At 40.5% G+C, this 287,714-nt stretch overlaps 8 protein-coding genes and 1 non-coding gene across 11 annotated transcripts; 5 read left to right on the forward strand and 4 right to left on the reverse strand.

Annotated features, from left to right (window-relative positions):
- Positions 1–448: 448 nt before the first annotated feature.
- trnat-ggu (transfer RNA threonine (anticodon GGU)) lies at positions 449–521 on the forward strand. Its single transcript has one exon. It is a non-coding gene; the product is annotated as a tRNA-Thr (tRNA).
- A 23,398-nt stretch (positions 522–23,919) lies between these two features.
- Positions 23,920–41,050, forward strand: LOC142378904 (von Willebrand factor A domain-containing protein 7-like). Of its 2 annotated transcripts, none has more exons than XM_075463880.1 (18): positions 23,920–24,069; positions 25,367–25,767; positions 26,008–26,203; positions 26,794–26,879; positions 26,961–27,054; positions 29,379–29,507; positions 29,595–29,781; positions 31,184–31,353; positions 31,438–31,550; positions 31,777–31,893; positions 32,036–32,239; positions 32,319–32,454; positions 32,586–32,738; positions 32,896–32,985; positions 33,222–33,335; positions 34,179–34,339; positions 35,490–35,813; positions 36,625–41,050. In XM_075463880.1, the coding sequence occupies exons 2-18, from the start codon at positions 25,564–25,566 to the stop codon at positions 37,393–37,395; spliced, it is 3,249 nt and encodes a 1,082-aa protein (XP_075319995.1). In that variant the 5' UTR covers positions 23,920–24,069; positions 25,367–25,563; the 3' UTR covers positions 37,396–41,050. The 2 variants fall into 2 exon arrangements, with proteins under 2 accessions (XP_075319995.1, XP_075319996.1); XM_075463881.1 differs by having other exon boundaries at positions 32,036–32,185.
- A 3,688-nt stretch (positions 41,051–44,738) lies between these two features.
- LOC142379403 (von Willebrand factor A domain-containing protein 7-like) lies at positions 44,739–60,205 on the forward strand. The gene is made up of 17 exons (XM_075464556.1): positions 44,739–44,945; positions 45,188–45,392; positions 47,588–47,673; positions 47,787–47,880; positions 49,457–49,585; positions 49,668–49,854; positions 53,935–54,104; positions 54,189–54,301; positions 54,568–54,684; positions 54,817–55,020; positions 55,100–55,235; positions 55,366–55,518; positions 55,659–55,751; positions 56,382–56,491; positions 57,379–57,543; positions 58,611–58,934; positions 59,368–60,205. The coding sequence occupies exons 1-17, from the start codon at positions 44,739–44,741 to the stop codon at positions 59,797–59,799; spliced, it is 2,925 nt and encodes a 974-aa protein (XP_075320671.1). The 3' UTR covers positions 59,800–60,205.
- Positions 60,206–62,468: 2,263 nt separating this feature from the next.
- LOC142378905 (cytoplasmic phosphatidylinositol transfer protein 1-like) lies at positions 62,469–130,447 on the reverse strand. The gene is made up of 9 exons (XM_075463882.1): positions 130,132–130,447; positions 80,899–81,047; positions 76,897–76,985; positions 75,445–75,452; positions 74,271–74,342; positions 71,160–71,255; positions 70,391–70,546; positions 69,384–69,447; positions 62,469–67,353 (listed from the first exon to the last, which is right to left on the reverse strand). The coding sequence occupies exons 1-9, from the start codon at positions 130,177–130,179 to the stop codon at positions 66,998–67,000; spliced, it is 1,038 nt and encodes a 345-aa protein (XP_075319997.1). The 5' UTR covers positions 130,180–130,447; the 3' UTR covers positions 62,469–66,997.
- Positions 130,448–137,294: 6,847 nt separating this feature from the next.
- On the forward strand, positions 137,295–145,879 carry psmd12 (proteasome 26S subunit, non-ATPase 12). Its single transcript, XM_075463883.1, has 11 exons — positions 137,295–137,515; positions 137,939–137,998; positions 138,677–138,805; positions 139,151–139,258; positions 139,558–139,662; positions 139,895–140,044; positions 140,215–140,349; positions 143,514–143,626; positions 144,917–145,091; positions 145,232–145,309; positions 145,440–145,879. The coding sequence occupies exons 1-11, from the start codon at positions 137,408–137,410 to the stop codon at positions 145,647–145,649; spliced, it is 1,371 nt and encodes a 456-aa protein (XP_075319998.1). The 5' UTR covers positions 137,295–137,407; the 3' UTR covers positions 145,650–145,879.
- A 2,465-nt stretch (positions 145,880–148,344) lies between these two features.
- On the forward strand, positions 148,345–210,906 carry helz (helicase with zinc finger). 2 transcript variants are annotated; one of them, XM_075463885.1, is made up of 33 exons: positions 148,345–148,421; positions 155,703–155,929; positions 156,263–156,299; positions 157,018–157,142; positions 161,859–161,915; positions 162,254–162,302; positions 162,480–162,555; positions 163,403–163,601; positions 165,659–165,766; positions 165,911–166,052; positions 166,819–166,974; positions 167,107–167,377; positions 169,511–169,637; positions 169,750–169,962; positions 172,388–172,518; positions 176,403–176,582; positions 178,779–178,880; positions 182,350–182,528; positions 186,521–186,639; positions 187,459–187,604; positions 188,276–188,423; positions 190,430–190,613; positions 191,640–191,868; positions 192,653–192,941; positions 196,499–196,544; positions 196,931–197,118; positions 197,364–197,568; positions 197,707–197,793; positions 197,898–198,401; positions 199,656–199,914; positions 201,387–202,029; positions 205,649–205,937; positions 206,053–210,906. In XM_075463885.1, exons 2-33 carry the CDS (start codon positions 155,705–155,707, stop codon positions 206,406–206,408), a joined length of 6,069 nt encoding a protein of 2,022 aa, XP_075320000.1. In that variant the 5' UTR covers positions 148,345–148,421; positions 155,703–155,704; the 3' UTR covers positions 206,409–210,906. The 2 variants fall into 2 exon arrangements, with proteins under 2 accessions (XP_075320000.1, XP_075319999.1); XM_075463884.1 differs by having other exon boundaries at positions 148,367–148,421; positions 155,687–155,929.
- A 161-nt stretch (positions 210,907–211,067) lies between these two features.
- On the reverse strand, positions 211,068–226,150 carry LOC142379404 (voltage-dependent calcium channel gamma-1 subunit-like). Its single transcript, XM_075464557.1, has 4 exons — positions 225,582–226,150; positions 216,736–216,810; positions 213,609–213,755; positions 211,068–213,507 (listed from the first exon to the last, which is right to left on the reverse strand). Exons 1-4 carry the CDS (start codon positions 225,817–225,819, stop codon positions 213,275–213,277), a joined length of 693 nt encoding a protein of 230 aa, XP_075320672.1. The 5' UTR covers positions 225,820–226,150; the 3' UTR covers positions 211,068–213,274.
- Positions 226,151–237,426: 11,276 nt separating this feature from the next.
- LOC142379405 (voltage-dependent calcium channel gamma-4 subunit-like) lies at positions 237,427–250,226 on the reverse strand. The gene is made up of 4 exons (XM_075464558.1): positions 249,662–250,226; positions 244,878–244,961; positions 241,756–241,896; positions 237,427–241,487 (listed from the first exon to the last, which is right to left on the reverse strand). The coding sequence occupies exons 1-4, from the start codon at positions 249,882–249,884 to the stop codon at positions 240,934–240,936; spliced, it is 1,002 nt and encodes a 333-aa protein (XP_075320673.1). The 5' UTR covers positions 249,885–250,226; the 3' UTR covers positions 237,427–240,933.
- An 11,442-nt stretch (positions 250,227–261,668) lies between these two features.
- LOC142378909 (voltage-dependent calcium channel gamma-5 subunit-like) lies at positions 261,669–286,828 on the reverse strand. The gene is made up of 6 exons (XM_075463886.1): positions 286,667–286,828; positions 274,730–274,974; positions 268,013–268,099; positions 265,419–265,559; positions 265,111–265,256; positions 261,669–264,070 (listed from the first exon to the last, which is right to left on the reverse strand). The coding sequence occupies exons 2-6, from the start codon at positions 274,923–274,925 to the stop codon at positions 263,807–263,809; spliced, it is 834 nt and encodes a 277-aa protein (XP_075320001.1). The 5' UTR covers positions 274,926–274,974; positions 286,667–286,828; the 3' UTR covers positions 261,669–263,806.
- Between the last annotated feature and the right edge of the window lie 886 nt (positions 286,829–287,714).

A 287,714-nucleotide genomic window follows, 5' to 3' on the forward strand; every position in this document is an offset into this window, starting at 1 on the left:
ATTCCGCCCCGGTTGGTTCTCCGCTGGCTTCGACTTCGGCCCCCCCCCTGCTTCCCGATCTGTCTTCAGCTCTGCCTCCCCTGGACGCCCAGCAGCTCACGGCAGCTCTCATCTCCTCCATGGATATATTGCAACAATCCATCGCAGCTCTCTCCACACACCTCCTGCCCGCCGCAGCAGCTATCCGCACAGCCCCCTCCGACTTCTTCGGTGCAGCCGAATCAACAGGCTTCTCAACTTCTCCAGGCTGCGTTTTCCCTCGCCGAAGCTCGCCCCGGCTCATCACAGGGTAAGATGCGGGACTCTGTCTCCGTTGTTTTAACATGCCTCACCTGGTCTCCCTGTTTGCTTCCTCATGCTAGGCCGTCGCCTAGCAGTAGCGCAATGTCCCTCCATTCCGTTAAGCCGGCCCCCTCCGCTCCCCCAGCTGATCACCGTACAGGTAACAGCCCGGCTAGCTCAGTCGGTAGAGCACGAGACTGGTAATCTCAGGGTCGTGGTTTCGAGCCCTACGTTGAGCGTAGCAGTATAATCAACAGATGTTTGCACTAAAGTCAAAGTTCAGCTCTGTTACCACCATCACAGCATCCGCAGTGGTGCCTCTTTGAATGTTCACAAAAAATGATGTCTTGCTAACAAGGACCATTTATTTCTTAGTCTAACGAAATGATGTTGCAGCCCAAAGCCAGCAAGAAATGACCAAACTGTTGGGTAAGGCGTTAACACATGATCAGCATGTAAAGATGTTGGTGACACCATGTTTCATAAAGTGTTGCAGCTCAACTATGATAGATATTAACTTGTAATGATATTGACTAAATCAGACCAGGAAGAGAAAAGATGACCGGAATATCGATAACGATGGAACTGACTATGATGTTGACTCTGATGTGAAACAGTTGTGTGCGTATTAAGTGAGAAATACAGGCGTATTTTCTCTTGCTGTCTGGAAGGCAGAACTTTACAATTGGAGGAAATGTTCTTATTACCTCAAACGGTCTTCACATTGCATTTCCCACAAGGGAAGTCAGGGCTGTGCGTGACACAATACGTTTGGTATGCGGATATGTTGCAGACCACATAAAGAGTCCTTCAGCGTGGCAACATGTACACAGCTACACCACTGCATTCAAATGTATAGAGGAGCTCCTCGAACAGCTAGCTGCGATTGTGAGTGCAGCCTCGAGATGAAATGGCTGTCACTGGGGCCGCTGTTGGCGCTGTTAGGATTATGGCGGCAGCACATTTGTTTTAGTGTTCATGACATGCAACAGCTCGATGCAAAGCGACGGCTGCTGCAATGCAGCATTACAGCTGCCGTGTTCTGGAGCAGCATAAACTGTTACAGCTGGACATAACCACAGCAGTAGTCATCACAGCGAGAGACTGCGCTCACATACCTGCCCTCCTCTGCTGTACCCTGCTCTGCTGTGCTCTGCTCTGGTCTCCAGTGCTCTGCTGTGCCCTGCTCGGCTGTGCTCTGCTGTGCCGGTTCTGCGCTGTGTGCTCTGCTGAGCCCTGCTCTGTCCGGCTCTGCTCTGCTGTGCCCGGCTCTGGTCTGTTCTCCCGTGCTCTGCTGTGCTCGGTCTGCGCTGTGTGCCCAGCTCTGCTCTGCAGTGCCCTGCGGTGCCCTGCTCCGCTGTGCTCTGCAGTGCCCTGCTGTAGCCGGCTCTGCTCTGTTCTCCCGTGCCCTGATCTGCTGTGCCCGGTTCTGCGCTGTGCTGTGCCCGGTTCTGCGCTGTGTGCTCTGCTCTGCAGTGCCCTGCTCTGCAGTGCCCTGCTGTAGCCGGCTCTGCTCTGTTCTCCCGTGCCCTGCTCTGCTGTGCCCGGTTCTGCGCTGTGTGCTCTGCAGTGCTCTGCTCAGCTATGCTCCTTGGCACTGCCTCACGCCCTGCTGCTGCCCCGTTAGACAGGGCTTTAAACTTTACTGCTGGCAGCTGCTCGAATGTTGTGACGCTTCTGCCTCTTGCACAAGGCCACACTGATCTGCGGGACATTTGCAGACTATCGTGCCGCATGATAGATTTTGTTATTAGTTGTTTTTAAAACCGACGCCACCGTATTCTCAATCAGCCGCTCCCAAGGCAGTGTGACAGCAGTCATCTCTCATTGTGTCTGGGCGCACCTCACACAGCTACTTTCGTCCCGGATCAATGAAATATTGTTTTTAAAAGATTTTAGCCACTCGGAGCTACTCCGGACATTAGTTTCGGATTGGGGCAGCTACCTCCGCAGCCGTCCAGGGTGTTCCTGAGGCATCTCTCCAACAGCTCGGTCGCTGGTCTTCGGCAGCCTACTCCTCCTGCATCCGTCCAGACCTTCAATCCGTGCTCGCTGCTCAGCGCTCGCTCAGCTTATAGGTAAGCTCTCGCAACTACTGGTGGTGGAGTCCTTCAGCTCTAATTGTCGCTTCTCTCTGGCAGCACTATCTCTTTGGAAGAAAAAGGGGGCTTTCGATCTCTATGGCAAATCAAGTGAGCTCACTCTCCCCGTTCTCGCACTTCCCCTGCAGCCCAGGCGGGCTCAGTGTTCCTGCCGCAGCCCAGGCGGGCTCAGTGTTCCTGCCGCAGCCCAGGCGGGCTCAGTGTTCCTGCCGCAGCCCAGGCGGGCTCAGTGTTCCTGCCGCAGCCCAGGCGGGCTCAGTGTTCCTGCCGCAGCCCAGGAGGGCTCACTGTTCCTGCCGCAGCCCAGGAGGGCTCACTGTTCCTGCCGCAGCCCAGGCGGGCTCACTGTTCCTGCCGCAGCCCAGGCGGGCTCACTGTTCCTGCCGCAGCCCAGGCGGGCTCACTGTTCCTGCCGCAGCCCAGGCGGGCTCACTGTTCCTGCCGCAGCCCAGGCGGGCTCACTGTTCCTGCCGCAGCCCAGGAGGGCTCACTGTTCCTGCCGCAGCCCAGGAGGGCTCACTGTTCCTGCCGCAGCCCAGGAGGGCTCACTGTTCCTGCCGCAGCCCAGGAGGGCTCACTCTCTCTTTCTCTCTGTCCACAGGCAGCCCAGGTGGGATCTCTCTCTCTCTGCAGGCAGCCCAGACGGGTTCTATCCACGGCAGCCAGGCGGGCTCACTCTCACGTTCTCTCTCCTCAGGCAGCCGAGGCGGGCTCAATCTGCTGCAGCCGAGGCGGGCTCAATCTGCTGCAGCCGAGGCGGGCTCAATCTGCTGCAGCCCAGGCGGGCTCAATCTGCTGCAGCCCAGGCGGGCTCAATCTGCTGCAGCCCAGGCGGGCTCAATCTGCTGCAGCCCAGGCGGGCTCAATCTGCTGCAGCCCAGGCGGGCTCACTCTCACGTTCGCTCTCTCCGCAGGCAGCCCAGGTGGGCTCAATCTCCCTTTCTCTTTCTCCTCAGGCAGCCCAGGCGGGCTCAATCTACTGCAGCCCAGGCGGGCTCAATCTACTGCAGCCAGGCGGGCTCACTCTTACGTTCGCTCTCTCCGCAGGCAGCCCAGGTGGGCTCAATCCACGGCAGCCAGGCGGGCTCACTCCTACGTTCTCCCTCTCCTCAGGCAGCCCAGGCGGGCTCAGTCTGCTGCAGCCCAGGCGGGTTTAATCTCCCTTTCTCTTTCTCCTCAGGCGGGCTCAAATCTACTGCAGCCCTGGCGGGCTCAATCTACTGCAGCCAGGCGGGCTCACTCTTACATTCTCTCTCTCCGCAGGCAGCCCAGGCGGGCTCAATCTGCTGCAGCCCAGGCGGGCTCACTCTCACGTTCTCTCTCCTCAGGCAGCCCAGGCGGACTCACTCTCACGTTCGCTCTCTCCGCAGGCAGCCCAGGTGGGCTCAATCCACGGCAGCCAGGCGGGCTCACTCTTACGTTCTCTCTCTCTCTCCTCAGGCAGCCCAGGCGGGTTTAATCTCCCTTTCTCTTTCTCCTCAGGCGGGCTCAATCTACTGCAGCCCTGGCGGGCTCAATCTACTGCAGCCAGGCGGGCTCACTCTTACATTCTCTCTCTCCGCAGGCAGCCCAGGCGGGCTCAATCTGCTGCAGCCCAGGCGGGCTCAATCTGCTGCAGCCAGGCGGGCTCAATCTCACATTCTCTCTCCTCAGGCAGCCCAGACGGGCTCAGTCTCACATTCTCTCTCCTCAGGCAGCCCAGACGGGCTCACTCTCACGTTCTCTCTCCTCAGGCAGCCCAGGCGGGCTCAGGCGGGCTCAATCTCACATTCTCTCTCCTCAGGCAGCCCAGGCGGGCTCAATCTCACATTCTCTCTCTCCTCAGGCAGCCCAGGCGGGCTCAATCTGCTGCAGCCCAGGCGGGCTCAATCTGCTGCAGCCCAGGCGGGCTCAATCTCACGTTCTCTCTCTCTCCTCAGGCAGCCCAGGCGGGCTCAATCTGCTGCAGCCCAGGCGGGCTCAATCTCACGTTCTCTCTCTCTCCTCAGGCAGCCCAGGCGGGCTCAATCTGCTGCAGCCCAGGCGGGCTCACTCTTACGTTCTCTCTCTCTCCTCAGGCAGCCCAGGCGGGCTCAATCTGCTGCAGCCCAGGCGGGCTCACTCTTACGTTCTCTCTCCTCAGGCAGCCCAGACGGGCTCAGAATACCGCAGCCAGGCGGGCTCACTCTCTCGTTCTTTCTCTCCTCAGGCAGCCCAGGCAGTCTCAGTCTACCGCAGCCTAGGCGGGATCACTCTCCCGTTCTCTCTCCTCAGGCAGCCCAGGCGGGCTCTCTTCTTTTTTGGAGGGTGGGCAACTCTTCTCACAGGCTCCTTCCTCACCTTGCAGCCAGTCCCTCACCAGCTCGGCCCCGGCTCAGTTTTGGGGGGAAGATATTCAGCATCTATCTCCCTATGCCGGACTTGCAAGCTCACAGCGGTTCAGCTTGCATGTCCTCCGCCGGGGCCCGAGCGCCAAAGAAATATTGACAATAAACCTTGCAATTGTCTCCTATCTCTCCGTCTGAGTCTCTCCAGGTTGAAATGAAGGCTAGCCGCAAATTCAACATGGCAGACTCACCAGGTGTTGGCAATCGCTCATCAACCATTCAGATCCACATATAAGGCGCTCCGGCATGGGGCTTTACCGGTTCATCGGCAAGCTGCATCCCACCACCTCCCCATCTCCACCCGCTGTCTCAAGTCTCGAGATCTCCTTCCTTTGTATGACTCCGCCACCAGGTTCGGGTCCCAAGGGGGAAGATATTCAGCATCTATCTCCCTATGCCGGACTTGCAAGCTCACAGCGGTTCAGCTTGCATGTCCTCCGCCGGGGCCCGAGCGCCAAAGAAATATTGACAATAAACCTTGCAATTGTCTCCTATCTCTCCGTCTGAGTCTCTCCAGGTTGAAATGAATGGAAATGCCATTAATCCGTTCCATGAAATAAAAATAGACGGAATAACGGCTCTTAAAAAAACTCATATGTCGGGATACTCTTAACTCAAGGCACCACTTTAAAGTGCTATAGCTTCATGCTAACGAGACATTAGCCTTTCATAACTTTAGCCTACTCGTTTAGCCTAACAATTGGCAACAAATCTTCTCTCTAAATGTGCAGTCTTTAAAAACAATGACTCATTTGGAAATCACATTAAAACTTAACTCAAAATGATGTATTCCAGGAAAGTAGGTTCACTCTGACAGTACAACAGGACACTCTCTATGCCTGCCACTCATTTCAAAGATGCCGCCTTTCTCACTCATCTTTCAGCGAGACTTGCCTGTCAATCAACTGGAGTGACACCTAAGGTGTCCAATCAGGTTCCAGAGGTGGCCGTTCGGGAGCCGGCTCTTCTTTGGGAGCCGAGCTTCCCATCACTAGCTCCGGCTGTTCGCCTCTAGCCTGGGTGCCAGCCAAACTTAGCCCCGCCCATAAAAGTTTTGGTCGGGAAGTTCGGTCTGGCTCTGCTCAGTTGGGAAATCATTATGCCCGACCAAGAATTGGTCGGACCAATCAGATTGCCAGGGCGGGCTTTATACGATGATGGACAGATGATCAACAGGGACATTATCGACTACGTCACTAAAGAACTGAACACGGCTGCCGCTGGAGAGCTAGGGCGTGTAGATTCTGGCATCGAGTCTGTTCTACAGGATCTCCACATTGCATTCATTTTGAAAGACGAACAGAGGAACGCGATAAAGGCTTTTATCGATAGAAAATATGTTTTTGCCGTCCTTCCTATAATAAGTGTGTGTCGCTTAATCTACGTCACATACTACGTTGCTCTGATTGGTTGTAGGTCTATCCAATTGAGCGAAGAGGCATTTTTTCTCCTGGTTCGGTTGAAACACGCCCCATACCCAAATCTCTATTGAGCGGTATCAGACTCACATTCTGACTAGAATCGTGAGTATGACGTAGTCAGGCTAGTTCGCCTCTGACGTAATATCAAATTTCCCGGGCCATGTCGCGGACAACAGTCTGTGATTGGGTGAATGTCCGTTCAGTTTGACCAATGCCTTTTTGTGCAACGTAAGGGAGCAGAGGTGCGCTCCTTTTTATGTATGTTGGTGCACTACGAGGGTGGGCAAACGGGTTTACCTTTGGAACATGTTGGGGGGATGAAATCACCTTGCTGTAAAAGTGGGGGTGTCGAAACACCCCCATCCCCTACGGGTGCGACGCCCCTGGCCTGCCCCTCACCTCATTGGCCCAGGCTTCAATCAATCATGACTAAAGGGCCGATCTACCAGTTTATGCACCAATAGGAGGGTTTGTATACCGTTATCCACATATTGCGTTATGTTTTAAATCTTTATTATATTATATTTCGTAAAAAAAAAAAAAAAGCGCAGGCCAGTAAGTCATCAGGCCAGCGGGCAAATGCCCGATATGCCTTAATATCAGTCCAGCAGTGGTTGGAACATCTTGCACGAGCGGCTCCTGAACTTGCCCAAGGGAGGTTTGCTGGACTTTCAGCTCGTCTGCGTTGGCCGGACTGTGTTTGAATTGTCCCACCATTTTACGACACTTGAACTATCCCCAACCTCCATAAACTGCCTGGCACAGGCTTCTGCAAAGTGGCGTTCTTCTGTTTTTATAACGGCAGACAAAGTACATCGGCCTACACCCGAGCTAAAATATCAAGGTAAAAGTCATCACAGTTTGCTTACCTATTTTGACCCAGTTCCCAACCCAATTTTGAGAATAGATTTAACAGCGATATTTTTTATATCGCCCGATAAGACTCTCAAATTATCGCAGCACGTTAACGCCGAAAACGGCCCACCACTAATATAAATATATTTATATGTGTGTGTAGCCTATATATTAAACCTGAAAAAATAAACATTTTGACCATTTTACAACAATCATGGAATGATGATGAATATAAATAATCATAAATATAAACCCAGTTACCAAAATGTTGACAGTTTTTAAAATGGAAATGAGACAAAGTTTTGCTTTTGATTTAAATGTTTCTAGAGGGTAGCCAGGTCTTGACAGCAGCCTATTTGTATTACAGAGCCTTGTGATCGTAATATATATGAAATATGGTTTGGCATTATCTTGCCAAAATAAGCAAAGCTGTCCAAACCAAACTAAAAGCATCCTATTTCATCAGCATTCAGATACAGCTGAAAGACACAATTCAGGATCAGTTTCCAGACAAGTTCCTAACTTAAAGATATTTCTCTGTACTTTTTGTTGAGGCAGATCCTGCTGCATTTTTTAAATAAGATTTTGTTTCTTATGTATTAGCATTTAGAAGTATCTTTCCTGATCAACCAAGTGTAGAATATTTTCATAATACCTGTGGGTTTTTTTTTTAAATGCAGTGCTTTATTTCACAATGCCAATAAAGTGAGTAACTTACTTCAGAGTGTTATTGAGTACACACTCTCAGTCTTTCAAAATGTTATCAATTTTCTATATTAACATCCTGGAGACTCTGCCTCTCAGGGATGCTTTTTTATATATATCCAATCATGCTGACCAGTTGCCACCTAACTTACTTAAATCTCCAACATTTTAACAGGTGTTTCGAAAACTCAACTTTTCCTGTTTACTATTGCTCTTGTCCCATTCTTTTTTGCTGACATCAGATTCAAAATGAGCAAATCTAACAATATGCTGTTTGTGTACCATGCCTAGTCAAATATAACATTTTTCAATCATGCTATTCTTTTTTTTTATCTGAAATTTCTTTTTTCAGCATCACAGGTTTTTGGAAATTAGCTCTTACAAATGGGATACCTTTCCACACTTCCATACAATGTAAACGCATATAAACATCTGTTAACATAATGACATACTAATATTTATCTGGGATAACCTCCTCTTTCACTTTTACTCTCCCCACTCCCTACTCTGTTTTCTTTGCTTTTCCAGGCCAAAAGCAGTGCTACCAGTATAGAGGCCGACTCCAGCGTCTCTGTCCCTTTCACGGTCGCCATAACCACCAACGGAGTTGTTAACGACGCTGCAGCTGGGACGTTCACTGTTCGAGCCAACAACGACCGCGGCTATGCTTCCACTTCCCCGAACACTGTCACTTTTGAAGGAGGCAGTGGAGGTACAGATAACGGCACTGTGACCTTGACAGTTCCAGCCAACGCTGCATCTGGAACAGATGTGACCCTCACCATTGAGGCACAGGATGCAGCTGCCACTGACATCAACTATACTGTCCTCAGGTTTTCTGTGATTGAAAGGGTAAGAAAAATGGCTTGAGAGGTGGTTTTGTAAAAATTTAAATAATATTTTTTATGCCAAGCATTACTTTGCTTGAAAATATTACAATTGATTTTGTTGTGATAACAATGATCTAATTCACAATGTACACACATACATCCATCCATACATCCATTTTCATCAGCTTATCCAAGGCTGGGTCACGGAGGCAACAGGTCCAGGAGAAAAATAATATACATATAAAAGAAAAATTACACCTTTTCAGTTATACGACTTTACATATCAGAACATGATAAAAAGAAACATCTGGTCCTTACGAGGTCTAATAAGTGCAACCTAAGAACAACAACATTATTTAACAAAAACTAAATCAAAACAGAGAAGTGTCTGAAAAACTTTGCCTGTTTGATGCACCTGCATCTAAAACTGCATCTATAAATAGTAGAGCAATTTCCGCACAATATTCCTTAAAAAAAAATTGCATTGACTTTGAATATTCCGTCATCTGTAGCACATAATATCATAGAAAAAAATTCAAAGACTCTGTAACCAAAAATGAAGAAAGGCACTAAAATAAGGCACAATTCTTATTAATCTATGTTTCCATCCAGATGTCATCTTTTACAGGAAAGGCTTTGCATATTTCAGCAAGGCAATGCTAAGCTGCTTATTGCATTGGTAACAACAACGTGGCATCATAGAAAAAATCAGTGTGCTGGACTGGCCTGTCTGACTTATTACTGTATTTGTACTACGCCCAGCCACCGTTTTCTTGCTTCACATCTACCATAGATCAAACCTGCACATTCCCATTCTTCATTTTTTGTCTCCAGGTGACAGATATAGCCAGTCCAGTGTGCCAGGAAGTCAGCATATCACCAATCTGTCCCTCCTCTTCATCCCTCTGTGCTTCCTCCCAATGGGAATTCATTGCTAATTTCATTGATGGCATCAGTGGAACAGGCATTGAGAGCATCTCCATTAGCCAAGGAAACAGTTCTCTGAATGAAATAAAAATGGTTGGAGCAGGGGGCGAGAGCATTACAAGGGTCACCTAGAGCGCTTCCTGCTGCTTTCTGAATGTGGAGCTTGTTGCTGTGGACAGAGTGGGAAATGTGGGGAGATGTGTGGGACAAGTGAGACAATCTACTACAGCAGCCCCTGTCACCACAACCGTCTCTACAGCAGCCCCTGCCACCACAGCCGTCACTACAGCAGCCTCTGTCACCACAGCCGTCACTACAGCAGCCCCTGCCACCACAACCGTCACTACAGCAGCCCCTGTCACCACAGCCGTCACTACAGCAGCCCCTGCCACCTCAGCCAAAGCTACAGCAGCCCCTGCCACCACAACCGTCTCTACAGCAGCCCCTGTCACCACAGCCGTCACTACAGCAGCCCCTGTCACCACAGCCGTCACTACAGCAGCCCCTGCCACCTCAGCCGAAGCTACAGCAGCCCCTGCCACCACAACCGTCTCTACAGCAGCCCCTGCCACCACAGTCGTAGCTACAGCAGCCCCTGCCACCACAACCGTCTCTACAGCAGCCCCTGTCACCACAGCCGTCACTACAGCAGCCCCTGTCACCACAACCGTCTCTACAGCAGCCCCTGCCACCACAGTCGTAGCTACAGCAGCCCCTGCCACCACAACCGTCTCTACAGCAGCCCCTGTCACCACAGCCGTCACTACAGCAGCCCCTGCCACCTCAGCCGAAGCTACAGCAGCCCCTGTCACCACAACCGTCACTACAGCAGCCCCTGCCACCACAACCGTCACTACAGCAGCCCCTGCCACCTCAGCCGAAGCTACAGCAGCCCCTGTCACCACAACCGTCACTACAGCAGCCCCTGCCACCACAGACGAAGCTACAGCAGCCCCTGCCACCACAACCGTCACTACACCAGCCCCTGCCACCAGCCCCTGCCACCACAGCTGAAGCTACAGCAGCCCCTGCCACCACAGCCGAAGCTACAGCAGCCCCTGCCACCACAGCCGAAGCTACAGCAGCCCCTGCCACCACAGCCGAAGCTACAGCAGCCTCTGTCATTTCAGCCATTACTACCACTATTTTACTTCATTTGGTCTACTTTTAGTGCTTTCTTTCAACAATATACAATCCAGTAACAATGTGGGCTTGATCGATCCACAGCCCTAACTAAATTTCTACAATGATATCATTTATTTTTAAGAATTATAACAATAATACTTTACCGACATGATTCTGCAATATGTATGATTTTTTATTTATAAATCAAAAGATGCATTATACAGACCGTCATGATACATTAGTTGAATTATTAAATCATGTGTTGATTTTGTGTTTACTCACTGTGATATATTTTGTTGTATATATAAGTGGTTCTTAAAAATAATTCTGTCATCAAGCTGTGACATGTGTTTCATGTAATCACATCTATTTTTTACTTAAAATTACCCTGGGACTAAATACAAAATAAAAAATCACCTTGATAGAACTCTGAAACAGTAGTCAATATAGTAGTGGGGAGATGTGTGAGACATAAAAGAATCAGTACCAAGGAAAGTCCTATGGGTTTTTATGAGGTCAAGAAGCCTTTCTGTGTTTATACAACAGTTTTATGGAGTAGAGGAGTAGATACGGCTGATCAAAGAATGAGAACCTATCTCTCTGAGCTTCATTGCTCACATCATCCACTGCAGGGTTACTCCTGGTCCACACAAGCCTTTGAAGTCTGACTGCAGGACATTGTGACATGCCTAGTTGAGGGCTATGCTAAGGAAGGAAAGCCTTCCAAGCAGGGTGGAGAAAAAAGTGTCAAATCTCCAATAAAGCTGCTCTCATTCACATATTCTTTTGTAATTTTGTCAGCATGAGAAGTTGTGACTGAATGTAATACAAAGTGTCAACTTTCTTGAAGCATTTCTAGACTGTCAAGTAAAATCCAGATTTTATGACCACATGATGGCTGCACAGTGGTGTGGTGGTTAGCACCGTCACCTCACAGCAAGAAGGTTCCAGGTTCAACTCCTGGCTGGAGCCTTTCTGTGTGGAGTTTGCATGTTCTCCCCGTGTATGCGTGGGTTCTCTCCAGGTACTCCGTCTTCCTCCCACCGTCCAAAAACATGCATGTTAGGTCAATTGGTGTCTCTAAATTCTCCCTAGGAGTGAGTGTGAGCGTGTATGCTTGTTTGTCTGGTTTGTCTCTGTGTGGCCCTGTGATGAACTGGCAGCCTGTCCAGGGTGTACCCCGCCTCCTGCCCATCGACTGCTGGGATAGGCTCCAGCCCCCCCGCAACCCGACCGATGGATGTATAGAAAATGGATGGATGGATGATTGGTGATTCTGTCATCTGAGAAAGTTCACTATTAAAATAACCGGAGAACTTATGTGCAGTGAATTCAGCACTATTTACATGTATGTTGATCTACCACAAAGAAAGTTGGAGTGGCAGAATGTTGTGAACATTGAGTCCACAGTGTTGTGGTGTTGGACATACTCGATTTCGCTTCCAAATATGTAAACAGATACAATGATGGTGGTCTAATTAAATGGCCCAGTCGAGCTGTAACCATAGCTCTACTCAACTGTGCAAGTAACCATGCTGACTGCATATTAATCAAGACATTGAACACATGTAACTTCAATAATGGGCTGCACCGTGGTGTGGTGGTTAGCACCGTTGCCTCAAAACAGGATTCAATTCCCAGCTAGGACCCCTCTTTGTGGAGTTTGCATGTTCTCCCTATCTATGCGTTATCCTTATCTATGCTTCCTCCCACTGTCCAATATGCATGTTAGGTTAATTGGTGATTCCTAAATTGTCCCTAAGAGTAAATGTGAGCGTGCATGGTTGTGTGTCTTGTTTGTTTCTGTGTCCCTGTGATGGACTGGCAACCTATCCAGTGAGTAGCCTGCCTCTTGCCCTATGATAGATAAACAAGCTCAAGTGCGAATGAACTTAAGGTACAAGAACTAAAAATCAGAACCAAGAGCACTGGATTTCTTAATAACTGACAGAGGACATGAACACACAATGACCTGGCAGAAAACCAGGCAGATTTTTATTAGAACAACAATTGAGAACTAATCTGAAACAGAAACCTGGGGGGTATTCCTAAAAAGTAGCTAAAGAAAGCAGTGGCGGCTCCTGATATGGCGTGAGGAGGTACGGCCAGCATGCATAGCCTCTCCCCAAGCAGGACACCATTGAACTCTCCTGCAGAATAAGAGAAATGTTGGATGGATATATATGTGTTAAGACTTTAGGCAATTTGATGCAATATGTGCCTTATATGGCTAACCTGGGGGGTATTCCTAAAAAGTAGCTAAAGAAAGCAGTGGCGGCTCCTGACATTTTTTTTAGGTAGTGCAATTTCCAGTCTGTGAAAGCTGCATCAGAGTGGGCTGTGCGAAGCTGAACCGATTGCACTGATGCAAACCTGTTATGCTCCCACACAGGAAATAAAATGTCCAATCGTCCAGAAACTCCTTGTCTTCCTTAAATAAACACAACGCAGAGTCGAGGGGTTATTTGGTCTTCCAAATAACCAAAGTGACTGCAATTTCCCCCGTTATGTCCATAAGTACCATAAAAGTCCATAGGAATGAGGTATATTTGTCTAGGTAGCATAATTTATTGTAATAATTTTAAATAATTTTTTGTTATTTTTTGCATAATTTGCCAATCAGTTAATATTACACCTTAATCATTATTTATTTATTTTCCTCATATTGTTCCAGGATTCTATGAAATAAGTAAACACATAAGCTCTTAATGATAAGATTCATTCAATTTTCATTCTAAAGAATGTAATTAAAATGACAACATATAAATCCAAGTCAAGTGTTTTTTGAAGTTTTGGAAAATATGACATAGAAAAGTATAACCAGTTGTCAAACATGGTTAAGTGCAGCTTACTTATGTGAGATTTTTCTCTTTTTTAAATATAATACTGCACCATTAACAATGAATGTGTCATTATACATTCTGCTACCATTGTCAACATTATATAAAAGATTTAAATCATTACAAGTCAATGATTGAGCACAAAAGGGTAAGTTATTTAGCTACATCAAATACTACCTGGAAAAATAGCAGGGTTGGTGGAGCCCTGGGTTTCATCTTTGCCTCGCAAGGTGAGCCCGAAAATCCTGCAAAATTCTTCCAAACTTCCTTCTCCGCATTAGTACGACGACTAAAGGATACTTCTGTCAGAAACACTGCCGTATTGTTGCACTCGACACTCGCCATCTTCTTCATAGAATGTTTTTTTTTTTTTTTTCTTTATTGAAAACCACAATGTTACAACAACAAGTAGAATGTTCATGGTCCCGCGCAACAGACATATGACGAAAGCACGTTGTGCGTCGTTTGTGCGAGCACATAAACCCTCATAGAAAATGCATTGGGAGCAGGATTTTTGAAAAAAACCGAGGTCCCATTCATGTCAATGGGAGCTTCCTGGTGCAAATTCGACCCTGACAGAAATCGCACAAAATGGGCGTAGCAACACCAGGCGCGACCTTAATCTGATTGGACAATGACATATACAACCAGTTTGCCTACAGCAGATTAGTCCCACTTTAGCAACTAGATTAAAAAAAAAACAACAAAAAAAAACTCCGTGTTTGGTAGTGCGTCGCACAAATCGCCCCTATGGAGGAGCCGCCACTGAAAGAAAGCCAGGCTATAGCCGGAAAGCGTCGCTTGAACTAGCGCTATCTCCCATTTAAGCCTCAAGTCGTTCCTCGAAGACATTTTAGCTGCATCTCGGTGAGGCTAATCCAAGCGAGGCTTACATAGCCTAGCTAAGTGCGAGTGCACGAGCAACGTAAGAAGCCCTGACAAGTGGATGGTGGAAAAACGGAGATCTCTGTGAAAAGGAGAGCAAGACAAGCGCTGTTATTTTTTCGGCAGCTGAGCAAATAACGCTTATGGAGCTGTATGAGGATTCCCAGAAATGGTAATACAGCTGCGATCAAAAAAGCAAAGAAAACGGCATGACAGACAACTGCCGACAGACTAAACGCGTAAGTTATGAAAGTTTCATACCATTGTCAATTGTTAGACATTTATTTTACTGTCCTCATGTATTTATACTCTCCTCTTTGTGTTATAATTTGTTATCATAAAGCGTGCTGAATTGTCTCTGTATGAGATGTACAGCACAAATATACTGGCCCTGCTCACTTTATTAATAATCCAATAATTGACACGCATCATCATACTTTTTGACTATAATATCATGAGTGTGTGACCCACATATTATTTTTTCACTGTTACATCTCAACAGGAGCAATCTTAACAGCCAAAAGCGTACCTGGCAGCAGGTGAAGGTAAAGTACAGGAAAATATTTCAGAGTGGTAAGTAGCCTCTGAAAAAATGTGTTTGTCCAATAAAGAGAGCACCAAACTAGATATGGACGAAACTGAAAATAAAAAAGATCAAGCTGGAAGATGGCGGACCACGCTGTGGAGTAGACGTGTTTGTTGGGAGCTCCACCTTGACCTAACTTATATACCTCACCCTTAAGTCCTTTAATAAACATTTAACGGTCAAATAATGTGTAGTCAGAAAATGAAAAAAGGCAAGGGGCTTAGAGCCGAAAAAGGTTCGTGTGAAGGAGACTTTATTGAAAAAGTTGACGACGTGGAGGCTGCCGAACAGGCTGGTGCTAATGCAGCTAGCGCTCCTGTTGGTAGCACTGAGGTCCCGGCTACCAACGAAGACATTTTGACAGCAATACGCAAGATGAACAGAGCCGTGGACAATAGATTCGACGAGCTTAATGGGTCCCTTTCCAGCCTTAAGTCGGCTTTAACATCCGTTTGTGAACGTGTGTCTACAACAGAGGAGGCCGTTGAATCGCACGAAAAACGTCTCGACGAACTGGAGGAGCGGTACGAGAGCCTAGCCTCCCAGTATAAGCTGCAGCAGGCTAAGTTAGATGACCTGGAGTCCCGCTCTCGCAGGCAAAACATCCGTATAATTGGAATAAAAGAGAAAACCGAGAACGGCAGACCGACGGAGTTTGTCGCCAAGTTGTTACCGGAGCTACTGGGAGAGGAGCACTTTGATCGTCCCGTGGATGTGGACCGTGCCCACCGTATCGCTGCGCCTGCGAGAGACGGGAGACCAAGAGCCATCATCGCCAGGCTGCACCGTTTCCAGGTAAAGGAGCTGGTACTGAGGCTCGCGAGGGAGAAGGCACCGCTACAGTACGACGGGCGTCCTGTATTCATCTTTCCAGACCTAACATCAGCAACCATGAAGAAGCGGATGGCCTTTCAGCATATCAAGGAGAAGTGCAGAGCCAAGAAAATCCGGTGCGGCTTCAGGCATCCAGCGACGTTTGTGGTCACCGTCAACGACAACACGGGCACCTTCAGCACCCCGGACGAAGCCGAAAAATTCCTGAGCCGGGAGGCTCATGACTGGGACACAGACAATTGATCGGATTATGATACTGATTGAACTTTGACCGGTAATATTTCAGTTACATTATAATTTGGGTGAGGTGAAATGCTTTATTATTTCATGAACGTTTATAGGTGGTTTGCTCCACGGTATGTAGGGAGATAAGCAGTTATAAGCTTATTGGGCCGTAAGAGGCGCCAATGTTTAGCTTTGACTTTCAGTTTGGGGTATGGAAACACCGCTCGTGGGTTTGGTTTCCTCCTGGGGGGTGTTCGTGTGTTCAGTTTAGGGTTCTCTCTGTTTCAGCACATCCATTTGTTTTTAGTTTCTTGCACAATCCTTTTTGCCATGGTCAGAGATATGTTATTTTTCTTTGTAGACAGTATCTATGTTAAGACAGCCTGGTAAGCACAGTGATGGTGGTGTTACTCTAATTAGTTGGAATGTAAGGGGGATGAATAGCCCATTAAAAAGAGGTAAAGTGTATGCTCATATACGTACACTCAAAGCCGGCATATGTTTTCTACAGGAAACACATATTAAAAAAACTGCAGCTAAGGTATTATGTCCTTCTTGGGCATCTCATGTCTTCCAATCAAACTTCAGCACAAAAGCAAGAGGAGTGGCAATCCTTATTAAGAAAAACACTCCCTTTGTGCATACACAAACCATTTCTGATGATAGAGGTAGATATTTGATCGTTAAAGGGGAGCTAAACTCAGTACCTGTAACTTTGATAAATGTATATGGCCCAAATTTTGATGATCCCATTTTCTTTCAGAATCTTTTTAATGCTATATCCAACGGGTCAAATACAAATATAATCCTAGGTGGAGACTTTAATTGTGTTTTGGATTCGGTCCTCGATCGGCAACATTCTCAAATTAATACATCAAGGAGCAGTATTGCTCTTAATAATCTAATACAGTTTTATAATCTGGTGGACATTTGGAGGCTCCTTAATCCCACAGCAAGAAATTTTTCCTACTTTTCAGCCGTTCATAAATCTTACTCAAGGATTGATTATTTTATATTGGATTCTAAATTATTGTCACAAGTCGTGGATTGTGCCTATCATAATATTCTAATTTCGGACCATGCCCCAGTTTCCTTAAAGCTTAATCTGAATCATAAACGGGGAGAATTTACTTGGCGGTTAAACAATTCTTTACTGAAAGAGAAGGAATTTTGTTCTTATCTTTTAGGCAAAATAGATCTTTACATTGACACAAATGATAATGGTGAAGTTAGCGACTCCACACTTTGGGAGGCCATGAAGTCTGTTCTCAGGGGCCACATCATATCTTATGAAGCGATGGAAAAAAGAAAATCTAAAGTTAGGTTAACTGAAATAGATAGTCAACTATCAGATCTAGAAGCACTATGTAGAGTGGATAATCCGCCTGAATTACTGAAGAAGATCTCAGCATTAAAATACGAGTACAACTCTATAATGTCCAAAAATGTTTCACGTTTATTGGCCCAAGTGAGACAAAAATACTTTGAGTTTGGTGATAAACCTCAAAGGTTGCTTGCCCGCCAGTTAAGACAGTCTCAGGCATCCAGGTCCATTCATTCTATCAAGATGAATGATGGGACTCACGTGACGGATCCTGAAAAAATTAATAAATGTTTTGCAGATTTTTATGAAAAGGTCTATCAGTCACAGGGTGGTTCTGACCCAGAGACTATGGAAACATTTTTCGAAAATTTGGGACTGCCTAAATTATCTAAAGAATCTTCCTCCTCACTAGATGAAGACATCAATTTGAGTGAGATAAAAGAAGTGATTTCCTCTCTCCCCAACAATAAGGCAGCAGGACCAGATGGCTTCTGTATCGAGTTTTTCAAGGTATTTAGCCATAAACTTTCCCCACTCATACTACGAATGCTGAATCACTCACGGATGATCTCTGGGTTGCCTCCCACTCTATATAAGGCCAATATTTCACTTATACCCAAACCAGGGCGTGATCCTAATCTGGTCTCTTCATATCGTCCTATCTCCCTGCTGCCTATCGAAACCAAAATTCTTGGGAAGGTCCTAGCCAATAGATTAAAGGAGCACATCTGTTCTATTATCCATCCTGACCAAACAGGTTTCATGCCGGGTAGGCATATGTATTTTAATTTGCGCCGCTTGTTCCATATTTTGTATGCAGAACATACAGAAGAGACAGTAATAATTTCTTTAGATGCACAGCGTGCTTTTGATCAGGTTGAATGGCCCTATATGTTGTTTACACTTAAAAAATTTGGCTTTGGACCCTCCTTCATGAAGTGGATTGAGCTTATCTATTCTCATCCAACCGCCTCTGTTATAACTAACCAAAATATCTCATGCCCTTTTGCGATCGGACGTGGAACACGTCAGGGGTGTCCCCTCTCCCCTTTTTTGTTCTCAATCATTATTGAACCGCTTGCAGTCAGTATTAGACAAAGTCGCCTAATATCTCCTATCAACATTCAGGGACAAGAGCATCATATTTCATTGTATGCGGATGACATTCTTTTATTCATTTCTCATCCTCAAGCTTCAATACCTCATCTCTTGACTTTAATTAGCAACTTTGGCAGACTTTCCGGATTTTCTGTTAATTGGGACAAAAGTGAGTTGATGCCGATTTCTAACAAAGTTGATATGACATTTATACATTCTACTCCTTTTAAAAAAGCTTTTAATGACTTTTCATATCTTGGTATAACTGTAACTAAAGACCCTGAGGACCTTCTACAGAAGAATTGGTGTAATAAGATTGAGCAACTTAAACAAAGCATACATTTTTGGAAGACTCTTCCTATTTCTCTTGTAGGTAAGATTAATGCAATTAAGATGATTGCACTGCCACGTTTCCTGCATCTCTTTCAGTCTCTTCCATGTTACATTGCCCAGTATTACTTTAAACAATTAGATTCAATTATTGTACCTTTTATCTGGAACTACAAAGCTGTCAGGATCTCCAAAAAACATCTGTGTAAACCGAAAAATGCTGGAGGCTTTGCCCTACCGAATTTTAAAATGTATTATTGGGCGGCTCATCTGTCTGTGCTTGCTTGGTGGAGGAAAGGCCCCCCGTCCTCTTCATATTCCTGCCCTGCCTGGCTATGCATGGAACGATTGCTGTGTAATAAGACCTCCTTGCTAGCCTTGCTTAATAGCCCCACCAAAGTTAGGCAGTCACATTATAGTGACAGCTTTGTAATAAATGGCACTCTACGCACATGGGAGCAAATAAAACTTCACATCAAGGCCCCAAGTGTATATACTGATACTCCAATTTGCGAAAACCACGCTTTCATACCTGGCCTAAATGATATTGCTTTCTCTGCTTGGAAACAGAAAGGCATTAAGAACATAAATGATTTGTATATTGGGGAAAATTTTGCCTCATTTACACAGCTACAAGCCAAATATGGAATATCTGCCTCAAGTTTTTTCAGGTTTTTGCAGATTAGAGATTTTGTTAAAAAAAATTTACCAAACTTTGAAGTTCTAAATAAACATGACACTCTTGAGGTAGTTAGCAGATTTGACCCGGGGTCCCGAGGGGCAATCTCTGGTTTCTATCAAATGCTTGATGGAGCTCCGATGAATACGGAGGTTTACAGGCGGGCATGGGCAGATGAGTTAAATGTGGAAATAAGTAATGAAATTTGGGAAGAATGTCTACGTAGTGTGCAAAAATGTTCAGTTAACACCAGACACAACTTAATACATTTTAAAATACTTCACAGACTCTATTATTCACAAGAAAAGTTACACAAATTTTATCCTGATATCTCACCAGTATGTAATCGGTGTAAATCCATGATAGGTACTCTAGCGCATTCTTTCTGGGCATGTAGCAAACTTGATTTATATTGGCAGTGTATTTTTCAGTGTTTTTCTGAGGCTTTTGGGAAGAATCTAGCACCCTGCCCTCTGGTGGCGGTCCTCGGGGCCACAAGTGTCCTCTCTTCTGTTAATAAATTTGAAAAAAGAGCTGTACAATTTGGGATGGTGATCGCAAAAAAGCTGATTTTGAGGGTGTGGAAAATGGAATCTGTGCCGACCTATAATTTGTGGCTGGGAGAATTGTCAAATACTTTACATCTGGAGAGGCTAAGATTCTATAACAATGATAGGGGAGATATATTTGATAAAACATGGGACCCAGTACTAAATTATCTTAAAAATATGAGCTCGCGAACAACGGATGCTGTATGACACCTAACTGTGCAAGTTAATATATGGTTTTGTATATGTCAGATTAATTTATTTGTCTACTTTTGGATGTTTTTGTTAGATACGACCATGAAATATTGTTATAATCCTAGATGTGCTGCGTTGTGTTACGTGATCGTTTTTTTTTTTGTTTGTTTGTTTGTTTGTTTGTTTTTTCTGTATGTCTACTTTTTCACTTTTCCTTGGAAAAAGCAATAAAAATATTTAAAAAAAAAAAAAAAAAGATCAAGCTAGAGATTATGAAACTGGAGAGGGATGTTAGTATAAATTCAGATAAAGGAGAATTTCGTGTTGTGAACTGCATTTAATTCTGTTTTCTCTCCACAGCTTGAGAAACATGTAATAATAATTAAACAATTCAACACAACTTGAACTCAAACTTTTCATTATTGTACGGTTCATGCAACGTATTAGAAATGTGTTTTTTACATTTATATTCACAGTGGGGTGCCATGACCTAAACGTGTGGAAAGTTATAAATCATCTCTGTCCATTTAGCCTTCTTACACTTGCTCTGACTTAAACTGCTACTGTGTCAATGCTAAATTATGAAAAGAAGTTCTAACTCAAAGGTCACAACAATAAGGATCAAAGGAAATATGTGTCCCTGTATAGGTCCCTCACTGTGTCAGGAGAAACTGAGTCCTTTCAGGCACTGGAACCTGCAGGGACTCAACGAAGAAAAGACTTCAGCCTGAAAAGTTTTCCACAAGACAAAATGTATAAAATATGAAGTATACTATTAATTTAAGATTGCTCTGTCAGAAGTCAGCCATGGTGCCTGAGAACTTTAAGCAATGAACCTGTATTTAATTTGGCCAAAGGTCATTTCTATCCGTGCCGTTGTTTTAGCATGTGCATGTGCATGTGCATGTGCATGTGCATGTGCATGTGCATGTGCATGTGCATGTGCATGTGCATGTGCATGCCCTTGTTCCTGGATCAGGATATGGCGTGAGGAGGTACGGCCAGCATGCATAGCCTCTCCCCAAGCAGGACACCATTGAACTCTCCTGCAGAATAAGAGAAATGTTGGATGGATATACATGTGTTAAGACTTTAGGCAATTTGATGCAATATGTGCCTTATATGGCTATCTATAATAAAGTATGACGAGCACTTTAAATTCCTTAAGATGACCTCTACACCTGACCTCTCATTAGATTACCAAAATTCTGTCTATGCTATATACACCTTACTTCAAAAGTACACTCCTTCGGGTAAGTAAAATTCTTGCGCCTTGTGCAAACCTCTGTGCCAGTGAGGATGCACGGAACATCCTAGAATCATGAACTGATCCCGGCCATTTAGCCTCAATGTTGGAAATGAAATGACCTCCATCACAGATCATCTGTATGCTCGGAGGATAGGAGTCAATGATGAGGTTTCACAGGGCATAACATTGCTCAGCATTACTCAAAGGGGTTGATGTGGTATTTTTCAAAATGAGAAATCCAGTTCAGAGTCTATGGACAATTATCCCCAAGTGTACCTGTACATTTAGGATATGGAAAAATGTTCGGTTTACATTGTCAGCCTTCACGGGTCCAGCAGGGGCCTGGACAATGTGACAATGTTTAAATCCAGGCTGAAAACAGTTCTATTTAGATGTGCATCTGACACCTGAAAGTATTTTATCTGCATTCTTCACTTTTAAATTAATTAATTAATGATTTTTTTGTTTTTTAGAATGATTTTATTGCCTTCTTGTGATTTTATGTAGCTGTAAAGCACTTTGAATTGCCTTGTGTACGAATTGTGCTCTATAAATAAAATTGCCTTGCCTTGGATGCGTACATGGGTACAGTGTAGTGCACCGATAACATTAGGGAAGCTTGAGGGAGATGATGAACTTAATGCTAATACTTCAGCCAGTAGGTTGTTTTACATTATCGGCTACTGTAAATGTGGAGCAGCAGCCTGAAAGGACAGAGGCCCGACATTCGAAATACTGACACTCTCCCTCTGTTCAAGTCTTAACTCAAAACCACTTTACTTACCTGCATTTATTGCATTGTGTATTTTTAATATGGTATGATGTTTTAATTCCTGCGTTTTATCTAATATCTTATTTGTACAGTATCCTTGACTGTTTTGAAAGGAGCTTTCAATAATTTGTATCATTAACATTATTACCTGTCCCCCATTTTTCTGAGTCTGGTCCAACGTGGGTGTAGATCGGATGTTTGTTAGGTATTGATTAGTTTTAATGAATACCATGTTCTCTCTCATTTAATTTCATGTTCAATACGTGTGTATAGTTGCGTTTCTTTAGTTGCCCTGGCACCGGCTGATTGATTTTTCGAGACAGTGAAAGTGGTGATATGATAACCACAGTTTTTGTTTTGTTTTTTAGACAAGACATGAGTTGCGGGAGTGCAGAATTCTAGGTGAACATTTCTTTCGGGAGTCTGTTTCAGCCGGTCGGCTTAGCTAAGCTAAGCTTCAACTTTAGCCTGCCCGGGACCAGGCTAGTTCAGCAGCATAAATTACCATGGTTACTCAGGGGGCGTTCAAATAAGCCACGTTCATGAAACAGAACTCTCGCTAAATTTAGCCAGAAGTAGCGAGATAACAGGCTGCTGCTTTAACAATATGATATTATATTATATTATATTACAAATTATTTTTATAATATTATCATTATTTATGTCTGTGGCATGCGCTCACTTAACATAGGCCTACCCAGTCCTACAATAACAAGATATTTACAGTTGGTTTATTAAAAATGCTTTTCAGTAAAAGTTAACGACAATAACTCTCATAACAAATGCTAATTTTATTCAAAATGTATTTATTCAAAATGCTTAAGTTAACAATTCTAGTGCAGTCCATAGATCTATAACTGTTGTGGTGACCATGACCACTGCATCCTCGTTCCTTCGGCATGTTTGTTGCTCGCCTACTGACAGTCACGCTGTCAACATTTTGATTAAGAAGGCTGCCTGCACAGACGCGGGTCAGGGATTACGTCACACACAGCGCCGTGGGCAGTGCCCTAGTGCCTGTAAATTTAATGGTCCAAAGAAGGTAATTTAAAAACCAGGACATTTCCTCACTTTCTAAAAAAAATCCGGGACGCCCGGGACAGGACGTGAAATACGGAATTTCCCGGGAAATACAGACGTTTGGTCACCCTAGATTCGGTGTGGCATGGCATGGCATGGCACAATCACAGTTTTATTCATGTTTTGTCCCACAGCTTAGTTTTGTCATCCGGCTCAGCCGTGCCTTTTGTTTATCTTGTTTGTGAATAAACCCAGTTTGCTTTGTACCTCTGGAGTCCGCATCCGTGTCCTGCCACCCCGCAATCTGACACATCATCCCTAATTTAGGAGAGGAATATGATGCTTCATGCTTTGTCTTCATGTATACCACTAACAGATAGGTTCAGTGTGTCCATGAAGTCAAAGATAACTACCTGGGCAGATACATTACTTTTTATGCTTGCATAACACCCTTCACAATCAGAAATGATTATTATAAAATCTATGGGTAAATTCAGAACTAACAGGATATACTGATTTACTCCCCATGCTAACTAAACATACGTAAACTTCATATTTGTTTTAATGTGTTATTAATGTTTTAAAAAAGCACACTCATGTTCACACACTGACCTGTACGAAAGCAGTTTGCGTAAGACTTCCTTGATGGAATTTGTGATATGGCTTCTCAAGAAATTCAAAGGATGTGATGAAAACCAAATGAGTCACACAGACTGTGTCTTAAAATACACACTCGAGTGATGCGCTTTTCATTGCATGAGAAATCCCGTTGGACAGAGTTTCAGTCATTTTGCTCGAAGCTATAAACAGTAACACTCGAAAGGTTCCAACAGGTGAATAATACTGGATTGTGAAAGAGCAGAACACACAGGTAAGACATAAGAATAGTGGCGTTACATATTGTAACATTTGTGACCATTTTAGTTGTTTTGCTATATTGATTCCATAAAAAATGTTTAACTGGTATTGTATGTCTGTATATATCTTAAATATGTTTGATAAGTCAGTGTCTTTCATAGCAGGCTAAACATATATTTTCATTAACCTGAATAGCTTAGGAGCTGATGAGATGTTGTTGATCCAGTCAAGTCAAGTCTTTTATTGTCAGATACACAGAACAACAGAGTCGGACTGGGCACTGAAATTCTTAGGACAGGACAAAGTACAGCAGCTACCATAACAAGACATAACATGCCGTAACATGTCATGTCAAGTACTCTACCAAGAATATTTACAAGACAGTAACAATAGATAGATAAGCAATGTGGATACTACAATATACAATACATTTTAACGCTAATTACAAGAGCTATACTGAACATATAATACACATAATAGCCTATGCTAATCTAAGACCTATACTAACCTATAATATAAGGAAAAATAAAAAATACAATGTTGTGCAATATAGCAGGTTGCAGTGCAAACAGCAGTGGAGGTAGGCATGTGTAAAGTATAAAGTGTGTAAAGTATAAGTGTAAGGGTTGAGTGTGTAAGTGATGAGAGTGCAATATAGTCTATTTTGGAGCCTGATAGCCTTAGGATAGAAACTGTTCTCCAAAATCATCCAAAATCATTTTGAGTCAAAAAGAGCCATTGGGAAATTGCTAATTTAGTAATTACACAATTGTACAAGAAGAATCAGATATCAAGATAATTGAATTATTCTAGAATATATGGATGGCATAAGATTGACATTATCAACATAATTCCTGTTTGGAAGCCAAACTGCCCAAAATTTCAGAATTGACCCCAACAGAAATAACTATGTCCGTCCTTGTATGAACCCAACCCACATGTTGTTCAGGGGTCCCTTAGTTAGAATGAACAATTCTGATTACATTATGATATGCTTATTTTTTATTTTTTTAATTTCTCTTTTTCTTTCTTTTGTATGTACAAATAGTTACATACATTTTCTTTTTTATACATGTTCGAAAATAAAAATCTATCAATCAATCAATTAATATTTGACACAAAAATAACTACTGTGTCTATGTTATCCTTAACATATCAACAGCAAGTCAAACAAATTGGAATTTTGGAATTTTCTCAGAATGTCATGTAGCTCCAACACTTTATTTCACTGTTAAATTTAAAATCTAAGCAAACAGCATTTCATCCCTTTCTGCATGTTGTACTGATTTTGCTTTCTTCTATTTCCTCAGGTGTTTTTCCTTTTTTCCCGGTAACACCTACTTTGGATCTAGTTTGTTTTGCTCGACTACATTCAACTGTTTATGGTTGTTTAGTTGAAAACAGAGAGAGAGGGAATGTGAAGAGCAGAACACAGATGGGCAAATAGAGAGTTTAACAAAGGTTTTGACAGGTTTTGTAGCTATATCCAAAATCAACTTCCTCCATCATGACTGCCAGACAGACAGAAAAACTCTTGGTGGTAGTGGTGATCATGTCCTTGCTGAATCTCACCGACAGCTTTCAGTCGCTCAACTCTTTTGCTGTAAATTCCACTTCTCACCTTGACATTACACAAATGGCAGTCCTCCGAAAGACAGCTGAGATCTGCCGAGACATTGCTGCATCTGAGGGCCGAAACTTCAGCCTGAATGTGAGTTGAAAATTCACTCTGAAACAGGGAAGGGCGATGCATTAAGTATTCATTTGTCTGGTTGAAAATACCTTGAATATTTTGAAAGATGGAAAATATAAATAGGTAAATCAATTATACGTAAAAATTAAAAAAAAAATTCCAAGAGCAAGTGAACTGAAGTGAAGTAACGAGAGTGAATCGTGTTTACTTCCAACGTGCACCTGCTTATTTTTTTTTCATATTTTTTTTTTACTCCAGATTGACAACAGTTTGTCAGCTGATGCAGTGCAACGGGCTTGTTCTTCTGGAAATGCTTCCTCATCTCTCCTGTTCCAGAATTCCATTGGTCTGATGCAAAGATTCAATGCAATAGTGGATTTTGATTTTCAACAAAGCGAGGAGCACCATTTTTACAGTGAGACCTTTCTGAAAGGCCGGGAAGTCATCACAGCAGGTAGACATCATGGAGGGAAAAATGAAATAGATAATATATCATTTTATCATATACTGCATGTGTAAAATCTTGCTCCAGAAACGATTAGGACACTGTATAAAGCACAAATAAATGGGATGTGAACAGTCATTCAAATCATTCTAATCATAGCAAATAAAAACAATGTGTCAAATACTGAAGCTATAGAGCTGTAGAAGCCAGGATGTATACAATAGAGAATACAGATCCACAATGTTTAGCTGCTATATAGTATTTGTGCTATAATTTCTTCACATTTTCTGCACATTCTGGCAAATTCTAAGGGTTAGAGTCAAAGTTCAGTGCAAGGTCTCGTTACTTGATTCTAAATGGCATAAAATGACTTTCAACATCACCTGATGTGTTCTAATTTATTCACTATTTCATGACATTGACTGCCAAAAAAATGAGTTGCAAGTTGGAAAGTTGTAATTTTGGTTCTGTTGTTCTTGTATAAAGCATTTTGATCTCCATGATAGGTAGATATTGGTACCATTCATGGTCAAATGTCTTTACCTTTATATACTCTGTTTAATGCAGACTGGGTCTAACTGTTATATTTTGATATTGAGGTGTTGCTGTTGTGAAGTCCTCCATTCGCAGGGGGAATTTGGATAGTGCAAGAAGGGCTTTAGGACAGGTCTTTCACACTCTACAGGTGAGATTGGAGTGGGGTTAGGAAAACATAATTGTTAAGTCAGCTTTTTCGTCTTAAGTTGTTTTTTTCTTATTTACTTAGGACTTTTACAGCCACAGTAACTGGATAGAGCTTGGAAACAATGCTCCATACAATGTGTTAATCAGACCAGACCAACCTCTCAAAAACTTGGCAGGTAGGAAAGTCCCTTCCGTGTGTGACAAAATTCTTGTGATATGTGTAGCGAACTCAAGTGTGGATGTAAAAACATTGTAAACTCAATCTTTGGGTAAGGTTGGTTCAAAGACACAGATGGGGATTTCCACACCAGGAAGAGACAGACACCGCTGTTGGGGGACTCTCTCCCACCAGAGCTGTCCCATAACTTATATGGAAATCCTTAACGCCCTAATGTCAACCAGAGAAGCTTTCCCTGAACAAACAAAGGAACCCTTTATATGACAGTCAGGGGAGAATCAAAACCAAATGTTTCTTCCTCCTTATCTTGACATGTAAATCAAAGGTGACACCCATCTTCTTTTCTCTAGCAAGACAAGAAACAGACCTACCACACCTCCACCAACTATTTTCTTCAAATTCACTTTCAGCTGGATTTTGAAAATATATTAAATGCGTTTTATATCTTTGTACAGGTTCTTTAAGGATTTCAGTGATATCACAAGCTGCATTTTGATACCTTTCTCATGATTGTACTTGATATAATGAGAAAGAAATCATCATTTAGGAAAATTACTATCTTGCTATGGAGCCACATTGCCACATAGGATCTGTAGCACTGAGTAGTTAAACCTTAATTAATTCAGTAACCAGACATTTATATTGTGGCGATCTCAGGTAGAAACTTACAGGAATATATTCGGATAAGTGCCTTCTGAGGAAAGGCACTCCTTTGATGGCAGAAATGATATAAACACCAGTGCATCAAACAGTTTTAGAATGGGGAAGTGATGAAAATGGATACGACTCATGTTGCTATCCTGCATAGCAATCTAACTAAAAGGAACAAGAACAGAACAACAATGATTGCTAAACTGAACTAACACCAAGTTGAAGCATTTTAGAAGACAATTAAAGGCAATTATTGCACAACCTGCAAAGCAACATGGAAACTCCATTCATCCATTCCCCATTCCCCTAAAACATGAAGTAACTGTCGACCGATGTTCCCTGTTGTTTCTTTTTGTGCTCCATTATTAAACGCAGGAAGATAACATTGTTCAGTTTTTCATTCATATCCATCTGAATTTGAGGGGTATTCAAGGTCTACAACCGTAATCCGTATCATTTTAGTCAGAGTATGTTGTTTATTTCATGTCTTTACCTTTATAACTTAACAAGGTGTAGTGTTTTCAGAACCCTCTGAACAAATGTGTGTTAAGACAAAAGAATAGTGAAATTGAGTTTTCTTTATTTTATCAAACTCTTAACACTAGAATTAAAACTTCAACTTTAAATGCCCAGGCAAACACCTAAACGGTTTCAGGCATATTATTGGCTGAAAGTTGAGCCAAAGCCTGCATCATGCTCCGCCTTCGCGAGTCAAACTCGGAAAACCATCCATCCATTCATCCGTGTTCTATACCCGCTTAATCCAATTTAGGGTCGGGGGGGGGGGCTGTAGCCTATCCCAGCTGTCATTGGGCGAGAGGCGGGTTACACCCTGGACAGGTGGCCAGTCCATCACAGAGCCACGTAGAGACGACACACAACCATAAACGCTCACATTCACTCCTAGGGACAATTTAGAGTCACCAATTAACCTGACCTACATCTTTTTGGATGGTGGGAGGAAGCCGGAGTACCCGGAGAGAACCCACACATTCACGGGGAGAACATGCAAAAGTCCACACAGAAAGGCCCCAGCTGGGAAGGGAACCTCCACCCTCTTGCTGTGAGGCGACGGTGCTAACAACTCGGAAAAGCAGAATGAAGTAATAGAAAGATTTGCGTTTTTTTTGGGTTTTTTTCGCATGTCCCTATTTTTTATCTCGTCTCCATGTCTGTTTTTCGTTGGACGTTTTAACCTCCGCCGCTGCACAAGTTACCACATAGTAATAATTTTTCCTGCAAAGAAAGCCAGCATAAGCCTGTCAACTTTTTGTTAATATTTGGTCCTGGTGTGTTCACACCTTAGTGACTGGGCTAAGTGCCAACCAAAGTAAAGTCGGCCATCTTCTTCTCCCTTGTAGACGGTACGGTGGTGTCAAGAGGATTCACTGTTAAAATAATAAATGACTCCAAACTTGTTAATTCTTGACTAATATTAAGACCATTTCTCCATTCTCTTGCCCCTTTTCCAAACTATAAAGTGTTCCCTATACCGCCACACATAGTCCACGCATTTAAGGTTCATGGTTTTGGTTGCATCTTTCAATAAATAGTTAACATATATTTAACAAGTCGTTGAATGCTTCTTTACGTAATTTCGGTCAATTCAAACCAGAACTCATGAATGTATTTGTATGTTTATATTTATTCTATTTGATAAATTTGCTACAGAACCAAATACTTCGACATGTAGAAACTGTACAGGAGAGAACTGTAACGACAACCTCCTGCCTGATCTGCTGCAGCAGGGTCTTCTCACCTCAGGCTACTTCAACAGCACCTCCTCAGCAAAACCTTCAGGTAATTTTAAAAGTTGTTTTGCACTGCACCTTTCATATTTGAGACTATTTGTGGGTCATGAAATAAAAGGGTGCTCTCTGTTTTAAGGTAAATGCAGCCATGGGGGGTCGTTTGATCAGACCAGCAAGCAGGATCCAGTAGGGGGCATCAGTAAGGATGCCGTTGGGTCCAGCCATGGTTTTCTTCATCACAAAGCAGCCGAAATGGCTGTGGATGCCACTTTGGAGCTACTGGAGGACATCAGAATAGTGGCGGGAAACAGAATCTTTCTGAGGTATGAAATGCTTTTTATTTTTGTTGACCTCAGTGAGTTCATAAAAAATACCACAGATTGTACATATTTTGTTACATCGCTTGCAGATAAAAGTTGAAGCAGTTTTACAACAGTCACAAATTTTAATGATACATTTTGTAAAAATATGTGTGCTGTCTAATATTTAGATGAGGTTAGATCAAGCAGTTGGCAAAAGATGAAATACCATGCTTACAGTACTGACCACATTAAACAGTCGATGTCACCATGGACTAATGTCACATATCTTAACACCACATTAGACATTCCATTATTAGTCATCAAATAAGTTTAATTTTAATTGGCAATTGAATTAAAGCTTCCATCTACCCATTTTTTTCTGCTTATCCAATGGGGGTAACAGGAGAGTTAACCAGACATCCCTTTCCCCAACACACTTTCTAGCTCCTGCTGGGGGATCCCAGACACATTCCCAGACAAGAAGAGTTCTGACCCAAGGCCTCCTCACATTTGGGCGTGCCCAAAAAAATCTTTAAAGAGAGGCAACCAGGTGGCACCCTAATCAGATGCCCAAACCTCCGCAACTAACTCCTTTTGGTGCGAAGGAGTAGCAGCTCTAGTCCTAGCCCCCTCTTCTAGAAGAGACTAGAAGTGGATCTCTTGTGAATTTGATTTTTATTTTTTATTTCCACCTCACTGAAAGCTGAGATGCTCCTTGGGGTGCCTTGCCTGGGTATCCTCGGATATTCTGTGACAGGAGTTGAGAGAAAACATTAAGATCTGATTCAAGTAATGATTAATGTTGGACTTTTATACACAAAACATATCCATGCTCTTGATATGAAGATATGTCAATGTATCTAGAAAGCACCAGACTGAGAACAAAAAGCAATTCAAAATATTTCATGGCTGAAATTCTAAAAAAAGATGCACGTTTTTTTATGTAAGTGTACACAATATATATCTATTAAAAGAATAACAACCGCTTGGACTCACTTTATTCTAGTTTGACAGATATTCGGTCATTCAATCCAAATTCAACAGGTCAGGAGAAGTAACGCAGAAATGTGGTGTGTTGTTTTATTGTAGGGAAACAAAGATGGTTGGAGCTTCTCAGAGTGCTTTTACAAACTTCTCGGGATGTTACTTCACATTTCTGGTCTGCACTGATGAATCTGTTACCTTCCATGGCAGATTTTTTATTTTGTACTACAATTACTGAAGAAACAGAACAGTTTGTACAGTATATGTCAGATGTACTGTGGGGGAAAAAATGATTTTGTTTTGTAATTCACAAACACATTTCCTGTGCTGCTGCTGCTTAATTCTGAGCCATACAGCAATGTGATCATGAAAAGTAAACACTAAGGAAAGATGGATTATCTCAAGAAATTACATTTCTCTCTCCCTCTTGTTTCTGCAGATTGATGGGCGTTTTTCAGTCACCTGTGCTGTGTTTTGTCATTGACACCACAGGCACTATGGGAATTGACATTTTTTTTGCGAAAATGGTTGTCAATTCCATCATTGACAGCAAAAGAGGAACCCTACAGGAACCCTCTCTCTACATACTGGTACCTTTCAACGACCCAGGTCGATAATTTACTGGGAGGTATTACTGAGGAATAAATGCCATTTTTGATTGTAATTAATATTAGTTGTCTATTGAATGTACAGCTTTTGGTCCTGCGATTGTGACAACCAATGCAGATGAATTCAAAGACAGCATGAACAAGCTGACTGCAAGCGGAGGAGGAGACATCCCAGAGATGAGCTTGTCTGGACTGCAGGTGTTAAGAAGATATTTATTTATTAAATTCTAATTTGATTTTGGCAACAAAAAAAAAAAAACAAGAACCTACAATATAAAGATATTGTGATGAAACTGTTCCACCTATTGTCCAAAAAAGTCTAATTGAGAAATTACATGACATGTCACTTTTCTTGGGTATATTGTATTACTCGATGCTAATTTTTATAAATACAGTTTTTTCCTGTCTTGTCTATGCTTAACAGCTTGCCCTTACAGCAGCACCCCCATCCTCTGAGATCTTTGTCTTCACCGATGCTCCAGCGAAAGATTCCCAGTTGAAAAATACCATCATTGGTCTTATAGAGAGCACCAAGTCTGTGGTATGAGTTGGTTTTTAACCACCTTTGCTCTTGATCTCTATAAATCCCATGAAGAAATGATACAATTACTTGTGCTGTACACTATATCATGAGTCTATTTCTAAAGTTGTTTTTATTTATTTTTTTGCTGTTACACTTTTAGGTTACTTTCATGTTGACAGATGTTACAGCCAGACGTCGCAGGCGCAGGAGCTCTCATGGTGTGTTTCGGCGTGCATTGACTCAGTCAGATGCACAGCTGTACCAAGATCTAGCTCAAGCCTCTGGAGGTCAGACCATTGAGGTCACCAAGGTAGAACTCCTTTTGGCTACAAGAATTATAGAGGATTCATCAGCCGGTGCTGTGGTACGACCCTAAACTAGAAAAAAGTATCTGGCTAAAGATGGTGCTGTAAATTTAAACTTTGTCCTCCTTCCTCTTTCAGGTGACCGTTTTTCAGGCCGTCCAGAACCCTGGAAGGCCCGATAATTTCACTTTTACGGTTGATGGCTTATTAAAGAATATCATTGTTTACATCACAGGAGCCTCATCTCTTACCTTCAGTCTTAACAGTTCCCAAGGTGGTTGTTGTCACTGTTTATTACTGTTTTTACTTTCTTTATCAGGTGTTGACATCCTGCATCTACACCAGCTAACAATATCTTTAGACTGGTTTGGGCTGGAAGACATGTAACATTTCTCTGTCCTCCAGGCTTAACTCAGAGTTCCAGCCAGTCCAGCGGTCCTTTGTTCTCCCTCATTACAGTAGGAAACCTGCGTCGTTTAAAACTCAACACAGAAAACCAAACAGGATTGTGGCAAATCAGCGTTGGCTCAAATAACCCCTACTCAGTTAAGGTCATAGGTCAGTGGTATGATGAACATTTAGCCACCAAGTTTTCATTTCTGTTTACAGTTTACAGTTATTATCTTTCTAATGCTACACACTACACATCATCAATATCTATGGTTCATGTGTGTGTGTGTGTGTGTGTGTGTGTGTGTGTGTGTGTGTTTGTCAGGTCAAAGTCCTTTGGACTTTATTTTTTACTTTGTGGAAGAGCGTGAAGGAGTCCATGGGAACAATATAAAGGAGGGACGTATACTTGCCGGTTAGACCATTTATAATTATAGAACTTCATCATTTTAGTTCGTACAGTACACTACTTGTCTTTTATTCACAACAATCTCAATGCCAACTTTGTCAACTTGTTATTGTCATCTGTATTTTAGATCTCTGAATAATTATAATAGCTCTAAACACAATGATCTACCTAAACCTAAACTACTTACTGTACTTGATTATGTTGTCATCTAATCTACCTTTTGCTCATGTTACAACTTTCAGGTGGTAATGTCAGCGCCTTGGTCTTTTTGACAGACAGTAACACAGTGAGGGTCACAGAAGTCATTCTTTTTGACAGCTCAGGACCAACAGAGGTCAAAGGATCACTGAAGGCATGTCACATGTTACACTTGGTAATCTGTGAGGTCTTTGCAGCTATTGTCCTTTTAGAGTATACATTTCCACATCAATGTTTTATATTTTACATTCACACATAGAGATTTTCTGTTGGTTGCAGCTGTTACTGTGTTTTGGCAGCTGGTTTTCAATTCTTAAATACTAGAATGCCCATGAATAGAAAGACTAAAACTAGAGATAGCATCTGGGTTTGTGGGAACCACAAGTACTGAGTTCAGTAGGTTGGCATTTTATATGTTTTAACACATACATGCAGTTTCTACATGCCTCCTTTACCTATTCTACACTTCTTTTTCTTTTTTTACTTATGGGACTCATGTACAAAATCCTTTTTTTCCTCTCTTTTCAGATTGTTTCTTTGGTTTTACATATGAACCAAAGCCTCCTGGTTAAAGGGATAGTTCGCCTCTTTTGAAATGAAGCTGTATGACATCCCATATTAGCAATATCATTTATGAACATTTTCTTACCCCCCGCTGCGTCCTGTGAGCCGAGTTCACAGGACTCTGGGATGTCATACAGCTTCATGTCAAAAGAGGCGAACTATCCCTTTAACCTTAGATAATAAAATACCTGGTTAAGGTGAGGAAAAAAATAGCTGGCCAGCTAAATCACCAGAAAATAAGGTAGTGAGACACAGTGTGTGTGCTTTTAAGAAATTTTATCTAATATATTTCTGGTTTCCAAAAACAGAAAATGACAACATACTTTCATAGATGCAGGCATAGAATTTTATTTTGGCAAAATCTTGTAATTGAAATTGGTTGTTGTTGTTTAATGACGTGACAATACAAGAATATCTTTCTTTTCCTATTCAGTCAGTGGGAAGAGGCATTTACCAGGCGGATTTTACTGGAATACCTGGAGGTGTTTTTGTACTTCGACTCAAAGGGGAGGAGAGCAGCTCCACATCCAGGTCCACACCAAACACATTCCAGAGACAGTCCACCCTAAAGATCACGACCTCCACCATCTTTATCACTGTGAGAACTTTCACTATATATATATATATACATATATATTTATATATATGTATATATTTATATGTGTGTGTGTATATATTAAACCTGAAAATAATTAACATTTTGACCATTTTACAACAATCATGGAATGACGATGAATATAAATAAATATAAATAATCATAAATATAAACCCAGTTACCAAAATGTTGACAGTTTTTAAAATGGAAATGAGACAAAGTTTTGCTTTTGATTTAAATGTTTCCAGAGGGTAGCCAGGTCTTGACAGCAGCCTATTTGTATTACAGAGCCTTGTGATCGTAATATATATGAAATATGGTTTGGCATTATCTTGCCAAAATAAGCAAAGCTGTCCAAACCAAACTAAAAGCATCCTATTTCATCAGCATTCAGATACAGCTGAAAGACACAATTCAGGATCAGTTTCCAGACAAGTTCCTAACTTAAAGATATTTCTCTGTACTTTTTGTTGAGGCAGATCCTGCTGCATTTTTTAAATAAGATTTTGTTTCTTATGTATTAGCATTTAGAAGTATCTTTCCTGATCAACCAAGTGTAGAATATTTTCATAATACCTGTGGGTTTTTTTTTTAAATGCAGTGCTTTATTTCACAATGCCAATAAAGTGAGTAACTTACTTCAGAGTGTTATTGAGTACACACTCTCAGTCTTTCAAAATGTTATCAATTTTCTATATTAACATCCTGGAGACTCTGCCTCTCAGGGATGCTTTTTTATATATATCCAATCATGCTGACCAGTTGCCACCTAACTTACTTAAATCTCCAACATTTTAACAGGTGTTTCGAAAACTCAACTTTTCCTGTTTACTATTGCTCTTGTCCCATTCTTTTTTGCTGACATCAGATTCAAAATGAGCAAATCTAACAATATTCTGTTTGTGTACCATGCCTAGTCAAATATAACATTTTCCAATCATGCTATTCTTTTTTTTATCTGAAATTTCTTTTTTCAGCATCACAGGTTTTTGGAAATTAGCTCTTACAAATGGGATACCTTTCCACACTCCCATACAATGTAAACACATATAAACATCTGTTAACATAATGACATACTAATATTTATCTGGGATAACCTCCTCTTTCACTTTTACTCTCCCTACTCCCTACTCTGTTTTCTTTGCTTTTCCAGGCCAAAAGCAGTGCTACCAGTATAGAGGCCAACTCCAGCGTCTCCGTCCCTTTCACGGTCGCCATAACCACCAACGGAGTTGTTAACGACTCTGCAGCTGGGACGTTCACTGTTCGAGCCAACAACGACCGCGGCTATGCTTCCACTTCTCCGAACACTGTCACTATTGAAGCAGGCAGTGGAGGTACAGCTAACGGCACTGTGACCTTGACAGTTCCAGCCAACGCTGCATCTGGAACAGATGTGACCCTCACCATTGAGGCACAGGATGCAGCTGCCACTGACATCAACTATACTGTCCTCAGGTTTTCTGTGATTGAAAGGGTAAGAAAAATGGCTTGAGAGGTGGTTTTGTAAAAATTTAAATAATATTTTTTATGCCAAGCATTACTTTGCTTGAAAATATTACAATTGATTTTGTTGTGATAACAATGATCTAATTCACAATGTACACACATACATCCATCCATACATCCATTTTCATCCGCTTATCCAAGGCTGGGTCACGGAGGCAACAGGTCCAGGAGAAAAATAATATACATATAAAAGAAAAATTACACCTTTTCAGTTATACGACTTTACATATCAGAACATGATAAAAAGAAACATCTGGTCCTTACGAGGTCTAATAAGTGCAACCTAAGAACAACAACATTATTTAACAAAAACTAAATCAAAACGGAGAAGTGTCTGAAAAACTCTGCCTGTTTGATGCACCTGAATCTAAAACTGCATCTATAAATAGTAGAGCAATTTCAGCACAATATTCCTAAAAAAAAATTGCATTGACTTTGAATATTCCGTCATCTGTAGCACATAATATCATAGAAAAAAATTCAAAGACTCTGTAACCAAAAATGAAGAAAGGCACTAAAATAAGGCATGATTCTTATTAATCTATGTTTCCATCCAGATGTCATCTTTTACAGGAAAGGCTTTGCATATTTCAGCAAGGCAATGCTAAGCTGCTTATTGCATTGGTAACAACAACATGGCATCATAGAAAAAATCAGTGTGCTGGACTGGCCTGTCTGACTTATTACTGTATTTGTACTACGCCCAGCCACCGTTTTCTTGCTTCACATCTACCATAGATCAAACCTGCACATTCCCATTCTTCATTTTTTGTCTCCAGGTGACAGATATAGCCAGTCCAGTGTGCCAGGAAGTCAGCATATCACCAATCTGTCCCTCCTCTTCATCCCTCTGTGCTTCCTCCCAATGGGAATTCATTGCTAATTTCACTGATGGCATCAGTGGAACAGGCATTGAGAGCATCTCCATTAGCCAAGGAAACGGTACTCTGAATGAAATAAAAATGGTTGGAGCAGGGGGCGAGAGCATTACAAGGGTCACCTACAGCGCTTCCTGCTGCTTTCTGAATGTGGAGCTTGTTGCTGTGGACAGAGTGGGAAATGTGGGGAGATGTGTGGGACAAGTGAGACAATCTACTACAGCAGCCCCTGTCACCACAACCGTCACTACAGCAGCCCCTGCCACCACAACCGTCACTACAGCAGCCCCTGCCACCACAACCGTCACTACAGCAGCCCCTGCCACCACAGCCGTCACTACAGCAGCCCCTGTCACCACAGCCGTCACTACAGCAGCCCCTGTCACCACAGCCGTCAATACAGCAGCCCCTGCCACCACAGTCGTAGCTACAGCAGCCCCTGCCACCACCGCCAAAGCTACAGCAGCCCCTGCTACCACAGCTGTAGCTACAGCAGCCCCTGCCACCATAGCCATCACTACAATAGCCCCTGTCACCACAACCGTCACAACAGCAGCCTCCGTCACTACAGCTGTTTCTACAGCAGCCCCTGCCAGCACAGCCGTAGCTACAGCAGCCTCTGTCATTTCAGCCATTACTACCACTATTTTACTTCATTTGGTCTACTTTTAGTGCTTTCTTTCAACAATATACAATCCAGTAACAATGTGGGCTTGATCGATCCACAGCCCTAACTAAATTTCTACAATGATATCATTTATTTTTAAGAATTATAACAATAATACTTTACCGACATGATTCTGCAATATGTATGATTTTTAATTTATAAATCAAAAGATGCATTATACAGACCGTCATGATACATTAGTTGAATTATTAAATCATGTGTTGATTTTGTGTTTACTCACTGTCATCAAGCTGTGACATGTGTTTCATGTAATCACATCTATTTTTTACTTAAAATTACCCTGGGACTAAATACAAAATAAAAAATCACCTTGATAGAACTCTGAAACAGTAGTCAATATAGTAGTGGGGAGATGTGTGAGACATAAAAGAATCAGTACCAAGGAAAGTCCTATGGGTTTTTATGAGGTCAAGAAGCCTTTCTGTGTTTATACAACAGTTTTATGGAGTAGAGGAGTAGATACGGCTGATCAAAGAATGAGAACCTATCTCTCTGAGCTTCATTGCTCACATCATCCACTGCAGGGTTACTCCTGGTCCACACAAGCCTTTGAAGTCTGACTGCAGGACATTGTGACATGCCTAGTTGAGGGCTATGCTAAGGAAGGAAAGCCTTCCAAGCAGGGTGGAGAAAAAAGTGTCAAATCTCCAATAAAGCTGCTCTCATTCACATATTCTTTTGTAATTTTGTCAGGTGGCTAAACATGAGAAGTTGTGACTGAATGTAATACAAAGTGTCAACTTTCTTGAAGCATTTCTAGACTGTCAAGTAAAATCCAGATTTTATGACCACATGATGGCTGCACAGTGGTGTGGTGGTTAGCACCGTCGCCTCACAGCAAGAAGGTTCCAGATTCAACTCCTGGCTGGAGCCTTTCTGTGTGGAGTTTGCATGTTCTCCCCGTGTATGCGTGGGTTCTCTCCAGGTACTCCGTCTTCCTCCCACCGTCCAAAAACATAAACGTTAGGATAATTGGTGTCTCTAAATTCTCCCTAGGAGTGAGTGTGAGCATGTATGGTTGTTTGTCTGGTTCGTCTCTGTGTGGCCCTGTGATGGACTGGCAGCCTGTCCAGGGTGTACCCGCCTCCTGCCCATTGACTGCTGGGATAGGCTCCAGCCCCCCCGCAACCCGACCGATGGATTCAGCGGTATAGAAAATGGATGGATGGATGGATGATTGGTGATTCTTTCATCTGAGAAAATTCACTATTAAAATAACCGGAGAACTTATGTGCAGTGAATTCAGCACTATTTACATGTATGTTGATCTACCACAAAGAAAGTTGGAAGTGGCAGAATGTTGTGAACATTGAGTCCACAGTGTTGTGGTGTTGGACATACTCGATTTCGCTTCCAAATATGTAAACAGATACAATGATGGTGGTCTAATTAAATGGCCCAGTCGAGCTGTAACCATAGCTCTACTCAACTGTGCAAGTATCCATGCTGAATGCATATTAACCAAGAAATTGAACACATGTAACTTCAATAATGGGCTGCACCGTAGTGTGGTGGTTAGCACCGTTGCCTCAAAACAGGATTCAATTCCCAGCTATGACCCCTCTGTGTAGAGTTTGCATGTTCTCCCTATCTATGTGTTATCCTTATCTATGCTTCCTCCCACTGTCCAACATGCATGTTAGGTTAATTGGTGATTCTAAATTGTCCCTAAGAGTAAATGTGAGCGTGCATGGTTGTGTGTCTTGTTTGTTTCTGTGTCCCTGTGATGGACTGGCAACCTATCCAGTGAGTAGCCTGCCTCTTGCCCTATGATAGATAAACAAGCTCAAGTGCGAATGAACTTAAGGTACAAGAACTAAAAATCAGAACCAAGAGCACTGGATTTCTTAATAACTGACAGAGGACATGAACACACAATGACCTGACAGAAAACCAGGCAGACTTTTATTAGAACAACAATTGAGAACTAATTGGAAACAGAAACTAGGGGCCCGTTGCACAAAACTAGGATAAGGGATTAAGCCGGGATATGTTGGCTATCCTGGATCAACTTATCCGTGATCCAGTTGCACAAAAGTGGGATAGAGGGAAGTGGGATATGTTCAGACGTAAGTTACCATGGAGATTTATTCTGTGAAGCTAGCCTGCTCCAGACCAGGCTAAGTTCCAGGATCTATTTAATCTCATTCCTTATCTCAGTCAGTGGTCGCCACAATTGGAAACCAATATTTATTCCACTGCCTAGAACATATTGTTAAAACATTTAACTATACCCACTATCATTATTGAAACATTTCTGATCATTAATTACAATCATTTTACATAACTGATGATTTTAGATGAACCACTAGATAATTTAGTTTCCCACAGACTACACATAAAGTACATCACCATATAAATATAACTACACATTAGAGAGTACCATGATGTTCCTTTATTGAACAAGAATGAATCAAATCAAGTAAACCATCAGCTCCTTTCAAAACTGAAGTCACACAGTGCTCTACAAGACAAAAAGCACAGAATCAAAGCATGCAGTTTGAGACAAACTGTTTGTAAAAATGGCCTATACAAATAAAATTGCCTTGCCTATACAGCACAAAAACCTAACAAAAATTCATCTGCCATTGCAGGCCCAACTTAAATCAACATGCATATTAATTAAAATAATTTAACACATATTAGTCTCTGACCAGCCGACCACAGTCGTCATCCAGGAAGATGGCAGGAATGTCCCAGTCTATGAGAGCTGGCACTCTGGGGGCCCTCTCCTTTCTCAGGCAGGCCACATTGTGGAGGACAGCACAGGCCACAATGATATCACATGCCCTGTCTGGGCTGACTCTCAGGTGGTTCAGACACTGAGAGCGTGCCTTCAGTAGGCCAAATGTCATTCTACCCTTGTTCTGGCATGGGCATGGTTGTATGCCAGTTGTGCCTCCAGAGGGTCTGCAAATGGAGTGAGCAGAAAAGGCTGGCAGGCGTACCCTCTGTCACCCAGCAATACACCCAGGAATTCACCTGTGAATACAAAATGTTACCATCACAACCTCATAAGTAGTGACAGTCTTAACACAGCCATGATGTTAAAAGTGGTTATCAATAGAGGTTCTGTGGCTCACCTTGTGATGGGCACCGATAGATCTCTGAGTTCCGAAACACTCGGTAGTCGTGGACCGAGCCGGGCCACTTTGCCACAACATTACTGATCAAATAGTCAGCATTGCAGACCATCTGAAATGATAAGATGTTAAACCAATTAATGCACATCACAGGCAATGTACAGTGTTCATTAATTAACTTTATCAAAAGTCATGTTCACCTGTACATTGATGCTGTGGAAGTTTTTCCTGTTCACAAAATCCCCCTCATGGCCACCTGAGGGGGATCTTATTTTGATGTGTCTGCACCAATGACATTGGGTAAACCTGTAATACGATGCAATGAGTATCTTACTCTGAATGTTAACATTGTAATTGTAACTGTAATTTTTTTTTTTTAATCTTCTTACCTGCAATCCTATAGAACTCCTCCTTGATGTCACAGAGTCTTCTATGCCCAGGGAAGGAGATGAAGATGCTTGCAAGTCCATTAATTGTGTTTTTTTTTCTTCACTGCTAAAACAGTACAGGCAATGTGTGGGCAGGCACATTCTTAATAAAAAGTTGCTGCCATGTCCATTTTGGTTGCTTGCTTGCGCTTGACTCAGAGCGCGGATCTCGAAAACACATGAGAACCACATGTGTACACATGTGTACACCAAACTCACTACACACTTCACTGGTCACCTACAGATTACACTACAACTCTTGCTTTGAAAAAAAAATCATTTTTCATCATTTCTGGGAATTTTCCTTAGAAATATTAATCAATAACTTCATGATGATACAGTACTGTGTCACCAAACTCACTACACATGTCACTTGTCTCCTACAGATTACACTACAACACCTGGTTTGCAAGAAATTCATTTTCCACAGTTTGGGGGAATATAAGGAATTATATTCAATAACTATTACAGTGTAGTATCATAAACCTCAGGTCAACCACTCCCATTACCTCCTTGGTACTACAACAATTAATTTCTTTCAAAGCAAGAGTTGTAGTGTAATCTGTAGCTGACCAGTGAAGTGTGTAGTGAGTTTGGTGACACTACACTGTATCCTAGTGAAGTTATTGAATATTTATTGATTCTTTTTTGTAATGTCTCTCTTGGGTTGCACTTTGTAGACGGTCCCTGCTCGCTGCTCTCACAGCCGGCTGCACAGAAACACTAATGTTATCAGTGTGGCTCCGAGGATGGCTCGTTTTGATGAAAGTTAGGTTGTAGCTCTTTGTCTGTCTTACTACGGTTGAAAATATGCGTGTTTTGTGTTTTAACAACGTCTCACTTCTGAGTTATTGATCCCGGAAGTCCGAATCTGCCAATATCTTTCCAACTTTACCGAACTCATCTTCAGTAGGACCCGAACAGTGTACTGACTAACTACTAAGCCAGCCTGGATGCATTTCAAATGCATGAATCTGTAGCCATGCAACACACCATATTGGTTTAGTTGCTCTTGCACGAAGAGCGCAACTTCCAGCAGGTCAGATTGGGCTTTCCTCCTGTACAACCCCAACGATTTCAGTCGCCTTCGTAGCGTTGACATGCTTATTTTAATCCCATCCATCCTGAGAAATGCTAATATTTCCCAATGCCTCATGCCAAGAAGGAAATAAAAACAAATTCCACGAGAGACGTCCATTATTGTCTTGCAAATCAGTCAGACACTAGTCGAACTAAAGCTGCTGAGTCTATTAGCGGACATATCATCTCATGAGATCTTATCTCGTAATTTTGAGATAATTATCTCATAATTATGAGATACTATCTCGTAATTTTGAGATAATTATCTCGTAATTTTGAGATCTTATCTCGTAATTATGAGATAGCGTGGTGAATTTTTTATTATTAAGTGAATGCAATACTCCATCGTAATTTTCAACAATGGGGAACACTAGATTTAAAGTCTCCCTAATGTTACCACTCCTTAGGCTATACTAAAAGTTAAACATATCCTGATTCCACATTTGTCACACCGCAGTGAGGTCAAGTGGGTTTTTTGCCTCGTCTCCATGTCATGTCTCGTCATTTCCGGTTTTATTTTGAAATATTAACTCTCCCTCTCGTTTCAGGTCACCTGCCCTTCCTTTCGTGCTCCAGTCTGATTGTCGTATGAATGATTCCACCTGTTCCCTGTTATCTCTGTGTGCATAAGAGTCTGCGTCTCCCCCTGTCTTGTGTCAGTGTGTTGTATCTGTTCGTCTCATGTGCATCACTCTCGCCTCTTTCCAAGTCTGACCATAGCCACGTTCCAAGTTTGCCTTTTGTTATTTCCTCGTCAAGAGAGATTTTTTGTTCTTGTTAAAGTTTGATAAAGTAGTCCAGTTAAAGTAAGTTTATTTTCATAGCATTCTTGTTTTGTTTTTTTCCCTCCTAGTTGGAGTGAGTTTTGTTTTATAAATTTTCATAGAGTTGTCCCTCCATTTTTTAGGAGAGGTTATTTGTTTTTCCTCTGTAGAAGGAGTGACATTTAGTTAAAGTTAAAGTTTAATAGACCTTTTGTTTGGGTTAGGATTGGAGGTCACAAGTCAAGTATCAGCGCTGGACTTGGAGAGACAGAGTTCTCGCATGAAATCCGTCCGACCAAGTCCCGAGATCTGGAAACATTTCATATTTATGTTCACCCTTATCTCAGAGGTTGTACCTACACTTGACAACGCATCATTGAATATTTACCCATGATGTGAGCAGGCCATCCACCGTCTTCGTCATGTTCTTTGGATGTGATAAGCTACGTGTGTGTGTGTGTGTGTGTGTGTGTGTGTGTGTGTGTGTGTGTGTGTGTGTGTGTGTGTGTGTGTGTGTGTGTGTGTGTGTGTGTGTGTGTGTGTGTGTCCCAGTTATTTTATCCCGCTACGTCATCTTAAAGTCTTGGACATACATTGCGTTTTTATGAGCAGAGTGTAAACGTACAAACTAGGAACATAGATTATCTAGTGAACTACAGAATATGAATACATAAAGTTTAAGAATAAAGCCAATTTATAACAGTAATATCGAAAGGTAGACCCATGTCCAGCTTCTTACTCAAACACTTACATGCATGAATGCCACAAAAATGTTGTTTGTTTGGGATTTCTTTGCTGGAGTTCTATTCATCAGTCTGATTACTCAAGAACGGCAGTAACAACTAAGTGAGAAGGGAATGAGCTCACACACCAAGCCTCTCAGATAAGCTCTCAAACACACACACCAAATTTCCCAATAACAGGAAAAACACATATGACTGCATACAATGTCATCCACCTGAGAGCAAATCTTGAACCCTGACATTGTAACTCTCAAGAGGTCCCAACAGCTGAGCAAGACTAAAGAGCAGGTAACAAAACATGTTACATGAATTGTCTGTATAGGCGATTGTTTTAATTCTTTTATGTCATTAATATCATCACGTTTTTGTATTTTAGTATTATCAAATCTTTATATACTCAACAAGTAAAACCTCACTTTCTTTGAATGTTTAATTATGTTCAGTTTATAGAGGTAGAGGGCCTGTGTCTGTTTTCTTTTTTCTTTTTTTTTTTTACAAAATAAACGAGTGAGTTATTTTCATGGTTAGAAACATTCTAGTTGTCAGTTTCCAACTGAAAATCTTTTTTTTCTCTTATAGATAATAGAAATGGTAAAAACATTAAGACGATACCGGTTTAAATTTTCCAAAATATATCACCATAAAATATTATTATTTCGGAAGTCCAATTGGGGCAGAATTTCACAATTCACCACTGCATTAAAAAAAAAAATCACACTGTCAAGTGAACCTGAAGATCCCTGAAGGGATCCCTGAAGATTACCAGTGGTGGCACAACAATAACTATTGTGTTTATGTCAACTTTAACACATCAAAAGCAAGTCAAACTAATTCTAATTTTGTTGTATTTTCACAATTTCATGTAGCTCCAACACTTAGTTTCATTGTTTGATTCAAGATTTGAACCGGTAGCTTTTCCTCCCTTTCTACATGGTGTACTGATTAAGCTTTTTTTCCACTTCCTCAGGTGTTTTCACTTGTCACTTGTTGCCCGGTTGCACCTGGTTTGGAGCCAAAAGTAACTTCTCTGTGTTTGACTACGTTTTTTTTCCAACTTTCGGCTGTTTAGTTTAGTTTAGTTTTATTATACATAGGTAGATGATACGGAGATAGATGCAGAAGTAAAGTGAACAACAGAACTTAAACAGGCAGAAAGAGAACTAAGCAAAGGTTTGAACAGATTTTGTGGCAATATCCAAAATTTCTTTTATTTTTCAGCTTTCTACATCATGTCTGCCAGACAGAGGGTAAAGTTCTTGGTGGTGGTAGCGGTGATCACCTCCCTTCTGGATCTCACTAACAGCTTCCAACCACTCTTCTCACTTGCTGGAAATACCAAGACTCACCGGGACATTACACAAATGGCAGTCCTACGAAAGACAGCTGGGGTCTGCCGAGACATTGCTGCGTCTGAGGGACGAGACTTCAGCCTGAAAGTGAGTTGAAAATTCACCCAAACATTTGGCAGAGATGCATTCAAATAGAGAAACTAACTTGTCATTGTTGGATAATATCTAACCAAACATTAAGAGTTGTGGATATCCAAATATTTACATTATTTTTGGTAGGATATAAAAATATACAACTAAATAAAACTGTGCAAAGTACATGAGAGTAAAGTTCTTGTGTTAATTTATTTTCAACATGCACTTGCTTATTTCAATATTTTTGTCTCCAGATTGATAACAGTTTGTCAGCTGATAAGGTGCAAAGGGCTTGTTCTTCTAGAGGTACCTCCTCATTCCTTCTCTCCACAATGTTCCAAACTTCCATTGCCAATATGTACTTCAGTAATGCAGAAGTGGACGTGGTTCTTGCACTAAGTGAGAAGCACCATTTTGACGATGAGACCTTCCAGGGAGGCCGGGATGTCATTACAGCAGGTAAACAACAGCAATGGCAAGATGGCTGTGAATATCAAATCTTCTCATAAATATGTATACATATGCTGCATTGATTAAAATGGCAAACTGTGTAAAGTATAAACAGAATGAATCTAAAAATATGTAAATGAAATTAGATTATATATCATATAGTAAGCAACTTGTCAAATGTTAAACTGTAAACTTTAGAAAAAGTAAGGATACATATGAGTGTAAAAAACTGGGATAGAGGTGCATATTGTTTTTTAAAAAACTTTCTCAACTCTTTCAAGTTTGAAAGACACTATATAAATGACTGGTGACAAGTCAAAAGCATTTGGCCTGTTTCAGCACGACTATTTAAAAAGACTGTTAATATACTACAGCATCATACATTTTTTTAGTCTGTTCAGATTTACATTTTACACTTTTATTTTTACATTTGCTTCAGCATTTCTTTAAAAAGCAGGTTGTCCACCAGACAATACAAATTCAGAGCAATACAGTGCAATTGTTAAAAAACTCAAAGAAATGGTCATCACGGACAAGAGTTGATAGAAACAATAGTTTAAAAGCCAATTTCTGCTTTAACACACTGTTGGTGTGTACAATGACAGGCGGCAGTGTCCACAACAGCCATCTTGCATCATCCCGCACTGAAGATACAAACGTCTGCATCCCATCGCCTCTCCAATGGCTTTCAGTGTCTTATACATACCACCTCTTTAGGCCTATGCATCCACTCGCTGCTGTGCAGACGATACCCCAACAGTGTATTCATCATTCCCACTGAATGACCCCCCAGTTTCAGCATGGTTCTCAGCTTGTCTTTCAGACATATCCACTGAGATAAAAAAATAAAATTCCACCTTCAACTTAATTTCTCTGAGCTTTTGTCATCCCATCTAATCATTCAATCACAATAAGCTTCAGCTACCTCTTAAACAAAGGTTATAAGAGATCTGGATATCATGATGCATGACGAGCTTTCCTTCTCTGACCATGTTCCATCCAATTCTCTGCCATGTTGCTTTGCACTCTACAACATAAGAAAAACAAAGGAAGAATCAGGCCTAATCTAACTCGGCATGCCACCCAGCTCTTGGTACAGGTCATGGTTCTAGCAGGTTTCCCTGCCCGCACAGTGAGACCTTTAAAAATGGTTCTGAATGAGCCGGTACACCTGGTCTTTGATCAACCTGAAATGACATATCACTCCATAGCTCATTGAATTCCATTGGCTGCCCATGGCATCCAGTATGAAATTCAAGTAACTTCAAGTAACTTGCCTGCAGAGTGACTGTGGGCTCTTTACCCAGTTATCCACGCTCAGTCATAGAGGGTTATGCTCCTTCCAGAACATTCTCTTCTTTTCAGGAACGTCATCTAGTGCTGCCATCCCTATTCAATAGGCAGTCTCATTCCAGCCTTTTCTCATTTGTGGTTCCCCGATGGTGAAACGAGCTACCAGGTGCTATCGGAGCAGTGGCAGCCCACTCTACCTACAAGAATCTCTGGGTGTTAGAGGTGTTAGGAGATTTTTTTGTCTGAATCTCTCAAACAGTTCTGATGCATTCTTCCTTGCACTTCTGTTTTTGTTCTACACGGACTCTGTCGTTTAAATATATTTTCATACATTTTTCACTTGATGTATAGACCAACCCTGAATTGGATTAAGTGCAGTGTTCGAACTACGGGGGGGACTCGGGGGATCCGAGACCCCCTGAAACTGACACAAGACCCCCGAAAACATGATTTGGGAAATGTTGGGGGGTCTCTAAAATATTGGCAAAATGTGATTTCCCCTGATGAGTTATGATTGCAGACGCGATGTGTGTGGAGGTGTGGAGCCTGTGTACGTAATTGGCATAAAGCTGTACTGTCCGCCGCGTATGATTCTGTATTGCTTCATGTGTTTTCGAGATCCGCGCTCTGAGTCAAGCACAAGCAAGCAACGCCCCCCCGCCTAGAAAAAAATGGGACAGCCCGAAAATCTCGGCATAGTTCGAACACTGATTAAGTGGGTATAGAATATGGATGAATGGAAATAGTATTTTCGGAAAGGGCTACTTTCAGAGTTTTTGTATGGTGTGTTTTGATCCTAAGCCCCCCCCATATGCTTTTACTATTATATCCTCTGTTTTGTATCAAATGTGAGAGTGGTGATACATCATACCTAAAGACGTTTATGCATAACTGTTGTTCTTATTTATGAGGTGTGTCTGCTGTAAAGGCCAGTGTGAAGCTGGAGAATTTTGTTGCTGGAAGGTCGACTTTAGGACGCGTCTGTCACACTTTACAGGTAAGAAGACTGATGATCATTTTGTCACTAGTTTTACGGAGGGGTTGTTGGATGATGGCAAAGCATAATTAATGCAAAGACTGTGACCTCAGTTTTCACATTTTGCTTTTTAGGACTTTTACAGCCACAGTAACTGGGTGGAGCTTGGAAACACTGCTCCATTCAGTGCACTGATCAAACCAGATAAACCTCTTACCAAACTGGCAGGTATGGAAATATCATCTGTTTTTTTGTTTTTTGTTTTTTGTCACATACAAGAGGAGCTGCGTAGTCAAGCTGATGTCATTAACTTTGTTAGAAAAATACAACGGCCACATTGTTGCCTTCACGTATCTGTCAACAAATCCCCACCCTGGTATTCAAAGCATGACTCTAGATGTACATGGGTTCACACCCTCACTTGAACTATGGGTACATTGTTACGCAATACTCATATTTCAAGCAGCGTACAAGACAGACCATAACTTATCATCCACTTTGATTAATCCAGTTATGAAGGTAGTTTTAGGTATATTGTTTTAATGAGTGATCTAAAGATTGTAGAACAGATTCAATTCAAATTCAATTCAAAAATACTTAATTTATCCCAGAGGGAAATTAAATGTTGATGTAGCTCAATTAAATCAAGGAGTTATTATAGATGCTGATGGCTGTGGGCAGGAATGATTTCCTGTAGCGGTCCGTTTTGCATCCAAACTGAAGAAGCCTTTGACTGAAGAGACTCTGTTTTCTGATAACAGTCTCATGGAGAGGATGTTCAGGGTTGTCCATAATTCTCTTGATTTTATGCAAAATCCTTCTTTGCATTATTGTCTCCAGAGGTTCCACAGTCGTCCCCAGAACAGAACCAGCCTTCTTTATCAGGTTGTTGAGTCTTTTTAGGTCCCTGGTTCTGATGCTGCTGCCCCAACAGATGACGCAAGAGGAAATGACGCTCTCAACAACAGACTTGTAGAAGATCTGCAACATCTTGTTGCAAACCTTGAAGGACCTTAGCTTCCTCAAGAAGTACAGTCTGCTCTGTCCTTTTTTGTAGATGGCTTCACTGTTGTGTCTCCAGTCCACCTCCTTTCCTTTTCCTGCTACTCTTTAAATCTCGATCTGCTCGTACAGTCAGGAAGCCCGGCAGAGAGACGCTGGAGTCGGGGATATGATCCTGCAACCATGTCTCAGTAAAACACATTATGCTACATTCCCGATATTCTTGCTGAGTCCTTGTCAAGGCTAGAAGTTCATCCAACTTGTTAGCTAACGATCTTACATTGCCCATGATGACGGATGGCAGAGATGGTTTGAACTTCTTCTTTCTTTCTCTCCTCTTTGCTCCTGCTCTGCATCCACGACGCCTCCTTTTCAATTCCAGTGGGATTTCTGGCTTCAGTTGTCAAATTATTTCTGCTTTTCCAATGTTAATCAGCTGCTCCCTGTTGTAAACCACCTTGTTGCTATGGTTATGCATCATAACAAAAGAGCAAAATATACAAAAGTATTGGGAAAAATCAATCCAGCTGCACAGCATCCAAGGCAGGAAGGAACAGTTGTCCAAAATGCAATTTCTTCCAAGAAAAAAACAGGAATGAAATTTAGAAAAAAGAATAAATCTCAATGTGAGGTACAGAGCTACTCCACCGTGCTGCCACCCTCAGCAGCGCATTCTAGAACATCAATAGATATCAAGAATTCCAAATCATTGGGTAAATATGTTGTTCCCAGTTTTTGTTGTTTCTTTTTCTCACTTACATTAGATTTTGTTAACTGTTCTTCTTTGCTTAATTTGCAACAGGACCAAATACTCCAACATGTAGAAACTGTGCAGAAGGGAACTGTGCCAACAATCTTCTGCCTGATCTGCTGCAGCAGGGTCTTCTTACCTCAGGCTACTTCAACATCTTCTCCTCAGCAAAACCGTCGGGTAGTTTTTAGAGACTTTTCATTGTTTGAAACTGTATGTTTCGTCTAAGTCTCACAGTAAAGAATATTCTCTCTTTTTTAAGGTAAATGCAGCCATGGGGGATCATTTGATCGGACAAGCAAGCAGGATCCAGTCGGGGGCATCAGTAAGGATGATGTTGAGTCCAGCCATGGTTTTCTTCATCACAAAGCAGCTGACCTGGCTGTGAATGCCACTATGGAGCTACTGGAGGACATCAGAGTAACTATAGGAGACAAGAACTTTCTGCGGTATGGACCAGCTTTATGACCCAATAACTGGCACAGTAGTGCACATGAGGGATAAAAACATGACCAACCACACCTGCAGGATGAAATGTTCTTATCTTTTCATGAGCTCCTTCAAAATTTATCACACGGACAAATTAATACATTCTTTGAAAAAGGATGGAAATAAAGCGGAAAGGGAAGAGGAAAGGAAATACCATGCATGCCGTAATGACTAATCATAGATGATCCATGCAACAGATTACAAAATGTAAACTTCTTTTCACTGATTGAGATTTATGATCAGTCAAGTCTTTAGATCAACCCGAGCAACTTTTGTATAACAAATCGTCCAGAAAAGGTGCAGAAGAAAAGATAAAAGAAATAAGATTTTAGGCCCTCGTGGTTTTTTCTGACAGTGGCTACAGTACGTATGTCCCTATAAATTAGTTTGGCTATGGCTCTGAACCCACACATTATACACTATATGCTTGACACAGTGGCTTGGATTTTAAAATCGCTTCGGGTGGTCAACTAGACAGTGGCGGCTCCTGACTTTTTTTTTTTTTTTTTTTTTAGCTAGTGCAATTTCCCCCCATTATGTTCATAAGTACCATAAAAGTCCATAGGACAGAGGTATATTTGTCTAGGTAGCAAGACCATTTCCCTAACTTGTTTGTGCCTATAAATTCAGATATCAGATATCAATTTTAGGCAATATCTCTTTTGTCACCAGATGGGAACACTGAACTAGTTAAGTGTCAAACTAGGGATGTTACATTGTGAAACCTTCAAAGCAAAACATTTGCCAGTTAATAATTTGCAAATCAGTTAATATTACACCTTAACCTTTATTTATTTATTTTCCTCATATTGTTCAAGGATTCTATGAAATAAGTAAACATAAGCTCTTAATGATAAGATTCATTCAATTTTCATTCTAAAGAATGTAATTAAAATGACAGCATATAAATCCAAGTCAAGTGTTTATTGAAGTTTTGGAAAATATGACTTAGAAAAGCATAACCAATTGTCAAACATGGTTAAGTGCAGCTTGCTTATGTGAGATTTCTCTCTTTTTTAAATATAATACTGCACCATTATCAATGAATGTGTCATTATACATTCTGCTATTATTGTCAACATTATATAAAAGATTTAAATCATTACAAGTCAATGACTGAGCACAAAAGGTTAAGTTATTTAGCTACATCAAATACTACCTCGAAAAATACCAGGGTTGGTGGAGCCCTGGGTTTCATCTTTGCCTCGCAAGGCTAGCTCGAAAATCCCGCAAAATTCTTCCAAACTTCCTTCTCCGCATTAGTACGACGACTAAAGGGTACTTCTTTCAGAAACACTACCGTATTGTTGCACTCGACACTCGCCATCTTCTTCGTAGAGTGTTCATGGTCCCGCGCAACAGACATTTGACGAAAGCACGTCGTTTGTGCGAGCACATAAACCCTAATAGAAAATGTATTGGGAGCATGATTTTTTTTTTTTTTTTTTTTTTTTTTTTTTTTAAAAACTGACGTACCATTCATGTCAATGGGAGATTTCTGGTGCAAATTCGACCCTGACAGAAATCGCCCCAAATGGGCGTGGCAACACCAGGCTCGACCTTAATCTGATTGGACAATGACATATACAACCAGTTTGCCTACAGTAGAGCAGTCCCGCCTAAGCAACTAGATTTTAAAAAAAAAAAAAAAAAAAAACTCCGTGTTTGGTAGTGCGTCGCACAAATCGCCCCTATGAAGGAACCGCCGCTGCAACTAGATAAGAAAAGCACTGTGTGAGAACAGTCTATTTACCCTTTATCTTTAAAGTACTGTTAAAAAATAAACAAGTAAAAAAGTCTTCTTTTTTTCAGACAAATGAAAACCATTTGTCTTGCGATGTACACACTTGTATGCTATCCTGCCACTAATGAATTATGTCCTCAAAAGCTGTGTGATCATGAATCAGAATCGCTTTTTATTGCCAGGTATGTGGACACACACGAGGAATTTGACTCCGGTTACACCTCACTCTCTTTAGTGCAACAATTACAAAAAAAATAGACAAAAAAATAGACATAGAACAAGATTAAATCAGAAGTGCAAATTGGTGCATGGTGCAAGGATGAAACACTGAAGTCCGGTTTTAGCTGTTTAACACAGAGACAGCCTGAGGGAAGAAACTGTTCCTGTGTCTTGTTGTTTTGGCGTAGAGTTCTGTAGCGCCTTGCAGAAGGGAGGAGTTTAAACAGTTTGTGTCCAGGGTGTGATGGGTCTGCAGAGATGTAACCTGCCCGTTTCCTGACTCTGGACAGGTACAGATCCTGGATGGAGGGCAGGCTGACACCAATAATCTTCTCTGCAGACCTTATTGTCCGTTGCAGTCTGTTTTTTTTCCTGTTTGGTGGTTGATCCGAACCAAACGGTGATGGATGAACAGAGAACAGACTGAACAATGGCGGTGTAAAACTGGATCAGCAGCTCCTTAGGTAGGTTGAGCTTCCTGAGCTGCCGCAGGAAGTACAACCTCTGCTGGGCCTTTTTGATGGTAGTGACTGTGTTGGTCTCCCACTTCAGGTCCTGAGAGATTGTGGGGCCCAGAAACCTGAAGGATTCCACAGCAGACACTGCGTTGTTGGTGATGGGTGGCAGAGTGGGGGGGCTTCTCCTAAAGTCCACTGTCATCTCCACTGTTTTTAGCGTGTTCAGCTCCAGATTGTTCTGACCACACCAGCAGACCAGCCGTTCAACCTCCCGTCTGTATGCAGACTCATCACCGTCCCAGATGAGGCCGATGACTGTTGTGTCATCTGCAAACTTCAGGAGTTTAACAGACGGGTCTCTTGAGGTGCAGTCGTTGGTGTAAAAGGAGAAGAGCAGCGGGGAGAGTACACACCCCTGGGGGGCACCTGTGCTGATGGTCCGGGTGCTGGATGTGATGCTCCTGAGCCTCACCTGCTGCTTCCTGTCAGTCAGGAAGTTTGTAATCCACTGACAGGTGGAGGAGGGCACAGTGAGCTGGGTGAGTTTGTTGCGGAGGATGGCTGGGACGATGGTGTTGAACGCCGAACTGAAGTCAACAAACAGGATCCTGGCGTACGTCCCTGCAGAGTCGAGGTGTTGCAGGATGTAGTGCAGTCCCATGTTAACGGCATCATCCGCTGACCTGTTCGCTCGGTAGGCGAACTGCAGGGGGTCTGTAATGTCCTTCAGGTACACCAACACCAGTCTCTCGAAGGACTTCATGACTACAGATGTGAGGGCAACAGGCCTGTAGTCGTTCAGTCCTGTGATGGTGGGTTTCTTGGGGACCGGGATTATTGTGGAGAGTTTGAAGCATGAGGGGACTTCGCACAGCTCCAGGGATCTGTTGAAGATCCGGGTGAAGATGGGGGCCAGTTGGTCAGCGCAGACCTTCAGGCAGGAAGGTGACACACCGTCTGGGCCGGGTACCTTCCTGATCTTTTGTCTGTGAAAGACTGACAGAACATCCTCTTCACAGATCGTGAGTGCTGGTGGGGGGTCAGAGGGGAGAGGTGGCAGAGTGGCAGGTGATGTCAATGGGGGGGGGAGAGGTGTGAATGTGTCAAACCTGCAGTAGAACACATTCAGCTCGTCAGCCAGTTGATGATTCGCTGCAGTGTTTGGGGATGGTCTCCTGTAGTTGGTGATGGACTGCAGGCCTCTCCACACTGACTTTCTGCTTTCACCTCCATTGTCAGCGTGTTTCCGGCCTGGTTGTACAGGACTCTGTCCCCACTTCTGTAGGCCTCCTCCTTGGCCTGACGAAGTTGCCTGAGTTTTGCAGTGAACCAGGGTTTGTTGTTGCTGTATGTGCGGAAGGTTTTGGTGGGCACACACATGTCCTCACAAAAGCTGATGTAAGATGTCACGGTATCAGTCAGTTCATGCAGGTCTGAGGCTGCAGTCTCAAAAACACTCCAATCAGTGCAGTCAAAGCAGGCTTGTAATTCCACTTTGGCGTTGTTGGTCCATCTCCTCACCGTCTTGACCACAGGCTTAGAATTGTTACCATTGAGGGAAATAATATGTTCACAATTAACAAAATAATAAAAACAATTTCTCCCTTTTGTTTTTGCAGCTTGATGGGTCTTACTCAGTCATCCGTGTTGTGTTTCGTCATTGACACCACAGGCAGTATGAGCGATGACATTGTTGAAGCAAAGAGGGTTTCCTTTGGCATCATTGACAGCAAGAGGGGAACCCAACAGGAACCCTCTGCTTACATACTGGTACCTTTCAATGACCCGGGTAGGTAATTCACAGGGAGGTATTATAGAGGAATAAACACAGTTATTGATTGGAATTCATTTTAGTTATCTATTGGATATGCAGGTGTTGGACCTCTGATTATGACAACCAATGCAGATGTCTTCAAAGAGAGCATCAGCAAGCTGACTGCAAGTGGAGGAGGAGACATCCCAGAGTTGAGCTTGTCTGGGTTGCAGGTGTTGAGAACAACTTGTTCATGGTTAAATTTTCAAATCTATTAAATTATTAGTTTTAGATCGAGCAGCAAAGACATTGTCAGGGTGTACTATTAGTTATTGACAAATAACCTGCAACCATTTCCCGATAAAGAGTTGCATGGTAGAATGGGCAGGCATGTCACTTCTCAGATATATTTTCTTAGTTATATTTTGTTGTCACTTTTGATAAACATACTGTATGTATTACTGTATATATTTTTTCCTGTCGTGTCTATGCTTAACAGCTTGCCCTTACAGCAGCACCCCCATCCTCTGAGATCTTTGTCTTCACCGATGCTCCAGCAAAAGATTCCCAGTTGAAAAATACCATCATTGGTCTTATAGAGAGCACCAAGTCTGTGGTATGAGTTGGTTTTAAACCATTCTTGCTCTACATATCCCATGAAAATTATACAATTACTTGTGCTTTACACTATATCATGAGCCTAATTAAAAAAAAAATTAAATTCATTTTTTTGCTGTTACACTTTTAGGTTACTTTCATGTTGACAGATGATACAGCCAGACGTCGCAGGCGCAGGAGCTCTCATGGTGTGTTTCGGCGTGCATTGACTCAGTCAGATGCACAGCTGTACCAAGATCTAGCTCAAGCCTCTGGAGGTCAGACCATTGAGGTCACCAAGGGAGAACTATCTTTGGCTACAAGTATTATAGAGGATTCATCAGCCGGTGCTGTGGTACGACCCTAAACTAGAAAAAAGTATCTGGCTAAAGATGGTGCTGTAAATTTAAACTTTGTCCTCCTTCCTCTTTCAGGTGACCGTTTTTCAGGCCGTCCAGAACCCTGGAAGGCCCGATAATTTCCCTTTTACGGTTGATGGCTTATTAAAGAATATCATTGTTTACATCACAGGAGCCTCGTCTCTTACCTTCAGTCTTAACAGTTCCCAAGGTGGTTGTTGTCACTGTTTATTACTGTTTTTACTTTCTTATCAGGTGTTGACATCCTGCATCTACACCAGCTAACAATATCTTTAGACTGGTTTGGGCTGGAAGACATGTAACATTTCTCTGTCCTCCAGGTGTAACTCAGAGTTCCAGCCAGTCCAGCGGTCCTTTGTTCTCCCTCATTACAGTAGGAAACCTGCGTCGTTTAAAACTCAACACAGAAAACCAAACAGGATTGTGGCAAATCAGCGTTGACTCAAATAACCCCTACTCAGTTAAGGTCATAGGTCAGTGGTATGATGAACATTTAGCCACTGTGTTGATTTATTTGAGCAATTTTTATTTTTCTACTTTCACACATCATCATCGTGTGTGTGTGTGTGTGTGTGTGTGTGTGTATGTCCACGGGCGGGCGTGTTTTTTTCAGGTCAAAGTTCTGTGAACGTCATTTATAACCTTTTGGAAGCGCATGAAGGAGCCCATCGAGACTTCAGTCTAAAGGAGGGACGTCCTCTTTCAGGTTGGACCCCTTCTATAATTCTTGTCTTGATTAATTGTAGATTGTCCATGGCACTCGTGCTTCCTACAGGCGGTATAGGTGGCTGCCAATGGTACTAATCTTGTTCATCTTTGATGATTTTCTTCTGCAGTTTAAAAGGAGGCATTAACATGTAGACAGAATAGTATACAAACATAATTCTTTCATTTGTCTTTTTTATTTGCCTTGGTAGATGTATTCATTAAACACAATGATTTAATCAAAAGACGAAATAGTCAGATGATCTCTAATTGATCACTCGATTGTAAAATATCAGTAATCTAATGTGTTATGTCTATATAGTTTTTTCAGTTATTTAAATGTTATTTGCTTACTGATATACTTCTTATAAAAAACACTTATTGCATTACATTAAATCACTAATATTAATTATATTTATTAATTATCATTATTCTAGTTTTTAATTTCACCGAGTACCATTGGTGACGTTTGTCTCCACATGGACTTTAATAGGCCCTATTTTTCCAGTACAGGACCTCTTTTTAATCCATCACAATCTCCCTTGCTCATGTAAATTATGTTCACATCAAAAGAAGGAGGATATTGTACTCTATATCTAAATCTATACTCTGCTCATGTTACAACTTTTAGGTGGTAATGCCAGCCTCTTGGTGTCTGTGACAGGAAGTGAAACAGTGAGAGTCACAGAAGTCACTCTTTTTGACAGCTCGGGACCAACAGAAGTCAATGCATCATTGCAGGCATGCCGCATGTTACATTTGATCAACTATGGGGATCATTAAAGGATACATTTTTACACTATTGTTGGAAGTTTTCATGCACACAAGATTTCTCTCTCAAAAGACGCAGTCAGTTGTCAGTGTTTTCTGGCGACTGGTTTTGAAAACTTAAATGGTGTAAAACTAGTGATGGCATTGATGATTTTTAATCCTACAGCCATGAAAATACATTGCCATTTTATGTTTCTGTAAATGGCCAAAGCATGCATTATCTGCAATCCCTATATTGTTATTTTACATTTTTTGTTAAACACGTGTGCACAGTTTCAACATGCCTTATGTATTCATTTTTGGTTTCTTTTTTGTCTTTTTTTTTTTTTTTTTTTTTTTAGTTAAACACAAACATTTGCGTTATTCATTTGAAGTTAGGTTAAGCTGTACTTTCAGCAGACAGGCTTGTATTTGACTCCACAAATCCTCCAATCGATACAACCAAATTTTGTCATAAAGTCTTGAGTCCAAGCAATAACTTCACTTGTTTAAGGTTAGGAAATGTGCATGGTTAAAGCTAAATTACACTCTTTTTACAATGCAACCATCCCTGTCAGGAATGCCGTTTTTATAGGTGATACCTGCCTGCATGAAAGTACAACCCTGAGCAAACATATTGTATTATCTTGGTAAGTTATATCCTTTCAGTGTTGACCTGGGATTAAAACTCAGTTTTTAGAAAATAATGCAATGGACACTGCACGTGTTTAAAAATGTTAAATAACTACAAGTGGATCATACATACTGTGCAAATGTTTTGGCTATAAGAAACACAAAATGGCAACATGATAATGTTGTCAAAATCTTGTCATTTTGATATAGTGGCTTGTTGCTGTCTTGCATGTTGTGTTACAAAGTCAATTGGAAATGGGAATTATCTGGTGACATTCAGTGGAGTTCCCCCAGGGGATTTTGTACTTCTCCTGAAAGGCGAGGACATAAGTTCCCCATCCAGGTCCACACCGAGCAGCTTCCAAAGACAGGCCGCCACTCGGATCAAGACCTCCAGCATCTCCGTCACTGTGAGAACAGTTTTCTTTTTCCGTGAAAAGTTATGCGCTTCAGCCTTTCAAATGCAAACATCCAAATTCTTCACAATTTAAGATTTTTGACAATTAAAGCACGGTTATGATCATACATATAAACCTAGTTCCCAAAACATAGAAATTTTGTTTTCTTGTTTAAAATATGTTCAATGGTTGGATAGGTTTGGACTGCAGACAAGCGAGCATGTTATCTTTTAACGACAGAGCCTCCCTGTTTAGGAATTGTCTTGCTAAAAAAAGCAAGTCGAAAAAGTTCATATTGATGCACAGAAGTGCAAGTTACTCACACCACGTGTTGAAATGTGCTCATGCATCTCATGTATTTAACCCAAGCTCCTCCTGAAACCATCTTAACAGTGCTGTCACAGACACTTGGTTGATTCATGGACAAGTACTTGTGTGTTTTCATGGGAAAATAAAGGGAGCACATCAACACCTCTGTAAAAATAGCTGATTTGTGCATTTTGAATAAAAATGGCATCTCCTGTGGCTATATTCACTCTCTCCATTGAGGCCAACAAGCAGATGCCGAGCCCTAAATCAAACAAAGTATAGAGCAAAAAGGCTCGTTATACCCAAACTAGAGATTTGGTGAAAAAGTGAAACAACGAGATTCAAGGATTTCTATAGATGACACAGTCCAGCGGCACAGAGCGTGTGTCTTCATAACCACTTCACTCAATTTACACAGCAAATGAGCCTTTAATGGGAGGAAAGTAAGTCTCCTTCAACAGATATTGACATAAACTACATTTCTCGCCTCAAAGATGTAGAATACCTCAACTGACTCACTAACCATCAAGCCTCAAGCTGATTCAGTGCCAAAGAATAAGCACTGTTTTATCTCCAATGTTTAGAGCAGCCCAGTTATTAAGGAATCTACTTTTGCAACTAGGATACATTCCGTCTGTTCTTTTGTTTGAATATAAACTCATTTGAATATCTATCGGCACAATTAGAAACTTTGTAAAAACTAAGATTTATCTATGATAACCTCATCTTTCACTTGTACTTTCCATGCTCTACTTCCTTTGCTTTTCCAGTCCCAAACCAACATTACCAACATAGAGCCCGGGTTCTCCATCTCCGTCCCTTTCACGGTCGCCATGACCACCAACGGAGTCGTTAACGACTCTGCAGCTGGGACGTTCACTGTTCGAGCCAACAACGACCGCGGCTATGCTTCCACTTCTCCGAACACTGTCACTATTGAAGCAGGCAGTGGAGGTACAGCTAACGGCACTGTGACCTTGACAGTTCCAGCCAACGCTGCATCTGGAACAGATGTGACCCTCACCATTGAGGCACAGGATGCAGCTGCCACTGACATCAACTATACTGTCCTCAGGTTTTCTGTGGTTGAAAGGGTAAGAAAAGATCCAGAAGTGGTTTGGTAAAAATTCAGATCAGACTTTGATGTCAAGCATTACTGTGTACCATGTTCAATATTTGTTGTGATGCATAATTATCTAATTCACTACATACAGTCGTGTAAAATAAAAAGTACATTTCTAAGATTCGAATATAGACTGCAAACAAATGATATGGAAATGAATCCATTACTTTAACACATTTTGTCTTTCTCTTGCTCTGCTTTTTTTAAATTTTTTTTTAAAATCCTGATTTGATTTTCACATTTGCCAGCATCATAACAAGCAATAATGTCAAAAATAAGTGCTTAAATGTTTGCTCTATTCTTTTTCTTAGCCTTTAAGTTGTTATAATTTGTATACCCAGTCCTTGTTTTATTACTTTACATCTTCTCTACTCCAACCTGTATCTTCCCATTTGTGTTGCTAGGTGACAGATGTTACTCGTCCCACGTGCCACGAAGTCAGCACATCAGCTAACTGTCCCTCCTCTTCATCACTCTGCGCTTCCTCCCAATGGGAATTCATTGCTAATCTTACTGATGGCATCAGTGGAACAGGCATTGAGAGCATCTCCATACGCCAAGGAAACGGTACTCTGAATACCAGCACAGTGGTCGGAACAGGGGGCGAGAACGTTACAGTGCTCACCTACAGCGCCTTCTGCTGCTCACCAAATGTGGAGCTTGTTGCTGTTGACCGAGTGGGTAATCTGGGGAGATGTGTGGGACAGGTGAGACAGTCCACCACTGCTGCTCCTGTCACTACAGCTGCAGGTGGCACAACATCCAGTAGAGGGCACACTTTGAGCATAACTCCCACTTTGTGGATCAGTGTTGCCGTGTCTGTCCTCTGGAAATGAAGGAGATGACTTGACCTGCAAATCTGGATCTATGATCATTTGTGAATATATAAGCCTTTTATGATCTATCACATAAATCCTGGAGGGGTCTAGATGTGCACTATATTACAGCAGTGGAGCTAATTCACATGTAAGAGTGTGAAGCTGCCTTTATCAAGATGGCCTTTCAGCCCCTCTCTTACAAAAACAATTACTATTTTTCTACAATAAATTTTAACCTGCTAGTTAAATCTATTCTAAATGTGTGCTGCAGAGAAGGGATAGTTAAATTCAGGCAAAGATGTGTGATTACCTTGTTCTTTACCAAAGCTGAAAATACCTCCGGGCTAGCTGTGGTGCTTTCTATCAGTAATACACTTTTATTAACTCAGTAATGTTGAGATTTTAGTGCACAGCCTATAATAAAGCATCATCGAAGTAAACAAACTTCACAAATGTTGACTTTTACTCAAGTACCAACAATATAGGCAACATATGGATTCCCATTTACTTTCCGCTGGATTCCCTTTTTTTTTTTTTTTTTTTTTTTTTTTTTTTTTTTTTTGGTATCAACATATTTTGAGATAATCCTAAAAAAAGAACAAGCAGGGCATTTCAAACACTGTTTAATCAAAACAAATGGAGGAAATCTTCCCCATCTCTAAGATTCTGCTCATTCAAAACACTATATCATTAAGTGTGGAGAATATTGCCACACCTCCACATGACAAAACAGACTACGCTGAGTCGGACTGAGGCAATCTCTTTTGAGTTCCAGTGCAATGCAGAGCAACAATGATTCCCAAGATGTGACAAATCTTTAAGCTTATTACTATAAAAGCTCTAAGAAAATAGAGAATAAGCTTATGTGTTGTTTTACTTGATTATGAATTCATTTTAAAAAAGTTGTGCTGAGATAACAGGTGCAAAAGAAACGCTTTATTCTAGTTTTTAGTCATGGCAGGGTATTGATGTCTTCGGCAGCATCATTGGTAATTTAAGTCATAAGACCTGTAATTGTCACTAGTTCTAAAACCACACAAGACACCACATCGTGTAGATTCAGATGGTTCTAGCTGAGTGCTGCTGCGTATAGAACCTCATTGAAAGTTTGGTGGGGTGGGTGACATGATAAGTGACCAAATTCAATACTAACGATAAAAAAGTTTAATTTTCTCTGAGGTAGGCTATCAGAAATGAGACCCTGACCTTTGAACGGATTGACATCTAAGAGTGAAAGAAAGTTTTGTTTATTTTGTTGCCAACAATTGCTGTCCAACGATAGTTTAAGACCCACAGGAGTTCCTCTCCAAATCATGTCCTCTTGTCAGTTTGAATGAACTCGACTTTATCTATAAAGCCCAAAGTGCTTAAAAGAGCAAAAGTGTAAGTAAAACAAAAAATGTCATCATCGATACATCGTTATGAAATAATGATAGATTTGTTACAGGTTAGCCTTGCTCTTACTCGCCTTTGAGCTTGAAATCCTCCTCCCTCTTTCAAGTTCACAGATTTGTCTCGTGGTGTGACAAGTAGTCGGTACATCAGGTGTGTGTCTCGTCTCTTCCCTCCTCTGTGCTACTGCCCAGTGGAAACTTTTCACTAATTTCACAGTGACACTGTCATTGTGATCATCACCCTACACCTAAAACACCCTAAAAGATAATCTAAATATCAGCACAGTTGTTACAGAATGGCAACATTTACATACTCTATGGCTCCTGCTGTACAGAGGGTGCAGCTGGCTGCTGTGGACTGAGTGAGAAATGTGGGAAGATTTTTGGAACAACCTTGAGCTCTTCCTTTTTTCTTTAATGGGTGCATCAATGTGCACATTCTTCAATTTCTTGGTAGTAAGGTGGTCAATAATTAATATACTGTAAACGTTTCTTTGACTGCTGCAAGTCGATGGCTTTTAGAAATCTCTTCAATGGTTCAATTCATCTACTACAACTCAGTCGCGTCTCTCATTAATCTATTGGCAGTCCCTTTCCATAAGAGGAAGTGTTGCGTGCCTGGTTACTTTCAAACTGTTTTGACCATTTAAAATAGTGATTGCAGTTTCCAAGACCTTTTTGAACAAGCTGTCGGGCAAAGAAGGTGTTTTATTTGCATTTTAAGAACACCGTAGTTGTATCACAAAGGCAGCAACAGAATGGCAGCTCTTCTCCTGAGAAGGGCATTTGTGATGTACATACTTGTATTTTATGGGGCCTTTGAGACACTTCAGCACGTATAAGAGGGGTCTGAGATGCAAGCAGGTATGGCATACATGGTAAGTGGCAGGAATAGTGTACAGGAACATCTGTATCGAGTCCCAAAGTCAAAGTGGGAAATCGATACCTCTAAAGGTGGTGGAGAATGACGGAGCCAAGATCGTGTGGGACTTCCAGATCCAGACTGATAAACTGGTGATGGCTAACCAGCTGGGCATTGGTGTGGTTGACAAACTACAGAAGAAGGCAGTAGTGAAAGATGTAGCAATTCTCAAAGCTGTCAAGCTCAAAAAGATGCTCATGCTGAAGGAAAAAGTTGAAAAGAAGGGGAAAGTGAAGGCGACTCTGCTGGCAGTAAAGAGAGCAAAGGTCATCAAAGGGTCCCTGCAGCAAAGTCGTTACTGCACCGTATGTTTTCTGCGGGGTTTTGTGAAACATGCACGATATAGTACCAAATGAGGAGAAACACTGTCACAATAGCTAATAAAGTTTATTTATCCATTTCAGAAAAAAGTAAACAATAATTACAACAAAGAACCAAATGATCCCCAAAGGTCAGTAAAAATATAACAAGAACAATAGTTAAAGTGGAAGAACAAAGCGCAGCTTCCAGCAGCTAAACATGAGTGGCACCTCTGAGGTCTGTTTCCCAAAACGGGATTTAGCTGAACCACACCTTCCCCCACAGAGCAGTGAGCTGTGCTTTCACTCGGCGATGTATCCCCGACATCTCTGACTGTGGTTTGTGAGACAGATCCCAGATATCAGGAGGCAGCACACTGCCTCAGGGGGAGGAAAGAAGTGGAATACTTGGTCCTTTTTATACAAAGAAAGATTTCTTAAAGATTTTCCTTCAAACAATACAGCAATCACAAAATCAAAGTACAGCAGGTTTACTACTTCATTAAGATAAAACAGAAAAAGCCAATCACCTCTGAATTAACATGACAAGTGAACATCGAATCAGCCACAACACTAAAATGCAAAGTGTCAGTTCGTTCTACAACTTCGAAAATAATTTTGCCCTGCAGGGTCATCAGAAGCAACTGGAGAGCAAAAAGTGCACCACTACAATAAGGAGTCTTGATACTTTTATGAGAATAAACTTAGCTGAATTCATAGATACCAACATATTAAGCCTGCTTGCAGATTAAACTGGACCTTTCATTCATGAAAATGCCGTCCTTATCACACAAACAAAAGAATTACCCTTCCGAGACTATTCTAAATCTTTGATCACATTCATGTCACATCAGTTATTAAACTTGGAACATGTTCAATGTAAGAAATCTACAATATTAATCATTAACAGCAGTATTTACAATAGCTAATGTGTTACTCTTTTAAACAGAGCATAGAATAATGTACAACATATATTTCGCATTATTTTAATAGCCCGTGGTAGATCAAACATGTCCCTGGATCGCTGTGTTCCTGACAAGAATTGTGGTCAATACCAGACTGGTAAGCATGTATAATCTATACATAATAGATCAATACAGAGGGCCAAAAACTGGCATCTAGCATTTTTACCCTTAAAAGGCAAAGACAAAAGCTACAGTTACAGAGAAATAGCTACAGTTTTTTTTTTTTTTTAACAAATGCAAGTGAGAAACTGTACAAATTATCAACAGCATTATATGGCAAGCCCACTAAAGACCTTCACTGTGAGCTTCTCTCTTCAAAGTTACTTTGCTGTATTATAGGACTTTGGTCCAACAAACCCAACAACACAGTAATGTAACACATTCCGTCATTGTCATCTAAGGTGTCAAAGAGCGGAAAGTGCAAACTGCATTTGCGCCGTAAAGTCAGTTACTGTATGAAGAAGGGGAGAAAAATAACAATTAGCCCTGTTACTAGAAAGTCTGATGGTTTGATATGTTTGTGCTACATCCCTCTGTATCTCCACTGGTCTTACAAAGAGATTCTAGATGCTGCATGAGCTTCTTTGTCACAAATGCAATGAGGTCTATAAGGCTGGTGAGGCCTGCAGGAGGGGTTTGCTCAAGACTTTTAACTAGATTAACCTGTTGTTTTTTTTTGTTACAAAAAAGGCCCTTTTTTCCCCCCACTCATTTGAAGCGTGATGGGCTTAAGGTAAGGCAGCAAGGAGTTCCATGTTTACCAGAGACTACTTTCTGGATAATATATGGAATAGAAATATTTTTTTTTTTTTAGTTTGACCACAAGAGATGGGCAGTTGAAGCTGTAACACCAAAGCACGAGAACAAGCAGTTCAAGCTTGAGCAGAATACGCCAATAGCAAATGAGGCTAAACTAGATGGTAAAAACAACAGAGCATGGCTTCTTTTTCCATCAATGGGAAGAAATAAAACAGTGTTGCATTTCGATGACCAGGGCTTGTTTCTGTTTCCATGCTCCTTCAAGAATGAACTAGGTATGATCAATCATAAACACTCTGGAATGAACATGCATCATGAGAGCCAAAAAAAAAAAGCAAGAAATACCTTTGGTCCTAATTGGGGAGTCTTAGAATTGATCGAATGCTCAAGGATAAAAAGATTTTACAGTTCCCCTGTGACTTATCACCAGGAGAAGATATCAAGCAACTATCTGGTTCGATAGGCAAGAAAACATGTCCATGATTTTAGTCCGACTGTTGTATTTAGTATTAATATGTAAACGGACTTCTTGTTGGTGACCCGATTGTGAATTTGCTGCTTCACTAAAACAAAACAAAAAACAGAAATGATTAGTTTCCACTGGAGTAAATGGACATGAGGAAATATTAGGCCTATAGGAGTTATAAAAATAAGAACTTAAATGTTTGTAATGTAGTCGAAGGGATCAGCTACATGATGATACAGATAATAATGAAGGCTTGCCGTCTCAGACAATGGAAATCTTTGGACTTGGTGATACAATGCAAATCCTACAACTAACATGGGTAGCTCTAGCAGCAAGAGCAGTGCACCAACCTGCGAGCGCCATCAGGTAATCAGGCATGCCTTTCATCTAAAAGGTGAAGCCAATTCAGGCAACCAACACGATGAAATGAATGCACCATCAAAGACTCTTGTAATGCCACAGTGGGAATGCAGAGGTACCTAGCTACTGATGTGATCCGATTATGTTATAACTTAGCTACTCTATGTGGGGTTTAAGACATTTTTATCTAGTTCAACGTCCATATTTGTGATTTAAAAAATTAATAAATAAAAAAATGGGGGGAGAAAAAAAAGTGAATTTCTGTAGCTGAACTGTTGAGAGATTTTGGTTTACATAAGTAGGTAAGTGATGATATAATTGTAGCATGCAGAGGCACTAAGTTCAAAGAGTTTATAGGCCTACAGTATATTCTCCGGACATGCTGACGTTCCACTCGAAATTGTTATTTTCTATTATACAAAATTAGTTCAGACTTCCAATGGAAGCATCATTTTTTCTCTCCATACAGTTATATTACTAAATATACTGTATCAATCCATCCGTTTACAGTATACCATATATACTTCATATAACGCGTATATATGTTGTAACATTCCATGCAGCATATAAAAACCCTTTCTTTGAATAATATTGTATGGAAAATGGGCGAGGGGGGGTTCCAGCAAAGAATAAGCTTCTTATGTTCTGAATTTGTTTTATCCTCTTTAAGGTTTTTGAGAGCAACTAGTAACAAGCCAAAAATGAATAATGATGTTCATGTAACAAAGCTGTTTTCCCCCTCTCATGGAAACAATGGCTTTGTATTACCAGCCAGTGCTGGCAAAGCAGAAGTGTAAGTACTTCTGAAAATGCTTTCCCCACAATGAAGCACATACTCAAGTCAGCTTGACACATGTGCCCTTCTCTTCAAATCTCACACTGACTTTTCATTAGCTCCCCTGTGCACAAAGATCCGTTGGCAACTAAAAACACCCCCAAAAATGGCCATGTTCCTACATGTGACACAAAAGTGATATGCCGATTTGCTCAATGTGGATCACATTTATATCACATGAGATGTCCAGCATACGTTTCAGGCAACATTTGACTTTGTTATTATGAAGTACTTTTGTTGTTCCGACCTCTCAGTCAGCTTCAGTAAGATACATGCAGTAAGAACTTAAATTTTAGTATCATCTAACTGCCCCGTTCGATCTGCAAACGCAGATATACGGACAGCTACAATTGAAAAAGGTGTAAATGATGTGTAAACATTCCCATGGTTAAGTACTCTTACAGAATACATACAAGAGTTACGGTTTTATTTTGTCTGTGGAGGTATAAAATTCGTGTGTTTGGCAATTAGCAGGGAGAGGAAGATACAGTAACATCCCTGCCTTTGGAGTGTGAGCCAGGTAAAGTGTCAGGGAGACCTGAGGTGTATTCTCGCACTGATTGTACTAATCTTGCATCTCTTATAGAACTGGAGTTTGGAATGCAAAGGTGGGTAAAATCTGATCCACAGGCCAGTTTGGTTGGCTGAAGAAATGGTTGGGTGGATCTCTGCGTGTCATTTCTAAGCTATTACTTCTACTGTGCTATCCGATTTGCCTCATTGAGCTAATTTCCAAGTGAATACAAAGAGCCACTTTGCAGACTAGAAATGGACAATATTTTGGCTCTGAGGTGTCAAGGCAACTACATCAAAATTCATTAGTTCATAGCTAGCTCGTCTGACTGAAGAAAACATAACTATGGAAACAATGAGAATCATTTATTCACATAAAGAACTGACACTCAAGGAAAATTATCGTAGCTTCGAATAAACATCATGCACGGCCGATAAAAAAGATGTGACCTGTGCCTGGCTAGACTCGTGGATAGCAACGTGGCTGAGCTTGCAGCTGCCTGGGTGGTAGTAATAAACTGATGAGGACTTCTAAAGTGATTGTTGTGTGGTCAGGATTATGCTAAATAATGGGATATGGCTAAAGAACTTGAATGTTAGGGCACTGGTGTTTGGAGCCTAGATTAGTCTCATTGAGCTCATAAGACAACAGGTAAAGGGGGTAGAAGGTAAAGCAAAGGGCGGGGGAAGACATTCCACTGTCCTACTGCTCGCCAATTTCAGCAAGGTCAGAGTTGGAAGGCGGTGTGGATGATTGAAGGTGGTTTGATACGGGTAATGGGTTCGAGGAATAGCCATCGGAAGCTCCACTTGGCTCAGGGTCAGGAAGGGTCAGGGTTTCTGGAGCAGACTTTTTGCGAGGTCTGTCCTTGGGGACAGAAAGGGACTCGGGTGCGTCAGTGCACATGGGAGTTGAGGGGGCGCTGGCAGGATGGGTGAGTGCACAGGAGGACAGGGGTGTCTCGCTTATGGAGATGGATGGGGGAAATATCCCAATCTTCTGGTTGGTGGCCTCCTGGATGGTGCGCTCAAACTCTCTCACCTCATCCATTGTCATGTCTAGATTGAAAAGAGAGTAAAACCAATGACAAGAAGAAGAGGAAGGGTGGGTAAGAGTCTTTTCGGATCGATTCATGTCAAGTCAACCTGCAGTTCCCACCTCAAACTTTTCTACAATGGAAGTTGAATCTATATGAGGAGGAAAAATATCCATAGATCATAGACTAATTGATAATCTATTGAATAAAGAATTAAAATATATATATATATATATATATATACACACAAAAATGAATAAATATATAATTTGCAGATACTTTCAGAAAAATTAGAGCGTACATAAATATTGCTGTCATTACTTCAGCTAAAGCCATATTCTTCACACTCAATGCACACCCTGCTCAGTGCAGAGCTTTCAATACCAATGAGTTTCTTTTTCTTTTTTGAGCTCACATTATCTCATTCACATGGCCATGATGTTTCCATTGTTGAACAGACCAAGCCTTTTCAAGTGAAAGCAACTTAGAATTATCACATCATCACTTCACCTATTCAATGATTCATGAATTCAGTGTGAAACAGAATGAGACGATGTATGAGGACAGTTATATGCAGCTGCAACAGCCTCAGAGGCAAGTCATCAACTGTAAAACATGGCACAGAGGAGGGGCAATGGGGCAAAACAATGAAAAAGACATACACTTGCTCTGTCATGGATCTCTATGTCATCCAGTGAAGATGGGTTTGTTGCAGAATGCTCTTGCTGCTCATGGCAAACTTTAATGTTGGTTTTCTCATGCATTTGTTTCTCGTAATCCCGCACGTCATCCAAAGTCATATCTGAAAGAAGGGAGGGGGGGGCGAGGGTTGAAATGCTGGTAACTCCTCCATAGCGGCACTCCAATTGAGAGACAGGAAGGGGAGGGTTCAAAGGTAAGCTTTGATGAGGTTAAAGATTCAGAGGTTAAACCTTAAGCTTCCCAGGACTCAAAGAGTGTGCAGGGGACAGCAAGACAAATCCAAGCCACATTAGAAGGAAAAGGCGGATGAGGTCAAGGATGCTTCAAGATTAAAGAAAAGGCGGATGAGGTCAAGGATGCTTCAAGATTAAAGAAAAGGATAAAGAGGTTGGATCATTGAGAGCACATGAAAAAAAAAATGCAGAAAGTTTCACTTATCCCACAGGCAAAAATCATTCCATATGAGAAAAGGTGTGAGGAGCTATCAAGAAACTTCCAGGTTTCAGGGAGCAGGGAGTCTTAAGGTTAGTGGTTATGGAGAGGGGAACAGAGAGGAATGGCATATGTTTCATTGCAAAGATAATGGGCCTATTTATCTATATGCCCTACAGCTGTGGAAAAAGCTAAACAGCTGAGAGGGAGTAAATGTGTTGCAGACACTTCAGGGTGCACACAGGGCTTCCTAATGTGCAGCCAGAGAAACAGAGGCAGCATTCATGTTTCGATGAGTGCAACATTCTTCAGCGATGTAAATTTTCAATAACCCCTTCACTTAACTGCAGCCAACTGGTCTAGAAGGTCTGTAACCAAACACGCAGGCCTGGCCAGCACAGATGATCATTTTGCTTTTTTTAAAATTAGGTTTCAAATACAGTGAACAGTAACAGTGAAACTGCTTTTCACCAATTTTGCAAATATTGTGTCTAATTTTGACTTCACATAGTTTAATATGCATCGATCTCTCTGTCATGGAATGCGAGGGAATGTGGACAATTTTCTCCCACTGTGCAGATTATAGCTGAAGCGAATTCTGAGCATGCCTGGAAAGTGTTTGTTATTAGTGGGTTAGTGGTGAGGGGAAGGTCCATGCTGCTGTAGAAGACCCAGGCTCGATGCAGGTGGAATGATTTTTCATGCACAAATAGTAATGACACAAGTAGCCAATACAATAAAAACAGCTAACAATGCTAACAGTGCAAAGAATAATAGGTTGTGGCAACATTATTGGAGGTCCGTAAAGCATATGAAAACACTTACTGCCTACTGTATTAACTATCCCGCTGTTGGATGCAACATCTAATTTGGTTAGTAAATAACTTGGTGACTTTGAAAATATGCTTGTGGACCTACCTATCCACTCATCCACCCAGGCAAATGCCTGTCTGTGTCCCAGCAGCAGCACATCCCGAACAACCTAAAACACAAGGCAAATTCGGTCATGTCATATATGGAGAGAAACATATTCTCTATCCATTCATCAGTGAACATTATCATGTCTCTACTTGGAGCACTAATCCTGCTACTCTGCCATCGTCTCGGTTACCAGGGAGAACATTTCTGCCCATATAATTCATTTCCTGGAAAGTAGCAACCATGGTGATACCTGCCATGGTGATGCCTTATTGAAAAGCTCAGAGCAGCAACACAAAAAAACCGCAGAGCACTACGAATGAAGATGCTTTTTCTCGAGGCAGTTGCATGCACTCTTCTCATTGGGACGACTGAAAGCGGTCCGAAAATAAAACGCTATGTGGGTACAGGCTAAATGTAGACTTTACAAGTGTGATCATTTTCAGGACTTCAAACTGGAATTCAACAATAATCTGACATAAGCGTCTTGATTAAAGATGGAGTAAAACCGTCCATTCTGACATCTTTGATGAAATATTCAATTGCCAACTAAGAGAAGAACAAAATACTATGAAGCAGAAATGTTGTGTTCATGAACTTTTATCTAACTCTAAAAATGAATCAGTTCTTCATCCTTTTTATGGTTATAATAAGGAACAAAAAGTATCTTTACAATAAAACAAAGATAGATGGCTCGGTATTCTTGAAGAGCAGCACAGGCAAAACAACACATATTTGGGTGAAAAGCTTCTCTTTACCCTAAAAAAATAAAGAGATTTGTACCACAAAGAGGGAAGAGAAATCCAAATTATCATTATATATTATTATTTCAATATAGGAGTAGTGAGGAAATTGTGACAAATAAAAATAACAACCAGCCTGATCCTTTACATGTGTCCCAATAGTTTATATAAAAGCAGAAGAAAAAAAATTGGATTGATATATCCAAAAATGCTTTAAAAGTAAAAAAGCCAAACACTTAGTGTACCCCGTGGCTGACCTCTTACCTTGTGCACAAACTGCTCCACTCGAGTCTGCAGACCCCACACCTCAAACTTGACCGTGACCAGTTTATAGGAGCACATGATGGGGCTCTGCGTGTCCCTCCAGCCTTCCTGCAGCATCCCCCGGGATGTCTTCTCCGACTTGAAATATCGCAAGTCCTGCATTGGTCGGAGAAGAGTTTGATACTATAATATTTTGCTCAAACATTTAGAGAATTTCTTTGGAAACCCCAGTGGAACTAAGGAGTAAACACTGATCTGTGATATTAAAACAATTCTCGTTAGCTCAATTTCTTCTGAAAATGCCAACCCAGGCTCATTAGAGTGAAAGCAATCCGGTATTAAGCAGCTAAGGAAAAGATTAGCAATTTTCTCTGAGCTATGAGGCTTCGAAACTCCACGTGACGGCACATAGAGACGGGATAAGCATTTAAAGTAGCACATGCAGCTGGAAGACATGAGTGTGGAAATGAGGTTTTCAGTGGATATCATTTGTATTATGGTGTGTGTTTGCTGATGGGAATCCAAAGATAAAAATATCAAATGTATTAGTATTTTCCTTGATAAAAATACTAATACTTGATAAACTTGATAAACCATCAAACAGAGAAAGACGAGACAGAAACTGAAATCCAGTGTTTTACGAAACAATCCTGATTTAACAGAATGCTTACGACCCCTCCAGTGGTGTCGACTCCAGGTGGCCACGAGTATGCACATAAACACAAACACACATAAGCACACACACACACATACACCTACACAAGCTCACCTCAGACTCTTTATAGTAGCGCTCGGGGATTTCATCGTAGGCGATGTCAATGAAACACACCTCCCTCTCCTGGTCCTTTAGCTCAGTGTCAAAGATCTGAAAACAGCACAGATTAGTTTTCGAGTGCTCACTATAACGTCTATTTACCACTCAGAGTAACCTTCCAACACAAAAGCCCAACTCAGAAAAGGGCTCACTGGTTAACTCGCACACTGGAAGAAATTCTAGCCGATTCAACAGTCATTCAGCAGAGGCACATTGTTCTCCCTGCCATTAGGGGTTGCTCTTTACCCACATCTTCACATTTTGCGCTGAACGAAACAGCTGCTGACTGCAATTACTGGGTCATAAGTTCAGTCAGCTGATTATACAAAAAAAGTGAGTGCACCCCCCCCCCCACCTCCCTCTTTCCTTCCATTTCTGATTGTTAATCTTTATTGCTTATAATGCTGAACTTTTAATAGCGTAAGTATAATCATTACATACCCTGAATGTATGCTATAGCTTTACTCCTATGGATATATCCTTTTATCCATTTATCAATTCATAAAAGACCATACGCTTGACGTATTGGATTAATAAAATGTGGTAGCATTGATTTCAATATCGGGTATAACAAGGAACAATAAGCTCCTTTGTTTTGTAAGAGTATCAAAGGAAGGGGAAACCAGGCTCTTACGGTGGGAGCAAAGCTTGTCTAACACTTTGGATTTTTTACATGATCTACTGAACAATGTGCAATTTAAATAATTCAAAGTTTACACTCTGAACACATCCTGGGACAGATGTGAAGGGAGGAGAGGAGAGGAGAGGACAGACAGAGAAAAGTGACACAAGAAGAGAAGAAACAGAGGAGAGAAAGAGGAAATATCTGCAGTGAGCGTCTCACACAGAAAAGAATAAATCAACGGGCACATTCAGAAATCAAAAGAATACTTGGTGGTCTGTTGTTGGGGTAATTTTAAACAAAACGTGTCTGAATCTGATGCAGATTATTAAAAGTTTTACAGAAGATGACAGTATCAACAGATCTCTTAAGCAGCCAGTTCAATACCAATACATTTTTTTTAAAAAGATGTTTTAATTAATCCTCCAATTAATTATTCTGCAGATTCAATCATTTGATGAGGGTTGGGTTCCAGGTCGGAAAACTGACGGATGAAGACAAATAACAGTAATCTGGCAGTGGGTGAATGAAGCCAATAATCCAATGCCTTCTTTCACATTAACATTTACCATTGATCTCTTCCTACAACTCCGAACATGAGACTATTTGGTTCATCCTAAGATCGCTAGTTGTTTACAGAGTCTGTTGTTCTATTACATTTTCAAGACAAAGCGGCACACAGCTGCATTCTAAATACTGCACAGCATCATTTGTAGCAAATACAAATCTCATGCTCATGAACTGGTTATACGAAGTCAAAAACGTGCAAAGCCTCTTGTTCGTTTGCCCTAAAGATGTTATGCAAAGTAATGCAGCTGTGTTATTATTATTGAATAGCTGACTGAGTGTGTCTGGATATGTGCAGACGACACACAGTCCTGCATCTCAACTCGCATCCAGAGGCATCTCAATCTGTCTGGCATCTGAGCGTAATCACACACAGACACATATTTATGAGTCGCCTCGGTTTTCATCCATGAAGTGCATTTGCTGAAGGCAGTTTCTGTTCTTAAAATCTAATTTCAACAGGCTTTGATCTATCACCTTGTCTCGTCAAAGCAAAGAAGCATCAGTCTGAAACATCACGGCGTGTTCAATGCGCTCTGACAGCCTGTCAGTTTCTGTCTACCAGCTTTATAAGTAGTCAAACACATCAGAATGACACTTGAGACATTGGGGGGGAGGGGCATTCTCTTTGTAAAAACCACCATTTCACAGGCAGTTATAAATACAGTTTTAAATGAACCCACTGGTTAACCACCATGACACAACATATTTCAAGCTATTTGTTTTTTTCAGGGTGTATACAGGTATAAACAAGTTAAATTTAAGACTTTTTAAGACCTTTTAATACCACTTCTAAATGAAATTTAAGACCAAACGTACGATGGAAATACCAAGTATTTCCAAGTAAACACATTGACAGAATGGTAAAATGACAAATGACGGTTGAGTTTAAGAACATCGACTAAATGTGTGTCATGCGAAAAGATCACAAAAATGTCATCACTGTCCTAAATTAAATTTATTACAATATTTTCAGAACATTTAAGTCCCATGAACAAATGCTTATAAAATCAAGTAAATATATTAAAAAAAATAAAATACTGTTCCTTTAGAGCAAAAAGAAAAATACACAAATATTTAAGACCCATGCAATCTGAATTTAAGACAATTTAATACTTTTTAAGGTCTTATTTTCAGGAAAATTGATTTACGACTTTTTAAGGACCCGCGGCCACCCTGTTGTTGCACGTCAGCATTCCTGTGCAAGCACTGGCAATCTCGCTTTATGACAAATGCCCTTACAAACCGAAGCAAAGTCAATGTGTAGTCTAAAAGTCTGAGATTAAATTAGTAGTCCAACACATGAAGCAGTATTTGGTTAGCGTTGTGATATGATGACCTGTGAAATTTTACACATGTAGCACATGTTTGCCGTGTCATGAAGTGTTTTAAACTGGCTTAATTTGCTTTAAACGTCTGTATGAGAAAAAGATGAGACCGTCAGCAGTGTTATATAAAGGTGAGAGATTGGAGTGGGAGCATGTTTAATTAACTGACTGGATCCTCAGACTAACATTACAAGCACTGAAGTTATAGTCCACAGAGGAACCAAACAGAAAAAGACATGCGTTAAGGTCTAATGAGGAGTTTGCTGGTCAGATCTGACGTCTTTAATGTGGCGCACAGAGGGGTCTCATCAAGTGTAGTACATGTAGTACAGCTGTCGAATGTCAGCAGCAACACGCAAAAATCAAGCACTTTGTGGGCCATTAAAGGAGCACGTTTTAGTCCATAATCCCAAATTTGTGATGCCTTTCAGGCAGCTGGGAGTGGATCACAGGAGGAAACGTTCTTACAGTGCATCCAATAAAAGATGTTATATACTTTATGTATTTATAAACCATCTACCAGACTGAATAAATACACACTGCACTTACATTGTCATTGTTTCCTTTGTTGTCCTCGTATTTTGTCTCTATGTGGATGGAGAACTTGGGCAGGAATGAGCACTGTGGGTAAAAGATGATGTCACAGTATTGATTGAAAAAAAATAAAAATAAAAGTTAAAAATGAAATAAAGTAACCTAACAGAGTATGATAGCCGTATTTGTCATTTCTCTGAGTTTCAAAGCTTTCAAGGTTTAAAAATTGAAGTGAAGGAAAAAAACATCAAGCAGAAATCTAAGACACCGTTTGTCTGATAAAAGACAGGTTTGTCGAGGGTTATGCTTGTCTTGTTTATGTACTGACCGTCAAAGCTGCTGCTGGGGATTTCTGAGTGTTTTCCAACACTGTATAGTTTGAAACAACTAAATTAAGCTGTCAAGTGACAAAAGCCGACACTGTCACTTGTCTAAAAAATATCCTGCATGGGTATATACACTGAACAGTGACTCATATGCAAACATAAAATGCTCCTTCACATAAACGCACACAATATCGAGCATTCTGTTGCCGTCACAACATCGTCCTGTTTCCCCCTAATCTCTGCACTTAAAAGAGACGTGACTCATGCTGTCCATATTTCTCACTGCACCAAAGCCACCCAATGGCAGAGCCTAATCACACGAATGCATGTTTGTGTCAGCTTGTTCTGCTAAAATTTCCTGTGTTCTGAGGGTTAATGACAGGTCATTCAGCAAAGACATGGAGGGTATCTGTATGTGTGCGCGCGTGTGTGTGTGTGTGTGTGTGTGTGTTTGTGTGTGGTTCGATTGTTACAGAAATAGGACATACAGGTTTAGCTGAATTCTTCCACAAATCCTTTTGTGGAAAACTTACTGAGGCTACACTTCAAACAGCAGAGCATAATTCACTGCTATAAAAAGACATTAAGGCCTGTAAAATGAGTGGAACAACACAAATATACTATATTTTCATCTTGTATCATTTGCTATATTTATTACAAGCCTTCAGATCCGTCAGGCATTTCTTTAGATAAACATTCCTTAATAAACACAAATTAAGAGTAGTGAAAGGGTGAATTCAGTTTAGAGTTTACATTTATATGTAGTGTTCTGCCATATCTGGACACAGACCAAACATATTAATAAACCCAGGGCTTCTCATTTTTAAAAAGTGCTTGGGTCATTGAAAATTAGAGATACTTACAGTATATTCTTTAAACCAAAGCGTGAGAAGACATCGGGTCAGAGCAGTCGAAGAACACAAAGACACAGTTAGTTAAACAGCCCTGAATTCAATTTCCACTGTATGAAAAGACATGTGAAGGCCACAATGTGCAAAATATATGGCATACAAGATATATCAAGCACATCTTTTCCTAAGTCATTTGCTCTCATTAAAGACAAATTGTCCTCAAATCGCAGCATATCTCTTTGAGGATCTTTAAAGCGTGACAGAAGCATGATCTGGGTGCTGCAGCTCTGATCGCTGCACTCCTGATTCGTGGTTGCTTGTAATCTCGATGACTCACACGAAGAAGCCAGAGCCGCTGCTGCGCTCACTGCTCGTCGATTGGGACAACGAGCATTTAGATCATGGCTAAACAGGAAACATGTGAATGTGTTGGCTGCATGTCGTGCTCATGCTTTCTCGTGTTGTGTCTCGCGACAGAAAGCTGTGATGGTGTCACTGACTGAGATCAGTTTATCAGAAGTTGTCCTTAGATGTTGTGTGTCAGGACTGAGGACCTTCAAGAATCTAGAGTGTGTGTGTTTCTTTTCTATTTTACCAAAGACCTTGCCTCTTATTTACAGTTTAAGATTATGCTTTATTGATTGATGTTGATCAATATTCAAATCACCCTTTACTTTTATCTACAGAAGTCATTGACCTTTTACCTTTGATTAGCATTTTGCTTTGTGCGCTTAAAAACACTCTTTTTTTTTCCTCCAAAGTCACAGTGTCCAGATCATGATCTAAAGTCAGTGGTTTGTACTTACAACGGAGCCTTTACAAGCTCAGGAGACAACACAAAGTCTTTCATCATTTGTTTCTAAATCAGGCACGTGCACGCCCTGAGCTCTGCCTCTTGTCCCGTGTCACACCTGAATGTGGAGGGTCTGGGGACCAAACCACCGAGCCTGGGATTAGAGGGCAAGTGCGTTCAACCGCCTGAGCTGCCGCGGCCCATGTGTCAACAGCTCACTGTAAAAACCTCCACATGTCCCTCAGAAATATGGAGGAGTTGAGAACAGATTCCTGAATAATACAAACTATGTGGAGAGTTTCACAGGGACTTTGGTGCATAAGCCATCATTTGCATGTAGATTTTTTTTAAATTATTCAGAAAATGTGCTGTGGAGATCAGCAGTCCCTTCTCTTGTCTTTTCACACTACTACAATCATCCAGTAAAGTGTTTGTATCAAGCGGTGAGTGCTGAGTAAAATGTGACTTGGGTAAAAGAAAAAAAAAAAAAAAAAAAAAAAAAAAAACATCTGAAAACTAGTGGAGAAGGTGACCTTTGAAAACAGTGTGACCAAGTGTAAAGCTACTCTGTTTCTACTCCTGGCAAATGTAGGCGAGGTAGAGAGTTACAGCGGGGCTCTCAGTGGAACAGTAAATCCTGCCAAACACATTTGCACTGTATACTCACTCACCTGTTACGGTGTAAGGGTAGTAGTTCCATGCTTTCTCTGTGACATAGAAGATCTTAGGAACCACTGCTCGAGCCCAGGTGGGTAATTTACTGCAGGGACACGTTGACACAGACGGACGGAGAGAGAGAGAGGCTGTGAGTATAAACTATGAAGAGAGGTGTGCTTCTTCCAGCACAGCAAATCAATGAAAAAAAAAAAAAAGAAGAAAAAGTTATGTGCTCACAGATTGTAAGGAATGATGTGAAAAGAAAAGCTCCCCAAAAAGCTTTGATTTAAGGGATAAGGCAGAGTGGTAGTAAGCAGGCTATGATGTGATGCGAGGGACCGCTGGACAGATGCTGGGCTTGCACAGTCTAACATGACCAGAAACTAATTCATCTGAGCACAAGTTTTTTCTTTTTTTCCCCCAGTGTTGAATAAAGTGAGCTCTTTGAAACTACATGTGCCAAAAAAAACAACAATTACAATAATGTTACAATCAAGAAGACGCTGCAAAGCAGTTGTACATGTTGCTATGACAATAAATAAAAAGTTAGCACACTTTCAAATTCCTACAAATATATTTCTGGGTAGGAAACACCCAAGAATCTAAAATGTTGTGCACAAAGGGAGATGGAAGCACCTTAGCAGTTTTTTACTTAATGAACCTTTAAGTCACTTAACTGATTATATTAAAATAAAATCATCTCATAAGATCATCCATTTCTTTCTAGAGAATCAACATGGCCAATACTGTTTAGGATGAAATAATATTCTCTGTTGTTTCTTGGAGGTTTAGTTTCTAGTAAGTCATCTTTACATTATAAGGCTCTTATTGCAGCCTTCTGTCACTACAGCTCATTTGTTTGAAACCAGGAAATGAAAATGTGTCTAATTTTCACTTTCTACATTTCAGATTGTTCCCCGACTTCTTTTTGATCATTTGGAAGCACAGCTACTGTGCTTACGATGGCAAAATATCTGACTAAATAAATGGTTTCGTGTTTCCTGGATAAGCAACTGACTAGTTATGAAAATAATTAAGATTATTTGATTGTATGTTACTTTTGAGCTGCTGGTAGATTTGTTCTACTCCCTCACCATTTTCACCATCTGTGCCATCATGCTGCTGGCTCTACTTTCAGAATTATCTTACAGTCAACAAGAAAACAAGTCTTCTTTATAAAAGGTCTAAATTTTCTAAAGTTGGAGTCTGTAAGATCATTCTGGGACACTGAACCTCTTTGTAAACAGTAACCTTTATAAAAGGACTTTGTATTTATTTCTACCAAAAAAATTCCAACTGTACTTCTTTTCTTACAACGCAGCCTACAAGCATGCAGTGCTTTTTTTTTTACCAACTGAGGAACACATTGGAGCGTGTTTAAGTATCATTGAGCATGCTGGGGATCGAACCACCGACTACTCTAGCTGCTACACCATGGCTGCCCCAGTTATGTAGAGCCATGTGTACACATTTCATATGGTCTCCATAAAAAGGCCAATTTGTGCATGTTAGTGTGCATGCTGGAAATCCTCAAAAGCTTAACTCCAAGACTCCAATGAGAACTTATTTCAGAGACCTGAAGAATAATATCACGCAGCTTCACATGGTCCGTCTTCGTCTCCACCTCCTCGGGCTTGCATTAAAAACCGGATAAAAATGGCACCCACTGCATGGTGACAGCTGTGAATAAAATCAGCCTTCAACAGTGATATTTTGTGAGTGTTGGCATACTCCCTGACACTCTCTCCCAACAAAAGAGACAGACACTCCTCCTACACCTCCATCCCATTCCCTCCTTGTTCTTTTAACGATTTTGGCCGGTGTCTGCTGAGACACACCTAACAGTTGCCAAGCATGCAAGCGCGATGGGTGGTTGCTCTCACACAGAAGCCCCTGTTTGTATGTGGGGATAAAAAATAATGAAATAAAAAGAGAAAAAAAACGAGGAAAGTTATGCTCTCTTTATAATCACATCATCAACCATGTGCTTTTATAGTAGTTATTGACAGAACAAAGGTGGAAAACTGTGCTAAGGTTGGGTGGGATTAAGCCAGTGAAGTGTTGTACAAAGCACATTTTCAGGGCTAATGAGGTGGTTGAAGCGTGACAGAACAAGTCCAGATTGACTTCCCTGCTGCTGTTCAGTTGTTGCAGAACCAAATAAAGGGCCATTATAGGAAGTAACTGTAGAGAATAATGGAAATGTTACACGATTCATTTTATTAAACTATCTTATTTCATTTTAAATTGCCACATGCGTTTCAGTGGTAGGGCAGAAATACTTATTATCTTTACCTGTCTCATCTTTGACTGCAGGTACTGATCTAGCTTTCTTATCGGTCGGTGTATTGTCGGATTTATTGTCGGATTTATAGCGCTCTATCAAATGCTAAAGAATAATTAGTCCTAAAGAAAGTTATTCTACATCTTGGCATTATAGATATTGGCAATATCTCTGGAACACTCTTACTGCGTCTCATATCATTTTCTTTTTTTTTACCTTAACAATACATCAGCTACTCATTAGAGTTTAAATCTTTTACATTTTTCCATGTAAAAGACATATAAGCAGAGAGTTTGAGTGTTTAGGTTGTAGAGTTCATTTTTAGGCCCTTTTCTTTTATCTTTTTCCTCTTCCGTGTCTCGACTCTGATAAAAGTGGTAGTTTGATGTGAGTAACTATCTTTCCTTGGAATTTCACCATATTTCACAAGACAAATGCATTTTAAAATCCCATCCAACAGGTTTAAAATGTTTATATCATCATGGATTGATACTGCTTTTTGGTTAGAACATCTAAAATTAAATTGTTGCACAAATCCTAATTAGTATCATTTTTATATCCCCACGCTCTGAAATCTTTCATTTCTCACGTGGTAAGCAGCTGTTTTGTTATTTATTATTTTGTCATATTCCCGTTGTTCTTAGCCTGTATAAAGCACGTTGAATGAAAAGGCAACCTCTTACCGTGTATAGCCCTGCCTTTGCTTTATTCCTCTCCTCTGCAGAGCAGAGGGGTGCTGACTCAGCATAATTGGTTCCCCAGCAAAGGGAACGCTGACACGGGTATTTGTGCTCTGACAAATGGCCAACAGCATCTTCTACCCTCTTCCATTTTCTCTATTTAGCTCTTATTTGGTGAGTCTGGCATCTTCCCTTCTTTTCTTTTCTTTCACATATTTTCCACCTGTCTACCTGTGATCTGAGTTAAAGTCTCCGTTACTAAGCTGTAACAAAACTGCTTTGTGTGTGGAGCAGATTCCAGGCTACTAAGATGCACTGCATTGCATCAGTAAAGGGTAATAAAGTGAATGGCAAAAGTTTGGACACCCATTGTCTTTGAATAACAAAGCAAGGACAAGATTATCTGATTCCCCACACATAAAGCTTAAACTGATGTATTTTTTCAACATTTTTAAATACGATTACTTCATTTCCAGCACGTATGGTTTCAAAACAACAAAAAATGACTAAAGTTAAAGCTTGGTTATGCTACATAGTCTGCATCAAGTAAATAAAACAAAGCCTTTGGCAAACGTCACAGCTTGTACAAGACAAGTCTTTCAGCTCTCGAAGTGAGTGAGTTTAGAAACTGGACATGAAGTTCCAGGTGGCGAGCAAGCCTTCACAACAATTCGCCAACAAAACATTTGTTTTTTTTTGAAGAGCCAACTTTTGTGGAGCTTTAGATCTGTACTGCTCAGAGATTCTCCGACCATCAGCCAGTCTGGTTAGTGTTTGACACCAATTTACTTTTGATGAGTTTTACAGTTGACACCGTTTCTATGAGGAGCCCTCTCATCTTTAGCTGTTCAACTATTTTGGCTAAGGGTGTTAGTGACATTTGTTTTTTCCTTTATAAAAAAACCATGTCCTGTGGGTAACAACATCTTTTTTTTCTAAAGATAAGTATCAAACAGAAATATTCAAAGCAGCCAAAATGAACTTTTACCGACTTCCAGCAGTCTAAAAATACCACAAACTCCATTCAATAATCACGCCTCTGTCCCACTGACCTGTTGAGGTAGACACGTTTCTCTGTGAACTGTCCTTGGCCATGATTGGGATCTTCGAACGGTTCGTTCTGGACGACTTCCACCCCTTCCCCTCGATCGCTTTGCTCATGGCTGTGTTTACTGATCATGTACAGCTGCCCGATCCGATACTGGAGAAAGAGACACACAGACAAGAAAATGACTCCTTTGTGTGGTATGATGTGTGTTTTCTTCCCTTTTAATAACTTTTCAATCAGTCTTTATATAAACATTTTTATAAGACTTATTGCACTTTGTACATGTGAAATAACAACAAAGATCTCTATGAACTATGAACATCCGACACTGCGACACCAAACAGTCAGTGCAACAGGCAGTTGGCCTGTTGTATTCAAACTCAATCAGATGGCTCGTCAACCACCAAGCTCTGAAGTCAAGTCAGATGTCAGAGGAAGAAAACAACCCCGTCACAAGTTTCTGTTTTTCATCTGCTGAAGGATTAACTTCCCCCTGAGTTTTTAAAGTGGTTCCAGATTAACTACAGACTTCGTCTCCTTGTTTAACATTATGTATCCTGGGTGTAATCTAAATAAGAATGTACTAAAGAAGATACTTTGCAAAAATAACTCTCTCTACACACACACATATATATATATAATATATCTCTCTCCATCTATCTGTCTCTCACTATGTCTAGCCATTTTTTGACACGTGTGTGCGTGTGGTCCACATACACATAGAAAAAAGATACTCCTTATTTTATGCAAGTAACACAAGTAACCACTTGCATGAGAACTACATTTTTACTGACATCTGACTACAACCTTTTAACTGCAATTCTCAGTTTCTATCAGAATTGAGAGAAAGTGAAACTCTTAATCCCTGGCTAGGTAAAATCTGGTTTTTATTTGAGCTTCATCATAAATTGTCTGTCTGCTTGGCCCAAAGTAGCCATGACTACGTACGGTGCTGACCAAAAACTGTGGCTGCGAAATAACAGCCCATCGAGCTGCTCCAGTCATTAAGTCAACAAACTGACTGAAGACCGCACCTCTGCCTGCTTTTGATCTATAATCTTCCTTTTTCTAAATCCACACCAAATGCATTGACAAAAGGCTGAGAGAGACACAAGGAAAGATATGGAAATTAAAGAATGAATCAAAGAGGCAGAAAAGGAGCGAACAGAATGGGAAACTGAGGCGCATCAAAGCAGGGGAAAACGTTAATGAGAAGATTATGAGAGTAAAAATTGAGAAAAATAAGGATTAGTTGGCAAAAAAAAAGAAAAATGGCTGTTGCAGTCTCTAAAGCCAGTTTCTGCTCAGTCATCACTTCCTCTTCAGTTTTTGCTCCCATCTCACAAACAACTGGGCCATCGTAATGAAGGAGAGTTCAATCAACCGTATGTATTCCCCTGAACCGCACATGTCCTCTCTCCCTGACCTTTGCCTGTCATAGCTGTTGACAGAGCTATGAAATGCTGTCAGAGGGAAACGTGCGGCGTTCACCCACAAGAGCTCCCAGGGGGATTCTCAGATGGTGTCAGCACCTATAGCTGCTGTGGTAGACTCTCTGATGGATAAACCTTTTCACCAGTATGTGGCAGAATAAATGACACAATTATGTAAAACCCCCAAAGTCATTAATCCAACTGCTGGAAAGATGCAAAACCAAGCAGTCCCGACAGATCCCATCATGGGGGTCAGTTTGCTCATTTTCATGACAATGTGTAAGGCTTCGTGATATTCACAGGGATCGAATCCAAAATAGAAAAATGTGTTTGGGTTTGGTAGAAGAGTAGTGTCCCACAACTACCTCGTAATAGTGGAAAGTAGAGGAAAATGTTGTGCAATCCTGACCTAAAAAAAGAAAAAAGACAATTTGTCCCTTTGTTTCAGTTTCTTTGAGGACTTTACTCATGAAAAACTAAATTCTTCATCGGTCAGGTTCCAGCTATCTTGTGTACGGTTGACAGATCAGTCAGCTTTGCAGGAAGGAGCCTACTCACCAATTTTGCCAGGGTTTATAACATGCATATTATGTCTAATCCCATGTACCATACGTGTTAATGTGCGCTACGTTGTGTCCTCTTTGTTGATGTGTGAGGACGGTCATTGAGATGAGCTCAACAGAGCTTCAAGCAGCCAATTTTGCCTCAGGGACAAAAGTGTAATCATCTGAAAAATAGACATTTCCATCAGAATAAAGAGGCTTTAGCACACTGGAGGCCACGGATGATGAATTACAATATATTATGATTAATTCTGATTATGTTTATAACAGGACTGGAATAAAAATGAAATCTGTTTGCATTTTACACACTTCACATGTCTAACTCATTGTGGATATATGTGTTGTATAAAACAAGTTAATCATGGCAAACTAAGAATTAATGAATGAATAAATGAATCAATGCTATGGCCAAGGTCAGCAAATATACAAGATGTTCTGATTTTGAAGATGTTCGCCCCACACACAAACAATCCAACCCTTAAAATGTTTCTCTGAGCACAAATTTCCCAGACTTGAGAGGAGGCTACGGTGGCAGGTTAGGATCAAGAACGAACAGTTAGTGCTGAACTGCCCTTGACCAGTGAGAGACCTCTGATGTAAAAATGTTTTCCTTCCTTTTCCATTTTTATTTTTATTGCAGCTCACTCACTCACTCTCAGTCCTAGTGTGTAGGCTGTAGATGTCCATGCTCCAAAAATAATAAACTAGCCTTATCTGAAAGTGTGGTCTAAGCCTGTATACGACAGGGTAAAGCCCTCCCTTTATGCAGTTGTAGCTACAGGCTAATCCTCTGGTAGACAGTTATATACTCAGGGTAAACATGATACTACTGGTAATGGTAAAGGATTTCATCAGTTTGTTTCAGTGGGTTTACCTACATTTAAAAAAAAAAAAAAAAAAACAAAAAAAAAAAACACCTTTAAAACACACATAAGGAGGTAAACTTGGTGTTGGCTTCATACCAGAGCCAAAACTTTTTGTTTCAGTTGATATTGGAGGATTAGTTTGTCAGGAGTAAGTGGTCCACAGTTATTTTGATAATTGACCACTTATGACTTAGTTTACCCTCAGTAAACTGGATTTCTATGGACTCTGGTTCTGTGATTGGTATGAAAATTTAGAAATTTTCACAAACAAAAGCCAAACTTGTCTCATTATTTTGTCTTATTATTTATCTTCATGGGAGAAGAAGTGGAGGTGGTTGAGGAATATAAATACCTTGGTGTTCATGTGGACAACAGACTGGACTGGAGACACAACAGTGAAGCCATCTACAAAAAAGGACAGAGCAGACTGTACTTCTTGAGGAAGCTAAGGTCCTTCAAGGTTTGCAACAAGATGTTGCAGATCTTCTACAAGTCTGTTGTTGAGAGCGTCATTTCCTCTTCCATCATCTGTTGGGGCAGCAGCATCAGAACCAGGGACCTAAAAAGACTCAACAACCTGATAAAGAAGGCTGGTTCTGTTCTGGAGACAATAATGCAAAGAAGGATTTTGCATAAAATCAAGAGAATTATGGACAACCCTGAACATCCTCTCCATGAGACTGTTATCGGAAAACAGAGTCTCTTCAGTCAAAGGCTTCTTCAGTTTGGATGCAAAACGGACCGCTACAGGAAATCTTTCCTGCCCACAGCCATCAGCATCTATAATAACTCTTTGATTTAATTGAGCTACATCAACATTTAATTTCCCTCTGGGATAAATAAAGTATTTTTGAATTTGAATTAAGATTGGAACTAAGGATGCAAACTGAGAACAGTCTCCACTTGAAAGCCGGTCCTGAAATTTCCTAAGAATAAGAATTGCACGTCTCTCTGATTATCAATTCCTCTATCAATGTCGGCAGGTGAAAATGAGCACAGGAACAATGTCATTTACGCAGGGCTCTCAAGTCTGCGTTAAATGTGAGTATCACAAATCACGCTTCTCACACACTGTCGTGCCACAAATTCCTGTTTCTCACAAAGTGAAAAACAAATTCAAAACATGTGATGTTGCGGTATCCCACGAGGAGACAAACATCACCAGCCTTGCCAACTTGGCAATTTATACGACCCATCGGAGCGAGGTCTCTGCCCCCAAAGCAGAAACACCCCTCTCTGCTTCTGCCCAGCTGCTCCACGAACGATAGCTGTGCCCGTGAGCTGCTTCCCCTGCACTGTGCTTGTCATGCGTAATAGGAGGCTGTGAACTGTGTGAGAAAACATTGGAGACATTTTCTTCCAACGTTCTCTCCAGAACATCATCGTACATGTAAATATAGCCGAAGTCATATCACAGATGCTTAAGTTATTTGGATAGTGCGTTTTCCAGATGACGCAGCGATGAAAGTATACGTACATAATCAGAGCTGAATGGCAGTTTACAAATGTTCCCAGAGTGACTGCTAGGTGATAGGAAGCCGCTCAGTAACAATTTCAGATAAGCTACTGAGATAAGAAAAAAAACACGAATGAGAGCAGCTTTATCCAGAACTGGCTGTATCATTGTATTGTACATGTGAACATAGGGAGTCAAAGAGAAGCAGACATGTAGAGGGCTGGACAAAGTGAAGCTCAATGTAAGTGCAGCACAAGAACTAGCGTTTACGCACCGTGACACATTTCTGTTTGACAAAAAGTGAAAACAATATGATCTCATGTTCTCCCCATTAGATGTGGTCTGGGTAACCGAAGCTAACAGTAGCAGCTGACAGCTCGCTTCGTATTTGCTGCAGAGACTGAACAGTAAAGCTCATTCACCCTTTCATCGCTCGTCACTTTGCCCATCACAAAATGAGTTGTGAAAGCCTTGCATCCTTTCTCAAGAGTTAAAGATCCACATTTCAGGTGGATCAGGTTCCATGGACTTTGATAGTGTGGTGTAAAAAAAGTACTTTTCTGCTTAAAGGATTTGAAACAGATTGTGTGAATGAAGACACTAAACCTAAAGTGGATTCAGTTTAACTTTCAGATGGCAAGAAGTTGTCTTGACGTTGAAAACCTGTGTAGTGGGCTCGTTTCCCTGAGAGAAAATAGAGTCAAGAATCAATAAGGGAATTGATATATAGAACCATATCGACATTGGCATCAATAAAATCTGATCAATTCCCATCCCAACTGGCAACTAGCAGTAGGTTTATAAATCCCATAGCATGTTGATGAGTTAGCCTAAGAGACAATGGTAATATTTCTGACTCTTTGTAAGCCGGGGAAAAGCTCAGAACATTAGAATAATATGTTATTCTGTTTAACTTCTGCCTATTGACATGTTCATTAAATTCATCTTTAGTCTCTGTTCACTCATCTATAGATATATTTCTTTAATGCTCTACAAACTGTGGAGAGAAAAAAAAATGGCCCCTGACCTGGCAACTGCTTCAGTGTTGAAACAACTCAGGGATAACGTCTCCATTACGAAAATCTCTGGCTGGACATTTTGTTTCCCAAAGGAAAATACAGAAAACCAATAAGCTGGGAGATGTAGCGTGAGGTAATAATTCTCTGAGCACTCGGTCACCCCATCGTCTCAGTGGTCAAGTCATCCAAACCCATTTATTATTGTCCCTTTAACGGCCACATGAGCCTTAGCTTTCCTACAGCAACTTGGGCAGCAAGTGAAGCAGAAGCAGCCACTAAAAAGTTCAGTGGCCGTACAGTAAGTGCAACACTGCAGAGGGCTGTCAAGTTGCAAGATTACGAAATTCATCAAGCAAAAGGATATTTTCAACAGACTACCCTCCAGACATTTTGAGCGTCTGCAGTCTCAGTCCTGAAATGGCCTGTATACTGTGCCATGCTCTGCACGGCTCAGCCACTGCTGCAGTCCTCAAACGAATGATTGATCTTGGCGGGTTATTTAATATTGATAAAAGGGGAGTCCCATTCAACTAAAAGGCAGTATTTCAAATGCTGTAGGCGAGTTGTGTTTAGCGCGAGGAGTTCAGCCCTTGTAATACAAAAATGCACGGCCCACGTCTGTGTTAATTTATTAATGGAACAAATAGCCAACAGTGAAGGATTTCAGAGTTATTAACGTAAGCCTTTATGTCGCCTCTCTTATCTTTTGCATCACGTGGGCTTTTTGTGTTGAATCATTTCAGTTTTTCACACCTAAACGGCATCATTTCCTTAATTAATCAAAATCCACCTTTTCAATGAAGTCTTGAAAGAGAATAGAGTAATTCTGACAGCTCTGGGATGTAGGGACAATGAGCCTGCCAGGTTGAGAGCAACTGTAAATAATGCAGATGTACTCCATCCCTCTTTTTATGCCACACAAGAAACAAGTTGAGGGAGTTGTGTGGACTGAAAGACGCCGAGGACAAGCTGAGGACGAGTTCATGGGGGAGATTTTGGGAGTCTTTTGTGGGGACAAAGTGACATAAAATGAGTGTGACGTACAGGCTGACAAAATAAAGGCCTCAGAGACCGGGTTACAGAGGCAGTAAAGTATGACATCATCCTTACTCCATATCCATTTAGACAAGAGACGTCCTTATCCATTCATTTTGTTGAGGCGTAGCGGTCATCATCTACTAAAAATATCAAGGACTCGCATGCATTATCTGCGCCTCTTATGAGGGCCTCAGCGATGATTTAAAATGTTGGAGGACAGCATGAAAGTCATCAATCACGACCAGACGAAAACGGACGGCCTCATATTGCACAACAAATAAAATCTAGTGCTCATTGATTGAACGGCCCCCTGTTATTAAGCCATGTTGAAGCAAAACAGGAACTCGGCTGTCTCTTGTCTGGAATCTTCACATTAAGACCAATCCTTCAGCTATATGATGCAGCCAGTGAGGAGAGGTCAGTGGCAGCATTGCCTTTATTTGATTTGTTTGATGACAAGGCACTCTGGTTTTTGGGCTGATCGTTAATCACTGCCGATAAACTGAAGTATGTTGTCATCGTCACCCCCGCTGACTGAGTTCTGGTCAAGGTCATTGAGTTCCAAGACAAAATGAGAGGGTTGCATTTACAGATTTGGATTAGATCTATTATCTTCCATCTTTAAGAAAATTCATAACCCTTGGTACACAGTATACAATGTAAAGAAAAACTAAAAGTGATTAAAGACAGATATCAAAACTGTATATTACGTGAAAATAGTGTAAAGATAGCATCAAATGATGAAACAAACGTTTTTCAAAGAAATATGCTATTTGAATCTAATGTTTAGAAACAGGGTATTGCACCATAGATGATGGGATGAAGGGCTGAATAGTGGTTTAACCGTTAGCGACGCTAATAAAACAATATGCATTTGAGTTATAAGCCTACATATTTTTACCTGAAGAATGCCACCTGCCACCTGAATTCATCCATCCAATCATCTCTAATTTAGTTGATAAGATTTTTGTTCCCATTATGAAAAAAGAAAGACTAACCAAACTGTACATAACTTCTAAAGGTCTTTTCTTGTGATTAACTATCTGGGTACCAAAGATTGATGAATAAAGAAATGCACTTTATTTCAAATACGCCATGTACAGTTAAAAAATTAAACACATCTGAATAAACTGAATCATGTGAAGGCTTAACCTTGGAAAACATGACCCGCTATAATCACTTGAATCTTTCATAAGTTTTGATTGTGTTAAATGTGAACAAAAATGCTTCAATCCAACATCAACCACAAACATTTCTATAGATTTAAGAAAAGAAAGAAAAAAAAGGGAAAAAGATGAGGCTAGCTGTCAGACAGCAAGTGCTGATGATATTAATAAACAAAAGAGCTGCATTAAGCTGTATCGATCAATGTGTCTATTTGAAAGCACTCATTTCTATGGGGTCGATAAGCTTCCAGCATTATCATCCAGAAAGTGGAGCAGGACGGCGTGGGATGAAAGTAGGGTTGGCATCTTATGGTATGTATGGTAGTGTTGTTGAGGGGGATGGGAAAGAAGATGAGATGATGAATGAGAAAGGGGGGAGGGGGTGAGTTTAAAAAAAAAAGAAAAAGGAGGAGGGAAGAGGGGGGTCAGACAGGGGAGAAAAAAAGAAAATAGGAAGGGAGAGGAGAGGAGGATGAGGCACTGTGTGATTAACTGGCTGCACATCACTGCGTTTCCCTTTGCATGGAGAGAAGAGGGAGCTCAGGTGAATGAAAGCATGACAGCCGAGAAAGGATAGAGGAAAGAGAGGTATCATTTTCCCCTCACTGTGAGATGATCTCCCTTCTTATTCTGCACAACAACAGCGCTTTATAAAGAAATGGACGCTTCAGATGGTTTGCCTTCCGCTGGCACCTCCCGGCCAACAAACTGAGGCAAGTTTTTCAATTTGGCTTTTAGCCATTCATGGATTGAGGCAAAAAAATGACGACATCCTTTTAGCAAACAAAAAGAGACTTGTAGCGTTTTGTTTGGGCATGAAATGAATAAAATGGAATCCAAGCTCATTTAGGGAAAACAGCTTTGCTGCAAGGGCATTTTGAATATCTGCCAAACTTTGACAACATAATATTCGTCTGATTATTCGGATCTGGCAAACTGAAGTCAATGACACAAACTCATACTTCTTAAAGTGAAATGTCCAATCTTGACTTGCTAACGCTCAATGTATAGCTGCACATACTAGTAAGAATGTGGCCAAATTTATACAGGTCAGAAGGTTAATATCAAAATGGTACAAAGGACACGTGCATGCAAAACACCTGTGAGCTGTGAATAACCATCCTTCAAAGAAAGTGCAGTGGAAAAACATACGTATACGTACGATGAATAATTGGCTTTATACGCCTTCCCAAACTTATGGGCAGCAGCAATTGCTTCTAGTGCAAGTTACCATATTTGAACCCCCACATGCCACATACCATGGCCATAGAATAAAGTGCCATGTCAGCAAGGGTCAGACCAATGAACAATAAGTGATGTCACGGGCTCTGACCAATCAGGGATGATGCAGAAGCGACCAAAATTTCTCTTTGCCTGGGATTCAAGATTTTGATGAAACAGTAGCGAGTGGCTCTGACAGTCAAAACTAACCACGGTAAGTTGATTAAAGTCACTGTGTCTGTTGCTGAGTGCTCGTGCTCGTAAAACTTTAAATTTCCAAGTTTCTCAGTGAGTGACCTCTAAAGGGGTTAAGATCATGGTAGATGTTTTTCTTCTTTGGTATTGTATCTACCTCCCACAACTGTAATATAACTGGTAACATATTAAACCACATATTATGACAGCTTTAAATAGAATTAGTTTTACAAGCACACTTAGGTGGTTAACAATGTGAAAATTTAATCTGTTTACACAACTGAAAGAGACTGTGATCCATCATTAGCTGATAGCAACAGAAATATGTAGCCTCTCCAGATAAAAGTATTGCATAAGACGGCGAGTCTATATCTAAAGAAACCATCTCTTTCTTAATATAAGGGACACAAGTCTTCATTCATTTCTACTCAGCATGTATTATAATACTCAATTTATCATATATGTTTGAATGTTTTCTTTGGAATAAGCAAAATAAATGTCTTTGTACTCGGAAAAAAAATCTTAGGAACAAAGAAAGTTTCAGGGAGGATGTACTTGACCGACAGTCCATCAAGACTGGCAGCCAGTGCAGCACACGCCTCTATTTAAATGTCAATGTGAGGTAATAATTACCCTAATAGCTCTGATAATCACTGTGTTCCACTTAAAGAGAGCCCCTGGGAGCACCATGGCAGCCAAAACAGAGTCTTTTGTGCTTGGCAGGTACTACAGCACTGTCGACTTGTTAGAGCAAGTTGGGGAAGAAAAAGGAAATCTTTCCCGATTTCAACTGCACAATTTCCACCTGAAACAGTGAGATAGCTACCATCATAGCGGCAAGGCATAAAACTCATCCTTCAAAAGTTTCAAAGTTTGTTGAAATTAACTCAGTGGAGAGTTTAATATTGAAAAAAAAAAAAAAAGGTCAGATAATCTGAATGCGTAAACAGAGGCTTTTAATCATAAAACCAAAGCCTTCATTGTTAACTCCACTGTGTGGCCTTTTGTAATAACGCAGGAAATTCTTTTTGTTGATTTTGTCGCTGGAAGTCTGTTAAAGTGTCACCATATTTGTCAGTCAGCATTTATACTTTTAACTTGTTAAACTTCCTGAGTGATGACAGATGATTTCATCTCAGGTATTTGTTATGTGGGAAGTCACCGAAGCACTTGGACTGAATTCTGCAAAGTCGAGGCAAAAAAAAGGGAGCCGGGCAGGACTATCTTAATGTGCATGTTGTGGGAAGTAAAAGTGTATCGGATAGGATGAGACCAACTGTAATTTGAGAATTTACTTTCGCAGTAACTGACTCGCAGGCTTCCACCTGGACAAAGTCCAGTACTGAAGCTGAAAGAGCCAAAAGGGTAGCTTCCCACTTGGACAAACCATGTTCAAAATGTGTTCTTTTTGAAATTGTGAATCAATTTTGAATTGAACTGAATAAGAAACAATTCTTATGTTTAAAAAAAATAAATAAATAAAAAAAAGTCGGATTTCAGACTTCAGAATTTGTCCAATCCACAGAGTAAATTGAAGAGTCTGTGATAGCAGGCAATAGCTTGTGAAATAAAGAAAAAATGAAATAAAGAAAAAGGGCTTTTATTACTTTCTCTCAGCTAGCCGGGTCACCTCCTCCCCCTCTCACCCTTTATACTAATAGGTGGCTACATTAGCAGGACAATGGCAGCTTGAGTAATGGACAGAGGTCTTAGAAATTTGGAAAGCGCTACCAGCAGAGAGAAGGGAACACAAGAGCAACGAAGCATTCTCTACTAATGGAAGCACACATTTCCAATATTCAAAACTATCTTTTTACCAAACAAACATTGTATGTTTCAGTGATTATACACAGATAATCTCTTCTCTATGTAGCCAGGATTAAAAGGGGTTTATAAACTTCCCTACACCCATCTACAATACACACACAGCCACACACAAAGGCATACAATCTATACTGCTGGCACAGATATGGGTCCATCACTGCAATTTCATTACCTTTCATGACCAATACAAACAAACACAGACATACAAACTGAGCCACAGACCCATACAATCTTCTTGCCCTGTTCTGTGCACAGTTAATCAATTGGGTGGCAGTGCGCGTGGCTGCTCTCTCCAGATAAGATTATCTTTGAGCCGTAGGCCTGGCAGTCAATAGGTGGACCCCAGGTGTAATTAGAGTATGTCTGCATGAAGGCAAGAGAGAAAAGGGGCAAATGACCAAGATAAAGACAGTAAAGACAGTCATTGAGTGAGTGAGCGAGGGAGGGGGGAGAAAGTTATCTGTGCCGCCAAGCCTGTACAATCTGGCCATCTAAACCCACATAATCAACGTGCAGGACAGACAAACATCTGCATGACATCTCTGTACAGCGTGTTTGTTATCGAGAAGGGGGCATTCATTACATCTGTGCTTACTCACAAGAACGAGTCTGTTGATTTAAGCGTTTTGAAATAAAGCTTTCCTGTTTACTGGGGCAGTCAAAACTTTTGTTATTCTAGAACTCATAATATCAGGAAAACATTGAGCGTGTAATATTATTGTGAATTATTGTGATGACGATAGGACTTGTGACATATGAACACTTTAATATAGTGTTGGTGGCAGGCTCAGGTGTACTCGTGCATGCTGGTTAGTTGCAGAACATGCACAAAAGTGCTTGTCCTGATATTGACGATGCACATGTCGATTTTGTGATAACGATCATACTCAAACACTCCATCTGCTAAAATGCAAATGCAGCACATTCCGCTTGCCTGGACTGCTGCACATCGTTAACAAATTACAAAAAGATCCACCGATTGCAAGGGGACTGCAGGTTGTGACTGGTGACCAGTCTGTCGAGCTGAAAACCTGTCAAGCTGTACCAGTCACCTTCAAATATGATCTGCAGGATGCTTTATGACATATGTACAGTCATAAACTCCATGCCGTCAGGGTGCAAGTTGTTGAGCTAAGAGGGCACAAAGCTTAAAGCTCGCTCTTTAGTCTTTCCAAAGCATGAAGTGTGGGACACCTTTTTCAGTAAGGTAGGCAGTGAGGCCCAACCTACTTTTCATCAATTGAATATTCAACAGGAGAGCAAAGATTACTGACCATGACTATCTTACTAATCTAATCTTACTATATTCTAAGGCTGGTAACCACTGAAATATCACATCTAAATGGTAATTATATTTTCAAAAGCTATTTTCGTCTTTGGGTGCCGACTTTAATGGATGCTGCCTTGACCTTTCAGTGAAACAAATTGAACAGAGGTGTCCATCTGCAACCTAATCTTCTACATGTCATCTCAAAGTTGTGGCTAATGTAGGATAAAGCGTTGGCCAGCTGGGGCAAACAACCAGGATGCACGTCTCCCTTCAGACAGATCCCCAACCTATTAGTATGCATCATATCATCACACACACCGACAGGCCTTTGCACGTACAGATGATGCACGGTAACATTTATACCAACAAATCCAGTTACAGCCCGGGGACTGTTTTCCTGGGACCAAGAAAGTCATGAGGATATGTGGTAAAAGATGATCCATGTTAAGTGTTGCATGGAGAAATGTTTATCTTCCTATGTGAGGGAATGAAGGTAAGCGTTTTTCATCAGAGGAAGATCACACTTAGCTCATTTCAACAGAGACAGCCCTTGTAAAACTGCACTTTCATTTTTTATCTTCATTACACACGTGTGTTATCACATCTGTCCCCACAATTGTGACCTGCCTCATTGTCGTGTCTTGTACAGAGATGAAAAAAAACACTATAAATGAAATATCTTAATATCAGATGTTGAACAAGTCATTTAGAGAGTCTGTAGTCGGGTTTCCATTCACTCATGAAGTCAATTTTGAATCTTTTCGAAAGAAATGTGAATAAGACACTTAGATTAACTGGTCTAAAGGAAATAAACTCGGGTGTGCAGGGATGCCAGGGGGTGGCGGTAAAGGCTACATTGCTCGTGGCTGTAATTCAGCAAAAGAAGCCGTTTTCCTTTACTGAAACAAACCTAGAGAGAAAAACGAATAATAAAAACTGCAGTGGACACCTAAGGAAAATGAAGAAAGCCATTTTTTCAGGAAGTTCTTTAATCTGAGGGATTATCTGGGACATATCTGAGAGGTTATTATAACACTGAAATTAAAGGTCATATTACAGAAGAATTACAGGTATATAACCTTTATCCACAGCTTTGATGTTTAGAATTTTGTCCCTTTTTTTTTTACTGAAAAATGCTGCTGATACAGTTTAGTCTTCAAGAGCCCATCAGGTAATACCTTTCTGCATAACAAATAATAATTATTCTAATTCCTCATGAATAGTTATCGCATGCTCAGCTGTATCCACTTACTAAATGCAAGTGATTTCAACTAACTCCACCTGAGACAGACAAATGTTCACTGTAGGAAGGTCAGAATGTATTTGAAATCGTAGCCATTTAATCAATGACAAATTTCAGTGCAGTACCATCCAGGGCAAAGTATTTAGACGAGCCGAATGAAGGGGTTAACAGGTTTGAAAAAGGGTGCTCTGATTAACTGGCTACCAAACACCAAATATTTGTTGTAAATATTTCGTTCATCCAGAAGAAAAAAAAAAAATATATTGATGCCACTGTGCTGATTACAGATGGAGGGTTATCATTAAAGAGGGTGAAATGATGAAGTTAAGCTAAGATAATTAAGCTTGCTTTTGGTTTAAGCTTGGCTGAGTGTGTGGATTATGAAAATGCAGAATAGGCTAAAAACTTTGAGGCAAGTTTCCAGTAAAACCAATCTGTAACGGTGCTTGATTTTTAATATAGTGAAAAATGAAGGGGGGGGGGGGGTGCAGAAGAGGAACCCCTTGACACGTTAAAGTAAAATGGATAGAAGGACAGCAGGAAACCCGAGGTGACGTGATGGAGAAACATGGACACCAACAAACTAACTGTTATATCAATTAAGAGAGAATAATAAAGACTGGTGCTCTGCAATTAGCTGAGAAACAATGTTAGAAAGTAGGATTATGCAGGGAGAGGATGAAAGGGAAATATATGAGACACTGAATGTTAAGCAAAAGAATTGGGAAGTGTGACTGGAGAGAGGACTTGAAGGAGAGAACTAAACCAAGAAAGAGGAACAGGATTCACAGGAAAAGGACTGTTCTTCCTCTCTTGTTCTCTTAGGCCAACACAGGGACTGTAAATCCCCCGAAACTTGAGAGGACGTAAACAGACCTGTTCCACTGGAGGAAAAGCACACACACACACACACAAACTGTAGTACACTGACACACATGTGGAAAAGTGCAGAAATGCTCACCTTGGTAGTACACATACATAAACTACTGTCTGTAAGTATAAAAACACACATGAACAGAGACAACAGAAATGAATATAAACAGACATTTCACCAGGGCCATGTTGACGCAAGCCTGCTGGTATGGTCACTTCTGCACAGCCCAGATTCACACCTTTATTTTGCTTTTCTTGATAAATTGGACAGAGTACATTTGATTTGGGCAGACGGACATTATAAAAACCTTCTCATGTTCAGCAGCTTTTGGAGAAAATGACAACTGGCCCTGGAACACAGTGGGCTGCCAGCCCAGAACACAGAGTAAACCCATCAATCACATACATGCACACATACAAGTCAGAATTCCCTGCTGAAATGAACATTTAACTTGTGTTATTTTCCACCTGGAACGTGTTTTTTTCCCCTTTGTGTTTAACCTCAAGTCACAAGCACATAGAAGCACAACCTTCTTCGATAATATCAGGTTTCCTGGTAGTTGTAGTCTTACTCAGACCAACAAATTCCAAAGACAAAATTGAGAACAAAATGAAAAAAATATATATACAAAAAGGTTTTTCCATGCCGAGTTAACGGTTCAAACTTATCAAACTATGTTCGAAGCTGTAAAAGCATGAGGATACTTCAAGTAAGCCAAGTAGATATTTGCTCTTATGTGCTGTACAAACTAAAATTTTGACAATATGATGAAACCGAAGTAAGGTCACATCATCAACCCCAATTTACTCCAAGGTGGACACGTTTTCTGACAAAGAGTCACATCGCAGTGAATACATTCAATTTAAAACCACAAGTTTCAGCCTTTCTGGTGGGAAGAAAAGGCTGAGAATTCACCTCAATCAATAATCAGACCAAAAGGCACGACTGTGGGTGGGAAGCTCCCTCAAATGCCATTATTGTGGAAAATGATGAGGTCATGAATTCCCTGCAGAGCTGGAAAAAATAATAAAGAGTCTTTTGAAGAAATATATGTGCAAACTTGGGTAGTTGTTACTGTTTCAACAGTATCAAATAAAGCACAAATGGTGATAATATTTCAGCTGATGACAGAGACGCAACGCTGGCTGTTAACCTTGTAGATTTTTAACTTACCAGAACTAAAGACTGGATAAATACATGTAGAAAGGACACAAAATAAAATAAACAACCATAACTGTTCCAAATGGGATGTAATATCCTGTGTCATGGTTGACCCTCTACTGAAAAAACAAAAAGATAAACACAAAGTAAAACTAAAGTAGAATAACACCCACATGGGAAGTGAACATGACTATTTTGTATTAGAAAAGCCTCAAAATGAGCACTTTTCATACATTTGAACAAAGCAAGATGCTGCTGTAGATTGTCATCCTGGAGACTGAAAAAAGATGCTGAATTAAAATGTCCAGCCGATGGTGTGACATACTAAAAAGGAAATTGCCTTCTCCCTATAGATGTCGCTCCAAAAGCTGTGATTTACATCAAGTCAATGGCAGTGGCCATGAAGGCCCACTGAATCGAATTCATGGGTCATAAAATGTAATAAAAAGGACGAGGAATGAAAGAGGTGACACCTCTGGTTCACTCGAGCACTCGGGTCCATGATCCGCCTTCACGTAGCCAAACAACGTCCACAGCCCTGTGTGTGTGTGTCCCATTCGCTCTCCAAGCTGCGACTGTTTGATCCATCTTCTGTTGCTTTATTCGCACCTTCATCATCTCGCCTCCTCTCGTCATATATTTTTCCTTTCACCCCCACGTCATTGTCTGGAGCTGTGGAAAGTCTCAATCTGTCTTTCACTTTCACACTCTGTGAAGTCGCTCTTGCCACTGTCACTGTGACTGCAGATGGTCAGATTTCTTGGATTTCTAATCATGCCACAAGCAGGAATAAGTCAAAGCAATTTTTGGGTTTTGTTTTGACTCAACACAAAAATCTTGATTGGACTGTTTGTATTTGTATAAATTTGATAGCGTGTAGCGTGCAGGGTGACCACAGCAGACACAAAACAAAGATTACGCTAAAAGTGACAGTGAAGACACAACTAAAGACTACGCACATATGTCAGCCCAAAATATATATTTTTCATACACACCTAAACACTCTCTATGTGTGGGACTACCCTATCCCAATTATTCAACCTCTAAAGCTGTCCTTTTTCAAGGCTATGCTTTTTATTCGTTTTCCATAGCCATCCATCCATTCTACATACCTGCTTCCATCCCTTTTCCGGGTCGCTGGGGCAGAGTAAATCGTGGAAAGGTCACCGGTCTATTGCAGGGACTGGTTTTATTTAAATATTTAGAAAAAAAAGATCTAGTTTCAACATCATGCGAGTCTCTCACTTTCAGTTTCTGCAGCTTTACATGATGAAGATCTGGCATTTTCTAAAAAAAAAAAAAAAAAAAAAAAAAAAAAAAACTGTGTCTTGTGAGATCTTTTTTGTCTCCTTTCCTTTCCTCTCCTCTCCTCAGATCTGATCTTGATTAGCCGGAAATAAGAGTTGAACAAGATGCGGCATCTATTAACACATAACTCCAGCGTCATCTTTGCATACTTTTTTTTAAAAGCAATGTAACCAAAAATGTCAAGGAATATAAAAATAGATATTTTTTTTAGTTACATTTTTTTTTAAATCGTATAAGCTATGAACGACAAATCTAGCAACTTTAAGAGTCTTTAACTTGATTGGGTGGTAGTTTTGACAGATAACTCAGATAACTCATAACTCATAAGGATTTTGTTAAGAGTTTTGCGATCATTTGAAAGTGACCAAAGGTGAACTTGGAAGTCTTCAAGGGATCATTTTTAGCCATAGTTTACTCATTTTGATGTCTGATAAACAGAAACAGAAAGACGAGGGAACGAGACCAACTTCACTGGAAATTCAGCTGTACAGTATTCATATACAGGGTACGTAAGAGCGGGACTTTGGAAGGATGCCAACAGATTTAAAGGTTGGCAAACACCATCATGCAAATGCAACATAATGACGTAATGACTATGCTAATTGGAAATAATTGGCAACACTGCTGCCAGCACCGCTGAAGCTGGTCACCTCACTGTGATGATGAGCCCTAAGACTGAGCATCAGCATTAACAAATGAACCCATTCAAAAACAAATGAACCCATTCAAAAAAAAAAAAAAAAAAAAAGACTGATGTGATCCTTAAAGTACACTGCTGAGGCCGTCTCTGTTGGAAGGGTGAGATCAACGTGTGTATATAATATAAAGCCATGAATCCTCTCTAAAATCATGCTGGACCACTTGCCTGAGCGTTTCAAGTGTTTACCCATTGTGTTCTGCGCTGCATTTAGTTATAAGCTTACAGATCTCTGAATATATTCACAGTAAGGCTGAGGATGTGCAAAGCACTTTGCAGCAGGCAGGGGTTCCCTATTAGGCTTAACACACACAAGATGTTCAATTACAAACTTTATGTCCTTAAAGGGGAACTCCGGGGCATTTGAAGCACGTTTCCATTGCTAGAGGTTGTCAAATACTGATAGTAGGACACAGAGAGGTGCAAATCGGCGCTCCCTGTGTGGAGATCGCGCTGTCCGCACACCCTGTCATGCGAGGCTAATACGTGGTGGCTAAGGGGCAACTGCTAACCCTTCCACGTAAAACAACAACTTGCACACTGCAGAAACGTCACACCACTTTATAAACCATCCGACAATAAAGTCACAAGCCTTACCATCAAAACCATATGCATGGTTCTCACATTACTGGCATGGGGACGTTACAAAACAACTTTATAAACAGCATGTTAGTTGTAGGCTCGCTCGCTGAAAGCCCAAAAGAGTCAATAGACGATACTCCCATATACAAAACAATTATTTTCACTAGAAAAACTGCGTTCAAGTATTTAAAACATTACAACAATACATGCCCAGTAATATTGTTGTAATGTTTTAAATACTTGAACGCAGTGTTTCTAGAGTAGATAATTGTTTTGTATATGGGAGTATCGTCCATCGACTCTTTTGGGCTTTCACATGCGCGAGCGAACTAACCGGTGAGTTACATGCTGTTTATAAAGTTGTTTTGTAATGTCCCCATGCCAGTAATGTGAGAACCATGCATATGGTTTTGGTGGTAAGGCTTGTGACTTTATTGTCGGATGGTTTATAAAGTGGTGTGACGTTTCTGCAGTGTGCAAGTTGTTGTTTTACGTGGAAGCGTTAGCTCTTGCCCCTTAGCCACCACGTATTAGCCTTGCATGACAGGGTGTGCGAACAGCGCGATCTCCACACAGGGAGCGCAGATTTGCACCTCTCTGTGTCCTACTATCAGTATTTGACAACCTCTAGTAATGGAATGCGCTTCAAATGCCCCGGAGTTCCCCTTTAAGATTATCCTGATAAGACCTCTTTACTGAGTGATAAATTATTAATAGTTACTGTTCAAGTGCTTGAAAGGTAATATATGCTTCCACCACAGCTACGCAAACAGCATACTGATGGCTGTAATAGAATGGAAATCACCAGAACTGCTACATATGATGAGTTGCATTAGCATTAGCAGCTTCTAAATCCTCACTACTTCAAACAATGCATTTTGTTTGTATTCCTGTTAAAACCAAGCACTGGATTTATGAAGAAGCTTAAAAACTTCAAATGTCAACAAACCCCTTTATGCCTTCATGTTGCTCTGAGATTTCTTTGGCTGCACATTAAAGCATGTGCTGTGTGCCCCCCCCCCAATTATGTGTCCCATTTGTTTTGCATTATAATGTATCTTGATAAAGTCAAAAATGTTTCAACTGAATTCTAGAGAACATGCTGTACGACACACTGCGAATCATCAAGTACGAATACAGAAACGAGTTTTGTTCTATATGCACTACATGGTGTGTGCTTTGGGAAAGGATGTGAATGAAAGAGCCAGTTTGTGTGCCCATTAGTGTTTATGAATGTGGGAGCTCACGTGAATGGTGGATGGGATGGACACAAACAAAAAGGTCAGGATGGGAGAAAGCTGCTTTGATGGGAATCCCTACCTGCTGTTTCTGTGTGTGAATATGAAAGTGCGTGTGATAACAGGAGGGCCACTTGCGGTACTATTTTTAGCCCGACTAGCTGAAGTTTCACTTCACCATGGAGAAGCGATTTTAGTGCCTCTGCATTTTCCTCATCCCTTTGTCTTATGTCTTTGTCACTGCTGGTGGTGGTCGGAGGGGCCGATGGCGCCGGTGCATGGCAGCCTCGCCTCCGTCAGTGTGCCCCCGGGCAGCTGTGGCTACAATCCAGTAGTCTGCCACCATCAGCATAGCACTTTGAGATTCCGTATGAAATGAAAAGTGCTTTACAAATGTAATTGATTATTATTATTATTTCATCCTATCTTTCCCTACATTTCTTACTCATGACTCTTTTCATATTTGTCCTGTTTATTCAATTTGCCCCTCGCCTGATGCTTACTGGGATGAAGGGAGTATGAAAAATGAATGAATGATTCAGTTTTAGAAAACAAGCCTCATCTGAGCAATTTCAAAACCGTGACAGAAAACGTATATATCTGTGGCTGCGGGCTAAGGAATACTTTAAATTGTTATTCTATGATTATCTTGTCTTGCGATATCATAATAGACCCGATTACCTTGGATTAAACTCTTGAATGTGTCCAGGTCTGAGCCAGACAATATATAAAGTCCCAAAGGTAACGATGAATTTGGCCAGGATAACCTGTCTGAAGTGTTATATAAAAAGATTAAGCAGGAATCATATCACCATTGAAGCGGCACGAAGTAAAAGCAGAAACATGTCAAACAGGCAGCTTTCAGAAACATACAGAACAGAGGGTGAGGTCAAACCTCAGCAGCACTAATCTCGAATGGTTGTGCACCTTTTCAACAATAAACATGACATGCATGCAAGACGCAATATGCAGGTGGAGGCAGTGTAAGGGCAGACGAGACTGGATGTCCATCGTCTTCAATCAAAGGGTTTTATCTACCATCTACAAAACTGCAGCTGTTGCCTTTTCTGCTGCCATCTTATTCATCCAAAAACTAACCGCCTCCATCAGCGCCATTCTCAGTGTTGACATCTTGTAAATCCTGAAGGTCTGTACAGCCTTCAGTTCTCTGCCGTGCCCCTGGTGAAATCCTTTTTTTTTTTTAATACACATACTACGGAGCCAGGTGCCTACGTGAGCAGGTCAAAAAGCAGGAATGAGCAAAACTGCTTAATCCAGAGCAGCTTGTGATGCTTGCGTCCTAAACAATTCTTTGTGTTTGTTCAAACCAAGGGACATCACAATGCCCTGCCAATGTGTCAAGTCAAATGTAGACCACGGGGCCTGGAGGAAGTCTGCTCCATCAGAGCGGCTTTCAAATCATCGATTACATCCAAGTCTCTGATTGCATATTTTTCATTAAAGCTTTGTGGAAAATGAAAATATTCCCACTCACAATTATCAATGGGATACCTGCAAGCTCAACTAGTTGTTTACAGACTCTGACAGATACAAACATGGCTTTCATATAATTGGGCCTCATCTAGAGAAGTGGAATAACCCTCCATCCATCTCACCTGACCTTTTCCTCAACCCTCCTCAGATTCACCTGCTGCTGTAACAGTAAACACACAGATATTCCGGCTATGCATACATTTATTTTCCATTCACACCCTCCATTTTCATTTGCCCATCATGGTCCTTCCTACTTTTATCATCCATTAACATCTGCATCCCCCTCTCATGACCGATGCATTACTGACACACAGCACTTGTAAGTGGCATGCATAGGCTCTTGCATAATGACAGATCAGATAATGTTACTGTTCACGGTGGTGTAGTTTTACACACACTAATGGTTCTCAATGCAGCGTGACAGCATCGGCTGGTAGCGGAGGTTGATTTCTCACTGGCCTCGCTCACCAACGCTGCAGCACAATGTTTTCGCAAAGACAGAAAAAAAATTCTGTTCCTGCTCGTGAAAAATGATTGGGGCTCACAAACCTCTTAGCTACGTTTTTTTTTTTTTTTGAGAACAGAGACATTTTCAAACCTATGATTCACAAACAAACTGTCTCTGTGGTTTCGCGTATATTTATCGGAGGGGGGGGTTCTGCGAAGTTTTGATAAAACACACTTAAACTTTAGGCAGCACCTGCATTATTGCTGCGCATTCGGAAAACATTGGAAATATAACGCTGAGGCAAGTGCCATGAATTCATCTTAAACAGTAAGGAACCGAAGAAGCAGTTATTGGCTTTGTATGAAACTTTACGCACCCGTTGTGATTGAAATAATTCCTTTTTCCAGGTCTGGTTTCTTTTCAATACTTGGAAATTGTTACGTTTTCATCTATGAAAACTAATAAATGACAAGAAACGCAAAAGATGGAGCAAAAATGTGCAAAGTCTTAACTATACACAGATGGCTAGCTTTGCATCTCAGCAATTACACGTGTAAAAGTTTGGCCCGTTCCAATTCATATTCAACTTTATTTGACCTTGGTTGCATGAAATGCTGCACTTCAATAACATTTATGGACCAGCATCATTCCACTGTCACAATGTGGAGTTAAAGTAAAACCAGCATTTGTAAATACTGTCACACCCTTACGAGCTGCAAATTTATAGAATATAAATAAGCCAAACGGTGTTAAAAATCTAAACAAATCTGCCTCCAGTGTCAGTTATTTAAAGCAAACACAATGACCTGTGCTCCGTCATTTTATATTACATGTTAATACCAGGAAAGGAACACCAAGAAACGCATGAGCATCACCCCAAGTGTAGTTTGCCCTTATTTGAATAAGCCTGTAAAGCTGAAGGAATGTCTGGCCACTTCCACTGGTCTCGTAAAACCCATTAAATCTGGCTTTTTTTTGGACAGGATTAGGCTTTATTCTTTATGAATGCACAGTGGTTCTTGTGGAAAACAAAATGCAGTCGCATCAGGAGTGGCTGTAATGCATGTCATGTGCTGATCCAGGAGCAGCCGTTCGGGCTTGTGTTAACTTGTGTGAGTCTGCTGCCACATCCATGCAGCTATGCAGTTCATGCCCGGGAGATACACTTGTTAAATTCACTCGTATACACGACCATAGTCACAAGGACTTTGTGGCGTTACCACAGCAACCGAAACGCAAGGGCTAATTATAGTTATAGCTGTACTCTTGGCTACAAACTCATTCTCAGTCACATTCACATAAACAAGCACACAGAGCTGCTGTCAATACGTCCCAAGTCCTTATAGGTTTCACGAAAGAAGATGAACACAGATGTTCAATCTGATGAAAAGGTTCTGGTAAGTTAGTGTCAGGGAGAATGATGAGTCTGATGAGTGAGAGTAAGCCATATGTTGGCTTGGCTTCGATGATTACGATCATGAATTATGCAAACATATCCGTTTCACTCATGATGTGAGATTGCTGTTAAACAGATGTATATTGAGACTAATGTGTCTCTTTAACTAAATTAATTTAGATGTATAAATGATCCTTTAGACTGCTAATATAAGCATGTGATGTGCAAAAGAAACATTTGTAACCTGGTGGTTCATAAGTTAGGTGCAAAGTAAAGAGAAGCAACTAAATGGTGATCAGATGTTTGAAGATACTTTATTTGTCCTACATACTTACAATAATTGAAAAAAAAGCTACTATAAAACAAACCTTTATCACCAATGACTATCCTTTAGTATATTTCACACAGGAGCATTGGAGATGAACCAAAAACCTTTGCTCACATTTAGGAGAAGAAATACAATTCACTATTCTGTTCTTAAATCCCCTTCCAATAAAAATAAAGTTTTTTACCTTTTTAAACATATCTGTTCGATGTCTTTATGCCTTCTACAACATATCATGAGTTAAATGTACCCATCAGCACTACATCTCTCTGCTTTAAACCTGCAGGGCACCCTCTACAGTCTCAGTGACATGAGGTCAGACAGCCCATATGTTCTTACTTAAATAGCGGAAGAACCAATCTTGACTACTTGCTGGTTGAGTTAGTGCAAGCTAGGTGGCTCTCAGACACGGAGTGAGAGGTGCAGAATATTGTAGAAGGCAATTCAAAGTTACCATTTTGATAATTGCATGCAAACCTGTGGAATTCACATTCCTCTTTCTTTCACCCGTGTTCAGACATCAAGAAACAGAGCATGGCATAAAACAACAACGTCAGAGTAGGGAGGGCAGGCGGTGTCTTCTGCTGACAGGTGGAGATATGGGCAGAGCCAGAGCAGCATATTCATAGATCCACATTCAGAGAATGGAAAGAGGTCGTCATACCCCAAGCTACCTTAAGGAAAAAAACCTCAAGTACATTTCTGTGGAGCACAGATTACTTTCTTAGAGGAATAATAACTACTGGAGTGAACGTGCAACTTTTTTGATGCACATGATAGGCCACAACATTAGAACCACCTTTTGATGCTGAGGGTCCATCTGCAAAAACAACTCTGAAACATCACATGGGCAGTGGATGCCTAAGGTCTTGTGGCTTATGGGGTGCTGGACCCGAATGATCAACCCTTCCATTGGTCACATACAACCCAATATTTTTTAACCCAAGGCTACAACATGCTTTCAACTAAATGTAATAAAAAGGTACGCAAAGAAATGTGAAATGCTCTGACACACACAAGTATGTGTGTAATAAATAGCTTGGAACCAAAGAAAAGCGATGACGTACATCACATAACACAGTTGGTTGGCAGCCCAATGCAGATGTCAGCATTTCTTACAAGGAACTAAGAGTGCGTGTGTGTGTGTGTGTGTGTGTGTGTGGCTTTGGCACTTCACAGAAACCCATATCTATAGGCAATAAATACACGGACAGACAAAATTTCCTCACAAAGAGAAAGTAGGTGTAGTCGTTCATAACCTGCAGCGACACCCCATTAACTTTTTACCTGTCCATAAACCACCATTCACACAGAGCCATTTAAAGCAGACTTAACTTAATGTAAGCCTCGTACGAGATACTGCCACACAGAGCCAGCAGTTTATCATCAAGTATTTATGGAAGTTATGCTTTGTATCACCTGCTAAAAGCTCAGAGAGTCTGCATTTTCATGTATAAACACGTGCCTCCCACAATAAAACCAAAACATGTCATTTTCTCTGAACTGCCATTATCACCTGAAGTCTGGGTTCAATGAAAACGCTGGGAAGTTTGCAGTAGATTTGACATAGCAGATCCACCGTGGATTACGATTGTGGATGGACTGCTCATGATTTGAATTACCAAGCCTGCCGCTGTGAATCTAATCCTGTTTAAATTGGACTCGAGCCTGACAGACTCGTCACAGGACTGCAGCCAAGCAGCTGCTAGGTGGAGTGCAGATGAGTCGTTTAATAACGGAGAAAAGGAGAAAGAGTACAGAACAAAAGAATATGAGAATGTAAATGACATCTTACAAGAATTTGCTTTCTAAATGTTGACACAATAATTCCAGGTGTCCCTGACACCAGCAGCATTCTCAGTCTTGTGACATACAGCTGTGCCCCCCCCCCGTCCCCGTCCCATCAACATATTGCCAACTTTTGAACGCATCAAGTTGACGCGTGAACAGAACGAGGCAAACTATCAGTTTCTGAGAGCTGACAGACTTCAAGTGTCAATAGTCTTTCATCGAGTTAATTTGAAATAAAACACATTGAAAAATACATTAAAATGCTACATCACAGAGTCTCAGGGTACACTTAACTGCACTCACTGATGGCGTCTACGAGTGAAGGAGTTTCTCTGCGGTAAGAGCAAACAGTCAATAAAAAATAAAAGAAAGCCTCTGTACCGGCGTGAAATTAAGACTGCGGGCGTCTGCTTCTGTGTAAAGAGCAGTGGGTCATTTAAAAATAGGCCTGCATGTATGATAACAGAGGGATGTTTTTCTTTTACATTCTAACATGGAGGTGTTGCTCACCATGGAATTTTGCATCGGAACGTCAGTCATCGCTGGTATTGAAAATATGGAACAGTTACGGTTTCAGGGAAGCTGAAATCCAGCTGAGCTGGAGATGGATTTCCTACAGGCAGCCACACACAGAAGGACAGTATGGATGCAGGCAAAATGACACAGTCATCCTCTGAAGATCTTTTTATTCCAGGCAGTTGCTCCCTACTGCACACTAACCACCAATGCTTAATAATTCATCACACAAGAGCAACACTCCAAACACACAGTCTTAACCCAGAGCAGCATTATTAAACAGTTTAAATCAACATTATCATAATTGCCGAGAGTAAAAACCCAGATGAAATCAAGTTTAGGATTTAGGCGTCTGTAAGTGTTTATAAGTACCTCTTGCCCCTTTATTTTCCTTCTTACCCCGACTGGATGAGAGGCAAGCCGACAGCAAAGAAGCTGAAAAAGAAGCTTAGTTAGATAAAAGTACTCTTTCAGAGCTTCACATTCACAAGCAAACCAACCAGGGTCATCCAAAACTTTTGCGCTGTCAGCCTGATACGGACTGCCTTGGTACCGGAGCCACTAACAGACAGCACAAACAAATTAACCAAAGAATGAGGTATAACAAGGCCTGAAAACCCCAGAACAGTGGAAGCATAGAAATGAGCTCAACTGGCAGTTTGTCAACAAGGGAACCAAAGCTTTTCCAAATTGCCCCTCTTTTCTTTTCACCACAGATCTCTTCCAGGAAGAAAAGAATGACTTCATTTTTCCGGAGCAGCTAATTGGAGGTTTATGCCAATTGCCATGGTAATAGTGATGGGGAAAGGTCAGGGGTGCAGGAAAGGTACCATAAAACATGTGAAATCCAACGGAGGATGCAGAGAAATCAAAGCCCATATTAGTGTACTCTTCTTTTTTGCCAACCATGAACATTGTACAACATTAATGAAAAGAAAATAATAAAAAAAACTTTAAAAAAAAACTGGGAAGCTGCTAAGGACTTAGATTAACCCAATTTGAATGGCTTGCCCATTTTCTTTTTATATGTCCTGGTGTAAAACCTTAGAAATCCTTAATCACTTCTCATGGTTTAGTGTGTACATGTTTCATACCAATTAAAACCCCAAATAAAACCGGCAGAAGGCTATATTACAACATAGCTGAGCTACAGTACCAGCAGTTATGTCAAGTCAGTCGGCCAGTGAACCATGGCAAAAGACTCTGTGAAAGTCACAGGCAATGGTGTGCACCACACAGGCTGAATGGCTGCTGCACAGTCTGTATGGCAAGCTGACACAGAGTGAGAGTGTTATCAAAGCAGTAATGGGACCTCTTTTACCTCCCCACCTGCAGGTAGATCAATAGAGCTCCCCTTATTGAGTGTCCACTGCAGCAGCTCCCTGAGGGGAGATGACCGTCTGTGAGCAAGAAAGAGAAACGGCCTGCATGCAACTGTTTCAGACTGAAAACTGACGCATCGAAAATCGCAGACATTTTTGTGACACCCCAGCCAGACACAGCTCTCCTAATATAGTGCTGAATAGCAGAGGGAAGAAAATACAAGCCTGCCTTGATGGTCAAGTCGACCAGCTAGAAACCTTGACTGCATGACTTTGTGTAGTTAAAGGGATAGTTCGCCTCTTATGACATGAAGCTGTATGACATCCCATACTAGCAATATCATTCATGAACATTTTCTTACCCCCCGTTGCGTCCTGTGAACCGAGTTCCAGCCTCGTTTTGGCATTGACGAAGGTAGTCCGGCTAGTTGGCTGGGGCCACAAAAATAAAGCGTCTTGCTTCTCAAAACAATATGCGTTCAAAAGAGTAATACATTTGCATCACAAAATTGTTCATCCAGAAAAAGTCAGACCTCACATCGCTTGGCGCTATTTTCTCTTTCGCTATGATACCTTGGTATCACTGCATACTGTGTAGACCGTGCAGACCGAAGTGCAGACCGAAGTGCAGACCGAAGTGCAGACCGAAGTGCAGACCGAAGTGCAGACCGAAGTGCAGAGCGAGCACTCCCCTGCTTCCGAGCAGTAAACACGGTAACAGGTGCAGCTATCGGCAGGCGGCAATCACAGAGTGATACAAGGGACAGAAAATAGCGCCAAGCGATTGTGAGGTCTGACTTTTTCTGGATGAACAATTTTGTGATGCAAATGTATTACTCTTTTGAACGCATATTGTTTTGAGAAGCAAAACGCTTTATTTTTGTGGCCCCAGCCAACTAGCCGGACTACCTTCGTCAACGCCAAAACGAGGCTGGAACTCTGCTCACAGGACGCAGCGGGGGGTAAGAAAATGTTCATAAATAATATTGCTAGTATGGGATGTCATACAGCTTCATGTCAAAAGAGGTGAATTATCCCCTTAAAGGGGCACTAGGTAGCATTTTCACCTAAAATTATAGCCTTCAGGAGTTTACCAAAGGTTAAACAAGTCAATGGTAAGCGAATGAAGCCTGTCTCGCTCCCAACAGGGGTCTGTATGCTGAAAATCCCATATGTAACTTCGGCAGGAGCGACCCGCTTCTGAAGTGTCGTGATGCGCGAGAAGAGTCGTTTGTGTTTACGGCACTTAGCTAGGTACTGTATGCTAGCTGTAGTTGTAGGCTATGTGTTCGCTTGCGTTGAAGAGCCAACACCAAGCGTTTCCTATTCTGCCTTTCATAGACTTAATATGAAGCGTTCGATGTTGGCACTTCCCATCTTTGTGAAATTTCTCCAAGTGTGATCTTGTTCCTCTACCATAGTGACCTGGGTTTTAGATCGCAAAGAGACAGGTGATGACGGTGCTCTAATTCCTCCTGAGTTCGAGACGTAGCCTAGCTTCAGAAATACACGGGCTGACCTGATTATAATAAGAATAGCGTTTTGATCCGAACAAGAATTGTTATCTACAAATGAAAATTGATTAATTTGTGATTATAATCGGAATAGTGTAGAGCTAGTCTGCGTTTATTGCGGCGTGTGTTGGTAGTGCCTGCGCGCATCTGTCTAAGATGTAACTTTTGTAAGTGTCTGCTAATACAAAGGAATCACTCCACGAATACACCATGATGAGGGAAGAATCCCATTCAAGATCAGCAACAGTCCATCCATACATCCAGACGAGCTGTCCCCGGCCACTTCCTCCAGCAACAGGATTATAGCATATTATCTTGAGTTCTCTCTTCAGAAAATCTCTGATTATAGTATCTTACGTGGGCAGTCTACACTTGTGAATCAGATGACCTAACTGTACTGACTAAATAACACAACGGCAGCATTCGCCACGATGTTTAGTTAGTAGGTGTGTACAGGTGGGCATTTTTACGACAGTGTAGAATTTCAGTTTGACCAATAGAGATCGCTATACTGCCGCTAAACTATGAATTGCAAATTTATTTGATTTTTTTAATGAAATTGAAATTTTACCCAAATGAAATACATTAAGTGCTCCATAAAAATGGAGCAAGATTTGAATAATTTTCCATCGCTTAGAGAACTGCGAACTACATTTAGCTGCTTTTGTGAGAAAGGAAGTTTCCGAGTTCGGCCTTGTGTGCAGTCAGGGTGTGACACGGGTTTTATTTAAAGTGTCCGCTGCTTCAATTTTCATTCACTATGTAGTACTCTATAAAGTGGTCACATGGTACACCATAAGTAATGCACAGAAGTTGTACACTACAGTAGAAGATATTATAGACCATCGTGAATGGCGGCCTGCAGCCAGGAGCCGACAGAGCGTCTTAATACGACAAACCGTTAGCTGGCGCCAATGTTCCCGGCTTGTTATTGTGACTTTGACCTGTTCTACATGTCTGGTGGGCAAATAAGAACCCTCAAACATTTGGTTGGAAGTAGTTTGTCCGTTCTTCTGCCCGCAATACAGGATTTGAGAATTAATGGTAAAATATGTACAGGAACCAGAAATTGTTCAGTCTAAACAGCAAACATGTTTGGGATAAGTTGTAATGTAGATCATTCTTATATATTTCAATACAGGCTAGGATGATGGAGCTGCAGAGGCCCAAAGAAGTCAGTGCTTTAGTTAGTGGATACAGTGCAATCAAAAAAAACTCCAAGTGTGCACATATTTGTGTTTTAAAGTTATATCTCACTGTTGTGGAGAGAGATTTTGATTACATCATGTTATCAACCAAAAACATCACTTCAGATTAACTAAATATGTATCCTTCCAGCGTTAGTTTATGCATTACATAACTATAAATGTACGATTTATAATCATGAGGCAGCCCTGCACTCAAGCAACGTACCAAATCAGTTGTCAGCCCTCATCTATTAGTGAGTCTTTATATAGTGAACACGAGATAGTGAACAATACAAACACAGCAGTTGTTGTAGAAAGTGAGCATGAGCAAGCCATGAGCAGTGGTGGACTGAAGCAGCCAGATGGATGCAGCAAAGCAGAACAGAGCTTCAACTAAGAGAAGCATGCAAAAAGCGCAGCACGGGTGATTGAATTACACATAAAGGCATTTTTTTGACCGTGGTAAAGTCAGTTTGCATCAACTCTGAATGAATAAAAACACAACTTATAAACCGACTGCATTCTAACTCTCAAAATTAAGCTAATGGCAAGAACTCAAAGGAGTCCAAATAAAACACAATGATTGCTGGATCAACATTCGAGCAAATGTTAATGTTGTCCATATTTGTTGAATGAAAATCTGAATAAATGTTTGCCATTAGCATTTACAACATGAGGTGCATCTAACAACTTGTGTTGACATTTCGCTGGCCCCCTGTTGACCAAAATCAATTAATACTGACAACTCTGAACTTCCCCTCCAGTGGCAAAGGTTATCTGGAGCGTAACCCTCCACAAAGAGTGACATTTCACACACTGAAGGTACAAAGTGCTCGCAGTCCTGCGGGGGAGGTTAGCAGTCCATATATGGGGCTGACAGACAGGGGAGAGGGGCACCGGCACTGAGCACACTAATGGTAGAATACATGAATTAAAAAAAAACTGCGATACACTTCTGCAACTGAGCAGATCTCTATAAAAGGTTTACGAGACTTTTCGGGGTCAGGAATTTAACCACGGTGATGCAGTTGTTTGCGCGAACGACTGCAGACGGGGGAAATGAAGAACAGCACTGAGACATTAGTGGCATGACATTTCAGTCATTGTAAATCAGTGGACATTTATTACTTACGGTGCGTTCACACCAGACGCGGTGCGAATGATCGCATCTGCATGTCACAGACACGACTCCATTTCAGCTGCGGAGCGCCTGTCCATCTGTCTCCACGTCACTGTCGTCCAGAATCTCAACGCTGATAGGCTGTCTGACGCGAATGTTTCGCCAAAGTTGGATTTTTTTAACTCACGCGGATTCGCATCTTTTCACTCGCCCGGCGGCATTCGCCTCACCGCGCCGCCGGCTTGAATCCGCGTCTATTCGCGTCTTTGCATTGACTTTGTAAGTAATCGCGACCGCGTCTGGTGTGAAACGCACCGTTAGGCCTCTGCATCTGACGGCTGCAGTGTTCTGAGATCACTTCTGGAAAAGGAAATGTTGGCCACAGGGAACTTAGGGGGGAAAAAAGCTTTAAGATAATTGCAAAAATAAACATTTTACAAAACACTGAAGCCAACAGGTTTCCCCGCCTACATATGAAGAACGAGTAAAAACACAAGGACCTGTATCCTGTACCTACATGAACCCCTATCTTGGGATTGTGTGCCCGCTTTCCTTAGTTTGGTCAACAAGCAAAAAGAAGCCGACTCCAAAAAGTCACTCGGATTCAACAGATGCTGGTACACTACTGTGACTGACTTAAAAGCCTTCTGCCTGACTGCCCTTGACCTTCTGTCTATCTGGGCTTCTGTGGCTGAAGGAAAACTAACCATGTTTCCACAACAGTGTTGCTAACATGGGCTATTGATCCAAGGTCAAACACACACATGCACACACAAAAAGGGAGTTATATTAGTCAAAACAACATTTAAATGGAGACAGAGTATTGTCACATTGGCATATATATTAAATGTCTGATTTATTTGGACTCAAAAATTGCCAAGGTGCTCCATCTGCTTCAAAGTTACATTTTTTTTGCATTTTTTGTAAAACCGATAAAGCTTACAATAAAGTATACATGGATACAGCTGAATTTCCAATTGAGTTGCTCACATTCACATCATTTTCTGTTTCTTTTGCCAAACAGCCAGATAATTCTAAAATGAGTTCTGCGATCATCCGTCTGAGTGTATATGAAGTCATCAGTGCCAAGTTTATAGATGCTCCTAACCCTTAATCACAACTTTGGACTTCAGCCATCCGTGTGTCCTACATAAATGACAAACATGTTGGGTGATCCAATTAAAACTGAATTTGACTATCACACAATCACAAAAAGGCTTTACACCCCCACAGGCAGCATCACGCACACCGTGTGCCCCCAACTGATTTTCCATGACACCGAGTCAATTTGGAGCTTCATAAATCTTATCATTAATTTGAATGGAACATCAGGCTTTGAGCACGATGTTTGAGTTGTATGATTTTATGACCACAGCCCGATAACAACAAACCGCACAAAATCAATTACAGCTGAATGTTTATCTCTCACTAACTAAAGCTTTTAGTGTTCTGGGTCAACCTTACCATGGCTACTCTTTGACATTATTGCTGTCAACTTTACAGCTTCACTTCCATTTTCCTGCGAACGCGATTGTAAAACCACACATATGTCAATCATGCGTGGAGGTGACGGACATCACGTGCAAAAATCAAATAGCAAGGAGAAGCTGTCGAGACATACGGTCTAGATTTAGCCATGTGAAAGATTTTAAAGAGAGATTCTTTCCCCAACGTTCAGCTCCGTCTGCATCTCATTTCTTCATTTCCCTTGGAGATCTTTTTTCCTCCAATGTTCTTTCTTTCTCCACGTCTTCACACTGAGAAAAGAAGTCACTCGCTGAAAAAACAAACACTTAAGGGAACTTGACGTTCAGCCTTGGAATACAGTTCAACCCTTTGGACCAGATCCCACTTCCCTGGCCAGCTGCTTGCGTCACACATCTGCAAACATGCAGCAAACTTGCTTTTCACACACGCCTGTTGCCCGAGTCTTAAACGTATGTAGGGAGGTTATAAATAGTGGCTGTCACCAGGTTTATATTTATCTATGTAAAGTTATCGAGGCATGCGAGGGTGGAACTTATTAAGGTTCAGCAGAATGAAGGAAAAAAAAAAAAAGAAAAAAAAAAAAGAAAAAAATAAAATTCAACACTATAGCAGGCTTATTGCATTGACAAAACAACCCGAACTTTATAGCCGCAAGTAAACCTGTTCAATGCCTCACGGTTTCTACACTGAGCTCACAATACAATGCAACACGTAGGCCTCAGATGTCGTGCCAAGTGTGATCAACTTCACTGCGACACCGAAATGAGTGAATGCAAAGAGCACTCCATTACTAAGTGCACTCAGAAATATGCACACCGGTCCAGTGTGTCCTGTTACCAACAAATCAGCCCAGATACTACACTGTTCTCCCTCTTTTCTAACCCCACAAACTGCCCCTCTCTTCAAGGAATTTGCTTCAAGCTTTTACCAAAATTTCCGCACTGTTCACTCTTGGCCCGCACGCTGTCCCGTGTGGCTTTGGGCTTTTGTGTGTAGCTGTGTGCTGCTGCGTGCAATGACATCACTGGAGGTGCAGAGGGGAAGGAAGTTGGAGAGGAAAATATTTGGACTTAGGCAGAGACGAAACAGAGCCCCATCTTATTACCAAGCAAAAACATTCCTGTCTCTAAAAAGACACCGAATGCTGGTTTGACTCTTACGACTGATTAATTCTTTTTAGCCCGATAAACCGGCACAAGATTAGCATTACAGCAAATTATTCCACAGCAACCACATAAAAGAGGCCTTCGCCTTAAACGAATGACAGCCTAAGCCTGCTAATGCATGCTACTCTGGAAGTTACCCAGCATGAAGTTTGCCATCTTGCTTGTTGAGTGATCTTTTTCAATTCAAGCTAGTTTCAGAACTGAGTGCGACAAAGGAACTTCTACCAGAGCCGTTTGCCTGCCTTGGATTAGTTTATCTGAACAGAAACTAAACAGATGCTGATGATGATCACTGAGGAAGGCAAGTATTTTCTCCATCTTTATCAGATGAGAGTCATTCTGTCCTACTAATGAAAAGTCTGCACACAAGTCCGTGTGGTCAAGCTCAGAGGAAAAGACGACTAATTGTCAGAGAAAAGACTACGTTTTTATGCACTTTTCCTATTTTTGATGGAAACTGTAAACTTTTAGGAGAATGGCATCTTAATATCCCTGTATTTGTGCGTGTGTGTGTGTGTGGGGGGGTCTCCATACAGTTTCTGTGCAGCACTTAAAACAAATGTCACTATGCACACCAGAGAGCAATTCAACAGCCTTGTTTCCTTTCTTCCCTCCCCCCAGAGAATGCTGGGGGGGAGAGGGTCCTCATTGGAAGAGAAGGATGTGGGATGAGAGTGAGTCATACGCACTCAAATACACGCACGCCAAGAAAAGAAATGTGTGGGAAGCGATCAGTAGCATGTTAGCACGAACCAAACACTACATTTATGGGTCACAAAGCAACAGGCAAGAGTAACAAAAATGAGCTCACATCAATATGGGATGAATCATCCCAGGGGTCAGTGGCCATATGAAACATGTTGAAGCTTTACAACACAAATCACAGAAACACCAATCACCAAATACAATCACCCAACCCTCATATGAGCCCTTACCTGCCCAGATTACTTTGCCACGTGTCATTTTGTATCTTTCCAACCCTTTACAAGTATTCATACATGTAGAACTGGTGTATCCAAGTTTTAGATCCTGTGCCACATATGGCAGCAGCACTTCAACAGTAGACAAATAATTAAAAAAAAATTAAAAAAACACAGCAGAAGTGACCTAATACAGACAAAAAAAATGCGTAAAAGTAATTTTATGGGATTTTTGGAATATCTGAGAGCTGTGAGGGGGCTTTAACCAGAGCCAGAGACAAGCGGTCCCCTTGTTAAGACCTCTTTAGGTCTATTTAAAGAGCCGGCACATCTGCCCCCTGTTTGCCTTTCCAGGGCTGTAAAACCTGTAAAGTGAAAGGAGGGTGATCTGTGATGGAGAAGAGGGAAGACAGTTTTTACAAAATGCACAATTAGACTGTTTGCACCAATAGCACGAAATAGACAGGATTGGATATAAAAAAAGAACCTTCTGGACCGTTTCTCGCCCTCCACAAGCCTGTACGTCTTAAACAGCCGAGAACAAACATACTGTTGTTATGGAAACTCACAAACACAGTAAGCTAATTAAAGCTGCATTGTGGAATTTCTTTGGCTATGTGAAGGTTTACAAAAATAATGTCTGAAAACAGCCAACATCCATCACTCTTGTATTTTTAGTGTGTAACGCAGCGTCAACACTGCAGATGTTCCACAACGTTATATATTGTGATTCATGTTCATTGCCACTCTTCTTGTAAGTTGGAGAGCTCACTCTGATTGGCTGTTCAGCTCAGCAAATGAGTGCATGAGTAGAAAAGGGGAAGTGAACTCTATCAGCGAACTTAACTTGTCACACACGATTTCTTTGGTCCTTATTTCTCCAAAACCTGCATCCCTTTTCACAACAACATGGGCCTGTGGGGTGAAGAAACTGTGCAGCAACTAATAATCCAGATTCAGAGACCAACTCTGCATGTGACATCATCGAAAAACGCAGAGCATGCACTGCCACCGTTTCTTTTTTCTTCTTTTAGACCATGCAGTTATCCAGTGTTCCTTGTTGTATTATGTAAATATTACCGCCATTATGAGACACAGCAGGGAGCTCTTCATCACTGCCGGTTCTTCGTGTTGGTTTGGTGCTTAAGAGACCTAAAGCTATTCTCAGAGAGAATAAACATAAACCACCAACATGAACGCCATTTCCAGAGTGGGGCTTGTGCTCACTTCTGCCTCCTAACAAATCATACTTCCAGTTCCGAGTATATTATTTCATTCATTCTAGTTAAAAGAATTATGAATACAGTGAACCCTCGCCATAACGCGGTTCACCTTTCACGGTCTCGCTGCTTCACGGATTTGCATCGTGCATTGTGTTCTGGATTCTGATTGGCTAAACAGTCTCTCCGCTTCTTTTCTACCTGTGTGTCAATAACGTTGCGGTTTAATATGTACACGTTCATTACAGTTCTCAAACATAATCGATGGTGGCATGTCGGTATATAAAAATCTTTTTGCCCAGAAGAAAAAAAAAGAGCGACAACAACTACCGATAACTAAGCTCTTCTCTCGAAAAAACACACCTGCACCGCGGGCTTTAGAAGAAAAAAACGCTACAGAGCGGAGTCAGGATGCAGCAGCTCAGTCAGAAGAGCAGTGAAATACACGCGAGTCACTATTTGTCCCACTGTACTTTGTATTTCTTTTCATAATCATTTTTCATTTTCTCCCGTTCTAATCCAGTGACTCGAGTCGCGGTGGTGCGGTGCTGATCTCCGCAATTTGAAGCCTTCAGTTCATATTGATGATTAAAATGATTATTTTACAGTACAGTAGTTATTTGTTAAAAAAAAAAAAAAACGTTTATACAGTACTTTTATTTGTTAAACAAATGCTTGGGTCTGTAAAAAGGTTTTGTTCTTTGGTTTCAATGTATTATGGAGTATTTCATTGTATACTAATTGTAAAAAAAAATAAAGGTTACTACTTCACGGATTTCGCCCATCACGGGTTCTTTTTGGAACGTAACCCCCGCGAAAAACGAGGGTTCACTGTATCGTCTATCGTGGCATATGTTGAGCATTGTTTCTCACTCTCATTTGAAAAAAACAGAAAAGAAAAGAACTCGCATCATGGGTCTCTGAAAATACTGCGTCTTTCTTTTTTACAACTTTTATGACGCATAACCATGCCGACGGGAACGTTCTTCACCTGTTGGAGCAGCTAACTGTGCAAGTAAAGCCTGGAATAAGACCCCCAAATCAAGATGAGTTGAAGGAGAGACGTCTTGGATGCAGAGCGGGAATGTAGAGGAGAAAAAGGAGAACCATTTCTTCACTCGATTGTCATGAAAGGTTTGGGATCACTGGCAGATGGAATGGGCAAACCCTGATGAGGCGACCCGACTCGGCTTCGGGACTATGGGGGCGGAGACCGCACACGGAGAGATGTTGAACTGTTGGCTGCGTGTTGTTGTCCATGTTGTCCACAGAGAGAGTACGAAAACACCCCAACCCATTGATGGCTTCCTTTGAATATTTCTACCACAACTTCCTCTCCGATACACTTTCTATCAGTTTGTCAGCTGATTTATATTACATTTTTTTTAACAACAGCATATCTTTAATTAGAACGAATTCTGCAGCAATTTAATTACCTTGGGGGTTTAATAAAGTATTATTGAATTTAATTTAATTGAACTGAATAAGCACCAGCAGCAAGTAAATTTAAATTAATCAAAGTGACGTTATTTGTGGCTATTTGGGACAAATGACCCGGAAACCATGTGAGAGAGATACTTTCTTCATCAAAAGCATCTCCTTTCCATTCCTCTTTAATCTGCTCTAAAGGATTAATTATGCTTTAAAATTGAATTCTCAGTAATGTGGGAGAGGCCCCTTTAGGTCTGTTGACTCTGGTTGCCATGTGCAGTCCTTGTCACGAATAGTCCCGACGGACCCCGAGTCAGGTGATGCTAACATTACAAAACACCACAAATTTTAGCCGGTCTTGCCCCTTCGGAGAAAGGATTACTTTTAGGACTGCTTAGGGTTTTTAAGCCAATGCGCACTCACAGAAATTTAAATGCATCTAGACAATTTACAAGTGTCACCATCATCCTACGAAACATATAGAAGGACAAAGGGGATTTTAAGCTATTCGTAGTCAGCGCTTTTTTGCAGCAAATCAAATAAAATTTATTTGTACAGTATAGCACATTTCATGTACAAAACAATTCAAAGTGCTTCACATGAAATAAAAGCATTGCAGCAGGGAGTGTCAGAAGCATTAAAAATACATAAAAGAATATAAAGAGAAACAAATAAAATAATTTAAATTAATAATTTAAATGAATTTAAAAACAACACTTAAATGATGGGCTGAAAAAGCTATGGCCATGCAATAGATGAATAAAAAACTGGGAATGCAAACATTATTACAATATTAGCAGTTGCTCTAACTACGGTTTTCTCCTTTCCTTCCCTCTGTTCCTCTGAGTAACATGTAGCTTCCATGTGCGAAGGCACACGTACCACATACACACACTTTCTCCAGTCGATACATCTTAGCTGGCAGTTTTGTTCCCTAATCCACTAAATCACACCACAAATCAGCCGTGGTCAGAGCTGACTCTGTTGAAGAGGACACTAAAAGAGGGGTGAACACACACACACACACATGCACCAGTGAGGCACGTAAAGCAAGGGTTGAGAATGTCATGTGACTCTGTCCTGACAGTAATTCTGTCAGGACCCCTTCCTTTTCACAACCACACATTCTCTCTCCCTCCATTTCATCCCATCACTCTCCCACCAGAGGTAGATGACGACTGATCGTGGAGCTTCACCGTGAAGCCATTAAGATAAGAGAAAGTTTATTAGCATCATTCAGTGAGTTGATGATCTCTGTGTCCCAGAATCAGAAATCCCTGATGTGAAAGTAACAGAAGAAATATTGACCATAGATCTTTGCCAGGTCTGTGGCTTTGTAGAAGCTTCCCATCCTTGTGCCTGCAGGGAACTCCACATACTGGGAGCCTCCTCCTCAAAACACTAGTGTCGTCACTATATTTGCACTATAAAAGTTCATTTAGTGATTGTGGTAGACTTTACCTGAAGCCAAAAGCTACAGGACTAACTGATGATGATATTTTTTCATCTTCACTGGATTTCTGAGGAAGCTTTAGTGATAGACTTAAAAAAAAAAAAAAAAAAAAAAAAAAAAAAAGCCAAACTGCTCTTTCTAAACCTAAAATGAAAAAAAACGCTACATAAACTCTTCTTTTCCTAAAAGAAAGAAAGAGACAACAGATTCAAGAGTCCTTTGTATTAGCCCTTCTTTTAAAATAAATTTGATTAAAGCATCTGAATTTCCAAAAACATTTATCAGTAATGAAGTTAAGAAAAAAAATGGCAACATATTTCATTATGTGTTGATTTAAGAGAATCAGTTTACACGTCTGTGTCATTTGCAGTGAACTGTCCTTTTTGTGAGTCTGATTAACTTGAACTGTGAACAACCAGGCCTAGATGTGACCCACACACTTAATGAATGGCAGATCTCCCCCCTCACACTGTGGTAACATGTATTAAATTCCATTTTCACTTCAGTGCCTTCTGCAAGCCGATTAGCAGATTCCTTCCTTACAGCTGCTGCAGACGGAGCCAGAGCAGTTCAGTCCATCTGTGCCTGCATGGGTAATGTGTCACGCTGTTGCTGCACTTTACGAGTGTTCCACGCTTGAACTTAAATCAGCAAACCAGTTTTCTGACAAATGTCAAAAATCAGACAAACTTTAACTTTCTTAGCAATACCCTTATCGTATGAAGTGCATGAGAGTTTGGTGTCAAAGAAAGAGGGCTTTTATGACTTTGAACACGATTTTCTTACCCCACATTGTTGCACTAACGAGGGTCCTGGTTCCACTCTTCTGATCACCAATGGGGAAGATATTTTCCAAGTTCCACCGATGTGTTTAGTAGTGAAATTAGTAACACCATCGTAAAAGACAGCCACAAAAATGCAACTGAATGGTTGCAGTGGTATGTAACACTGTCCCTGTAATTTATTGCTATATGGGAGCACCATAATCCTACATTGTCCATTGAAGGAGTGTCATATGAAAAAGATCAACTGTAGCATTTTGTTCACATTAAGCAGTATTAACGCTGCTTTTCCCCCCCAAATACAAATATAGACCCCTCAAACCAAACTATTGTACCAACACAGCCAACAAAGCGGAGACACACTGATTTACACTGAAAGGATGATGTCAAATCCCAGGCTTGAGAGAACTCCATGACTCCATCACTAGCCCCTTTCACACTGCGACCCGCTATCTTAGCGGGTCCAAATTGCACCTTCGACCCGCGTCGAGCAATGTGAACGCTTGGCGTGTTAGGTGACCCGTGTCGCCTGAAGCCGAGTTCAGGGGGCGTTGCCTAGTGGCAGAGCGTCACACGAAACACATAAAATGCTGGGCGTGTACAATGACTTAGGCACAAGCCATGCGTCGGAGGTAGGGTTAAATACACCTGTCTGCATCAAATTTTTCAAACAAACGATGGAGGGACACCTTGAGATATCGTTTATGCAATTGTATATGCAGTTCATGGAGATGTTACTTTATGGTGCGTGGGAAACCGCGCTCTACCATCTTTCTCGCCAGCCCTTCCAGCAGAGGTCCATCTTTCACCGTCCCCGAAATGTGGCGGTAAATAACGTCCTCTGCTCGGGGGCTGAGGAGCTCGCGGACCTCTTTGTCTCCCCAGTTGGCCATATTAAAAAATGTCTCCAACTTGATGTTGGCTAAAACAGAGTAACACTTGTCTTCACCTGTCGCTGTTGTTCTGAATCAGCTGTCCATTCTGTCTTTTAAACTCCTCACGTCACGCCACGCCCACGTCCAACCCGCGTCGATTGCGTTCACATCAAACTCGGCAAAAAGACTAGGGTCCGACACGGGTCGAAAGGCGAGTCGAGTTGACGCAGCAGCCCGGGTCGGCAGTGTGAACACAACAGCGGACACGCTAAATTCGCAAATTAAGCGCGGGTTATTCGGCAGTGTGAAAGGGGCTTCTGCCTCCTTACTTGACAGTTATCCAGAGGATGGTCGAAGAGTACAATCACTGTAATCCTCTCCGTTATCCGAATAACGATAGGCACTAGTTGCCATGGAAATGGGAGATGATAATTAAGCGTTTCAGTGTATAGCTATCTATAGCATGTCTATGTGTTTATATATAAATATATGTGTGTGTGTGTGTGTGTGTGTGTGTGTGTGTGTGTGTGTGGGTGGGTGGGAGGGGGGTTGAACTGATAGCTCTTCCAAAGATGCATTGCACCTGTGTGTGGGCTGCAGGCTCTGCAGAACAGCACGATGACCGGCATGCGTGACTGTATTCTTATCCAAAGTGACACAGCCAAAGCAAACCTTTGAAAACCTTCATGCGACACATATGAATCCAAATTACTTTGGTACACACATGGGCACTGATGCGCCGTGTCTGACTAGCTTTGATTCAACAGAGAGAAAAACAATCGCAGAAGCTTTAAAACAGACGCACGCAACAAACCAGCACATGCACGGTTCCACTCGTAAGAGCTTTTAAAGCAATTACAGAGGCAACTAATATCATCGGGTTATGCATCAGTAGCAAGACAGTGTCCCCGAGCTCAGAAACCACTGGCTGCATTAAAGCATACCTAGCTTCCTTGTAAACTTGTTCCAACTTTTATATATTTCATGAGACCACTCTGCCTTATTTACACCTCCCCCTCTCCTTTCCATTTGCATATATTTTAAAGCATAAAAGCACTTCTGAATCTCCACTCACCGTTTCCATCTGCCTGCCTTAATTCTATCTCAGTAAAACCTCGGGTAAATCTTTTCTCAGCACTTCATTGACTAAGCAGGAACAGGTAGGAGACAGGAAAGAAGGCAGAAAGTCTTGCTGTTTTGTTTTAGTTTTTTTCAGCAATGCCTCCTCATCTACTGTACATGTACCCTTGAAGAGCCCCTCGTTGGAGTTCCAGCTGGGACTAACAGCTGCTGTCCAAGTACAGGTTGTATAAAGGACATCGGCCCCGTGCCTGTGAACACGTTTACGTACACAAATACAAGGCATGCACTATGTTAGACTGCAGAGGGTGAGAAAGGACCACCAGAACATTAAATCAGATCAGATGACAACCCACGCTTCATACCCTCTAGTGGTCAAAGCTAGTCAGAAATAAAAGGCAGACAGTTAACAATGGGTAGAGTCAGCCGCAGATGATGTAGCCAAACAAACACAAGGCCACTTTAGAGTCATTTTCGTAAGCGATAGCATGATCGATGTGACCTTTGCTACAGCAATGGGGAAATTACAAGCCTTAGCCACACTCTGAAATCCACGGTGTGGACCTTGTGATAGGCGTCATCTTCAGCCTCCTCAAAAGAAAGTTGTATTGTGGGCAGACCAGAGGACTGAATATGAAGAACTTGATGAAAAAGGAAAGTAATCGCTGTTTTTATCATATCAGAGGAATTTTTTTTCTCAATTCTGCCCTAATTTGCTAAAAATTCATTCATTCATATTTAAGAAAAATATTCCCATAAGGTGATCGGAGTAGTTTTTAAGTGTTTAAGGTAGTATTGATCTTTACAATAGCAACAAAGCCTTATTCTTGAGCTATTGTGAGGCTATTGTTAAAAGAAAAAGGAAAGAAAAGCATTGTTGACGTAGCTCATAACATAATAAACTCACCCATCATCCCTAATGTACTACATGTTATAACCTTCTTATGTTTGGCACCAACTAATCGCTAAACACACCTTCATGCAAAGAGTAAACTTTTCCATCAAGCTCTGCTAACGTTTCCTGTCAGAGCTGCTCGACCACAGCCTGCAAAACGTCTTCGGATAAACAACAAAGAAGTTTACGTGTCTGGGGCTGCAAGGAATGAATGTGCAGTAAAGTACTGCAGGGACGCTGCGAGCCTCCATCGCCCACGGGATTTTATCAACTCTAATTTCCTATTAACCTTTCTACAATCTTTGTACACGTTTGGGTGATTTTGTACAAGTGAAAGCGCAGTCATTCCCCTTCCTGGGTAAGCATGTACAACAGACGGTAAATAAGGAGTATTTAATTCTAATCTCAGCTCATTCAACCTACCAAAGAGGAAGCTGTTAGAAATCATCTGCTTTGTCTCTATTTTTAGCATACATTTGACAGATTTAGCAACCGCCTTCGGACTGTGGCTGCCAGCAGAAAACATCTTTTATCCCTCTTGTGATTTGTTAGCGCAGCGAACAGATAATGGAAGAGATGTTCAGCGTGAGGCCGTTTCATACCGACATATGGACAAAAAGGAGGCCACACCATGTACAGTGAAATTGAACGTAATCACGGCACCTTTTTTAAAACGCATGAAAACACACAAATCTAGCAACTTTCCAAGGGAATCCATTTTTAACTGCGTGTCAAGTAAAGTTCCAAAAAGTCACAATAGAGTTTTCACTTCTACAATATTTGGAACCAGGGTCACGCTTACTGAGCATAACAGGAGCACAAAAATGCTCAACTAGCAAAGCAGCTGGCAAAATAGAGACAAGAGAGAGTCTTAGGCGCCGTTTACACATACCCGGGTATTTTGAAAAACGCATATTTTCTAACCTTCGTTTTCAAAAAAAAACCCGTGCACACAGCCCCGTTTTTTAAAAAAACCCCGTCTACATTGATCCGGAGAAATACGCTATCAGGAGCTGTTAAATTACGCCAAGCCTGACGGTGGCAATGTTAGAACAATGAGAATTCCACACAAGCCAATCAGAAGCCTAATAGAGAACCGCTGACAGGCAACTTTCTTCACAACATCAACAGAAGCGCGCATGTGAGTACTCTCACCCTGGATGTGCGGGCGTAGCAGTTCTGCTAGGGAAAGGAGTGAAAATCGTGACATCCTGAAATTTTCCCTCCATTCCTCCGGGACAACAAAGCCATTTTCAAAATTTTCCCACCATAAAGCAGTCCGTCCGGGTCTAATCCAGAATCGCCGTCTCTGGCGGTGGTATGGCCGGGCTCTGTCTGCCAACAGAAGCTCCGCAATTGTTGCCCTCCGCGCCGTAATGCGCCTTTGTTGTTCAATACTTTGTAGGAGTGTAATTTTCAAAATCACACAAGCGAGTATAGCTCTCAACAAAATAAATGCTGCTAGTACCTCCATGCTTGCCAGATAAACAATGAATGGCGTTATCCTGCCACTATGGTGGATAGGGGCGGGGCTCTGTACTATGACGACAACTCCGCATTCCATTCTGAAAACTCCGTTTTCGTCTTTCAACCAGTTTACACACAAACGCTAAACGGAGTTTTTAAAAAATCTCCACTTTTGCCGGAGTTTTTTTTTAGCTTCGTTTTCGGAGGAAAAAACTCCGTTTGTGTGTAAACGAAAGGCACAAACGAAGGGAAAGGTCTTCGTTTTTCAAAATACCCGGGTATGTGTAAACGGCACCTTAGCCATTCTGGCAACATCCCGCTCCAAGGGCTAAATGACCACTTCTCCTTGAATCCCTTACAGAAAAGGGGCGCCTTATCTCTGTAAAACTGAGGATGAGGGCCAGTGGGAGACATGTGGTTTGGGCCAAAGAGAATTTGTTCCACAGGTGAGTGAAAGAGACTCTCTCCGAGTTTGACTGTCAGCGAGGCGTGACAAACTCATTTAGCTCATGTTATGAAACATCCTTTCGGATAATGCAACACACCTACGTGGGCACAATGACACACAATCACACATCCATCTAGGAAATGAGAATAGTCCTCATCTGAGGATAATGGTCCATCACGACCCATGATGGTTTCCTCTAGAGGAGTAAATGGCAGTAAATGGGATGTTGATTGAATCATAGCATTGTCATGTACCAGATGGCAAAAAGGCCTTGCACCTTACCATGAAACCAAAGAAACAAACAGCGTCTAGCTGGCCCCATTTCCTAAACAAACTCAGAGGATGGGAGGGATCCGACCGTGGAAAAAGAAGGCAGTCTTCTGAACGAATGCGTAGCAGAGCCAGTGGGAAATATTTGTGGTGTTGTGTTACTCGCACATATATGCATCTCGAATATTTCATGTCACTTGTGCTTGATTAATTGCTACTATGGAGGGTGACAAGATGGTGTAGTAAACCCAATATCTGAGAAAGAAAACCTGTGGAAGAATGTGTTGGCCCTCTTTCCTCCTAACTGCCCATGACACTTGATGCCCTTCTGTGAACAGGGACAATGGAAAATATCCCCAAAACAGTCATTAAACTCATCTAATGAATCTAAAATGCAACAGCACCCACTCCACCAATGATATGGTCTTCTTCTATTCCCTCAAACTTGTTGATTAATCTGGACTGAAGACTTGCTGACAGAGTAGGATATTTGTTCCAACTGATCTGTAGACTTTCAATATATATGAAATTAACTGCCAGTGCCAAGAAAAATATGTGCCTAAAAATATGTATAGGCATGTTTTAACACAGCAGCAATTTCCGATCTTTTAACTGACAAAAATGAGTAAACATGGGAAAAGAGGCACTTCTGCTTGCAGTTAAATCACACAAGTCAGCCGCCAAGTCTTGCACTTCATTAAAAAACTGCTTCTTTTTCTCTTCAAAAAGCCCAAACCCATGGGAGGCAGTGTTGCATGAAACGGTTCAAATTGTCAAAGCCATGCTTGAGGGGTGACACAGTGCCTACAACATGAACCTTTCCATGTTCGTGTATAACAGATGACTGCTTATGGGAGAAAAAAAACACAACATGACACAGCAGTTCTAATCCCATTACTTTTTGTACTACAATTTAACAGTCACACACAGACTGCGTTTCTGAGTACAAGCAGTCTTTTGACGAATGGTGTTCATTTAGTTTTCCATTTCAAAAGCTGTGCAGATGCAGACGTGCAGCTTACACCCAACAGTGTCAGCATAGGTGATGTTTGACACTTGCAGAGATGCTAATGCCTTTGAAAAATGACTGAAAATGGCCTGAGCCAGCAGCCAAGGTGCCATTCATTCAAGCAGCCAGCCCCCACATCCTCCACCATTTCAACCATCAACCCATCATTTTTTTTAGCCTGCAAATACCACCTTCACAAGTACCTTCCCCTTTTAAAAAAATGAAATAAAATAAATACTTTTTTTTTTTTTTTTAATGAAAAAAATCCCTGTAGGATCTTGAAGGTGAATAAATGTATCCATATTCTACCTGTGCAACATCCTTTCTAAAAAAGCTATATGTATGTATGTATCCAGTACATCTGTCAAGACATTAAACCTCCTTCTGGGAGTAAAGCCCCAGGTACAGCTCGAAGCAAGTCTTAAGCAGTGCTCTTTCTGCTAAATAGATGAAGCAATCAGGGTGGGAAATTGTGGTTGTGATGAAAAATACAGATTCACCAACAAAGGCTATGATCGGCGAAGCGAGGGTGCAGCCTTGACACATACAGTGACTCAGGTCAGCTAATAGGTTGGGCACTGTCTGCATTTTTCAGGTAAACTGGAAGAGAACACGTCAGACAAAGAAAGGGTGGCGTTGGTGAGCCCTGCAGCGCAGAAATGCATGATGGTCGGCAGAAGAGAACGAAGGCATCAGCGCCTCTCGATCCTTTCCAGGAAAAGACAGGCACTGTGTCTGATGAACGGCTCGGCACCAACAGGACGAGAGAGATGAGTTATTCTCAGGATACTTGAAAGGGAAAATTATTATTTCTTTAGTCAAGTGGCTCTGGATAGTGTTCCATCTAAATCTTCTGAGGTGGAACTTTAAACCAACCCATTAAACACAGAAGCTAGATTATGACTGGACTCCCTCACAATTAGAGAAGTGATTCGTCTTTGTTTGCTTATAAAAAGAAAAGGCAAATTTATACTTAATATGGGTTGAAGTTTTCACATACGAGGAGAGTGGAGTCCATAATGAGGCTTTGCAAGCTTTCACCAGTGGAAACTGCGATTGCAATTATAGAGCTTATGTAAACCTAATAGAACCGCAGTAGGTATTTTTTCCATTTATAAACAGAGATTTTCACTTGGAAAGTCGAGCCCTGGCCCCATGCAGGGCAGAGAAATGCTAGAGCCAGACCCTAAGCCACTTGAAAACAGCCCCTGACTGACTGTTTCAGTCGTTTTCCCTCAAGTCTCCTGCAGCACTTAGAAAGAATGAGCAGAATGTGGAGTACGGAGGGAAAAACAAACAGCAGTAACACGTCAAGCACACACCCAGACAGGAAAGAGGTGATTAAGAGTCCGAAGAACCGAGACTCGCAGATTGGCTCATACACTTTGGAGTTGCTAAACGGTTTCTGCAGTGTGCACGGCGTTCGTTGAAGTTGTATAAACACAGCGCGGAGAGCCGGTCCAACATCTGCAATGGTTTGGCCGTGGTGACGCAACACAGCCAAGCAGCAGGCAGCTTCCCAAAGACAATACACAAAGAGCAGTGAGCCTGTACGTCTCTGTGGCGCCAAACCTAAGTGCACACACACACACACAAAAAAAAGACCTCTCAGAAACTTCCTGCATGACCTTCACTCCTCCCTCTTCTGTCTCCTTCATCCTTTTCCTCCCTCTTCACCTTCCTCTGAGCACAAAGCAGCCCATCCTTATGCACTCCTGTCTACACTCTCCCCCCTTCCATCAAAACTCCTCCTTCCGTTCTCTCAGGACAAGCAGGAAACTTTGAGTCAACTTTTAGGAGGGGAGGGATGACGCTCGGCGCAATGTGTTCTGCGATGATAAGAGCGAACAGAACAAGCCACTGCCTCTTGTGCTGTGGGTTTCCCCGGGAGCGTTGAGGAGACTTCACTCCGAGTTCGTACTGTAAACAAGCAGTGACGCTCCGCTTTCTGGGACTCGTGCAAACTGGGCTTTATCTACAACAAAAGTAGAGTTATCTAAGCTGTAACCATCCTGTTTGCTTAATGCCTCCATCCTTAAATGAGTACATTATAAAAACTTCAACACTGTTACATCATCTATCTTGCTTAGCTTCAATGAAGATATTCATCTAAACACACATCACCATCTCACATCTTGCCAATAAGCAGAGAGAGCGGATGGTTAACAGAAATATTTCAAGCTTGGAGTTACACCAGCACGGTTAAGTTTAGCTTGTTTTTCTCTGTAACAATTTATAGACACAGGAAGTGACAACAGCGGACGCTGACACGGCAGGCCTGGAGGTTTAAAAAAAAAAAAAATTTTAAAAAAAGTAATCTATTACTTTTAAGGCATATGAATGCGAGGTGTGTCTACCAGTACAACTGAAGGATTTATGTTTACAATGGAAATTTAACATCACACATTCATTTGTGGCCGAGCGCTGAACCGCAGGTCATATCTGGTGCTGCATTTTTTTTGGTTGTTTTTCTTCTATTTTGACAGGATAACCCCCTTGTTCAAACGCGATCCCAAATGGAGCCTTCAATGACACTGGCCTCGCTTCTCAGAACAATCATCTGTTCACAAGTTCAGCCAGCGTTACAAGAAAGCTCGAGCTGCTCCCCTTGGCTTAAATCGTACGCATGGTAAAGGCATTTGTTAATGCAAAGATCTGCCTAATGCACACGTGTGCTGCCTCTCGCACACACGCCAGACGTGTGAAGAGAACACCTTCCTCCTACATCCCCCTCGTCTGAGAGACTGACATTTCCTTTTTGACCTGAGGTTTCGAAACTGTGACCACTTTTTTCTCGCCGCTTGTGCTGAGAGAATGGCCCTGGCAGCACTGTGGGCACCATCACAGGGGCAAAAAAAAAAAAAAAAAAAAAAAAAAAGATAAATTATTCTTGACAAGATTTTATATGCAAAGGTGTCTCATATACATGTATCTCAAAGTGGGTGCACGCTTTTTTGCCCTCTCTCTCATCCATCCATTTTCTATACCCGCTTAACCCGTCGGCCGGGTTGCGGGGGGGCTGGAGCCTATCCCAGCGGTCATTGGACGAGAGGCGGGGTACACCCAGGACAGGTGGCCAGTCCATCACAGGGCCACACAGAGACAAACCAGACAAACAACCACACCACCGTGCAGTGCCCCTCTCTCATCCAAGTCAGTGATGTCCTCAAATCCTGCAAAGGCTTCTAAAAGCAACCTGGAAACAGGCAGAAACTCGATGCAGTCATCTCTGAGGTTACACATGATCTCTGAGTGAGGGAAAACATTTCTCCCTTTCTTTCCCGAAAAACAGCCTTGCTGACATGAAAACGAATATTTCAGATCGTCTCGTCTTAAACGGGTTTTTTGTTTTTTTGTTTGTTTTCTTCCTTTCAGAGAAAACCACCTGATGTTTCATCTGCGGATCGGAGGCAGACAAGGTACGGCAGTGTGGGCCATAACTCAACGTGACGAGCAGCCTCCAGGCTGTGAGGGAACCAACGTACGCCCACACATCACCAACTGCACAAGAGAAGGAAAATAGTAGGAAAAAACAATGGCGAGGGGGATAACAGACGGTGCTGATGGTGTGCACAGCATACATGCCAGGACAGGACAGGACAGAAGAGATGAGAGGACAGGAGAGGACAGGAGAGATGAGAGGACAGGAGAGGACAGGAGAGATGAGAGGACAGGACAGGACAGGACAGGACAGGAGAGATGAGAGGACAGGAGAGGACAGGACAGGACAGGAGAGATGAGAGGACAGGACAGGACAGGAGAGATGAGAGGACAGGAGAGGAGAGGAGTAGTCTTCTCCTGCTAATTTTAGATCGTGTCGTGAGACTTAATAGAAAAAAAAGGGGGGGGTGAATAGACTGGGCCATTCAATCTGTGAGGCTGCCAATCAGTGCTGCACATGTGTAATTACAAGTATGTGAATGCTGAGAAGTATGGAGACAAGTGATCTGCATTGATAGCGTCACGTGCAACCGACAGGGCGTGATTAAATTAATGCAATCCAATTTGCGTGTAATTGCAAGTGTGTGTGTGTGCATCTAGGCGTGGGGGAGTGCGTCTTCCAGGAGGCTGAACTGCTCGCATATTCTCCTCACTGCGCCGAGCGTGCTGCTGGCTTTGTTTACTTCGGAAATGTGCCATTTGCAAAAAAGGTAGAACTACTGTGTTGATTTGACTAAAGGCTTCTGTACGGGTGACACTGTTTAACTTTGTAGAACGGCTTCACGTGTGAGCAGAGACCGGAGGAGAGCAGTAAAAAGACCCAAGTGCTCCAACTTAATCTGAAAGCGGTCCTCTTGCTTCAATTAACCCCCCCCCCCCCCCCCCCCCCCAGCCACATGTTTGCAACGGCAAACCCCGAGCGGTTTGCTGCCAAGGTCAGAGAAGCACTGAGCCCCCGGACGAGCCAATAGGGGGGGAAGAAAAGAAAAGAAAAAAAAAAGAATAGAAATTTTCGGAAAACTTACCTCCTCCACTGTGAGAGGCATGCATATCCTGTATTCCTTCATTAACATCTTCCCCCTCAACGCGTCCCCGCAGTATGTTCACAATGTGTCAGACCCGCTCAGTAAGAGTTCCCTCCGCCGCCCGTCGGGATGTGTGTAACGTCTGGAGACGTGTCAGCACGTGTGAGTGCGGAAGGTTGGAGTTAAACAGCGTCGCCCGAGTTGTGTCTGACTTCTTTCATCGGAACCAGCGGACTATCCCCACAGCCTTTGAATACGCAAGGAGAAATGAGTCTGGAGGATGGTTCTGGGTTGTCCCCTCCTATCGCACTAAAGGGTCAAGTTGCCAGGTGACGCCATCAAGCAAAACCGGAAGTGTTGAAATTGGGGCGTTTAAAAATAAGAGCATTGCACATGTCGGACATTTCTGAACCGTTCTTACCGAACCCATTTTCTAAAATTAATATAGATTTTACAAAGGAGGGACATATTCCAGTCCTGATTTTATTATTTGTCTTTTTTTGTTGTCTCGGCCGGTCTGTTTATGTTTATGCATTTGGCAGACGCTTTTTTTTTTTTTTTTTATCAAAAGCGACTTACAAATGAGGATATAACATTACAGCTACGTCAAAGCTAACAATAAGCTACATAGAAGGGAAACAACTAGTCCGGGTGAGCAGGGTAAGTGCCTGGGTAGAATATGCTCTCTGAAGAGCTGGGTCTTCAAGAGCTTCTTGAAGATGGGTAGGGACGCCTTGTTCTGGTGGTCTGTATACAACCAATACGGTACCCAATAGTTGTTGAATCAAATAATCAAAAATGTTTTCAAACTTGTATATTATTTCAGCATTGGACAACTGATTGTTCAGCATAGCAATTAACTGTACAATATAATGTAAATTACCCATATACCCTATATTTCTTATTGGTTCAGTCTGCTCACTTAAATGTATTTATTTATTTTTACCTTTATTGTTAAATGTACAAATCTGTTTTAATGTATTTAGTTTACTGATGTTTATTATTATTATAATTATTATTATTTACCCTACTCTTCATACTGTAGATTTGTATATAGCTGATGTTTACTCTCTATTTTTATTCTATTCTATTTGCTTGTTTTTCTGTACGCTGTTGCAACACAATAATTTCCCAAATTGGGATGAATAAAGTATTTATCTATCTATCTATCTATTTATCTCTATCTAACTGTGGATCAAATCCACTGGCAAATATCTTAACAGTATTGCCTGTTTAAAATGGCAAGTCTTTTCAGGCCTGATGCACTGGCCATATATATATATATATATATATATATATATATATATATATATATATATCTTTGTATATATCCAACTACCCAGCCCTTTAATTTGAAAAGATGTTGCACCGGAAGTGACAGCAACTTTGTCACGTAGCTGTCCGCAAACTGTTTTGTCTGAGAAACCGCCAGAACTAAAACACAAAATTTCTCTTAAAAAAAGGTTGTTTAAGATGGCAGTTTTTGTGAGTCCCCTCTTCCTCTCAACACTCTTGAAGATTGTGTCCAAAGTTAAGAACGAAACAAGACATGGGGCGGTTGTCCGCTCATCGCGAGTCGACTGTTCTTGTAAAAACCGCTCGGAGGTATCGGAAATACGAGCGGTTAAACAGTCATCTCGGCCCAGTTTCCCCGCTCTGCGTGAGACAAACGAAGCGGTGCTGGATGGAAACATAGGCTGGCCCGGCCACACCACAGGAAACATCGGCTCACTGCTGCGTCCCTCAGTGTTCACGTCTCACCTAAACCCAACACACTGCGGTTTACATCTGCCTCCCCTTACTTAGTTCTCTCACACATCTGGCTCAGCATTGATGGAATGCAGGCGGCTTGCTGTTGTCCCTCACAGCTTAATGCATAATGACACATGGAGACTTGAATCTAATGAATCGCCAGTGATTTCTTTTCACCCAAATTAACCCTTACTTGCCTTTAAAAGAAATCTCACCAACCAAACAAAATAAAGAAAGAACATAACCCCCTACAGAGACGAGCTTCAATCTCATTTATTATTTTTTTTAATCACTTTCTGTGGCCGCTAAACCTTAAACACCAGGTCCCAAAGACGTGTAGGACCAGCACCGAGGGCCACTGAAGCTCTTCTGGCACCAACACCTTTGTTTTAACCTTTAACTTTTTATTCCTGTGTGTGTGTGTGTGTGTGTGTGTGTATATGTATATATATATATATATATATTTACTATTTGAAACATGTTTAACTCGCCATAGACTGTACTACTATCACCTGTCCACTGAAGCTAAACAATTTAAATCATTTACAGGGGGGGGGGGATACCAGTGCACGGTTTTTCTCGTGCAGGGAACACCACTTCCAGGCTGTATTGGAGAACAAACAGCCTATGTGGCTGATCAGGTTGAAGGACTTTTTGAAATTGACATAGTGCTGTTTACATTGCTGGAAATGTTCCCATCCCAACATGTTTTCCTCAGGTGCTGCTCTAAAAGAGCCCACTTTGTATGTATAATTAGTTATCCGCAGAGTACACAAGAAGTTCAGCCAGTAGCACTAATACCGTTGTCCATGAATGCTGCAGCCCATGAATAAATATTTGCCTGCTCTGCAGTAAGAGCGCAGCTGAATGACAAGCTGGAAAGCCCTGCTGGGATGACACTGTTCTTATTGATACAATTAGTCACACTCTTTCTCTCTGGGCTCCGTTGGTCCCTAGAAAACAACGTTGACACATTATTAAACAGTTTAGTTTTGATTAAATAAGTAGCTGTGCTGCTGATTTGATTGAAAGAGTTTACATGTTTGGATCGACTTGGCAAAAGTCATGCCCATATTTCTGCATTCCTGCTCTGTCAGCATGTATTTTCCTCTCAGAATGAATTCTTGCTGGGAGGGCGAACCCTCTGCAACAGCGTTTGAATTTCAACCCTGCCTTTAATAACCAAACTAATATATGAGCCACTTCCACCGCATACTAAATACAGTAATGCTTTTAAATACAGAATCATTTAGTGGGATTTTTAATCAATATAACCTGCAACGCATACAAAAATCCTTGCTAATCTAATTTCTTGATGCTGTTCTGTAACCTCAGTCACATCTAGGGTAGACTCGGTGACTAATTCCTTTACTTAAAACCATAACTTGCCATGTGAATAGGTGTATCACGCTTTGAGGAAAGCACAATAAACTTCCGAGTCAAAAGCAGGATTAAAGCAGCTGTGCTGGAACCACATTCAAGTCACATTTCATCAGGCTCTCAGACTCATGCTGAAGACATAGAAACTCTAATATATATATATAAAAAATATATTGTATCAGTTTGAGCTATTTTTTAAAATGCATGTAATTATATTAGTCTGACCAAAATCATACAAAACTGACCAAGATGGGTCCTGGGCAATCCAGAGTTGGATCTTTTTGCATCTTTGTGAAGAGTGCAAGTGTTCATTATTACAGCCAAATTCCAAACAAAGCTGATTTCATTGAGGTTGATGAGTTAAGAAACAACAGGTGAGTAATTACCAGGAGACGTGTGTGAATCGAGACCAAGACTTCTGGGGGTAATGACAAGAATGACTTAAAGTAAACCGAGGTCTGAAAGTAACGAGAGACAAAGCAGAACGCTCACAGACTACAAACTCAAGAGAAACATGAAAATGAATACAGAGTTCAACACGTGAGGACACTCAACTAAGGACTTTAAAAAACCCCACAAAGGCTAGAAACTGAAAAGGATAAAAACTCTTGTGACAAGAATGCAATAGAATCTATTTGAGGGGACTGAAGGTTAAAACAGAGTGCACGAAAAATAAAGCTCAGAGAAAATACCAGAACTCAAACAGAATCTGATCTCCCACAGAGAAACTTACAGGCAGAAGAATGTTTTGAACATTTGCTTCTACAGTCCACAGCTGTGTGCGTAGCTTCGCTCAGATGTACGCGCAGCCCTGCTGAGTGGAGCTGTTTACAAGAAGGACACAGTAGAATTCACTCCTTTAATGTTTGCAGCATTGTTTGCATGTCTTCTGTTACTGTGCGGTGTGAATTCCCTCTCGGCTGTTGGGGCAGCAGCATCAGAGCTGTGGACTAACCTGGAGCCTCTAGAACTGATTGTACTGGTGAAAAAATAATGTTGCACAAGCTGTTTGACATAATGGACAACATTGCACACCCTCTACTGTCCTTATTGTTAGGGTCTGTGGGTTTTCCTGTGCTTTTGTTTGTTTTCTCTCATCGCTTTTTCCCCTCATGCTCCTGCCTTCCCGGGGGCGTGGCTACCAGGTGCTGATGTCCTCCTTCTAACACTCACCTGGAAGTTACAGGAGGTGACAGGCTGTAACCTTCTTCCCCAGCAGTCCTTACCACTTCCTTCCCAGCAGAGTACGTCACCCACGATTCTATTTCATGCCTTTGGCTCTCTGTGAACAAACACTTTCAAATGTATCAGTCTTCAGGAGTCTGTCTCTGTCAACAAAGTGTAACACTTATCAAGTGTCTTCAGTCAGAGGCTTCTTCCTATCATTCAGAGCAAGAAAAGGGGGCTCCTTTTAGGGGGGGGGAAAGCGTAATCTGGCTTCATTTTTAGTAGTCTATTTATTAATTTAGCTTTTTGGCAAATTGCACTCCATCAGCACTGCAACAACGTAATCCCCCTGTGGGATTAATTAAGGTTTTTTTTAATTCAATTTTCTTTCCAACATCAGTTTAAGTCATCAATTAGATTAGAATTTGGTTTTCAAACTAGTATCACGGATCAGAATTTTAGATGTGTTCAAACAATTATTATTATTTTTTTATATATATATATAAAATTGGCAATATTCCAGAGAAGTAAGTAGACCAAAGTAACACTTTGAGCAAACAAGAACTCTTACAAGTCCCTCCCAGGTCTGTTCTCGTAAATGTGCGAAATACTGAGTAGCAACATCTTCTGTAGGCCTCACGATAGAAATGGGCCATATTTTCAAATATTTGTATATCAGAAAAAGGAAACAAGGAGTCCCATAGAGCACACTATAATTAATGTGTCTGTCTTCTTACATTTGGCTTCAGACTGGTCAGACTCTGACAATGAAAGCCAGAGTGTCAAAACAGCTTTTAGATTGGTCTTGTTTTATAGTGCTAATAAAATAATAGCGACCAAACAGCTATGAGGTTTTCAGGGATCCTATTCTGTCATTAAAAACCCTCCAAAGACATCACAAAACAGGACTGCCAGAGACAAACGAGACAGTCATTAACTTGCCTCACAAAATGATAAGCCGTGTCTTGAGTTAGGTCCTAAGATATTTAAAACATGGTGATGGTCCAATGTGCAATCATACAAAGTTTTCATTCACTGGTATGTGACGCATTACTAACATGAGGAATAGCTCTTTAGAATATCAGGTCTGTATTTAATTACTTACAGTGGTTATATTAAACCCTAAGCCCTGAAGTGAAAGGATCCATGGGACAGTGACAGGCTTTCATGTGAGTGGTACGTCTGAGCCAACTAGCCGTGACCGTAAAGTGACCCAAAAATTTCAATGAGGTTTGGGATGATTAGAGAGGAGATTAGAGCTCAATGTCAGCTGTGTTGCATCAATAATACTAAAGCAGTCCGTCAGCACTGAAATAGCCAAATACAGTCGGCCAACCTTTACCCTGCTGTTGAACAGAAAACGACTCCTTTAATAGGGGAAGTTTTTTACCTACTCATTCTATTTCTTACCCTGAGTTGAGTTATCAGTTGTTGTATTTTATGTCTGCATCAACAATACTAAAAATGGAAATTTAAAGATGTATCAGATCGTGTAAACTGGCTCCATCAGTGATGTTGAAGAAGAGAATTCTGATGAGCTGAGCGGTGATGATGGGCTGTAAACTACAGCATGTTCCTGGCTCTGATACTTATTTGTTTAGGGTTTTCTTTCTATTTTTTGCCCCATTTTCACTCAGTGTTTGTTCCACATTTCATCTCTCTCTCAGTGGACCTGAGTCATGTTGAGTTTATCAGGCCTCCTTGGTCAAAGCATCCTCTGGGATCAGACGGATTTTAGCGCAGGGCTTAGGGGCTTTCTGCACCACGAGCAGGGAAATCACTGACCCACATTAGCTGTATTTACGGTGAGCATTTGGAAGCAGTGAACTGTGTGGAGACAGGAATACTCAACACAGACATTATGTGGACATCTACTGGTGGATTGCGCTCATTACACTATGTGTTGAAATTCGTCGAGCTCATTCACAAAGTTCTTCTGAAAGAAGACCATCTGAAAGATGACTGCAGGGCGGGTCTAACGCTTATGTTTTGTATGCGTGTGTGTTTTAATCACACTCATCTTTATTGCTACGGATCTTCATCAGCATCATACTCATTATTATCCCAGAATGCCTGGTACATTTTTTGTTTTGTTTTAACCAATGCATAAACTCCAAGGTGATCTGGTGAAAATAAAGTAACACATGGGTATGATCATAACCCTAAATGGTCACAGTCATACTTTTTTGGGGGGATTAAGTGAGAGGTTAATGAATTGATATAGCAACTGTCAAAGATAAATCATGGCTGTGTGTTAATGTAACCGGTATGATTATACACAGCCAAATTAAACCTTGTTACACTAAGTGTGGCACTTTAAAAAAAAAAAATTGTTGTTCTTCTGTTAGGTTTATTGGCAGTTGACGAGCCAATTTAAAGGCCACCAACTAGACTGGAGTGTGGAACAGGCGATAACTAAGGCCGACTATAATCTTTTTACCATATCAGTTTGTTTCAAAACTTAATAATGTCAGGAATGATTTTACTTGCTTTATCTGTAAAACCAGTTAGTGGAAAAAAAAAACCTGCGTACTTTCTTAACCGACTGAAGAAGGAAATTCCTTTCCGTATTATATTCCCTACAGTAAAGTAGAACATGTTCCACAATTCCTGGTTGACTACAGCGAACACATTTCCTAGTTGGATGTTTGCCTATTCTGTGTATGTATGGTTGTGACCTGTATGACATATTGTGGGCCACAGACATAAATAGAAAAGAAAGAAAGATATTTTTAAACACTATATTTATTATGATTGACAAGCAAAAACAGCAGCGGAACTACTTACATCACGCCTGCTAGAAATGTTTAGGGGGTCCGCCGTGGGTCCTTCGGGCGCCTTGGACAGCTTTTTGTCTCCCTTCATTGATTGGTCACCTCCTAGCTTCGTTCATCTGACAAGCAAAACAGTGCTAAGCCGAGAGTTGTCGTAAGAAAAGAGACACGCCGTACATTATTTCATTTTCTACACTGCCACGATGTCTGAGGAGCGATCTGAGAGATCCGATGGGAAGATTGTGAAGATGGAGGTTGACTACAGTTCAACTGTAGACCAGAGGCTCCCGGAATGTGAAAAAATGGCTAAAGTAAGCGTGCCCTAAAGAAGGCCATCGCTGGCTGAGTCATGGTGCACCGGGATCACTGAGTTAGCATACAAGCTAATAGATCTAACGTTACTAGCTTTAGCACAACCCGGGAAATTGGTTTGCCCATATATAATGAGCGTGAATCATGAATAAACATGAATGTATTTAAGTAGTCACATTTTTCTAGTGCTTTTTGTTTAGAAAAGAATATATAATATATATATATATATATATATATATATATATATATTTTTTACCTCGCTAGCATGATGGAAGTCTTTAGCATGTAGGTCCTGTAGGCAGCAGATAGCAAACTTGACCATCGGTTATTTACATTTTTCTGAAAGTGCAAGGAATTATGTTGTTTATCATTTATGAAAGTGAGCGTAACGTACTATGTGTTGGTGCGTTTTTCTTTTTCAGGATGGAAAGTTACAGGAGGCCATCGAGAGCTTGTTGTCATTGGAGAAACAAACCAGAACAGTAAGTCAAACAATTCATATGGTGGTGTACAGTATCAGTTCAGATCTTTTTTAGCTTTTGTTTAATTTTCTTTACGTCTTGAGCTCGAAAATGTAAGGACGTTGACGCTATCTGACATTTTTTTTTTTTTTTTTTTATCTGAACCTACAACGTTAATCATGGGAAACTGTAATGTGAATGATGGCAGACAGTCATAAAGAATATTTGGAGGGGTTTGAACCATCCATTTCCTCTGATCTTTGTGTGGCTCTCGTTGATTGAAACAGTTTAACCTGGCTCTTTTCCCTGTGTCACATCTCTTATTTAGCACTTGGTTGGTTTGATAACGGACTGAACAGAGGGTTTTGATTGAAGCACAGCTGTTGATGATATTGGATGGTCTTTGGAATCAGTTGTTTTTTTTTGTTTGTTTTTTACTGTTATTAAACTAATCACATATTCTATTCTCCGTAGTCTTAACTAAATCCTATCCAGTTGAGTTCAAAGGCTTTTTGGTCTGTCAAAGTTACATCATTGGAAGTTGACAATATTTTCTAAGAGGCTGCAGACTTTTTTTGGTTTTGGTAATTCCTTCGGTATTGTCAAGCTATGGTTTTTAGTGGAAGACAGTATTTGCCATAAATGAAATAGTACACATATTTATATTTCAATTCGTGGGATTTGCTTTCTGTTTCTTAGGCATCAGACATGCTGTCCACTTCCAGAATCCTTGTGGCTGTCGTCCAAATGTGTTATGAAGCCAAGGACTGGGATGCCCTGAATGAAAATATCATGTTGCTCACCAAAAGGAGGAGTCAGCTCAAACAGGTTCATATATATATATTTTTTTTTAACAAAAATGTATTTATTTTATTTGAATTCTACAATTTTTGTATAGATAGTAAAAATGTATTGTGCCCTCTGACGTATAATTCAAAAGTAGTGCAACGTATCGTGTTTCTTTTGATTAAGAGATGCAGTTTTTTTACGATTACCAGCAATGTTCATGCTTGCTTATATTTGTACTATATAAACTTTGGATTTACTTGTCAAGTGATCTTCGCTGAATCCTTTGTGCTAAATGTATAAGGCTATGAAGGAACTTGCTTAGCGTACTACCCTAACAGCTATATTCAATTTTGTTTGTCTGTTTTGATTTACTCTTTGTTGTAGGCTGTCGCCAAAATGGTGCAAGAATGTTACAAATATGTGGATGCTGTGACGGATCAGACCATCAAGCTGAGACTTATCGATACACTTCGCACCGTGACTGCTGGCAAGGTCTGGAATGTATTAGTGTAACAATATAACAACATATGGGAGACAACAGAACGTGTCATTCACCCAACAGGCATTCATAAAAAACAGTTTTATCTTTGTGTGAAATCACAGAAATGTTCCTCTTTCGTCATCGCTGTAAAACAAATGCATTTACTCGGCCGTAGCATTTGACACGTCTGTTTTTTCCCCCCCAAAAAAAGTCCCTCGCAAATGGACCAAATGTCATGATGGGAGGATCACCTTTTTTGCTCAACACGTAAGCCTCTTTTCATCGCTAATTCACCAATTGTGTCTCTCAGATCTATGTTGAGATTGAGCGGGCTCGGCTCACAAAGACCCTCGCAAATATCAAGGAGCAAAATGGAGAGGTTAAAGAGGCTGCTGCCATTCTTCAGGAGCTGCAGGTAAGATGCCGATAGCCTTTATTTGACCTGCTCAGCATGAATAAAATATGGGAAGTTGTTGTATGCCACAAAGAGGCCACATTTTTAAATGAGATACCTATTTAGATGCAATGGCTTTGGGTGTTTTTTCAAACAACTATTTGTTATGTAAAACAATATCTGAACCGTTCACAGAAGTTCAGTTACTTCCTGCATAGAAAGCTCTTGACATTTATCTACTTTTTCCGATCAGGTGGAGACGTATGGCTCCATGGAGAAAAAGGAGAAGGTGGAGTTCATCTTGGAACAGATGAGGCTTTGCATCGCTGTCAAGGATTACATTCGCACCCAAATCATCAGCAAGAAGATAAACACCAAATTCTTTCAGGAGGAGGGCACAGAGGTAAGGGCAAGAGCGTTAATAAAAGCTAACGCTCCCTCGCATTGGCGTATTAGTTATCTGGCCTGCATGTTCTCATTTGTAGAAGCTCTTCAGAAGCCGTTGCATCATTTTTATTCCATCTAAACTCTGAGTACTAACACTTTACCTTTTTTGTCTTGTGAGCAACTCAGGAGTTGAAGTTGAACTATTACAACCTGATGATCCAGGTGGACCAGCACGAGGGATCCTACCTGTCTATATGCAAACACTACAGGGCGATTTATGACACCCCCTGCATCCTGGAGGACAGCAGCAAGTGGCAGCAGGTACAGAGTTTTCCTTTCAGAGCGCAGAATATTTTTTTGGCAGTCGAAGGTTCAGTGTGACCTAGGGCTGGGCGATATGGACTAAAAGTCATATCTCGATATTTTTTAGCTAAATGGCGATACTCGATATAAATAGATATTTTTCTGTGACGTAATTGGGGTTTACCCCAAAGGATTATAGCATATTAGAATATTTTTTTCCCCAGAGGCAAACCCTTTAAAAAACAAACAGTCAATTATAAGTTTAAGCCACGTGTCAAATGTCACATAGGCACCTTTATTAATGTAAACAGAACCTTAAGTGCATCTCTTTGTGCACATTTCAAACACTTAAATAGACAGGGTATCTCTGTGCACAAATAACAAAAGAGCAAAAACAAATGAAAACAAAAAGTAACAAACCAACTTCTGTACAAGTTACAGATTTTGTGCCAGGAAAACTAACCTGTCAACACTGTCAGGTTTTAGGGATGCCCTGTGGCAAGTTGCAATGTTCCCACACCCTTTCTGAAGGGGAGCTGGTGCCTGGCACACAAAGGTACTTCTTTGCCAGGCGGCTCAATGCTGTGAAGTTAACTTCATGACTCCTCCACCATTTCAGTGGGTCAGCCTCACTCTCTACACAAACTGACAACAAGTAGCTCGAAAGCTCAGCTTCTACTGCGTCCTTCCGTGTGTGTGCAGTGCTTGTTGCAGCAGGTGTGCTGTGCTCAAAGAAGCTCGCCAGAGATTTCTTCTTTTTAGCTGTGGGTGGCACTGCCACTGCTGCCTCCCCTTGGTCTGCAGGCTCAGTCACAGCTGGCTCAGGCAGCTCAGACAAACAGCTGGCCTGATCACTGGGCAAAGACTCCATCTCTGTGATGATTGTATGCTTCAGTGCATCAAGTTTTTCACCTGAGATGTACCTAGCCTTGAAGCGGGGATCCAGTAAGGAGGCGATGTCCAACAGGTCACTGGTGGATGGGTCAGCATATTTGCTGTTGAGGTAATCAACAATGCAGGACTTGTTTGACTTGCACAGCTCAGTATCTCCCTCCTGACATATGACATGGTGACATACTCCTCTCCTGAGAGAGCGTCTGTGAAGTCTTGAAGGGGTTTCAGAGCTTTCTTGATTGCCTCCAGGACCTCTATGTCCTGCCAGGTGGGGACAAGTGGTCTGGTTTTCTTGTCAGCAGACAAGACTTTAGAAAATGCTCTTTCCTGCTCCAGGACCCTCTCAATCATCTGTAATCTTGATCCCCAGCGTGTGGCTGACTCAGTGATTAGCTGGTGACCTGGTAGACCCAGCTGTATTTGCACTTCACCCAGTTCTCTTCTCTTCTTCCAGCTGTAAGAGAAGCTGCTGACAATTCTCTTACAGAGAGAAATGGCTCGTGTGATGCTAGCATCATCCATACTGTGTCCTATGTAACACACACAATTGAAAAACACTAATTTTTAAAATCACTAATTATTTATTTATAAGTCGGGTCAAAGTTTAGTTGTAGAGCACATCTTAAAAACAGTCAACCAAACCAACCAAAGTGCTGTACAGTTATTAATTATTATCATTAATTATGAATTATTTGTGTATGATTACAGACAGTTATGGAATTTATTAGATACTATTGTCCAAAGTGTATAATGGTAAGTTCTGTTTAACCCTAACACAGAATACATAAACAAGACTTAAACACACACACAGTGTTTTACTGAGAATTTTGCCTGTCATATATTTTCTTATTTTAATCAATTAATGAAATATTGCACTCACCAATGACTAGATGAAGTCTGTGACCAAAACATTGCATCCTTGGCCATTTTGTCAGTTGCAGCGCTTTGACAACATTACTCGCGTTGTCCGTCGTCACAGCGACTAGTCCCGTTGGGTTGAGATTCGAGCTGTTTAGGGCCTACTGCAGGGCTTCGGCAATATGCTCCCCTGAGTGATCTTGCGGAAAGTAGCTGGTCTGAAGACAGACACATGTCGGTGGTCAGCACGTAGTGACACACTTTTGCAAGCCGGGCAGCAAGACTAGCTCTTAACATCCGTGTACATTTTGGGTAGCGCCTCTCTTGCGAAGTAGTTGCGACTGGGCAATTGGTATCTTGGATTCAGTGTTTTTAGCAGCTGTACAAAGCCGGTCTGCTCCACTGTTGATATGGGGACCATGTCTTCAGCGATATGGAAAGCCACGGCTTTGGTAATATCACGCCACTTGTCACTCGTTCTTTCGTAAGGTACAGCATGGGTCAATGAAACTTGCAACAGGGTTTGTTTCGGGGCAGAAGACTGGGGAGGCTTCGTGGCCTCAGTTGCAGCACGTATTTTGACACACTCCTCATACTGCACTTTATGGCGCTGTTTTAAGTGGTGGAAGAGATTTGTCGTGCTCGAGCCTTTAGTTGCAACAGGTTTTCCACATTCTTTACAGAAAACATTTTGCTGCTGGTCGTCTGCCACTTTAAATCCAAACCATCTCCAAATTATCGAGCCATTGTTCTTTCTCTTACTGACCAACTCCTCTTCGGCAGCGGGCTCTCCCTCCATGTTGTCGCTGAGTATAGGTGAGAGTGAGTGGGCGGGGGGGGGGGGGGGAGTGTACAAGTTGTGTGTGAAGGGACACAGGTAGAGGAGAAATAGGTGCTAACTTGCGGCATATGTATTGTCATTATAACTCAAAATTAACTATATCGATACAAGCGATATTGTCCCGTGTTATATCTCGTTTAGAAATATATCAATATGTATTAAAATATCGCCAAGCCCTAGTGTGACCATAACAAATGCAACCCTCTCACTGCTTTATTAAGCACCGAGAATTCAGAGATTTTCCTGGAAAGTAGCTGCAGGTGTTTTTAAAATTTTGATTCAATTAGAATTAAATGAGCCATCCAATGAAATTCCTCTGTATTATGGTTACGGTTTGTGCCTAAAAACGCAATATCGTGTTTGGAATTTCAGTGAATCTCTTTGTTTATGGTACTGAAACCTAGAGCCAAGCACAGTAATTTGTGATGAGATTTTTCACAACAACCGTGTCAGGACACACACACACACACACACACACCCATGACTTGGACATCTTTTGGTGGTAAACGCTATAGGTCTGCTTCTATTCATGTTGTTGCCTGTTCAGTGTTGCTGGAAAGAAGTAAATGCATTGATGGTTTTGTTGCAGGCCCTGAAGAGCGTGGTGCTGTATGTGATCCTCTCTCCTTATGACAACGAGCAGTCTGACCTTGTGCACAGAATCAGTGCTGACAAGAAATTGGAAGAAATCCCTAAATACAAGTAAGATATCATTTGTGTCCCATGGCTTCTTGGCTCTACATTATTACGGTGAATACAACGTCGATCTGAAAAAGGTCGGGACAGGGCCACGTTTACCACTGTGTAGCATCCCCCAGCCTGTAAACATCTGGGAACTGAGGAGACCTGCTGTCGGACCTTTGGGAGGGGAATGCTGTTCCATTCTTGTCTGATAAAGGATTCTAGCCGCTCAGCAGTCTTCTTTGACATATTTTGCGTTTCATTATGCATCAAATATTTTCAGTTTGACGTTTTGAAATGAGCGCTGGTGACAGGGTGGATTGTCTCCTCTTTAGGCCAGGGGGCGAGGCACCCATGATATCCAAAAAGCGGAATTAAAATTTGAAAATGTTCCAACCATAGAACAGCTGTCCTCCTTTCCACAGCCTTGCTTAAATGAGCTGTGGCCCAGAGAAGGTGTGGTGTTCCTGGATCTTGTTTAGTTATGGCTTCTTTTTTGTGCGAATTTGAATTGAATTTGAATTTTAACCTACATGTGTGGGTGGAACGGTGAACTGTGTTCACACACACACACACACACACACACACACACACACACAATGATTTCTGGGAGTGTTCCTGAGCGCATGCAGGGATTTCCACTGTTTTTGATGGAGTACCACCTGAGAGCCCAAAGATAACAGCCATCCAATATTCATGTTCGGCCGTCCGTGCACACAGTGATGTTCTCCAGATTCTCTGAATCTTCTGATGGTATTTTGTACTTTCGATGATGGAATATTCAAAGCGTTTGTCATTTTTTTTATGTCAAGTAACATTATTCTAAACTTTCCCCTCAATCTGTAGATGTATTTTTCTTTAGATTGCTGAACCTTTGCTTTACTTCTGAGAGACTCGACCTTTTAAGGTGCTCTTTTTATACCGACTCATGTTACTGGCCTGTTGCCTGTCAACCAAATTAAGTTGCAACAAATTCCTCCATCTGTTCCTTTTTGGTACCCCTTACCTTTGCAGCCTTTTGTTTCTCCTATCCCTTTTTGTTTTGTCATGCTTCCATGAAATTGAAGATGAGCTTTCGTTTTTCATTTAACATGTTACACAATGTAACAACTTGTCTTTTTAGGTGTTTAAAGCCAAAGAAATTATGCAAGATTGATTTACTTTTTTCTTTACAAAGAAAATGCGTTTTCTTTAAGCATACAGGATACGTAGCTCGACAGCTTTACCCTTATGTTCTGTGGCTGGTACATACACTCTTTAGAGGGAGTGGGCGCTTGGGGATTTTTCAATATCTTCTTCACATATTCACAGGGACCTTCTAAAGCAGTTCACTACCATGGAGTTGATGCGCTGGGCCTCGTTGGTGGAGGACTACAGTAAGGAGCTGAGAGAGGGCTCACCTGACAGCCCTGCAACAGATGTCTTCTCTTATTCAGAGGAGGCGGAGAAAAGATGGAAGGACCTGAAGAACAGGGTGGTGGAGCATGTAAGTCCCACACGAACGAGTACATTTAAAGTCTATTGCCGTGACTCGACAGTTCCCGATCCGAACGGCAAATTGCTAATTCCCATCAACAAATTACACAGCTCATGGTTATATTAATGAATTTATGCCTTCATCCCCAGAACATCCGAATAATGGCTAAATATTACACCAGAATCACAATGAAGAGAATGGCTGGACTGCTCGACCTCTCTATTGACGTAAGCAAATGTTTTACCAGCCAACTGAAACTCACATTAGTTTTCATGTTTGAATGTTAATTAGATGTTTAGAACTAGGGCTCACGGGAAACCACTAACAAGATGCCTGTCTGCTCAAATGCTTTGCCAGGAATCCGAGGAGTTTCTCTCCAGCCTAGTTGTAAACAAGACCATCTATGCCAAGGTCGACCGGCTCGCCGGCATCATCAACTTCCAGAGGCCCAAAGACCCCAACGACCTGCTCAACGACTGGTCGCACAAACTCAACTCTCTCATGTCTCTGGTCAACAAGACCACGCATCTCATTGCCAAGGAGGAGATGATCCACAACTTGCAGTGACACGAGAACGCAATACATTATTTTACCTTGCGAGTCCGATTCGTTTTTTTGTTCTCTGTGGGGGGGAGGGAGAAGGGAAGGTGGGGGCGGGGCTCAGTGCTTTTGAATATATGGTATATTGGCAAAATGTCACTGCAGCCCTTTTGCAGCGTCACGTATTTGAAAAAAGTTGTATGACTGTTCCCTTTTTTTTTTTTTTTTTTTTTGACAATAAATACTTGAGCACCTCCTCTTGCGTCTCTGCTTCATGCAAATGGCTGTCCAAGTGTGTTACTCGTTTTAAGGAATATTATCCAGTTTTGCACTGACTGCTGCATGAAAACTTAAACTGATGGCTTACAACTCTTTTCACTGTATACTGTACTTAAACATTAAACCCCCTGACGTTTGGATAAACACCTGTGTCATGCCGTTAATGGTGGAACGTAGGAGCACTTCGGCGTAGACGATTTATTGACATATCTTCTACTTGTTGGCGTCGGGTAGCAATCATCGATACTGAACGAATGCCTCAAATCTCATGCATGAATCCAACAAATGACAGCAACTACCATTAACTAATTGCATTTGGAGAAAAGCAGAAATGGACTTGCAGCACAGCACTGAATGTAATGCACACAATAAGGTGTCAAACTGGTCCATGAAAGAGCCGGTGTGGCTGCAGGTTTTTGTTCCAACCCTGCGACAGCACAGCTGACTTGTTTCCTTCAATCATCTGAACTGTCTGCACTAAAGGTCTTAACCAGTTCAGTAGATTGAAGGAAACAAGTCAGCTGTCCTGCTGCAGGGTTGGAACAAAAACCTGCAGCCACACCGGCCCTTTCATGGATCAGTTTGACACCGCTGCAATAAAAGAACATTTCGATGTGGGTATACTCTATAATGAACAACCCTGCGTTTATCCTGTGCTGCACCACTGCATGCCACATAAATTTCAATTTCAATGGATAATTTATCAATTTTTCCTTTGTTTCTAAAAACAAAACAACATGACTGGGCAGATCCTTGAACTGTGAGTTTTTTTTTTCTCACTCTGATTCAAGTTGCCCATTTGAAAGGATGGTTGTACTCGTATTTAAATTCAATCTGCATTCTGGATGATCGAATTACCTTGTAATTACTGGGGAATGATAACGTCTCTGTTTAAAGGAGTGTTATGAGGTATGGATTTGTTTGCTACATGCAATGGCCTATTTAGTTTGAGGTCAGCTGTCCTTTGTGGTATGTCACCTCTATTTTTCCTTTCATTCTCTTCAGTAAAGTTCATGTTTTGAAAAAAAGGATTGGGAGCAAAGAAATTTGCTTTTGATACTCTTTTTGGCTTTATTTTTCAGCTGAGAACATGTTTACCTCCATTAGATATGCCAGTGCTTTTCGAATTATGGCCAATCAACATATCTGATGTGGTCAAGAAGTCAACTTGAAATGTTGCTCGTTTGTCTGGCTTATGGAGGACATACCCGTTTCACTAAGAATTCCCATTTCATCTATTTTTCTTTTCTAGAGTTTTCCAATGTTGTGGTTGTGAGGCAATTTAACAACCAGTTTAAATCCCTGTGGATGAGGGTGTTTCTAATGACTTATAGTTGAATAGTTTAACCCAGCAAAAGCACAATTTACAGTAAAATAGAATGACATTTAATTGAAATTAGATGAAAAAGATATATTTATCCCAAAGGGAAATCGATAACATTGTTTTTTTCTTTTCTTTTTGAGCTATTGAATATAGAACAGATTTAGCATTGCTTAACATTTATTCCATCTTTAAATTTATGGATTATGTTAACATACGCATTCTCACATACTTACCCTCTCACTGATAGATAACAGTGGATCATTTTAACTGATAAATAAATATAAAAAATCTTTTGATCAATTTGGTCCTTTTGAAAAAAAAAAAAGAATGACAATGAACGCTGTGCATGTGCTGTATTTCAATATTTGAGTATTTCCGTTACACACAACATTTTCTTTTCTTTTTTGGAAATATTGCACTTTTATACTCCACTTCATGTGCTCAACAGCTTTAATATTGAGGTACTGATATGAGGAAAATTGTACACTGAGGATAGTAAAACAAGCTTGGAGTTAAAACACTCTGCTCCTTATAGTAGGCCTATCCTAGTAGTTTCCAAACATTTTGGCTTCTGACGTGTTACAGAAGCCAAAATGTTTTGTACTTTGGGTCAGATTGTACATGTTAAGAAGTTCCACTAAGTAGTGATTTTCCCCTTTAATGTCCTCACATGATTTTATGATAAGATTTTATCATCATCAAATTTTACAACCAAAATCAAAGTTTGAATGATAATCACGCTATTTAAAGGTAGATTTGTGAACCAGAACTCTTTCCTACCATCATTCTTTTTTTAAAATCGTTTGATGTCATTAAATATGAAATAATGTAGCTTGTTGTTGCTAATATCGATGTGCTTTTACTCAAGTGAGTATATTTCCCATGCATAACTTGTAATGCAGTTTAAAAAATACTGCTGCATTTGCATTTTTTTTTTTTTTTTTTACATAAGCAAAGAGTGTAAATACTCCCACTTACTGATTATCAAAGTGACATACTTGCCAGTAATGCACTCTCAGACAAACGCCTTTTGACATGAGAGAGCCATCATAGGCCACATAAACACAGGCAGACTCACGCTCACGCACACGCACGCACACACGCAGCAGTCCTCTCAACCTTCAGATCAGTACATCCCACTATGCTTTGCGATGGTCTGACAAGTGGATCCAAGATGGCGTAGAAAGTAAAGCTAGGTAAGTGTTGACTTCCCATTTTCAGCCCTTTCAGTTGTCTTTTGCATCGCAAAGCCACCGACACGAATCCCCTCCATAAATCACTAGGATAATGACGAATGCTTTGAGTTCATGCACGGATAACAACAGGATGTCATTTGGGTTATATACGCCTGAACACCGTGGCAAAATTTCAGGCCCGAACCCGTTTTGTTTCGGCGAACCCTGCTAGCTAGCCTGCTAACGTTAACAAACCAGCCAGCTATTCTTGTAGTGAGCTTGCCAGTTTGGTGCCAAGAAAGGCCGTGTTTTGGCTGGTGAGCTAACTGCTAGCTACGCACACTCCGTTTAGTAGCAACATTTTCTAACCAGTGCAAACAAGAAACGATAAGTTAACCAACACTGTGGGGACATTTTTCAGGGCTTTGTAACGCTGCCGTCATCGCTCTGATTTGCAGCAGTCATGACAAGTTTGCAAGACAAACAACAGCTACAACTATCCACTGAAAGACGAAACATGTCACCCCAAATGTTTGTGTTTATGGTTAAGCGTTATTTCTAAACGCTTAATAATTGAGTTAAGCTAAATCTGGATGTTTTATGTTCGTGTTTTCTAAACGTTGTCGCTAACGATGCTGTCAAACCAAGTAACGTTATGGCAGAGTGAGAGAAGTCGGTGTTCTTCAATAACAGTCATTAGGGATAAAGTGACCTTTCTTTTTTTACACTGCTTCACTTTACTGTAGACTAATCCGTGGTCGCCAAAAATGAAGGAAGGTGTCCACCCACTGTATCCCGCCAAACTACTTGTTGTCGCCTATGTAAAGTAGGAGACTTGGAAACTTGGATATTAGACAACGGATGTACATACAGTGGTGAATGTGACACAACACTTTTTCAAGTAGCCCTTCTAAGTACAAGCGGGTGCTGTGCTAATATCTGATAATCAGACCTACGTTTGGTTTAGCTTGGATCCCGTTTTCTACTTGGCTGCAACAAACCACTGCTTATTCCAGCAACTTTCAGCCCTCATTTTGGTTTCTGCACTTTTTGCTGCCTAGTTTTTGCTGATTCCCTTAAATGCAGTTAAATCATCAGCGCAGCATGTTCCACCATAGCTGTTTCGTAATGACATGTTTCAGATATCTATTTGAGATTCATTAAATACAGCAAAAACACTTATCATTATGCATTTTGACTTGACTTGAAATTCTGCAGTAATCTGGGGTTAAGTACACAGAAATAGTCAGACATTTGAACATGAAGGGCTTGCTATTTTAGGGGTGAACACAGCAGCACTGGACGCTACGCCAACATAAATGTCCTATAATCTAAGTCACACAAAACTTGATGCATCTCAGCTGTAAGATTAGTAAAATGCCAGTTTATTTGAATTATAATACAGTTTGAGCACTATATGTTTTTAAATAGTTTTACCTGGATGCCATTACCTTGGTGATACCCCTCCACTTGCAAATGAAGGTCCCTGGAGGGGCCATGATGATACACGCTATCAAGTGCATCCAATAAGTTGCGTACTGCTGTTTACGCTCTCAAATGTTATTTAAATGATGGTACACACACTGAGTATGTAGTGAATAGTGTGGAATTTCAGATGCAGCTTAGGTGTGTTGTTACAGAATGGCTGGTGCGGCATGATTGGCCAGTTGTCTCATCAACATGGTGTACAAGGATAGATTGTAAGTATAACCCAATCATAAATTGTTCCTGAGCTGAATGATGTAAGTTTTAGGGGAAGTGAAGTCATCCCCGCCTCAGTTCTAACTTTGTGTAAACGCAGATATGGACATCTTCAGACGTGTCATAATCTCAGAGGAAGCAGGAAAGAGAGATAGCTACTCAGGGCAAGCACCTTGAGATGTTCAGGAGAACCTGTGGACAGTTTGGGGATTGTTTACATTTTAATAGGTGGCTGGTTGCAAAATGGCCGTGAGAATTCTGAGGCGGATGTGGTGGTCATCTGCGTTCTCACACGCCACCACCCTCTAACGTGTCTCGATCATTTGAGACCTGCATCGCAGGTGTAAAATGAGCTTTTGTTTAATGTTCTTTGGGGTCTCGTAGAAATGGTTGGGCTTTTTTCAGCTACGTAGAATGTTAAGAGAAAATAAAAAATTGTGCAAATGTTCCACATTATTTTACTTTACGCCCAACAAAATGGTAACTTTTCACATGCCTGATTGTCAATACTGATTGGTTTTAGTCATTTATTCTCCTTTTGATGTAACAAAAAAAAAAAGGTATTCCAGCCCTTCATCACACATACATTGTATTTAATTATTTTATGTAGAGCAAAACAAAATATAAGCACATCTTGTTAGTTTCAGGACTCTCCAGATAAATATTGGCCACAGCCATCTATTTGCCGATAGGCCATTGCGGTCAACAAGCAGAATATCAGCCAGTCTAACGACTGTTGTTCTGTGTATCTGACAATAAAAGACTTGACTTGACTTGATATATTTGTGCATTCCTATCTAAAACCTATGATCAAGGGTCCATATCGATCAGCCATATCATTAAAACCACTGACGGGTAACATGAGCAACGCACCTGCGTCCTGTCTTTCACATTGATATGACGTTAGACACTTACCAACTCTAAGATCATGGGAACATCACACCCTTAGAGTAACAACCTTCCCCCGGTGGGACAGAAGTGGGTCCCAGCTTAAACTGCACAGGAGAGACTCAAAGAACTCTGCAAGGAATCTGAGGAGTTCACCTGGCCTCCTAACTCTAACAATTCTACGGTGTCTACGCGCAGCAAGCCCAACCCACAGTGACCCCACCCGTTACCCCACAGGGCCCACTCCAGGATGCCTTCAGATGTCCTTTGACCACACCCTTGCTGGTCGTCGCTCTTTTGGCAGCATAATGAAAAACCTGCTCGATATTAAGCCGACAAAGCAACTTTACATTAAGTTGAGAATTCGTCCGTGCATCATGATCCTGACTTCCAAGAGACGAGAGCTGACAGAAGCAGAAACTGTGTCGGTGGAACTCAAGCTGCTGCTACAGGCAAAGTTCCTTAATGCCGATTATTGAAGAAATAACTGAAACGCCTTCTGAAAGATTAACATAGCCTTGTTTCTACCTTTTTTTGTATGGTAGTTAATGACTAGCTTTTGCAAATATATTACAAAGTCACTGGGCCATAGGCTCTTGTTTAAATGTTCATTTTCAGCCAGCCATTACCAAAAGCTGTGTTCCAGGGTGTGGTGAGTGCTTGAATGGAAATTTACATCGGCTAGTTTCTGTGCAATTCAGTTTTTTCTTGTCTTCTCTTTTTCTTTTCAGCCGACCACCTTTACACATAATGATGATAATAAGTCTGTCGGGTGCCAATTTTTGTAATAAAGCAGCTTTATCAAGCATTTGAGGCTAGGCTGTTCTCCAACAGGTCATGGCGTACCCTCCTATTTTCATCCGTGCTGTTTATTGAGAAAAAAGGCCACACTGCTTCATGTAATCGCTAACTGATGTTTAAATTCACATGCGCGTTCACTTTATTGCATTTTGCTGACAAGTTGTTAATTTATTGTTGCTCAGGGATTTCTTTTATTCTTTACACACAGATTTTGCTATATTGCTGAAAATCCTTCATTATTCCATCTTTGCATCATGATGCTGACCAAACAAAGGGAGCGTAACACCGTATCACTGGAAAATCAGAGAAGTAACAAAACCCTCTGTCTAAAGCACCTTTCACAATCATGTAGCTTTGATTCTGTGATGACCTCTGCTGCCTGGTGAGAAGTGCATCAAAAGGTGGAACAGTGTGGACGTTGTACTGTAAACTAAGTCTAGCATTGAACAAAGTTAACAAATAGCCAAGCTAAGTAAATGGGGAAGGGAAAAGCATGCAGACTAAGATGGTGATCTGAATAATCTCCCTTTTTGGTTAAGAAGTGGCGTCTTATCAGCCTTCATCATCCTGCTTCCTATGAGAGTGAAGCATATGAGGCTGTTTGACTTTCATATGAAAGGTTGAACACAGATTTCTGCTGCTACGTTTGATCTACATCACAAGTTTAAAGCAAAATAATCAATAATACGCTTTTATACCCACAGAGGCCATGTTCACACGTATTTATTTTAGGCATCAAAAGTCTTGCTTTTCCTTCACTTTAAATGAGGTGACATGTCGTTTGGCTAAGTTGAATTCCGGGTCTGTGGTATCGTTCTGCTAGTCCAGCTCGCAGTGGAAAGGTGAGAGTAGTTTTACTTTTTCAAGTGGCAACGGAGGCCCCACCCAATCAAATTTTCTGACTAATCTTACATCTGATCTCATGACTGAGATCCAAATTATTGTCTGAAGTAAAACATAGAAAACCTTAACGGATTATGTAACGTTTCAGCACCTTTGGTAGTGGTATGTACGTGTTGGCAGCTGGACAACAGTTTGCTCCTGTTAACACGGGCAGTGGGGTTATCCAGTTTTGTTGCTGTAGTGTTTTATGTAAAAAGTTCTGTTGCAAGTTACCAGCTAACCCCAGCCTGTCTGCTCTCGTGTATCCCCGCTTTTGGGTTGGAGTTTGATGCCATTCAGGTCTCCACTGAGGCTCACATCTCGATAGACTCCAGCTCCACCATCATTTACTGCAGCCAGTGACCTTAGTCCTTGTTCTTCTCTCAGGAAAATACGTTCAGGCTGGAGGGCCACTCCAGTCAAAACTTGGAATAGGTAGACAACAAGTTCATGTGTCGCTGTGCCAAGCCCATTAAGGCTGCAGAGCAGAACAAGGATGCCATAAAGTCTGTCCGAAATGAGATAGCTAACTATCAACAGCTGCAGTCCAAGATGGAGCCAGTCTGCTGGACCAGAGACAAACTGAATACATTGTGCTGTTATTTAGTCGTCTTATAGCACTTAGTAGTTAAACGGTTTGCTGGGGCTTGGCAATATGGTCAAAAAACATTATACATCAGAATTTGCTGGCAGACTGGTGATACATGGTATATATCTTGTTTCTTATAAATATTTGCTATTATAATATTGACAGTAGTACCATAGAAACACCAAGTATTTGCATTCTACCTACTGTCAACATCTCTGAGCAGCTAACAACTATTTACTTCTCTTGCACTATCTCTGCTCTCATACAATTTGATTTGGATACAGTCATATTTACATTTTGTTTCTGTTGTCTGGGAGAACAATGAGTCAGAAATACTGTTGTAACTGAAATATCACCCACCCAGACTGCACATAAACCAGCAGACGCTAATTTTACAAATCCAGCACTGGCAGATAAAATCGCCTGCGAGCACATCTGTTTAGATTTGGTGACGAATAAACCGTCTCTGGGAAGGTTAATTCTTATCCGTGGGTCACAGTCGGGCTGCTGCTCTGCAGGGGAGAAGATGGAAAAGTCAATACTCATTTTCACTTGGCTGTTCTGTTGACACTCTTCAAGGAAATTTGGCCACTGTTTTTCCCAACACGTGGCTACATTTAATGCCAGTTGATTTATTTAATCGATAATACATTATTTAATTAAGCGGACTAAGTTGACAGCAGTGAGGAGTGGCTGTAAGTCGGTCTTATTGCTGACGAACACGGAGGAAAAGGGGACGGTCTGTCTGTACTTCTGCTCAGTCGAGGTGCAATCAACAAGCTTGTGTGGCTGTTTGGAGAGAAAAGTGATGGACAGAGGTAAAAATAACATCTCAGAGATGTAAAGTGGTGGTATTCGTCCGTTGCATGCTGCACATCATCAGGCATAACGACAAGCTAGAATTCCATCAGTGTAAAAATAAGATTTGTGTTCTTGTCAACCTGTAAAATATCAGCTACTGACACATCCCAATTATTGAAGTGCTCTTTGGAACATTGAAAGCTTTAAAACACGACCTCTTTGAGCGTCTGTTTAAATGCTACAGGTTTACAGAGTTTATCTGACTTCATGGACATATTTTAATCTTCACTGTCATTATGTAATAGCCACTTATCAGTAATTAGGTCGTGAAGGCAGCAGTCTAAACAAATGTGCAAACATCCAGATCCCAGTGTCCTTCAGCTTCTTTGGAATATCTTCTGGCATCGCCATGACAAAGGGAATATTTAGTCAAGTGAACAAGTATTTGGACAATGACGTGCTTTTCAGAATTTGGTTTTGTAGACTTAGAATGAAGATGCAATTGAAGTGAAGACTTTATACTCTCCGGGTTTACCAGATCTCTGGCATTTTTGGTGCGGTTTGAATTCCTGCATAGCAAAATCCAAATATGTACCTCCTGTGTGGATTCTCCAACTTTACAAACCGCAGCAGTGAGAAGTTGTGTTCTTCAGTCAGGACAGTAATTTAAGTTATTGACTGGGAAGCATGGAGTTTGTTAACATTAGGAGGGAAAAGGTCATTGTGTTGTGTGAAATCAGCGACATACAAATGGTTGCATGTTGGAAGGTTAATGTCAGACAGACACCGGAACTAAAGCACCAGCACATAATGTCAGAAAACCACCTATTTAAAACAGCACAGTCATTTTAACTATTTCTAGTCATATATGTGATGAATGCTAATAATTGGACAGAAAAAACCCTCAGACACACTAAACTGATCTTAATCTTAATTTTAATTCCTTTCTTTAAAACAAAACCACACGTTGGCTTTTCTTTAAAAGTTATGAAAACATTTATCAGCAATGCACTTAAGGTGCAAAAAATCTGTATGTATTTAAAAGAAAGGGCTGACATATCGGTGTCAGTACCCACTGTATGAACTGTGCACATGCTTTTATTTACATGAGTCTTCTATACTTTGCTCTCCTGACCGTTAATTCCCAGGAGTTCAGTGAGTGACAGCTTTTCTTTTGCTGTGTGATCGGCTGCATTCAATTTTTATAAAATTAAACCGACATTTGCCTATTTCACTGTCCTTTCTGCCTCCTGTGTAGGCTGATCAGTAGATTCCTGCCTCCAAAATACTACGGGGTGCAGTTCCATCAGTGCATCTGGCCCCGAATAGTGTGATAGTATTTTACGAGCAACTCGCATCTGAGCACAGTGGCGAGTATAAAAGTTACAAATTTCAGTAAAACTGTCTCCAAAACTGTTCAAAAAAAGGAAGAAATAGCCTCAGTCTGGTGTTTTGATTAGACGGCTACTTTGGTGACATTAGAAATTTAGGCATATCATGTTTTTTCTTGTGGGTTGGGAGCCCCCCCTCCTTTTTTTATTTTAACCTAACCCTCTTTTTGAAAGGATGCTCGGCTCATTCTACCTGCTGTTTTTTTTTTTTTTTTCTCCTCTTGTACTTACAGACGTTTTGTCTCTAAGTCATGGCAGACAGGAGAGCGGAGAAGTCATGTGAAGAAGCCAGCAGATCGTTAGCCAGGCGGGAGTACGAGGCGGCAGTCACCCACAGCACAGATGCCCTGGTGGTCCTTGGGCCCCAAACCCCAACCTCCAGTGCCCCTGTCCCGTTGAGCCCTCCATCCGTTGTTGCAGCCGGACCCCTCCGTAGCCGAGCCCTGCTTTATCGAATTGCTGCCTTCCTACAACTGGTGAGGACACCAGCTGTTTTAAGCCTTGCTGACATAGTTGCTATCCCTTAATGAAAGCAGAAGCTGATCATTGTTCAGCCAGTCCAGTTTTGTACCTCAGTGCTACTACACGAGGAGGAGATTAAATATGACTTTAAGAAACGCCATTTCTTAGTTTTTCCACGTGGTTTTGTTATTCACTCGAATTGAAGACGTTACATTAGCTCTGAGATTATGGACAATATGAAGTCCTGTAATAACCATATGAGGGACTCAATAATGGCTTCAACTGTCAAAGACGGCCATTGTTGAAGATTATGTGACCCCCAATTTTTTTTCTCCTTCTGTTAACAGAAAAACTATGATGAAGCAGATGAAGACTGCAAACATGGTGAGTAGCAATTCAAACGTGTTTTCTTTACAATCACATTGTCTTTGTGCTCTTTCCAAAAGGGCTTTGGGTTGCATTGCCCCAAACAAGCTGTACCTTGTCTTTATTTATTGAAAAAGAAAGTCGCTGAAGGGATCTCTTAGGTTGGTAAATCGATGAGGGGCAAGTGATGGGTGTGTGGGGGAAAAACTTTACAAGCCAGGATTCATTCACCTACTTTGCACATTGTGCCATGTTAATGTACAGAGGCGTCAAATTTGATCCGCAAGGGAGATAGTGACTGAGAGAACGAGCTCGCCTCAGGCTTGCTCACACATCACGGAACTCTCCTCTTAAACCAACCGTTTGAAGGAAGAGATATTTTTTGAGCCATTGAGACACAACAGAGGCTTCTGAAACTATTCAAGCCTGCTGTATATGGTTAGAACACACATCTGTCTTGATGAAATGGATGTCTTGAATTTGGGTCCATCTGCTGTGCAAAGTGTATGTTGTGTCTATTGTTATCGTTGTCATGGCTTCAAGTCAGAGGTGCGAGAAGAAGCCCAAACAGCAGTTGTTGTTTTTAACCCAAAGGCTTGATGTCAAGAGTCAATGTTTGGCTTTGGATGGGATGTGTAAATGTATACTCACTTTGCGTCTTTATTCTTTCTTTGAGACTTAAAATCAGTTGATTCTCCTCTGACCTGTTATCTCTGTTTTCTTCATTCTGTCGCAGTTCTTGCAGAAGAAATTGCACGAGGCGATGGTTCACTACAGGCGAGTTTGCACTCCATGCTTTTGGATGGCAGCCTGCAAGAAGTGGCCAGCATCCTCTCTAAAGCCTTGTATGGAGAGCAAATGGTATGATAAATATACATTGTATGCAAACTATGCATTTATGTTTTCGGGCTGCGCATTGACGGTAATTAAATGTGAAAGCAAGAATGTTATGGCTGTTCAGGATCAGATTAGAAATAAGGGTTTTCTGTCATCATGGTAAGATTTATTTAGTTTAGGCTCACCAGCTACTGTTTTTATGGGACGTGTATAAAAATGCTGATGCAAATATCACTTCACCGGCCATTTCAGAAGAACTTTTACCCTAATCCCTGATCAGGGACATTTTTGTCCACTTGGGGTGTACTTTCTCCTCTAATTTCACACTGTAGATAGTGATACTCATCATATTTGTCCCCTTCTAAAAATGATCCCCAAAATACCATATGTTAATATTTTTTTCCACTTTTTTTTTCAGAAACCTTTTCTTCCACTTCAGTTCTGATCATAACCACCAAGTTTTCAATTATTTTCAAAAAATTAACCCTTTAAATACTAGTGTATATGAGGTAAACACCAATTTCTGTTAAAAAAACACACACAAAAACTGCTGTATTTTCAATGTATGCAGTGCAAAGTGAAATATTCTATGGGGGATTATTAGGTCTGGGATATGTCATTGATGAGCTACAACATCAGTTTTTAACAGCTTTTTAGTTTTTCTGCAATGGCAGATTACAGAAACGGCTCCCATAGACATCCATTATAATGAATACAGCATTAGACTGGCACACGCGCACACACACACAGAAACCTGTTTGACCCCAGTGATGTTATGAGGTCGTCAGACTGAGAAATAGTTTGGGTTTCTTTGAGGTAACATAATAAAATAATGTAGGTGTCTTTAAGGTAACATGATGAAAGCACCCTCGTTTGTCAACGACGGCTCCACCAGCATGAGAATACGAGAGCTGTGCACATTTCTCATTCTCCTGATTCACCTCAAAGAAGGAAGGTTGGAAGGAATGGCACAAAAATTCAGCGTTGCCCAAGCCGTGGAGGAAGTCCTCAGACGAGGGGACAGCGACTCTCTCTATTCATCCTCCTCTGATGACTCCTCAGATGAAGAATGGGAACTCACCCTCCCTCCAGCAGTTCTGATTATAACAGCACGGAGGATGAAGCTGATGAGACTGCTGGCTTGGATATTCTGTAGGTGTCAAGAAATGGCAAGAAATCCTGGTCTGACAACCATGCCAACACCCTCCGATACCTGCCTGCGCTCGCCCTGGACCTACCACGTACGCATGCACCCGCATAACCGATTTGAAGTCCATCTGGGATCTTTTTTTTTAGGGCCCCGACCGATATGGTTTTTTCAGGGCCGATACCGATAATTATGGAAATGGGAGGCCGATAACCGATATTTGCAACCGATAAATAGAAACAGTATTCACGATAAATTAAAAATAGCACACACTGACACAAACTTTCATATCCATTAAGTCTTTTTAATTGTAAAAATGAAGTGCAGGGAGGGAGCTGCCAGCAGCATTTTTAAAATAAAGCCAAGCATAACTTAGAATAAAACGGGAAATAAAATAATAATATAAATACATAATTATCAATAAAAAAATAAATCACTCCCTGCTATGAGAATACTTGTATATGCTATTTTTATATTAATAAGTAATAGAAAATGACTGACTGAGAAGATGAAATGAAATGAAAATGACTGAGAAGTAAAAATCAAGTGTAGGGAGCTGCTTATAGCATTTTTAAACGGTAAAATAAACATAAACATCCCTGTACAACTTTACAATGAACCATCTGAGTCGCGTCGCGTACGGCTTCATGAAGTTGTTCACCTAACACCATGGTTGTTAGCGCAAGCCTGCTAGCTACTTGGTGGTGGTGTGACAGCCTGTCTGGCTACCCGTAACAAGATGTTACTCCAGATGTTTGAAACGCATCGACTGGCCAAAACTTAATTCTATTAAAGTTAATTAAGAGGGACATTACGACCAATCACCGTTGGTTCTAACGTGCTGGGTAACCAGTTGTTACGGAACAAGATAGGCTCTCACACCAGCAGGCTACCAAGTAGCTAGCAGGCTTGCACTAACAAATGGTTAGTCTCAGCAACAAACACAAACACGTTTTATTTGGTCTTCATTGACCATGGCTTTCAGTCCACCTTTCGTGTAGAACTATAGACACGTTCACGTTTCCATGTGGGGGTTTAAAAATGACTGTACACTGCTGAGACTGCTTTATGGACAGCCGTTTCAGTGAGGAGTATTCGCTGTCATTCTGGTTATCCTTACGTGAGCTAAAGCTTTGCGTCGTTACACAGATCAAACGGACCATTTTCACTAGTTGTATACATTAATAAAGACGTTGTGGTGCCGTGCTTTTGCAACGTTGGTGTGTTTGTGACTTATTGCAGGGGATAAGGCTTCGTATATGCTTACTTTGAAGGGAGTTTGTTCTCTCTGCTTCAAGTAGTACTGCCACCACCGTGGCCCCACCCGCACCGCAGCCGCCTTGAAACCGTTCGCAGCCTTGCGTGTTGATTGGTTGTATTCCGTGTGCCAAACAAATCAGATGCTGTGACGGGCGAGGCAATGCTCATGAACTCAAAGTGGCGAGAGCAGAAGACGCGTTCAGAACCAAACGGCTGCAAAATTGGTTGTGAAAATTATATAAACTTATCGGTAGAAATTTATGGAAAGTATGGCCGATGCCGATATCCCCAAAATGCTAAATATCGGCCCGCTATATCGGTGGGGCCGATAATCGATCGGGCCTTACTTTTTTTGACCGATGAGCTGATGGAGCTAATCATTCAATTCACCAACCTGGAAGGCAGACACACCACAGAGGCCCAGAGGGACACCAACAAAGGAGAGCTGCAGGCATTCCTCGGCTGCTCATCCTCGCCGGGGTACATCACTCAGGAGGTGAGAGCACCCTCAGTCTGTGGGATGCACTGGATGGGCCATTTTCAGGCAAACCATGGCACGTACAAGATTTGAATCCCTTGTATCAAAGCTGCGGTTTGATGACCGGCTGACACAACCCCATCGACAGCGACAAGGCAAACTGGCTCCGATTGCAGCTCTCTGGGAGAAGTGGGAGAGCTGACTCGCCCGCTTCTTCACCCCGGGCAAATAAGTCTGCATCGAAGAGCAGCTGGTGGCCTTTCGGGGTCGCTGCACGTTTCGGCAGTATATCCCCAGCAAACCCCCAAAATATGGCATCAAAGTGTGGGTTGCCTGTGACGTGCGCAGCTCATAGCCTGTCAAAGACGTCTAAGAAATGAATGTTTCAGTTTCTAGCTGCAATTGAAATTCAGTTGTACATCGGCCGTTTTACCGATGAAGGGTTTGGGAGTGGCGAGCTTTAGACGCTGTATTACAATTTATCGGCCTACGTCGTGGGCTAATAAGCTAAATTGCTATCTTCAAGTTTTGGAGTGAAAATCTGCTCAAATGAAAACTCGCCATGGTTGGGACCATTAGAAGGACTAAGCCTGAGCTTCCCCCAGTCCATCTGCAGGCGAGCCACAGACCTGTGCGCTCCTCAACATTTGCCTTCACTGCAACACACACTGCAGTGTCATATGTGCCGAAGAGGTGGAAAATGTTCTCCTCCTCAGCACAGCACACAGGGACCCAGTGGTCAGCGAGGATGAGCACCGAAAACCCCAAATAATCCTGGACTGCGTGTGTGTGTGTGTGTGTGTACCAGAGACTAATGCTATATTCATTATAATGGATGTCTATGGGAGCCGTTTCTGTAATCTGCCATTGCAGAAAAACTAAAAAGCTGTTAAAAACTGATGTTGTAGCTCATCAATGACATATCCCAGACCTAATAATCCCCCATAGAATATTTCACTTTGCACTACATACATTGAAAATACAGCAGTTTTTGTGTGTGTTTTTTTTTAACAGAAATTGGTGTTTACCTCATATACACTAGTATTTAAAGGGTTAATTTTTTTAAAATAATTGAAAACTTGGTGGTTATGATCAGAACTGAAGTGGAAGAAAAGATTTCTGGAAAAAAAAAAGTTGAAAAAAATATTAACATATGGTATTTTGGGGATCATTTTAGAAGGGGACAAAAAGGGCCCTTTTCAGAAATTAAGGAATTTTTTAAATCGGGCATAACAAAAAAATTAAAAATCCCTAGAAATCGATGTTGTTGCAAATCTTTGACATATCCCAGACCATAATTACCCCTACTCAATAATTCCACTTTTCATTCCATATTTTGAAAATACCGGCACCTAAAGGCTTAAAATTTGGGCTAAAAAGTTCAAATTAGCATCCCAAGGGTTAATTTTTTAAAAAATAATTGAAAACTTGGTAGTTATGATTAGAACTGAAGTGGAATAAAAGGTTTATGGAAAAAAAAATTGAAAAAAAATATTAATATATGATGTTTTTAGGTCATTTTAAAAGGGGACAAAAATGTCCCTTTTCAGAAATTAAGGAGGTTTTTTTTTACTACACATTGAAAAATTGCATATGACGTGTGTTTGAAATTCAGTGATCTGAGCTTTTTGGCGTTGTTGGATTCCAAGTAGTTGTACAATGGAGCAATTTTTAGGAGCTGTTAAAGACAACTTTGTAGTAAAAATAATAGAATTTACAACGGGCAGACTTTTATAGCACATAAAGCAAAATGTTTAGTAAAAATGGAATGCAAAAAGTATGACCGTTACTTCCAAGTACTGAACGTATTTATTGTGGTTATGCTTTAATGAAGAGCCTTTTCCCACCTTCACAGAATGGCATCGTTACAAAGGACCTGACCAGACTAAAAATGCTCTTCTCTGAAATAGAGGTAAGTGTCTGAGTTTATGGATCGAGGCTGTTCAGCTTGCTTTTGTGCTTGCTGCCCTCCTGTTTAGGCCTTTCAGCATTTTCTTGGTGTTTAGAAATAATTGTATCGTACTTACAAGGTTTGACTCATAAGATTATTTTTTTAAGGCCAGATTTTAACCATAACTTCATTATTTTGCCTGCCTTATTTTTGAATTTATTAATTTTTCTTGTTTTTCCTTTTATGGAAATGTAGTAGCCAGACTGCTTGTTTGCAGCTAAAGTACTAGTTTACATAATATTAATAATAATCTTCTGCATCCACCACCACCCACCCCTACCTGCTCCATCTCATGCCAGGCTATAAATAGAGAGATGGCACCAGAATACACAGACGACCTGGACGGAGGTGAGTAAATCTGTACCAGGAGTTCAATATTTCTTTTTAACCTTTATTTATGTGCAGTCGATCTCATTTCTGTGAATTTTTGTGCGTTGTTAAGTCAGTTGGCATCTTGATTAATATTATGATTGTTATGCCAATATCATTTTGCTCTTGTTGACCACTTTACTTGTGATTTGACAGAGGTCCAAGATGGCTGGCAGTTCCGGCCTCCTCCCAGAGGAGTCACCAGCAGCGAGGAGTACACCCTCTGTAAAAGGTCAAATAAATCATCTTGTACTTTGAACACAAAAGTAAACAATGAAGAATTTGGTATCAGGGCAGTTAATGTCTTTTTTGGTTTATATACGGTTTGATTTGATTTTTGAAGTGACTGATATACAGTAGGTAATATCATAAAAGATTGTTATTCACTGAGGGTTGTAATATAACTCGCTGCAACATCACTGTAATCCTGGGCGAGACCCCATTTATTGGATCGAAATGTTTCATCAAACGATAATAGTGGTCTGGCTAAACACCTTTTTATTGATTTGCAGGGACCCTTCCATTAAAAAGACAAGTTTGCTCAAACCATGCCAGCAGAATACACATTCAGGCCTGAACTGTTATCTTAGGGAATGTCACATATCGAGAATATGATAAAGGATAACTTCTCTGCCTAAAATCACTCGTTACTACATTCCGGAAATGCAGCACATTTGGCTTTAGCCCTTTTTTTTTTTAACTTTCAAAGGTGCATTCATTTTTGTGGTGAGGTCTTCATCCATTCCTACAATGATATCCATTTCTATGTAATTGTTGATGGACTGTTCTTGCTGATTCAATCTGAGCACGTTCTGCTGTCACATCAGCAGTCACACAAAGACGAATTGTTTTTAGTTTTTCTTACCATATTACATCAATTTGCAAGAGAAAAATGTTTCCAGCCAGTTTCTGACCTTGCAGTCCCACCATTTGCACACGAACCCTCGTTTTTATACATTTAGATTTTTTTTCCTTTTCTTTCCATGTTGGAATTAATTTATACCAACTGGGCCAGTGTGACATGAGCATAGAAACCGGTGACGGCGTATAACAATAAATGTAAAAATTTTGTCCTGTAGGTACTTGGAGCAGGGCCTGTGTCGGTACGGGGCCCAGTGTACATCTGCTCATTCCCAGGAGGAACTGATGGAATGGCAGAAGCGTTATGCTTCACGACTCATTCGTCTCAAACAGCAGCAGGAGAGCAAACACTTCACAGAAAACTACATGGAAACCCTCATAGAAAAGTGGATGAACTCCCTTTCCCCAGAGAAAGTGGTGAGTGGCTGTGGGGTGTATGCAGGCACAAGTAACTCGATAGAAAACAGCAAAATACTGTAGAAAAGTGAGAATTCACTTTCTTCCAAGTTCTGTTTGGGATTTTGATCAACTCTGTGTATAACACGAAGAAGCTGAGACACTGAGGGTCCTTTCTTAAGCCTAGTTCACGCTACGCTAGGTTTTTGAAGACGTAGACAAATGACCCACATCTGACGCAAGTCAGTGGTTTGTTGGGTCCTCATCAATCACGATGTGTGACAGTTTGAAAGACGCGATATGAGAACTGACTGGCATGCAGTAACGCTCCAGAGCCTAGCATCTTTAATGGTTTCACAGGGTTGGCAGGGGAGTAGTTGTGAGTGAACTGTCAGGAGGAAACAACAGCCAATGAGAGCACAAGAGACCTGATAACGGGTGACACGACAGGACAAAACTTGGAAAAGTCAAATAAATAACGTACAACACGACAGAGAGCATGGTGAGGACTACCCATGGTCTAACCAGGAAACTTTGTTTAAATGATGGCTCCAACACTCATGCTTACCTGATGTTTCCACTGTGTGACAGCATGACAGACTTGGAACTCGTTGGGGAAAACCTTGTTTTCAACTTTGTTTTCAAACCTTGTTTTCAACAACTAAAGAGGTTAAGTAAAACGTCTTGTAGTGTGTGACCCCCTGCCACAGAAAGCCCTGAACACAAGAGGAGCATGTTGTCGTGTGTCCATTCGAACAATCTGATGACTCTGAAAATCTTGTATTCCGAACGTGTATCTCACTGAGTTCCATCAGTGTGTTAAGTCTTTCTTTCCGTTGCTCCTCTTTCTCTCAATACCAGACTTAAGTTTTTTTTATTTGAACCATCAAACATTGTGATACTGAAGTCCTGTTATTCTGGATTTCTGATGTTAGCTCAACTTCTGCTGTTTACCTTAGCACACATTTTTAAGCTATTAGTAGCCTTTTTGACTTATGTTTGAGCTATTTCCCAGTGTTTTGGTTCTTTAAACTAATGTCTGCAGTCTTGTAGTAGATGATTGATCAATTCCATTACATCAGCTCATAAGGCATGCGGTGCACCACACAACAACTTTTATACTCTGCGGTGTCCAAAAAAGGCATCCTAAAGTAAAAGTGCAGCACGCACGGCAGATTTTCGTAACTGCCAAGAAACATAAACTTTGAAAACTGTCCAGTTAGACCACAAACTAGCTAAATTCTCTGAGCTGAAGATGAAGCAGTGTCTTATCTTCAGATTAGATCGTCTTCCACAGCAAAACTGTTATTGTACTACAAGGATAGTTACCAAATGACTAATTAGCATATCAGTACAGATATGCTGTATCAACTACTGTACCACTGATAACATATCACATATTTCCCTCACACGAATCGCACATTTTGTCTCAACAATATATCACCGAAGCTGTGGGAGTCTGAATCTGTCCCATCCAGGGATAATAGTAGAGGTTTAATTTTTTTTTTTTTTTTTTTTTTTTTTTTTTTTTTTTTTAAATGTAAATGTATTTATTTATTGTGCCGGACCACTTGCAGCCCTGTACCAAATGCCTCCAGCCTGTTGCCAGTATTTGGGCCATGTCACCCCGCTCTATGCTGAAAGTCTGTGGTCTTACGGGCAGGGTCGTCTTGAATCCTGTCTCTACTACATAATTGATTCCAGAAAATCCTGATCACGTAGATCATGTAGAAAAGTTGTTTGAAGGTCTAACACCACAATTAAACAATATTCTTTCTTTTTTTTCTGATTTTCCCAAATCTGTCATCTTTTCTTGTTTACATTTAGCAGGGTTTTACTCGCAGTGTTTTCAGAATTACAGGATATTAAAGGACATAAAGAAACCTTTTTTTATTCACAACAGTTTTATCTTCATAGCACACAGTTTGTGACACATAATGTTGCCATGTTTTTGTTCTATTGACCACTGTACTTGGCTTCTACACGTATTTGACTTACTTTCCTTAAATTTAGATATGAATGGAGAGAAGCACTTAAAGTTTCTTACTCGCTTTTTTTTTTTTTTTTTGTCCTTCCAGCTAAGTGACAGTTTAGAAGGAGTGAATGTAGAGACCAGCTCCAGCCTCTCTGTTACAGTCGCCTCCAAAAAATCGTCCCACTCCTGGATCTTCTCCTTGTTGTGCAAGGTAGGATGATGCATTATCAACTGTCAGTGAGAAAAGACAATTCGGCCAAGTTTTTACTGAATGGTTGTCAGTGCTGCTTGAATCTGTTTATAAAAAAACAACAACAAAAAAAGAAGCTTTATCGTCATTATGCTCTTTCTTTAGCCGGCTAGAAAGCTGTACCGCATCGCTCTGCTCTATGATGCCCATCGGCCACACTTCTTCATCACAGGCGTGTCGGCTGGCGATCGGCTTCAAGCCGTTCCCAAAGCGTGCCAAGAGTGGACTTCAGGAGAGGAAACAGCAGGTTTGTATGGACTCATATTGTTAAACATCCCCCTGTCTTTTTTTTTTTTAAATATGTTTTTACTGCTTCTGTCACCAAATATTAATGGTGTGATGGTGCTGATAAACGGTTAAAGGTTACACAGGCTTTTTAAACACAATTATTATTTGACATTTCATTTTAAAACCGATGGAGAGGTATATACGTAGAGATACTGTCTCTGTTTCTAGAGACAAATTTGGTAATGATATAGTATTAGTCCTGTTATAGATTGTGTCAAAATGGGTAGCAAATGCAGCAACTACTCATTAAACTGTGCAGGGCGGTGTGACACATCGACTTTATCATTTCAAACAGTATTTTTATATCGGTGTAGTTTACTGTAATGTTCAGCTGGAGGAGGCGCACGTGTGCTCACTTTCTGTTTGATCATTTCCCATTTCTGAATGTTACTGACAGCTGTTGTGTGTGTGCGTGGGGATTTTTATCTTCTGACTTTTTAGTTTTAAAATCAGCAACTGCTCATTAATACATAATGATCTTAATTTGATGCATTTCAGCTTTTATTTCAGACTCTGTTTGACAACAGAATCAAACATTAAGTAATGTAGCCTTGTTTATATGACATTTAAACCACACACTTTTGTGTAATGCCTGATGAATTTTCCTTATTTTGCTTTGGTCTTTTCCCATATCTTTTTTTTAATTAATGTTCAAGTGATGACTTTCTCTCTTTTTAAACAACGGATTGAGGATTTTAATGTACTCCACTGTGGTGTTTTCACAGTGGCAGTAGACAATGGCCTTGATCACTGTGTCTACAAGGTGGCAGTTGGCTTCAGCACAGAGATCTTTGGGACCTTCAGACAGACCATTGTCTTTGACTTTGGTTCAGAGCCTGTGCTGATGCAGCGAATCATGGTGGATGCTGCTTCCATTGAAGGTATGATTAAAGAAACTCTGGAGCTCTGAAAATGAGTGCATATTGAATAATAAAAATGAATAGCATTATGTAACCATCAAGAAGTGACGGGAATGAAAGCTTCGGCCTGTTCACTTGTGCCTTGTTCTCCAGACTTAGAACATCTGATGGCAGCCAGGCAGCAGCTGTTGATGACTGCGAAGCGCTGGGATCCTTCATGTAAAACAATCGTAGAATTCACCCCCAACGAGTCGATGGGTGAACTGGAGCGTAGCCTCCTTGCTCGATACCAGATACCTCTGTCGGCCGACCAGCTCTTCACCCAGTCAGTTCTGGACAAGACTCTGACCAAAGACAACTACCAGGCCCGGCTGCATGACCTGCTCTACATAGAAGAGATTGCACAATATAAGGAAGTTAGCAAGTGAGTAGTTGGATGTTCAAGGTGTATCAAGGGTTGACCGATTGTTATTATTACCTAGCAATTAGTGGGACATAACCCTGAGCCCTTAGTAGTAAAGATGACCTTAATAAATCAGCTATTTTGTTGGTGATGCAGGAGGTTCTACCTCCATCACACGGGAGCGCATCTGCTCACTGTGGCAACTCCACAGGCGTATCTTCTGTTTCCCAGATGACTCGTATCCTGTTTTTTAACCAAGAGTAATGTGCTTTTTGTGAGATGTTGCAGCTGGTGTTTCTGTATAAAGACAGTGAGCTGCACTCTATTACAATTTTGGCCACTTTTTCTTTTGTTCAGGGCAGCTTTTTTTTGTACCGCCTCTAAGCAGCTGATTCAGTTTTATCATTCATAAAATCAGTTGAAGTTATTAACTCAGACTTAACCACTATCACATTCAGCATCCAAACCCAGAAATCCATAATGTCCGACACTTAGACGTGCAAGTGTTCACTGTGATGAAAAGTCTCCCACCACAAGGTGTCAGACTTGACTCTCCTAAGTTTGCTGTGTGAGAGAGGGGAGTGTTTCTAACTGATACACAGCTTCTCTAAGAATTGGCACTGGTTATACAAGGTTTGAACTGAGGAAAAGCGCTTTTCTTTGTCCAGAACAAACACTGATGTCTGCCTGAAAAAAAGATGAGGCCAAATTCACCTGCTGCTCCACTAGTTTAATTGAGTAAGCTGTTACTCCACAGTCGCTACAAAAAGTACTGTAGCCCCTCCTTTAGCTCAGTAAAAATCTCTTCAATGAGTTTTGTGTTATCACTCATGGTGTCCTTTGTCTCCGTAAGAAACTAAATATCAAATATCTTTCTGTTGTCACTTTCAGCATGAAATGTGTTTTAATCTCCACAATTACCATTACCAATGCATAATTTCTCTGCTTGTGTTGCTTTACATGGGTGATTGAGTTTGAGGTGGTTTCCTACAAAGTATGAATTCTTCTGGATCACTGCAAGCAGTCATAGCTTCTTCCACTTCTGATATTAAACTCACCTTAAAATGAAGCATTATTTTAATTATTCTGAATAATTTAGTAACTATGTTTGTATCTAGCTTCAGCGTGATCTCTCTTTTTGTTGTCTTGTATAAGAGGGTAGGAGGCATCTGTTCATTATCTAAAATGAGCTTGGGGAGAGAGTTTGTATTTTTTGAGAGTGTGTATGGATACAGGTCGTTTAGGCCGCAGTCGTTTAGGCCCCCCTGCAGTCGTTTTTGTCCGACAGAGGAGTCGTTTAGGCCAGGCTACCTGAGCAGCTGAAATCTTTATTACTGTACATTCGTTATTATAAGATATAAGTCGGCTCTACTGGTCTGTCTGGGTAGCCTACATAACTATGGTAAATTATTTAATAACCAACTTTAGTGTGGAAACGTTTTTTTTATTTAATAAATGGTGATTTATAAATTCATAAAATTGTGGAAATTTATCATCCGCATTGCCAAATTCATTGGACAATAATGCTGTATAATACAAATTCGGTTAGCTTAACAATGCTAAATCGCGATCATGCTAACGAGCAGAAACGGACATTTTAAAGAGTGCAAATACACACCAGGAGCAAGAAAACACTATCAGAAAGGTAAGTAACATGTACACATTCATTTCACATCAGTATGAACATAACTTACATCGTCAGTGACTGCCGCACCGGTGTAAACATGTCGAGTGGTGAACGTGAAGAAAGGAAGAGAAACTGCACAAACCGTCTTCAAAATAAAACGCCCACTTCAAATAATAACGAATGTACAATAATAAAGATTTCAACTGCTCAGGTAGCCTGGCCTAAACGACTCCTATGTTGGCCTAAACGACTGGGGGCCTAAACGACTGCGGCCTAAACGACCTGCTCCCGTGTGTATTCGAAGGTTTCCCTTTCAGAGACTCTAGCCTTAAAGGCTCCTTTGGTTGTAACACTACTGGTTTTCAAATGGATACAGAATGTATTCACTCATCTGCACATGTCAATCATTAATCAGAATTCATCTTGAATATTTCTTCTTATTTCATCATTTTAAAACCGCAGGGAGGGAATCTTAAACAGTTCTTCAGTTAGTATTAGCATAACTATTGTCCATGTTTGTCCACCAGGTTTAACATCAAGGTGAACTTGCAGCTGGTCACTAGCTTTATGCTAACTGGCATTTCTGTTGGAGCCAAGTATGCTCAGAATGGACAGCTTTTTGCACGCTTCAGACTCACAGAAACACTTTCTGAGGTAACTATACTTTTTGCTCTTAAGATAATAAGAATTTCATTCTTTTGATGTCACTTAAAGTACAAATGAATGTGCTCGCTCGCTCTGCTAAACTCCATTTTTCTTATGCCAGGACACACTGGCTGGACGGCTAGTGATGACAAAGGTAAATTCAGTGCTGGTGTTACCATTGGGCCGTGACGGGGTCATGTGCCAGCCGCCTCCTGGCGTCAAAGAGCGCGTTTATGAGGCTGTGATTGAGGAGAAGACCAAGGATTACATCTTCCTCAGGATCTGCAAGGACTGCTGTGATGAGCTGGGGCTGCTGCCTGACAGAGAATTGCAGGTATGGGTGCAGCCTACTGAACCAGGTGGTACTTTCTTTCTGCCGTCACCACCAGGTGTGTAATAAGACTTCAGAAAAAGGATGTGAAATTATCTCATTTAATACAAGCACTTTTTGGCACACTCTCAGATGTTTGTTAGGCAACTCTTCACAGGTTTTATAACCAAAACTTAAGACACACACTCACATTAAGAGATTACAGAGGTTTCCAGGGAGACTTCAGTGAGCTTGTGGATCAATGTCAGCATGGCACTGTTTGCTGGAGCTCTCTTTAGAAGGACCCATCCCCATTGGCAGCTTCAGCTTGATAGTTTTTCTCCCCTCCAGCCTGAATGTTGACAGAAAAACAAGGTGCTATGTTAAAGCTATGGTAGGTAATCCTAGAGAGCTAGCAAGAGAGCTAGCAAGATTTGAAAGTGTCCCCTCCTCTAAGCTCCACCCCCCCCCCCTCCCCATTCCGTCATCGCTTCATCCAAAGCCGGTAGAACCGCGCGTGCACATGGAGCAGGGAGCCGGCAGAGGGGGGCGTAGGCAGAAAGCAGAGGCATCTGATTGGTTTTTTGTAGGCGACCAAGTCCCGCTGATCTCGGATTGGTCAGCTTTTTCTCAGTCCTGCAGCTGCCACAGAGGTCTGATTATTTTCGTCCCTTTTTCTAAATACATCTTGTATAGATTTCTCTCAGGATAGACGGGCCATTTCACCCAGTATTACAAAATGTGTTTCTGAACAGGATTACCAACCATGTCTTTAATGTTATCAAACAACTCTCGTTAGCCGCTTTCGGACTGTAGGAACCTTTGGCAGTTCTAATAACCTTTTAATCCGCGGGGCCGCTTTCTCCCGCATTCGGACATACAGGAACTCGGGGCCATCTCCCTTAGTTCCTATAACCATTTAGCTCCTTCTCGAGGTCGGGTCTTTTCATGGTTCTATAGAACACATCTGATGGAGGTGTTTGGTGGTAGGTAGCTACGCCCCATGTCATGCTGTCACGGCTGAAATGTTTCCTCATAGGACACAGACACAACCGGCGGGTGTTTAATAAGTTAAACTTACACTGGTCTCATTTGTCTGCGGCGCTCTGCTCTCCTTCCTTACTTCATGAAATGAAAAAGTATCGCCTGCGCTCCATCCTTCGTCTCCTGACTCTCTCTGTGAGCTCTTCCAGCCTCGATATTAGACGCCTGATGTGATCGTCCATGATTAATATCACCATCATGCAGACCATAAACACAGTGGCCTCCCCGCTCTCCATATTAGCTTCTTTGTTGTGTTTTTCTTCTCTCCTTACTTTTACCGAGTTTTGTTTTGTTGTTGAATGTGGCGCTAAACGGCTAACGTAACACGTCACTGACGCAGATGGCTGCGCGCGGCGCATCAGTCCCTATCAGGTCCCGACTCATGTGCGAATGCAGACTGAAACAGTTCCGCTGGGGAAGGACAGTTATCAGAACGAAATTCGAGTAGGACAGTTCTGATAACTGCGTTCTTAGATCGGCTCTGTCCGAAAGCGGCTATTGTGGGAGTATAATCTCCTTTTTCTCCCAGATCTGCTTCTCCTGTCTGCTTATGTGCTACAGTTCCATCTCATTTGTGGGTTTTAATTCAAAAAGAGACTTCAAGCATTCTTCCTCCTTTTGCAAATCTAAAACTCACTCTTCTCTTCTCTCTGTCATTTATTTTTCTTCCTAGCTTTCTTTTCCCCTCTTTTGAATCTGTTTTTTTTGTCTTCTTCTTTTTACCAATGCTCTGTGTTTTTCCTGATCCTTGTTTTTATTCCCAGCTGAAAGGCATCACATACTTTAAAGTATGCCTTTTTAGGAGCATTTGTTTCTCTTAAGATGACTTGACTGAGCATAAAAATGTCCTTATTTTGTGCACTTTGCGGAAAGCAGGAGATTAAAAATGAATGTAGATTGATGTTATGACTGAGTCGATTGTTCTTGCAGACATCAAGTTGAAAATGAACAATTTTTAATCTGTTCAACTGTGGAAAAGCCAGTGCAAAACGTGTAGTATACGGACTTCATTCAAGATTAATAAATCCCTCAAAAAGAGTTGGAAAGTCAAGTCTTGAAAGGTCATGAATGTCGAGCGCAACTGGCGAGATTGTGGTGTTGTAGAAGATAGAAAAAAAACAAAAAAACTTGAGCACTTACTCGTATTCGTATTTCAAATTATTTACAGATGTCGGCTTTAAAATGTGATGCATATTATGCATTATATATATTTCACTTTGATGAATATGCATTTTTCATGAATCTTGAAAGGAACATTTGATCAAGATCTAGACTAAAGAATGTTTTTGGTTGTATTGAAATATTGGCCATTGAAATGTAATGCTTATAACATACTACATCTGGATTGTAGATGGGTAGAGATCATTTAGTAGATAAATGAGCTCTTTTGTGTCGCCTCTCTCAGGTGGAGCTCCAGTTCCAGCTGAATAGGCTGCCACTATGTGAGATGCAGTATGCCCTGGATCGCATCAAAGATAACACCATCCTTTTCCCTGATGTTAGCCTGGTCCCCACCATCCCCTGGAGCCCCAACAGGTATGTATTCAGCCACGTGTGCAATTGCACATGCGTAAGCGGGGCGGTCCCACATACTACTTTCTGAGCTGTGGATACTCATTTATAGTTAACAACAAACATTTGCAACTTTGTCTGTCTGTCTGTCTGTTTCTGAATAACGATGCACATGTGTAAACTCATGGATGCTGCTGCTGCTACAGGCTGAACAGGGTAGATTTGACCCAAGGCCTGAAAAGTCCCTAAATCCACTGACGAAGTTGTTAATCAAGGTGAACTAAAGTAGGGCTGTTGCATGTATGCATATGTATTTTCTCTAACCAAATATCTTACACCAGCAACAAACTCTCTAAAGATACAAAAAAACAAAACTTAGCTGCATATTAAAGGGCACTGAAATCTGAGTTCTGTTTCATCTGACAGATATCTCTTATGAATTAGTCAAGCAAAATGAGATCTCATCAAGTTTTCCTTTTTTATGCAGCAAATAAGTTGCAAAATGAGCGGTTTTAATTCATTTGCCCCGTCGGACATCACACGTCCTACAATGTGACCTCGTTCAAACATGAACAAGGTCGATCTGTTGGAAATAATTAGTTTAGCCCGAAACTGAAGTGCATTTTTCTACAAAAAAATGCATTTGTACCATATTTCAGAAAACCAACCAGTGTTTTGATTTAAATTGTATTTTGAAAAACAATATTGGGTGCTCCCACACCTCTGCTTCTGCTTATTATTTAGTTTTGTTTTTCCAAATGGATCAATGAGAACCCTTCTCACATTTATATATTTGGAAAAAGTTTGCACCTAGCATCATACACACTTTTTTTTTTTTTTTTTTTTTTTTTTTTTTTTTTTTTTTTTTTTTTGCACATTAAATTCAGCTGATCCTAAAAATGGGTTTTGCACAGAAACTACTTTAATACCTACACATCGTATTATTTTGACAAACGCCATCACGAAGGGGACACGACCTCAATTCGAGAGTTGGGTGAATATCCCCCACCTTGCTGACTCTGGCCATTCAGAACTGCTTTCATCTCTCTTCAGCTTTACATATCTCTCTCCGAAGTTGGACAGGTAAGAGAAGCGAAGCAGTAATCTTTATTGACAAGAGCCAAAGGCAGATATAATCCCTCGTGCTTTTCTTGGCTTCGGCTTTATCTGGGCTCCAGAGAAGTATTCACGTCGACTTTTGTTTTAATTGGAGTTTGGATGAGGTTCATGAAATAGGAACCAAAGATTTATTTATTTATTTATTTATTTATTTATTTATTTATTTATTTATTTTGTATGGTGGTTGAGTAACTTTTACCATTGGTATACATGGGGATACAACTGTATTTGCAGTGCCTTTTAAAGCTGAATAAAAATAGCATTAAACCTCATCTTTGCAACTTATCAAGAGAGCCTTTTAGAAGTGTACTTCATACTTTTTCAGTATGAAGTTGTATCATAGCAAACAAGTGACAAAATAATAGTTGAAGAGTGAAATGTAAAGCCAGCTAGTTAGTGGACATGTTGTGCATACCTTTTTAAAGGTTTTTCACTCTAACAGTTAAGGTGATATTTAAGTTCAAGCGGTGCAGAGTTTGCTGGTGTACTGCCAGTCTGGATATGTGGAAACACGCCTATTGAAATGAATGGACTTTGTTCACTAGTTTGCGAACGAACAAGGAGTAATGTGGACACAAGGCGTAAAAATGTATGTGCAATGTTCCATACTTGTAACAACAAGAATGTGAAACAAAAGCCTGCCCTCGATACAGTCCTGGTAACCGGATCCATTGAAATCAGTCAGGGCCTCTGTCTGTTTGTGGAAGTATGATATATCGTATAGTCACTCCTTGTGTTGGCCATTTGAATTATTTGATTTGTTTATGAGTTATCAAAATCCATCCATCCATCCATCCATCCATCCATCCATTATCTTCCGCTTGTCCGGGGCTCGGGTCGCGGGGGCAGCAGCTTGAGCAGAGAAACCCAGACGTCCCTGTCCCCGGCCGCTTCCTCCAGCTCTTCTGGGGGGGGACCCCGAGGCGTTCCCAATCAAAATTGGGAAAAATCGTTATCCAAATCAAATTTATTTGTATAGCACATTTCAGGTACAAACAATTCAAAGTGCTTTACATAAAATAAAAGCATTGCAGCAGGGAGTGGAAGAAGCATTAAAAATATAAAGAGAAACAAATAAAATCATGTAAATGAATTTAAAAACAAGCAACATTCAAGATGAGTTAAAAGATACCGTGCAGATTTCATGCATAGACGCATGAGAAAAGAAATGTTTTTAACCTGGATTTAAAAATGTCTACATTTGGTGAAATTACTCACCTCGCTGAGCGTGACGTTTCATTTTTCTTAATAAACACACAGATATGCGTACATGTACAAATACACATACTGAGAAATCTCTTCACCCCGGCATGTCTCAGCTGGAGTTAAATCAGTTGCTGTTGGAGGATTTTTAGCCTCAGAAGACGCAGTCTTAATGAGGATTGTAATGCTAGGAGACAGACTCGCACGTGCAATAATGTACTGTGCAATAAGTCACTCATTCACAAATACATGCTTGTGATCGCACACTGAGGACGGGTATTATTCTATTCACTTGTAAAAGGAAATCATTTCGGGCCTCCACCTGCCAAGCCGAGCCAACTTTATTTATAAAGCACTTTAAAAACGGCAGGTACCGACCAAAGTGCTGAACACTAAGAATACAAAAAGCATTAAAAGACATGAAAATAAACCTAACAATATAAACACAATAAAACAATTCAAAATAAGATCAACATAAAAACAAGATAACAATAAAATGATAACAAAATCAACTCTCAAGCTCGGGTCAAAGGCCAATGAGAAGAGGTGGGTTTTAAGGAGAGATTAAAGAAAAAAAAAATCAAATCAGGAACTAATTACTAAACACTGCAGTCGGTCTGGAGTTGGTTGGTTTGTGCATATCAGTCTGGGGCAGCTGTAACGTGTACAGAGGAGGCAGTGAAGGTTTGAAGGCAGAGTTGGCTTTGGCACCAACTCCACATTCCTCCTTGTTTAACTGAATCAGCTGTTGTGCTCGTAGCGGTGTGCCAGGCTAACTAGGGGAAAGCCACATGCAAGCTTTTTTGCTGTATGAGAAAGATTGTGACGGTACGGGCCTTGATCATTAGAGCTTCCAAGGGGTGAGCTGAGGCCTGGAGTCTTCTCTGGATGAGAGGTTGGCACGATGAAGAGAGGCAGCAGTCTGCTTCTCTGAAAAGCCAATGAGAAGGAGAAAGAAAGAGAATGGATGAAGCAGCTGGAGTTTGGGTCTTGATGTGTTGTGGCTACCTGTGCAGAGGCAGCAGTGGGTGAAGTGACTTTTCTGAGTAAAATTTTGTTTTAACTCAACTAACTCGAACCTATGAGTGTGAAACCTGTTCTAACAAAAGTTGACCTGACCACCAGGCACCACATCATGTCTAGCTTATTGAAATTTGTGAATTTCACACCAGTAATCGGGTGCATAATGCAATAACCACAGAAAAAAAATAGGCATTCTCGGGTTATCCATATTGATGAATATGTTTACATTCACACTGTTCCAATGTATGAGGCAGTTAAGCAAAATGTTTGCATTTACCTTCTGAATAGTGTCATTTTCAGCCTCACCCTTTCCTTCTCGCTTTTCCTTCTATCCCACGTATTTCACAGGTCTTTGTGTTCATTCCACCAGTGTCTTGTGAACCCAATCATTTTCATGTGTAATATTCATGTAGATCGTCCTTTTAAACCTGTGTTTTTATGCCTTTCCTGCATTTACGTTCAAGACATGGGCTTTTCTCATTTTATCTGTTCCATTAAAAACCTGATAAGATCAACTAACCATTTCATAACTAATAATGCTTTCATCTTCCCTCTGCCCTCAGGCAGTGGGATGAGCAGCTGGATCCGCGTCTGAATGCTAAGCAGAAAGAGGCCATTCTTGCAATCACCACACCCGTTACTATCCAACTGCCCCCGATCCTCATCATTGGACCCTACGGTACCGGAAAGACCTTCACCTTGGCACAGGCTGTCAAGCACATCCTTCGCCAGGACAACAGCAGGTCTGTGGATATGATGTCTTCTTGTTTTTTTATTTATTTTTTTTATTTCAGGAGCTACTAAATAACTTTGGACCGCTGTTTGCTAATAGCAAGGAAAGCTGTCTTTTTGTGTACAAGTCCTCAGTCCCCTTCAGAATTCCTGTGGTGGTGTTGAGAGATGGGTGATTATTTTTTACCATGGTAATCTTTTATCATGTATCAAAGAATGCTGATCAATTCTGTCATAAATATTTGTGCTGAAGGATAGACATTTTACTCTCAACAAATGAGGTTTTTACTTCTAGACCATGGCGCTGTTTTGTTGTGGCACTGACGGAAAGAAGTTGTCTTTACATAGATCAACGTATCCCACTGAGATTTGGGGTATATTGTATTAAAATTTTAACTAGAATGGTTAAAAAAAATTAATAATAATTCGGCCCATATATTTATCATTACTATATATTTACATAAAAATCTGCCTTGTTAAACGGTGGTATAACTTGCTAGCAGTGGTGGCTTAAGGCTTAAATGCCTGGTACGGTAAGGGAGGTCAATTAAAAGGCACAGCAGAGGTGGCAGGGTTGCTGTGCTGTCGGTGACCTTGGTTGTAGCTTCAGGGCAGTGCTCGCCTTGGGTTTGACATTTAAAGATAAAGAAAACACAGCGCTCTGTGTGTGTGTTTGGGCTTCTGTTTGTGCTGAGTCGTGTGTGTTTAGCCCTGTGCATGTTCCATCTCTCGAAGGGAAAGTGTGCAGGTCATTTGGATGAATTTGTGTCATTTGTGGTTGATGCCCATGGTTAGTTTGATTACAATTCATTACCTCAGGAATGTGAATTCCAAGTGAACTCCGAGGCATTAAAGCGAGTCATGTCACTTCAGTGCCCCGCACAATATCGCATTTCAATAAAACACTGCAAGATTTCCCGCCCACCCTATAACTGGCTTTTTGTTTTCATTTGTGGGCCCCCACAGAGTGTGCAGTTTCCCACTGGAAATTCTGCAGTTTCATGAGTTGGAAGCAAAGCCGTAGAACACCAGCACAAAATTTTTCCCTGGTCTTCATGAAAAATGAATGCAATATCACAAACGGCATCCCCTAACAGAAGCTAAAATTTAGTTTTGCAGTAAGGGAGAGAGCAGGTTGTGTGTATGTAATGTTAAAGTGGGGGAAAAAGACCTTGAAAAATGTGTAATAATGTAATATTCATTTCTGACTCCACTCTCAATGCATTTGATATTCTGTAAATTAATTATAGATATTTTAAAAGGCAAGTAAAGGGGGGGGGGGTGAGCCCCTCGGTGTAGTACAAGATATTCTGTCGACCCTTCTAAGGTGTAGATGTCATTTTGTTCGGTGCTAAAGGCTTTCTCTGAAAGCTGTCAGAATGACGTTTTACTGGTGTTTGAATATTTGATTAGAAAAATGTGTTTGCCGTTTCACCTCGCGTTCACATAAGCTGCCGTCTACATTCTCTGCGTAACTGCTGTGTTTTGGTATTTGGCTGATATAAATTCCCCTAAAACATACAGTCAGGATTGCGACGTATGTTGCTTTTAAACCTGCATTTATTGTTCCACTTTAATGGTTCCTTCATAGATGTTCAGGTCACCCATGCCGCGTGCACTAATGTACTAATGACGGATGTTTTTTTTTTTTGTTTTTTTTAAACTGTCCACTGATAACAAGCTAACAAGATAGTCCCTTTCCTCGTTATTCTTCAGACCACAGATCAGTGTTCCTTTTGGATATTGTCCATCTTAAATGAGGTAGAGTAACAGTGTTTTGGGATCATGTAAAAGTGATTTTCCTCCGAGCGATGTTTAGTTTGCTTTTCCTTTGTTGATCAGCAACGAGCTGTGGACTGACAACGGTTTCCAAAGTATTCCTTATCTTATATAGAATCGCATCCTGAAGATCACCTGATTAAATAATGTTTTTTGTCTTTGTTCCTTCCTTGCATATTTTCTGAATATTTGTAATTAGTAGAAATCACTGCTTTCTGAGACTTAAATACGCATCTTTCATTTTGAAACATTTAATAGTTTGTTGCAGTGATGTTACAACAGCACTCTGACATTTATTTATTTATTTATTTATTTATTTATTTATTCCTTCCTTCCTGCCGATGCTTTTGGATAGTTGACCTCTCATTCAGTATTGCAGCAGCTGTGCATTATGGTTCATTAGCATTGTTTGTTTTTTGTGTCTACAGGGTCCTGATCTGCACTCATTCCAACAGTGCGGCTGACCTTTACATTAAGGACTACCTTCATCCTTATGTTGAAGCAGGCAATGCACATGCCAGACCTCTCAGGTATAGTAACCTTCTCACCTAAGGAGCAAATTTTGTCTGAAAGCCAAAACATTTGTCATACACTTCTGCTTATACCAAATGCTCTGTTTGTTTTCATGCACTGTGCTCAACTAAAGAAATTTGAAATAATATTTTATGCTGTTTATACTAGGGCCCGACCGATATGTTTTTTTTCAGGACCGATACCGATAATTATGGAAATGGGAGGCCGATAACCGATATTTGCAACCGATAAATAGAAACATTATTCACGATAAATTAAAAATAGCACACACTGACACAAACTTTCATATCCATTAAGTCTTTTTAATTGTAAAAATGAAAAGTGCAGGGAGCTGCCAGCAGCATTTGTAAAATAAAGCCAAACATAACTTAGAATAAAACGGGAAATAAAATAATAATATAAATACATAATTATCAATAAAAAAATAAATCACTCCCTGCTATGAGAATACTTGTATATGCTATTTTTATATTAATAAGTAACAGAAAATGAACTGACTGAGAAGATGAAATGAAATGAAAATGACTGAGAAGTAAAAATCAAGTGTAGGGAGCTGCTTATAGCATTTTTAAACAGTAAAATAAACATAAACATCCCTGTACAACTTTACAATGAACCATCTGAGTCGCGTCGCGTACGGCTTCATGAAGTTGTTCACCTAACACCATGGTTGTTAGCGCAAGCCTGCTAGCTACTTGGTGGTGGTGTGACAGCCTGTCTGGCTACCCGTAACAAGATGTTACTCCAGATGTTTGAAACGCATCGACTGGCCAAAACTTAATTCTATTAAAGTTAATTAAGAGGGACATTACGACCAATCACCGTTGGTTCTAACGTGCTGGGTAACCAGTTGTTACGGAACAAGATAGGCTCTCACACCAGCAGGCTACCAAGTAGCTAGCAGGCTTGCACTAACAAATGGTTAGTCTCAGCAACAAACACAAACACGTTTTATTTGGTCTTCATTGACCATGGCTTTCAGTCCACCTTTCGTGTAGAACTACAGACACATTCACGTTTCCATGTGGGGGTTTAAAAATGACTGTACACTATGCTGAGACTGCTTTATGGACAGCCGTTTCAGTGAGGAGTATTCGCTGTCATTCTGGTTATCCTTACATGAGCTAAAGCTTTGCGTCGTTACACAGATCAAATGGACCATTTTCACTAGTTGTATACACTAATAAAGACGTTGTGGTGCCGTGCTTTTGCAACGTTGGTGTGTTTGTGACTTATTGCAGGGGATAAGGCTTCGTATATGCTTACTTTGAAGGGAGTTTGTTCTCTCTGCTTCAAGTAGTACTGCCACCACCGTGGCCCCACCCGCACCGCAGCCGCCTTGAAACCGTTCGCAGCCTTGCGTGTTGATTGGTTGTATTCCGTGTGCCAAACAAATCAGATGCTGTGACGGGCGGGGCAATGCTCATGAACTCAAAGTGGCGAGAGCAGAAGACGCGTTCAGAACCAAACGGCTGCAAAATTGGTCGTGAAAATTATATAAACTTATCGGTAGAAATTTATGGAAAGTATGGCCGATGCCGATATCCCCGAAATGCTAAATATCGGCCCGCTATATCGGTGGGGCCTTAGTTTACACACCAAAAGTTCTGTGTTTAAACAGGTTTTCAAACACTATTATACCTGCTTAAAAAAAAAAAAAAAGGCAGTCAAATTCTTTCCAATTGACAGTAGGGAGTTTGTTATTGGTGCTCTGGGTGTTACAGTATACTCAAAAACGGTTCTGAAACTACCACACCATGAAGGGATTGCATTAGTTACACTCTATCCTGCAGACAGGCCAGTCCCAAATGGGCTGTTAGGCTCATGCTTGCATATATGCACATGCATGATTCACTTAACTTTGACAAAAAAGTTCTATTGCACACATAATATCAGTGCAACGCATTTTTAATTTGTAGAATTACTTGCTGTTATTGTGAACATCTTGGCTATGATTTTGCTATTTAAGCATTTCCAATAAAAAGTTACTAGTTTTGAAACCTGATGCATCCCACGGACACATTCACTCTTTAAAATGAGACGAACAAGCTAAAATGTTGTGGACAGAGTTGGAAAAAATGTCCAACAGAAAGCCGTGACAGTTTCCACTGCAGATGAAGCAGTCTGGTGCCACCTTTACCCCCACACCTGGCACTGATGTGTGCGTCTATACGTGGCAATATGAGTGTGCTTTGGTTGTTAAAAAAATTTTTAAAAGTGCATTTTTCAAAGGAATTATGTAATACCTCAGATCTTAAGTGCAATCATCACAGTTGAGAAAGATTCTCTCGTTCTCTTTTTCTAATAAATGGTCTTAAGTTTTAGTTGCTCCCTTTTGGAATGATCCCTTTTAGTATCTTCAGATTGTGAAAGACATTCAGTGCTGTTCAGATAAAGATCTGGCCAACATAATGTAACATGTATGAATACGTCTTTATGGTAGGCAAAGCTTCCATGCATCTGTATATGATGTTGCAGTTGGAATATTTATACGCTGAAGTTCATACATATTTACAGAGGAACTTGTCAAGTGTATCTAGAAAGTAATTTCCTCCTTCCAAAATATCTGCCATTAAAGGCAAACATTTTTCTTCATTCTTAAGTTTTCTGCCCTGTGTCACTTGCTTTTCTGTCAGCATGGACCACCCGAGCCAGAAAGCATTTCGCTGACACTCATCAATACATCAGTTGTGCTGTCATTATTGGAAAGCCTGCAGTCACACCAACACATCTGTTCAGCACGGAGACGGCTGAGTAACTGGGCTGTTTTTACCTCACAGCACCGACAAGCAAACATTTTACGGACTTTAGGGATGTGACCTCAAGAGTTCTCCTGCTCCAAGAACTGGCTTTAGGCAACGCACACAAATGGATACTGACAACTTTGCTACATTACATCAGTGCATTATAATCACATTTAAGCAGCCCCAGAAGTCACCAAGGACTCGGAGGCGATGTCTGTCCTGACAAGCCCAGGCCCAAAGTGATGACTATGTTTTTGTGTCTTTGTCATCACATACAAGCCAAGGGAACATAGGCTCAACCAAATGACTTGTTTTACACAAGTGGTCAGTCTAATTTCAGCATTTTCCATTGTAGGTACCTCAGAATTCACTGACGCGAATGACTCTCAGGTCCCAATGTCTCCTTTGTGTGGAAGTGTTATAGAACAATATTTAGATTGTGGAGAGATGCCGACGGTGTAACATCGCTAGAGGGATATCTGTAAAATATTGATGCTTTCTGCACTGTTTCTGTTGAGTTTCCTTTGAGTGCAACACACCTGTCACCAACATTTTCTTTCAGTGAAATAAAAGAATACTCTCCCTTGTGATGACCATCTTGAAATGATAATATAATGAAATGAATAAATAAAAAAATACTTTTGAATTTTGCTTTTTGCTCTGGTCACGCCCTGGCTTTAAGTCTTATTCTTTACCTTTCTGCTTTATTTTCCCACTCCAGGGTATACTTCAGGAACCGTTGGGTTAAGACGGTTCACCCAGTGGTGCAGCAGTACTGTCTCATCTCCAACACACATGTCACGTTCCAGATGCCCTCAAGGGAGGATATCCTCAGGCACCGCGTGATTGTGGTCACCCTCAGCACCTCCCAGTACCTCTGTCAGCTTGAGTTGGAGCCTGGTGAGTCCTGAAAACACATTTAATCCCCTCAATGATAGTAAGACTAACACATCCTGTCAAAACACACCGACTATAAATATAAGTCTCACATTGATTCAACTTTGGAGTTTCTTTAATTTTTCAACTCAGAATGCTGACAGGCCATAATGTTCTATTGCGATGCATTATGTTTTCTACATATGAGCTTTAACCATGTGTACATCTAAAGGTTTATAGCAAAATCCAAACAGCTCTGTGCATTTAGTTAGTTTCTTCGGTCATTCTCTGATTCTGACAACCAGCACTGTCAGGAGCCCACCACTTAGAGAGGGGTGCAACTCATTGAAGTTGCGTCAAAGATGGGGAAAACAAAGCAATTTGTCAGTGCAGGCTAATACCCGACACTAATGTGTCAGTAGAGGGGGCTCTGTCTGTTGCTTGGGAACACCATCTGCCTGTTTCTAATGTACTTTTCATTATTAGCCCTCCTCCCTGTGTTTCATCTCTCCTCTCCTGGTGTTTGATGGTGATGAAAATCGCCAGGAAATGAGGCAATTGCGGGCCAGCAAATCTTCTAAGTAGCAATAACAAATCTCTCGCCCCAATCGCACAGGGCATTCTAAAGATGGCTTTAATATGTCTTATTTTGTACTACTTTCCTTTTTTCAACTTCTTTTAATTTGGCAGTAATGTCAGTCATCGGCGTGGATTGAATACTCTGGCCTGACCTGTCAGGTGCTCAGCATCAGTTTCTATGGTGACGTAGCCAGGTTAAAACCAAGCCATGACATTTGTACTTCTAATTTAATTGTAAAAAGAGTGATTAAAAAATCTTCTAATTATCTGCAATCACAACCTTTTTACCTCAAGTATGCCACTAAAAGTTTCAAACTTTTACTTTAACGGAGTTTATTTTTTCGGTTTTACTTCAAAACTAGAAAGTAACTCTTTCAACTGTCTAATAAAAATAAGCATTGATTAGTTCTATACATTGTTTGTATTACAATTCAGCTCCCACAAAAACGCCTGAAGCTCAATAGCTAATAAAGAAGAAGAAAAAAAAAACCCTCCTACTGCCCATTATCTAGGTTAGTAAACAAAAATAAACAGAAATACTTGATCAATACTTGCATACTTGATCCAGCCTATTCCACCCTGACCTGCAAAAGCAGAGACTAGTTTATAGTTGCCTAAAAAAAAATAGCCTGCAGCTCTGTTTAGTTCCCCTACCCCCAAATACATCCTATAATACAGGGAAAGAAATGCATCATGAAGTAGGTAAAATGTCCAGTTTCCATCTGAAAGTCCTCAGCATCAACACAAAGCTCACATGTGCCTTCTGTGTAGATTGTTTGGTTTTCCTCAAAGAAAGAATAAACAGCAGCCTGCTGTCCACCATCAGCTGACCCAACAGATTTGATTCTACTTGTCTCTTATATCTTCATGCTTACACCTCTGTTTGTCTTTCAAACCGATGGAAACTGATGTTCTGCATTTATTTCTGGGAGGAAGCAGTTTGCCGTGTAGTTCAGATGTGCTTCATGATTAGTTATGTCTTGTGACAATAAAGGAATCATTGCTTTTAGTTCAAGAAGGTTACGTATCAACCACAGAATTGTTACATATTTTGATTTAAAAAGAAAATCTAGTTGATGTGATGCGTGTACAGGACGTACACCTGCTCTCAGAGATGATCCGATATTTTCCCTTTTTTAGCAGAGGTGCTGTGGATCATGTGTATGTGGAACCTTGTTAAGGCTCCTGGATTTTAAAGCCTGGTCATAAAAGTTTAAGACTGTGACTTGTGTTGATGTCAATAAAGTGGATGGTCTCATCTAAAATGAAGCTGTTTCATAAAAGGGTTCACATTGTGCAGCAAGAATGACGATGCATCAAAAACTAACTGGGAAATAGTTGTTCTGCTTAGAGCAGAATTAATTTGAGGGGATGACAATAGGCTGAGAAACCTTTCATACCCGAGCTTTTCAAAGCAAGTCTTATGTGACATAGCTTCATGCATAGATCCTTTCAGACCATTTCACAGACCTTCCTTATCTCATCTATGTAATGAAAATGATTGGAAGATTCTTAAAGGGAAATTGAGAGAGACCGAGTATGTGAGCTGCCATTTATTATTAAAAAGTCAACTTTCCACCAAATCACATCTGCGGTACTGTGCTTCTGATTTACCCCCCCCCGTCCCCGTCCCCCGCTTATTAACTATCCCTCCTCCCCTCTCATGGCATTGTTTTGTCCAGATTCAAGTACCATTATTAGCTCAGTGCCCGATGGCAGCTCCAGAAATGTAATTTGGACCTTTGGTTTAGAGATATATTCTACAAGGCAGGCAGCTATGTCCCAGGTGAAACATTAAGTTCTGTGTTCCTTTATGTTTGCCTTTCTGCCAACTTGTTTTTCATAAAGACAATCCTTTTCCCCTCTTGCGTCTCAACTAATCTCTGCTTCCCATTCTGGGGAAACATTCTAATTTGTAATGACCCATGTACATCATTTGGGAGCTTTATTAGGCTGTTATTTGTTCACATGGACTGAAATTAATAGTCGGCAGGATGCAGTGGGGCACCTTTTCACAATTTACTGCAAGGGTTAGCCAAGGTTCCTGGTCTTGGTCATGAAGCAACACTGCATTTATGGGAAGTTTTTGGTTGCATTGTTTCACAATCAATATTGCATGCAGTGATTGGAGAAAAATTACATTGTTGTATTCCATTTTTAAGATTATCCAAGATTATTTCTTGTATGCACTTGTTTGATTTATCTTTTTTACTGTAAAAGTCTAAAGTACCAATGGCAGATGAGCCCAGTTTGTATGCAGGAGCTTAGACCTACGTATCAAAGTGTACACCATTTTTATCAGTGGGGGAGCAGTGGCATCCTGTGATACAATGAAATGCTTTCACAGCTAAGAGGGAGCACTGTTTTAAAGCATTACAGTTGGAAAAGTTGCCAGGAAAATGCACTTGCGGGCATTTGTTCAAAGGAATGTACTAAGGAGTAAATGTTGCTGCAAATCAAGCTGCTCCTCCTCTCTTCATGCCAGACATGTTTTCGTTGTTTGTTTACATTTTGACAGCCTCCGACTTTATTTTTATTATTTCCAGCTGTCACATTTCACGTCTGCAGATTCTTTCCTGTGGAACTGGTGTAGCATAGAGACTGTTTGTTGGTTGGTATTCAGCCTCTCTTTTTCTTGCTTCTGCTCCAGCACTCATTTGCCATGCTGTTTTATCCCCTCCACGCACACTGCCGAGCACCGTTTGAACTTTTCAAATCAGGGTTAGGTTACTGTTCGGTACTTTTCAAACTTTCCACAAAGCCCTCCCTCAGGTTTGGAGGACTTGTTAAACAAGAGAGACGTGAACATTTTGAGGCCTCCTATGAAAATATATATTTATATAAATGTAAAGGTTGGAGGGCTGCTGTTGTCCTCAATCTCTAATGCCCTGAAATATTTTCCCTGCAGAAAGTTAGTCTCACCCAATTACTCGTGAGAATTCTTTGTTCCATTGAATTGATTGCTCTGAAGATGTATTGGGAGTTGCTCTAGGATGATAAATGAAATAAATTGCTTATGTAGTGACACTTGCAAGACTGGTTACAAGAATTCATATAAAATCTGACAAACAATTTATAGTATTCAACTGTTTTCCCCTTTTTCATGCCAGGTTGCATTAGTGTAGTTGTTAAACCCATTGTGACCTAAAGTTGCATTTGAAGAAAGTAAAACTCATCAAAAAAAGACACTTCAGAGGTCAAACACCCAGTTTTTATTGTACATTATTCACTAAAATATTATTATAGTAATTGAAAATGCTCGGATCACATCAGGCGTGAAAGATAAAAGCATGCATTGGGTCATAATGCTGTTCAGTAAACTTTGTAGCTTTGTAACTGTTTATATCAAGTTTCTACTGTGTACACCAGCACATTTTGTACCCTGAGTAATTGAAAGTAAATCGTTGTTGATGTGTTTTCTCTCTTTTTCTTGGCAGGGTTGTTCAGTCACATCCTTTTGGATGAAGCAGCTCAGGCCATGGAGTGTGAAACCATCATGCCTTTTGCTCTGGCTAGCAAGGCCACCCGCATTGTGCTGGCTGGCGACCATATGCAGGTAAAGGGTCAGCAGTTGTACACTTAAAATGCACTTAGTTGTATTTTCACTTTATAATAGCTGCACGTTTCTTCCAGTGGGGTCAAATAAAACCTCATTTCCTCGTCCTCCGCTTTCGAGACCGTGCACAAGCATTACTAGTAAAAAGTGGATGTAGAGGAAGCAAGAGTCTGCCAAGCAGTAATTGCTCTTTGAGCAAAGAAAAACAGGATTTATAGACATTATCCACTTTTGTGTTCATCTTTTTCTCAGTTGCTGTCATCTGTGTTCCTTCATCTATGTTTTTGTTCTTTGTAACAGTTCATTCACTCTACAGGTTTCTTCTCCTTACTCTCCTTTACTCCCATGATCACAGTTCGCCATTCAGCACTTAAGAGCTAGCTAAATCTCCGCTGAAGGCTGAGGCCTCTATTGAACAGATGTGCTTAACCTCATTTTAGTCGTAGCAGAAGATTGAAACAGTTTCTTCTCACTGCTTTTAGATCAGAGGTAAATGACCTCTGAAATCGTTTTGATTATATATTTTAGATATCAGATTTTTTTTAATTTATTTTTTTTAATCACAGATTTGCTTATACACAATTTGGCTGTAAGATGAATTGACTGAAGAATGTTGCATTTAAGTATGACATGTCACCTTTTATAAGCTGAATATTTGGTTAACATGGCTTGACACTACTTAGTGAAACCTTTTAATATTCTCTTTTGTAAACCAAATTGCTTCTTTACGAATGAACTTTGTGACTGCATTTTAAAGGACAAACTTTGAAACTGAAGTTGCTTTTTCTCCTCCTCCTCTCTCTGTAATTCAATTTTCAGCTCAGTCCATTTGTGTACAGCGAGTTTGCACGGGAGCGTAACCTGCACGTCTCACTGCTGGACCGGCTGTATGAGCACTACCCCCCAGAGTTCCCCTGTCGCATCCTCCTCTGCGAGAACTACCGCTCCCACGAAGCTATCATCAAGTAGGTCTGAGCGCTCGGCACTGAGTTGTGTGCAAACACTGGTAAATGCAGGAAAGATGGAGGGAGTCAGCGGTTATAGTTGATTTGAATCACCCCACTTGAAGGCAGAATTTCTCCTTGGAGACACTGACAGAGTTTCCAATTACTTGCAAGAATTTGTGCTAGAAATGGGGACTGCAAAACCTCACTGTGTGGGTATGGATTGATTGCTGGGTGTAGAGAATGATCAGCTCAGTCACTGGTTATCAAGACGCGTGGAGTTGGGAGCTAAGCTGTTGGGAGAGCATGAAAACTTGTTCATGTGATAATGGCTCAGACCAAACACAAGGAGCAACTTTGGTACCGCAGGTACTGGTTTGAAGATCCTATACAAACACCAATGGATGGGTATATTTATTTTAATTCTTCAATACAAACTGTGTTGTGTTAGAATCTTACTTAGCCTTTTCAGGAAGCTGCTTCATAATACTGTTGGACAAAATGTCATACATAACAGTCTCAAATATCACAGTGAGGATCACAGGAAAGTGTCAGTAAAATTCCTTTTCTGCCCAACTTAATCGCATTAAGACCTCATAAGGAACACGGGAATGTCAGATGTCATGATGAAGGTCCATACACAGACATCTTATTTCCATGTTTCCTCTCCAATTCTTTCCCTCTACCTAAAGCTACACGTCAGAATTATTTTATGATGGGAAGCTGATGGCAAGTGGGAAGCAGCCCTCCCATAAGGACTTCTACCCTCTGACCTTCTTCACAGCCCGAGGAGAAGATGTCCAGGAGAAGAATAGCACTGCCTACTACAACAATGCTGAGGTGTGGTTTACAGCATATCTACTGTCCATTTCAAAATGTGTCTTAAATGCGTTCAGTCAGTCATCTAACTGGTTTGAGAAATAATATATTTTAATCAATTTATGTGTCTTTCCGTGTGACGTTTTTGTTTTCTTTGTACTTCTGTAATTTACACATGGAGGGTCATTTTCTTGTTATATGCATGTAACTACAGTTAGTCTGAACTGGTGTGGACATGTTCCATCAAGTTTGTTGCAAATTGTAACAAAGGAAGCTCGAACTTAGGAGTTGTTTGATATTTAGGTTGCAGGCTGATTTGAATAAATCACATGAATGGTCAAGTGCTTCTGCCTCTAAATAGCAAACGGTGTCTGTAGTCTCTGACATGAAAAACTACTTACGATGTACACTGTCCCAATTTTTTTTCTTTGATATGTGTAATGCAACTTGGTTTCAGAACTTGGCAGATATGTTTAACGATCGAATGGAAATGCAGCTGTAGGATAGCGATGACACTGACCCTTTGCTAGCACACTCCAACCAATTAAACCATGGGTGCTTCTTGATGTTTGCTCCCAAGCGATGCCAAATAAACCTCCGCTGCCTTTGTCAGTGTGCACAGGTCAACCCCAAAGCTACATTATTATAATCCTAGAGAATTGCAGTGCACTTGGAAAAAAAACACAAAAAAAACTGCTCATTTATTTGCTTTCTTCAAATGTCTTTGATGGGTTTATCCTAAAGTGAAAGACGGCATTTCCGAGCCCCAGGCAATGCGCCTTAGGTCGGAACAGAAATGGAGACAAAAAAGGCTAAAAAATCCAAGAAAAATTACTCGTATCACAAAAACATACGCAAAAGTTTTGAAATTGCACCTCATACTGCTTTAATAACTTTGAGTTAAGCAGAAGCTCATTCAGTGGAACTCACAGATTTGATATCAAGTCAGTTGGACCTTGAACAATTTTGATTCACTCTGTATTTAGAGCTTTGTGAAGTGGTGGTCAACGTTAATTTCACAGGTTTTTAAAACACTCCTACTTTAAAGCCTCCTGTTTTGATGAGTAGTCTTTGAAGTCTCACCACTGTACAAGTCACAAAGCCTGCTTTGTTCTTCAAATATTTTGTCCCCCACTGATGTCTTTTAACCTCTGTAGAAAATATCTGCGACTTCCCACAGTTAATTTCAGGTCAGGCGTACGTAGGGATTATGCTGTGAAACGTGGCTTTTTTTTCATCTTGTTGCCCCGTCTTTTCTTTCCACATTACACCTCCATCCTGACTGTCTGTTGTTGATCACAAAGGCCTAAGATTTATTGGTTCAATAGAAAAACCGCAGCTGTCCTAAAGAGTAACTTCTAAATTGATTTGTCAAAGGTTTTAAAATGCTATAAACAAGAGAGCAGAGGAGTTCGGTTTTTGTGCAGTTTTGTAAAGAATAAGAAGATTACTGCGAACCAAATGGTAGACTTCAGCCATGAGGTGCACCTCGGAAGGAAAATTTGCCAGTTATCAGTTTCCTAAATTATATGAAGCTCAGTAACTTACTGGCTGCTACTTTGAAGTTTTGTAGATGTATTGTTTGCACAGTTTTACCATAAGATCTCAAACTGCCATGAACTAATAGCTTCTCCTGGCCTACAGTGCTTGTTAACCTCTGGGGAGTGTCGCGTAAGCCTTTTAACGATGGAGGCTGCACCACCTTTCACAGAGTAGTTCTTTCTGGTTTACCCTTTAAATAATTTTCAAGGTTATGTTACATCATGCCCATTACATCAACCTTTCTAAAGTCTCCATTTTTCCTTTTTAGGTTTCAGTATTCTACAGAACACAATGACTTAATAAGAGCCATATTTATTATTATTTTATTTATTTATTTATTTTTTCTTAATATTAATTTAAAATGCTGTTTTCCATTTTGTAAATGGTAATGTCTTGGATGTCATTAAGCTGATCTTAAAGTCGCACAAAGTCATAGATTTTAAGCTCGCAAACTGATTCTGCTGATTCCTCGTGCGTCTCTCCAGGTTTTTGAGATTGTGGAGCGGGTGGAGGAGTTGCGCAAGAAGTGGCCTGTTGCCTGGGGTAAGCTGGATGAGGGAAGCATTGGGGTGGTGTCGCCATACGCCGACCAAGTGTTCCGCATTCGTGCCGAGCTCCGAAAGAAAAGAATGCCAGAGGTCAGCGTTGAAAGAGTGCTCAATGTCCAAGGTGAGCAAACATGCCTTTGCACTGAAAACTAATGCTGCATTAATAAATCTCGATACTAGTGTGTGTGTGTGTGTGTGTGTGTGTGTATATATATACACACACCATATAGCTATAGTTCCTCATTAATATTTCTCTCTGAAGCTTGTCTCTCACATTCTGTGTTAGTTGCCTTTCTGTAGTAAACATGATTATTGTGATGAGATGTGCTCATATTATCCAGCTCAGAACCAGAGTGCACAGTAAAGTTTTCTTTTCTGAGTTTCTGTTGCCTCAGCCTCATGCTGCTCCCACTTGTGTTTCATCCAGCTGCTTTTCACAGGTCATTAACTCGCTCATTAATCTCAGATGAAACGTGGTCATGTGCACACGCAGACAGGAGAGCGATACTGTGGTTAGAGTGTAGAATTCAAATGTAACGCACGCATGGTGCTCCTCTACTCTGTCAACAGCCTCTAGAATGATACGACTTTTTGAGTTTTGTTCTGTTTTGGTGAGTTCGTTCCATCGTTTATTTTGTAGAAATAATCAGCCCTAATTGATCTGGGGCGACATTGCATTGTCGTACCTTTCGAGCCTGGAACAGTCTACTCGTCAGATCAACATTTTTGAGACAGTATTTTAGATTTCTTAAATGCAAACATGAGGGCAAGGTTGGTCATTTAGAATTTAACCCGAAGATTTAGCTTCTCCAGTTGTTTTATTGTAGGTTTCTCATTTCTTCAGAAGCTGAGGGGAAAAAAAAGGTATTTGTGGCTCGGGTTAAAAGTGGGAAGCACATCGATGTTTAGCTTCCTCTCATGTCAGATTCCTTACAAGTTGATAAAGAAATAAAATAAATTCAAGAATGGGGCTTTTTTTGTTTTTTTGTTTGTTTTTTTACCTACCTCGTGTTTCTTAATCAGTTTAACATAAACGTTAAAGAAAGCTTTCTTCGGTGGTCCTCTGTTATAATGTGGGGGGTTTGTAGCTTCTCTGAGTGCTTAGAAACTTCATAATGATTAACATTGGCTACTTTTTTTGCTGCAGGTAAACAGTTCCGGGTGCTGTTCCTCAGCACAGTGCGGACACGGCACACCTGCAAGCACAAGCAAACAGCCATCAAGCGTAAAGAGCAACTGGTTGAGGACTCAACAGAGGACCTTGACTATGGTTTCCTGTCCAACTACAAGCTACTCAACACCGCCATCACCAGAGCTCAGTCCCTGGTTGCAGTTGTGGGAGACCCCATAGCGCTGTGCTCTGTTGGACGCTGCAGGTAAAAGATTTCAACCGTCACCTTAGATATGGTGACATATCACTTCCTTCCTCTCTACTAGTCATTTCTATTAGTTTAATTTTCCTGCATTATTATGATATAATTTCCCCTTGTGTCTACTTGTTACTGCTCCATGATGGATCTGTGCATTTCATGTAAAGACGAATCCTAGGGAATCTAATCAATTAGATGTATTAAAATGAGCTCCGATAAGCAGCTCATTCAGCTTAGGTGCGGTCGCTTATTTATTTTCCTCATTATAATAAGAGATATTTTATTTTGTTCTATAGCCATAAGTCGGTTGCAATTGATCGCCTTTCTCTGTTACAATCAATTTAGCTCGCAGCTGTCTCCATAGTGACTGTGATTTGTCTGTGCTTGTTGACGCTACATGTCAGGGATTTCACTGTCAGGCTGCAAATGTCAGCCTGCAGACAACAGACCAGTGAAATTGATGTGCTCAAGACACACGCATTGTTTACCCAAGCCTCAATATCCAGGAGCAAAAGGTCTAGGTCAGTGATGTCGCTGAATCAAGTGCTAAAATAGAGTCAAAAGAAAGTAGCTTTGGTGAGTTCGGGTGTAACTAAAGAGCAATTGCAAAGTCAAGTGGTTTTTGAAAAGTCTTCTTGTTATTTGTGATTTCCATTTTCCTAATTTCCTCACACCCCTCCATTATTTATGCTGTATTCAAATGATTTTTCTAAGCCTGCTCTGATTGGCTACACTATGAGCAGGAAAAACTCTTTTTCACTTATTTATTCCTGCCTTTTCCCAATTCCAGAAAATTCTGGGAGCACTTTATTTCCATCTGCCATGTAAACACTAGCCTACATGGCATCACCTTTGAGCAGATCAAGTCTCAGCTTGAGGCCCTGGAGCTCAAGAAGACTTATGTGCTCAATCCGTTGGCCCCAGAGTTCATCCCCCGTGCCCTCAGGCCACTGCAAGGGCACCAGTCATCTTCGCAGGCCCTTCATCCCCTCCATCATCCACATCCTCAGCATGTACAGCCGGCCTCCAACAAGCAGGGTCCGCAGCCGCAGCAGCAGCAGCAGCAGTCCCCTCCTAAGGTAAGAAGTTTGTCAGGAATTATGGTGCAGCAGAGTGAATCACTGTTCCCCCACTTCTTTGTCAAGATGATCTTGAAGATAGCTTCTCCCGCCGTTATTGTCATCACTTCTATAAAAACTGTTCAATATGCACAAAAGTTTGAGTCAAGAGCCAGAAACGATGCACCAATGTTGGTAGTTGTCATAGTAACATAACACAATACACACACAAAAATGCTGCTCAGCAGTTTGAATGAGAAGAAAACTTTACATTAGTGTTTTTAACTGTATTCTTTGTTTATTATAACTTAGATATTTGCAAACCTGCAGAACATCTCCTGGCTCGAGTCTGAGTGACTAAGAATGAACCTTTATGTTGTTGAACTTAAAATCTTTGTCTGTCATACTGTAAGTTAAGTTGCTTGGAGTCCCTGGAATGTCACACAGAGCATGAGATCCACTGGGATAGAGGAGGCCCAAATGTTGTCGAATTTTCTGTTGGTGTAATAAGAAAGAGGACAATATTTTTCCTTTCTAAACACAAGGAACACCTTTTTAATGTCTCAAACGGGTGGGAACCAATCACAAACCTATTAACATGACTGTTTAATTTTCGCAACAGGAAATGATTTAATGATGACTAATTTCCACCCTAGAAAAATATATATATGAAAAAAAAAAAAGAAAATACAGAAAGGAAATTAGTGATGCAGGTTTTGCAGAAGGATGTCTTATTAAATTGTTTAGCTCAGTTTGAATTGTCTTTTCGTGTGCGTCTATCCCTCCCTGCAAGCCCTGAGGTAAAGGTTAACGAAATCAGCGCAGCTGCCAACCTGCTGCCATCACCCACTGGGTCTAATGAGCTGAAGCTCCGCAGTATCAGCCAGCTTTCCAGATAAACACGCACTTCCTCCCCTTTCCTTCTCCACAGCCGTACCATGCAGCTACACAGCACACGCAGACATGGAGCTACCACTAAGGAAACTATTGAGTTTCCTTTAGTACATGCTCCGATCTGCTCCGTGTTTCTTCCTAGAAATTCTACAGTTAATTTTGAGTTTACGTCGTCTTTCTCTAAGTCGCTGTGAAACCCAGGTTGTAGAGTGCAGTGTGATTGCGTCAGTGCATATTTTTGCATGCATCATTTAAGATTTATTTTTGTCAATATCTCACTTCATGAATGTTGTGTATCTATAGATTATTTGGTTCAGTGGTTTAAATGATTAGAATCTTGCAAAGCACCATTTAACTAGTTTATGTATCAGTTTCTGTCCCCTTTTAAATTGATCATTGTGAAAAAACAATTGGATCCACTCTGATCCAGCTATGTAAACACATCCTGATACGGTAGTGGATGGGAACTTGGATATTTACTTCTCCTTTTTCAGATTTTCTTAAAACTTTGTTAGAATTTGCAGCACATGTGGAGTGAAACCCAACTTTTGTTTGGCATCCATTTGAGATGATGTATACACTTCATTTGGCTTCATATTGCTTATCGGAGTTTGTTAGCGGTTCTTGTACAGATGGTGTGTTGATGTACACATGCAGAACTGACTTTTGAGTCAACATATGTCTTATAATTACATTTTTTCATCTTTTTTTTTCACATCAAACTTGTCTATCCTCATCAAATATTCTGGATTTTAAGGCTTTTTATTTGATTTGTCCTTCTATTTCTTTTCTAAACTAGAAGCTCTTGTGCCTGATTCCTCAGTACAATATAATACACTAAGAAGCACAATGACACATGTCAACCAAAAAATGGTTTCAGTAAACAAGAAAACAGAATTGAAAGCAGCCAAATCTCTTTATTGCTTTCTGGATACAGTCACATGATATTTGTAAGATCCAGGAAACATTGATTAATAAAATTGATTATTTATAAGACTACTCATACTTGTGAGAATTTGTTAGCGGTATATTTTGATTAGATTACAGACTTCAGGCCTCAGTTCCAATCTGGTGTGTCTGTTGCAACATGTGAGACCTCGTCAGTTTTCCTCATTGGGTTGGTTTATATTCCCTCCCCTTGCCAGTACTAAAGGTTTCTGTGTTAAATGAGATCTTTTCCAAGTGGAACAGAAGTGAATCTGTGCCCTCCTGTTTTATTGGAGTGTGTTTTTTCTGCTTCTCAGCTCAAGGTCCAGGACCTGACATCTCAGAACTAACCATATTTTAGGAATAAGCTGGGCATAATTTTCCGTAACAAAGTGAGACTGAATAGAAAACGACTTTCAGAAAGATTCTTTGCATATTGAACATTTTTGGTTAGGTTAGAGTGGTTTTGGCATAGTAGAGCTGTTACTGTTTCAGATGATATCCAGGTTTGATGAGAGAGAGCAAATAGAAGGACAAATTCAGTAGGGTCTCTCCAAAATGCCAGTAACTAAAAGTATCACAGCATTGCTATAATATTGTAAGTCAGCCCTGATATATGCTTTAGGGTGCAGTTGGATAGAAGTTTAAATTTTAATGCAAATGCTTTTTTTTTTTATTCTGTTAAGGTAGTTTTTCCCTAATCTTTTCTCATGGAACCACTGACCTGAGTACGTACAGATGAATGTGTATAATTATATAGATGTAGATAAATAATATTGATCTGATATCACCATAGCAACATAAAGGATCTGCATTCTTAAAAGCAACACTAGAGACGTTTGTGAACCTTAAAACTCTGTGATTCTGACTTTGCCATAGTCTATGCTGTAGCATCCTAATACCCTGACATACACCTACATAGAAATAAAACTACACACACACGCTTTTATCAAATAAAAAGCCCTTGTGGATCACAGAAGCAAATGTAATCACCTTTCCTCGTAATGCTACCACACAAAGCATTATTTTGCCTAACACCCCCCCGCTTTATTTTAAAAGCTCCACCGATCTGTGTATTCATTTGGTTTAACACGCCTCCTTCTTCTTTTCTGTAATGCAGTAGTTCCATTAAAAGTGACTGGTTTAACATTTATTAGCTCTCAAAGTGCCCATAAAGCTGCAGTTTCTGTAAATTTGGTTTTCAATCACTGTTGGTTAGAGCAGAGCTCGGAACCTGCTGCCAACCACAGGTGGGAGTCATAAAGTGCAAACCAATGCACACTCACGTTGCTGCATCAGTACTCACACAGGTGTAAGACACTTAAACATGGCTCAGCAACAGCTTTGTGTTGGTATTTTGCAAATGTACATCTACATGTTCTAGCGCAGAATTATACTTGTCTCCATCAATAAGCCCCGTGCTCCCTCATGGTCCTTGTTTCAATTAGACTTTCATTAACTTTCGCTTGTAGCACAGACTTTGGCCTTTTGTTAAATCGGCCATTTACCAAAGTAGCTTGCATGTGATATTTTTGTTTTTAATTGGGTTCAATACAAATGGCTGTTTGTAAATGGCAGATAATGTTTGACACATGAGTAACAGTAATTCATTAACCTGTCCTTTACTGCACAGATGTGCACAGACTCGTATTTCCGCTCCCTCTTCCACACGTCACTGCTTGCTGACTTTCTTTTGGCTCTTGTTCACTCTTAATGTTGCTTCGTGACAAATTTTTTTTTTTTCCTCTTTCTTTCAGGGGAAACATGCAAACCACGCAGAGCACCTTCCATCCGAAGGATATGGTGAGTGTAGCCTGTTGCCCGTGTTAAGTACTGTTTATTATAATATCATTAAAGAAATCCATATTGTTGAGAAATTAAGTTTCTTTTGTGATCAAACATCCCAGTGAAATGTTTTCGTTAGAATTGGTCCGTTTGTTCCAGCTGCTGACAGCTCTAGTCTTTAAATAAGCTACATTAATGTATGCTCATAAAGTAATGTGTATGATTTGTGAAAAGCTTTTTAGGATAAATACAAATCAGACATTTACACCCTATTTCTTTCTAGCAAAATCCAACTTCTGAAATGATACGACTGAGATGGCTGTAATATTAGCATGTCATCACATTGAAGGGAAGAGTCATGCCTATTTGATTAAGACTACCTTACCATTTTTTCCCCATTGCAGTCCAACCTAACCCTGCTGTGTTGATGGGAAACCCTATTCGGGCATTCACGCCTCCTTTAGGTGGCACAGCAGCTGGCATGGGCAAGTCACCCAGCCCTGTGCAGAGGATCGACCCTCATACAGGAGCCAGTATTCTTTATGTTCCAGCTGTCTATGGTGGAAACATGGTCATGCCCGTGCCTCTGCCGGTAAGTTTCCTTCCTCTGGTAACATGTTGGCAGATGGGTTCTATAAATGTCAAAGGGATGCATTTGAACTTATGTGCTAAAAAGTGCATATTTAATTAAAATTCCCATTATTTTTGATGAGACTAGCCTATTAGCTGACAAGTTGCTGTGTGCAAAATAATAACATTCCTTCTTTTATGTCCAGAATACTACAGAAGATTTTGTATTGATCAATTTTTTATTTATTTATTTTTTTTTTTTCAAAGCTGCCCTGGCCAGGTTACCAGAACCGCTTTGCTGTGGATCCTCGCATCATGAGCCACCCAGCAGCCATGGCCTACAATTTCAATCTGTTGCAGGCACAGAATCGAGGCTCCCCCATCCCTTACAGTGGGGTGGCGCACCCCTCTTCTCTAGGAATTGGCCAGCCCAGCCCTGACAAGGAGCTACAGACTGACCCCATCAGAAATGGTGTGCTTTCATTTTCTTTCTGTATCAAATAATTGGCTGCAGTCACAAAAGGCTTTAATGAAATACAACTAGAAAGAACAGCAAGTCATTTCCAGTTCCTTTTTTTACATTCTGTTTTTTTTTTTTTTTTTTTTTTAGGTAAAGTAGAAGGATGTCCAAAGTCTGAACACAACCGTCTTCAGACCCCAGAGAGGAAAAACGCAGATGCAAAAGAAAAACAGGCAGGTTTTCTCATAATCAGTTGGCATAAATATGTTTTATGTTTCGTAAAGAAAACTATAAGCTTCATTGCTGATAACTAACTTCTTCACTTCTGGTTTTCCAGGGAGATTTAGACATAGGCCAAAGTCGAAATCTGGATTCACAGACAGATGGGATAGTTGGATTTCCCAATGCTCTGCTCCATCGAAAAGACCCTACAGCTGCTCAAAGACCCCTCAACTACCATCTTGCACCACCCAGCCCAGCCTTCCCTCCACATCCTGCCAGTGGAAGAACCTTCCCCCAACAGTATCCTGTATCTAGGCTTCCTTATAGGGTAAGCCAGCCTCAACACCCAGGAATGGCCCCACAGAATCAGCAGCAGCAGCTCAGTCCTGCCTACACTGGTGGAAGCCACAGCGCTTCCTTCTTCGGTGGCCCCATACCCACTCACAGACCTGTACAATCACCGTCTGTGGATGGGCCAGAGGCTGGAGGGGTGGAGGAGATGAGTAGCTCCATCAGGACTCCAATGGGCCACCAAGTGGGTCACCACACAGGCCTGTCGCAGCATAACAGGGTCAGCAACTTTGGGGAGGATGGACAGGATGGAAGCCTTGGAGACAGTTTGGGTGAGTGGAGCACAGGGTTCCTTCTATTCCTTCTATCAAATTTCAGTTTAGAAGTTGTCTCTCATTTTTCTATCAGACACAATGTTTGCTTAGAGGCTGTTTCATAGCTTTCCTTCACCAACTCTTAAAAGCTAGTTTTCAAAGTTTGTTACTTTCAGGTTTGCCCATGATATCACTCGGTATTTCAACTATGGGAAGAAAGCTTTTGTTGTTTATTACACTACTTAAGCAATCATTTCCTTTCCATTTAAGTCATTAATTTTCAATCATTAGGGTAGTAGATTGGATTAAAGTTTGATTAAAAAGCCAAATACGTTTACTGAAAAGTCTGTAATGGGAGTGGAGGCAGTGCTCTTTTGTTGTTTTTGTAGTTTTGTTTTTTAATTGTCTGAGGAGGAGTGATGCTCTTCATATGACTTTTGCTAATAAATAGTGTCTAGCTGAGAGAAGAATCCACTTAAAGATGAAGCATTTTCATATTTAATTACATTTTTCATTATTATTACTTATTTTAAGTGGTTGGGTGTTGTAAGTTGTACGCTGTTTCAGATGCAGTTTAATAAGTTGAAAAGAGTTGGTAATGTTGAGCCAATGTGCATTTAACAGCTAAAACACTGATTATCAGAGGAGTTAGCGATATCTTTTGCATCAAGAGTTTAGATTTGGGATGTAACATCCGTGTGAGACTTGCTAGGTTTATTTATCTAGTTATTTGACCTCTTTGTATGTCCTTTACGTCTCTGCAGCATGCCTCTGGGCAATAAGTGAAGATGTCCTCCAAAGGAAATACTCTAAGATGGTTTTCCTGGAGATATTATATTTTCAAAGCTAACCTTTGAAATGTTGCAAGAAAATAGAATGTGAATTTGGCATCTTTCTATAAACTGGTTTAGAACCAAGACACCAGGCTAACATTTTGGGGTTACGTTACTATCTTTATTTTCTTGTGCATCTTTCTTCTCTAGAAGTGGAAACAGCTCATCATCTTGCAATCTGTTATCTTGGTGACATTTTTGTCAATTCAAATGACTGCTCAGAATAGGCATTTCAATCTGTCACCCTATTTGTTTTTTTTGGTTTTTTTTATTTCCAATAGCTTTTTTTTAATGAGATACTTGAAAATGTACATCAAGAACGCTGAGGGAACGGAGTTTCTTGTTTTTTTGCTTGTGTTGCTCTACTGTGTTTAGTTACATTCATGTGGACGTGGATGTCATACTACAGCTGTAAATAATCACTCACTTGCCCTTTCAGACCTCCAGAGTCCCATGGCTCTCGAGGCCCTGAGCCAGCAGCAGCAGCAGGCAGCCAGGCTAGGCCAGTGGGGGGAGGCAGCGGGCCCTTTCCTCCAGGGCAGCATCGCCTTTCCTCTGCCCCAGCAGCTCGCCCACCTTGCTCAACCCGGCATGCCTCGCTTCCCCCATCAACTGCTTCGGGCAGCTAGCTGGGGGCTCAGTGCCAATTTGGATGAAGAAGCTATTCCTCCTCACTCCGCAGGGCCATCTTTCAACAGGTTAGACTAAATACTATTGTTTTTGTATAAGCCTGGTAGGTAAATACCAAATAAATATTCCACTATTGTCATTGAACATATAGTGTCTTTTTTTCATTTTGGTTCAAACTGAAAACGGAGAATAGAACACAATAACTAACTTGAATCAGACTGCTTTATCTGATTTCCTTCTATAGCCACAATTCACCCCTTAAAGGGGACATGTGATGGAGAAATTGTTTTTCTTAGCTTGAGAGCGAACATTTTTACATCTTAAGTCACTACCATATCAAAAAGTCAGAAAAAACCCAACCCGTGCATTTTGTTGTGGGCCCATATTTAAAGGACAAGACCATTTTTTTGACATTGGGCCCTTGATTTCACATTATAACATGATGTTCTGCTCACCCCTGCTTGTTGTTGGTAATTTGGAGCTGTTCCGAAGATATTCGAGAGGCGTCTGCTCTCTTGAGATATTCGGCCATGAAACGGTTTCCTATGGGCAACGTTATACAGGCACAAACTACGCTGTTTATAATTTATTAATTACTGTACACTAGCACTGATAACGTGGAGGTGCGTCGCTTACTTAAAAAAATCCGGGTTACTGTAATTTTGATTTTTTTTTTTTTTTTTTTTTTTTTGTCGTATAGTGGGTGTTACTGACGTCATCGTCGTGCTACTACCACAGACAGCCCAAAGACAAACACACACAGACTTTACGACAAAAATTCAAAATTACAGTAACCCGGATTTTTTTAAGTAAGCAACGCACCTCCACGTTATCAGTGCTAGAGTACAGTAATTAATAAATTATAAACAGCGTAGTTTGTGCCTGTAAAACGTTGCCCATAGGAAACCGTTTCATGGCCGAATATCTCAAGAGAGCAGCCAGACGCCTCTCGAATATCTTCGGAACAGCTCCAAATTACCAACAACAAGCAGGGGTGAGTAGAACATCATGTTATAATGTGAAATCAAGGGCCCAATGTCAAAAAAACGGTCTTGTCCTTTAAGAAAATATGAGTCATTCAGATCTGCAGGGGAGACTTTTGTCACTAAGGTTATCCAAACCCTTTTCTTGTAGTCTCTGCATAGCTTTAACTTCATTCTGCATTCAAAGTTTATTGAGCTGGTATCTAACAGAGGGATTACAGTGAGCTCTCAATGGTGTTTATAACATGCCAGCAGCTATTATTTTCTGTGTTTTAACAACTTGAGCCATTCAAAATAAGATTGTTGCTAAAAGATAGATTGTAGCCTGCTAGCTGTCCATGGTCCAACAGGAGAGCTATAGGGGAAATCTATGTAATTAAGAATAAAATTGTTAGTTAAGTGTTTAAATTAGCCTGGTGTGTGGTCTTAGCTCTCTGGCTATTTGTTGTATGATCTCTCATACCAAAAAAGTGTGCTGCAAAGTTATTGATGGGCTGAGTGGGTCATGTGATCTCAGTTTCAAGTATATACATGATTTTTATTTTTTTTATTTCTAGGCACCCAGGCCTCTTGAGAGAGATACCCCCACAGGATCAGCCTGAACCGAGAGAAACGGCTGAGATGCAACCCCCACCTCAGTCCCGTCTCCTCCAATACCGACAGTCCCAGTCCCGTGCCTCAGGTGATCCTTCCGCCTCTTTAGCTGGCATCTCCAATCATGCTGGCCCTTTTCCAACCGGACTTTACTCCCATGACACTAGTCGTAATGTTCTCAATGACAACCTTCTCAACAATCAAGCTCTGCAGCAACAGCATCCCGGGAACCCCCTATACAATACTGGTAGCTACCAACATCAGCCACCAGGACACTCTGGCAGCCCCCCTCCCTCCCAGGTCAAATACCTTCTGCAAGAAGCCCAGTGGTCCCATAGTGGAGCTGCATCTGCTTCACAGCAAAACCACCTTTTAGGGAACCAGGGTCACAACCTTCCTTATGGACTACCCATTATGGCTCACCCCAGCAGGCAGGAGCAAGTGCACCTGATGCAACTTCACCATCAGCACCAGCAGCAGCAGCAGCAGCAGCAGCATCATCATCAACAGCATCAACACCAACAAAATCAAGGTCCAGACCAGGACTCCTACCACCCACTGTCTCCAAGAACATCAGCAGCAGCAGCCCTTCACAATGTAGATGAGGTAAGAAGCTTTTACTTTGGTAGAGAAGTGTGATTTAGTAATTAAATCGAATTGGCTGTGAACCTGGAGTAATGTTGATACTTGGTTGGGTCGCCCAAATATTAACACCCTTGCAAAAAATGTTTGACCAAAAATGTGCATATTTTACATTACATTACGGTCATTTTGCAGACGCTTTTATCCAAAGCGACTTACAATAAGTGCGTTCTACATCGGTAGGCAGAAGAACTTCAGGTCACAAGAAATCATAAGTGCATTTCCTTCCAAAAACCAAAACAGCATAATTAGTGCTAGAGTAAGTGCGATAAGTTAGGTACCTAGAAAAATGGGAAGACAATTTAGAAAACAAAGACAATTTAGGAAACAAATAAGTGCGTAAGGAACTAGGACGAAGCAGGTGATGTCCTAAGAGGGCGGATCAGGGTAGTGTTTCCTGAAGGTGGGTTTTCAGCCTGCGGCGAAAGATGGGCAGCGACTCAGCTGTCCTGATATCAGACGGGAGATCGTTCCACCATCGGGGTGCCAGAACAGAGAAAAGCCGTGACCGTGTCTATCGTGCGCAGGGACCCCTGAGAGTTGGGGCAGCCTGGAGGCCGCAGAGCGAAGTGGTCGGGCGGGGGTGTAGGGCTTGACCATAGCCTGGAGGTATGAAGGAGCTGTTCCTTCAACTGCCCTGTAGGCTAGCACCAGAGTCTTAAACTGGATGCGAGCAGCTACAGGGAGCCAGTGTAGAGAGCGGAGAAGGGGAGTGGTGTGGGAGAACTTGGGGAGGTTGAACACCAGACGAGCAGCAGCTTTCTGAACCAGCTCCAAAGGTCTGATGGCAGAAGCCGGGGCACCAGCAAGGAGCGAGTTGCAGTAGTCCAGGCGGGAGATGACAAGAGCCTGGATGAGCACCTGTGCTGCCTTGTCGGTGAGGAAGGGGCGAATCCTCCGGATGTTGTAGAGGAGGAATCGGCAGGAACGGGTCACTTATGCGATGTTTGGCGAGAACGACAGTTGGTCGTCCAGGGTCACACCCAGATTCCTCGCGGTCCTGGTTGACGTCACCACGGATTCATCCATGGTGATGGCCAGATCTCGGAACGGGCAGCCCTTCCCCGGGGGAAACACCAGCTCTTGTCCAGGTTGAGCTTAAGGTGGTGCATCGAATTCCACCCCGAGATGTCTGCCAGGCACGCAGCAATGCGTGCCTCCACTTGGGTGTGAGAAGGGGGAAAAGACAGAATCAGCTGGGTGTCGTCTGCATAGCAGTGGTAGGAAAAGTTATGGGAGTGGATGACAGAACCAAGAGATGATGTGTAGAGGGAGAAAAGACCGAACCTTGGGGAACCCCAGTGGTGAGCCTACGTGGCTTCGACACAGACCCTCTCAGTGTGACCTGGTAGAAGCGATCTGTCAGGTAGGATGAGAACATGGAGAGTGCAGAGCCAGAAACCCCCATTCCCTCCGGGGTAGAGAGAAGGATGTGGTGGTTCACTGTGTCAAATGCTGCAGACAGGTCCAGGAGAATCACGACTTAGGAGAGAGAGTGGCCCACCTTGAACCCAGACTGGTAGGGATCCAAGAGGTTGTTCTGGTGGAGGTAAGAGCACAGTTGTTTAAAGACAGCACGTTCAAGAGTTTTGGACAGAAAGGGTAGAAGGGATACCGGTCTGTAATTCTTGATCTCTGAAGGGTCAAGAGCTGGTTTCTTTAGAAGAGGAGTGACTCAGTCTTGAAAGCAGAAGGAAAAGAGCCTGATGTCAAAGATGTGTTAATGAGGTGGGTCGGGTAAGGAAGAAGATCAGGGGCAGCAGAATGAAGGAGAGGGGAAGGGACTTGGTTAAGGGAACATGTGGTAGGGTGGCTAGATGTTACAAGGTTATCATTTTCAAATCATTACAATCGAAAGTAGTGAAATCTTCTACCATGAGGCTATGTTCAGCACTTCACAGTGTTTCCCACAGATGTGAAGGCAATGTGTGGTGGTGGGCCGGGGGGGGGGGTGTAAAACATAAAAATTCTTCAAAATAATTCCTTCGTTAATAATTGGTCACACAAAACTTTATTGTATTAATCCTTAAGAACCCAGACCCATTTCTACTTAAATGAAAATTAAGGGGGTTATAATACAGACTAAACAGACCACATAGAACCCATTTCAGAATTTTTTTCCAGAATACCACCCCCCACTGTCAGAGATCTGTAATGTGACATATATGTCACATTGGGAGTTAAGAACCTGGATAATTTCTCCATCAAGGAAAATTATGGGGGACGTAAGGATGTGTGACACCTGTGTCACGGTGGGTGACACAGGTGCGGCTTATCTGCAGATATTCACATCTTCATTGTAAACAAATGAATAACATAGCTAATTACACTGGTCGGACTGTTCAGCTGTTTCAGACTGATACCTCCGGTTCAGGCTGGTCCTCATCCTCAACACGCACGTCTCTCTTTCAATCGCGGAAAATATTTTTCAATACTCATCTGGATTGAAGCAGCAAACATTGAGTGTAAGAGTTTAAAAAAACTACTTTATTTGATTCACAGCTGCTAGTGTTTAGACCTCGACAACCCAACTACATTTTTTTTTTTTTTTTACGGCAAACTTGCGACTAGTTAACTTTATAAAAGAAGGCGTAATCGCTTGTTTGCTATGGGTCGGGACGGGACAACATTGTATTCAAAATATAAAATATTTTTATAGGACTTTTTAATGTGTGATTTTATAAAGGTGCACGTGATACCAACCTTTCGTGAATTCTTTCGGTTGAGCTAATCTAACGCGACGCTGAAGCTAGCAAGCTTCCACGCTTCCAGGGAAACACGGAGGGGAGGGGCTGTGTGTGTGTGAGTAGGCTATGCGAGAGAGACGCGAGGGACAGAGAGACGGAGGGAGAGCAGGGAAAGGAAATGCAGCTGAACGAATACGAGTATTTTTTAGATAGCGTTAAAAAAAAATAATAATAACGAAACGCAATATGTGGCGGCCGGTGTTTAATCTGTGGCGCACTGCCACGAATTAGTCTATGTGTGGGAAACACTGCTTCACTTCAGCCTCCCACCCCAATGAAGACACAGCCACGGTAGTAGCGCTTTCTCCTGTCACCAACTAGGTTTAGCATCTTTTAAAAAGCTTTTCAGTTCCTTTCATCACCTTTTTTGCAAAAGAGTACCCAGTGGAAAATACAGTAACCTTTTGAACAAACCCTAATTATGTTCTGTGCAAGACTATCTGTCCATCAAATTGCTCCTCTCTCTTTCAAACCCAGAGAAGGACGCATCATTTACCGCACCATTAAAAACTCCAACTGTTCAGGCAGAAAGAATAAGAATTAGACGACAGCTGACGTGCATCCTGTTGCAACTTAGATAACAATGAGTGAAAATATTAAGTAGCAAAATTGAGTTTAGTGGAGAAATGAGGATGTTCAAAAATACAAAAGGCTGTTCCCACTAAATCTTCAAAGTCACGTAGTTGAGATTTTAAACAACTGATATTACAGTTTAAAATTTGCACTTTTTTTTTGTTGTTTGCTTGACTCATTGGCTTTAGTGTTTGGTTTTCCATTCAAACTAATTCGGATGGCATAAATTAGTAACTTCCTTCCTGTCTCACTTCCTCATCTAGTATGAACCCAGAGGTCCAGGTCGGCCCCTCTATCAGCGCCGCATCTCGTCCAGCTACCCAGATGAATCTTCTCCAGCCAGCACCCACAATGCCCTGTCCCAGCAGCCCCAGCCCTGCCCATCGGACCCCCAGGACCATACACAGCTACAGCATCATCAGCATCCACATGCACCCTACAGTTATCCCTCACAAGATCACCTCTGGCCCAGCAATGGTGGGGGTCCCGGTCCGTTTCAGAACATTCCATGTAACGGAGCCGGCACACTCGCTCAGCATCGGGACCTTCTGGGTAGGTATCACTGGGGTAGTTTTTTTTTTTTTTTTGTTCAAGTCATATCTGTTTATTTCCTGTCCTTATCTAATTTACCCTTCTTGTTTTACTCTGTGACACATTTCAACCGCAGCTTCCAAGGTCCTTCGTCAGACGGATGAGCAGGTAAAGGCCGAGCCCACAGCAGCACAGCAGACGCATCCACAAAGCATCAGCTCGCTTCAGCACCAGTTTCCTCCTCTCATGTCAAATAAAAAGCAGCAGCAGCAGCAGCCGCCACCACAGCCTCCCACAGAACCCAGCCAGGGGGCTCCAAATTTAAGCAAACCACCCACCATGTCCTATGCGAGCGCCCTCCGCGCTCCACCCAAGCCCCGAGCTGTTCGGCCCGAACAGGTCAAAAAGAACAGCGACCCCCTGTCCCTCCTCCAAGAGCTGAGTATAGGAAGTTCAAATGGTAGCAATGGATACTATTCCTATTTTAAATGAGTGTCACTTCTCCTTCATTATAAGTAATGAAATAAGAAAAGAAAAAAAAAAACTTAGACAAAAAAAAAAAAAAATAGTGCAAAGTGCATTTACAAAATGTTTTTATCAGTAGATTGTTTTTCTGCATTTGTTTCATTTTAACTTTTTATCGTTAACTGTCTTTTTTTCTCCAGTTTCACATATCTGTGAAGAAAGTAGGTATATATAATGAATGCATTACTGGTATATATACATACTCATTATGTATATATGAATATATACTTCTATTATCTACACTTGTATATGTACGTAATGCTAAAAAAAAAAAAAAACTATAATAAAATAAAACTAAAAAAAAAAAAGGTAAGACTCAGATGACCACTTAGCTACTTGTTTTCCCCCCCATACGGAAGTTTGTTTTGTTGATACTTAAAAAAAAAAAAAAAACTAAAAAAAAACTAAAAAATCTGACAAAAATGTATGTTGACGTTTTTATTGTCCCCAATTCTTTTCTTTTTTTTATTTCTCAGTTTTCAGTTGACGTTGCTTCTTTATTTTCATACTACTGTTGTCGTGATAATAGACTAAAAGCTAAGTGGTCAACTGACAGCAACTACATGGAACAGTGTATAGAAGTAGATAAATTTTCCTCTAATCTGTACAGATAAAGAAAATAAAAGACTGAATTGTATGCCTAAGACATCATGCTAGTATTTGCATTATGAGTTATTTTTTTTTGTTTTCAGCTTCTCTTCCTCATTCTTAGTCATCCTTACCTGGTAGCCGTCTTCAGTGATTTAATGGTAAATGTGATTATTTATAGAGAATTAACAACACAATTGATTGCATATTTGACTTTTCACCGAGATCTTATTGGGAAAGAGTGTGCAAAGACGTCAAAATGGCAGCAGCCGCAGCGTTTTTTTCCCCCTCTGTCGACTTTAAGGGTCAAAGAAAACAGGACTTTACTTTTTCTGATCAGTTTAACCGTTTTATTTATTGGACACCCCTCCCCTTTTATTTAGATTTTTACTTCACTCCCTCTTTAAAGCCGTCATTTAATTGTGGAGAAACTCCCGACTCGTCTCAGATGGCGCTGGGAACGTGGTGTCACTGCCCACACAGGGAGTGAGAGATCCGCTTCTCATCGCTGATGGAAATGAGTTTTGAGCCTTTTATATGCATTTGTTTGAAACGTTCGCCGTACTCTGATGGTTTGTGTAAGTGAAGAGCGAGTGGTGAGGTGGTAGGGCCATCATACTTCCAGTCAGATGAGTTTTAGAACACAGAACGGCCTTCTTTGGTCCGTCGTCTTCTGTCGCTGAGGAGTGAACGCCCTCAGGTTTGAAAGCGTACGTAAAGAATATTGTGTAAATCATTTCCAAGCTTCGTGACGATCTGAGCTGATTTGGATGTTGTGGTCGAACAGTGCAGTGCGTGTTTGACGGTTAAACTGGACCCTCTCTGTCTTAACATGGGGAAATCTTTGCGAAGTCAACCAGCTTTGAATGTTTTTCTTTTTTTTTTTTCCAGTCAAAAGGCCTTGATTTAAGGAGAAATCCCAACGTTTTAGCTATTGAGATTTTATGTATCAAATGAAGAGGTGGAAAACTGATTTTTCACTTGAATATTAGAGTAAGTCAAAAAATATTTCTTAAAGCTACTTTGAAAGACTTTGTCATTTTGCTTATATAGACAAAATTAAACCCTAAAAGAGCTTCAGCCACATTTAACACCTATGTTTTGGATTTTTTTTTCAATTACAGCCAGTCAAAAATGGGGGGGGGGGGGAGGGACGGGACTGTGACCGCCGCTGCTTCGCGGGTGTTAATTCTATTCATGCTCTTACTCTAGGACAAAGCTTTTTGTTTGCCGTGCGGTTTCAGGGCCACAGATGGTTAATTCTGGCAGGAACTGGTCTGTAAAGAAGATGGCTGCAGAGTGAAAAGCTGACATGTTGAATATTTAAAATAAGTAATGGAGAAAATACTTTTTATGACTTTTTAGGGTGAAGTTTTCTTTCTATTTGCCTCATTTCCTTTTCTGTTCCATTTTTGGGTGCCTGCATTTGACATTTAATTCGACGACTATGTGGCTGTATATCTGTCTCCATAAGCAAAATGATTGTTACACACATTTGACCTTTTTAAACTAAAACTTTATTTCAGTGAAAATGTTGATGCTGAATTTGACCCGTACATGCATACATCTGTTAAGTAGCTGTGGCCAAGACTGTAAAAAAAACTGGTTGAATTGGCATAAACAGCCCCAAACTATTGGTTTCATGGATGTTTTACAGTATGTCTGTTTGTCGTTTGCTTTTTATTGTTAAAGCCAGAATGGCCAAATAGCCTTTGCCTTTTCATCCAATAAGACAGTCTTTTATTGCCCACTGCAAGGGAACCCTTAGAGTAAATCGTAGCCATTTCTTCCTTCCTGATGGGATCTTTGCACACTTTCTCATGATATTCAGGATTAAAGACACTTTCCCGAGGCTCAGTTTTATTTTCGTATTTGACGGCATTTAAGGAACCCCAAATTTAAACAAAAATATTGAGAATTGGTGTGTTCAAACAGGTTTTAACTGATCGTTTGTTTGTGTTTTGGTTCCGCATAAAAGGAATGCATTTGTAATGTTGTGGAGGTTGTTCCCGGTCGTTCCCAGTATCGGATTATCCGCTTCTTTCGTCTGATCTGGTGAATTCACGTCACGGCGTTTGTTGCATCTCACTGCTGAAATAGCTTTGATCTTTCTTTGCCGCATAACCTTTTTTCGCCTCTGACATCCAGAGATTACACATGAAGGGACGGTTCCCACTTTAACGGAGTTGCTTATGACCGGTTGACGTGAAAGGAGGCCACGCCGCTACGTGAATTTCAGCTGCGTTCCCGATGACTCGGCCTGTTTTAAGTGAGTCTTTAACTCTTAGAACATCACTGCCCCTTCTGCAAATTGATGAAACGGTTAAAAAAAACAACAACAAAAAAAAAAAACTCTGTTGCTTCACGACACATCAGTTGCTCGCTGATGCGCCTCTTTAAACATCCCGCAGTTGATATCTTAGATGTGTTTTGAACTGTCAGTGGAGAGCTTCGTCAAAGGTGTGGTCTTATTTTCAAAGGTCCAGATTTTTTGACTTAACAGAGAAACACGTACCTGTAAATATGCATTTTCTATGTATTTACAAACAAGAACTTTGGGAGCGCCTCAATTTTGTAGAAAATGTTCAAAGAAGAGGTGTATGCCCTTTTTAATTATGCAAATTCACACAAAAACGATCATTCTAGAAATGGACAACAACCTGATTGGTAGTTGTGACATCTTGTAACTTTTTAGATTCTTTTTTTTTTTTTTTCTTTTTTCTTTTTTAAAGATGGTGTCTGACTGATTTGGCAGAGGAGAATTTGTTACAAGACGACTTATTTCACTGTACGATGCGTATTTTTGATGACTTGTTGCTGGATCTGTCCCTGTTATGTTTTCCCACCACAGTTGTACAACAATCAACATGGATTTATTTTTAAATGTGATGTCTGTTTTTTCTTTTCATGCATGTCGAGGTGACCTGGCTGGGTTTCGATCCCTGATTTTTATCCGTTTCTATTGATTTATGAATGGAAAGAAAAAGGAAAAAAAAGCAAAAAAAAAGCAAAAAACAAAAAAAAAAAGCTTTTGATCAACCGACAGTCAAATTTTGGTATATTATTTGATGTGTACAATAACTTGTTACGTTATCAGCAAAACTGTTATGCTACTTTTGCTTATGTGTCGATCAAAAATTGAATGGATCATGTAAGTTCCCCTTTTTTCTGCAGTTATTTAGCAGGGCAAAAGCTGAGGTTGCTCCCTGACAGATGGGAGGGGCGGCGGGGGGGGGGGGGTTCACAAAGGAGTCGCTGGCTTATCTCTGAAGTTGTGCAATACTAATACTTCGCCACTTCTTTAGCTCCATTTTTTTTTTTTTTTTTTTTGCAGGAGATTGAGCCAAAGACATTTTAAAGGGATTTTAGTTGCATTTTTTTCCTTTTCTCTACCCAGAATCCTTAATTCTTTTAAGTCTTCACTCTTGTGAATAAGTTGGATCAAAAATGTTTTTTCGAGTCCCAACATTTCACTGTATATCATGACATGAATTTAAAATTTTCTTGAAACCCTCTGTTGTTTATGCCTTATAGTGAAAACAAGATAAACCGCTTGGGTGTGGCACACGGGAAGGGAGCAACCTTTTTGCCCGGCCAGCAGAGAGCACTGTGTTCAGCCTTCTATAACACCATCTTTTCCCTGTTATCTGTTGGCACTCCTCTGTTCTTCTCTTGCTGCAGTGAATCAATGGCACACCCGTTCTCCCTGCTTCCTAGTCCCATTGGTTCCTCCCTTGTGGGTACAAAATAATGAATAGATTGGTTTTACCCTTCTTCATTTCGGTTGGTGGTGGTTATAATAAAGGATTTAGTCTGTGTTTTAAAGGTTTATTTTCTTTTTTTAATTTGTTTCTCTATTAAAGTGTTTTTATTGAAACCGCTCGAGCTAAAGGTTATTTATTCTTTTTTTTTTTTTTTTTTTCTGCTGCACACGACGGTACAAAGAAGCCGTTGTGTCAGAATTGCATAAATCGGCTGCGTCGCCTGGGTCTGCAGGAAACTCGTGCAAGAACAGTGATCCCAGACACAACCTTGCCATTGAGATTTTATTTTCCTTACAAAGTTATATAACAAACACACAGAACGTACTGCATTCTAAAACTTATTTAAGGTCTTGCCATATTTAGATGAAAAGGTTAAAACAAGAACCAACAGCATAGGAACTTAACACTCACCACTACTTTGAGGATTTTCAATTGATACACGGTATGAGTCAAAAGTTTGGACATCTACTTTGTAAATAAATGGGTAGGTATGTCCAAGCATTTAACTGGTATTGCATACATACATACAGTACAGTGCTAAAGTTTTGACGTACCCCTAATTTCTTGATATATTGCCAGGAAAACATGAAAGAAATGCAGACTTTTATTGAATTGAGTACAAACATAAATGTAAATGAGGCAAAAACAGAGTTGGTACAATTCTAATGAGAACGTGAATAATTGGTATGACCACCTTCATCCCTAAACACCGTCTTAGACGGGCTTTCTTGTCATCTCTTTAAGTAGTCCTCAGGAATAGTTCTCCAGGCCTCTTGAAGGACATTTCAAAGCTCCTCTTTGGATGTTGGCTGCTGTTTGTTCCGTTGATGACGATCCCGCACCGCTTCAATAATGTTGAGGTCTGGACTCCGGTAAGGATTCATCCCTCGATAAAACCTGTTGCCACTTTATTTCAGCCCAGGTCATGTGCCTGTCCAAAGAAAAGCTTTGAAACGCCATTGGAAACCCTTGTGCACTATTGCTTAAATTAAATTAAAATTACATTAAAAGCCTGTCTCCTTGGAAGCAAAATATGCATTAATGTGGCTCAAAACTTTTGAACAGTGTATGTTTTAAATTGTGAGTGGTAAGAGGACGAAATTAAGTCCAAAGACCTTTTTATACTGAAAATATCTGCACAGAACAACAGTGTGCTGAGGTTTGATATTACGCCATCGGCTCTGTGCAAAAGGTCAGATTAACTTTCACTACAATCAAGCAAAGTAAAAACACATTGAAAGACTGTCGTTGTCACACAATATTCTCGTGTATCGTACAGCACAACTGTTTTTTGAAAGTATTCTGCTTCATCAAACCAAGCTAAACCGGCATGGTACACATTTAACAGATCATCATGGATGCAGCTTTTCTCATTTTTCTTTATGGTAATCCCAAAAGCTCAGTTTGGAAGGCTGCAGTCGACCAAGACAATCCTATATACCGTGTATAAAACTGCAAATCAAAGAGTTTTTTTTGGTTTTGTTTTTTTAAACATGGTAACCAGCATGGATTGAAATGCACATTTTCCACATGCTTCAGGTGGAGCATGGTGTTGCATGAAAATGAACAGAATTTTTTTTTGTGGCTTGATTCGAGGCCACGCGCAAAAAAGTAAAAGGCCTTGTAAGTGCACCTGCTAAAACTGAACCTTTTCCAACCGGGTTGGTGCTGCAGACTGTGAGTGTTTAGCATTCAGCTTGACCCTCCTACATGCACACAAACCAGTCTGAGCAACTGGTTTGATCCAAATCTTTTCTTTTTAACTTCATAATGCAGTGCAACCTTCTTCATCAACAAAGGCTCTTAATAAATCGTAGAGATGTACAGTTTCAATATGTAAATAGATCGACATTGTATAGATGATCAGTGCCTTTAGCAATAGCATAGAAAATACTGAAGAATACTAGTTATGTACAAGAAAATCATAGATTATTCTATGAATAAAATCTGTTTGGCTTGTTGCCAGGCTGTTGCTGTAATGATTTTATTCTAAGAATGTAAAGTTGGTTCGAGCCAAGACGTGCAGGATTATGACACGTGGAAGGCCAAGTAAGACCACGGTCACATTACAAACGGCTCATCAACTCTAAATAAAGGATGAGTTCTATATGAAAAGGGAGGCATATTGAAATGGTTTCAAGTGTTTGCAGCAACTGTTTGGTGAAACTTCTGCTCTTGCTGAGAAGGAAGGTGAGTTTTAAGCTATACATCAGATTAGAGCTGCGATCAAAACATAAAATGATTGATTTTCTTTGCTTTTCTTTTTTTGTTTTTACTCTTGTTGTGCATACAGGAGAAGGCAAACAAACTAAACCCACACAAAAGGCCCATTTAATTGCTCTTTGGAAGATGACTGATCCACAAACACCAGCAATAGTTTCCCCAATAGTTACCTTTATTCGCTGATGACAAACTCTTGTTCTTGACAAACATTTGTAGTCGAAACAAAAAAAAAGAAAAGAAAAAGTTTTTGTCCTATGGTCACTCGACTTGATCCGGCTCGGCGTCCATGCACGTCTCCCATGGATTCCTGGGCATCTGGGGCATGGAGAGGATGAGGAGAGCAAAGCCACAGAGAAAGAGGAGAACAAAGCCAGTACAGGCGCAGGCGAAGGACCAGGCGTAGTAGTATTGAATCCAAATGGTGTCCTCGCTCTCGATCATCCGTTTGACAGACTGGCGCATCACCTCCAGCGAGATGAAAGCACAAAGGCCTGAGGAAGAGTAAGATGTGTATTAGCGTCTATGTTGACTCAGCATTCCAAAATGTAACACCTGCTGGGAAGGCGGCGTTCTGTCGGCTAAGTGAACCTACCTGCAAATGCAAAAAACATGCCAGCAGGTTTGAGGAGGTAGTCTCTTCCTTTGCTTTTCCCGGTACATGATCCAACCAGACACAGAGACCCGAGGATCATGAAGGCCAGACTGAAGATGGAGATGGCTGCAGCAGAGATGTTGTACTCTGGAAAGAATTAAAAAAAAAAAAAAGATGTGCTTAAACCCCACGAAAAAAAGCATGAAATCAGTGAGTTCTTCCACATTAGCTCCACCATATTTTTCATTTTCATGCATGTTTTAAAAAAGTCTTTTACAAATATCCAGCTAATATTTGCTCTCTTGCTTTATATTGCGTAAATGGTACATTTGTTCTAATCAATCATGTTTTAGGCAAATATACCACCATGACTGTACTTCAGATTTTGTATTTACAGATAGTGTCTGTTTAACTGGAACAGCAGCTGGCTTGTTTTCCGAGCAGAGGTGGATAGGATCCGAGGCCTTTGATCTGCCGCCTGCTTGCCTGTGAGCCATGCCCATGGGAGAGGCACTCCTCTGGGGGTCAGAGCCCTTCATCTTTTGCTGGCAGGGGAGGATGAGTATCACCCTGAACACTGTGTGTTCTGATAGATTTTAAGTCTGTTGAGTTAACTCGAGTCTGAAACACCCCTGATTACCAGCACCAAAAGGGTATGAGAATTTAATTCATACAAGACTTGCTTCACCATACAGCTGAAAGATTGAAGAAATGTGAAATAAACATGAGTCCAAATGTTGCACCTTTTCTGTAGGAACTTTTTGAGGCTTTGTTCCAGCTAAAAGGTGTTTAAATTTTTTAAAGTCATATCATTGACCTAACAGGGCTATATGGTGTGCATTTACTTACTTTTCTTTTTCAAATTTGGTGATTGAGTGAATTATTGAGTAAATTAGTTGCTCTTCGTGTGTATGCATAGAGTTGTGTCTGCAACTAGGATCATAATCTATCCTGACTGGTCTCACCAGAAAAACATCCCCACAAAAGGTTTGTAGGAGTGGTATTGATGAGCTGATGCACAGTGCCTGCTTTCCTCCACACAAGCTGTTTGGAACGGTGGATGCATTTCACTCTTCCTGTCACTCCTGTTCATTTTGGCAGCCTCCCTATTGGGCTGGATTGATAGAGTGCTGCACTCATGGTTGTCCTTTTGTAATCATCTCCAGAAAGGAAGTTAAGATGGATCTATTTTTGTATCAGATTCTTATTTACATGTTTTACTGAGGCCCTATGAGCCTTATCGCTCAGTCTGGCAGATCTAAAAAATTGTGCTGGTCATTGAAAACTCTTTGCTTCCTTCCTCGGATCCTTCTCCAGAACTCTGTCCCAGCTCATGGGTCAAGAGACAGTTTTCTTTTTTTTAACCTCATAGCTTGGAGAGTCTACATAAACTTTATCCTTTTTTTAAACCATTATTTACAATTGATTTAACTACACACAGGTGGGTTTTAATCAAGGATGACCACCTACAGATGTAACATCCACCAGGACTCAATTGATAGTGTCATAGCAAAGGTTTGGAGTATTTATCCTAATTGGATGTTTCAGTCCTAAATATCTTTATTATTTGTCATGGTTAATAATTTCTGCTGATTGGTGAGAATAATAATAAAAAAGAACTGAATCTGTTTTATGATCATTCTAAAACAACAAAATGCTTAAATTCAAAAGAGTCTGAAAACTTTCTGTTAGCACGATGTGCACTGCCTCAAAGTAGAAACAAGAATAGAAAGTCAATTTTATTCAAGATTTGCATGCCTTCAGGAACGAGATGGCCCTCCAAAATGAAAAGACACCATAGAATTCATGTAGATCCTATATATATATATATATATATATATATATATATATATATATATATATATATATATATATATATATATATATATACACATATATATATAAATATATATATTTTTTTTTTTTTTTGTTCTAGAATGTATGAAGAACCTCCAAATTCTCTGATCCTACTTTGACTTCCCTCCCTTTCTCAACCTAGAAAAGTTTCTCTTCACACATTTCATTTACATTTTTTACTGGCAAACTGCCTGTGGCAGATTAGACACAAGCTGTATGAATGGATATGTCTGTGTTCTCATACATCTGTTGTGTTTCTTCAGCCTAGTTGATCACTATAGTATAGCCAAACGCTTCTGTTGAGAGTGACTAACCTTGCATGGGATCTTAGGTCAGCGCTGCAGTTATTCCTGCACACTTAAGGTCTCTGCATCTCACTTGTCCTGATCATAAGGATTTGGCATATGAGTGTACAGTATGTGGGTTTGTTTGTTGGAGGATGGGATGCGGGGGGGGGCACCCATGAAAGCTTACATTAACGTCTAGGGGTTTAGGTTTAAGGGAGTGCTTATTCACATTCACATCCCAATGATTGAGTATGACAGGGCTCCACATGTGTTTGACCCCCAACGCACCGGCTCAGTGGGGCCAAAGTACCGCTGATGTGAAGATGGGAGGAATGGAAGATGAAGGGACCGTGGGCGGGAACAAACCCACACAGACATGAAATGTGGACTGTATAAACTCTATATCTTCTGTGCCGTTTCTAAGGTTGCATTTGTGAAAGCTTGTTAGCATTGTGTCAGTACGCACACAGGTGAATCCTGTGACACAGTGAGTAAACTATATGATACACAGCCTTCAACCATCACTGAAGTCCTAAAAAGTGTTCGGAAGTTTAATTCCAGAACAAAGATGAGTGTATAGTGCCGGTGACTATTTGTGCAGAGACAGTGTGAGGCATAATGTCCCGTGTATGCCAGCTGGACAACGTGTTGGCAAAAGATAAAGTAGAAACTGCAGTTTTACTTTAGATTTTTTTTATGCCTTGTGACAGATTTTGTCACCAGCAGCCAAATGAATACAATGTTGTCTGTGCTGCCATGGGAAACATAAGAGAAAATCTGTACCCGCACAGTAAACAGCAGCAGCACCGGTAGGAAAGGTCAGTTGGGAAACTGTGAGGGAACTACTTCGACTTGTTTGATGTCCCAGTTGACACAGAGGATGAAACAAAAAAGATGGATCTCTATCTTTTATGTCATTTTTTTGATGGGATGGAGTGTAGCCAACTTTAAATTGAAACAGAAAAAAAAGAAGAAAAACCTACCTTTTTGAGTTTTATAGTCAAATATCTCAGCATCTTGCCCTGGAGTGAAGTGCCGGAAGTAAGTGCAGTTTTCCTCTGTGAAAAGAGAAAAAACTAAATTCAGTTCGAAGATCTCCACCACATGAAGACATTGGTCACTTTTAAAAACACAAAAATAAACTAGAAAGAACCAGAACATGGACGGGAATGATTGCTGGCAAAAAGTATTTGAAAGAATATCACATTTCTGTAAATCTGATAAACTGGGACAAATTGGGACGATCGTCTGTTGTTTTGCACTCAGAGCAGGAGATGGATTCTGAAAATATTTGAGGATCATATCAGTGGTTAAGCAGAGGAAGGAGGTCAGAAATAAAAGGTCAAGCTTCATCCTGAGAAAGATGCAGGACCGATGTACTGATGTGACCAATGAAATAAACAATTGTGTTTGTTGTAATTTGGAGCAGCTTAACTGAAGCATTTGCAAAGGGAAATATTAGTTATTTAGATATTTGAAAATAAAAGTATGAATCAGTAGTTTAAGATAATCAATTGAAGATATTCATCTGAATTTGTTAGCTCAAGAAAGCTGGTCTGGATGAGCTTCGATGACTGGAGGAAGATTTCACAGTTGTGGGGACAGAGTTATCAGGTCCACTTACCAGGATTTCACAGCAGCTGAGCAATGATGCTCTCAGAACAATTTATTCATGCTTTTGGTTTTTAGCAAAGATTGTAACACTGATGAGACAAAGTGCCTAAAAAGTGATGCAGCAGTGAGAAGAGGATTGGTCCAAGAACTAATGAATAAGGGACTCCACAGGGCAGCAGAGAAGAGACACGTGATTGTTGTTACAAAAACTAATATAAGTATATAAGGTCCATCCATCCATCCATCCATATATATAAGGTAAAGGTATATAAGTAATATAACGTAATCCAGCCTACTTGCTTTTATTTGTAAATCAAAAATCTCTATATATATGTTTGTTCTTTTTTTATTATCATTAGTAGACTTAAGTACATTTTAAGTAAAGCCATGGATTTACTTAAGCTCCCGAACCTCCTAAAAAATGCAGGAAGGAAATCTACTAGAGCTTTGGAGATTAATGCTAAAAACTGATGAACGATGCATATCTGTAGTTATCTTATGTGATTTCTAATTAAATTCAGCAGCATTTCAGAAAGCTCATCACTAGCAACCAATTCTGATCTTATTTGATCAATTGAGGAATAAGTAAACATGGTGTACTTCTACAAGGGAGGTAAGCCTTCATTTGAAATGAAAGTGACCGAAACAGAAAGAAAGAAAGAAAGATATCACTTATAACTGTTATATGCTTCGCAGGAAAAACAATAATAAGACATCAGTTTCTGTGTCACCCCAGTAAGAGTTCTGGACTTGCATTGCCACACCTATAAAAATGTTCTGTCTTCACCTTCTGGAAGATATAAGGCTGTAGTGATGATCTTACCAGAATATGCAGCGTGTGTCTCTCTCTGTCAGCCTCACATTTCCTAATTATATCATGAAGCCAGGATGGCCATAAACGTGTCTGTCAGAGTGTACAGCATTTTAGCTTTTCCTACATAGAATAAAATAAACCATATTCTTCAGTTAATGCATAGGCGGCGGGTCAGTGAACCCGACATTTGGCATGGCACCGAAATTTTGTTCGTTGGTTTTTTTTTGGTTTTTTTTTTAAGCAAAAATGGCGTAAAAATGAGTTATTTAGCATAATTAAACAACAACACAAGGATTCTGTTTCAAAATCAAAAAGGAGGACATGACGGTGACGGTGTGGAATTAATTTCCAAGACTAACAAGTGTCTGTCTGTCCAGCATTTAGGCTAAGGATTTAAAAAAAAATATATATTTTAACCACAACACAAGCACATTCACATCCACAAGACTACGGCGAGCCACAACCACTCCTCCCCCATTTAATAGGTTCTATAGACCTGGCCCAGTACAAATTAAGCGTTCCAATGAAGGCATCCATTATGGCTCGTCGCGTGCTCATCGGTCCTCAGAGGCGGGGCACAAGTTGTAGCTTCTCCGGTGACCGGGTGAACGTGCCCGGGGCAGCAGCAGGTGTGGTGTCACTGATGCTGCTGACAGCCTCTGAATTACTTTTTTTGTTTTTCCTTTACCTTGAAAAAAGTTCGTATATCCATTTTATGCTTTTTCCAAAATAGCCGGCTGTTTACAATGCCAGCCCATTACCCATACCACCTTGGGCCAGGTCGATGACGACATTGTTGTATTATCACCGGACCGGATTGTCACCAGGGGGCTGACAATCGACAACACCCACACACAATATAATAGCCTATATAACTTGCACACATATATTGTGTATATTTTGCAAAATTCCCAGCATATCATTTGGGAAGGCAGAGCCACATTACCCGCCGCCCATGCATTAATCTCTCATTAGGACAAAACAGGCTTATTTGGAGAAAGATACTCACTCTCTTTGTGTGACCGACCTTAATGACATGCTGTACCTGAAGCTTCACCTTCAGATTTTGGTTGTTTGTTTTGCACAGTACTGTCCAAAGGTGGTATATTACCCATTTAAGTTAAACTGCATTGTAATGGCTGGCAAATAAATAAAATCGCCATCAAAGACAAGGGAAAGCAACACCGACACTGCTCTTTAATCTTTGTTTTAAAATGAATCTCATATAGATAAGCATCCCAAACTGTATTTATAGCCCCTGGAATCTTTTCACACTGGCATTGAAGTCTTGGGCCACATACTTTCACACCGTCATCTGATCTCCACCTGCTGAACACCTTGTGAATATGTTGCCTCCCTTTGACACTTCACACTGTGTCAGATCTCATATTCATCCTCTAAAACCATCTTAAAACTGACAACCTTAAGATGATATTAACACAAAAATGATTGCAGTTCTAAAACGATGGTCTGCTTTGTGTGATTTGACTCTCAAAGTAAACATTGTTACAGGAGCCATCGCATTCAATTTTCCTCCTGCAGATGAGGTGTTAAACCTTTGGGATTTGCTTGAATAAAGCCGAGTTACTTTATGCGTTCACTCAGTGCTTTGACACATTAAATAGTTTGTGATGCTCTGCCAGGTCCATAACAAATTAAATCCTGTTTAGGAACAGGCTGTGTTAATGGTCAAATCTTGATGGCATTTCACTTAGCTTATACCACGCAGTTGATTTTGAGCAGTAAAAATGTAAACACAGTTGAGGCTGAGTGATAAAGGTATGCAGGCTGGATCGCAGTTAACACGCAAAGCCATGTCCGAGTAACGTACGTTTCTGAAAGAACAAGAATGTCTTCGCATTAAAACAACATAAAATCATGTTTGCTGAAAGATTGAAAGTGTTTGTCTCAAGCTAAGTCAAGTGCATATCAGTGATGGTGTGGCCGTGAAGTCTCCCTTCACGGTTTTAATCTCCTACCACATGGACACTTAAAAAAAGGAAATGCTGTCCTGTGGAAATAGCAGTACATGGTATTATATGGAAACAGCATCATTTTCCGTGTTGATTATCATATTTACTCAGGGAACCAATAAAAACGCTGCCATCCTCTCCCAAAATGAAACAACCCTGAGTTGTTGTTTTTTTTAGATCTGAGTCATATGGTTATGAGCCAAGTCAGCACTGCAGTGTTCACAAAAGCCTCCCTTTGAAACTGAAAGCTTTAAGTGCTGCGCATATTGTGCGCAAAAAGTTTTCTTTTTTTTTTTATGAATGAGGAGAGAGACTGGCCATAAAAGAGAAAGAAATTTAAAAAACACACAGAGGTTGTTACTAAGCAACAAGACCCACTGTTTCACTGTGGCGAGCACAAATGAGGGTGTGCAGAGGCTTGTCAACGAGTTGTACCTCTGAATGAAACCTTGCATTCAAATATGAGGCTGGAGGGATTCTTTAAATGCACCCATTTAGCAAAACTCTAAAATTATTTTTCTTAAGAGAATATTAATCAGTCTCAGTCCTCTTTATCCATTTGGTGCTATGCATGATGTGTATATTTTCTCTTTTACAAGACAGGAAACATGATCTCATCTTTCATAGTTTCCTTTATAGCTATCAGTTTTAAAACTTTGGCAGGTCAAAAATATCTTGTTTCACTTCACTTCACCTTCCTTGTTATATATATTTGAATAGAGCAACACATTAGAGTCACTGGTGAATTGTTTCATCTCTTCTATATCACACTGGTTAACTTTCACAAAATATGAAGAAAAACTGGTGGTAGACTGGAATCTGTATTCACCTGTGGAAGTGTGTAGGCCACTGATTTGTCACATGCTCATCTTTTTTTTTTTTTTTTTTTTTTTTTGGCTCTTGTCCTGCTGGCTCTGCTGACAAGTTCTGTAACACCTCCCTTGTTCCAAATAGGCCAATCTGTCAAGTTTCCAGAGATCAGGTATAAATGTTGGATTGGCAGCATCTCAACACATTGTCGTATTACACTAGTGTCTTTTATAGCTTTGATGTAAGCTGTCAGTTAACTTTGTCTGGAGCAGGAGCAAAGTTTGGCCCAGACCGCTGATCCCACGTGTTTGCTCGGTTTCTTCTATTATAACCGTCGCTGTATTTTGGATCATGAGAAATGTGCATGTTACCAAAATAACATTCACTGTAGGATGATTTTGTATACTTTTAGATAAAATTTGTGCAAAATGTAATGCTTGTTGAAGTCCCCACATTTGCATTGAACTCATTTCTGTCTGCCTCTGTAAATGTAAACCCACTCCCTCCAGATAATGAAAGTAACACTTTACCACTGGGACACAAATCTGTGTCGGTGTTAAAGACGTCACAGTCCCTATATATGTTACCCATCCCTGGGTTGGTATGGTATTTAAAAGTACCAGTGATTCCACTTCTTTGGACTATACATCCCATCCCCAGAGAATTAAAGTAATGTGAGTGGCTGTGTGGGATGCATGGAGATGTGAAGCTGCAGGAAGTTTGACGGGACTGCAAGCCTGAGAGTCATGCCTGACTTTGTCAGGTGGCCCCGTCACTCACAAAGATGCTGGGCTTGTGTGGGAACACTTGACCCTCAGCACAGCTGAGTATTTACATGATCTATTTTGGTAACTGCAGCAGTGCTTGCTGAGCCCAATATTAACGATAAGAAAAATTCATTTCTTCACTGTGGACACTAAAACTGTCCAAATGTCATTAGACAACAAAAGTGTTTTGAAAAGTGCTGCTTTTTCACTGTTTTAGCTTATTCACGGTCCACAACAGCTCTGAATGTCTATACAAAAAGAGAACCAAATTTGAAAGCATGGCAGCATCTCACTGGGAAATAGTCCTGAGATAAATCTGTGCATATATTTTTCTTAAAAAGTTACATATATGACATAAAATATAATGTAGATATGTGTTATGCAGATATCACAAGTTATCTGACATCCTTCCTCCATCTGTACTTTGTCAGCATTTGACCTAAACAACAAGTCAGCCTGTACTTTCCAGTTACATGTCTCTCTGTGAAGAGAATCCCCTCACACTCTGTTTGAGTCCTGTTTTGGATCAGAGGTTGACACCTCTCTGAGGACATGTGGCTGTGATAAACAATAATGTTCCTCTCCAAATACAGCTATTGGACCTGGGGAAACCCCCAGATACTGATGGGGCTGCCACATCTCCTTACTTCTTAAATAAAAGCTGCTTTTGGTGGCCATGTGTATTACTGTAAACATCAGAACTACCGTATTTGTAACAGGCATGTGGCGAGGGGTAAATAACAGCCTTGTTATAATGAGTGCAATATAATAAGAAAACATCCAAATGATTAAATAACAGATCAGTGCATTCACAATCAATTCATATATATCACAAGTAAAAAATGCAGATAAAACCTCCATAAGAAACATTTGCCACATTTCGCTGCAGAAATGCCCAGTATGTTAGGATGAGTTAAGCTGATTTTGAATATTCAGCACATGCTTGCATCAATGAACCACCCTCAGGCATTTCATCAGCTCCTGGCACAGCCCTGAAGTATAGCAAGTGTGCAGAAATCCCAGCAGCCACCATCAGTCAACTGTTTCTCTTTGTGAGTAGTGAGGATTTAGTGGGGTGTCTATTACCCTTGTCCCTAAAAACTGACTTACAGGCTAAACACTTATCTGACTCACAGTCCGGTAATGCTTCTCAGCATGCCTGCAGCGTAGACCTAATTCTAGAGATGAGTGACTCCCACCGTAAACCCCTTGAAATGCTGCTGTCTGCTGTCAGCACCAGTTAAGCACTAGTTTCGTGCATTTTATTCAATTAAAGTCTCTGTTTTTATCAAAGCAGCAAGAAGAGCATCCGATATCATATGATGTTTATTTTGAGATGTTCAGAGCCAGGTGAGCCTTTGTTAGAGCATCAGAATACACATAAGACCTGTAAACTGCTGTGGCCAAAGTATTCCGATCGGCCACTTAAGTGAGAGTATCAATAACACGGTTGAAGCATATTCTAAGTTTAATTTAAAGCATTTGTAACAATGTCACACAAATCACAATGCTTTACTTTGTTTGTTGCATTATTTGTTGTTATTGCACTTAAGCACTATCATTTCCTGTTGGTTAGTTATTCATTTATTTTTCATATTACTCTGATACAAAACTGAGTCCCTGTACACACAAACATGTGTATGTGGATCCCATGTTGTTCTATGCGTCCTATAATCAAAACACAGTTTTAGACACTAAACCAAACCTTCATGAAAAGTGTCAAATTTTCACTGACTGACTTGCTGTAATGTGGACTTGAAAACTGGGAGTCGGGGACCTGAATCTGTTATGTAGAGCACTGCTACATAAAACAATACTCCAACGATACAGAATGCAACATCAGCATTACTGGTTATGGACCAGAACAGGTTGGACCTTGAGTTGGTGGGACAACTTTAAGATCGCGAAAGGATTTTCCTATGTTCAGCGGATTGCTGTTGCATTTGACTGAGACATTGCAAAGCAGAAAATTGTTATGAGATTGCTTGTCAGTCCTGTAAAAATAGTTGCTCACTGTACAACTAAGCTTCAGTTTTGCGTTTTCATGTGAACAGAGATTTTTTGTAAACAGCATGTGTGGACGTGCTTTTTGTTCCCCTTGGGAACAAAGGAGGGAAAACTCACAAAAAAAAAAAAATTAATAAAACATGTTGTATGTACTAAAATGACCAAAGTAGCCCTATCTCTATTAACTTCCTAATTTAAATGTCTTTCCAAAAAAAGTCCAACTTATATTTAGATTTGTTCTTTAAAAAGTGACATGAAACTGATGGATTTTGGACATTTTGAGTAAAGTAAAGGACTCGTGCTGATGCTTTCTAGTGTTTGACCAATTAGTGCATGTCAGGGGCAGCTGTCAACAGCTGAAACTCCATGGCATTTGGTCTTAGGTTTGCTAATCTGATGTCATATATCTACAGTTGTCTCCTTAAGTCTTTGGATCCTTTCTCTGGTGTCTTGGTAGCACATTAAGACCTGTTGAAACATATCAGGACCTATACTCATGTTTAAAGTGTGCTTTCAGTATGAATAGGCTGGAGGTGCCACTCACCAAGGTAGTTCAAATATAATAAACCCTCTGTAAGTTTGGGTTAAACAAGCTGCTTTCAAACCATGTATCTGACTAATCAATGTTACACAAAACTGCAACTCTCCTTTGAATCAGGAAAGGTTATGTTGGTGATGTTCAGGTTTTACGCTAAACCCAGAATAAACTGTTTTATTTAAGGCTTGTACTATTAATAATAATGGTAATAGTAATACAGTCATTTAAAAAAAAAAACTTACATTGTAAATAGAAACCTTATCTAAATAGCACATTTCACAGTATGTCACTTAGTCTGCTTGACATTGAAATACATGATATAGAAAATAAGCAACACGGCCATCAACAAGAGAGCTCAGAGACCACTCTCTCCCATGGCTAATGCTGTGTTTTGCAAATGCAATTAATTTGACCCTAATTAACTAAATGTAATGAGTTGTTCCTTTGCCCGATGTTCCAAAACTCCACAAAGCTTCATTTGATTCTGCTTGGTAGTTTTGGCTTAATCCTGCTAAGAAAACAGACAAAAACAAACCATATAAACCACATAACCTCCTCAGTGGAGGTAATGAGATCATACATATGGAATCTCAACAGACATGAGGAAGTTTTTAAGGAACTGATCAAGTTCCTTGAAGATGGTAAAAGGACAGACTCAACTCACTTGAGTTTTATGATGGCGCTCAACTTCATTTCTTGATAATAGTTCAGAAAGCTGAACAGGAAAATGTGACCTGCCATATGTGACAATGAGTACAATCCAGCAGTAACATCTATGCTCCAACTCCTCGTGGTCCTCAAATCTCATACTATACCTTTTTTTTTTTTTTTTTTTTTTTTTTTTTTTTTTTTTTTTTTTTTTTTTAACCTAATCAGTCTCACTCTATAACTTTGTATCATATTGGTACCTTCAACACTCTGTGTGGAGTCCCCAACATCTGATCAAACAAACCTTATCTAGTGTAACACCTTTAGATGTTTTAATAGACAAAGACAGCTTACTGCATTATGAAAGGTGATAAACAAGTGCGCTACAACAGGATCTCTCTTGGTGTAACAGTATATCATTTAGAAAGTCACATGACATGCTTGGAGATCCTCCATCAAGACCCCTATTCTTAGAAGCTTCATACTTAATCAGCAGGGACTGTGTTTCAAGAAACACCTTACATGATAATCAGTGTTCACTTATTATAGGGCCAAACCTTTGGTCTGAACTTCACAGCCATAGAGACAAAGAATGTCTTTCAGCTTCAATCTCATTTTATGTGCCAGTTCCAAACGTTTTGCTCTGATTTTAACTTACCTCCAGGCAGGCTGATGGGGCCACAGCCTTGCCCCTCCACATAGTTTTCCGATGTGATGTAGATGTACTTCTTGCACAGCTTCCACAGGCCAAAGTGGGCCGCCTCGCAGGTTTCGTTGAGTCTCTCCACCCGTGGGCTGAGCACTGCCCAGTGGTCCGTTACCACTGCCGTGAACATGCATGCCATACCCACCAACAACACAAAGATGGCAATCTTTATCTTGGTACGCTTGTGCATGATTCCAGGTGGTGCGATTTCTGTTCAGTGAATCTTCTTCCCCTGATTATGTAGAACAAAACCTATATCACTGGAGGCTCTGCGGAGTGGACACACTGGTCTGTGCCAGAGGCTTCTTTCCTCAGTCTCCAAGAAAGCCTTCTCTCTCCACCGTAGACTACTCTTCTCTCACCCTGTCGCAAATCTGTGCTTCTGGTTCGAAAGGAAGGGGGCCAGACTGCTCTGTCCTACTTTCAAGTCCCTCTTTCCCCACACACTATGAGCTGCAGCACTACTGAGGGGCTGCAAGTTTAGATAGTCAGCTGTTGAGGTAGATCAGAGAAGTTGATGATCAGACTGTCTACCATGGTGGGTGTGTTTCTCAGGGGGTAGTATGCTATAAATGTGACTGGTGAGTCAAGTTGTCAGGCTCCTTCCTTATCCGGTTACAGCACCAGTGTGTTGAGATTCGTAACGTGCCATAATAAACGTACTAACATAAACTGTTTCTCTCCTCCTAAAAACATGCAAATTCTTATCTATAATACTTATTTTAGCAGTGTGAGAATAGTTTCCCCGGCTTCAGGTTTCCATCCATACGCCTGGGTGTGGATTTGTCTCTATAAACTATTTATAAGAGGAAGATTGATGTGTTTATAATGAGGAGCGGCAAGGTTTAAGCAGACAACAGAAGAGTTGCCCTGGTGGAACGAAGCTGCTGTTAGTCATTTCTGTTGGAATTCCCACTCAGGCTTGTATTTTATAGGTTAGTTCACATTAACCATTTTTCTTGATTGTGTCAGCAGTATCTAGCCTAGAAATCTAGACGCCCCTAGCGGCCGCAAATGGAATTTGCTCCGGGGCTAGTCTAGTCACTTATGGTCGTTTTGCAAGGTTCCAAATCAAAACTTAAAGGGATACAAGGTAGTTTAGCGGCAGTATAGCGATCTCTATTGGTCAAACTGAAATTCTACACTGTCGTAAAAATGCCCACCTGTACACACCCACTAACTAAACATCGTGGCGAATGCTGCCGTTGTGTTATTTAGTCAGTGCAGTTAGGTCATCTGATTCACAAGTGTAGACTGCCCACGTAAGATACTATATTCAGAGATTTTCTGAAGCGAGAACTCAAGATAATATGCTATAATACTGTTGCTGGAGGAAGTGGCCGGGGACAGGGACATCTGGGTTTCTCTGCTCAGGCTGCAGCCCCCGCGACCCGATCCCCGGACAAGCGGCACATAATGGATGTATGGATGGACTGTTGCTGATCTTGAATGGGATTCTTCCCTCATCATGGTGTATTCGTGGAGTTATTCCTTTGTATTAGCAGACACTTACAAAAATTACATCTTAGACAGATGCGCGCAGGCACTACCAACACACGCCGCAATAAACGCAGAGTAGACAACAATTCTTGTTCGGATCAAAACGCTATTCTTATTCTAATCAGGTCAGTCCATGTATTTGTGAAGCTAGGCTGCGTCTCGAACTCAGGAGGAATTAGAGCACCATCATCACCTGTCTCTTCACGATCTAAAACGCAGGTCACTATGGTAGATGAACAAGATCACGCTTGGAGAAATTTCACAAAGATGGGAAATGCCAACATCGAACGTTTCATATTCAGTCTGTGAAAGGCAGAATATGAAACGCTTGGTGTTGGCTCTTCAACGCAAGCGAACACATAGCCTACAACTACAGCTAGCATACAGTACCTAGCTAAGTGCCGTAAACACAAACGACTCTTCTCGCGCATCACGACACTTCAGAAGCGGGTCGCTCCTGCCGAAGTTACATATGGGATTTTCAGCATACAGACCCCTGTTGGGAGCGAGACAGGCTTCATTCGCTTACCATTGACTTGTTTAACCTTTGGTAAACTCCTGAAGGCTATAATTTTAGGTGAAAATGCTACCTAGTGCTCCTTTAATCGAGCCAATCAAATTGTGAGGAGCGGGGTCGGAGGCCGGGCTACCTAGTGACGACAGAGGTGCGACGTTTCAGTGTGTAGTTCCAGAGAGAGGTAAAAAAAAAAAAAAACTCTCTTTAGATTTATATGGAAACGAAGTAAACTTACATCTGAGAGCAATCCCCAGTCAATTGCGAGCATGATGTACCAAAGACAGCGGGCCGATCTTCGTCTCAGAGCTGACAAAACTCTCCGGTAAGGCATTTGAACGGTCAAATTCCGTTAACGGGACGAGAGTAGTCAAAACGGCAAACCGGAAGTGCGTTGCTCACTGCGGCTAGCTTTAGCAGCGCCGAATTCGTGGGAACAAAATTGTAAATAACCGGTATTTTGTCAGATTTTCAACACCTTGGGGATCTAAACGACTACTTTCTCGCCTGAAAATGTTTCAAATGTTGCTAAAGTTTACAGAGTTTAGAGCTTAAGAGAAATCAGCTTTTCAGGCCATAGACTACAAACCACAATGTACATTCCGTCGCGTTGACTACGTAAAATTTCTTAATCGCTCTGATTGGTTGTTGCGCCATCCTATTGTGTGGCGTTGAACTTGACAGACAGCCGTTTATCCCGCCCACACTGCTATCCAGCGTCACTAGACCCCTGTACAGCTTTTTGCTGTACGGGTCTGGCTTGCTAGGCTAAGCAGTATCAGCATTCATGGAATATTTCTCCTCAGGATGGTTTTAAGGTTTTTAAGAGCATCCCCAACTGCTTCAATAATGTTTGGGCTCTGGGGAGGATTCATCCCTCCATAAGACCCGTTGCCACTGATTTTCGGAACAGTTCTTGTGTCATTTGGCATAGCTCAGGCTTTTCTCCTCATTTCCCCTCCTTAAAGGAAAACGCCGGAACGTTTCAAATTTACTATTTTCCCTGGTACATGTTCCCCAAAATCGATTTCTCACCTTGTTTACATTTGTCAGCCCGAGAGAGTAACATTCGCGAATGTTTGAAATTCAAGTTATACCGCTCTGGCTCTCCCTCCCTAGCGCCGCCATGTTCACTCAACATGACGTCAGAAATGCAAACATTTTTTCTACAGCAATGGAAGACACTTACGAACTGTCTTGGTCTGACCCGGAGATAGAATGCGAAGTTTCGCCTGAGTCCGAGTCAGATCATGATCAGCCTCTCGATCCAAGTTATGTTAGCTTATAGCCATCAGCCGAGATGGTCGGATAAGGCTAAAAATAAGGATGGACAAGTGGCTGTCGCAGCAGCCGCGACACCACCGCCAAATGCTAACGACTCACCGGTTGTATCCACGAGCCGTGAGGCGTTTCCGGACCCCATACCCAACCTTGTGTACCGTTTCCAGGCCTACCGGCAGGTGACCTACTTTCTCCATGGGAGACTTGGGAAGCGCTTCCGAAGAGTGATTCCCTCCTGTGCGGTGTGGGCGATCAGGGATAAATATGAGTCGGAAATATGAGAAGGAAACCCTTGTAGGACGGGACCTACAAGGGTTTCCTTCACGCCGACGAGGCAGTTGTAGACTATCACTACAGATATATGTGAACATACATGTTGAAATAAAAATAATTTCTAATTCTACTATATACAGGTAGTATTCAATAATTGTGTATTTCCAAGTTACACTCTACACTTTGTTAGAGCACACTCCCGCCACACAAGTAGAATTTTATTTCTGCTGCACAAGTAGAATTGCATTTCTGACGTAAAATATGCCCGGATGTGGCTGAACATGGCTGCGCCCATGGACAGAAGTGAAAAAATCTGGGAGCGCAAGGTTATGGGTTGAATAATGTAAAACAGTGTGAGAAATCGATTTTGGGGGACAGGTGTCAGGGAAAATAGGAAAATTGAAATTTTCCGACGTTTTCCTTTAAGAATGGCTTCTTGACAACCACCCTTCTATGGAGACCATTTCTGATGAAATCGTGAAGGGGCATTATTTTGTAAGAGCTGGCCCACTTTAAGTCTCTATATAAGAATCGTGACCCACTTCCCCCTGTCTTGAACAGAAGCACCAGTCAAAGAAATGTCACTGCTGCAAAGTGGAACCTTGAGAGATCAGTGCAAACCAGAACACAGCTTGACATCCTCAGTATTCAGCTGTATCTCACCTTCTCCCATATTCAGCTTAATGATGAATTATGAACTGCATTGTAAACAAAACAAATTTGGTTCATAAGCACAAACAGAATTTGGAAAAAATAGTGCAGGTGTTTGGACACAAAGTGACCATCGTAGTTACTGTATTCATCCATCCAACCAGGCAGTGCTGCTTGAAAGCTGATGGGTATTTGTATGACAATTCCAGCTGCTTTCACTTCCAGACGGATTCAAATGGGAATGTTCAAAAGCTGTTTGATTGCTGATGTTTGTGATGCTTCAAAGACTCAGTTGCAAAGCTTATTCGAACTTACATTTTTTTTATACCGTAAGTCAGTGTGTCAAATTTTTCTTTAATGAGTTGACTTCTACGTCTGTAATCACTTGGTGTCCAAGCATTTGCACTCTATACTGTCAACTAGTTTTTTTAGTCTGTGATTTTATCATAGGTGGATGGTTCAACATGTCTGAGTTAGAGTTTATAAGGAATTTTCAAATACATTAATATACCATACAATACAAATATGTTGTAAATAGCTATGATTCTACTTATTCTCTGGTTTATATTTAAAAATCTTCACTTATATAAAGAATTTGAGCCAATCATTCTACACATTTATTCTACTAAAGGATATCAGTCTACACCTTCCTTTTACATTATTTTACTCCTTTACATTTTTGATAATTGTTTTGTTATTTGCTATCAGTACTGATATTAAGTCATTCTGTTTGCTAGTTTTATTGTTTATGAAGGTATATACTGTATTAGGGCCGGCACGGTATATGTATTCGTACCGAACCGTCACGGTACGGGGGTCACGGTTCGGTACGCGCATTTCCACGCAGAATACACACGGTACGGAAGTTTTCTGAACGCGGAACTGTTATTTTGCAAGAGTTTCCTTCAGGACCCATTTAAACCCTGCCACATGCAAGCTCTGATTGGTCCGTAGAGATATACGCTTTCGGACAGAGTAGTTATAAGAACGCAGTTATCAGAACTGTCCTACTCGAATTTCGTTCTGATAACTATCCTTCCCCAGCGGAACTGTTTCAGTCTGCATTCGCACATGAGTCGGGACTGATGCGCTGCGCGCAGCCGTCCGCGTCAGTGACGTGTTAGCCGTTAGCCGTTTAGCGCCACATTCAACAACAAAAGAGAACAAAACAAAACCCGAGAGAAGAAAAAACACCACAAAGAAGCTAATATGGAGAGCGGGGAGGCCACCGTGTTCATGGTCTGCATGATGGTGATATTAATCATGGACAATCACATCAGGCGTCTAATATCGAGGCTGGAAGAGCTCACAGAGAGTCAGGATCAAGCGCAGGTGATACTTCTTCGTTTCATGAAGGAAGAAAGGAGAGCAGCACGCCGTAGACAAAGGAGACAACGTGTAAGTTTAACTTATTAAACATGCGCCGGTTCTGTCTGTGTGGTATGATGAAACATTTCAGCCGTGATAGCATGACATGGGGCGCAGCTACCGACCACCACACACCTCCATCAGATGCGTTCCATAAAACCATGAAAAGACCCGACCAATTACGTCTCCCAAATGTATTACAACAACCCCTGGATACGAATACATGCAGAGCAAAAAAAATTACAGAAGCAATTGGAATTTACATCGCATCTGCTATGCGCCCATATTCCACTGTAGAAGAGGCAGGATTCAGATATCTATTACATGTGCTCGAACCTCGCTACACGCCTCCTTCGGCACTGTACCGAAAATGTACCGAACCGTAGGGTCCGTACCGAGGTACGTACCGAACCGTGAGTTTTTTGTACCGTTCCACCCCTATACTGTATAGATGAGTGAAATAAGTGCATGTGTGCACTCAGTGTGTGGTGGTTTGGATGGCAATCCACACAGTTAACCTTTAGTCATTGTCATGCCGTAGACAACTCATCATTGTCGTGATTGATTGCCCCAACAATTGAATTTGAAAAGAGCAGCAACACCTGACCTCAGAGATATTTCCTGGTTCACCCTTTGACCATTTGTTGCCCTGAGAGGACAACGCTCAAGCTGTAAGGGTGAGCTGGATTCCCCGAAGACGCTTCAGGCGCTGGAAAATAAACTCATCCAGTGGACTAATTGTGGGGCACTTATTTCACTGATCTCATAGAGGGCACAAGGCAGCATTTTTCATGGCTGATCAAGACATCGTCTCAGCCATGGAAATACAATAAGTCACTATGTGGTCATTTTTAGTCTCAATTGACCCAAACTGGTTTTGTTTTGTCTCCAGACATAAGATAAAGATATATCAACGTAGACAGGTCAGTTACATGATAAGACAATTATACCGCTGACATATAACTTTTTGGATGGCTCCTGCAAAACAAAATGACAAAAAATGAATTGTACAACAAAATTGAATTTCCTTAATTTGTTTGTGACTATGTCAACAACAGATGGTGTCACCCAGGACATGTTACTGTGAAGAGTCGTCTCTGCAGTCCTGACATTGAACTATTGGCAGAGAGTTTTCGTCCATATTATTTGCCAAGAGAGTTCACCAGTGTTGTTTTGGTGGCTGTTTACATTCCACCCTCAGCTGTTGCCGACACTGCATGTGATGTCATCAGTTCCGTTGTTGCTAAGATACAGACACAACACCCCAATTCTTTTGTGGCAATATCTGGTGATTTTAATCATGCCTCACTCTCTGCTACACTGCCAACTTTTCAACAGTTTGTCAGCTGCTCTACCAGAGAAAACAAGACATTGGATTTGTTTCACACAAATGTCAAGGATTCATACATTTCCAAATCAAGACCTCCCCTGGGTAAATCAGATCACAACCTTGTTTTTCTCTATTCAGCACATAAACCCCTTGTCCAGAGACTACCTGTCACAAAAAGGACTGTTAGAAAATGGTCACAGGAAGCTGAAGAAGCCTTACAGGGTTGTTTTGATGCAACCGATTGGATTTCTCTTTGTAAGCCACATGGAGAGGACATTAATGCCATGACTGAGTGTGTGATTGACTATATAAACTTCTGTGTGGACTACACCATCCCCACCAGAACAGTGAGATGCTTCCCTAATAACAAACCCTGGATCACCAGTGAGCTAAAGGAACTATTGAACAAGAAAAAAAGACCCTTTAGGGAGTGAGACAGGGAGTTACTGAGGAGTATACAGAAGCAACTCAAAGTCAAGATCAGAGAGAGCAAGGAGGTGTATAGAAAGAAGCTTGAGAGTAAACTGCAGAGGAACAATATCAGAGATGTGTGGTCAGGAATGAAGAAGATCACAGGCCTCAAGCAGAGGGAGGATCGGATGGATGGAAGTCTGGACAGAGCAAATGAGCTGAACACATTCTTCAACAGATTCAGTTCAGGAACAAGCTCACCACCCTCCCCTCCTGTTCCCAGGCAAAGAGACATCCCACCCTCCTCTGACCCACAGCTTTCCTGTAACATCTCCACCTCCACCTCAGTCATGGATTCTTCTGCTTCCACTAGTTTGTCTTCAACCCAATCAGGAGATGCTGCTGTCCCATTTGCCTCCCCCTCTCACTTTTCTGTTTCTAGAAGTCAGGTGAAGAGGCAGTTGGAGAGACTGAACCGGAACAAGGCTGCAGGTCCAGATGGTGTCAGCCCCCGAGTCCTGAAGGCCTGTGCAGAGCAGCTCTGTGGGATTCTGCAACACCTTTTCAACCTTAGCTTGACCCAAGAGAAGGTACCACTGTTGTGGAAGACATCCTGTCTGGTTCCGGTACCAAAGAATACTCACCCTTCAGTCATCAATGACTACAGACCTGTTGCCCTGACATCCCACATCATGAAGGTCCTGGAGAGACTCCTGTTGACCCACCTGTGTAAGCAAACCAGCACATATCAGGACCCCCTGCAGTTTGCTTATCGCCATGGAGTTGGAGTTGAAGACGCTATCATACACCTGCTTCAACAAACCCACTGTCATCTGGACAAAGCAGGCAGCACTGTGAGGATCATGTTCTTTGATTTCTCCAGTGCATTTAACACAATTCAGCCTGATCTGCTTCGTCTGAAACTCCAGAAGACTCAGGTGGAGGCCTCAACAATCACCTGGATTAATGACTACCTGACAAACAGACCACAGTTTGTCAGACTAAAGAATTGTGTGTCTAACCAGGTGATCAGCAGCACAGGAGCACCACAGGGGACTGTACTCTCACCATTCCTTTTCACTCTGTACACTTCAGATTTCCAGTACAAGTCAGACTCCTGTCATCTACAGAAATATTCAGATGACTCTGCAGTTGTCGGGTGTATCAGAGATGGACAAGAAGCTGAGTACAGAGAGCTGGTGGACCGCTTTGTGGCATGGTGTGGGAACAATCATCTCATCTTGAATGTTAACAAAACAATGGAGATGATTGTAGATTTCAGGAGAATCAGGGTCAGATCGAACCCTGTTTCCATCATGGGAGAAGAAGTGGAGGTGGTTGAGGAATATAAATACCTTGGTGTTCATGTGGACAACAGACTGGACTGGAGACACAACAGTGAAGCCATCTACAAGAAAGGACAGAGCAGACTGTACTTCTTGAGGAAGCTAAGTTCCTTCAAGGTTTGCAACAAGATGTTGCAGATCTTCTACAAGTCTGTTGTTGAGAGCGTCATTTCCTCTTGCGTCATCTGTTGGGGCAGCAGCATCAGAACCAGGGACCTAAAAAGACTCAACAACCTGATAAAGAAGGCTGGTTCTGTTCTGGGGACGACTGTGGAACCTCTGGAGACAATAATGCAAAGAAGGATTTTGCATAAAATCAAGAGAATTATAGACAACCCTGAACATCCTCTCCATGAGACTGTTATCGGAAAACAGAGTCTCTTCAGTCAAAGGCTTCTTCAGTTTGGATGCAAAACGGACCGCTACAGGAAATCATTCCTGCCCACAGCCATCAGCATCTATAATAACTCCTTGATTTAATTGAGTTACATCAACATTTAATTTCCCTCTGGGATAAATGAAGTATTTTTGAATTTGAATTGAATTTGAATTAATTACTGCAGCTGTTTCTGTTATTGAGATGAGCAACCAGCTACATTTGAAAACCAAATATTTAATTTTTTTGTCATTTCTGAGGATATTTTTAATTTATGATAAAAAACTAACAAATTAAGAGATTATTTAGTCATGTTCTTCTTTTGTATTGATTGTTTTTACCTCTTCAATGTGAGGCTGTTAAATTCTCCAAAAGCACATTGTATTGGAGGGCTGGCCAACTCAACTGGTTGAGCAGGTGCCCCATATATCAAGGCTGAAATTCCTCACCGCAGCTGGCCTGGGTACAAGTCTTGGCCTGTGGCCCTTTGGTAAATGTCCTCCCCTTCTCTCTATAACTGCTTTCCTCTTATTAGACTTTCAAAAAAAGGCATTTTGTGCCAAAAAGTACAATGCTTTCACAAAAAAGGGAATATTTTCACCTGATATTATGACTTAGCTGTCACCTTATGGCTATGAGAACTATATGAGAAAACATTACACTGATTATTAATGACTAACTATTGCTATACATAAGAGAACAGGACCTGTGGCAATAACTGATTTAACTGCAATGCTCAGAATCTGGGAGGAGCTCGCTGCTCCTCCGCACTGAGACAAGCCAGTTGCTGTGGTTCACAAACCTTAGAAGGATGTCTCCTGGGACCCTCTTTCAGAGATTTATAAGTGAGGGCCAGCTGGCTGTCCAGCCCAGCACTCACTGGAGGATAAAATCTCCCAGCTGGCTTGGGAGCAGCTGGCGATCCCTAAAGAGAAGCTGGAGGAAGTTACTCAAAACAAGAGGGCTTTGGCGTCTGCATGCTGATCATATTTGAATCGGTTCCAGTGCTACTTCTTTTTCAGTTTCATCTTTCAGATATATTGCCTCACATTGTGTTGTAGCTCTCATCAATATGATGCTTACATGAGATTCCTCCGCTTGAGTTGTTGTATTTGGTCTGCACTGTATATGTTGTGTACTGTGCCCAAACAACTTTGATTTGTCTGTTTAGAGCACAGTATTCCAAAAGCCCTGAGCTTCATTATCCCTGATTAAGTGTAGCTGGGACGGATTTTTGGATAGCAAAAGCTTTTTCTCCCTTAAAGGTGAATTTGTTGGATCACTTTTGATTTTAGACACATACATTTACTAACATACAGAGTTATGCTCTTATTTAGGGATGAAATTTTGAGGTTTGCATATGAAATGCTATGTTACTGGACTGAATTTGCAAGCATTAGCCAGTCTTGTAGAAGTTACATTTGAAATTAATGTCATTATTTTGGTTATACTGGAATGATTTATATGAAATTATTCAAAGATATCTCCAAATATCATACAGCAATCAGTTTAACACACCTCATAATTATTAATTAATATGGAGGCTTGTCATCTGCAGAAATACTCAGATTACTCTGCAGTTGTTGGTTGTATCAGTGATGGACAAGAGGCTGAGTGCAGGGAACTGATCGACCGCTGTGGCATTATGTGGAAACATTCACTTCATTCAATTTTGAATGTAAAGAAGATAAAAAGATCATTTTGGATTTTAGGAGGACCAAGAAAAGTCCAAACACTATTTCTATCCGGAGAAAAGAGGTGGAGATGTTGGAGGACAATGGAGGGCAGCCACAAGTCTGTGGTGGAGAGTGCATCTGCTTTGCTGCAATAACAGTGACTTAAATAAACGAAAAAAAACTGATAAAGAAAGCCGAGTGTCTTGGAAACTGCTCTGGAGTCCCAGGAGCTGACTGTAACCCTTTTTGATCATTAGCAATTGCTTTTCAATAATCTAATGTAATGATACAATTTTCTTTTGGGATTGATAAAAAGATTATTCAATTCATTAAATAACACCATCATGATCTGATGTATTTCATGTGTCATCGATGATGAAAAGAGTTAAGTTCCAGCTGCTGCTGGCTAAATCCAGTCTTAGCACTGTGACAGATGCCATCCTAATGGATGCCTGCAGCTCCTCGATCGACAGTATGGCACCAATATCAAAAAGGAGTGAGAAATCAATCCCCTGCCGGGAAAAATATCAGCCATTTTAAATGTTCAAAAAGAACTTGAAGAAGATAGAAGGCCTGTGGAGATGGAATCACCCAGAGGAAAACACATCCGACTTCCACTTTCAATGACTGGTATCTTTTTGACATACACTGATTTGTAGGTTATAAGTTTACAATCATCAGGCAAATATGATTTTTTTCCAATTTCTTGGTAGATAATAAAAACTAAATTTTTTTCCTCTTTGTAGAATATTACGATGTCAAATCTAAGTCAGTTTAATTGTCAATTGATCAAATTTACAGAATATATTTACACTGTTTGTTGTGTAAAATAGACCCTTGTTGGCTGTACATGGTTATCAGGGAAAGTACAAAAGAGTAAACTTTTGTTTCCCCTACTATAGAGTGACTCCTGTACAGTGACCTACCACTGCTAACAAGCATTTTGGTTAGTCCTGTGACTGCATGGAGAGGTGACCCTGCCATTTTCCTAACAATTACTGGAGGAGATATTTCACTGTCACACAGCAGGAGGATGGAAAGCTTTATTGTGGATGAAAATATCAGTGAGGGTTCATGGCATTCAAATTCACAAGGCTTTACAGCTCGGGTGCTGGACAGTGAGAAGTGGAGAAGAACTGCTCAAATTCAGGGCTGGAATGGAAAACATGGTCATCAAACCAGTTTGGCATAGCAAAGATACATCTCATATACAGAATGGAAATAAGTCTATTCTAATTCAAGGCATCCCCTTGTAAACCTCAGTGACTTGAATGTCAACTATAGCTGGGAGAACCGAGACTATTAGCCCATTCATGGGTCAGCGTGTTTAAACACACATGGAAGCCACTGACACTGACTCACAAACTAGCAAGCAAATTAAACCAATTCCAACCTCTACCATAAATATCTAACTGGAAAACAAACCATGAAGCTGACATAGAGGCAAGTCAAGCACGCACTATACTAAGAATGAGTAAATCCGAGCTTCTGTGTATACACACTGACATCAACTTAGCTTCAACTCTTTGCTATACTAAGTCTGGGTGAGCATTTGGGAGCCTGTTAGTTCAGTCGAGTGTTAAGTTGGCTGATGCCGATTTCCTTTAACACCCTGTGGTTGCCCGACTGTCTGCCATGCAGTTTCACAGCAGAACATAACGGGCCCTTCAACCCAGTGCAAATGCAAATGCTTCATCCGTGTCGAAAACAAAAGGCTATGAAATATTCTAGTGTGGTGCATCTTCAGGCCAATCATGAGGCCTAGGTCTTATTTTGCATTAAACCACAAGTGAGGATACTTGGACTTTGCCGATACAATCATCAAAGGGCTTCTCTGATTCTTCTAGAATTTGTGTCTGAATGTAGACTGTAACGATGAAATTGGCAATAAAGTAATTAGTCAGTTGACTTGAAGAAAAATATTTAGATTATTCAGTCATATTAAATCATAACTTTCTTGGCAAACATGATTAGTATTTCTTGGATTGTTACTGATGAGGATTCACTGCTTTTCAGTTTGTTGTGTATGGTGGCCCTAACATGTAAAAGACATCTACATTAGGGGGAAAAAATAACCCAAAAAATCAACAATCTACATTAAAATAAAAAAATTAAAAAAACAAATGTTCACAACACAAAGCAAACCAAAAGACACATTTCATTAAACGCAATTCAAAGAATATAACATAAATTCTTGGAATTATTCCCTTATGCTACTATATTCAGATCACAAGGTATTTGTTTAGTTATCCAAGACATCAAAGAAAATTTATTCCTGATCACAGGTTTATTATTGTCAGGATCATGGAATCATTATGAGAACTCGTAAAGGAGTCGACACTTCATTTCTTCACACCTCATTTCAGCTTTTGAGAGTGATCTCCTGACTGTTCCGGAGAAACTCATTACTAATATCATCTCTGAATACTAAATCAAGGCTTTTTCTTTACTATAGTTTGGTAATTACAACAGGAGATATTGTCTTATGCTAATTTTACACCAAACAGTGTAATCTGACTACTGGTAAAACTGATCAACCACCTCTTGTTTGTCAGCGAGTTGGTGCTGTTAGTTTCCGAGTCTCCATCTGAGATGTTACAGTTGATATTTAAATGTTTTAGTAAACAAAAAGTGAGCAGGCTACTCCTGTAGCCTAAGTGTAGCATCTTCAGCGATAATTGGCATCTGCACCCAGGTGTTTTCTTCCAATCAATGCCGAATGTAGCCAAGGCAGATAAATAGAAGTTGCTGCCACAGAGACATTTGATGTAGGTTTGAATGGTAGCCAACTTTCTTTGACCAGTGTAAAGAAAGGGCTTTAGAGTAGCCAAAGATATGAAGATGTCCTACTCCATCTGTCTGCTACAGCTGTTAAAATGAAAGCAGAGATGACATAAATTGACTCGTTATCACAACAAAATTAGCTTTGTCATCTCGAGAGTAATAATGAAATAAATTGTTATCTTGAGAAAAACAAGAACAGGCGTAGCCTGTTTAGCATCTGTCGCAAGGTTTTAAACAATGCAGTTAGGAAATATTGTGATCTCTTTTTTGCCGGCTTTTGAAATGTAGGTTTTGTGAAATGGTTTCTGTTTCTTCTCTTAAACTTTCTCATAATTTTTCCTTTTTCGTGTGTTCCGTTTTGTCATTATGTTCTGAAATATGCTATCTAAAATATTATGTTTGGTGAAAAGTAGCTTTGTTTTTCTTGATTTGTTTGGTTTAAAGGTGGTGTGTTGAATAAAAAAACAACGTTTTTTTGTTTGGCATTTTATAAACCAGTTAATAAGCTGATTGAGTGAAAAAACTAGATCGATCACTAGATCAATCTGAAACAAAAACAGGAGTAAACTACAGACTTACTTTTCCTATTCTAAATCCAATTAATAGGATCTGAACCCAACTCGAACTATCAATTGTCATAATGAAGCAAAATGTCCAATGTCAATCAGCTGCGGAAAAAAAAAAAGTTATGAACCTAAATCCTGATGAAAATTTATTTATTAATTGCGTTTGTCAGTTCGTAGAAAATGAAAACTTTTGCAACAGTTCTTGCTGACATGGAGCTGTACAACACAAACACTGTAAACATGAGTCTACGGGCGCATTTTCTATCAGAATGATCAAAAAAAAAACTCTTTTAACACAAAGGCAGTAACAGCAATAAAGAAGATAATCAAGTTAATTAGCAACGACACACAGAGCATGGGTTACCAATTCTAACAGTCTGTCTGGCTTCAGTGAGGAATTAATTGTTCCACACATCATCCCTGAGCGAATGGAGAGCAGTCTGTTTAAATAATGTTTACATTGATACATCACACAGTGTACTGGAATGTACTGGCATTACTGTGAGTTTTGCCATTCTTTATAATATATATTTACAGAAATTCATAAAGTGATTGAGTCAGTGTGGCATTGTCTCAGAGCCACAAACACACACCCACATACTGCAAACACACACATTTATCACAGGACTCACACACAGGCTTGAGAGAGGTTATTGAGATACAGTGAGAGTATTTAGATTGTAGTTGGTGGGGCTTAAGACTGTCAAAGGTTGACAGGTTTAGTTAGCACCATTTGTGTTAAGTTACAAACAATTACGATATGATAATGCTTTGATCACACACGTCACTTACTTTGAGCAAACAATTTCAGACACAAACATTATTTTGTCTCAGAGCAAAAGGAGATTATTTCCAAAACACTACTTCACATGAAAAAGAACACAAAAACATGACAACCATAGTTTCTAGGCTTTTCAGCATGAAGAGCAGAACATACCTTTTCAAATAGTAGGCATCATATTTCTGAGTTAACCCCATCAAATATTGCTACATATATCTGCAATAGTTTCTTAAAGTAGTTGTTGCGTCATTTCAGAGGGTTTAAAACCTCTTTTTGTTTTCCACCAAATCACACATTGGCACGATTTGTCACAGAGGGATACAAGAAAAGCAAATCTGACCTTTCAACATCACAGTTCTGTGGTGCATCTGTCCTTTCTCAACATTTGTACAACAATCAATGAGCTCCATTGAGCTAATTGTTTAACACATCAACACACTCCTGACCTCATACCGGCGTGGTCCTTCGGTTTGCTCCATTTTTCACATCTTTCTGAAAGCAGTTGTGGACTTGTAAAAACCCAGTATCCCTCTCAGGGCTGTAGTGCCCTGCAGTCCCACTTCCAACCTTCAATGGGTCCCTGCTGAATGTGTACAGGGATATATCACCCATCGGCAGACCCATCCCCAACCCTCCCCCTCCAGACCCTCCACCAATCTTCATTCCCACTGGGGACGGCTCACGGGATGGGTCAGTTGACCTCGAACTGGAGCGTGAACGTCTCCGTCTGTAACGGTAACTTGGTATGCGAGAGTATGGTGAAGAGGATGAGGTCGTTTTGATGAAGTCACGTTTGGCTAGGAAGCGTGTCTCTTTGTTTTTTTCAATGTATATGTTGACAGCAAGAACACCCACTGACTCAGCCACGATGAAGGAGAGGGCACCAAAGTAGAAGGACCAGCCGTAGTTGTAGTGGTTCTTCTTGTCCTCATCTTTCTTGTCACTTGGATCTCCGGCATTGCTGGAAATGTAGACAATGATGCCGATGATGTTGCTCAGGCCTGCACAGAATGACAGATGAGTAAGAGATATATGTAGATGGAAATGGTTGACGGTAAGATTTCAGATAGGTCATTTTTAAGAAAAAGCTTCACATTGTTGTGTCATCAGATTATGTCACTACTTTGTAACACGTTACCGTGTGGTTGGGTGGAAGATGAGCTATAAGGATTTAGGAAACCTCTTCTACGACTTTTTTATGTACAGGCTGTGCGTGTATATTTGGTTGTTAACCCAGTTAGTGTGTTTATCTGCAGTGCACTGTCCTACCTGCAGCCACAAAAAAGATGCCTGCACTAAGCAGGATGTTGTTCTTGCTGCTGTAGACGCGTCCAACCCCGACACAGAGGCCACCCAACATCAGGAGAATGGTGCTGAGAATTGGGAATAGGCTTGATGCACGCACTATACCTGTTCATGGACAAAATGAAGGCGTCCTGTCAACGGATAGTGTTACCCACCGATATTAGCTTATCACATGCAGTGCTGTGCAAATGTCTTGAGCTACCCTTTATTTCTTACAGCCAGGAAAACAGGATGAAAACAGGTGCAAATACATATGGATATATGGTATATAAGGTAAAAACAGAGTTTGTACAATTCTAATGAGCTTAAAAGTCAATATTTGGCATGAGCACCTTTATTCTTCAATACAGCCTGAAGCCTCTTAGACAAGCTTTCTTGTCATTTCTTTAAGTAGTCAAAGCGCTTCTTTGCATGTTGGCTGCCTTTTGCTCCATTCTCTATCAAGATGATCTCAAACTGTAATACATTTGCATCACAAAATTGTTCTCCAGGAAAAAGTCAGACCTCAGAATCGCTTGGCGCTATTTTCTCTCCCTTCGTATCACTGCGTGCTGCCGCCTGCCAACAGCCGCACCTGTTACGGTGTTTACTGCTCGGAAGCAGGGGACTGCTCGGTCTGCACTTCGGTCTGCACGGTCTACACAGCACGTAGTGATACGAAGGGAGAGAAAATAGGGCCAAGCGATTGTGAGGTCTGACTTTTTCCTGGAGAATGATTTTGTGATGCAAATATATTACTCTTTTGAACGCATATTGTTTTGTGAAGCAAAACGCTTTATTTTTGCAACCCCAGCCAACTAGCCGGACTACCTTCGTCAACGCCAAAATGAACTCGGCTCTCAGCACAGAACTATTCCTTTAAAGCTGCCGTCGGCAGGTTTTCAAAATTCCGAGTCTAAAGTCGGAAAATTCGAACTGATACAACTTTCAGGTCCCTCCCCCAACCTCTACCAAGCTCCAAACCGCCCCCCAAACCCCTCCCCCTCTGTGGACGAGGTTGTGCACGTGAGTTCACACCAGTGTGCGCGCACACAAGCTGGGGCAGACTCACGCTCAGCATGGAAGACGTGGTTGGTGACTGTTCTGCTCAGATAATAGATCAATAATAAACCTAACGTGATTGGTTAAAAACAGCCGGGAGCGCTCGATTTTTGCAACCACGATTACAGGCTTTAGAGGGAGCTACAGAATTCGGGATTTTTCCTAAACAGCCTATTTAATATTTAGCTAATATGACTAAAAAAGAGGCAGCTTTAACATCAAGGCTATGAGGAGGATTTGTCATACCATAAGACCTAGAGCCACTGATTTTCAGTACAATTCTTGTGTTCATTTGACATACCTCAGCCTTTTTTACCTGTTTCCCTTTCTTAAGAATGGCTTCTTGACAACCATCTTTCCTTAAAGACCATTTCTGATGAGGCTTCAATGAACAGTAGATGGACTCAGTCTCCTGCCTTTGCTGGATTTTTTCTATTTCTTAAGGACATCCCCTTCAGAATTTGCTTTCCTTCGTTGGTAGTCCTAAATCTACTACTTCTTCTTTTGACACTTATTTCTTTACCTCAGTTGTTTTAAAGAACACTGCACACCATGTTGACATATGCCACGTTTTTGGCACCTTGTTGGTGCAAGAATACAATCTTATATCTAACTATTATATCTATCAATTTTTCTTTGGTTGGCCAGTAGATGACTGCTGTGTCTACAGGTTCAATTCATGAATTCTCATGCTGACATGATGACAATGCATGCTCACACTTACTCCTATCGCCGGCTTAAAATCAACTTTATCCTAGCATGCATGTCTTAAGACTGTGGGAAGAAAAAAGAGATCTATGTTGCATGAAAAAATTCATGCAACCCAGTGACAGCCTACCCACCAACAGTATCCAGTCCAGAAACCTCTAACTGTGAGGCAACAATGGTAACCACTGTATCACTGTAACTTAAGCAAACATCAGTGTTTGCCTTTTATTTTTAGACTCATTTGGGATACGAGCTATTTATCATCGTTATCAGTTTTTCTTCTGATTTTCACTTTTTTGCCAAAGTTTGGTTTTAGTTTGTTTGTTTTGTTTTGGCACCTAAAATACTTGGTAAAGCTAAAGATAAGTAATTTTTTTTTTTTAGAATTTTGGCCACATATTCCAAAGTCTCTGACAAATCCAGAGCATAAACTTCTGCCCAATGCTGTAGTTTTCAACCTACCATGAGTAAGAAAGCTATGTCATCTCAATTATAGGCTACAGCTGCCTTGACTTGGATTATCTGTGTTTCCAAAATGGGTGAACAGATGGATGGGTTTCACTCATTCTCTTATGTGTTGTTACAATGATTGCAATTAAAAAGGGTTTAATTAAAACAAATAGAGTTTGTCTGTGTTATATTATGTGTTGCTGTAAATCAGAATTTTGTAAAGGTTAAAGTTTTAATCACTGCATTCATGAGAGGAATTGGAATGTCTGTGCAGTCAAGCTGTTCCTGAAATAGAAGTACATAAAAGGGATATATATACCTAACACACAATAAGTCTGCCTCAACTGAAATGAGAGGGATGAAAGATGACCAAAAATATTCAGATGTTCAACAGGTTAACGTTTGTAGAGGTACTGATTAGAAACTTTTGCTGCCTTTTCATGACATAGATGAAGTGAGTACAGTTTAATTTTCCTGTGCATGTTGAAATTCATTGATTCGGACAGCAGAATAAATAGAAAAGCTATATTAGGGCAAACAGCAAAAATGTAAACACAATGTATGGGATGTTGACTGTGGCTGATCTTTTCTTTTTAACAAAAGCTTTAATTGAAAAACCTTAGTAAAATATCAAATTAGGTCTTAGAGTTCTTATACGGGTAAAGTCTTCCTTCTTTCAGACAAGCTGTATTGCACATCAAGCTACAGACTTCATTATCAGCAGAGCTGCTATTACTGTCATGACATCAGGCTTTTTAAGGGAGGGGATAGAGATGTCATGACACATTAAGTACCCTTGTGATAACTCCATCATCACTGAAGAAAAAAAAAAGGAAAGATGATTAAGCACTGAGGTGTTTGAAGATGAAGAGGTTGCACTGACTTACGTAAGATGTACTCTGAGCTGTCTGTATCATAGTCGTTGTCCTCTGGAAAATGATTGATCCGGAAACAGCTCCCTTTGTTTATACCTGTGGAGAAGCCAAAAGCACAGTGAGGGCAATTGTGACTTATGCCTACATTAACAACATGATCAGCACATTTAAGAAATATTATTTGTATAATATTTGTCATGAGAAGCTCTAGCATAAGAGGGATTTAAATTAACCAATCATCAATCAATCTTTCAGTCAATATGGAACATTGATGATTCTGTGCATACAATATCTAAGTTATAGGTGAAATGTCATGCTCTCCCTCTAACCATATCAGAAACCACAGGCTGGTTTGGATTTAAAAATCTCAGGATCTAAGGCCCTCAGGGACCTTCTATTCAAAGACCCAGTCTCTTCACCGAGAAACTCAACTTTTAAGAGAATAAAACATAGAGGATTATGAATATTTAAGGGTTAGACTTTGATTTAAAAGTCTGAGTCCTTATTTGCCACTGTGTCCTGTGAGTTCTGTCTATGTTACTGTGTAGATTACTCTGTAGCTATGTCAGACACCCGAAGCACACATTCAGAGTATTACTGGCACAAGTATCGTATGTTTGAAAGTAATAGCACGTATAAACATCTAAAGTAGACTAAAATTAACACAGACAGCTTGGATTGTTGCGCTTACTCGGGTAGTCCAAAAGCATGGGAAATTCTTGTGATAGCTGATCTCCAGTGTTGAAGTGTCTGAGCACGACACTGAACCCCCACATTGCCCCTGATTTAAGCTCATTAGTAAGGGGCACTGCATGAACATACAGTGCATATGTGCAATAAGAAAAAATGCAGAAGTGATTCCTACATTTACGCTGACTTCTCAAGATATTTAATAGTTTTTATCATCAACCTCATCTCAGTGGTTAATATGCATCCATCCACAGCTGGGACCTTATGCTTAACTTCTTTGTAATGTTGCCATTCCTTCTCACAACACTTTAAAGATGTTCTGGCATCAAGGATACCAAGAACTATAGCCTTTCAGGTGTTGTTATGCCAAATTATTCACGCCAATGTGTCTTTAACTGTGCAACAATACAGGGTTATCTTTTAATTTTTCATTTCAAAACTCTTAACAGATTCCCTGTTGGGGTTTGGTCATGGCAGAAGGCAGACCCGTATCCTCCTCTTAAACAGCAACATCTTTGTGGAATGTGGTTTTGCATTGCCTTGTTGAAAGATACAAGAATGTCCCAAGAAAAGATCTAAAATCTCAGTGCATTTTAATGCTTCAGTGCTGTAATCACAGAGGATTAAACAAGCTTTTCCAAGGCCACAGACACTGGATGGAAGCTCTGTTTCCAGACAATTGAAATCCCCAATCACCACTGGAAACAAACAGTACTCTTGAAGATGATGGGTGTGTGTTTAGCCGTATCTAGAAAAGAAAACTTTTGATCATGGTCACTCTGCTATCGGGGGGGAAATCACCACTGTAATCAGACACGTATGCAATCAGCAAATCAGAGCATTGTGACTAAAATTGGACATTTTCGGTCTCAGATAAAGCAGACCATGTGTTTGTCTTCTTCCAGAGGATAAGGCTTTTTTCATAATGAATATGTATTTTCATGCCTCCAGATCCTGAGGTTTTCATCTAATATAATACAATCCTGTACCATCAAAAAGTATAGCTTTTGTATTTATTGCTGATAGAAGTCTGAATGGTTGAGAAATTGTCCTTTTTCCGTTCAGAGCACAAAGCGTGAATTTCTGGAATAGCCATTCATCTGAGTACAGTACACATTTCCAAAGTGTGATGGTAAATCACAAATGCCTCCGAGTTCAGAGAAGTAGACGCAGCCTCTGGACAGTTTTTACATTCAGTTTATTTTCTGTGAAGTAAAGTAAAGGCAAAATCAATCAACTTTAAACTAATCTGTCATTAGTAAACGTACAGGACTTTTGACATTGTTCGCAGATAGAAAAACATTCTAATAATTACTTTTGTGTTTACAAGGAGTCTCCACAGGGTGCCTTCTAAACCAATTAACCGTGTCTGACTGATAACATTCAGAGTTAATGAAGCATACTGTTGCAGAAAGTAGAAATAGAATTTTATGGGATATCTGTTTTTTTTTTTGATAGGGTGTTTACCATTTGCTGTGAGTGTGGCCAGTTGCGAGCTCAGCTGTGGCATAAAAAATCCAAATCAGAGTGAATATCGGCTGATTAGCTGAAATCACTGTTCATCTGTGCCTGAGTGGCTCTATGCATCATGTAGCCACAAGGCAAGTATTTTTTAGTACTTTACGTGGTTAGGCATGCATTCACCAATTTTAGGTTAATATACATATTGTGACACACATTAAGTACTTTTAAGGTGTGTCATCATTGCCCTCAGCACACATTTTTGATGTGTCACTTGTCTTTGAAATTCACCCTTTTTTATGTTTGATGTCTGTGGCAACAAGGAAAGAAAATTAAAGTGAAACAGGGATTAGGTTATGAAACAACCTCAGTCTGTCAAAGTCACTCTTCCAGTCTCTTTGAACACTTATTCTGCATCTTTTTTTTTTTTTTTTTTTTTCCAGTACTTTTAACACCACTGTTTCCCAATAACCCACTTCCGTTTTAGGCTTGAGCATTTCTGCTCTTTAAGTCTATATCAGTTTCCTTTTGAACAGTAGAAAGCACACTGTAACCGAAGCACAGTCACTGTGTGGCATCATTCCAGGTGTATCTAGCATTTATATAAATCTATAAGAGTAGTATAGCTGGTGGAATTCACTGATTGTGTCACTCAAAGTGAGTAAAAGACAACATAAAAGAGTCAAGTTATACACAGAGGGCCAATACGGATATAACTGGGGGGATGATGGTAGAATGAAGGAGCAGAGAGAAAGAGAGCGAGCTCAGTGGGGGAGGAATCTCCCCAGAGCCCATCTGTCTGGAAGACCGGAGCCCATCTTTTATTACTCAGCATAGCTTCACCATGGCAACCTACCCCCGGCAACCCAGAATCACATTTCCAGCTTTGCTTCTCAGAGAACGCCTTTGACATCTTACTAATGCATTCACCAGGCTAACACACACACACACACAAACACACGTACACAACACTGAGCTTTATGATGCACCCCAAGAAAAAGCTGCAAATAAGCAGGGTTTGACCATCTTAAATTAAAGTTTGAAAGACATAATATCTTCAGCTCCACTCCAACATGTTTAGACAGCACTATCATGTTCCTTCACGTGATATATTTTCAAACTATTTTCTTTAAAAAGTTATTTCTCCATCATGCACATCTTCAGTAAACCTGTAGTTTGCCCTGCAAGACACGACCCTCATACAGATGTTTGCTTGGCACATGGACAAGCCTAATTTCTTCTGCAAGGTTTGCCAACATTTAGTGAGGCTTACCCATTATTCATTGAGCTCATTTTGCATGATACCACTTGTTGGACTCCATATTGCCCACAGGCTGTGAAATCACCCAAACAAACAAACAGAAAAAATTCATTGACTGCGAAAAGACAACATTCAGAGCGGGGAGAAAGCAAAAATAATGATGTGTTTTGAAATTTGGCTGCTGTAGGCACATCTATAAGTGTGTCATAAGAAGTCAACATTAACTGACTGACAATGTGTTACATCCAGTTTTGCTCCGTGTGCAACACCTGTAACCATGCCAGCAGGGTGGGAAATGCAAACCACCTTTAAGAACACTGCAATCCATTTCAGCTGTTCTGTGGTGTTACCAAGCCATAGGAGAGAGAAAGTGTTTTATTGGAAATCCATTCAAATCTATTCATTTTTCACATTAAATACAAAATAAAAGTGTAATAATGGTACAGAGGTACAGTCTCAGATGTGAGCTCTCTCATATCTGTATAACTGTCTCTCTCTCGCAGACCAGACCAACGGCAGCTGATCTATTTTTGACAACGCAGAATTATCTGTGAATCCAGCTCCCTTAATTGGTGTGTTTGTCATTGAAAGTGAACAAATAATTAGAGGGAGGATTTCAGAACCACTGGCAACTGACAGCGCCTTAACACAGGGACCGATGGTGGAGTCGCTACTTTCACGTATCAACCTGTTGATAAAATTGCTAAAGCTTGTTTCTAATGAAGGCGCAGTCTATGTGCAGACATGTGCAAACATCATCGACCTGTTGTCCAAAGCCCCGAACTGCTCAGAAGTGTCTGTCTGGAAACATGAGCGATGAGTAGAAAAACTGAGAACCAGAACCTCAAATCAGCTTCCTGCCGGAAGACCGCTTCTTTATAGACTAGTTCTGTTGCCTTTGTGACCAAGTCTATCATTTCAATACAACGATTAGGACTGCACAAAAACATTAAGTCTTCGATGCATAAATCAAAACGATGTCATGTTTGAGCGTACAAAATTAAATCAAATAAAAAACTGAAAGGAAAAAGCAAAAGGATTGTGTATGACCTATCTTGTCTTTTTTTGCCAGTAAAAGATGCGCAAACGTTTCATTACGCACAAACAGCGCTCTCATAAAACAATATTGTCTTGTAACTTACAAATGTTATCTCGTAGTATTCTAATAGAAGAGCAATTCCTGTGCGTCACTACACAAACTGTCGTACATTTGTTGCGAATGATTTTTTACATTTTGCTAAAGAAAAAAGAAAACTAAAGGCGTTTCCAGATTCCCAGATGTTCATTTCACATGCAATAGGCTACTCCTTGAAAAAGATAGTCTTAAAATAAAGGGGGGGAAAAGTTTGTACAGACAAGCTGATATAGTAGACTTTATATTTACCTTCAATACAACAGATCCTCCACAGTCCTGAGTGCGTTAGGTCCCCTTTTACTTTCTTGGTTTGCATCTGGGTTTCGTCGTTTGTGACATTAGTGGCATTGCAGATGTACGCCCGAGAATAAAGCCAGTAGTCGGTGCCGATGGCGATGGTCATGAGGCTGAAGGCAGCGAAGGCCCCCACGATAGCCAACAAAGTCTGAACCCTTCGGTCACACCATGCCATGGCGTCTCATAATGTGAGGACACCACACAGCAGCTTACGCACACGGCGAGAAGCGCATAATGCCGGAGGGAAGCGCTCGCTCCTATCAAGTAGCTATAAACCTAACAGTCGGTCCTTATCCTTCTTGACTAAATAGTCCGCTTTTTCTCCTAAACTTCAATCGGAGTTTAGTTCGAGGGTCAAAGCTTGGAACCTCGCAGCTTTTGTTAAATTCCGTTTAGAAGGGACGATGATTGAATCAGTCCTGCAACAGATGGGGAGAAAGACCCTGGAAACTCTTTTCTAAAACGGTCTGAAAATCTAAATTCACCACACACATGGCTACAGTTCGTTCCTGTAAAATTTGCTGTTTGACATTAAAGTGCTCAACAGATGCAGCACCCAGACCACACCTTCTACGCTGTAACCAATTGGAAACGGAAATGATACAGCTGCTTCAACAAAAAGACATCACTTAAACCCACAGCACAATCAAGCGGTTTTCTGGGAGGAAAGGAGTACATATAGGCGGTGTGCCAAAGTAAAACGAACAAAGAAATAAGTCTCAGCGTAAACATACAGCATTTTTGAGAGTATCTAAAAATCTAGAAAGAAATGGAGAGAGGAGAAAAAGAAAGATATCAGCACCAGCAGAGAGGATAGTTGTGACTGATGGTTGAGCTACTGTACACACTTTAAAGTTGAAAGGATCCCTACTACTGACCAAATTTACTCTTAATAAATCTACAGAAAATTACTTTAAAGTTGGAGTAGTCTGCGTGCAGCTCAAAGTAGAACAACAACAAACAGTACTGTGCAAAAATCTTGAGCTACCATTAATTTCTTCATCAAAACGGGCAATAGGTGCAATGAAAATACAGTATATATGTCAAAACACGGGACTGTATCACAGCGAGAGGGTTCCAGGCTCATTAAGCGGGTATAGAAAATGGATGATGGATGGATGTCAAAACAGGGTTTATGCAATTCTAAAACAGTGGAGCTTGACAGTCATATATGATATGATCACCTTTATTCCTCATTAAAGCCTGAACCCTCTTCTAAAAGTTTTCATGTAATTTCTTCAGTACAGTCTTCAGTAGTAGTTCTCTCTGTTTGAAAAGCTTCTGTCAGGATTTAGAGCACATAGCACAGAAACAGCCCTGGTCAAAGTTACTAATGATCTCCTCTTGGGCACTTTTCTCTGTGCTCGTCCTGATGGATCTTAGTGCTGCATTTGATACGATAGATCACAGCATTCTATTACAAAGGCTTGAACATGTTATTGGGAATAAAGGAACTGCGTTAGATGGTTTAAGGCATATTTATCTGATAGATTCCAGTTTGTTCATGTTAGCAAAGAATCAGTCAGCCACAGGGTTCTGTGCTGAGACTGATACTTTTAACTCAGCTGTACTCCTCTGTAAAACCAGATGAAACTAATCAGTTGGTTAGACTACCAGACAAAAAATTGGATGACCCTGCATTTTCTGCTTCTAAATTCAGACAAAATTGAAGTTGCTGTCTTTGGATCCGAGTGCTTCAGGAAAAACTGTCCATATTGTTACTGGAGATGGCATTTCCTTTGCTTGTCGTTCTACAGTGAGGACCCTTGGAGTTATTTTTGACCAGGATCTGTCCTTTAACTCAACAAACAAGTTTCTAGGGCTTCCTTCTTTCACCTTCGTAACTTTGTCAAAATTAGGAACATCCTCAGAGTGATACAGAAAAACTAGTGCATGCATTTGTTATTTCAACATTGGACTACTGTAATTCTTTATTATTAGACTGTCCCAAATGCTGCAGCCAGAGTTCTGATGAGAACTAACAGGAGATATCATATTTCTCTAGTTGTAGCCTCTCTTCATTGGCTCTCTGTTAAATTCAGAATAGAATTTAACATAATTTATCATATTTAAAGATCTTAATGACTGAGCTCCATTATATCCTAAAGATCTCATAGCTATATATTTTCCAAATAGAGCACTTAGCTCTCAAACTTCAGGTTTACTTGTGGTTCATGGTTTTTAAAAGCGTAGAGGAATGACTCAGGCAACTCTGAAACATCCCATAGTTATGTTGCTGTAAGCCTAGACTGCTGGGGAACCTCCATTGATGCACCTTTTCCTCATTGCTCACTTTCCTCAAGGCCACCCTCCCTGAGTCTGGTTCTGATGGAAGTTTCTTCCTGTTAAAAGGGAGTTTTTTTCTTTCCACCGTTGACCCTACATGCTCTGGAATGGGATTGAAGAGAAATGTCAATGTAATCTGTTGGTTTCCTTAGCGAAGGGACTTTTTTTTAACTGGCTCTGTATGAACTGGACTAATTTGGAATTGAATTAATTGGACTGGATTCGATTATTATTATATTGTAAAAAATTGGATTGAAATTGGCTTGAACTGGACTGTATCTTTGAGGTGATATCTCACTGCTTCAAAAATGTTGAGGTCTGGACTCTGGGGAAGAATCATCACTCCATAAGACCTGCTCTTACTGATTTCCAGTCCAGTTCTTGTCCAATTTTGCATACCTCAGCCTTTCCATCCTGTTTCCCTTCCCTAAAATGGCCTCTTTACAGCCACTCCTCCATCAAGACCATTTGGGATGAGGCTTCAGCCCGCAGTAGATGGATCAGATCAATGATCGATGTATCCAGCAGGTCCTGTCTCAGATCCTTTCTGGATTGTTTCCCATTTGTTAAAGACATCACTTTTTTTCTGACACTTATTCTGTCCTCCACTTGGCACAGTTGTCTGAAATTCTTTAAGGACAACATGCCTTTATGCCTAGTTTTAGGCTATTAGCTCTTTGAGAATTACCTTTTGAGCACAAAAAATTGATTTTATGTCTGTCAAAAAAAATTATCTGTGATATTTTACATGAAAACCCCTAAAGAAATGAGAACAAATGATGTGTCAACAGGCTGCTAATTAAAAAGGGGCTAGAGATACAATTTAAAAATGCTCCTCGGATAAGCTGTTATATATAGGCACAACACTGGTTCATATTCTTAATCACTTTATTAATTTATAAAAGAACACACTCAGGTCCATAGCCAATAATAACAATCCCTCAAGTTAGGTGAATTTTTTCTTTGGCTTGATAGAATATTAGGTCATTGTTATTCGGCTTAGCAAACAAAGTTATGCAGAAAATGCTCAGGTACTAGGTCTAGGCTAAAAAAAAAACTTTGAAAAACCTTCAGAAAGCCTGGAGAACCAATACTCAAGACCACTTTGAAAGATTACCAGGAACACTAGCTCCTTAGAAACAAAATACAAAACAAATATGTCTGGTTTAAGACATTTGCATCGCACTACTCATGACAACTAACTCATTGTTAATTCAAACTCTTTGTCAAAGGATGTAGATTTTATGAAATCTACAGTATAGTTTGGTATGTCCCTTTAAAGCCTTGCTGTTGGTGGTGGATCCTGTGGATCTTTTTCAAACTGAGACAAAGAGTTTTGTCTGGGCTGCCTCTCTACTGTCCCATCTTTGGCTGTTGGCCTCATTGTGAGATCCCAGAGTCTGACACTTCCTGGTCCTGTCAAAGTGAGTAAAAAGAGTGCAAAGAGTCTGTGTCAGGGGCTGAATGTGAGTTCAGGAAAAAGCTTGAAAAAGAACCAGAAAAATGGGGAATAGAAGACAAGAAAAAAAAAAAAACAGAAAAGGGATCGTAAAATTAGATTATCATAAAGAAGTTGGAAAAAAAGAGAAAAACACAGAGCAGTGAGACTAAGAATGTGCAAAATAACTTAGTCATTTTGCAATTTACACTTAAAGACCAGAAAGCACGTGACATATGTGTCCTATGTATATGTTGTACAGATGTGATCTTGCAGAGTGGCTCGGCTCTCAGTTTGTTGATTAAGCTGCAATGTGATCCGCTGCACTTCAGACAAAAGGGTAACAAAATGTTGAAAGAGGGGAGATCACAGCAGGAGAGTCGAAAGAAATGTAGAGTTTCTGACAGCTTCTGTAGCTAGAAAATGTCAGCCTCAAAAGTGTTTATGTGATCAGAAACCGTAAGTTCTTTCAGAGGCTGCTTTGTCTTTTACTTTCAGAGGAGGACCGAACTTGGTCCTCCACTAAAAGACTGTAGTAAAAGTCTCTTGAAATTGTCAATTGAGTCAAATCCAGATTTTAGCACACGGAAGTAGAAAAAAAACTGCCTGCATGATCACACAGCTCATAAAAGTAAATATGATGTAAATATTATACACAACTCAGTCACTCAGATTGCAAGTAGCAAATTGAAAGGTATCAAGTCTGGGACCGTGTTTAGCCCTTTTCAGCCCTTGGCTGTTTGCATTTGGCAGTCTTCGTTTTCCACTCTGTCACAGAGGGAGAGTGTGTTTCAACAAACATGCTTTCCCAGTTAATTTTAGCTTTTTTTGTCGACGATTCTTTGCTGCATATTCCCAATGTGGTTGGCCTCCAAGTCTGTTGTCCTTGGGCTAGTTTTAAAGATGTGTCTAAGTGCTTCTTCTTCTTTGTGGGCTTTTGAAATTGTCCTGACCAAAGTAGCAGTTGTAATGCAAGGACACAGGGGTCTCTGATAATGAATTTAATTATCATCATTATTATGTTCCAAAGTGATATTCAACTTCTTCTCTTCCTGTCTCCACTTTGCAGCTCCATCTTTATCCTTGCGTGACTTGAGAGGGTGATCGTGCAGCTTGTCATTTCATTCTGGTAATTGACGCCTCTTTTGCCAGCTTCCTTCTTTCTGCTTTTGTTTTCCGATTCATTACAGCTTTTGGCTTGTGGGAATGCAACCTCTCTGTGACCTTTCTTTTCTTGTCTTACAGATATGGCTCTTGAAGTGTGAACAGTTTGTGTTCGCTGCAGTTTTTTCCATGCAGTTTTGAGTAGCAGTCACAATCTGGCGTATCCAGTGAAACAGAAACTTCTGCCTGGTAGTAAAGCAGTAGTTAATGAGCCAATGTCCCAAGGCCTTTATAACAACAGGCCCTATCTTGGGGACTAATTGGTTATCATTTTTAAAACGATTTTGGCAAATTCAGTCTAGTTTTGGGCAAAATTGTAAGAAGCTTTTGAATTTTGTCTCTTTTGAAAAGCAAATTATAGAAAGCGGGCCCATTTGCTCAGAAATTGGCAAATTAGCCTTAGAGAAAAACCTGTTTGTGGCAAGAAGAGGGAGGATTAACGCTAAAAATATGCAAAAGAAAATCAGTGTATACCAGCCGAACGATGCTGTGAGAGTTCAGTATTAACCTAAGTCTGCAAATGCTTTTGACACCGTGCAGTAGAGGAGCAGGGACAGTTTTGACATATGCTCTTTGTGATCTTTGTGTGCAAAGATACATTGCATCTGTAGCGATTTTTTTTTTACGGCTGGATGAAGATTGTCACATGTATTTTCACATATATTAGGAGTTATTAGGAGTAATTATATAGAATAGAGTTAATTGCCTGCTGTCACAGACATGTCAGCATCAGCAAAGGTAAATGTCGCAGCCAGTGACCTTTGCGTGAATCACATTAATATGAGAGATATAAGGTCACAAATCCACAATATGAGCCCACAGTAACATTTAATATCTGACATCATCTGTGACCTCAAAAGTGATCTCACAGGGCAGAGGAAGACCCCAGAAATCAGACCCGCGCTCATCCAAAATTCAACACTTCTTCTGATCTCCAGGAAAACAGCACAGATTTAAAGTGGGACAGGGGAATTATTGCGAGGAAAAACAAAGATCAGACACACACACATTCATTTGTTAAAAATCCTTTCTTTACGTTAAATTCCCTTAAATTTCAAACATCATATCAAACATTCATATCTTTAACCATCTAACTTTTATTCAGGCAGGAAAAGTCTCAGCTTTGGTAAAACAAGATGGCAGCGGAACAATATAAAACAGCTAGAAATTACATGGATAGGACTGCATACATTTACAGGATATGCAGGCATCATACTGTGTCAATTTGAATGACTAAAACATGATTTAATGGATTTAGTAGATAAGTTAAGAAGATTTAGAATTCTGGGCTCATTTTTTCTCTGAATATAAATATAAAGTTACAAAGGAAGCTGACCAGGAAGCCAGTGACTGAGTCTGAACAGACAAGGTAGACCATCATAAAACAAGCAATGGTCATTAAGAGATGTCAGATGAGTAATAAACCTCAGATTCACATTCACAGAGGACTGAGAGAATGTGACTGATGGCATATTGGATGATTTCGATTTGATATTTAACAACATCATTAGATTTAGTTGATCAGAGTTCAAAACTGATTTTTAATCAAAGTACATTCAGAGGCATTGTTGTAAATGTGAGTTGCCACTGATAAAGAGCCTGGTTTAGTCTAGGTTCAGACCAGTATATCACAGAGCAATTTGCATAAAAGTATACGTTTGCTTTTCTATTTCCAGGAGGACTGATCCACAGAGCACACCTTTTAATGCACTGAAGTAGTAAGAAGTAGTACACTGAGGTCTGCCTGAATTCTTCAATTAAATGACATGCCATTCTGGTAGTCTTGGTCTGATTAGTTTTACTTTAATAATGCATGATCCACAGTATCAGAAGCCTTGCATATCTTTATCAAAAGAGATATACAATGTGTTATAAAAGGATAATTCATCGATGACTGTACTGCTTCTAGGGTAACTCTGCAACATCAGCACAGAAAACATTCCTTCTCATAACAACCTTTTGTCATGAGTGTGATGAAAAATAAAGCTAAGCATGAATTTTTCCCACCGCAGTAACACAAACCTTTGTGTGTGCAAAGGCAACAAAGTCGTACTCCAGAATATGTGACAACCTTAACAACTTGTTTAAAATATTAGCTACTACAACAAACAGCAAAAAGTAGCAGTTTCGCAGAGAAGGCTCATAAATTGTGAAAGTACTTCACTTTGTGGGCTACAATATTGCTCTTTGCTGATATTTTTTCACTGCATGAAACTGTCATGCATGTCTGGAGCAGACTCAGCCTGACAGACAGAAGTAAGGAACATATGAGACCAAGCTAAAGAAAAAGCAAACAGACTAAGCCTTCAAGCTGAAAGAGACTAGCTGAGCTGAGGCAAGCTGTAGTTTTTTCCTTTAGTTTCTTTCATTTCCTTCTGGGATATCAAATGCAAAGACCTATAGCTTAGTTTTAATGTTGGGAGATATTAAGGAGTTGTATTTTCTCAGTATTAATTGTCTGCTTAAAAAAGCAACTGCTGAGATGTTGGAACTGTGATGGTGTTTTGTCTCAGTTCTCATTAATCATCCCTTTCTGTAGTGCTTACAGCTGTGTGTCTTTTCTCAGTTTTTGTGGGGTATTCTATCTCGGTGCACATCACATGCACTCATTCATTAGTTAAATAAAGACGTTTCCTCTTTGCTTTTCTTCCTTGCCTTTATTCATCATGTAAAATATGATTTTTGACAGGAATAAAAGCCAAAACTACAACTAAGAGATTTAAATGAATACAAAAATGCCAAAACTGGATGAAAGAAAAAAACAAAAACTAATTTAATCGTGACGTTTTCCAGTATGGAGCTGCATATGATTTCAACTGTCACATCAAATTAAACAAGTTGGAAACACACTTTTCTATTTCTCACTTTTGCCACAATTTTAGCACATAGCCATATCAGCGCTAAGGCATTCATCCACTTAGGGGTTTCAGGGCCTCAGTGTGGGCCATCTGTCCACTGTGTGTGCCGACTTTTCAACATTCCTGCATCAGCGGCAGCAAACAATCTGTATTGTGGGTGGTTAAGTGATATTATGTCACAGAGCTGCTCTTCAAAGACTGATTTTCAAGTCCTTTCACTCAAATCAGGATTTGAATGTGGTTTGTTTGTTTGTTTGTTTTTATTAGATCCCCATTAGCTTTTGCTTTTAGCAGCAGCTATTCTTCCTGGGGTCCTTCCAATTAATCATTTACAGATACAAATATCAGCCACACAGAGTGGCGGTAAACATGACATACATGATAATATTCCTAGGGTCCTTCCAATTGACAATTAACAACCTACTACATACATAAAGGATAAAACAAAAATACAAAACATAAATAACATAAGAGACAGAGACAGCACAAGAAAAAAGGAGAAAATAAAGAAGAAGAAAAAACAGCTGCATTACATAAAGTCGATATTCATATAATAATTTTTGATTTGTATTTTAAAGGCATGAATATTTAACTGAGTAATGTTCTGAGGCAGTAGGTTCCATTGATGCATTGCCCTATACATAACTGAACGTTGCATTGTTGTCTTGGATCTAGGTAAGGTGAAACACCCTCCAACTGCATGTCTTGTTGAATGATGGTGGTGGTGGCATCATATATGTTGGTGATTAAAGGCAGCGAATTCCCTCTAAATAATTTAGGAAGCCAGAGCTGGTATATGTTGAAGAAAGTATTTGGAACTTGTTTGGAATAGATTTGAAAATCTTCTTGGTCTGAAAGGTTCAAAACGAGTAATGAATAATCAAATTGATTAGTTTTGGAAAATGTGACCTTTTATTTAGATTTCTTTTATTCCCCTTTTCTTCTCCTGCTTAATAAGTTTAAATAAACTTTTTGTTATTATTTCATTCTGAGTGCAATACTCCCCACATTTTAAAGAACACAAGACACACAATTAGTTAGGGAATTCTAAACTGCAAAAGTCTTCTAATTGGGAAAAGTAAGACTTTAAGCCAAATAAAAGATACAAAGACTGCCTTGATGGTAAATAGACTGTGTTTATATAGCACTGCCGACCACTCAAAGCACTTTTGAGACTATAAGCCACATTCATCCATTCACATACACACTCAGACAACACATACCAGTCAGGAACAGTGCTATTTTCTCTATCACTATTTGAGGAAGCCTAGAATTGAACTGCTGACCTTACGATGAGCAGATGACTGCTCTTCCTCCTGAGCCACAGCTGCCTTGACCGCATGAGTTATGTCTGTAATAAATGTGCTCTAAAAAAATGATAAAAAAAAAAAGCAAACTTTGTTCTCATTTTCCTCTTTAACCACTGCTGTAAGCAAATGCAGTGGTGACTCCTTTTCAGGTGGGACTTTGATGAGTTTTAAAAAGGGTCAACATTAGCATTTCCATCGACTGTAGTTTAACACTTTTATTCAGTAACTGTTTATTTTAGTTCTCCTGCTTGATAATCTCAGTCATATTTAAGGATCGCTATGTACTAATGAATAACTACACACATGCAAGGCATACAGTCATTCACTCATAATTATCCATCTCTAAGCAGTTACACAAAACCGTCAACATACCCATAGCAATAGTGTTTATATGTCTCTATTAGATTATGATATGAATTATGATTAGAAAATATTTAATTAAATTCAAAACTCCCGTGGGTATTTTAATCAGGCGCACCTGCCCAAGAGAAACTGAAGGTGTACATGAGCTCTTAGCACAAATAATAATGTAAAATATGAAAATGGTCATCATTATTTTTTCTTCTGCAGGGGAGCCTTGCCATAGTTTCATCTAAAATATATACCTTTTAGGAGAAAAATAATGATAATAATATCAGATATTGCCTTTAGAACTAGAGAAGATATTCAAATTCATATTAACAGTTGTATGGAGCATATCCTAAAAACCTGAATACAAATACAACTTACCGAAACATGAATGGAGAATATTTTCTTTTTACTCTTCTTCTTGTTGCTTCAGGTGCAACTGGAACCATCGAATATAAATCTTCATACTTATAAGTTTAAACCGTAAAAGAGTTGGACAAGTTACATTATGTCTTCATGTCAAAAAGAATAGACAACTTAAGTTATATCTTTTATTTATTATTTATTCGTAGCCCTAAATCATTGCCCAAAATAATTTACAATATCATAATAATAATAATAATAATAATAATAATAATAATAATAATAATAATAATAATAATAATAATAATAATAATAAGGCATTTCCCAGCTCTGTTCTCAACTTGTTTTTATATGTAAGGTCAACAAGAAAGAAAAAAGCTAAAGAAAAAACATAGATGATGGTCTTGCCTTCAGCAGTCTCTTCTCTTATTGTCTGTACAAGAGGATAGCGATTATGTAGAAGTTTTGTGTTGTCACAAAAATCCCACAAGATGGAGCTGTTGTAAAGAAGCACAGGACTACCTCTCTTAAGCAGCATTGCTTTTGCAACTGTTACTAAGCAATTCATTAAACTGAAGTATGTTGTCATTCAGATGATTAATCTGGTGATACCTTATTTCTATTCTAAAAACAAAAATGTATTCTTATTCAAATGAATCACTTCATTCTTTAATCTATTTATTTGTCCAGCAATGCAACTTGCAACGACGGGATTGGTGTCAGACAGTTTGGGACATTGCCATTTCATCAGGTCGATAAATGTAACTGCTCATTCAGTTTGTTGGCACATCACTGCATGATGCAGATTAGCAGTTTCCATCCCACTGATAGCTCCCATTACATCTCATTCATCCAGACGGATGAGTGCCCATTCAAACAGTCAAACTGATGAACTAGCTTATTGTGATCTGACTTTATCATCATGTGGGGGAAAGCTAATGAGGTCTCACAATTTATAGGATTGTAGTTCATCAAGATTTGGAAAAATTCCTTAGTTAGCCAAACTCAGTGTTCTCAGTAGTTGTTACAATTTAAATATCCAGCATTTCTGTGATATGCATCTTAACTGTGTCAGTAGAGGGGGATATTTTTCTATATCTTAGCTAAAATATGTATTTTACTGAAAAAAATATTTTCTTATGTGACATCATAGATCCACAGCAATAGTTTCATTAGCCCAGTAGCAATGTGTATCCAATATCTGAGGTCAATTGATTGTGCTATGTTGTTGACTGAGGTGCAATATCCACTATATGACTCATGTTTTACAGCTCTTATTGAATATTGTCTTAATCCCTTTTTCCCCCATAAATGACTCCCCATAGATTTAAAATGATTGAAAGTGGTTCTGAATACCTTCCAGATCCTTGGTTCTTTTGGTAACAAGCCAATCATTATTCTCATCAATAGGTTTTAATATTTTTTTGGAGTTAGAAGAAGTTTACATACTTTAATGTTAAGAAACTCTTTTTTCTTTTTTTTGCATAGCCTACTGCCCAGAGAAATGGAGGAGAGCCCAGGCTACAGATGAGGCACTTCAGGCAGTTCACTGTCTTCTTCTGTGGGTGGAGAAAGGGTCCCATCTTTTTTCTTTTTGCTATGGAGGGTTCCTAACTGAGTGAAATGACAAAGAAGTATCTAAATGGCAGCCATGAGGAGAGTTTTGACTATTAAGGCTTTTCTTTCCATTTTTGAATCACCATATTTGATAATGAAGTATTATTTAATTTGAATTTTTTATCATACTAATACAATATCTATGAATTGATATCAGTGAAAGAGCATGTTAAGGTATGGCAAAGTACCTAATCATTTTCACAATTCGACTGTATCAAATATCTCCAGTTATTGTTACTTTAGAGACCATGCATATGACCATTGATACTGAAGGATGTGTATAATTAATTTAGCATTCTGTGATCCTGGGACTTTAGTTTTTTTGTATAGAGTTTTAGTTAAGTAAAGCTAAACGTACTTATATCTGTGTTTACTCTGTGTATCTTACTGGTTATATCTTTGCAACAGATAGTATCTTTGCACTATTACGTTTTGCATTAGCTACTGGATGCCCAGCATTTCTCTAAACATGACTAAAGTATCTGTGTGTCTATCTGACCCATGCGAGCCGACTTCACAACAAACTTTTCAAAGACAAAAACAATTATATGAGACACGAGCTCAGTGTTTATCAAATCTCATTGATTTTATTTCAGAGTATACACCATCCATTACACATTTAACATCATGAATATGACTGTAAAAATACACATGTAGTATTTTGATTTAGTTTCATGTCTGACTATGATACCATGCACTTTACATATATGTAAGCATAACATTATGAAAAAGCTCACATTCTCACTGTGAAACAGGAGGCAAAGCAACTGTCGGGTTTACTGGAGATGAATCTACACAACAGAACAACCATTTTTTTTTTTTTTTTTTAAATGCGTTGTTTATACAAAAATTGGTCTATGTACACACTGATAATTTCATATTTACAGTTTTTGAACTTATAACATGTTGAAAGGTCAGCATACCAAAACAGTGGTTGAGAGTAAGTTTTAACTTGGCAACAGTTTGTGGTTATTACTGTCTGTGCTTTGTTGATCGGGTGATGAAACATTGTATGTCGTTAATATCATGTGGAGTTCACACCATGCAACATTATATAAAAACAATTATCATAATTTCAGAAAAATATCAAACTAACATAACATGATTGCACAAGACACAAATCATCTATGTAATATGTTTACTCACACTTAATGAAATGTATCTCTTCAATGCTTTGCTGCTTAACCTGGGTACAACAGCTTCCGTGGCACACTAAGAATTTAGTTTGATCGTATGTTAAACTCTGAAGTATACACTTTCATTATGAGGGAGTAAATTAAAAAAATATCTATCTGTAATTTGGGTTTATACTGTATATCTCAATGGGAGAGGTATTTTATGCAGAAAAATCTCACTTTGCATCGTTTCCTTCAGCACATCTTACATTCACAATGACTCTAGATGAAAATAGTGTTTCTTACCAACTGACTCATTCACATTCCACACTGAAAATGGGGGCCAAAACTTCATCTTCATCCCCTTTGGCTCTCTTATGTTATCTGAACTATAACTCTTGTTTGACAACAAATTCAAAGAGTGTTGCTTGTGTACTGCTTGTTTTCTTTGAAAATGTTGCTTTATTACAACTTTGTTTCTACATACTTGACAAACTAAGAACGCTCTACTATAGGTTATAGGTATGTTAACATTTCTATTGTCTGATTCACTAATGTAAAGCTGTCCTGCATTGTTGCTAATTATGAGTTAAGGGTGCATATGAAGCATCGTCTATGTTCCTTTTTTCTTGACAAGAAAATACAACAATAAGCTCAATGATAAAGTCAAATCATTAAGAAATCCAAACATAGGTCTTTAAATTACTGTGTCTTATATGTATAAATTAGTTACAACTTTAAAGGTTTAGAAAAAAAAAGTGGCTTCATAACACTAAATAGTTCCTATTGAATGAAATGAAATGACATAAGAATTTTTGGAAAAACTCGAAAGATGAGAAAAAAAGGGAGGTTCACATGAAATATCAAATACCATCAGTCATAAAAAAGCTCTTCTAGCATGTCAGCTTTTCAAACAATTTGTTTAAAAAAAAGTGTTTGTCAGTTAAGACTATTTATTTTGAGTGCTTAAAATATGTATCTTTCATGTCTTTCATAGCCTTTGCACTTTACAGAACGAGGCTGAAATTATCGTCACGTGAAATCGAACCCTTACAGCACAAAGCCCAGCTCTCAGTGCAGCTTTTCCCTCGAATAATCTCATAAATGTAATTGAGAAAACATTTTCTCTATACTATAGAGAAAACTATACTACGAACCTACAGTAAGTGATTTCTTACATTTGTTGCTGTTTGGTTTTGAGGGAACACCTACAAGATTAGGATCTGTTTCTTTTAGTTATCTGTCCATTTCTAACCTCTAAATTCTGCTGACTGATAACGTTCTACCACTAAAAAGTACTGTACAAGCAGATCAAAGTCATCAAAAGCAGATCAAAAGTGCCTGGTCAAATTATTTCCTCTTTCATCTTGTAACAGATCTGCCTGAAACAAGACTAGAAACAAAATGGTTACCTAATGTTTTACTTCTTACGGAACCAAAAGCTGTAAATAAAAGTCAGATCCGAAGACAGGAAAGCGAATCGGGTCATATTCAGAGCACTTCAAGATGGATGATATCAAATTACTGGACAAAAAAATGCCAAAATCAATGCAGATGAAATGACCCTAAAAGTGCTGACACAATGCCACCCGTCTGCCTCAGCAGGGTGACGAGGACATTTGTTCATACTCAGGGCACTTGAGAAGGGCAGGGTAGTTGGAGGAGTTCATCTGGAGGGAGGCCTCAGAGGAGATGGCGGAGGCACTGCGGCCACGTCCAGCCCAGGCGTCTGGATGGAGGAATTGGCCAGAGTAATCTGAACAGTTGCTGAGGCGAGGCCGGTAGAATCCCTGATGTGGTCTGTACATTTCCTCCGCTGTGTAGCGCTTCATGAACAGGTACACTGACATGACACCAGCCGTCTGGGATGGGTGAGAAATAATAAACTTTAAATCTCAGAACATAAAGAAAAGGGATCTGGTCCTTACCAGGTCATAAAACATGACAAATTACACTGTGTGACAATAATATATCAAAAATATATAACATGTATCAAAATCTAATCCAATATAGACAAGTACACCCAATGATTTGATAGCTTGTAATGTCACCTTTAGCTTTCTTCATGTACCAGAAAATACTCCTCTTTTCAACATCGCATCGATTCATTAAAGCTTGTGGTTATTCGTTTTCTGTGCAGTTCTCAGTATTTCAATCAGATTGCGGTCTGGACTTTGGCTGGGTCCTTGAAACACCTTGATTCTTCCTTATACATTTCTTATACAGTAATGGGCTGTACTATATGAAATCATCTAACAAAGGCCATCTGTATATTCATCCCTAGATCCAAGTTCACATTTCAATAAAGTCAAAATGGCACAATAAAAGAGACTTCTTAAGTCAGGGTAATGACAAATCATTTGAAAGACGGACAGCATCAGATGCATTGACTTCATTTGTTTGTTTGGAATGCACTTATTGCACATAATGCGTATATTATCTTCCACAAAATAAATGCATGAATCATAACTAACCCAGCTAAAAGTGAATAGAAAGAGAATTTGATGTATTTTTCTGTATGTAAAGTACACTGAGATGATTTTTGTTGAATATAAATTAAATGTAATTTAATTACATTGAAATATTCAGCTTCCTGGAAATTCTTTCTTAAAACCAAAAACAGATTTATTACAGAGATGAAGAAGTGAAGATAGACTCTGGTGTCTGCTGATTGCCAAAATTGCAGCACAAGTTTTGAGTCGAGTGGATAAAATGTAATGAATCAACACACAATAAATGAACAAAAACACATTGATAAATAAGGTTTAGTAAGGAAATAAGTCAAGTCTATAAACCTTATATAAGCCTCATGTTTATAGAAAAACAAATATAAAGCCAAAAGAGATGCATGGGGTGGATTTGGTTGATTATAAATTATATGAATAAATATCAAAGAGGTTACCTCCATGAGCAGGAAGGAGATGGCGGCAAAGGCAAACGACCAGCCGTACTTGTAGCTGAAGTAGGCCTCATTAGTTTTGGTCCTGTTCAACATTTCATCATTAATATTGGAGATGTACAACACCAAACCAACAACCAGAGACAGACCTGTGGAGGCCAAGAGAAGAGGCAGACAGATAGAACTGACTAAATCTGTAAAAACATATTTATTCAATGATTTAATAAAAACAACACTATGTATCACTGTGCTCTCTTCAGGACCAAAATTGGTCTTAATTTGAATCTTTACGCCAGGGATAAACCAAGTACCTGACAGGATGAAGAAGATTCCAGAAACAAAGGCCAGGATGGTGCGATGCGGGCGAATATGGCCGATGTTACTGAGCACAAATCCAATGAACATGAAGAAGAGGCTGACCAGAGGAAAGGGTGTAGCAGAACGAATCATTTCTAAAAAGAGAAGAGACAGAGAAGAATTAGGTAACAGAGGAACAGGTCATTTTGAGAGTTGCTTAAAGATTTTAAATTCTTTCTAGTTATACGTTACCATGCAGTATGACATTTTTTGGCTTTGCTATCTTATGTTTCCTATCCAGAAAGACAGTAATTCGTGGATTTAATTCTGGACTCTTTATTGCTGGATAGCAGGAATCTAATTCTTGTGGTGAAAAAATGGTAAAATAGATCCCAGAAGTAAAGAGAGCCAAGAGAGCTTGTATTTACTTATTGTCAGACACTCCCTGTTGTGTTTTTCATTACACAAAATGTTACTCTTCCAGCTAAGTGGAACAAATGTCTAAGGCTATAACCCTAAAGGAACTTGGTACTGAAGTAATTGGCTAAACTTTGGAAAGCATATTAAATGTCCCTATTAGAAGCTTCTGTAGATATTTAACCCACCATAACTTCCAGTTTGAGTGAAATAAATAAAACAAAAGTGACATTGGGTTTCTGTGGTTACGTCCCCTAGAGATGCTTTAAGCATCACTTCTAAAGATCAACCTGATGGTAGATCAGAGTTAACCTGCCATAGCTTATCATTTCAAATATACTGATGTTGCACTTCCAAGTTCCATCCATCAATTTTCTGCACTGTCTGAGCAGAGATCTCCAGACCTCATTCTCATCAGCCACCTCCTTCAGCTCTTCCAGATGGACACTGAAGCATTACCAAGCCAGCTGAAAGATATCTTATCTCCCAGAGTCCTGAGGCATATTACTGATGGAACATGCCTGAAACTCTTCCTCGACAACAGGACCACATCATCTGAAATAAGCAAAGATGCCATCTAAAGCTGACTGAACCGGAAACTATCCACCCCTTGGCTGCCCTTGGAAATCCTCTCAATAAAGGTTATGAGCAGAATTGGTTACAAAAGGCAGCCTTCACAGAGTCCAAGACATAACAGACACAAGTCTGACTCAATGGCAGAAACATGAACCAAGCTCTCACTGCAGGACAAGGTTTGGCATGGTTTCATGAACCCTATCGTATCTTTGTGGTAGTAAAGAGCTGCTACAGCGCTCCCTTGACCATGAGAAATCTGCATTGCTTCTCCTGAATCTGATGTTCAGCTATCAACTGCACTCTTCTCTCCAGAGGCCTGGCATAGACTTCCCAGGAAGGCTGTGAAGTATGATCCCAGAAGTCTTAATGCATATTTGATTTTGCTTTCCAAGACTCGTAAAAGTAATTTATCTTCATGCATTTTATCACATAGATTAAATGATCATTTCATGAGTATGTCATATATCTTCTGTCAAAACTTTTCTTGGAGAAAATTAAAAAGTCAAGATAGCAAAGGGAATATGCTAAAAAATTAATAGTTATAATAAAAACATAAAAAATTACAAAGCTCTATTCCTACAACAAATAAATAATCAACCAGACAACATCTTCCAACCGATTAACAATAATCAATGTCATTCTAAAATCCTTACAGATCCACATCAGCCGAATTTCTCCCCACGACTAAATGCAATGAATTTGCAACTTTCTTCCAGAAAAAAGTTTCTTAAATTAGAAATGATATATTAGCTTCCTTAAGTAGCCCATCTAGCTCTGCCTCACTGTCCAACCGAATTAATGCCACTAGATCAACGTCTACACTTTCACTTGTAAATTCCATCCATCCATTTTCTATTCCCACTTCCTGGGCAGGTCGCCAGTCCATTACAGACTTCTGAATTCCAGATTAAAAATTCAATGTTAGCTCATTGGGTTCACATGTAATGGAATGGGCTGTTTAAACAAAGTTGACGTTGTCATTTTTAAATTAATTATTTTGTTTAGTTGTCCAGCTTTCCTTCACCCAATCTGCTGCAATTATCTACTTCCAAAAATTTGTTCTGACAGCCTTCAGAGGCAGTTGTGTGATATATTTATGTACCTTTGTTCTCAGCTGGTTTTCACCTCTCAAACACTTTATTACAGCTTTCACATAAAAGACTATCTTTGGACTGCAGCCTGAGGACGCGAGAGAAATTAGACCAAAAGTGGCTTTCTTAGAATCTCTCACTGTTTGTCTGCAAACTACTTGTACTTGTGTCTATTCATGCATGCATGTTTAATTTCAAAGTTCTTTTGAAATTTCAAAGACTGCTTATTTGGTTACTCAAATCAACGAAAATTTATCTTGTCAAATGCCCACATATGTGATGCATGAGAGAAACTCATTCAGAGGTTCTTTTTTTCCCCGAATGTCTCTATTTTCTTCATGGCAAAACTGTTGGGACTGAAAATTTAAGCTAATACTAAAGTACCAAACATTTTGCAGCAACTTGAAAGATCAAAAGCGACTAAATTCCAATGGAGCCACATATTAAAAAGACCAAATTTAAAATGGAAATGAATATGTTTAACCCCAGGTGCAAAAACATGTTTCTTAAGAGCAGTCACTTACTGAGTACACTAACAGTGGATTCAGAGGTAATCTGGACATTAGTGGGCATCACATACTCAATAGTAAAACACCGTCCTTTCTCCTCTCCTGGAACAAAGGACACAGAAAAATATTACTCAATAAAGTTTCACATAACTGAGGAAATGTTTCAGCACTGATAACTGAACTAAAATGTTACAGGTACAACAAAGAAAAGCTCAAAGTGTGCAGCACACATACACAGGGAATATCAAGACATCCTGAAGCATTTGCATGATGAATTTATAAATTCCCCACCATTATAAATAGAAAATGTATTGTACTGAACTGGATGAATTAGCTTTGTGTGATGTCTGGGCAAGAACTTTGCATTTGTACATAACTTAGATTTTAACACCATTAATTTGACACATGCCACAAAGTCTGGCACAAAAATATACATAGAGTCGTCTTCGTCAGCACTTCATTAACCCCACACACCATGAGGTGCTGGATGAGGTGATAGTATGTGCCTCAGCATACATAATTAGGTTTCACAATACACGCACACAGTACACTTCATGATGATGAAAAGCTGAAATTCACTTCTCTGGAGACATTATTTTTCACATTTTTGCCAGTTGTGTTTGAAGTCATTTCATAGTTAACAAGTCTTGGTGATGTTGGTGATCAATTATCATACATCAGCTGCTTATGCCTCACTTTGTGATAATGTCAACGATCAACAACCTGCTTCGTGTCATTTTGATTATTGGGTTAAATGGGGCTCAACCCCTACATGGCCCCGATGGTCCAAAGGCTTGAAGAAAGAAAGAAAATCACAGGAAGAGTCAAACATTATGCCTAATTTTGTGTGTCAACCTATTTCCATCGGTTTTGTGTTTGCATTCAGGGGATGGGGAAGGGGGTATCTTGGGACCACAAAAAAAAAAAAAAACAGCATCAACAAATGAAACAGCAACATCAGCAAGGACACCTGCTTATAGAGTTGAGTACCCGATGTTATACTGAGTTGTGCTTGTGAGCAGAGATAGGCATGCGCCTCACAGGAGCACTCGGAAGTGGAGGCCACAAGACCTTGCATTCCTCTGTGCACCAGAGTACATTTGGTACATATTTCAAAATAAATTATTTCATTTGATATATAATAAATGTAAATTGATTTGAACTTGGATTTGAGGCAATAAAATGTGGCAGAAGCAGAATTTCTGAAAAGAAAAATCCTACTTCTGAGGGCAAACCTGCAAAAATCACAGTTAGTTTCTCAAATGAACTCATTAGAAATCAATCAAAAAAAGTATAAAAACATGTTTTGGTTCATCACAGCTTGGTTTTCAACAGGGTTAGTATAACAGATAATTGTAAATAAGTACATGTATCCCATTTCTCACCATATATCAGTATGGCATGTATGAAATTCCCTCCAAACTGTCCAAAATATAAGATCATTAGAGTTTATATACACTGTTAAGTTTAGATTTGACAAAAAATACGATTAGGATTATTATGATATTTTGCCATCTCATGATTTCAAATAATTGGTTGTGATAAATGTTCCTTTTACACATTTTTCTGATAACACTGGACTTTCATACAGACATTGCACGGCCCCTGTACTGTCACATGGCAGACAAGGTTATATTGTATCAGATTAAACTGTTTTTACTGTGTTGCATTTACTTTATTTTTTGATTATGAGGAGTCGTAGCAGGTGTCTCTATTATAGTGCTAAAAAACAGGTGAGGACTAAGTGATTGGACATTTCACAATCCTATTCCACACAATAAATAACATACTAAAGATTGCCTTCTATAGTGTAAAGTATGTCCTGTATAGTTTAGAATGTTTCCCATAATTTTTAAAAAGATTTTTTTATCATTTGTTCTATATGTGAATTCACCAGTAATATCAGTAATACACCTACACGCACAGGCTGTTATAATCTAGTGTAAGACCTGTAGTTTAATGACAAAAATTCTTTGTGTTTTAGTACAACTGTAATGTAGCTGCATCAAAGGGAAAGATTCACTAACACACAATGTTAATCTGGATCTCAGCCTAGGACTCTAGAAATCCTACTGCTTAACATAATCTAAAATAATACAGATTTGAATGAAAACATGTAACATCATAAATTCACTCAACATCAGTACTGTTCAAAATATTACGCAAAATCACACATTATTATTGTTAGACCCAACAAAATATTGTGACGGTAAGCAGTAAATGTTTTGGGTCAAACTGTGTGCACCAGAATAGTAAAGTGGGCAATGAGGCCACTCAATTGACCCTAAAAGACACTGAACCATTGGCTAACGTGTAGCCTGCTTCCCACAGTGGTCTGCTACATGGTAGGAAAACATCTGTTACCTAATCACAGTTGGACTGACGGGCCACATATTTACCATGTCTAAGCGAATAACCCCTAAAAAGGACGCAGAAGGCACATGGCTTAATGTAGCAATTCAGCAGAAAGAAGAGTATAAACCAACACAATCTAAAGTATTTTAAAGTCTCACTGGGGTTATAAATCCTCTAAAACCTCATCTGTGTACCTCAGAATTGTACATTTTGAAAGTGTTGCTAGCAAAAACTTCAAAATGTGCTGAACAGCCCCACCCCAGGAGTAGTCAGAGCATACAGGCTGTCTGACCTCTCGTTTCTGGGACTGCAGATTCAAAGTGGAAAAAGACACTGGTGTCAAGATTGCTCACAATATGTGATTTGTAACACGAATATAAAATAATAAAACATTTCCAAAAGGAAACCATAAAATCATCTGGTCCTTATAAGGTCTTTGAACGAAATAAATATTACCGCAGATTGATAAAAACACATGACTTATTACATTTATTAAACTTAAACTCAGTCAAGATTCAGTACACCACCCTTACTGCTTTGTGGAATTAAGAGAGTAAGGAGAAGCAATTGCTCCTGTCCTCCAATCTGAGAAGTGTTATGAGGCCATTTCCAAACAGTTCAACTTTTTCAAAAGTGGAAAACATCCAGTGGAAGTCCCAGCAAGTTCAACTCAAGGTCAGAGTGTGCTCAGAACATGGCAAAATCCCCTAAAGCTACATCTCAGACTCTACAGCTTCAGTGTATGGCTTGTTTTGGAAGGGTTGCTGCAAAAAAGCCTCTCCTTAGGTGCATGGTAGCATGGCTTAGGTTTGCAAAATACAATCTAAACAATCCAAAGACTCCTGGAATGTTTAGTCACAATGCACAGCACCAACACAGTATATCAGCACAAATAACTCATACCAACTACCAAGCACAGTGGTGATGATTTGGGCTTGTTTTGTAGCCACAGAACCTGGACACCTTGCAGTCATTGAGTTGACCACGAACTCCTCTGTATTTCAAAGTGTTCTCGAGTCAAATGTGAAGCTACCCATCTAAAAAACAAAATTTGGCTGGAATTTGGTCATGCAACAAGACAGCGATCCTAAACAGCAGCAAATCTACAACAGAATGACTGAAAAGCAAAGAATCATTGTGACGCAGTGGCCCAGGCAAAGTCCACACCTCAACCTCACTGAAATTCTGTGGCAGGACCTTAAGAGAGCTGTGTTTAAATAAATGCTTGCAAACTTCAATGACCAGTTAAAGTTTGTGAAGCCTCCCTTCACATTATTGCTGCTAAACGTGGCTCAGCAAACTACTGAATAGTGGATATAGTTAGTTTTTCAGAGATGGCTCTTTGCCTTGTGCTTTTTTGTAAAATAAATTGATGTTAATGTGCCATGTGCTGTTTTTTTTTTACCTTAGATTGTATATAGCTGATTTTAAGACCTGGTAAGAATCACATGATATTTATCATTTCCTAGTACATCAAAAGTTTTAACTGAAAAAGAGTGTACTTTTTATTTTTGCATATTTTGTCAATAATGAAGTTAGTGTACAACAGTGACTCTAAAAAGAAAACCTGACACTGATTTCACTGTCCCAGTCTGACCTTATCCCAAAAGAGATGCTGTTGATGATCTCTGTTCACTCTAAGCATCCAAAAAATATAGCTGTGATTAAATAGTTATGTGGGGAAGAATTAAGCAAATATCCTCCTGGCTGTTGTTAATTTGTTTGAGGGATAATGCTGTCAAAGGATGTTCAAACAATCATTAAATGATGGCCAGTGCTCTATAGTAGTTTGTTTGTTACTAACACAAGTACATTATGTTTTTCTATGGGGTACTGTACTTATGACCAAAATATAGATACAATCAAAACTGATGACAAATGAAAATGATGCTTCTTGCTATTGTATTACAAATAATAAATACCTGAAGTGCAGACTGAGGTTCTAAACTTTAAAACTCTAAAATACGTCAAAATCAGCTGTGTAGTAAAAGACAGCTAACCAACACATTACATTACATTTTCTGTTGCTATCATGATTAGTAAGAGTTTAAAGCAAAAGTTGATACCTGGTTTACTCTGGGACAACACTTGTCTGGATGTTTTTTTCTCTAAGAAAAGATTAAAAACTAACAGTTGGTGCTTCTCTTATCTATAATCAATACCTTCAAACATGCCAAACATGTGATGCTGGAACTGGGGAGGAACGGCATTTTTGAAGGTTCAAAAGGTGTTCAACCATGCAATGTGGAAATACATATGCCTTTCTAATGTTAGAGTGCTATAGTAGAAAAAACAAAATGCAGGTCCAAAGGAAGGAGCAAAGTCTTTGGTCTTTAGGTATGTTATGAGGAAAGAGATCTTGGTCAGCCATTCATCAGCTGGAATGAAAACAACTGACAATTTGATGGGAACAGAAGACATCTCAAGTTCGGGTTGGAGATAACCCACATACGTTCAGTAAATACAGTAGTTACTGGTCCAATAGTTACACAGATGGGAGGGCAAAGTTAAAAGATTAATGCTCAAGTATTGAAAGACTACACTCAAACTAGTCTTCCACTTGCAGAAGTCATGTGGATAAAGGGAAGGAAAGTAATGAGGAAAGAAACAAAAATGACTGTGCACACTTAAAACAAAATTGATTGGAAAGACAACAATGAAGTAAACAAATTCCAAAAACGTTGGGATGCTGTGTAAAAAAATTATGAAAACAGAATGCTATCATTTGCACAGTTCCTATGAACTTTCTGATCATAATCGAACATTTAAAACATATTACATATTGAGAGTAAGACATTTAACTCTTTCACTTGCTCATCTTGATTGATGGCAACTGGTTACCTGTCCAGGGTGTAACCCACCTCTTGCTCAATGGCAGCTGGGACAGGCTCAAGCCCCTCCACGACCCTGAATTAGATTAAGTGGGTAAAGAAAATGGATGGATGTATGATTGGTGGGAGCAACACCTCCCATAAAATTGGGGCCAAGCTTTGTTTAATAATGTGTAACATCCCCTCTTCACCGTTGATGGTCCCTTGAGTTGCCAGTTTCATAGGCACTGATGCATCCCCACAATATCAATTATTCAAATATAAAGCTGGATGGTATCTCTTCTCTTTAGTCCAGAAGATGCAGCATACATGACTTTTTTGAAGAACTTTGATTTGTCCAACCACAGTACATTTTTCCACTTTGCCTCAGTCAATTTTAAATTAGCTTTGACCCAGAGAAGACAGCAGTGTTCCTAGATCGTGTGCACATATGGCTTCTTCCTTGCATTATACAACTTTAACCTGCATTTCTAAATGGCACGGTGTGCAGTGTTCACAGACAATGATCTCTAGAAGTGTTACTGAGCATGTGCATGGCATTTCATGGACAGATTTATGCCTGTTTTTAATGCCAGAGGACCTAAAGATCAGAAACTAAAACTGATTTTCAGACATGTCCTTTGCACACAGAGATGACTCCATATACACAAAACCTTTTGATGACATTATGTACTGTAGATGATGGAATAATCTTTAAAATTTTACATTGAAGAACATTATTCTAAAAATTGCAATACTGTTTATTCTATTTTTGTAACACATTGCTTAACCTCTGCTCATATTCACTTCTGAGAGACTCTGCCTCTTCATTGTGCTCTGTGCTTTTTTGTACATCTAACCTTTCGAGCCTTTTTTTTATATATGCTGCAGCCATCAAATTCAAAGAGCGCTAATATATTTTTCATTGATGTTTCAGTTGTTAATTTCTGTCTTTATTTACATTTTGCACAGTGTCCCAGCTTTTTTTTTTACATTGTACAAATAAAACAACATAGCACTGTGTCGTAGAGTGCATGTTAAAACATTGCTGAATGACTGGACTATGTTTCTAAACGTGTTAGAAACATAAAATCTTCTTGCAAATTTTATGGTAAGGGCTTGCCAATTCATATTTTTCCATATCATTGTTAGTAATTATTATGTATATCTTTATAAATATCAAGGTGATATAAAAACTACTCATAGCTATAATGAATCCAAGTGGTTCACCAATTCCCCTAAATGTTTGTTGTTTGGGCTTGTTTGTATCTTGTTTTGCATATACAGCTTTCAGTGAAACATCAGAGCTGCTCTGCTGTGTTTAAATTACCTTAGCACAGGACTCTTTGTGAGCATAGACCTACCTTTACCTTAAATTATGCATTTAAAATGTGACTTCAGTTTTTACCATTTCAGAGCACCTCAGGAGTTTCCATTATCGTAGTATCTACTACTGAGGCTAATTATATTATTCTCCATTTATGTCGTTATAGACAAAATCCATCCTGAATTCATAAAGCTATATCGCTTTGCATTGAAGGTGTGAATATTGTGTTTACTAACTCACCAGCTAAGAAGCAAACCCTCCAAAGCCCGGAGTGGAGGGACATGCGCATCTCTGCGCTCTGATTGAGGGGAAGGATGACGCCCTCCTCCAGGTAGAGCCAGTAGTCGGTGCTCACAGCTATCCCCAACAGGCCGAGGCCGCAAACAGCGAACACGCTGCTCAGCAACGTCAGCACCTTCCTGCCACATAGGCTCATACCACAGCCTCAAAAGCAGGGGGGGGGGCACTGCCGGCAGAAAGGGGAGCTGGAGGAATAGAAGAGAGATACCAAAAAAGTTACCAGTAGACAAAAGAAAGAAAAACAAGCTATAATAACTTTGAAAAGATGTACAGGGGATACTTTAAGAGAAATCAAATTCATCAAATATTTTCTTGAATTAGTAGTGTAACTTATCCTGCTTTCTTGCCTAAGAGATATTTGCTCTTATTTCTTGGAAATTAAAATTACAATGAGAATAGGAAATATTCACATAATCAAGTTGGGCTATTCTGATGAAAAATAGAAGTTATCAGGTTTACTGTTTCACCTTATTCCACAGGTCACAGTAGTGAAGTAAAAATTTGCATAGAGAAAATCAAGTATAACGTGACAAAGACAGGAGGTCATACTTTAACTTGGAGTTAAAGTATAACTTTAACTTGGTCATACTTTAACTAATGTGGGCTGTCTCTTCTGTCTCTATCTTTTGTCTGATAGAGGGGATCAGTTACAAATTGACAGAGAGTACATATACATAGAAGATGCCTCAACAGGGACTTTCTGTTCCACTGTTCAAGAGAGGATCTCTAAATTAGAAAATAAGAAATTTATTATTATCATATTATTATATTATAAATCTTTCGCTGGACTAAAAGCTTAGTGATATTGGCTCAGAAAAGCTTTTCCTTGACTGCATGCTTTCTTAGCCTCCAGAAAAAAAAGAAAAAGAAAACTGTAATATAAAAAGACAGCATTTATAAAGCCTATAAACAAAATATTAAAACTGAGTTGGTTTTGCTTCCTTTTCTGCTTAAATAATCATAAGCAGCTCCTAATACCTCATATAATTCTACTTCCTCTCCGTTAAACACTACTGACGCAGGATTGATGCAGGATTATAGATGGTGTCAAGTATGTGTCATCATTTAAATGTATACCACACAAAACCATGGATCAGTTGATAACCGAAGCCCACATTTTCCAGAAACCGAAGCCTCAGGAGCCTGGCATACATGCTGAAAAGAACTGATTTTGAATAATGAGTTCTCAGTATGCTGTTGCACAGTGAAACTGGGAAGATGGAGGAAACACATGAAAGGATTTTGAACTTGGAATTTGACATCTGGCTCTCAATAGATAATCTTTTTGTATCATGACTGGATAAAAAAAAACAAAAAACAGTAGTACAAATCAGTGACATCTTCATAAAACTGCCAGCTTCAAGTGCAGAACCAGCGTCTCAGCAAGCAAAGCTGTCCGCTTTCAATCTGAACATGTCAAACTGTCATGTATGCTTAAAAAATACATACTGTAAATACTATGATTTCAAGGCTTTAAAGATGTCCCACACCTAGTTTTTTTGGCTAATTGTAACATACCAACATTTTCCAATTGGATATAGCACAACAACAACACGTTAAATAACACTTAGAAGTGGGATGTTACACCACTGTCTGTCACATCACAAAACCAAGCTCAAGCCTTATTTTGACCCCAAGCACTTTTCACATTTCTACTTTGCTGTCAGTTAAAAAAAGCACATGGTTAGGGTTACATATCAATAGATACATGGTTCAAGATTTGCATCACATTGTGTCAATGCTGCTCTATACAAGACAGTTTGCAATGTAAATGTTTCAGTTTCACAATTGCTGTGCCTTTATTGTGCCTCTGCGTGTGAGGGTACTATATACTGGATATTGACAAACGTACACATTTAATTATGAGAGTGGGAAGGCTCCAGATTAAACCCCTCTTACAAGTATAGTGAGGAATAAATTCGAGAAAATTGTGCTTTGAGTTCAAAACACTATTAAAAGGATTACTTTTCCACACATGCATAAACCCAGTTTATTTTTCAGTTTTTCTTGTTTTCATTATCTTTGAGTTACTATGTCTATATCTTCTTTAATCAACATCAGGAGCAAAAAAAAAAGGCATTTTTAATTCAAAATGACATTTCTTAACTTAGTTAAGATAGGTTAAGTTAACACAGAAAAATCTCTATGAAATCTTTTCATGAAAAACAAGAACAGAAAGTCAAACTCATGATTTGACATTTAGCCTTCCTTCAAACTATGGACCACAAATATAGATGTAATGGTGACTGAATAGTTGGGATGAATACATAAGCAATCAGAGACAACTAAAGCGCAAAGGAGCAACATTAATGTGAAGTGATTATTATCAAACAGCCGCTGTTCTAGGCCAATGCGCAATCAGTGGCCATTCATTTACATGTGAGGGCTCTGTTTCCAGGAATTTGATATCAAGGTGCAATTAAATGAATGCTTTCCACTTAGTAAACCTTCATGTACGCCATGCTGTTTTTAGTTGTACAGCACAAATTGAACACAATGCAGAAGTTGATTGCAACTAAATGCACGCTTCCGTGTAGATTGTTAAGCAGTGGACATTAAACTTATGTGATTCAGTTTATCAGAAACAAATCAATTGTTTGAATTAGGAATTTAGCTGTGACATACATGTTATACCATGGCTGTGTTAGCCTACTTGCTAGTTTGATCTCTGTGAAGTTTCTCTCTGTGTTCAGTAGGTAGACTGTTTGTGTGCCATGGTTACCATTTAAAATACAAACCGCATTCACACATTCACAGACTTATTCATGCAGTACTTCTTAGTCTAAACAGCCTGTTTTTAGCCTGTGAAGCACTTTTTCTCTATTATTCACACATAATTGACATTGCTCGAAGTATGGGAGAGCAGGTCCTTCACGTTGGTCGAGGCACATGTTGTGTTTGGACACTGCTCGAAACATTCTCAGCATGTCTTGATGGTGCTCGAACCATATATTGTTCAAGGTAAGGATAAACAATCTAGACGATGACGAAGATGTAGCAGCATTCTCAGACTGCAGGCGTCAGATAGAGATTAGGTTTAGGCCACATACACACAGAATGATGGAGAAGGGTATAAGAAGTGGTAACAAACTGAGATCATTGGGAATTTCCGTGCATGCTGAAATGTACATGTCTCGGTGACGGTCTGTTCAATAAATTCCCCATAAGAGGCTACAAAGGTGAGTCCGACTCATTTTTCTCCACAACAACTCTCACACAAATGAACACATGGGGGTTTAGTGTCTCCCCTTCCGACACTTCGACATGTGGAATGGGAATGCCAGCAACTGAAATACCAGTTTTTTGATAAACAGACGACAATGTTTAGAATATGCGTGTTCTAAGAGTTTACATGGAGGCACCTTTGGCAGAGCTGTGCTGAGAATCAAAAGGAAGCATAAATGATTCAATTAATCAATAAAGCTACATAAAGTTATGAAATTACTCTTCTCATGAATTATGTGCACAGAATCACAGATAATATATTCCCATTTCACTTTGCCATACAGTACAGCACAGCTCTGCTTCCTTTTTTAATTATTTTTTTTCATTGTAGTGATATCATGTAACCGATTGTACTTTTTTTGGTAATACCAAGGTTCCAAGCGAGCCGAATAAAATACTATGCGAAGACGTAGAAACACTGAAGAGTGCTGATGGGTCTGAGAAGATCAACACTGGTGGGTGTGAAGAATGTCTCTACAGCAGCGCCTAGACACCTTCACAATTCTTTGTTCAGTGAAGTAGTTTGATGAAAGTTAGCAGCACGTTTAACACATCAAGTAACAGTGTGTAAAAGAAACAAACAAAAGAATAAAATCTGAGCGCTAATATTTGTGCAGTGTACATAAGAACAAACTTAACGGGGCTTAGAATTAGGTAACTACAACCTCAGATGGACATAGTACACCATCATCATTTATTCAACAATAACAAAGCCAAAATGTGAAAGCAGTTTGTTCGAATAAAAAAAAAAAAAATTTAATTTCATGACAGTAGTATTAGGAAAAGACTGAGCAAGTTGGCTTTTTTGGAAGGGTTAACATAAAATAAGCCTCTTCTCTCTAAAAGCACAGCTTAGGCTTGTAAAGTCATGTCTCAACAAACCTCAACACTTCTATGTCCGAGTGGACCGTAATGCACAGCACTACAGTTGGTGAAAAGCAGTATATCAGCACAAAAACCTCAAATCAACTGTCAAGCACGGGGGTCCTCCTTGTGAGGACTTTGTGGCTTTTTCAACAGATGTTGACAGAGAATATTGTTTTCTCTGGGACTGAGGTGCTGTTTACACATACCCGGGTATTTTGATAAACGCATATTTTCTAACCTTCGTTTGCAAAAAAAAAACTAGGTGCACACAGCCCCGTTTTTAAAAAAAAACACGTCTACATTGATCCGCATAAATACGCTATCAAGAGCTGTTAAATTACGCCAAGCCTGACGGTGGCAGTGTTAGAACAATGAGAATTCCACACAAGCCAATCAGAAGCCTAATAGAGAACCGCTGACAGGAAGAACTTCCGGATCCTTTTCAAGAAGAAAATATTGCGCCAGGCTCATGTGTGTGGACTGATAGCGAGACTGAGCTACTTTTACACGTTGCGCTGGACTATAAAACTGCTAAAGCCGTGAAAAATGTCTTTGTTGTTCAATACATTGTATGACTGTAATTTTCAAAATCACACAAGCGAGTATAGCTCTCAACAACAGAAATGCTGCTAGTACCTCCATGCTTGCCAGATAAACAATGGACGGAGAGAATGGCGTTTTCACGCTAGCATCCTGCCAACATGGCGGATAGGGGCGGGGCTCTGTACTATGACGACAACTCCTCATTCCATTCCCAAAACTCCGTTTTTGTCTCTTTCAACCAGTTTACACACAAACGCTAAACAGAGTTTTTTAAAAATCTCCACTTTTGCCGGAGTTTTTTTTTAGCTTCGTTTTCGGAGGAAAACACTCCGTTTGTGTATAAACGAAAGGCACAAACGAAGGGAAAGGTCTTCGTTTATCAAAATACCCAGGTATGTGTAAACAGCACCTGAAACTCTCATATCAGTTATTTTTTCCCTTCTGGGGGTGGTACTTTATAAGATACCATTATGAGTCGTGATGAAGGTTCAGAACAGCCAACCTATATGATGATTTCTGCTGAAGGACTTGTTGGTTCAATGACTGAATCTTGGCTGACACTGGGTCATGCAGCATGATAATAATCCCATGCCCAGCAGTACATCTACAACAGAAAGGCTGAAAAAGAATCAAGGTGTTGCAATGTCCCAGTCAAAGTCAAGACTTCATCCTAATTGAAATGTTTTGGTGGGACCTTAAGTGTTGTTGTTCACCTGAATTGTATATATTGTGCATTACTTGATTTAAAAAACCCGGGGAGGACTAAATAATTGTTAGTTCGCCCTAGCTCTTTACTCAGAATTCCCACCTTCAATTTGATGAAACTTTGTCAGCACCGATTTTTTTCTGACAGTGTTTTCAGAATGGTCTAAACTAAGCTTGCTTCAGTAAAGCTTTTCCCTCTTGCATTTCTTGGTACTATAATCATGAGTAGCAGGGAAAAATATACAATGACAGTAGAAATGAGTTGTTGCATTTCATAAAACAGGCATGTGTGCACAGTCGTTTCAAGATGAGAGCACCACACATCAGAGATAGGCACACACAGCATCCCCATATTCAATCCCTCATGAAGGCTGTATATGTTATCCATTGATCTCCTCTCTAAAGGACTGTTAATAGTGACTGATCTCAGCTGAGAAAGAAAAGGTATCATCTTTGAGAAATGTTTCTCATTAAATAATCAAAGCCACTTAGAGTGGAGCTGAAAATTTTGCTTGAATCCATTATTACAGCTTGAAAACAATGACAAAGTGTGAGAATAATTTGCTACCGCTTCCCTTAAAGATATTTTCTTGGGCAAAAATGAACAATGACATTTTTTAAAACTTCAGTCAAGCTAAATATGTAAAAAAAAAGATGTCCAGTTTTGTGTCAATGTATAATGTAAAAAACAAACAAAAAAAAAACAGTTCCCAAATGATCAAAGATGATCAAATAATGTTCATATTTTCCACCATAAACATGATACAAAGCAATGCTACTAGGGCCCTAGAGGCCATCCTTGTGTCAAGTCAGGAAGATGTACACTGTTGCCTGAGTAAAGGGCATGTCATCACCTAAAGTAGGGCAATTCTTTTCAAGTCTACTTAATGCATGCAGCCGCCTGTCAACTTGGATCCAAACAGCTCCTTAAAAAAATAATACATTTCCAACAACAAGTAGTCAGAAGAGGTCAGGATACCAGACTTATTTTGAATATACTTTGGACCTACTATACTACGTCTCTCGGCTGACCTGGGAACGCCTCGGGGTCCCCCCAGAAGAGCTGGAGGAAGTGGCCGGGGACAGGGACGTCTGGGTCTCTCTGCTAAAGCTGCTGCCCCCGCGACCCGACCCCCGGAGAAGCGGCAGATAATGGATGGATTGATGGAGTTACAGCTTCAGCAGAGCAATGACTGCCCTAAACACCCAATGTTCATTTGGGTGGACATTAATAATTCACTGCTGAAGTTTTCCATCATTTTAGCCTTCCTTGACAAAAGACTAAAGACTAAATTGTCCACCAAAGCTAATCCTTAGCTAATTGTATTTAAAAACTATATGCTAAATGTGGCCGACAGCTGCAATTTAAAATGTGAAATCTCACTACAAATAACAGGGCACCATAATTCAAAGTTGTGTATTTGTCCACTTCTTCCCAGGGTTTGTCAGAGTCACAGCACAGATCTGTTTGGGCATGCTTATTTGACCCAGTTATTGTGGCTGTAAGAGCGTGGCTGTGAGTCCAGTCCCTCTGTTGCCTCTGATCTGGACAGGCAACTCACACTGAGAGATTTAGTTCCTACTGGGTGATGTTGCTGGAGCTGGCTGGCTTACCCTGAGGCCAGAAGCGGTCTAATGCAAGAGAGAGAAGATATGTGTCATCAAGCCACAGACACAGCTGGTTGAAGCTGGAAACTCCCATTCATGGGCAGCTGAGGTCTGTTTTAACAATTTCGGCAGACATGCTACACATTGATTAAAAGTTATAACTATAAATTTATACACAAGTCAAGGACATATGATCAAACCTTCCAATGTCCATGAAGTGACAGTTATTACGGATGAATATGAAAATATGTGAGCTCGAAGCACTCAGATTTTTGTAGATGTCTAACCATGCATTTTGTATCATGTAGACCTAACCATGTTCATTAAATCTAACCCTAATCATTCATGGGTGAGATTGCAGGATGAGTCTGGATCCTTTCACAAAGGTTATGAGAGTATCATAAAAGTTTGTAAATTTGGACCTTCCATCATCTCCTCCAACCTCCTTTGAATCATTTGCTGCCATATAAATACAAATAACACATGGAAAGTCGACATCATCACATAGGATCACTTTTGGAGACATAGACATCTACAAGCTGTAGAATCAACACTTGCACGTGTGGGGAAAAGAGTGAGGATAATATAGTATTTCTACATTTTTTTTTAGTCTTTATCATGAGACTGCACTGGTTCTATCAGGTTCTCTCATCAACCAATGATATGGGTAATAAAAAGTACACAAGAATCAAACAATTTGGTGGTAGGTATAGGTAGGAAAATATGTCACCCCTTTAAACTACAAATACTGTATCTTAACTTACAATTTAGCACAACTACAACTGGAACATTTATTGTTTTGTTGGATTCTTCCATATATATTAAAAAAATGTCAGAATTGTAATATCAACAATCACAATAGCAATATTGCAAAGATATTTTGACTTGAAAGTGATAAGATAAGGTTTACAAATGAGAGCTGCATTCAACTTCAGGGACGCTCTGCTTTTGTGCACATTCTCCAACTAAGTAGTATGCACAAGTGAAGAAGTGGAATATTGCCCTCATTAATACACTTGATATTATACCCACATGTTGAAGTATTTAATTATATTTAAATTATCATTGATCTATTCAACACTTATATTGCTCATCATATGCTTTCCAAATATTATACAACCCTTCCGCTGAGGTTACAACACATATTTCCCCATCTGCTCATATATCAGTCATCACCTTTGAGCAATGCTCGCCTCCAGTTGAGAGCTAACAAGCTAGAATAATTTCTCTGTGGTCTAATTTTGGAGATGCCTCGGCAGACCCTTGAGGGCATGCCTACCCAAAATGAAAGAAGGCACACTGTCTTTTAAGCCAAATCCCTGCTGTAAGCAACACAGCTTTGCGCTTCATATGGCAAAGAGCAGAGAGAGGTAGTGGTTGTGATAGGTGGCGCAAGTTCAAGCTGGAGAATGATGTGGAATTCATTTTGGGTCATATTCTCACCTCTTCTCCACATCATTCAGGTTACAAAGTGAGTGTATGTGCTCTGTGATGTTACCACACATTTGTATGTCAAAAGATGAACCAGTTAATCTAATAGGAGGTTTTCCTCTTCCCGCCACCCTCAAGATCTCTAGGGAACACAGCATCAAAACACAGTACATATCTTTTTTTGTAATGCCAGATCATCTTAATTGAATGCGGCAGCTAGCCCATGCTTTACATGCTGTACCAAAGGCAGTTCCCTTAGTCTTTTAGCAAATGATTTTGACTTTGACCTGTCATTCCTCCAGTATTCTCTCTCACAGAGTCATGATCACAATCTTTCAACATTTCTTATCTACCTCTTCTTTAATATTTACTGAACATCATGAACAAGAATTGGATAAAATAATGAAGAAAGAATTAACAAAGCCATTACAAAAATGTGGTGTACAAGGACAATTATCTTTATCTACTTTATTTCATGCAGACACATTTCTAGCAAAGATGGCAGACGAGTCCTTTAGATTCAATATCTCAAATCAATGGCACAGTAGTCATCTCTAAAGAGGGCTGACACTCCTTTGACTGTGGCGTAAAAAATCAGTGACCCACAGCATCCGTTTTTCCACTGTTTGTTGTGAGAACAAGTCTGCCATTTAAAAGAGCTTGACTTGTCCCTGTCGCCAGGCAACGCAATACAGAGAAGCCTCCAAATTAGTTAAGCATGAATGGACTGATGAGCGAGTCCCAAAACAAGGCTTTCTATTTGGCAGTCCATTTTAAATGCCAGAGAGGGAAATCAGAGAAAAACAGGACAAACACATGAATACAAAATATTTCATAGATACTTATCCATAAAAGAATATACAAGACATGTTACATGCAGCCATACGGGCGCAAACACACACAGAAAAATGTCAGCATATAAGAAATACAGCTGTCTACTGATTTTTTTTTTTCAACTTTTCAATAGCACTGACAGACTTTATGTACTCTGTAATGACTACATCCCAAGTAGATAAACACTTTATTTCACTATACAGCTGCATCATTGATCTATATTTTGAATATTTCAAGACTCTGTATGACTTTAACCCCATAACTGTCTTAATAAAATAATATGCTAAAATAAGTTAGCAATCTAAAGTAACTAATAAGCTAATTATCATAAAGAACTAGGTGAAAAAACTGAGCACATCTCAGCTCTGATCATGGGAGAGCACTGAGTTTTACAGTGAGGAAATTCCGTCCAGGAAGCTCTTTAGAGGAAGGAGGGACCACCGATTTGCAGCCAAGGTGATAAAATTATCCAGTGTTGAACACTTAGTTACTGCACACACTTTGTGTAAATACTAAGAGAAATGAGTGAGGATGAGGTTAAAACCTCACATAAAAACAACACTTATTTAAAATGTTGATAAGCCACACTTCTTGACCTGCATCATCCAGACAAAAGACTAATGATTGGTGAAATCAGTAGTAACTACTATTTTTTCTATTCTACATTAGCTAATGCTTCCATAAAGTGAACACAAACCAGCTTTTGTTATACCTAGCTTAACTAGACATAACATTAACTAACCTATAACTGGTACAAGACTATAAAGTGTATGATATTACAGCTTTCCATTTAGCAAAAGCAACAACTGACACATTCATGTTAATATTCAACACTGGCATTAATAAGACACAAGCTTGTAGGTTTAAGAGGTGGAAAATTGCAGTCTATTAATTGACAGGACACACAGTACACACTGTAATGACCTTTGAGGCTCAGTCTCCAGCTCTACGGATCTTTGAAATTCAGCTCATTATGACAGTTCTGTAAGGCTGCATGAAGACTTTCATTCCAGAGATGATAAACACAAAAAACTTTCTTTCAGCCAAGGGTCAAACTTGTGATTCAAATCATGAACAAAACTTTAAAGCAAGAATTTAACGATGGCAATAGTTAGGTTTGATGCAAAAATACCAGGACTTAGGTTGACTGGCAACTAGTTCGAAAACCTCAAGGAACCTTGAGGAACATGCTGAATAAAAGACTTTGAAATCTACAAAATGAGAGAAACTGCTGTAGTAGTACAAATGTAACATGAGAAAGATTTAATTCCAATAGCACAAGATAATAATTTTACCCAAATAACAGATCTTAATCATTGCAGTATGTCACAGTCTTCACAATTATGTCCAAATGAGACGATACAACCTACATCTGTATCACTGCAACAAGTATTTTTTCACTTGAAGAAGAATTATACCCAGACTGTGCCTGTCTCATGTAATATATTAGTCGAGCTGGCATGTACACACACGCACGCACACGCATGCACAAGCACGCACACACACACACACACGCACACACACGCACGCACGCACACACACACACACACACGCGCACACACGCACATATATATATATATGTGTGTAGATGCATATAGAAATGTATGGGTATATGTATTTAGGTTGCATATCAGAGCAAAGTTAAAGATTTCCACAAAAATTTGATTGTTCTTATCATTAAGCTATTAGAATACATTTGCTTGTATCTAAAGATGATTTCTTTCAGATTATTTAAAGTAAACTGCCTTTGCACTGCTTTACTAAAGGAAATAATTAGGATTTATAAGGAAATGTGTGCACTTTTCCCATCTAATAGAAGCTGAAATTCACAAATGCAGCACTTATATATCGCAAAACCACATCCTATAAATCAAATTTGTAGTCTTCTTTTAATGCTCAGTAGTGTGATCAACTGTTAATTCCTCCCGTTTAATCTTTGTTCAGCGACATGATCGCTGTCCACGGTTCTGAATCAGTCACACATGATTCTCTGCTGAACAATTCAGTCATAATATGCCGCCTGAGCGTGTTGACAAACGGGAATGTGGTGGGAGAAAACTCACATCGACCCCCTTTTTATTCACGCCCAACAAAACACAGCTATATTGTTATACTGTTTTTGCTTCACTTTTGTTTGTGTTTTCATTTCGCCTTATCGACTAAAACAGGCAGATGTTTACACTTCCTTTCCTATTCAAATCACAGCGAATTTTTGCAACAACTTTTCAATGTGACACAATTTCAAGGATTAACTACAGTTGAGCTTTTTATGCATCCACGTTAGAAAGCAAAATAACACCCGATTATCTTGACGCCAGCATTTATGTTAAGTTTAGATATGGTGGTGTCCAACATTAGGTAAGACTATATATTATCACATAAACACTCTTCCCACAGGAGTGCAGACAAAGTGTATGTCAAAAGAAGCTTCCGCTCTGATTATTACTTAGACTATTAAACAATAAAGGTGCTATTTTACAATTTAAGTCTTCAGACGAGCAGTTTATAACTGTCACGAAGAAAAGCCTTAGAGGCAGGGGAACAAAACAAAACAGAACACGCATGCTGTGGCGTTTGCGTCTCTCCTGCACAAAATATTGTCTAAAATATTGTCCAATTCCCTCTTTGTCAAAAAAAAAAAAAAAGTTGTTAAACATAATTTACCTTCACGGAGAAGACTCGTTGAGAGAAGCAACACCTTTCTCTCTTTCTCTGTGTCCTCTTCTTTTTTCTCCGTGTTCCCTGGGTCTGTCGTATCTCGGGTTTGGCGCGCGTTAAGCCAGTGTGGAGAACGGAACCGTTTGCTGCTTAGCTGGCGCACTACTCTGCTACTATCCAAGGCAGCACTGAGCGCGCGGCGCGTGGCACGTGGCAGCGAGCTCCACACTCCACCTCTCTTCAGGTGTGAGGAGACGCTGTGTTCATGTGATGTGGAATAGTTCGAGACAAGGATGACACAGAGGGAGAGAAGCGCATTTCTGTTTGTTAAAAAAATAGATTAGACTGTTAGCTGCTATTTATACAATACGCATAAAACATTTAGGACTTCAGAACTTTTAAAATAGAATTTGCAATCACAACTACAGCGCTATTTCTGTCATGGCAGGATTGCATCGCTGGAGATCCAAAATATTAACTAAGATGCCAGCTGCCAAAAATTTCAGTTACATTGTCTGTTTTAAAATGACGTCCTCATGCGATGGCATGCAGCCAGCTCTCAACTACAATGATAACTCTGAAAAATGTATCTGTTTCTGAAACAAGCCAACAATAAGAGCCACAGTAAAAAGCCACTCATAAAAACTGTTCAAACTATTTTCCTGATTTTTTATGTAACATCTGTTCTTTTGAATATGGGTACTCATTCAGTCTTTGTGTCTGACTAAGCACCACAGCTGATCACAGGCTGGAATGAACAATGAAGCTGTCATCAGCTTGGCTCTGACTTGGCCTTTTACGCAACCGCTCATTGGCCTAATTGGAATGTAATCAGACCTACATTTTTTATTCTAGTTTGAATCACTCCATCTTTCAGAAGATGATTTTTTCACACATTTCATACTTGTAAGCAAACATTTCCTGACCTTTGATATTTATTTATTTTTTGGCTTTTGTGCCTTTAGAGGATAGGAAAGTTCAGAGAGACAGGAAGAGAGGGGGAACGACATGCAGTACAGGGCCATCCGATGCGAGGACCATAGCCACTTGTACA

This window comes from Odontesthes bonariensis, chromosome 4 (assembly GCF_027942865.1).
Source record: "Odontesthes bonariensis isolate fOdoBon6 chromosome 4, fOdoBon6.hap1, whole genome shotgun sequence".
In the NCBI taxonomy this organism is placed as follows: domain Eukaryota; kingdom Metazoa; phylum Chordata; class Actinopteri; order Atheriniformes; family Atherinopsidae; genus Odontesthes; species Odontesthes bonariensis.

Coding starts and splice junctions, on each gene's coding strand:
- psmd12 (XM_075463883.1), top strand. CDS start 137,408: ATGTCTGAGGAGCGATCTGAGAGATCCGATGGGAAGATTGTGAAGATG. Junction 137,516..137,938: donor AATGTGAAAAAATGGCTAAA/GTAAGCGTGCCC, acceptor TTTCTTTTTCAG/GATGGAAAGTTACAGGAGGC. Junction 137,999..138,676: donor TGGAGAAACAAACCAGAACA/GTAAGTCAAACA, acceptor TCTGTTTCTTAG/GCATCAGACATGCTGTCCAC.
- LOC142378905 (XM_075463882.1), bottom strand. CDS start 130,179: ATGTTAATGAAGGAATACAGGATATGCATGCCTCTCACAGTGGAGGAG. Junction 71,256..74,270: donor ACAAAGGAAACAATGACAAT/GTAAGTGCAGTG, acceptor TGCTGTTTTCAG/ATCTTTGACACTGAGCTAAA. Junction 69,448..70,390: donor TGGAGCAGTTTGTGCACAAG/GTAAGAGGTCAG, acceptor CTTGTGTTTTAG/GTTGTTCGGGATGTGCTGCT.
- helz (XM_075463885.1), top strand. CDS start 155,705: ATGGCAGACAGGAGAGCGGAGAAGTCATGTGAAGAAGCCAGCAGATCG. Junction 182,529..186,520: donor TCAGCTTGAGTTGGAGCCTG/GTGAGTCCTGAA, acceptor TTTTCTTGGCAG/GGTTGTTCAGTCACATCCTT. Junction 197,794..197,897: donor TGCAAAAGAAAAACAGGCAG/GTTTTCTCATAA, acceptor TTTTCCAGGGAG/ATTTAGACATAGGCCAAAGT.
- LOC142379405 (XM_075464558.1), bottom strand. CDS start 249,884: ATGGCATGGTGTGACCGAAGGGTTCAGACTTTGTTGGCTATCGTGGGG. Junction 244,962..249,661: donor GAGGATCTGTTGTATTGAAG/GTAAATATAAAG, acceptor GCTTCTCCACAG/GTATAAACAAAGGGAGCTGT. Junction 241,488..241,755: donor CATCTTTTTTGTGGCTGCAG/GTAGGACAGTGC, acceptor CATTCTGTGCAG/GCCTGAGCAACATCATCGGC.
- LOC142379404 (XM_075464557.1), bottom strand. CDS start 225,819: ATGCACAAGCGTACCAAGATAAAGATTGCCATCTTTGTGTTGTTGGTG. Junction 213,756..216,735: donor TGACTATAAAACTCAAAAAG/GTAGGTTTTTCT, acceptor AATTCTTTCCAG/AGTACAACATCTCTGCTGCA. Junction 213,508..213,608: donor CATGTTTTTTGCATTTGCAG/GTAGGTTCACTT, acceptor ACTCTTCCTCAG/GCCTTTGTGCTTTCATCTCG.
- LOC142378909 (XM_075463886.1), bottom strand. CDS start 274,925: ATGAGCCTATGTGGCAGGAAGGTGCTGACGTTGCTGAGCAGCGTGTTC. Junction 265,560..268,012: donor ATCCACTGTTAGTGTACTCA/GTAAGTGACTGC, acceptor TTCTCTTTTTAG/AAATGATTCGTTCTGCTACA. Junction 264,071..265,110: donor TCTCCTTCCTGCTCATGGAG/GTAACCTCTTTG, acceptor CACCCATCCCAG/ACGGCTGGTGTCATGTCAGT.
- LOC142378904 (XM_075463880.1), top strand. CDS start 25,564: ATGACTGCCAGACAGACAGAAAAACTCTTGGTGGTAGTGGTGATCATG. Junction 31,894..32,035: donor TAGAGAGCACCAAGTCTGTG/GTATGAGTTGGT, acceptor TTACACTTTTAG/GTTACTTTCATGTTGACAGA. Junction 32,739..32,895: donor CTACTCAGTTAAGGTCATAG/GTCAGTGGTATG, acceptor TGTGTTTGTCAG/GTCAAAGTCCTTTGGACTTT.
- LOC142379403 (XM_075464556.1), top strand. CDS start 44,739: ATGTCTGCCAGACAGAGGGTAAAGTTCTTGGTGGTGGTAGCGGTGATC. Junction 47,881..49,456: donor ACCTCTTACCAAACTGGCAG/GTATGGAAATAT, acceptor AATTTGCAACAG/GACCAAATACTCCAACATGT. Junction 57,544..58,610: donor CCTCCAGCATCTCCGTCACT/GTGAGAACAGTT, acceptor TTGCTTTTCCAG/TCCCAAACCAACATTACCAA.